This window comes from Oryctolagus cuniculus, chromosome 1 (genome assembly GCF_051225735.1).
Source record: "Oryctolagus cuniculus isolate XC-2025 breed Fujian yellow rabbit chromosome 1, ASM5122573v1, whole genome shotgun sequence".
Classification (NCBI taxonomy): Eukaryota; Metazoa; Chordata; class Mammalia; order Lagomorpha; family Leporidae; genus Oryctolagus; species Oryctolagus cuniculus.
In genome coordinates this window covers 48690744-48945820 of record NC_142867.1, presented here as the reverse complement: position 1 = coordinate 48945820, position 255077 = coordinate 48690744, and the positions used below count along the sequence as shown (strand labels likewise).

Sequence of the window (255077 nt, the reverse complement as noted above, 5' to 3'; positions counted from 1 at the left end):
CTCAACAGCTGTGACGAGTGTCAACACGAGCACTGACTATAGACCAGGCATTTTGCAGGTGGACACCTGCTCCCCCAGCATTTGGTGAGGTAGGCGTGACACGTGGAGGTGAAGCACCTGAGACCTAGGTTAAGTCCTCAACCGAAGCTGTCTAGCTGCAGCTGGAACAGACCCGGGCTGTGCTCACTGCTCGGGTGCAGAAGATGCCCCTGCCCCCTCCCTGAGCACCCCAGCTGCCTCTCAACAGACCCCCAGGAGTGCAAGCAGCACCAGGGCTATGCAGCCTGGTGGGTGCCCACAGGCTGGGACGGCCTGCTGGGCCACCAGGTGCAGAAGCTGGGGGAAGAGGAACCTCCCACAGGTCTTCTTCCTGGCTCGCTGCGGGGGCCCATGACAGCTCCTGAATGCGGGGCGGCAGCTGCCAGGCCCTGCCCTCCCTCCCCACCAGCCTGCTCGCCGCCTGCCTGGAAGAAGAGCCCAGCACTTAGGTCATGAGGAGGTGGCTTTATTGACAACAGAGAAGCCAGAATTCCAGGCCAGAACTCACAGCATGGTCCCGAGAATCCGGGTTCAGGGCAAGCCCATCAGGACCAAGGGCCTCTGCACCACCTCACTCACCACCACCATTCGGAACTTTTCAACAAGTTTTCCAGCAACCAGAGACACACCCCACCCTCCACCCCCACACCCCGGTCACCCTCTGGACAGAATGAGTCCCAGTTACCACTAGGAGGCCAGGAGCAGAGTGTGTGGTGGGCACAGGAACCCCTCTCCCCAGCCTCCCTCTACTTGGCATGTCAGTGTCTGCCCTGACCCACTCCAGCCTCCCAGGGTGGAGACAGAACGGAGGCAGACAGGTGCAGCAGCTCTTACCCAAAGAGCCTTCTCGGCAGAAGGCTGGCGTTGGGGGCATGGGGACAGGGCGCCAGGCCCACCTCCTGCTCTCTGTGCCTGAGCAGGGCCCAGCAAAGTGGAGCTGCCTTAGGTCATTCCCCCTGCAAGCCTGCCCCACCGCAGGGAGCCCCATCAACCTCTGCCTGTCTGTGCAGCCTGCGCAGCATCAGTCCTCCAGCAGCAATGCACCCCTCATCCACTGCCCCCCTTGGATGGCCGGCCCCACTCAACCGCTTTTCCAGAACCAAGGGTGCTGGAGCCCGACAGCGGGCATTTCTTGGGGCCGCAGAAACATTGGCAGGGACTGTGCTTGGCCAGCCACCTGTGCAGCTCGTGGCAGGCTGATTGCAGGGGCCCAGGACTGGCCAGGGATCCAGCTTTAGTGGCCAGCACCTCCCACAGGCTCCCCAGTCTGGGGCAGGGGGAGAGGGGTGAGCCAGTCCTAAGCTGGGACAGGGAGAAGCAGGGATAAAAATATCCCAGTACAGGCTCCCGCTGAGGCCAGAAATAGCGTAGTGACAAGTGCTGTGTAACACCCTGGGTAAGCAACAGCCAGAGGCTGAGGGGCCCCAGCCTCAGAGCCAGCCCTGGGCCAGGCCAGGGGGCTCGCAGCACGTGCACTCTACATACCAGGCCACACCATCCGTCACGCGCATGTCTGCAACTGTGGGGGGGCCGAGGGACCACGGCTCAGGATAGGGAATCCGGAGAGATGCTAAACTTGGGCTTGGCCTTGGCGACGGCCACGCTGCGCTTGCGTAGGGGTCCTCGGGCGGAGGTGAGCGTCAGGGCGTCCAGCAGGCTGCGGTCCTCGTCCAGCTGGCGGGCCGTGCAGAGGGGCGTGGGCACTTTCACGGTGTTGCCGAACTTGGAGTAGTCCACGGAGTAGCGGCCGTCCTCCTCGGCCACAATGGGCACGAAGCGCTGGCCCCACAGGATCTCGTCTGCCAGGTAGGAGGTGCGGGCCTGGGTGGTGATGCCCGTGGTTTCCACCACGCCCTCGAGGATGACGATGATCTCCAGGTCCTGGTGGTGGTGCAGGTCGCTGGGCGCCAGGTCATACAGTGGACTGTTGGCGTCGATGACGTGGTGGATGATGAGCGGGGCCACCAGGAAGATGCTGTTGCCGCCCACGCCGTTCTCCATGGGGATGTCCACCTGGTGCAGTGGCACCACCTCGCCCTCGGGGCTGGTCGTCTTGCGCACCACCTGCATGTGGATGGTGGCGCTGATGATCATGCTCTTGCGCAGGTCGCCCACGCGCAGCATGAAGCAGAGGCGGCCCTGGCGCAGGGCGATGACGGCGTGCTTGCTGAAGATGAGGGTCTCGGCGCGCCGGTGGGCCTGGGCGGTCTTCATGAAGATGCAGCCCAGCATGATGGCGTTGATCATGAGCCCTACGATGTTCTGCACGATGAGGATCAGGATGGCCAGGGGGCACTCCTCCGTCACCATGCGCCCGCCGAAGCCGATGGTCACCTGGACCTCGATGGAGAAAAGGAAGGCGGAGGAAAAGGAGTGGATGCTGGTGACGCAGGGCACGGCGGCGCCCTCGCCGGGCGCCAGGTCACCGTGGGCGAAGGCGATGAGCCACCAGACCATGGCAAAGAGCAGCCAGCTGCAGAGAAAGGACATGGTGAAGATGAGCAGCGTGTGCGGCCACTTGAGGTCCACCAGCGTGGTGAAGACGTCCTGCAGGAAGCGGCCCTGCTCGCGGATGTTCTTGTGGGCCACGTTGCAGTTGCCTTTTTTGGACACGAAGCGGGCCCTCCGCTCACGGGCGCGGTACCTGGGCTCGGCGGGGTCCTCGGCCAGCCGCGTCAGCACATACTCCTCCGGGATGATGCCCTTGCGGGACAGCATGGCTCCGGTGACCCCAGGGAGGGGCTTCGCCCATGGGGCGCACCCCTCTGGCCTGGCCTAGGGCCTCCCCGCGGAGTCCCCTGCCCGGGCACCCTCCCACCCTCAGCCGGTGCCGCTGGCCTCACTGTGGGAGCCGCCTGGCTCTCGGGATCCTGCTTCACTTTTTTCCCCACTGCTTCACACTTCAGCCCACCTGCCCATTGCCGGGCGAGCCCCTCTGGCGCTGCGGACGCTCCACCTGCTCCGGGATCCTCTCCCAGCCCTCCTCCTGTCTGCTCGCCCTCGGCCTGCCGCCAGGACCCTGTGGCCCCCCTCCCAGCCTGCCTGCTTTCCCAGCCACCTCAGAACCTGGCCCCTGGGATCTCACCAACTAAGTAGACCGCACGCCTCTCCCACTGCGCCTCCCGCCTCCCCCATCTCTGCCCCCTTTCCCTCCAAGCTCCAGCTTCACGTCCTGGCCACCCCCGGCTCCGCTCCACAAATGCCCCTGCTTCCTACCCCACCCATCCCGCAGCGCCCCCGCCGCCCTTCGGATCCCCCTTTCAGTCCTCGTCCTCTCAGTCTCCTTGGGATCCTGCGCCCTCCGGAGTCACCACCCCGCCCAGCTTAGCCCCCGGCGCGACCCCACCGAGCTTGGCCCCTGCGAGTCGCGGCCTCCGGGTCCCTGCCGGCCGCACGCCCGGAGCCCTGTGCCCGCCCCGCCCGCGCGCCGCCGCCGCGGCACCTGCTCCAGCTCGTCAAGCCGCAGCCGCCGCTCCCCCTCCCGCCGCCCGGCTGCGCGCGGCTGGCAGATTTCCAGTCACCGTCGGTCTGTCGGTCCTGGCAGGACGACCCGTGCCAGGTGGGGGTTGGGGGCGCCCGGGAAGTGGGGAGGGGGCACGGAGACCGCCAGGGGGAGCCCGACCCGTTCTTGAGCTGGAGAGGAGGCGGGCACAGGCTCAGGCCCCGCCCACCGCCGTCTCTCCGCCCCTCCCCACCCCTCTTTTGCTATCTCCGACTGAATCTGGCCTTGGGGTTTGTCCCATTAGGTGGACCAGACGAGGTCCCTCGTGCCCCGCTCCGTAAAATGGGGCGGGGGGACGAGACGGCCCTCCTGGGATGGGGTAGCTGCTCCAGTGGCACCGGCCGCCCTCCCTGGTTTTTCCCGTCCGCAGTCGGGTCGGAGCGCTGGGTTCCCGGGATGGGAGGGGCGGAGGGGCGGAGCGCCCCAGGCCAGGTGGAGTCAGCGGCCCGAGGACCATTCAGCGTCCCTTTAGGGGCTGCTCCCGGTCTTCTCTCCGTCTCGGCTCCTCTGAGAACCCAAGGAAAGCCCGGATTCCCCCCTGGTTTAAGAAAAAAAAGTGCCTTAGTAGGCGCAGGAGCGCAGTGCACCCCTGCAGGCGGCGCCGGGCGGCCGTCTTCTCCCGCTGCCCGCTGTGCATTCGTTTTGCGTAGCACACACGCCTCATGGACTTTCCGAGGAGCCCTTTTAATCCCATTTTCCAGACTTTCTGAAGTACCCTTGTATCAACTCAGGCGCAGGACCTGGGGCAGAGAGGGGCAGATGGGAGGAGCAGATTGGGACGCTCCAAGGAGCAGGGCCCCGGGGTTGGGGGCGGAGGAGGGCAGAGGGCTGGGCTGGGGGCTCTGGTTCCACCTGTGAAGCAGTGGGCTCTAACGGGCAGCGGCGACCCTCGGCTGTGCTGTACCCAGGGCAAGGTCGGGGGCCATCGGGAAGTCTCTAGGGGAGTTTGGGACAGGATGGCCTTGGACACCCCGCCAGGCTTCAGTGTGGGCCCTATCCTGGCCCGCCGCTTCCCTTCACTCCTGGGGGTGTGGAGGACTGGTAGGTGGGGAGAGTCCTCTCCCTCCTCCGTCTGCTCCTGGGAGAGCCTGAAGGGCCCCCCCTCCCCGTGGGGGAGACGTGGTATATCCGAGCTGGAAGACTGGGCTCCGGCTTGAGGCTTCTGCTATTCCTTTTCTACCTTCCAGGTGGGTAGGTCCCCTTCCCCAGGGGCTCAGCTTCCTGTTCTGCTCCCTCCTGCACTTGCTCATCCCTGTGTCCGTGTCTCCCGAACACTGAGCTGGTGGGTCCCTGCCTTGCTCAACAATCTTTTGCACTTCCTGTCTGCACACAGGCCTACCTCACACCCCTTGTCCGCTGTCACGGCCCTCTGATCCGTTCCCTTCCCTGCTGCCCTCACCGCGGCCGCATCACCTCCCTGACTGGCCCACAGGCCTAACCCACGTGCACCTTCACTCCTCAGCTCCTGCGGCCTGCGGCACCTCCGCTGTTTCTTCTAACCTTCCGCCCATCCAATCCCAACTCCTTCCACGCCCTCCTTAAATCCTGCCTTTCCCAGGCAGCCTGCCAGGCCTCACAGAGCTCACCTTTTTCTGAGCTCCCCTGGCTTCTGGAACCTTCAGAAGGGTCTGCACTGGACCTCCCTCCAGTGATTGGGGGTAGGGAGCTTCCTTATGTTGGGGGGCTCTGATCCCCTTGAACCCAAGAGGAATGCAGGCCCAAGACCCCTAGGCTTGCACTCCAGGGCCTGGTAAGCCAGTACTGCAGACAACATGTAAGTGACAATAAGGTGGTATGTAAACAAGCACCTGCCATTTCTTGGCCAAGGGCAGGCGTGCACTTGTGTTTGGTGATGCAGATGGAGTCAGGACAGCTGTTGTTTCGGCCTCCCTAGTGTCTGGATCCCAGCATCGCCCAGCCACCACCTGGCTGGCTTGTGGTACAGGCATTGTGTGTTCTGTCTGAAGAAGCACCTATCCCCCTATCTGAATGCTCTGCTTGTAGGGGAGAAACGGGGGCCTCTGATCCAGGGGGCACCTGATCCGGGTGTAGCTAGTCCCTGTAGTCCAGCTGTCTGGCCCCAGGCGTTGGGTAGGAGTAGGGAGGGGATTCAGGTGGGTGCAGTGAGTTTGCTCCCGAGATTTTTGCTGGAACTTCTGGGAACGAGCATACCTCTTTCTCCTCGGGTTGCCCAGGGACAGGATGTGAGCTATGTGGCCATCTGTCATCAGAGAGGGAAACAACAATGCAACCCAGAATGGAGGTGGATGTCAGACACCTGGATTGTGCTGTACTCCAAGTAGCACAGTCTTACTCCACAATAACATCACAGTTTCATTGAAGCCACTTTGAGTTGCATTCCTGTCACTCACAATGGTGACAGCAACATTTCAGGGCTTCCAAATCCCATGATTTCAGTCCAAGAATGAAAGTGGCAAGGAAGGGGACCAAGCTGTGTGGAGGTTATCTTGATGCAGTCAACACAGAAACACCATCAGCATGCTGTGAGCTGAATGGCAGCCCCTTCTCTCCTACTTTGTAGGTTGCAGCCCTGACAGGAACTTGGAGACAGGGCATGTGCAAGGGTCATCAGCGTCAGTGAGGTCACAGTGGTGGATCCCCAATCCAATATGACTGGTGTCCCTTTTTTTTTAAAAAGATTTATTTATTTGAAAGGCAGAGTTACAGAGAAGCAGAGGCAGAGAGAGACAGGTCTCCCATCTGCTGGCTCACTCCCCAAATGTCTGCAAAGGCTGAGCTGGGCTGATCTGAGGCCAGGAGCCAGGAGCTTCTTTCAGGTCTCCCGTGTGTGTGCAGAGGCCCAAGGACTTGGGCCATCTTCTACTGCTTTCCCAGGCCATCAGCAGGGATATGGTTTGGAAGTGGAGCAGCTGGGACTCAAAGTGGTGCCTGTATGGGATGCACTGCACAGTGCCAGTCCAGATTGGTATCCTTATAAAGAGAGAGAGAGAGAGAAAGGGAGAGAGAGAGCGAGCGCCAGCCCAGAGACGGGTGTGCACAGCAGAAAGGCCACTTGAAGACACAGTGTCTGTCTGGAAGCCAAGGAGCATGGCGTCAGGAGAAAGCAAAGCTGCAACACCTTGATCTTGGACTTGAGCCTGCAGAACTGTGAGAGCCAAGCTGCTGCTGCTACAGTCCCCCAGTAGTTTGTCACAGCAGCCTGACAAAGGCAGCCCTCCTTTCACAGACATGGAAACGTGCTTCCGCCCACGCTCACACGGCTCCTTCAGGTCTGCCCCGTGCCAAGGACAGGCACCCGCCATCCACTGCCAGCCCCAGCCCACCAGACAGGGGGCCTCCAGCAGCAAAGACGGAATCTCTTTATTTACAGGCGATTGGCAGTTAGAAAACCCAGGCGGGGCGGGGGGGGGGGCAGGCGGGGCAGGCGTGGCAGGAGGCTCTGGCGGGTCACTTGTCCGCTCTCACAAAGGAGGCAAAGACGCTGTCCTGGCGGCTGAGCAGCTTCTCGGGCTTGTCGAACTCGAGGATGGCGCCTCGCTTCAGGACCATCACCAGGTCGGCGCTCAGGATAGTATGCACGCGGTGCTGGGCGGGCAGGAGGGGCCAGTCAGGGCGGCGGCCGGCCCCGAGCCTAGGTGTGCTCAGGATGTCCTGTCTGTGGTCACTGCCTTTCCTGGGTGGCTGGGATCCGAGTCCTACATCCATGACTACCACCCTCTCCCCTCGCCACGTCTCAGCTCCACCCCCATAGCCTCCCAACCCCCACTTCCTATGGAGAAGTAACTCCAGCCTTGGGACAGGGGGAACCCTGGAATCTGGAGAGAGAGAGAGAGGAAGCAGAGGGAAGTGCAGGTGCACACATCCCCCATCCCCGGTCCCTGCCAGCTCTCCAGACTTCTTGTCCTGAGCTGCTCCAGGGTCTTTTTTGTTTACCAGGAAGAGGGAAACCCAGGGGCTGCAGCAGGCCAGCCCTCTCTCTGGGTGTCCCTGTGCACCCCTTCAACAGGCCCCTTACCGCGATGGTAACCACAGTGCGGTCTGCGAAGGCCGTCATCACCACCTTTTGGAGGATGTTCTCCTGCCAGGTGGAAGCAGCAGCTGTTGGCTCACCTGCCCGGCGGGAGGCGGGGCCCGGGGCCCCAACCGCAGCCCCACCCCCACCCTGTATCTGACTCCAGTCCCCAGGAGTCCAGCCAGGTTTCCAGTATTCGGGGGCTGACTCAGCCTGTTGGGAGCTCAGGTGAGTGTCTGCATGTGCTATGTGGTGGACGACAGGCGTGAAGTCTGCATACGGTTGTATGTGTGGTTGTGTATGGTTGTGTGTGCATGTGTGTGGTTGTGTATGTGTGGTTTTATGTGTGGTTGTGTGTGTGTACATGTGGTTTTGTGTGTGTACGTGTGGTTTTGTGTGTGGCAGTGTGTATATGTGTGGTTGGGTGATTGTGCAAGTGTATGGGTGTGTGTGTGGTTTTATGTGTGGTTGTGTATGTGTGAACGTGTGGTTGTGTGTACATGTGGTTGTGTTTGGCTGTGTGTGTATGTGTGGTTGTGTGTGTACATGTGGTTGTGTGTGTATGTGTGGTTGTGTGTGTACATGTGGTTGTGTGTGTGGCTGTGTGTTTATGCCTGGTTATATGTATGTGGTTGTGCGCCTGTGTATGAACGTTTCCCGAGACTACAGGGACTCAGGGTCTGAGTCCTTTGCCCTCTGGGTCACACACAGCCCGCGCTGTTAAAGGCAACGTGAGCCTCAGCACTACCGTGTGCACACCTGCCTCTACCGCCCCTCCCAAGCCCCTGGAAGGCCTGCGTCCCGGGACCGACCGTGGCCATGTCGATAGAAGCTGTGGCCTCGTCCATGATGAAGATGCTCGTCTTCCTCACGAAGGCCCGAGCCAGGCAGAACAGCTGCCTCTGGCCCTGGCTGAAATTCTCCCCGCCTTCGGTGATGATGGCATCTGAAAAGAGCCCCCGGGGCGGAGAGCAGGGCCGAGTTAGTGGGGCAGAAGGGAAATGCGTGGGTGTGAGTCAGTGTGCTCAGGGGTGCGCGAGGTGGGTGCACCTGACACGTCACAGATGCCGTTTACGTGGGCTGTGGTGAGCTGTGAGCTGCTGCGGCCCTGGGCCGTCCTGGGAGGGGGCATGCGCTGTGGGGGCCTTGGCGCCGAGTGAGGGAAGCTGAGTGCTGGGGTGGTGGCGGGGCCCTCGCAGCCTTGACTGGTGCCTGTGGTTTCCCAGCCTGTCTCCTCCCCAGGGCAGAACGGGGCAGGCGGAGAGACCGGACAGGGCCCGGCTGAGGACACTGCTGTGCTACTGGGGACTTGCAATGTCTTTCACAGGGACCCTCCCAAACGTCCCACTGTGTCCACAGGAGGGGCCAGACCCTGGACTGCGGGGCTCCCCTGAGCTCCCTGGGTACTTGAATGGGGAGAGGACGGACTAAATGGCCCTGGGTGGGGGGGTGGGTCTCGCTGGGCCCCAGGCTGCAAACTCAGGGCACACCTAAGACATGGATTCAAGCCTGCCCTCCCTGGCCCCTAGGGATCCTTCGGTGCCCACTGCCCCGCACTCGGCCGCGAGCGCTCACCAAGGCCTCCCGGCAGTGCCTTCACCACCAGCTTCAGCTGGGCAATCTCCAGGGCCTCCCAGAGCGTGCTGTCGGAGCACTTCCTCTCGGGGTCCAGGTTGAATCTGGAGGGGCACAGGAAGACCCCATGGGGAGGACAGCAGGGGGCAGAGATGGGAATTGACCTGGGCCCTGGGGGCCTGGCTGGGCGGGAGCACTGCAGAGGTGGCAGTGCGGGGGTGGGGGGGACTTGTCACCAGGGCCTGCCTAGGTCCACTGGGCACAAGAGGGACCCTCCAGTGAGCTGCCTGCCCCGCCCCCACCCTCTCTGTGCTCCACCTCCGAGGGGCGGGGGCGGCGACGCTCACCGGATGGTGCCGCTAAAGAGGACGGGGTCCTGCAGGATGATGGAGAGGCGCGAGCGCAGGGTGTGCAGTGGCAGTTTGGCGATGTCGATGCCATCGATGATGATGCGCCCTGCACGGACAGGATGGCACAGGTGCGGCCGGTGCCGGGGACGGGTTCAGCCTGGGGCTGGGCGCCCGTGAGGACGCACAGGAAGGCAGTGACATCTGGCCACGCGCCAAGGCTGAAGTCCCCTCTGCTGGCTGTGGGCCCATGTGCGGCGCGCCGTGCGGCTCACCTTCGAACATGTCCAGCATGCGGAAGAAAGCCAGCGAGAAGGAGGACTTGCCACTGCCTGTGCGGCCGCAGATGCCGATCTAGAAAGAGGGAGGCAGGTGGGTCTTGGAGGCCTCTGCACTGGCCCCCGGGGTGTGTGTGTGTGGGCTGGGGAGTCCACAGCGCCCCCTCTGTGCCCATCTTCTGCCCAGCGTCTCTTTGGCCAGGGCTGGCTTCAGGTTTGGGCTTGTTTCCTGCACTGAGTCCAGAAGGGGCTCCCACGGGCACCCGAGAGTGAAGTGTAAGGTGAGGATGTCCCTGTGGCTGGGGACTGGGGTGGGTCTGGGTGTGCCTGCTGTGCCTCCATGAGCAATGGGTGTGGCGAGAGCTCACGGGCACGGCCAGCTGTGGCATGCCGGGATGTGCCTGTGTGCCCCGCTTAAGCTGCAGCCGTCTCTGCACTGCCTCCTAGCTCTTGGATACTGGCAGAAATCACAATACGGGGGTGGGTATATGGCACAGCAACGAAGATGCTGCTTGGAACACCTGCATCCCACGTCAGAGTGCTGGGGTTTGGGTCTTGGCTCTGCTTCCAGTGCCAGCTTCCTGAAACGTGCACCCTGGGAGGCAACAGCGGTGACTCAAGCAGTTGGGTCTCTGCCATCCTTAGGGGAGACCTGGATTGAATTTCTGCTCCTGGCTTTGGCCTGGCCCAGTCATGGCCATTGCAGGCATTTGGGGGGTGTGCTAGCAGATAGGAGATATTTATCTTTCTGTCTCTTTCACATAAATGGAAAATAAATTATAAAACCAAGAAATTACAATAGCGGGCCAGTCCAGAGACAGGACGGATGGGACGGGGTGGAGCAGGGCAGAAGTGCATGTGGCCACAGTGAGAAGGACAGTCGCAGACAGCGACAGAACGAGAGACAGAGCTGGAAGGAGAGGGCAGCGTCAGGGAGATGGGGCTCTGGGGCGGTCAGGAGGAGAGCTGTGGGGGGTGGGGAAGAGCGCCAGCCGGGCTCGCTCTCTGAGGACAAGGGCAGCTCAGCTGTGTGCTCCAGGGAGACCCGCAGAGCACCTGCGGGGAGGGAGACCCTGAGCACGCCGCTCTGAGTCCAGGTCATCGTCTCCCAGGTGGACAAGTGGGGAGATGAGCCAGGAGGAGAGGGGCAGGGGAAGGCGGCTGGGGCCTGGGAGCGGGGCGGGAGGCAGGGGGCCCCGACCTTCTGTCCGGGGGAGATGAGGGCGTTGACGTGCTTCAGCACGGGCTTCAGGGAGCTGTCGTAGCGCACGCTCAGGTTCTGGATCTGGATCTTCCCTTGGTCCGGCCAGTTCTTGGGTATCAGCGAGGGAGCTGGGGGCCGGGCTGGGGGTCAGCCACGGCCAGAATCCAGGGTGCCCTCCCCTCCCTCCCCTGCGCCCTTCCCCCTCGTGCACCCTCACCCAGCAGCCCCTCGTAGCTCTCGGCCTCGGTTTTCAGGAGCCCGTGGATCCGCTTCACAGCCCCCAGCTGGATCTCCATGTCCGCCAGGTTCCTCACCATCCAGTTGAGGTAGTTGGAGACCTGGGGGGAGTTGGTCACTGGGTTCTGTCCCCACCCCTAGGGATGGCTCTTCTTACACCGGAGGAGGGCCAGGGCTTCCAGACGCCCGTGCTGCAGGGTCACAGTGATGTGGCCTGTCACCTGCCACCAGCCTGGGGTCTGGGCCCTGGGGCTTGAAGGCAGCCTCCCTGCTTGTAGGGCTCCTCCGGCATCAGACTCAGTTCAGCCGGAGCCTAGGCCTGAAGTGGGCCACGTCTCAGCTGGGGAAGGACCCCTCCCTGCCCCACTCCTGCTCACTCACCATGAGGGCGTAGGTGAGGCCCAGGCCCACCAGGCCAGCAGAGAGCTCCCTGTGCAGGGAGTTGGAGATGGAGGTTGCTGCCGCAATGAGTACTACGCACGCGCCAATGTACTCCTGCAGAGGGAAAGCAGTCGGTCTGGGCCCTCAGGAGCTGGAGCCACAGCCCCCCATCCTCACTCCCTTCCAGGGCAGAGAGCTGCTCAGCTGAGCCCTGGCCCTGGCCCTGCAACTCACACACACATCATCAGGTGCAGGAGACTGAAGGCTGGGGCGCCGGAAGCCAGCCTATGCCCATTCTCCAGCAGCTTGCACACCCCTGAGCAGGTGTGCCTCACCAGTTGGCCCATCATGCATACAACATATGTGTGTCATGGGACCCACCCTCACACATACACATCACAGTTGCACACACAACCATGCTGGCTCCTGGCATGGCCAAGCCCTCGGGCAGTGAGAGGCGGCAAAGACGCTGGGAGGCCACCAGGCCTGGGAGAAGCAATGGCTCAGTGTGCACACAACCTGGCACCCGCCCTCTGGTCCACGATCGGCCCTGGCTCTGGCTCCGCAGCCCTGGGAGAATCCCGGTCCCATGGCCTGGGGTGGCACTTGCCATGCGGACTTCCAGCCACCTGTTGGCAGCCGTGAGGAAGAGCGAGGCGATGTTGTTGGAGTCTGTGTATTCCAGGAGCTTCTGCTGGAACCGGGCCTCGTACCTGCGAGGGGAATAAAGGCTCTGGGAGGCCCATGGGACACCTGGACTCTCCAGCCCTACAGAGGGGCCCCCGGGGCCTCAGCAAACCCGGGACGAGTCATCTCTGCCCCGTTACCCACGCCATTCCCCTCTGGAAGCCCCTGGCTCCCTTCCACGACGCAGACCTGCCAAGAGTCCCGTCTCCCTCACACTCTTGCTTCCCGCACAGGACCTGTTCTTCCTCATGTCTTCCTCGTTGCAGTAAAGGGTGCCTCCATCTCTCCACGCAGCTGCTCAGGCCAGAAACCAGGGGTCACCTGCCTTCCTCCAGCTCCTCCACAAGTCCTCTGATGTCTACTCCACAACAGTCCTTGCTCTGCCCGGCTCTCTCCTGCCTCCTGCCCACCGCAGACTCTCCCCTGGACTGCCACATCAGCTCCCTGCTAGGTGCACCTGCTGGCTCCCCAAGTCCCCTTCACACAGCAGCCAGCATCGCCTTTCTAAATCACGAACCCCATTCTGTCTCTGTCCTGCTCAGAGCGTGAACAGTCTCACGTTTGTAGAATGAAGACCTGCCTCTTCACCAGGGGCCTCCGTGAGCTGCTCCTGCAGCCTCGTCCTCTGCCTCAAGTGGCCCTGCTTACTATGCTGCAGCCGCCCCAGCCTCTTACAAACTTTGTGACAATATGGAGTTCTTCCGCATCCCAGGACCTTTGCACACGCTGTCCCCTCTGCCTGGAATGTTTTCTCCCTCTGCTCTTCACAAGGCTGGCTTCTTCTCAACTTTCAGGTCCTACCTTACTTCCTTAAGAGGCCTTTCCTGGCCTCCCTTACCCACCCCCATCACCCTCTATCTTTGTAATATGCTTGCTTCAGAGTGTCTGCTTGTATATTCATTTCTCTAGCTCTTTATCAACCATCCCCTTCCCTGGAAAATCCATGACAACAGAAACCAGGTCCATTTTGTGCACCCTGCACTGTCAGTAAGTATTTGTTGAATAAATAGAAGCTCCTGACCCCCTATGGTAGATGAGACGTTTCTATGCAAAGAACTTTGTAGGTTTCTTTCCCACTCTCATGTCCTTGTCACGTTCTCCCCTGTGTTACAGTGCAGGGACCTGCCTCCTCTCTCTGACCAGCCTAGACTCCTTGCCCGCCTCTCTCAGACCTTGCTGGCATGGGCTGGCAGGTGGTGGTGGGGATGCTTTTGGGTGATGCCCGAAGGGATGGATGAAAAGCTGCCTCAGGGGCCGGTGCTGTGGCGTAGTAGGTTAAGAATCCACCTGCAGTGCCAGCATCCCATACGGGCGCCGGTTTGCATCCTGGCTGCTCATTCTGATCCAGCATCCGTGCTGATGGCCTGGGAAAGCAGTGGAAGATGGTTCAAGTGCTTGGGCCCCTGTACCCATGTGGGAGACCCAGAGGAAGCTCCTGGCTCCTGGCTTCGGGTCAGCCCAGCTCTGGCTGTTGCGGCCGTGTGGGAAGTGAACAGCAGATGGAGGACCTTTCTCTCTGTTTGTAACTCTGCTTCTCGAATAAATAAATTTATCTTTAAAAAAATAAAAAGAAAAGCTGTCTTGTCACCACCAGTCTAATGAAGACCAAACTCAAGGGACTCAGAGGGACCCAAGAGGTATCTTGTTGGGTATTTGCTTTTCCCTTCTGGGAAGTGCTTGTTGGCCTCTGATCATTTCTGGGTGGAGCGCGTGGGCTGAGGACACTGGAGTGAGTCTCAGGGCTGTGAGAGAGCGTGTGATTGCACAGCCGTGGAGTGGCTCTGGGCGAGTGGGTGATGTGTCAGAGGCAAGTGTAGGATTGTACATCTGAAGGGTATCAGCAGTTGTGTTGAGGATGTGGGTGTGTGAGCACGTGTGTGCGAGGGGCCCTGCAGGATGACCGTGTGAGAGGGGAGCTCCTGCCATGGGTGGGCAGGGAGTCCCAGCTTTGGAGCTGTGCAAACCCATGTTACGTGACTGGATTGAGCCTCCGTTTTCCTCATCAGCAAAATGGGATTATTAGTTCTGATATGAAACAACCTCTGATCCCAGTGCTGGGCACTCCTGAAACTCTGGAGGAAGGAGCGAAGCCTTCTGGGAAAGTCCAGGAGGTCAGACAGGCCTGGGTTGCACGCACTGGCTCTCAGAGTCTGTGTGGCCTGGGCTGGGTTCCCCGCCTGTGTGGGTCTCAGTTCTGCGTGCCCTGGGGGTCTCTGGGGGGAGGGGTTAAAAGCAGTGATGCACATGCAGCACTTAGCAGGGTTCCTGGCACGTGGTGCGTGTGCAGGCAGTAAAAGCAGCTAGCTCTCAACAGGGCCGCGTGCTGGGCTAAAGCCAGGAAACGGAATCCACTCAGGGAGGATTAAAAAGCCTTTTGTCACATTTAAGAATCATTTGTTATGTCAGTGCGGCATGGGGGGAGGAGGGTGGGGCTGGCTGGGCAGCAGCTCCTCCAGGGGACAGGACGCTGGAAGCCACCCACGAGAGGGTCTGGCTCCCTGCCCCCGTCTCAGCCTGGAGCCCTCTGGGATACCAACTGTGAGTGGCACATCACCAAGACCTAGGGCAGAGGCTGGGCCTGGGGTGTCTGGGGATCGGGAAGTGAGAGGCACTGGGGAAGTCCAGGCTGGAGCACAGGAGGCTGGGGGACTCCAGGGGCTTGCACGGGGCCAGGGGAAGTACAGGGGCCAGAGCCAAGGCCAGGGGGAGCTCGGCTCGGCTCCGCTTTGCTTCACTCCCACACGACCCCTAGGAGGGCATCTCCCAGCAGCCCCGGGGAGTGAGCACTGAGTACAGCGTTGCACCAGGGCCTGGCACCTCCCGGGACTGATACTGGACTTCAGGGGTTAGCGGAGGAGATGCCAGCCTCTCAGGGCCCTTGGCTGGTCCTGCAGTCCTAAGGTCACTCCTGGACCCAGGGCTTGGTGTCACATGTAATTGTCACACCCCTCGCAGCTGTACCATCCTAAAAATAGCCCATTATCACTCGCTGGGTGAGGCTCAGACACCAGAGCCCAACTCTCTGAGCCAGGGGTCTCTGGCCCGCGTGGCTGGAGGAGTCGTGCCCAAAGACCCAGGCGCTCCCATCCTACCCTGCCTGGGGCAGCAGCACCTCCTCACCCCCCAGGCAGCCACGACACTCCAGTCCTGCCCAATGTCACTGAGCAGCGTGGCGGGCAGATGGCAGAACACTGATGTCTTTGGGAAACTATTCCAACCTGGCGAACATTTAGCCATCCTTTGAGTCTAAGGTCTGACGGTGCCTCTTGCAGGAAGCCCTCCATGACTGTCTCCGTTCTGTGCTCCCACAGCCCTGCTCCTGTCCCAGGGTGTGTCCTGGCCTGCTCGAAGTCCGGCCTATGAATGCCTCCAGGGAAGTGGCTCACCGACTCAGTTTTCAGTGCCTGGCGTGGAAGCGATGGTGAGTGCTCAGAGAATGACTGGTGAATGAGCCGGTAGGTTCCTGTCTGAGCTTTGTGGGACCTTACTCAGAAAGTTCTACAGTCTCTCTGTGCCTCAGTTTCCTTATCTGTGCACTGGGAACAGGCATGCTCACCACCCAGGGGCACCATGAAGAATGAATGAGAGTAGCACTCAGGGTGCTCAGCGTGATGGACTTGATGGAAGGAGGCCTCAGGCTGACCCAGGTGATCTAGAATTTTCTAGCATCGATACTCGAAGCCTCGTCCCAGCCTTCTTCCTTTTCATGTTGTGCCTTAGCTCACAGACACCCTGGGCTTGTCTGCAAGGCTGGAGAGCTCCTCTCTGGATGATACAGCCGGTGCCCACCTGGCCTGGCCCAGCTGGTGGACATCGCCTTGGGGCCTGAGGAGGGACCCTGAGAGGTGACTCTTGTGACCTGTGACCTGGCCCCACCCCCATGCCACACCTAGCCTGGGGGGAATGTGACTGGTACCTGAAGGCCCGGATGGTGGTGAGGCCCTCCACGGTTTCCGCAAAGTGAGAGAGCAGCGGGAGCTGGGTGGTGTCATCCAGCTGCTGCAGGTCCCTGTGCAGGGGACAGAGAGCAACGATTAAGGGCACAGGCTCAGGGCCCAGCCCAAGCCTAAACCTAGCTCGACCCATCGCTAGTGCGTGGGCAAATGGCTTCACCACTCTAGGCCTCAGAGAAAGGGAGACAACAGCAGCTCCCATAACACTGTTGCTTCAGATCGCGTGTGCCATGGGCTTCAACACTGCCCTGAAGGCGCAGGTGCTGTCAGCCTGGGCGTTGCTGGGGCCATGTCTAGGCTTGTGTCTGCGCACGTGTGCACCTGCACACCTGCGCACCTGCTGCACAGGCCCCCTGCGGAGCTGAGGCTGGGCAGGCAGTGGAGTCCCATCTTCCAGAGAGCAACCTGAACCCGAGACTCAGCCCTTTCAGCGCCTCCTTCCCCAATAACTGCAATAGGTTTCAGCACATCACTGGAGGGGACCTAAACAGCCTCTCAAGGGAGGAGTGGCCAGAAGTTTCCATGGCAACAGAACGGCCTCCTGTCTCCTACAGGTGCATGCTGACAGGAGTGCCGGCGTCCAGGAGGCCAGGCTGGGATGCAGGAAGCAGCTTTTCTGGACCAACCATCTCCAGGGCCAGAGGACCAGGGAGAAGAAATGGACTGTGTGGGGCAGCTCATGCAGTGTTCCACAGGCACCTGTCACTGTGTTGAGAACCAGCAGTTGGAAACTGTGTGTGTGTGTGTTTCTCTGTGGGGAGCAACTCGGACTAGACTAAGTTACTGGAATTAAGACTTATTCTATGCATCTGCTCTCCCACAATATGGCACTGAGAAGGGAGTAACAACTTCTACACAGCTGCCTCCAGTTCAACCAATAAACAGCAGGACCTGCTCCTGATTGGAGGAGAGCAGCGTACTCGGCGTGTGGGTAGCAGAGTTGGGATTGGTGGAAGAGGACTATAAAGGAGGAGAGAGACAACATGCACCAGGAACATCTATCTGAAGGAACACCTGTGCAGCCCCCGAGAGAGCCGGCCGGCGGTGTGCCGCTCCCCCGCGGAAGTGGGAAAAGTGGCAGGGGGCCCGCCCCTCCACGGAGGTGGAGGGACGGTAGCCAACCCGGGAAGAACCAGCAGCAAACCCGGGGAGGGCCGAGCAGACAAAAGAACAGCGCAGGGTCCTGTGTCGTTCCTCCACGAAGACGGGGAGTGACATTTCTCCCTCTTTCTCTCTCTGTCACTCTGCCTTTCAAATAAAAGGGATGCTGATTGTGATCCATGACATGACTTCACACCATCGATGGGCAGTGATTGGGAGTTTGAGAAACATTGGCCTAAATTTCCCCTGCAAGTTTTGAATCTGTTAGTCTCACAGCATCCCTCCCTAAAGGGCCTGTCAGAGAAGGTTCTGAGGACGCTCTGAGCGGGAAAGCAGTGTGCATGGCTCCAGGGCTCACGAGGGCAAATGCGGCCGGTCGGTGGGGATGGCAGGGAGAGGCTCTCTCTGGTCCAGGCACCCAGCCCTGCTCTGCACCCATGCCCCGGTGAACACTTTGGCAAAATGAATGACGGGCTCAGGCCTGGGCCTGGTCTCTGACCTAGCACCTTCCCCGACGATGCTCCCGAGATGATTCAGACACGGCCGCGTGTGTGTGCGCTGACACGTGGGTGTATCAGGGCGGTGAGGTACGGGTATCAGGGGAGTGGGACTCTACCGCGGTCACAACTGTTCTAGTAAGTGAGCCAAGCTGTCCACTGCAGAGCGCCCCTCCCCCCACCACGGAGGCTGGCAGACACTGCCGTCACCTGGACGCCACCCGGAAGTACTTCTGGATGAAGTAGCACACGACGGCCAGGGGCAGGAGGGCCACGAGGAACACAGGTGTGACGTAGGAGATGACAGCCAGGGCTGAGACGCAGAGCAGGGTGGAGCGGCTCAGGCACTCCAGCGTGGAGGGGATGTGCTGCGGGAGGCGGGGGGGGGGAGAGCGCCAGGTGAGCTTTGGTGTTTGATCGTCACCTGCCCCACACCTGCCCCACGCACCTCAGGCTATACAATACGCATCTCTAGCTATGCAATGAGCTCCCTGCAGGCAGGAATCACGCCTCTGTTTTCTCGTCATCCAGGCCGGTGGTGGACAGGGAACACAGACTGGGTCGGAAAGCACGTTCCCCACCCGGTCTGCCATCCAGGTGCAGGAGAGCGGAGACCTCCTAGCACCAGCCTGTGGGGGATGGGCCTGGCTATCTCCCCCTTATTCTGTAGGTCTCATGGGGTGGCTCCAGGCCCTTAGGCAGCTGATGGGGGCCGGTGGGCAGCGCTGTGGCACAGCAGGTTAAGCCAACACCTGCAGCGCTGGCATCCCATTTGGGCACTGGTTCTAGGCCTGGCTGCTCCACTTCCCATCCAGCTCCCTGCTAATGCACCTGGGAAAGCAGGAGAGAGTGGCCCAAGTCCTTGGGCTCCTGATACCTATACGGGAGACCTGGATGAAGCTCTTGGCTCCTGAGTTCAGCCTGGCCTACCCCTGGCCATTGTGGCCATTTGGGGAGTGAACCAGTGGATGGAAGACCTTTCTCTCTCTGTCTCTCCCTCTAACTCTGCCTTTAAAATAAATAAAATAAATAAAAAAAAAACCAAGCTGATAGGGGCCCCCAGTTCCTTTAATGGGGCTCTGATCACCTGCCCCAGGGACCCCAGCATCTGAGAGGAGAAGCCCCCAGGGCCTGCCTGGCCCCTCCAGCCCAGCGCAGATGTGGCACGGTGCTCTGTACCTGGTCGATGGTGTTACAGTCAGACGAAAATCTGTTCAGGATGCTCCCCAGGGGCGTGGTCTCAAAAAACCTAAGATGCAAGCAGAAGAGGAGTTCCTCCTCTGCGTACTGACTGAGTGAGCACAGTATCCTTCACTCAGCGTCTCGGGGGCCAGCCCCGGGCCCGGCTTCCTGGGAGCAGCTGCCTCCGCGGGTCAGCAGACACCTGGCCTGCGTCCCCGAGAGTTCCTGCAGCTGTGCAAAGATGAGCGACAGGCTGGCCTCTCGCTGGCTCGCTGACTCTCAGGCCCCACCTGTGACCACTGCCACTGCCTCGGCTGCCCGCTGGGCCTGACCCACTCCGGGACACAGAGTCCCCTCCAGACAGATGGCCTCCCACTGGCCAACCCTGCCGGGCCACCTTGGCTGTTAGCTTTCCCGCGGTGACCCAAAGTCAGCCCACCCCCAAGCAGAGGGTCTCAGAACCACAGACTGGGGGGCAGACAGAAGGGGAAGGAAGTGTGGAGGCCACAGAGAGCTCACGGAGCTGCGAAGTAGGGTGCAGCCAGGTGGCGAGGTCTGGCATCGACGAGGGGCCGGGTCACCGTGTTCCCAGCTGCAGAAGCTGCAGGCTGGCCGAGGGAGACGAGGTACCTCATGGGAGCCAGGATGATCTGGTTGAGCAGGCTGCGGTGCAGCCTCTTGGCCACCTTCAGCCCCGTCCACTCCACGGTGACAGAGGTGACGAGGCACAGCACGATGCCCAGGCTGCAGAGCACCGTGAACACCATGGCGTAGACAGTCTGGTCCAGGGTGCACTCCTGGGTGGGAAGAGAACCAGGGGGTCCCGGGTGCCTGCGGGCTCAGCCCTCTCCCCCAGCCCCACCCTGCTCCCTGCTGCGGGGGCTGCAGGCCGCACCTGGCTGAGGGAGCAGTTCCTGGCCGTCGGGTTCAGGGTCAGGGCACTGTCTGTCCACTTGGCCAGCCAGTAGTCGATGGCCACCAAGACCATGTGCTTGAGCAGCTGGGAGAAGACTAGCAGCGAGAGGAGGAGGACGCCGGCCGAGGACAGGTACTTGGCACAGGCCTGCCACGGGATCTTGGCGCGCTGGTGCAGCACCGAGGACAGGCTGTCGTCCTCCTCGCTCTCGGCCACCTCCTCTGCAGGCCCCGAGAACCCACCCCGCAGCGTCACGCTTCACAGCCCTCTGAGGGTGAACCACGGGGCACATCACCCCCACTTACAGACGGGGAAACTGAGGCCCGTGACCTCAGCCAGAACCCCTAGCCTTAGGTCTCCCCCCATGCGATGGGACCTTGGGCCGTCATTTCGGTCCCGCTGTCTGTACCTTCTTCGTCTTCCTCATCCTGCAGAAGGCCGTCTCTGGAGGACATGGCCCGGGGCAGGCCCTGCGATGGCTCCGTGGCTTTTCTCTCCATGACGGTCTCCTGAAAGACAGACGGGGTCCGGCCACCTTCAGGGATGCCCAGTGTTAGGTTTCCAGTCCCTCCTGCTTGGGAGATGTTCCAGATGGACGTGCATTCATTTTGCCAGGATTTACTCCTTCATCTTCATCAGCCAGAAGTGCTCCAAGGTCCCTGTAAGGAGCTACCTCTCCCATATTTGTAGTCTCTGTGATTCAGGTGGGACTAGCTCCATGGGCGGGCACATGACCCAAAACTGGCCAATCCTCACTCCACGGGTGGGCAAGTGACCCAGGACTGGCCAATCCTCACTCCACAGGTGGGCACGTGACCCAGGACTGGCCAAACCTCACATTCTACATCCCTGGGCCCCATGATTTGCTCAGGGATGGGGAGTCAGCCCTGGGACTCTGCTGAACCACCGTGACAGAAGCGCCCTCTTTGTGGCAGTGTCTTGAGCAGGGAGATGTGAACCTGAGACTGCTGCTGGCCCTCACCATCGCCAGGAGAAGGAAGCCAATCTGCGGGGAGCAGAGGCAGGAGATGGGGAGCCAGAGTGGCTGATGGCACGGTGTGACCACCTGGATCCAGTGACACTTGAAGCTAGGATGCAGTCGGGCCTCTTGGCTCCCCAATTTTTTTTTTTTTTTTTTGCTTACCCAGTTTGAGTTGGTTTTCTAGAACTTTGCAACTAAATGCTCTCTCTCTCTGGATAAGAGAAAGGTGCCCAGCTGATTCTGCCCTGGGTGCCTGGCACAGATTCGGGCTTCTTTGTGGTAGGAGCAAGTTCACAACCCACTCCCACACCTGTCCTCAGAGGGCTGCCTGGGACAGGAAGGCCTTCCCAAGCGCAGCTTCCCGCAGGGCCCTCTCATCCCGGGAGGCCGCCTGGCCCCCGGCGGACTCACCTTCTCCAGCTCTTGGTCCTGCCGGTTCATGAGGGTCTTCCAGTGCTCAAAGAGCTGGCACTCAGACCTCTGGAAGTCCTTGAGGGTCCCCTCCCTCTGGATGGTGCCGTCCTTCATAGCTATGATCTGCAAAGGCAGAAACATACCCGGCTTGGGGGCTGGCTGGGGGGCAAGCGTGGCAGTCGCACCCAGGCCTGACCACGAGTCTGAGCTGGAGGTGAACATCCCCTTCCTCCTCCAGAAACGGCCTCTGGCTCGTCCATGGCAGTGGGGCCTTCGTGAGAACCCCTCACCCACAGGCTCCCAGGACTTCAAGTTTGGCACAACCCAGGGTAGATCTCAGTGGTCAGGTTGCAAAGCAAATGAGTGCATCCTGGTCAAGCTGACGGCTCAGCCACCAGGAGCCACCAGCGGCCATTGTGTACACTTGATGGGCCACTTCAGGCCACCCTGGGCTGCTCCCGATGGCGGCTCTCTTAGATCCCACCAGTGGTCGGCAAAGCGCCGGCTGGTCTGTCTGTGTGATCACGCCTCTTCCAAACCAACAGAGCTGTCCACTGGAAACACTCAGTGATACCACCATGTGGGCTTGCCATTAGTGGACACCCACCTCTGCTCCCCTCTCCCCAGCCCACCCCATCCTGGGGTATACAGAGGATGCCCGGGAGTCCTGCTCCCTGATACCCCAAAGAAGCAGGCACCTCAGTGTCGGGATTGCCCTGAACGACCTTGCCAAGGTCACTACATTCTGCACCTGTTCTAGTAACTTTGAAAAAAAAAAATCTGGAATCTCCTTGGTTTTCAGAGTAGAGGAGGGTCTCATCACACACGGAAGGAAGACTCCTTTGGTGGGGGTGGGGGGGCAGGACACAGGCCTGCAGCTCAGAGAGGGCATCACATTTTGGCTGCTGCTTCCAACAGAATTTCTAGAGGAATGGGAAGCACTTACGCATAGAAAGTCACAGCATCACTATCTTAAAAATTAACATGATTAATGGAAAAGTAGTGACGTTCTAGCTCCCATAGAGCATGGGGTTGAGGCAGCGTGGGGGTTCATAGCGCTGCAGCTACGGAGACACCTGACTGGTCCCTGCCTGCCTGCCTCTCTCACTGCCTCCGCACCCCCATCTAGCCTCTCACCCAGTCGGCATGGGGCAGGTACTGCAGCTTGTGGGTCACCAGCACCACCGTCCTGTTGTCGTCCCGAAGCAGCTCCAGGATCCCCGCCTGCATCAGGTGGTCGCTCAGGTGGACGTCCAGAGCCGAGAAGGGGTCATCCTGCCCAGGGCGGGAGGACAGGGGCAGGTGTGAGGGGAGGGGTCACAATGAGTGGGCAACCTGTCAGTGTTACAGCAGCTCTGCTTTTGGGACTGACGCCAGCCGGCTGTGTGGCCTTGGACAGCAGGAGTGCTCATGTGTGTGTGTGTGTGTGTTGTGGGGAGGGAGGAGAGAATAAAGCTGAGATCAGAGATCTGAGTTTCATTCTTCCAACTCCCTGTCCAAATGGCCTCCCTCTTCCCTTCTGTTTAATGGACTCACCAAGGCTCTCCTCCAGGAAGCTCCCCCTGATTACTCCAGCCCTCACAGTCATCTCCCTGGACAAGGTCCCCCATAGTCTGTGCTGCATGGTTTGGCTTTGAACTTGACTGTGCCTCCTGAGTATGGGTGAGTCTTTTCTCCCTAATCAAACTCTCAGTTTTTGAGGCCAAAGGCCGAGTCTTAGCAGTTTTCAGTAACAACCAAGGTACTGACACAGAGCGTGGCATCAAGAAGGGCAGGGATATCCAACAAGTTTCATCTCATGTTTGATAACTTGTAAGATTCTCTAGAGAAGGATTCTGGGTTCCATGGGAAATAATACCATGATCAATTAGTAATGTCTGCTTTGGGTATAAAATGGGAAGCAGCAGCATGAATTACAAATACTTGCCATCCCGGTGACCAGGCTGTATAAGTGCTGATAGGTCGCAGCTGTCAGAGAGAGGCGGCCTGGCACTACTTGTCTCCCTTCCTGGCTACTACAGAGCTCAGAGTGAGTTCTGCAAGGGCTCATCTGTGCTATTCTTGCTTGCACTGGCCACCCTATGGAAAGACGAGCAGGACATGTCTCCGGTAGGAGTGGTTTGCTCCTGGTGATGGTCGATGGGTGACAGATTCTGGGTATCTGGGTGTGTGTGGGCAGAAGGCCAGGGAGGTGGTCAGAGACCAGAGCCCCAGGGGAGGTGCCCACTGGTGCACTCACCAAGAAGACGACGTGGGTGTGCTGGTAGAGCGCACGGGCCACACTGATTCGCTGGCGCTGACCACCAGACAGGTTGATGCCCTGTCACCAAGGAGGAGGAACAGCGACTCAGGACAGACCATCCTGGCCCCTCCCAGAGGGTGAGCTCATGGGACGGAGGCCTGGCTCTAGCCATGTGGACGGAGAAAACCTGTACATGTCTACCAAATCCATTCATGCAGAAAAGGCATGGTCCCCAAGTCGTTGAAGAGTCATCATGCAGGTAACAGGGACCATCTGACCAGCGCACACCAAGGCAGAGGAAGTGGGCGTTAAATCACCCACGAGGAGGGTGGTCACGGGAGAATCCTGGTTGTCCACGCTTACAGAGGGGGTCCCTGGAGAACGGACAGGAGTAACCCAAGCCTGTACTAACCCGCTCCCCAATCTGGGTCTGGTCTCCGTGGGGCAGGATGTCGATGTCTGGCTGCAGCGAGCAGGCTTCGATGACCATCTTGTACCTGGAGCAGGTGGAGGCGGGGGAGGCAGCCCGTCAGCCTGGCCAGACCTGGGCCTGAGCACTTGCAGAGGGTCGATCCTTAGCATCTGGGGACCTGTGCCCAGGGCGACATTGGCTTCAATGGGCCTCCCGCTTGGGTACAAGCAAACACCACGTGAGCTTGGAAAGAGCTGAGGTCGGCACCTCCCACAACTGTGGGGAAGGTTAAATATTTGAAGGATGAAATTGGATGGGAGCAGATATGCTGAGTAAGTGCCCAGAGGGGACCCATGGCCTCGGGGTGGTGGGAAAAGCTGCAGCCAGAGCCCGTGCTCAGGCGGCTGCCACCTGGGAAAATGACCGCTGGCTGCTTGTGGCAGTAATGATGATGGCTGGGCAAATATTTGCCCAGCCTATAACTCTTGGCCAGCCCGGTCACCTGGGTGGAAGCCAGCCAGGGTCCATGGAAGCACCTGAGTGTCTTGGTGATAAGCTGTACTGAGGAGTCTGTTGGCCACTTTTGGATTTGAGATCCGTTGTGGTCACTTACTGGCTGTAGACGGACTTGGGCAAGTACCTAACCTTTTTTTTTTTTACCCTAAATTTTTATATATTTAATTCATTTGCATAGCAGAGAGACTGATAGAGATCTCCCATCTGCTGGTTCACTCCCCAAATATATGTAACAGTTGGGGCAGGGCTGGGCCAGGCCGTAGCTAGGAGCTGAGAAGAGGCAGGGACTCAACTACTTGGGCCATCATGCTGCCTCCCAGGGTGCACACCAGGAGGAAGCTGGAATTAGCAGCAGAGCTGGGACTTAAACTCAGGTATCCCAACATGGAATGCACGTGTCCCAAGTCGCGTCTTAACCACAAATATCCACTTCTACCTAATCTTTCTGAGCCTTGGCTTCCTCATCTGTAAAGTGGGGACAACAGCAGGTGCCAGCGGCGGCGGTTTTGAGCATTAGAGGAACACAGGTACACAGGGCTCAGCGCGCTGCCTGGCACCTGCTAAGAGCTCAGTCGATGCTGGCTCTTGCTATCTCTGGAGAGAAAACAGCGCCCACATCTTGGAACTGGGGTGGGAACTGCAAGAATGGGACGCCCTGGAGAGAGCGGATCCACCCTCGAGCCCGCCTCCTGCCCCGCCCCCACCACTGGAGCCTCTCCAGATGGACCATATGGAGTTGGCTGGAGAGCAGCAGCCTGGAAAGCAGGGTATGGGGGAGGGGGGAGGGGCAGGGCTATGCGCTGAGGCTCAGGCCTCCCCTCCCCCCACCCGCCTCCCTCCCGCAGGCTTTTACCGCTGCTTGTTGAAGGGGCTCTCGAAGGTGATGTTCTCCTCCACCGTGGCGTTCAGCAGCCATGGCTTCTGAGACGCATAGGCCACAGGGCCTCTCTTCCTGGAAAGAACGGGGCGGGGTGGTGGGGGCCTCCTGGGGGGCTCATCCTCAGAGGCAGTCGTCCAGCAGAGCGTTAGACCAGCGCAAGGGGTTGGGGGCAGTGCCCAGATGGGAGGTGGTGGTGTTGGCTGAAATCTGCCGTGTGCGACTTCTGGTGGTCTCCTCCCCTCCCCACCAGGGCCTGAGCCACTTTTGGGGGGCCTGGCCCAGACAGCCAGCGGGGAGCGCAGAGTGTGCCCAGCCAGGGGCTCACGTGACCCGCCTCTCTTCCTGCTGAGGTGTCCAGAACTTCCCCCCACCATGGAGGAGCACGTTTGTACGAAGCGGAGCCATGGACGTCAGCCTGATGTCTTTAGGACCCCTGACCCCACACTGATCTAGGGGCAGGGAGCAGCTAAATGGACAGAAGCCACCAGCTGCCTGACAGGGATCCTCCCCAGCACCCCAGGGGCTGGGGGCCGGGGCCATCCTCCAGGGTCACATGGGCAGTTCTCCCAGCACCTGGTACCTGACATCCGAGACGGCCGCGTTCTCCCGCTCTGGGCTGCAGCAGGGAGGAAAGACACACGTCAGAGTCCCCCAAGAAGGGCGTCCTGCACAAAGATCTGGAGCTCCCTCAGTCCCCACCTGACTCGAATGGACCTTTATCATCCCTGCGGCCAAGTCCACAGCCACAAAGGCTGCACAGAGAGGTGTGGGGAGGGTGTGGCTGGCTGTGGGTGTGTGAGGAGGCCCAGGGTCCTGCCTGAGAGGGACAGAGGGAGCAAGTCACCCTTGTGCAGGCTCTGAGTGGGGTGGGGGGGTCTGCTGGGTCAGAGGAAGATAAGGCCCAGTAAGTGGTCCTGTCTGGCCCAGCCTCTGCACGTGGGCTCAGAGGAGGGTCTCTGGCAGACAGAGCCGCACTGTGGCTGGGGCAGGGAGTGCTCCCAGGCCGGGCTGGGCTGACAGCAGCACCTGCGCTTGGTGGTTGGGAACTCCCAGCTGACAGAGCCGAGAAGGGCTCCGGGCGAGATCTGCAGCTGCACGCACTGTGGCCCCATCAGAAGGCAACAGTGGCATCTGAGGCTTCTGCCAGGGAGGCCATGTGAGCCGTGGGGCCCAGGTGCCCTGGGCGGCCCTGAGCTGCCCAAGTGTCAAATGTCCTGTCACTTTGTTCTCATAGCCCAGCCTCGCATTCGTCACATGCCATGCCTGATTTTTGCCTCGAGAAACCCTGTCACTGTGACTCGCCAGGCCGGGCTGTCATCACACCCCGGCACTTGGGGACAAGGTGCAAGAAAGGGCAGAGAGAACACCGGGAGGTGGGGCATGTTTGGTGTTGGAGAGGAAGTGGGGGGGGACAGGGATGGTGGCGGTCAGACCTATTTACAAGAGCCAACCAGCCCTAGCAGTCCTGACTGCTCGCTGCCCGGGGTCTCTGTGCCGTCCTTGGAGCTACGAGGGCAGGAGGATATTCAGAGCCTCATCAAGCCAAGTCGCTGGTGCTTTTAGGCTTGTGCATTGAACAAAGCAGCAAAGCCAATTCTCTGTGCGGCCTGAGGGGCACCTCCCTCCTCTTCTGACTGTCTTGTTTCTTAGCCTCTTAGAGTCTTCCCCAAAGCCATTTTAATATATTTTCTAATCATCCTTTCTCTGACACAGTTTCTTTACAGTTCAGGAGTTTTTAATGCATTGATAGGCTGTGTGGCATCACTACCATCTAGCTCCAGAACAGGTTCATCACCCTCCCCCCATCCCCCGCCATGCAGTAGCAGCCCCCCCCCCCCCCCGGGACCCACTGCTAACCCAGCCCCAAGCCATACCTGTGGTCATCTCCCGTCTCGCTGTCAGGAAGGCTGCTGGGATACAAGGGAGAATGATCAGGAGCCCTCACTGCCCGTCTCATTGTCTTGCCATGAGAAAGAAGCGATCCCCACCCCTCCCTTCCTCACACCACCCCTGATCTCCAGCGGCTTCCTTGGGGCAGGAACTATTCCTCTCAGCCCCCTTCCCCCCACAGCACCTGGCCAGGCGCCCTCCAAGTGCTCTAAGAGGCCCTGAGGCAGAGCAGCAGTGAGGCTGCTGGGGCACCAGTGTTGCTTTGTTGCGGGGAAAGCTGAACTCAGAGAGGGAAAGTGGCTCTCCCAGGGTCACGATCATTTCACACACTGCCCAATAATGGGGTGAGTCGTTGCCCAGCACTGAAACAGGGGCAGAAAACGCCTGTGTGTGCTGATGTGGTTAAGATCAGTCTTACCTTTTGTGGATCAGGTTCCTGTTAACTCACCCGGGCATGAATAGAGTGCTATGGACTGCATCCCGCACTTACAGTAGGGACATCTTTGGAAAATACCAGGCGAGGTGACCTGAATTGTGTTCCAACTTTGCCAGCGCTCCTTCCCCTGCCCCCGGGCCACCACCTTCCAGAAGCCAGTGAAATGTGTGCTCCTGACATGCACACGGTGGTGGTGGGGCACTGGGTGAGACTGCGGATCTTATTTTCATCACAGTGAAAACAGCCAGCAGTTACGGAACTTCCTAAGCTCTGAGGCAAGACTGGCACGGGGTTATCTCTTTTTAAGTTTAAGTACATGAAGGTTTATTTTGATTGTCCTCTCTTTACAAAGCAAGTGAGGCACAGAAAGGTTAAGTCATTTGCCCAAAGTCACACAGCCAGCAAGTAGCAGAGCAAACAGATCTGCCTCCAAAGCTTCATGTTCCGGACGTTCAAGCTGCGTGACTTCCCTGCGGCTCCCCACGTCGCCACAGTGCAGAGGATGCATCCTTCCTGTCCGGGCAACACCAGGGACAGGGAGAAGCCTGATGAGATCCCCCTCCTGCTGAGCAGGAGGGCTGGATGCAGAGAGCCCAGGGGATGTGTGGTTGCCAGGCCCCTGCGTTCCCGTTCTCTGATCTTTGCGGTCTCGCTGCTTCCTTCTCTCAACCCATCAGCAGCTCGCATTCATCAGCCACCAGATTGCTGCAATTTACAATTTACAGACAAGCTGGTAACATGAGACAGATAAAACCCTGAGGCTGACAAATTCCAGCTCTGTGGCCACAGCCCGATAAGCGTGTCTCTGGAGACCTCCTGCCTTGACTGCTTCCAGGGTAGCCAAGCTGTTATTCCAGCCTCCGAGCCTCCGTGGCTACCGGACAACAAGGCTGCAGCCGGCCCTAACTCTGGTGCACCCCGATTGCCCTCCTAATGGACCACCTTGCTCCCTAATGAGCTCCTGGGTAGGGTAGGCCTGTCACCCCAGGGCATGTCAAGGCTGGCAGGCTGTCCTTTTCGGCCCCCATGGTGCTCCGCACAGGACAGATCTGTAACAGATGGAGGCTGTGGATCCACACAGCAATCATTCAGGAAGAAGGAAGGAAGAGAACTAACACTATGCAAAGTTGCCTGCACTCCCATCTCCTTCTTACCACCCTCCCTCACTTTACAGAGGGGGAAACCGAGGCTCAGGGTTTGCATAACCACCTGATATGACAGCACCAGGAAGCAGGGAACCTGGGGTGTGAAACTGGTTCATACTCTCTTTCCAGGCTGTGTGCGTCTGCTTAAGCAGAAAAGTGAACAATGGAATAACTGGCAGGCATAACTGGAACAAATGGGATAACTCTCCTCTCAAGTGAGTGCTGAGTTCTTAAATGGGTGGTGAGAGCATTTCATTCTTCCTCTGCCTGCACTTTTCAGACCAAGCACTGGGTCAAAGGGACCATTCCCCCCAGTTCTCCAATCTCACAACGTTCCAGCCAGCCAGCTAGGAGCCGGGCACCTGTGCAGCAACCTGCATCAGGGCACAGAGCCTGCCCTGCAGGGGCTCACAGCCCGGTAGAGCGAATCGGACAGGTAAAGAAGTCAGAAAGTTGTAGGAGCCAAAAGGGAAGTGGGACCCACAGGGCATTAGAGAACTTGTCTGGGAAGTACACACAGGCACAAACGCACAGAGAAAAGACCGGAAGCTTCCGGTGGCAGGACACCAGGTGGTTTCATCTCCTGTATGCAGGTGTATTTTTTCAAGTTCAATGGGCATCCTTGGGGAAGCAGAGAAAAATGTGATTTAAAAGAGTAGTTTGGAGGACGAGGAAATCTACGAAAATAAGGGAGAGCTGGCAGACAAATTCACAGTTGGGAGGGGTCCTGATGGGTGAGAAGAACTGGGGCAGTGGAGGTGGAGGGAGGGGACGGGGCTGGAGACGGACACTGCACGGGGAGACGGACACTGCACGGGGAGAAGTGGGGGGAATGTGGGTTCTGGAGTGCGTATGCGCAGGCTTCTCGGCAAGCTCCCTTACTTAGAGAAGCCCCTGTTTGCTTATCTGTAAAATGGGAGTGAAGCTCAAACCTCACAATGACACAGAGAGTGTGAGTTCCGCAGACAGCTGGTAGCTGGCTGGAGGTAAGTCGGTGGGGCCTGAGAACTGGGGGCACCATTCTCTCAGCTTAGCGTGGGGTCCCCAAAGTGCATGCACAGAGAGAGTCCAATGATCTCACCACTCGCTTAAGACCCCGCTGATAAACAAAAAGCAGGAGGTAGAAGCTGAGAGTAAATTAGCACTGCCAGGGCTCCACTGTGTACTCACCCAGCCAGGCAGCCTGTCGCCACCCTGGAACCATACCTGTCACCATAGCCCTTTCCGCTCCGTGTCATTGGGTCCCAAGCCCAATGGGAAGGAAAAGGAGACTGAGTCTCAGAGAGGCGATCAAACCTGTCCAAGGTCACAGAGCTAGCGCCAGGCCCTTTGCCTCCCAGGCCAGGCTTAGTCATCATTCCCGCTACGGGTTCCTTCTCCTGTCTGTTCATTCGCTGCCTTCCCACACCTGCCTCCTCTCCTCCAGGAAAGCCGGGTGCACCTGATCCCCTGCAGCCAGCTCCCCACTGGCTCCAGGAACTGCACAGGCAGATCTGACCCTGGGGACATCCGAATCAGGGGTCTCAGCAGGCTGGTGTCACACCAACTCCCACAAGGCAACAGGTTCGGGGACAGGCCCCAGGCCTGCAGAGTGGGTACAGAGAGACAGGACAAGCAGGGAGCCTCAGTGAGCTGGGAGGTGCAGGTCCTCACAGGCAAGCAGCCCTGAGCAGGTTCCTCGGCCCTTTCTGCCTGTTGGCTCCCTGGGGGATTTAATGTCATTCCACTGCGCAGACTGATGGCCTTGGTCTCTGTTCCCAGTGAAAGAACTTGATCTGAATGTATTCCCTAATGTTGACTTTTTATTAAAATGCTTTCCTCTTAAGATGGCCCAAGTGCTTGGGCCCCTGCCACCCACATGGGAGACCCAGATGGAGTTCAGGGTTCCTGACTTTGGCCTGTATCCATCTGGGGAGTGAACCAGTGGATGAAAGATCTCTTTCTCTCTTGGTCGCTGTCACTCTTTCAAATAAATAAAATAACTCTAAAAAAGAGTAATGGTTTCCTCTGAGGATTCTAGGGGCCATTTTCAGATTCCCAGGTAGACAAGTCATTGGTACATGGAGCTAGGCAGGGCAGGCGACCCTTCTTAAAGGAATGCCTGTGAGCCACGTGGCTCTGAGACCTGGATTCAGGCTCCTGTAGGCAGGACCGCAGCCAATGGACCCTGCGTGCTCCCCCTGGGGCTCTCTGCCCACACCCCTGTCTGCTTCAGCCTCAGGAGCAAGGGCATTGACCAGGTCATCTGCTCTGTAGCCTACCCAGGGCAGTTCCACTGGGACACATACCCCAGAGTCCCGAGGGAAGCAGACTCATTAGCAAATTGTCCCAACACAGGGTGAGCCAGCAACTGCCAGGACTCGCTTACTCCGAGCCTTGATGGAGAGGTGGGGTAGAGGAGTTGCTGGGCTTGGGAAGCCGGGCAGAGGTCCGTATTTATAAAGGCAGGCAGCGTCTTGAAGGCTGTAAGTTGCTCCAGGTTCATTCTTTCGGCAAATGAACTCAATTAGCAGAGGCACGATGGCTATACAGAGATGCGGTCCTGTCTCCAGGGAGCTCACTGAAGCCTCTCCTGGGAGACAGGCTGGAGTGCAATTAAAGAGCAGTAGTGGGATTCTGTTGTCGGCAAAGAAGAATGCTGCCAAGTAATAATATTTACAGGGCACTCACTCCGTGCTTGGAGAATCTGGACCCTGTCGGTAAGAAGGGGAAGCAGGTGCCCACAGAAAGCTCATGGAATGTTCCAGAACACAGCCCTGATCTGAACCTGGCAGCTTGGCTCTAAGGCCCCAGCTCCTCCCTGCCCAGCCATCCTGCTCACTAGGTCACTGCAGGAATAAATAAAGCCTTGTACAAATAAATCAAACCCCTGCTCCCCAGAGCATTCTCTGTGTTCACCTCCCAACTCTGCCTGGTGCCTCCTGGGACTCTGGCTGGTCGCCTGGTTACCGGGTCTTGGCCCTGGTGTGGGTGAAAACCACAGTAGTGGCCGGGGCATCACCCTTGCCTCTGACCACAGAGGGCAGGGCTCAGGGGGTCCAGAGCGATTTGCTGTTGGTTCACTTTGCTGGTGCATCATCTCCCTGCAGAACTGGGCTCAATGGCAGCTCAGACGGTAACAGGGATGGGGGGACCCCTGCATACAGCCCTTGTGCCTCACTCACTGACCAGGACGAGTGGCCCAGCAGAGCTGCAGGTGTGCCCAGGATTTTGAAGGGCAAACAGCTGATGAATCCAACTAGCTCCCGTCTACCTAGACTCCTTCTCCTAGCCACTGGAACGAGTTCCTAACCACTCTCCCTTCCTCCTTCCTACAGTCTCTCTCTCTCTGTCCCCCTCTCTTTCTCTCCCTTCCTCTCCCATCCACCTTCGTTTATCACCAGCACACTTCTGCTACAGCCTTTGGGTGGAATCTTATTTCCTGGGCCTTTCGGATCAAAGTCAAGTTCACTTCCTCAGTCCCATCTCCCACCCCTGTACCGCACACACCCTGTGCTCCAGGGACGCAGAATCAATAGCAGCACTTTAATAGCAGCACGCCTCCACCACGCCGGCACCCCTGCCTGCAACGCCTTCCTCTCCTCTTCCAAGCCCACAGGCCAGGTCCACAGGGAGCCTTCTCTCCCTGACAGCAGAGCTCACAGCCGCTCCTCTGCGCTCCTAGCACGCACGGCGCTGATCACCTTTCCCCGCCTTAAAGCACGAGTTGTGTCTTAACCGTTTTTGCATTCCTGATACTGGGCACGCAGTGGGTGCTCAGTGGATGCTGGGGGAGTGGATACATCAATGGTGACAAACTGGAGCTCCTGGGTTGGCTATGAGGAGGAGGGAGCTGGGCCACAGGGAAGAGCAAAGCGGATCCAGCGGATCCCGGAGAACTGAGAACTTCTTCACTCCTGCCCCCTCCCAAGGCTCAGACAGAGCCAGGAGCTGGGGCCTGGGATGCCTGGGGACAGTGGGTGTTGATGAGGACAGAGCTGAGGAGGCAGATGTGCGCGTGTCACAGTGACAGCAGCCACCAGCTCCTCACAAGTCTTGTGCACCAAGGGGAAAGCCCTTGTATTCGAGCAACTGGCACAAATCCCACCTCTGCCCCTGAAGAGCTGTGTGGCCCTGGGCAACTCAGTTTCCTAATCTGTCAAATGGGATAACAGTCACGGCCACCTTAGTGCAGACCGCAGCAGGGAAGCGCCTGGCACAATGCGCAGCACACCAGAGACTCAGTGTCTGCTGCCCTGGAGGGGCCCCCGTACCTCCTGGGTGGGGGCAGAGGTCAGGCCTTGGAAAAGAGGAGGGGGCTGAGGCAGGAGGCCGAGCCCCTGCCTCGTGTGACTGTCCCCTCTGCGGAGGACGAGGAGAGGTGCTGATGCTGGCATGGGGGCACCAGCGGGTGAGGGTGTGGGGAGGAGCCAAGAAAGAAGGCAGTGGAAGCGGTAGGCATCGGAGGAGCGGGTCAGAAGCTACTTGGGATGCCAGCTTGGGAAATCAACAGAGTGCTGGTCTCCCGGCTCCTCTGCTTCAGAACCAGCTCCCTGCTAATGCGCACCCTGGGGGCAGCCGAGGATGGCTCAAGCACTGTGTCCCTGCCACCCACATAAGAGGCCCAGATGGAGTTCCAGGCTCCAGGCTTCAGCCTGATCCAGTCCTGGCTGTTGTGGGCATTTGGGGAGTGAACCAGTGGACTGGAAATCTTTGTTTCTCTGTCTTTCAAATAAAGTGAGAATAAATAAACAAAAACACACAAGAGAAGAAAGAAGGCAAAGGGACCAGGGTCAGGGGTTTGGACCTTGGTGCTGGGCAGGAGCCCAGGGGTAGCTGCAGTCTCTGGGCTCTGCAGCCCCCTCTAGGAAAGGCCGGCCCTGGAGGAGGGCATGGGTCCAGCCTGCCCTCGGCGTGCAACTCAGAGATGAATCCCTGGGCCTAGGATCCCCGGGACCCAGCTGAGGCAGCGGCCAGCTTGAGGGGAAGAACCTGGGCGTAGGGCCCTGGCTCCACGCACTGACCCGTGTCACCCAGCCTCTCTAGGCCTCAGTTCATGCTTCTGTGAAATGGGTAAGCGCACGCAGCTCCGAGGCTGGGTGGGAGGCCTCAGTGAGCTCCTGCTTACAATGTGCTCAGCACAGGGCCCGGGCCATGGCAAGCACTCAAGACTACTGGCAGCTCTCTCCAGTTCACCGTTCATGGAGGGCTCCAGTCTTGCACTAGACACGCAATCAGCCAACAGGCAAGAGGTTCTCACTCCAAGCTTTCAGGGTCAGTTGACAGAGGGACTGGCAAAGTGGCCACAAACCCAACGCCTGAGTCTTCCCGTTAGGCTGTGCTGAAATTCTCCCAGTAAGACGCAGGATGGAGGCAGAGAGCCCTGTGGCCCTAAACCCCCCATGGAATTAAAGCTAAGAGGCCGACTGAGGCCTAGGAGAGCCCAGGGGCTCACCTGGCCGAGAGGGGAAATGCACTGTTCACCCATTGTGGGCAGCACTCGGGAGTAGCAGGAAGTGGGGGTGCCTGCTGGTGCTCAGACGCACGGCCCGGGATCTTTCTCTCTGCTCCGTTCTGCGTCACACTGAGTAAAATGTGGCATCCGAATGAGGCTTTTCCCCGAGAAGTGACCAGTAGGGCAGGCCTGTCCTGCAGAATTGGCTGCGACCTTTATTCCCGAATGAGAGCTGCAAACCCCGACCAGATGTCCACTCCCCTTGGCTACGGGAGGCCTGGGAGCCAGGCTTCGTGTTAACGGCTTCAGCTGTCCTTTGCCCAGCTTCCAAACACCGGGCGCACCCTCCTCATGTCTCAGCTCCTCTTTTCTTAATTTTTGGAGAGGTTCTATTTTATTTGCATCATTTATCAACGAGTTTCAAGTGCTTTTTGGAAGTAGATGGGTATGAATAATAGATTTATGATTGACTCAGCCCGAGCTTCTGGCTCTTTAATTAAGATCATGATCTCTGCCCAGAAACCACCATTTGTCTGGGCTGCCTCTCGCTCCTGCACACACCCGCTGACTGGTTGGTGTCCAGCCCTCGCTGGAAATCAATGGTGGCGCTGCAGTCTCCTACCCTGGGAGGCACAGCCGCTCCGCAAACATGGGATTTGGAGTCAAACAGGACTGAGTTCTAATTCCGGCTCTGCCACCTGCTAGCTGTGTGGATTAGGCCAAACAGTATAACCCTCATCCACAAGGCGAGAACTGATAATAACCTTTACTTTGCTGGGTATCAGAAGGATTAAAGAAAAATGGCATGCTGAGGACTTAGCAAAGAACCTGGCCCATAGTGAGGTTAGAATCGGTACTAACGATGATGAGGAGAGCAACGTGCGGCATTTATTGAGTCCTCACTGAACACACAGTGGACGCTGAGCAGGACGATGGGACGGAGGGCCCCCGCTCACTGCGGATGCGTGCCTCACCTGTTCCAGAACACAGTCCCCGAGATCTTCTGCATCTCCCCCAGCGTGGCAAGCAGCAGCGAGGACTTGCCGCAGCCCACTTGCCCCACGATCATGGTCAGCTGGCCTGCAGGGAGGGCGGGTGGCAGACAGAGGAGGGCCGGGGAAGCGTGAACAACCACCATCCAGACAGACAGACAGACACGGACACCCAGTCCTATCCCCAGAATCCCTAAGACTTGCTCTCCCCCAAGAGCCGTCCCTCCCCGAAACCCACACCCTCCTCCGGCTCCCCAGGCCCCTCCTCCACTCTGTTCCCTGGCCCCTTCCTCCCTCAGCACGCCCTCCTCCTTTCCAGTGCCCCGCCAGCGAGAGCCCAGCTCCTCATGCTCCCAACCAGGGCATCCTGGTTCCCAGCCTCCTCCTTGGCTCAGGGCACTGCTCCTGGCCCCAGGGACCTTGCTCATTCTCAGAAACCCCACCTCCCCCGCAAGCCTCTCTTGGCTGCTCCAGTCGGCTCATTTGAGAACTGAGGGCCCCCCTGTCCTGCCCTGTCCTTGCTGCTGCACTTGCCCCTGGCACAAGGTCACGCGAGGACACAGCCCTCTTCCTCCTGTCTTGCGTCCCCCAGAGGGAGCAGGGAGCAGCGACTCAAGAACTGTGGATTTGTCTTTCCTTGTCAGTGAGACGTGGGGAAGGGCCTGCTGGCGAGTGCTGGGCATACCTCGGGGGATACGGATGGTGATGTTGGACAGCGTGGGGATCCCATCCGGGGTCCACGTGAAGAAGCCTCCGATGATCTTTGTTGGCCACACCCCACCGTGCAGATGAGAACAGAAAGGCAGCTGGGGTCTCAGTGTGTGTGCTCAGGTGTCTCTTGCTTCCTCGCCCCCACAAAAGCCAAAAGACACCGATTCCAGCTCCCAGATCACTTCTGGGGCAGGTGAGGGGGGCACTGACCCTTTCAGGCTGACCCCTGCCCAAGGCACCCTCCCCAGAGGATGGCTGAGTGTCCCCTGGCTCAGTGGAGTGGAAGCATTGTTTCTGGTTTCAGGGCTGCTAGGAACCCTATAGGCAGGCAGGGAGACCTGTGGAAGGAGGACCCAGCACCCCGGCCTTCCAGGTGCTGTGTAGCCGGCATGGGGGTGCGGGGCCTCGGGCTCACCTGGACACAGCAGCTGTTGGCATCTCCGTCCGCGCTGGGGGCCAGCCTTTGCAGGGGGCCCATGAGGTCCCGACAATCCTCCCGGGCCGGGCGCTTGCGGTTCACCACCTTGAGGGGCTGGGGACGGTTAGGAGGTGAGGGCCCGCTGGGGCGGGAGCTGTGCCAGCAGGGAGGAAAGGCTGAGGCTGGTCGGAGAAGGGTCCACGAGCAGCCAGGGAGGCCGAGCACTCACCACCGCCTGGTACTTGCTGGCTTGGCTCTGGGGTGCGGGCTCACGGGGAGCACTCTGCTCCTTGCGGATCTCTGCACTCGACAGGAACTCGCTCAGCTTCTGCACACTGCAGGGGATGCACAGAGACCCCCTCACCCCTGCCAGCGGCAGAGGGGAGGGCAAGGGAGCAGGGTGTATGTGGCATGAGATAGAAGCTCCCAGAAGGGTCCTGTCCTGAGGTGTGGCCCCCACAAAGCCCATGCCGGTGGGGATGGACCGGTGGGCACCCCCGAGGGGCAGGTCATAGGCATTGTCAAGGTTTGTGAGCATGGAGCAGGATCTGCACAAGAGGTGGGGCTGGTTAGATTGAGGGTTGGAGGTGGCATGGGTTAGTCCGGATTGTTGAACTGGAATATGGTTGGTGCTAGCCGTGGTTAGCTACTGTCACAGCCAAGGCTGACCTGTGTTCAAATTCACTAGGTTTAGGATTGGTTATCAACAATAGCTAATGTTTTGGGAGCATGCCCTACATGCCAGACACTGTATTAATTGCTTCCTAAGTAGGATACAAAGTCCCACCACAACCTGCGGGGCTGGGAGCAGGTGTTATGATTCGTGGAGGGGACCCTCCCCTTCCCCCCACTGCCAACCGCCCTGTGGATGCTGCTAAGGCCCTGGGCCTTTCCTTCTCTCAATTCTTTCTTTCCCATCCTGGGGGTTGGGAGCCGACTGCGAAGCTTGAGACTGGTCTGTGTCCCTGTTGTCTCCTTTTTGCTAAACCTATCAGAGGCTTGGGGCAAAACAAGCCATCCTACCCCTAAGGTAGGAATAGTCTGGGGCTGCAAGCAAGCTGTGGCCTGGGGGTCTTCATTCTGTGCACCTGCTGCCCCTCAGAGGGGCAGACACCAGGCCTCTCTGTCCCCATCCTCCCTCTCTGGAGCTCTCCCTGCAGTTTTGGGGATGGAGAAATGTGGAGCTTCAGGCTGCTTCTCACTCCCACCCTGAGCCCACAGCCTGTGCTTCCTCCTTAAAAAGCCTTCGGCTCCCTTGGTGTTTCATTCTTGGAAACAACAGAATTAAACCAACAGTGCTTAAAAATGTGAGTGCATTGGGTAGGCCCAGTGGATTTCCAGCAGGTGCAGCAACCTTGAGTCTTTGATTTCTACATCGAATCCCAAGGCTGGAGCAGAGGCGGCAGGGAGAGGGACGATGATCAGAAGTCACGATGCCATGGCCCATGAACTGAGTCAGGACAGTCGAGCCCGGATATGTGAGCTCATCACACTGCCGGCCATATACTCCCTGGATCACTGTCTCCCTTCTGTCTTTGGGCCACTGCTAGAGCTGCCTCCTGCAAGTCACCCCTCCATGGGCTGCTTCATTCTGACAGCTGCCCAGGACTCCCACCCGACCCCCACAATCAGGGTCCCCCAAGACAGGGGTGTCTTGCTTCTAGGCTGAGGTACAGGCCATTTGTTAGCAGGTGCCCATAGCACAGGAGAGGACAGGCAGCCTCCCCTCACCTCACCAGCGCTTTGACTGTCGAGCGGACCACACTGGACAGCAGGAAGAGCGGGGTGACCAGGATGTGGAAGAGGGACAGGGAGGCAAAGGCCACCGATGGCGAGAAGTCGGCCCCTTTGAAGAAGCTGACGTGGCCCACGAAGGTCTATGGACAGAAGCGTGGCTCAGGACGCAGGCCCCTCCCACCCAGAGAGACACACTCATCATCCGTCACGTTGTGGAAACGTCCCCAGCAAGTGCAGGACCTCGAGCTGGAGGGCAGGGACTGGTCCTCCTCCTCCCCCAGCCCTGCCTCCCCCCAAGCTGCCCCTTCCCTGGCAGGAATGACTGGACAGGGGCTCTTGGGTTAGGCCAGTGCCCTCCCTCCTTAAGCAGCAGCCAGACTGCCTGCTTCCCCAGCCCCCAGTGGGAGCCAGTGTAGACACAGGAAGTGCACAGCCAGCTCCCAGCCATGCCTGACCCGGCTACCTGGCCAGCTCAGGGCCCCTGTTACCCACAATTCCCCAAAGAGCCAGGCCAGAAAGCAGCCCAATAAATCAGGTTGCAAGTGAATTCCAAGAGCGCCTGACAGGCTGTGAACCCGACAGAGCTCAGGGATACCAGCCCCAAGGGAAATACATTCTCTTTTTAAAGAACCGCAGTGGTCACAGAGCCATCCTGGGGGCTGGGGCGAAGGGCTGTGGGCTGGTGGGGGGCTGGGCCTTTCTGGAGCAGCTCTTTGGTTGCCCCCACCCCTGAGCTCACCCACAGCTTTGGTCAAGCTCGCTTTAAAAAAACACATCGTGCTATTTCACGACATGGAGAACTGGGCATGACAAGGTCTCAACTTAAAAAAAAAAAAAAACTGGTTACAAAACTGTATGTGTGGCAGAACCCTATTTCGGTAGGGATGACTTAGCCTATGTCTTAAAAAAAGACTGCAAAGAAATGCACCAAAGACACGGCCAGCGGGATTGTGGGCGATTTCAGTTCCCCGGGTGCCTTCCCCTCTGGGTTTCCCATCATCTCTACAATAATCACGCCTCGCTCTCGTCTTGAGCACGCTGGGTAGCTAATCTTGCCCAGAGGGTTTCATTTCTCGAACTTCCAGCCTCCAGTGACACAGAGGCCCCCGCAGGTCCCAGGTGAGGGGGGGACCCGAGGTCCACCGCCCCGCCCTTCCTGTTCTCTGTTTTCCGTCCCGCTGCGGAGTCGCCCTCCAATGTCCCCACGCAGAACCCGCAAGCCTGGGCAGCCTCTCGCGACAGCCGCCCGCCCCCTCCAGCCCTCCCCAGAGTGGGGGCACATGTACTCACGATGAGGACAGCTGCGATGGGGATGGCCGTGTTCATGAAAACTGTGGAGGAAGCACACGGGCGTGTTCAGTGGGAGGCGGGCGACAGCCGCCGAGGTCCCAGGCGCAGCAGCCTGCAAGGTGGCGCTGGGGTGGGACACCTCCAACTCCTCCCTCTGTTTCTCAGGACCCCCGTCCCACGTGCCATAGCTCCTGTCTCTCCGACACTCAAGGAGAAAATGCTGGAACTCTGTTCCATGGGACTGGGGTGGCTGTGCCCGCGGAACGTGGTGGGGGAAGAACTGGGGAGCTGCTGACTGCCCGTGGCAATCTGGGGGCGGCAGTAGAGGTTTCGGGGGCACTCCTTTCTCCTTCCTTAAGCCCCGCGTCCTCCCAGGCCAGGCTCTCGCTCAGACATAGGGGCTTGCTGATCTCCCCAGGCTCTGCGGAGGGATTTCATACTGGTTCGCGCTGGGCCAGGCACACGGAACTAAAGCTGGCGAAAGTAGTGCCTCCCTGAGATCCGAGGTTTAGCGTCCACGCTTGGCGGGGCGCAGATCTTTCATAGCATGCGCAGAGTAAAGAGAGCTGGACTTTTAACTCAGAAAAGGGAGGAGGTGGAGTTCCTGTATTGTAACCTTGGGCATGTCGTTCCCCACTTGATCTTTGCAGCCTCATACATAATTCCACTCTTTGTGAGGCCGGGGGCCATCACGTTGGTGGCAGGGTCTGTGCACCCTCAGCGCTGCCTGATTATCACACAGCACGGAGCACTAGCTCACCCTGCTTCCCAACTCACCTGTCTTCTGGCCCAGGGGGAGATGCCCAAGACAGCCTAAAGCCCAGGTTTGAACTTCCAGAGAGGGAGAGAGAGAGGAGCTCCCTGGAGTGAGAGGCGACCAAGCCAACTGCTGCCTTCCCATCTCGTCCTCCTTGCTTCCAGAATCTTCCAGGCCAGCCCAGAAAGGAGTCTGGTTCTGTAATGAGCCCAGTGAAGGCCCAGGAGCGAGGAGCCCAGGAACCAGACGCCAAGGACTCAGCCTGCATACATAGCCACTGTCTAGTGGATGGCAAAGTCTGTGACATGCCGACGAAGCCTAGCCGGCCAGCCCCAGGCCAGGAAGCTGACTGCCCACTGGTCCATGCAGGTGTCCACTGGAGATGTGGCTCCCAACTTCAGGGAACCTCAGCTGCGTGCAAGAACATGGCTCCTGTCCCCAGGGAGTTTGCAATCTGAGTTAGGAGACAAGAACTGTACTCTCAGGAAGACCCTGATATCACGGGGAGACATAGAACACGCCCCAGGGAGGGTCCCAAGCAGATAGGAAGGACATTGACCCCATCTCTGGGGAATTCCTAATCTGATGGGGGAGGCAAGGCCCCTGCCATTGGAGAGTATATGGTTGGAGCCTTGAAGCATTGCTAATCTCTGACCACAAGGCTTCTTATCGCTACTGAACATCATTCACGACTGTGCTCCGACTGCCCTTTCCCATGGAGGCCGGATGGCCTCTGCATGCCTACCACAGTGCCACAGCCTCCCTCACAGTGCCTGGCAGGCAGCAGTATAAGGCCTATGGGCTCTACCCACAGTATAGGAACCCAGATCTGGGACGGAGGACACGGTTTGGCCATCACTGGCAGGGGAGAAAGAAGGGGAGGGGGTGCCCATCAGGCCTGGGCCCTTGACCATGACCAGCCAAAGTGCTCTAAGCACACATGGCCCTGCCCCCGCCCCAGGACCAATTATTCCAGGGAGTCCCACAGGGCAGGGCCTCCCGTCAGCTCCTGGCCTGCCCAGGGCCACAAATGACCATCGAGGAGAGGTTCCCGTGACGGAAGGCACCGTGCACCACCCTTGGGCCCTGCCCCACACTCTAGGGCCCGACTCCCAGCTGGAGAGTGGGCTGGGAGTCGGACCGCCCATGGCACGACTCGCGTGGAGAACAATCTGGTGCCTTGTAGCTCAAGTACCAGAGAAGTTCAGACCTTCTGATCCTATAATCCGCCTCCTGGGAACATCTCATAAATAATCATTGCAGAGAAGCACAGAGCGAGCAGCGAGCAGCTCTCCGCCACAGCCGAATCAAACCGCAACCACAGCAACAACCCAGCCCCAGATGAAGTGAACGGGAAGCATCCGACGGGAGGGGTTGCTCCCCTGGAGGGCAGCACATCCCTTCTCGGGGAGATTCGGAAAATGCGTGATAATCGGCATTTTACTCCACGGCATGTTCTCCCTCGTCATGATTGTCTTTATATATATTTTTTTTGTTTTATTGCCTTTATTCTTGGAGCTGCCTGAACTCCTTTGAGGAATAAGGCATACTATAAATAAATTTTAAAAATGAACATTTCAACTCTGAGGCAGCAACACGGAACATGCTTATAGCATAAATTACTTTCTACCCTGCTCTGGCTGCTGCATGGGGATGCTGGAGGGAAAAGGTGACTGCTACTCCCCTCACCCTCTCCTGGGATGATGGCAGGTCCCTACAGGTGGCATGGGAGCACTGGGACCCCATGGACTCTCTAGAGATCACCTCATCAGCCCTGGGGCGCATGCGGCTGGAGCTGGGGATGCCAGGGCTGCAGACCAGGGGGCTTGGAGCTGCAGGGGGCTCTAGCTCCTGACAGTCCTGTGCCCACTCAGAGAGTGACGGGGCCATGGAGCCGACGTCCAGCTGTCATGGGTGGGAGTCTTGAAGCCTTGTCCCATTTCCCTGACCCATGGGAAGCTTGCCAAGATTCTTGGGTGGCGGGAGGGGTCGGACACCTGCTGGAGAGCAGACTCCTCACAGGGCAGTGGGAGGGTGGGGGATTCACCTGGATCTGATTTAGAAAAACAAAAACAAAATGCAGAAAATGAAGAGCACTGTGGGGAGCAACTCGGACTAGACTAAGTTACTGGAATTAAGATTTATTCTATGCATCTGCTCTCCCACAATATGGCGCTGAGAAGGGAGTAACAGCTTCTACACAGCTGCCTCCAGTTCAACCAATAAACTGTAGGACCTGCTCCTGATTGGAGGAGAGCAGCGTACTCGGCGTGTGGGTAGCAGAGTTGGGATTGGTGGAAGAGGACTATAAAGGAGGAGACAATATGCACCAGGAACATCTATCTGAAGGAACACCTGAGCAGCCTCCGAGAGAGTCGGCCGGCGGTGTGCCGCTCCCCCGCGGAAGTGGGGAAAGTGGCCAGGGGGAACCGCCCTTCCACGGAGGTGGAAGGGTCGGTAGCCAACCCGGGAAGAACCAGCAGCAAACCCGGGGAGGGCCGAGCAGGCAAAAGAACAGCGCAGGGTCCTGTGTCGTTCCTCCACGAAGACGGGGAGCGACAGAGCACGACCCTGCTCAGATCCTGAGTGCCAGGGAGCACAAAATGCCACCTAAGTCGTGTAAATGAAACAAGATTGCAAAACGGTGTGTAGGCACCATGGCATTCTGGGAAGGTTTGGTGGCAGGTACACGGGTCTGAGAGGCCACTGGCCACAGTGCAGAGACACAGGCCCTGGGGTTTCATTCCCTCCAAAAACATTCTGGAGCTGTTCAATCACATATGATTTTTTAAAGGTCTTCTCCTCCTCTGTCTCAGGTGTGGTGTGTGCCAGCTTTTCATACCGCCCTCAAATAAAGCAAAATCACAACCCACACCCAGGCAGAGCTCACATTACCTGCTCTCCCCGGGCCTGTGCAAGGAATGCTGTCTGACCTCGGCGCCAGCGGTACCAGCAGCTTTGCATTGCCAAAGCACTGATAAATATTTCAGAAGCCATGTGTCCAGGAGGCAGCGCCAGCCTTTGGTGCCGCTGGGTAACTTCAGTTCTGTCTCCGAGGAGGGACAGTGGAGGGGCTGTGGGCTCACAGCCTGGGCCTGATTCTGGGCTGCCTCTGCAGGAGCGGAAATGGGTTTTAAAGTGCACAGGGTTATTTCCCACTCAGTCCCACGGTCAGGGCCGTAAGCAGAGAGGGAGGGGAAGCAGGTTCATGAGGTGTGTCTGCGGCCAGCGACTGAGGAAGTGGGGCGGGCGGCCCTGCAGTCGCACTGATTTCTGCCTCCGCCACTGATGAGCCCCCTGACTCCCCGCCAGCCACCCTCCCCTGCCAAACCAGGCCAGGAGACGCATCAGCAACCTGCTGCCGCTGCCGCACCAGCTGGCGGAAGGAAGGGCAGATGCTCAAGGGAATTCTGGGGAAGCTAGAGAAGGGGACCAGGCAGGGAGGGCACCTGGACCCTCCACCCAGGGCCTCCAGCAGCGAGCAAGGGGCTTGTGGACAGGCGCCATGCTGGGCGCCCTGTGTCTGGGGTTGGCCAGTACAGCCGTGTCCCCTGCCCCCCTTGGATGGTTAGCTGGGGGTGTCTGGTTAGTTTCTGAATCATCTGTTTGTGTTTTAGGACACAGCACGAGGCCGGTCACAATCATCCAAGGAGGTCCCACGTGACTGTGGTTCAGCCCTCTGAGCACAGAGCACTGAGGATGATAGCGAACACCTATTTCCCTCACTGTGCCTGTCCACGTGGCTCCCGCGGCTGCAGCAGGAAACCCAAGGGTTCGGACCCAGCCCACAGGGTGCTGCCTGAGTTGTTCCCTGTCCTCCTGGATTAGGCTTGAGTCCTGAACACAACAGATCTCCCGCACCTGCAGCCTTTGTGGCTGGGGGCTTCTCCCCTCCTCCCCTCCTCCGGCTGCCCCGGGGTCATCCTTGGGCACTCAGCTGTGGGCCTCACCTCTGAGGAGCCTTCCCTAACCCTCATAACTCTCCTGGCTGCCGCGAGTATCCCTTTCTGCTCTTGTCTTCAAGACACCGCTCCATGTCTGCCTTCCCTAGCAGGCAGGCGGTAAGCAATCTGCAGGCTGGGACTTACTGTGTCTTCTCACGACTGCATCCCCAAGGCCTGGCACATAGTAAGTGCTCAGTTAAATAAGTGGCTGAGAGAAGGAAAGAATCCAAAGACACAGGGCCAGGCGAGTCTCACAGAAAGACAAACAGAGGCATTTGGAGCAGACCCCATGGCTCTGACCCCATGCACAGCCATTGGTCATGGGCACAGCCAGCCACCTGTAAGACTGTGAGCGCCAGGACCGTGCTCACTTCCTCTTTAATGCCCTTGCCCTCTGCGAGGCCTGGCACAGAGAAAGGGCTCTGGAATGCGAGCTGCACATGGACAGAACGGACTGGCAGCATCTTAGTTGGCTGACTGGTGGATCTAGAGCCCTTTTGTCACCTCTGCAAAGTTGGTCCTCAAATACAGAGGAAACCCTTGGAGTTACTGCTTCTGCGTGGATTAGGGATCAAACGGACTTCGAGAGGGAGGGGCCACAGCACATGTCACCAGCCTTCTCGCACTTTATCTTTCACTCGTCAACACCCTTCATGCACGATGCAGCCCAGTGGTCGCCTGCGTGAACCTCTGTGTGCACTTCCAGCCCACGGGCTTCTTGCTCGGTGCTCTGCCATTACTGGCTGAGACCTCGGTGAGGCATTTCACGGGGGCCCCAGTCCTGGCTGCTGTGAAATGGGGCAGGAGAGCAGCACATCTCAGAGTTGTGACGAGGACGAAGCGCCATCCGATTTGCTAGGCAGCCGGCCAGAGCCCGCTGCCACCGTAATCTGTGCATGCCAGCTCTGACTTCTTGTTGAGAGCGGGAGGAACATCTTGCTGTCCCTCGCAGCCTTCCTGGTGCTTCGCACAGGGCGCTGCACACACAGGGGCTCACTTGCCATCCTTCGAGGAACTACGGACTCCAGATTTTGCTGTCGGGGATACTAGGGATACCAGTGTCCTGCAGGGCTTGGGGCTCCATACCGAAGAGCTCTCAGGGCCCCTGCAGGCAGACAGAGGGCTGGAGGTCAACTCCTCCGCCCGACAGTCTGCCTCCAAGGTGCACAGACAAGCAGATGGAGGACCCGCACACCGCACCAGGACAGGCAGACCAGGAAATGTGACTCCAGGGCTCCTCTGCGGTTTGCACCCTGTGACTGGCGCCAGTGGAAGAACATGAGACTCCCATTACTTTAGCCTTAATGACCTGTGTCCTGAGCCCTGGTAACAGAGGAACGGAAGTCCAGGAGGAGGGAAAGGAACACATACACGAAGCAGGTGCAGCCGGGAGGTGTCCCGACCCCCGCCCCTCTGTCCCTCTCCCGCTGCTGCCTAGCAGAAAGGAACACATCCCAGGAAGAGCAAACACCCTGAGCAAACAGCACTTGGCTCCCACAGCTCGCCCGGACAGTTCTTTCCTTCCCTTGCCTTTGCTTCCCCACACCCTTCTTCCAGGGGCCAACCTGGCTGCTGGTGGATCCCTCCAGGTCCCCTGCACAGGTGACAGGCCCTGGGCAGCTGTCTGCTTGGTGGCTCCAGAGCCCCCTTGCTCCTTCCAGAGTCATCCAGCTCTGAATAATGTAAAACCTCCTGCGCTCAGGTCCTGCTGGCCCCAGGCCTGTCATGGAGCTGTGGCCTGGCCTCTGAGGGCCTCCGTGGGACAAACAGCATGGGCTACATAGGCTCTGATGGGCTAGCCTGGGCACCTGGGCACATTGAGTTGTTGTTTACATAGGAAAACTTGTCCCAGACTGCCACTGGGAAGGCAAGAAGTGAGTGCAGAGCTCCCCGACCCCAGGACTCTTGGGGACACAGTGCCCCTGATTACCTTGCTGCTTCCCTGCCCTCTCCATCTCAGCAGCAGTGAGCCTGCCGACCCCAGCCTGCTGTGCGCGTGCTGAGACAGGAAGTCCCCTGCCTATCGGGGAAGCCAGTTGTTCCCACTGCTGTGGCCCTCAAGGGACTGTCCACAGGAATAAACAGTGGGGCGGGACTGGCGCTGCGGCATAGCAGGTAAAGCTGCCGCCTGCAGTGCCGGCATCCCATATGGGTGCCAGTTTAAGTCCTGGCTGCTCTTCTTCCCATCCAGCTCTCTGCTGTGGCCTGGGAAAGCAGCAGAAAATGGCCCAAGTCCTTAGGCCCCTACACCTGTGTGGGAAACCTGGAAGCAGCCCCTGGCTCCTGGCTTTAGATTGGTGAAGCTCCAGCCATTGTGGCCATCTCAGGGAGTTAACCAGTGGATGGAAGACATCTCTCTCTCTCTCTCTCTCTCTCCCTCTCTCTCTCTCTCTCTCGGCCTCTCTCTAACTCTTTCAAATAAAACAAACATCTTAAAACAAAACCAAACCAGTAGGACTACGGCTAGTAGAACCAGCCCTCAGGCGACCGCTGACAGGTGGGGACCCTGGCTTTTCTGGGCTCCCTAAATGTTCTTACTGCATTTTCCATCTTACAGAGTGCATAGCCTGGGAGCAGCCCAGGGCCAGGGATGAGGATAAAGGGGAGAGACCCAGAACTTGGAGTGTCTTGGTGGTGAGGAACCTGGGAAGCAATGGCTGTCGGCCGTGCCCATAGCCCCGGTCTCAGAAAATCAACCCTGGCAAGACTTCCTGCAGAAAGACCCCACGGCTTGTGCCATGCACAGTGGAGGGCCTTGTGCCTGACAATGACTGGACCAGGGTCCCCACTAGAGCCATGGGACACCATGGTCTGGCTGGATTCAGGGAGGCCCAACACCTGGGATGCTCAGTGGCAGCCCTGCCCTGTGGGAACCCCTGTGTTGGAGGGTGGCCCTCGGCTCCTCTAGGCAGCATGGACACCTGGAACACACAGAAGACCTGAGCGGCTGTCTCATTCTTCATGAGGCTTCAAGCCTGCCTGAGAGACAGTCCCAGCACTGCCCACCCACTACTGCCCTCCCACCTGCCTCACGGGTGACTCTTCCCAGCACAGCTGGGGAAGGTGGTCAACAACCTTTCCTAATTTCCCCCTCTATTCCCATTCTGAAAGAGCCCAGGTTAAGTAAAACCAGCCTCCCAAGGGTGTCCCTTCGTGCTCAGCTCATGGTGGAAAAATAGCACTACTCTGGGAGTTGGGAGGCATCAGAGGATCTCATCTGAGCATGCTGCTAACCTCAGGAGTGACCTTGAGAAACACCCCCCCTGCCGCCTCTGGCCTCAGTTTCCCATTTGTAAAATGGTCCTTGTAGATGGCAGAAAGTCTTGCCCACTTTCTCTCCTTGCCACCTTCTGTGTAATTCCCACAGACCTGTATCCCAAATAAGAAATTCTCTCTTCAGCTATGTCTGTTCATTTCCTCTGCATGCTCTCTCTCTCTCTCTCTTGTCCACTGGGCTTTCTGCCCATTACAGCTCTTACGCTGGACTGTCAGGGAACCAGCATGGGATTTTGGAGCTGCTACATCTCCACATACCCACTGCGTGCTTGGGAGGTAACCGCTAGGGGATGGGTCTGTGAAGCCACGAGACCAGCTGTGATGACCCCACGGACCGCCTGACCTCCAGAGGCTCTCACTCCGTCCACTACTTCCTTAATGAATTTCAGTAACTGAAGTTTTAACTTATGGAAGCTCATTTGATGGTTTTATCCTCATACTTTCCTAGCTTGCCTTATGGATTTTATATCTACTTTTTGCTCTTTAAATAGGCTTATTTCATTCTTTCTTTTAGACGATGCTATCATCTCCAGATATTGAGGGACTAGTTCTCTGGGGAGCGTTGTTCTCTGAAGGAGTTTGATTCTTTATTGTTAGCTCACTGCTAGAGGAGTCCCACAGTGCCTGTGACGTAGTTTTAACATCTGTCTCCTGGGACCCTAGGAACCTTACCAGCGTTTCCTTGGCTTAGGGCTCCTCAACCATTTGGTTAATATAAATTCAGAGCCCACACTTGAGAGGCCCCCAGCGTGGGCTTCTGATCTTTAAGGATGACTGAAGTTTCTTCTGCAGGGTTCATGGACACAGAAACTCCCTCGTAGCTACCCAGGGCAGGGGCAGCTCCATCTGACTTATGAGAAGTCCCCACTGTTAGTGCAAAACCATGGCTGTGTATTTGCTGGCTGCCGCCTGGCCATCCATATCAGCTGTGGGGCGTGGAGACCTCGTGTGTTCTCCTCCCCAGTGTATTCTGAATGCCAGCACAGTGCTCAGTATGTAGCGCAACTCAGTACCCGTTTTGCTGGATAAATGAATGGGGGACACTGTGATTTCGGGGGGCTCAGCTACCCCCTAGGGTTTGATCCCCAAAGCCTCCTGCACTCCTGTCACCCAAACCCTGGCTCCCTATCCCAGCAGCAGCCGCAGCCAGGACTCACTGGAGATGGAGGTGTAGACAGCGAAGGCCTTGAGGCTGGTCATCTCCTTCCTGCGGGTCAGCTCCACCCGAGCGCAGAAGATGTTCTCCCAGGCGTACAGCTTGAGCAGCTTGATGCCACGCAGCATCTCGTTGGTCTGCTTCAGCCTCTCGTTGGAATACTCCTGTGGGCGGTGCTGCGTCAGAGGGAAGCGTCGTCCGCCCCGCCTCCTGCCCCCAACCCGAGAGGGAGGCACCAAGTCAGTGCTCTCGCCGCCCCCCTGCTCCTTCCGTGAACCCCATTTCCCAGGCCTGGCCCGTGAAGGGACTTACCTGAGGTCAGCAGGGGTGTGACCCGCTGCTGTCAGTGGCAGGGGGGCAGGCAGACCCGGGGCGTGGCTGGGATAAGAGGACATGCGCACTCCCTTGCACACTCACCAGGGTGCTCCGCTGGGCTTGCGAGAGCTTGGTGGCCACGAAGTACTGGACGGGGGCCAGCAGAATGATGACCGCTGCTCCAATCAAGGCGCTGACTCCCAGGATGTAGTAGAGGAGGATCACACCCACGATGATCTGAGGAAGGGGCCAGGGCAGCGTTCCCTTCATCTGGCTGCTGCCCTGGGAAGCTGGCAACATGCCCCCTTTCCCGGGCCCCAGAGTGGGATATGCCTGGGTGCCCAGGTTTTCCCAACTGCCTTGGGGAGGGGAGCAGGGGAGGGGGTGAGGGAGCGATTTGGGAAGGAGGGGTTCGTGAGACGGGCTCTGGCCACAGCCGAGTTTCTGGGCTGGCACCAAGCCTGGTGACTGCCTCTCTGCGAGGCTGGCTGAGTGTCCGTCCGCCCTCTCCAAGTCTACTTCAAAGACGGAAGTCGGCACTGTGAGGGTGACAGCTGGCTGTCAGGGCCGACTTTCCACTCTCACCGGGGCAAAATGACACAGGAGCAAAGGGGCAGAGGCCCTGCATCCGGGCCTGACCAGCAGCCCGGGGTCGGAGAGACTGCTCTTCCCTCTCAGGCTCCTGGCCTCTTCACTTTCTCAGTGAATCTGAAGAATGTTTTGTTTCTAGCTTTATGTAAATGACTGCCTACTTGTGAATATTTATGGGAAGTGTAACTGACTCTCACCAGTGCCCACTGCACGGCACCGGGATGACGGCTTCTCAGGTTGCCTTCAAAGACAAGCATCTCTAAAGACAGGGATTCTTCAAGGACAGACGGGCTGCGCTCTCTGGTTTATAAAAGAGGGGAAAGGGGCCGGTGCTGTGGTGTAGCAGGTAAGGCCGCCGCCTGCAGTGCCGATACCCCATATGGGCACTGGTTCAAGTCCCAGCTGCGCCACTTCTGATCCAGCTCTCTGCTATGGCCTGGGAAAGCAGTGGAAGATGTCCTAAGTGCTTAGGTTCCTGCACCCACATGGAAGACCTAGAAGAAGCTCCAGGTTCCTGGCTTTGGATTGGCCCAGCTCTGGCTGCTGCAGCCATTTGGGGGGTGAACCAGTGGATGGAAGATCCTCTTTGTTTCCCTCTGTCTGTAACTCTGCCTCTCTAATAAATAAATCTTAAAAAAAAAAAAAAGAGGGAAAAGGCCTCCTGACTTGGCCCTGCTATTCCTGAGCCCCACACCAGCTTCACAGTGCACTCCCTGCACCAGCTCAAGGACGGCGGTGTGGGTGTGGGTGGGGGCTCTACACTTGGCATTCATTCCAGAAAGCCTCCTGCCTTGGCAGGTAGCTGAGAGGTTGGGAAGCAACCCCTCCACCACCTGCCTCCCAGGGCTTAACTGATGTTAAATGCAGGCCTGCTTGGGCAGAGAGTGCTAGGAGATGAGGAACCTCCCACCCCTGCTGGCCAGCCCCATCCACCTTCTGGAAAGTTCTCCTGGAATACAGTCCTTTCTTAGCTTTGCTTAAGCGGAGGCAACAGGGGATGCTTCAGCTGGCAGGGGCTGTGCTGGACAAGGAGGCTCCTGGGGTCACTAACAGGGCACCTCCGGGGATCAGTGCTTGTGCCTGTATCACCTCCAAGGGCCCGGCGGTGGCTGGGGCAGGGGCCCACCCTCCTGCTCCCCAGACTCCTTGGTCCATTCATCTTCTCTGCAGGAGTCTGAATGGCTGTCACGGGGAGAATGCCAGAAATCAGAGATTCCCAGTGCGCAAAGCAAAGGTGAGGACCTGTTTTGTCTCCTATTCATGGACTAGGAAATCATGGTCCCTGGAGTCTACGGCTCTGGGTGCGAATGCAGCCTCAGTACCCATCAGCAGTGCAGCCATGGGCAAGCGTCTTCACTTTTGCAGTGGCGGTTATGAGGCTCAGTGTGCAGCACTGCTGTGAGGTTAAACAAAGGTCTGTGCCGAGCGCCTACAATGTGCCTGGCATAGAGCTGGAGGAACAACGCAGCTGAGCCCCCGTAAAGGGACAAAGCAACAAGTCTCAGGAGAACCTGCCACAGGGAACCGCAGAAAGGGGCCACCTAGCTGTGGTGCGGCTCTTGGCTCACTGTGAGGCCCAGGGTAAGATTCCTGCCTTATCTGGGCCCCAGAAGCCCATGGATATGGAAACACAGAGGTGGCCACCACCGCCGAGTGTCCTTGATAAACTTCGGAGGGGCTCCTGAAGCCCCCCTAATTGCAGGCACGCGTGTGAACAGCATTGGCTTTTCTGAGAAAGTTTCATCAGATTTTTCAAAAGTGTTTGTAGGGACTGGTGCTGTGGTGTAGCAGGTAGGCTAAGCTTCCACCTGCAGCACTGGCATCCCCTATGGGCACCACTTCGTGTCTCAGCTGCCCCTCTTCCGATCCAGCTCTCTACTTATGGCCTGAGAAAGGTCTCCCTGCACCTGCATGGGAGATCCGGAAGAAGCTCCTGGCTTCGGATCAGCACAACCCCACCATTGCGGCCAACTGGAGAGTGAGCCAGCAGATGGAAGACCTCTCTCTCTGCCTCTCCTCTGTGTAACTCTGACTTTCAGATAAAATAAATAAGTCTTTTTTTAAAAAAAAAGAAAATGTACTCAATTTGTGCTGATGGCAGCAAAACTCTGTGAATATTCTGAAAGCACTGAATTGTACAGTCTCTACATGAGTGCATTCTATCTCAACAATGCTGTTCTTAAAAAATGTATGTGTCCAAGAAAAAGATAAGGAACCAAGGAGAGCCCTTGGGGCTTGCACCGGAAAGGGGCTCCGGAGCTAACTGCGATGAGAAAAGGCTGTGTGTGCCTGTGGCCAACAGGGCTGCAGGCAGAATCCTGGCCAGGCACAGCCTCTGCACTGGGATAGGGATTGTGTCCACTCACAGTAGCAGCACTGGATCTTCGATGTGGGTCAAATTTCTAAGTTGCAAAGATAGAGCCTTTGATGAATTAAAAATGCCAAAAGCAACTGATACTTCATGAATAAGCAAGGTCAACTCTCAGTGGAGGTAAAAACCTCCCCACACACCCCAGCCCCTGGTTGTGGGGTCAAGCAACACAGGTGAGAGGGGCCGGGGTAGGGCTGGCACAGGCTAGGGGTTGGCAGTCAGTCCCATCCGCAGAGACACAGGTGCAACAAACAATGGTCAGGATCTCAGTGCAGCAGGCTTGGTGGATGAGGTCGGATGAGACGGGTTGTTCAGGGGCACGATAGATAGAGCAGTCTTGGCGCTAGAAGGCTGTGAGCCTATCTGATGAGCTTTCCAGGCCTTTGGACAGCTTCTGGGGTCACTGATCTATCTATCTTGGCAGCATGGTGAGGGGTCCTGGATGTGGGATGTCACATACGCCCATCCTTGTGCGAATGGACATCAGCTGCCTTCCCCATCTAGCCCATTTAGCCCAGTTTTCTCCCTGTGTGAGTCTCTCCCATTTCCCTTAAATATCTTCTAATTCTAAGCCTTACAGGTAAAGAGGACCAAACCTGCCTCTCAAGAAGCAATGGGTTCTGGGTTGGCACAACTTCGCTCATTCCAAACACGTGCACAGGAGCGGGAACTGGCACTTCCTGAGGGACCCCTCTGCTGGGCACGCCACTCTGAGTCAGCACAGCAAGTTCAGAGTGCAGGAAACATCCCCATGTCACAGATGAGGAACTGAGGCTCGGAGAGGGTAAAGACTGGAGTCGGTCAGTCCTGTGCAAGTGTGGACACTCACTGCTACACTGGAGTGGAACCTGGAGGCTCTCCAGGAATAAAGTCTGGGTTTCAGCTTCTGATTCTCCCATAGCACCGGGGGACAAAGTGCCTCCTCCTGAGCTGGCCCAAAAGCTTGCCTGCCCTTTGAAAATATCACTTGCACATTCCCCCAAATAATCCATGTTTCCTGAAGACTTTGGCAACACAAAGAAAATAAAAATGACTTGTAACCCCAGCACGCAGCCTTCTTGTTCTTTTCTCCGTGGGAAGCTGTGCAAAGGTATACAAACATGAATTCCAATTTAGGAGGAATTGCACACTGCACACGCTATCTTGTAATTCACTCTTTTTGCTTCAGATATGTCACAGACACTTCTCAATGTAATTAAGTATTTTGCAGCAATGTAATTTCTAATGTCCACGAGAGTGCTCTGCGTATGATTTTGCTATAGTTTAGTTATGGATGGTTGCATTCTACAAGTCTTAATAAGATGGGCTTCTCTGACCACCAAGAGAGATGATGATCATTATACCCTGCCTGCAGGGGAGGGGAATGTACAAGGACCCAGGGGTGCACCCCATGGAGACCCCACGGGGATGGAAGGTACAGGTAAGGATGGAATGGAAGATGCTGAAATGCAGGGGGGCTGCAGTCCTCCCCCTACCTCCCACCCACCACAAGCCCACACCGGGTACCTGTACTGGCATAGCCCAGAGGTTTGGGCACAAGAAGAAAAACCACATGAGCTGGTTGGTGTCAATGGCCACCAGGTTACAGATCTGCCCGGCAGTCATCTCCCCCATGGACAGGTTGGAGGTGGACAGGTGCATAATTTTATTGTAAATCTTGGTCTGGAAATGAGAGCAGAACATTTCACATTTGTCACCATCACCACTGTCCTCAGCACCCTGGGGGGCTTCTCAGATATCACCCCCCCCAGCCCCACAGAGCCCCTGGACAGCGCCGCTGGGGGCACTGGATCACAGTGGTGCTGGGGAAGGCAGGGAGACTCAGGGGCGTAAGGGGCTTTGTCCAAGATTCAGGAAGCCCAGGAGGCAGCATTTGGGTGAGGACCCACGCCAGCATGGCAAACTACTTCCTCAGCCAGCGAGGCCTCTCCCCCGGGGGACGGGACTTAATTAGCTCTTAAATCTTCAAAGCAGATCTTCATGTCCAGTTGTATTCTTGATTTATGAGGGGCTGGTGGAGAACACACTTCAGAGCCGTAAGAATGATGAAGTGCGGGCGGCCGGCGGGTTTACTGTGGCCATCACCTCCCCCCCGGGGAAGGGGTCCCTGCTGGAGCCACGAGTTGTCACAGTTGAGCCCTGCGATAATGCAAGGCTTGCGCCTGGCTGATGGGAGACTTGGCCTTGAGTGTCGATCACCCCAGCGCCTTCCTGGAGTCCAGGCACCCCCAGGGCTGCCACAGGGCAGCTGGGGTGCAGCCATGGTAGTAGCTTTCCCTGAGCCTAAAAAACCCAATCATTCTGCACAGAGTGACTGTGCCTCCCAGGGAGATTTTCAGGCCATGTGCACCTGAACAAGGGAAAATGCATTCCTGGCTTAAATGTCTGAGGGGTGCCTGCTCTTGAATGAAATCCGCCTGGTGTAAAGTGGATTGCCAGCCCTTGATTCATCTTTTGTGTAACCCGGGCTTTTGTGTGCATCAGGTTTTCCTGAAGCATGAAGCTATTCTATATTTTGATGAGTTGATATGTACCACGGGCAAGCTTTAAAATAATGGTAATGGCAATAGTATTTTGGACAAATCTATGCACCTTCTGGGTCATGCAGGACCAGGCTTCAAAGGCTTGTCCCCTGGTTCACTGTAGTAGGGACAGGGAGACATCTATCAAATGGAGCACTATTAAGTAATGCCACTTGGAAATGTATAACCAAATGGTAGCTGGTGTATTTTTAAAAATATTATATGAAACTCAGTAATTTTGCTTAATCACTTTTCATACAAAACGCATGATTATTCTTAAACTCATGAAGAAACAAACTCTCCTTGATAAGGGTAAGTTTTCTGTAAATAATTTTCTGGAAATCTCTGAAGGGAAGAAAGTTTTCTCTTTCCTAATCTGTTTTCATAATTAATGCTAGTATTTCCTTTTGGTGGCAGGTGAATTAGTCTCTCTTATTAATGCAAAAGATTTAAACAGTTTGATAAAGCAATTATAGTCTAACACATTAAAAAAACATTTTTGGCTCTTTTAGTGTAATTGGAAAATGCTGGGTTGGTGCGTGATTTATGACTTACAAGTACAAAGTAGGTTTCATCACAGAACTGTCCAACTTCAAAAGTGGCTGCTGGACTCATAGAATGGCGGATGTCCTAAACAGCACTCTGGCCTCAGAATCAGCCCTAAAGGCATTCGGATCTGGCTGAAAAGCCCATGAGAGTATTTCAGGCATGGAAAGCCAAGACACTCTGGCAAAAAAAAAGGACCTAAATGAAAGATCTCTGTGAGTGAGATCCCAGTGGAAAGAACAGGTCTTCAAAGAAGGAGGTACCTTTCTCTGAAGGGAGGAGAGAACTTCCACTTTGACTATGACCTTGTCTAAATAAGATAAGAGTCAGTGAACTCAAAAGGCTTCCATAGCCTTGGAAACTCATGACTGGAGCATAGGGAGATTACTGATGCCATAAACAGGAGTGTCAATTTGTAAAGTCAACAACAGGAGTCACTGTGCACTTACTCCTCATGTAGGATCTCTGTCCTTAATGTGCTGTACATTGTGATTTAATGCTATAACGAGTACTCAAACAGCATTTTTCACTTTGTGTTTCTATGTGGGTGCAAACTGTTGAAATCTTTACTTAGTGTATACTAAACTGATCTTCTGTATATAAGAAAATTGAAAATGAATCTTGATAAGAATGGAAGGGGAGAGAGAGCGGGAAAGGGGAGGGTTGCGGGTGGGAGGGAAGTCATTGGGGTGGGGGGAAGCCAATGTAATCCATAAGCTGTACTTTGGAAATCTATATTCATTAAATAAAAGTTGAAAAAAAAAAAGTGGCTGCTGTCCGTGCTGTCCGTGTGTGAGTCTGCCTGACTGAAGGGGTCTGAGCGGAGGCTGGAATTTTTAGAGAGCATTTCTATACTGAGAAATAGTTTGATGCCTCCTGTCTCTGAGCCCCCACAGATCTTACAGTGTCTTACATTTTTTTGGGCTCATTCCACCATCCTCATATGATGATATCCTGAGGAAATGTTCGCTTCTCCCATGAAAAACCATTCGTATGGGCGGTGCTGTCATGTACAGCTGTACAGGTTGTGCGCTGTCCAACTTCAGGGGCCACCATTCACAGGGACTGTACACTGAGATAGCCAGAGCTGGGTTCCTGACACTGTCTCCAGTCCAGGCTAGCCCCTTTTCCTCTGGGTCACTTTTCTGTAAAGTCTTTGATCTTGGCTCCCACAGGAGCAGTCAATGTTAATAATTTTGAAGAACGTTTTTAAACGAGGTAGCTTTGGGATCTTGCCTCAACTTTATAGCAGTCCCTGAGTATGGCCGAATCTCCAGCTACCCCTCAACATCCATCCTCCCTTTTGCACCACAGGGATTTCCAGCAGGGGACATGCATGAGTGTCAAGAATAGAAACTGCACCTTCCAGCCTCTGGGCCTGGACTTCCGGTCAGTTTCTCACCGCTGGGGTGAGACAGGGTATGTGCAACTTCCGCATCAGGATTTTAAAAGGGAACAGTATTCGACCCTACACCTGCCCCGAAACAAAGGAGCATCATTCGCTCCTCTTGTCCCTTCTTGCTAGTTTCAATGCAAACGTGACAGCAACAGTTCCAGAGCCACCCTGCACCATGAGACAAAAGTCACCTAAGAAGGCTGACAGAGGCGCCGGTGCTGTGGTGCAGTAGGTTGAACTGCTACCTGCAGGTTCAGGCCCTGGTTGCTCCACTTGTGATCCAACTCCCTGCTGATGTGCCTGGGAAAGCAGCAGAAGATGGCCCAGGTCCTCGGACCCCTGCATCCATGTGGGAGACCCATGCTGTGGCTACAGCATGGCCCAGGCAGCCACTTGTGGATAGAACCTCTCTCTTTCCATCCTTCTCCCTATCTCTGGACTTCACCTTTCAAATAAATGAATAAATCTTAAAAATAAATAAATAATCCTGGAAGAGCAACATCAGGGAAAGAGCCTGGGTCTCTGATGACTGTGCAGCTGCTGGACCAGCCCTGACTCAACGTGAAAAATTAGCAAACTTGTATCCTACTGAAAGTATTGTCATGTAGGGTCTCTCATAGCTGACCCAAAATTCTAGTGCAAACACTGAGATTTGCACAACTGCCATCACCACCTGCTCCCAAGGAACCCTGAACATGCTTGGATTTTGCTCACCCTTCCAACCGACTCTAAGAACGAAGCCACAGATGGCAAGACCAAGAGCCTGAGCCTCCAAGGATCTGTCAGGCCAGACACAGACCTCAGGGACCCAATGGTTAGGCAGTAGAGGCCATGTAGACCTGGCATGTCTTTCACAACTCTAGTTTTGCACCTAAGGAAGACTGGCTGGTAGCAGAACTCTGGAACAGTATCTAGAGAAGGATTCTGAGGTTGCATCTGCACTCACAGGGAAGGGTGCTGTGATGGATTGGTGATGTCTGCCAGGTCCAAGGGTTGGGCAAGGAGACATCTCAGATCTGGTCCACAGCAGAACCAGGGCTTGAGCTCCTGCGTTTCCCAAGCCCAGCCCAGGACGCTCGCCATTGGCCCACACTGCTTTGCCTATGGGTATTGTTCCAAGGCACCGTCAAAGGACAGTGAGAAAGAATCTCACAGCAGAATTACTCTTGAGGGTCCAAGAAGATGAATAATGTGGCTTTCGTGAAGTGAGAGAACTGACACCTGAGTACCTGGATGGCGCCACGCAAGTTGATCCCGGTCTCGATGGCGACGTAGTAGGATGCCTGCAGGAACGTTCTCTGCAGCAGGAGGGCGAGGAAGAGGAGCACGGCTAAGACGTAGGCATTCGCAAGGAACTCTTGCGAGGAGACGAAGTAAACCCCGAGAAACTGCGTCTGTCGGAAAGACGAGTTCAGAGGCAGCTGTCATTGGCAGCCACATGGCACCCGGTACCCCTGGCTGTACACACGGCTGTGCCAGCGCACACCCACCATCAATACACACGGCTGTGCCACAAGGACCCGGAGACCTGCAAGACGCTCCCTGCCTATAAGCCTGCGCAACTGTCCACAGGCGAAAACCCCACTCAGCATTCTTCTACCTACGGGGGTTGCCTATATTCCCCTCCCTCTTCCCACTTAGGGGACCAGAAGGGGATCCACTTCTAGCCCAAGGCCCATGGAGGTGACTCTCCGCACCGTGGCCACCAAGCCCAAGAGAGCACCTTCTGAGTGGGGCAGGAATAAACAGGGTCAACCACAGAGCAGCCCGACCTGGAGGCGCCGGAGCCACGCCCCCGCTGCACCTGCTCTGCTATGGACGCACAGGCAGCCAGAGGCCTTGGCCCATGCTCACCAGCAGCCTGTGCCACGGGGGCTTCTGGGCAGAAGGAGCCAGTGGACACCATGGCCAAGCCAGGCTCCCCACTCACAGTAGACAGAGACGAGTCAGACCCAAGCCCTCCCAGCCTCGGGTGCCCCAGGAGCTCTTTGGCATTTCAGGCTCCCTGGCTGCACTTCCAGCAAGATCTCCGACGATAAACAGTGCTGGAAAGCAAACTCTTGGGCTCTGTTGCTCAAGACACCAGGGTGCAGCATGCCTCTGTTTCCAAATGCAGCCTCAGTAGCTCCCAGGAAGCCATGATCCTGCTAAGCCCGTGGCCCTGCTGCAGTGTTTCCCAAACACACAGGCTCCCCTTCCTGAGCTGGGAGCGGCTGCAGGGGAGCCGGGGGCATGTCCACCGCCAGGATCCCGCTGGCCCAGGGCTGCAGGGAGGTCTTTTCCTTGAGTTAGAAATTCCTGGAACTTGGCTGCGGGGATTCCTGGGGGGAGAACAAGACTTCACCTCTTGGTTTAACAGAGGCCCTGCTGCCAGCCCTCAATGCCTCCTGGTCATGTGTACCGCAAGGTCTCTCCCAGGTTCTGTGGGATGGGGGTCTCTCCCTGTTGGGGACGGCACAGGGAGGTGACCCAAGGGTACATGCAAGAGGGCCCCCCGAGGCCTAGAGCCCCTGTGCTCGGTTCCATCACCAGTGTACCAGAGGGAGGCACAGCGAGGACGTGGAAGGCAGAAGGTGGGCGTGGGCTGAAAGTAGCAGAATGGGCCTTAAGCTGAGGCTGCGGGGGCGGGGTGGAAGGGGAGGAGACAGTGTTGGGCATGCGCAGAACTCCATTCTCGCAATCCCCAGATGCTGTGCCTAGCCCCGCTTCACACAGGAGGAAATGAGGTTCCGACTTGGGTAAGTGGCTGGCCCGAGGCCACATGTGGGCAGGGGACAGCACGCCAATATGAGCCTGTCGGAGGCCAAAACCACCCCAGACTCTGCAGAGGCCTCACTCAACCCTTTGCCTTGAGTGGCCCAGGATGGAGGCGCTGCCCATTTGGCTGGTCCGGGCGGGAAATGCAGGCCTGTGGGCTTCGGAAAACCTGGCCCTGTCTAACCTGCCCTGGGGTTCTTCTCCCTCCCACCGCCCTCCTCTGCTGAGACCCGGCCCCAGAGGACGGAGTCCATTATTTTACAGCGGTAAAGCACATCATGGACATTCATCCCAAAGAGGACGCTTTACAGAAGGGAACGGCTGTGCGCACAAAGATGCTTATTTCTGGGGTAGAGCCGAGGAGACTGCAAAGCCCATGTGTGCGCCCAGCCTGGGGGAGGGCTCGGCGGGCTGCTGTACACGTAGGAACACCCCGCACCCAAGAACACCGATGTCACAAAAGCTCTCCAGCACACGAACGCTGCACGCGTGCTGCGCTAACAGTGATCGCGAAACACCGAGGCTGGGGGCCGAGCGCTGCAAATGGCAACTGATCCCGTGTGCTGGGCAGACAGACTGCGGGTTGTAGTTGTTAAATATTTGCACATTTTAAACAAAGCAACAGCTTTTCGCAGCTCCAGAGACAAAACCCTGACCTCTGCACCCTGCTTTCCACAATGCATAGGCCCTGGGGTCAGAAAACCGCACGCCTGTGGATCAAGACTTTTGTGATGGGTTGAAATGAAAATGTCCTAGCTAGTAAAAGTCATTAGGTCACCATCAGATCTCTTCAAACAGTTCCAAAGGTATGGAGCCTGCAACAGCTGACTTTCCAATGAAGAAGGGAGTACCAGGGAGCCAGCGCTGTGGTGCAGCAGATTAAGGCGCCACCTGCAATAGCAGCATCCCATAAGGAAGCAGGTTTGAGTCCCGGCTGCTCCACTTCCGATCCAGCTCTCTGCTAACAGGTCTGGAGAAGCAACGGAAGATGGCCCAAGTGCTTGGGTCCCTGCTACGCATGTGGGAGACCTGAACGGAATTCCTGACTCCGGGTTTCAGCCTGGACCAGCCCTGACTGTGGCAGCCACTTGAGGAGTGAGCCAGCAGATGGAAGATCTCTTTGTCTCTATCGTTCTCTGTCAAACAGACACATGAATACATCTAGACTCGCCAAGAGGCCTGGGATGCTGCCCCAGGAAGGCAGGCCCTGGCGAAGCGTGGGGAGATGAGCGCCCGGGGGGAGGGAGGAGGTGAGGGAGGGAGGGTTCTGGGCAGCACCCCGAAGGCACCCTGGCAGGAGGGAAAAGGCCAAGGACCCGCAGCTCGACATTCGGTGGAAGGTCGACGGTTTGGAAGACCAAATGCCCAGTGCTGGTTCTCCCTGTCTCTCGGGGAAGAAACTGCATTGGTTTCCAGGGTTCTGCCAGCCATGCTCCATACACACTTTACAGAGAGAATCAGCGCCGGCAGTCATCACGGCACTGCACTGTCTACAGAAGTTGTCACACATGTCCCCATTTTGCAGCTAGGGCTGTGAATGAGCCTCGGGAGAGTGAGCTGCAGAGGTGGGACGGGAACCCAGCACTCCCGCCTCTACAGTCCTGGTCCCCGTTGTCCCTGTCTGACCACAGGCGTGCCTGGAAAGGACCCTTCCCTTGCTCTCAGGAGCTAAGTATCCCAGGGACCCTTGCCTCTGGTGCTGGCAGGGGCAAAAGTGGAGTGGCCCGGGAGGTCCTGGGGAAACACAAGAACTGGCCTTGGCCATCTGGGGACCAGCACACCACTCACCCACCCACAGCCATCTGATGCATTCAAGAGCTGGACTTGGAGGTCAGCCATATCCGTGTTCAAATCATGACTCATCAGAGATCAGCCTTGTGTCATTGGGCAAGTTCCTCAGTTTCCTCATCTGTGAAATTAAGCTAGGAGGCAGGGCTTCTACGGCAAAGGGTTATGAGGATTCACCATCACAAGGCATATAAAAAAGAATTTGTGGACATAGCGCTCAAGGCATGGTAACTTCTGCATTATTCATTGTATGATCATTTCTTCCATGTCTCCTGTGTGTCAGGCTGGGTGTTGGGTGCTGCAGACACAGAGGTCAGACAACTGCGGTTGCTTTCTCAGGGGACTCAGGGTCAAGCTGGGGAAAGAGACACAGAGCGCTTTGATGGTGGAAGCACTGGATGTTCAAGGAGCACTAAAGAGAAGCATCTAATTCAACCAAGGAAGGCTTCCTGCAGGAGGCAACATTTGAGCAGAGTCTTGGTGGCTAAGAAGAGGTTAGTGACATGAAGGCAAGCACTCCAGGACAGCTGCATGGGCAGTGTGATGAAGAGGCCAGCCCACAGAGTCACAGAAACACAAACAGAAGTAAGCTCATTAAGTCACCCATAGTGAGAGCCACAAACATGCCCCCCCCACACACACACACTGAGAGAGACAGGGACAACAGACCCAGAAGTATCCCCATGAGAAGTCATTCGCGAACAAGCACACACACGCCCACAAAGCCACTCGTGCCTTTCCACTGAGCATCAGAGGCCTTTAAAGCTTCGGCTCTGAAATCAAACCCTGTTCTTTCTTTCCCCGGCTCAGCCGATAGCCCAGAGTGGTGCCGGCAGGTCTCAGACCCCAGCCATTCTGTACGAATCCAGTTTCTCAGCCTCCAGCCAGAGCAGTGGCCTTCCGTTGCAGGCGACAGATTGGGATGGGGGTTGGGCGGGAGAGAGGGCTGGAAAGAGCTGGCTGGTGGGCGGAGCCCCGCCTGGCGCCCAGCTTCCCTGGGGAATGGCAGGGCGGGCAGGAGCATCACAGATCTGGCAGGGCACGGACTCTCTCAGTAACTGAAGACATCAGCTGTTGACCATGGGGGATGCAGAGGGTGATGCCTTTGCTGCCAGCGAGAGTGTCCTGGGAGGGAGGAGAGAACAGGAGAGCCAGGGCCAGCGAGGCAGCGTAGGCGCCCAGGCTGCATCAGGATACATCCAGGTCAGACAGAAGGAAGTTCCCCATGACTTGTAATGGGGACCAGAATAGCGCCCCACTCTCGGGGTGAGAGCCGCTAGGAGGCAGGGAGATGAATGAAATGACCTCGGTCAGTGACCGCTTTTTCCCTATTTTCTGGGCTCAGAAGCCCAGGGGAGAATGAAGCCCCATCCCAGGCAACCACGGGATGGATAGTGCTTTGTTGTGGGCACGGGAGGCCGTATTTATTTTCCACTCTCGTTTCTAAGTCAGAAATTTGCTGATTGCATTTGGGCGGCAGGAACAAAGAGTAAATCTGATAAGGGCCGCTGCCACTGAGGCAGGGCCATCTGTCTCTGGGATTTATGTGCTGATAAGTAACTGGGACGAGAGCATTCCAATGAGAGAGCAATAAACCCAGGGTCTGCGTACAGAGAGGGAAGAACAGGATGGCCAGGTGACCTTCAGACAGCTCAGATCCTAAGCGCTGTCTCGCCAGATCCTTGGCACAGGCTGCCAAGCTCTGGAAGAAGGTGGCATGGAGAGGCCATGAAGGGCCATGGCTGGGGTCACCTCCCCCTAGGACTACCACTGTGCTCCGTGCTGCTGCGGAGCGTCATTGCAGAGAATTCTGGGGTCACTGGTGGTCAGCTTAGCGCTGGGGGTGACACTCCTGGGGACAAGAGAAGCAGTCACTCACCCCTTCCTTTTTGGACTAAGTCTAGAGGCTCAAAAAGCCAGACAAAGCCCCAAAGGCCATCAAAAATCTAAATAAGCAAAAAGAGTCCTCTTTTCTTGATTGAAAAGGAAATCTGTCCACCTCAGCATGGCCAACTCCTACTTTCCCACCAAGGCCCCATTCAAATACTCCCTCCTCTAAGAAGGGGTCCACGGCCTCTGGCTGAGTTTGTCACCCACTTCCCTGCCAATCCTCCTAAACATCAGATGTAGCACACAGTATAAAAATATTTATTTAGATTTTTTTCTCCCCCATTGGATTTCATAGTTCTTGTAGCTAGAAGCAAGGGCTTGATAGTAATAGTCAATTTAGCACCTTGGTTTTAAGAGCCCAGACCGTGGAGTAGGAGAGATTTGGATTCAAACCTGACTCAGTTACTAACTGGGAGACCCTGGGGAAAATTAGCTAATCTCTCTGCATCTCAAGTTTCTCATCTAGGGGCCAGTGCTGTGGATCCCATATGGGTGTCGGTTCGTGTCCTGGTGGCTCCACTTCCAATCCAGCTCCCCTGCTGATGGCCTGGGAAGGCAGTGGAGGATGGCCCAGGTACTTGAGCCACTGCACCCACATGGGAGACCCAGAGGAAGCTCCTAGCTCCTGGCTTCGGATCAGCCCGGCTCCAGCTATTGCGGCCATTTGGAGAGTGAACCAGCGGATGGAAGACCTCTCTCTCTCAACCTCTCTCTGTGTGTCTGTATCTCTGCCTCTCAAATAAATAAATAAATCTTTTAAAAAAAGTTTCTCATCTATAAAATGGGGATACGAATATGTATCTCATGAGTTGTCTAGTATGGGAAATGATATCTCAACAAAAAACTACTGCCAGGGCTGTTTTAGGGATTCAGTGACACATGGGTAACTTGTGCACATAGTCAGGTCTGTGTTAAGCTGTCCATAAGTGGCTGCTACTGTAACCATGCCCCACATGTTCCCACAGGTCTGGCACACAGTAAGTAGGGTTCGATAAACACTGGCTGAACGATTCAGACACACACGTGTCCTGTGTCACGTATCTCATGTAACCCAGGATGCTTAGCTGACTCATAACATCTCCAGGAAAATTAACACAAACCTCCTGAGGATTAGCTGCCGTTGGCGACTTTGGAGTCCTGAGATGAGTTAACATTGCGCGGGCGGTGTTCTAAATTATTAAGAGCCCCAGTTGCAAAGTCTCTGCATTGTTTTCGGAGTGGCTGTGATGAAGATGCTATACTGACGGCCTCACTGGGTGAATAAAACTCTGAGTCTCATTAGGAGTGAACCGCTTTCCATTGTGTGGCCACATAAACCCAAGAGGCACAAAGGAATGGACCAAAGAAGGACCCCTGAGCCCGAAGTGGCTGTGATTGCCATGAGTGGGGAAATGACCTCCAGAAACGGTGTTCTGTGTCTCTGGTCCAGCAAGGTTCTGTTCATAGCACCTTGACAGCTGCAAAGACCACTGGACATCACCTGGTCTAACAGGTGTCATTTTAAGCCATGGACCCCTATTTTGAAGAAGAAATCTTAATGAGAAGGTCCTACATACTCATCAACCTGGGGTAGCTTTGAAGGAGCCTCAGAGTGAGAGAAGACACCCTGACTGTGGAGGGCCCCCCTCCCCTCAGCAGCCCCAAGACACCCCTGCCGAACCGTGAGATCTGAAGAGCTGAAGGCGACAGAGCCCTGGAAGGTTATTTTGAGTTTATCCAGATAACATCAACTAAAAACTAACAACTGCAGCCATCATGGAAACTCTAGATGCTGAGTCAACAAATGCACTTCCTGCAACTTTCCCAACGACTTCACAGCCCAGAGAGGTAGCACAGCAGTGACGGGGGAGAGGGGCATAGGGCCGCATCGAACTCCTGGGCCATGGCACTTCTATGCAGGCTCTGTCCACATGTAAGGTGCTCCCCAGCCCTGTGTGGCTGTGGCTCACACACTTTGGCCTCAATCACTCTCATGCACAGCTGAGAACCTTGTAGAAGGTGTCCTGCCTTTCCCCCAGGGTGGCCTACCTTGGGCTGGAAGACGTGGTTCTCCTTCCCCAGGTGGTCCACGATCCCAAAGATGCACAGTGGCCCGGCGAAGCCCAGCAGGTCGGCCAGAATGCGGAAGGTGCTGCTGAGGACCAGGCGTCTCCCAAAGGCGTGGCAGAGAGCCCGCCAGATAGCCCGGGCACCCTGCGGGCTCTGTGCATCCTTCCGCTGCCCAGAGAGACCAAAGGCTGGGTCAGAGGGGTTGAGGGTTCATTCACGACAGCACCTTGCCTCCCGGGACGCCCCTGGCTCCTTCTGTCTGGGGAAACCCAGTGGCCATGTCCTCTGCAAATAGGTGAACACTAGGAAGCAATCATGGAACCACCAGGTGCATGGCTGGGTGGAGGCTATCAACCCCAACACGGGCTAGATGGGGAAACTGAGGCCAGATGACTGATCAGGGTGGCTCAGCTGGTCAGGGGCGATGTGGGGCGCATGTGCCACACTCACGACCTTGTCACCAGGTCTGCCTTGGTGTCTCCTGGGGTTCCAGGGCACAACATTGGACTGGGCTCTGCCACTGGCAGCCATGCGCCAGCTCTGGGCAGGTTCAGCTTTTCCTGGGGCCTCCGTTTATTCCCGGTGTGCAGTGCCATGGAGTGATCCACGCCTGGCCGCACTCACAGAGTTATTGTTAGGATCAGGCCACTAACCCCTCTGCCCTTCACGTCAAGTCACTGAGCTCCAGAAAAAAGAGCACAGGGTATGGGGGAGGCCAGTGGGACCGTCCCTTCTCAAGGCCTCAGTCTCCCCATCCGGACAGTGGACCAGATGGCCACTCCAGCATGACTGCTCTGTGAACTCTCGCAGGCTCACCAGTGTGCCTTAGGGCACGCCTCTTCCCTTTGCCGGGCCTCAGTTACCCGACCCGTCCCACCAGGGGCTCGCCCCAACGCTTTCTGAGGCTCCCGTGTGTGATTCTGCACTGGAAGGAGGGCAATGGGTGCCGCGCCTTGACCCCACTGACCGCCTGGGCGTCGAAGGCTTCGCAGAGCCGCCGGTAGTTGGTGAGGGCCCGCATGGCAATGGGCAGCTTCCCGATGGCCCGCAGGTCGATGGGCTTCTTGTGGGCAGTCTTGATGAAGGCGTTCATCCACCAGTAGGTGCCCTTGGACAGCAGGTTCACAAAGGGCTGCAGGAAGCGCACGCCCAGGTCCTGCAGGTCCTCGGGGGGCTTCACCTCCCGCGGCGTCTTGAAGAATATGTATCTCTGGGAGGGCAGGGGGCAGGGACACACGGGCCGCACATGGGTCCCTGCAACTCCTCACCACTGGCCACCCTGCCCCCCAGCAGGACCTGGGGTCATGACGGCCCATCCGTGCCCCCAGCAGATGGGCCATGTCTTGCCTACAAGTACTCCCAGGAAAAGGATCCCCAGCACCTCCCAACCACCAGTGCCAGGGCCTCCTTTGTGACCATTCGCTGGGGTCTCCTCTGAACCCCTCGAACAGCAGGGATGCCCCCCAGATCCAAGGACAGCCTCACGCCTCCCTCATGAGTTGACATCACACGGACCGGGGTTGAAATCCTGCCTCCTGCCCGTGCAAGCAAGACGTTTCAGGACAAAGCCTCATCTAAAATGCTGCCTCCTCAGGAGGAGGAGGGCTGGCACAGGGCTGGCACAGGGCTGCGTGATGGTCAGCCGAGGGAGGCGAGGGAGGCAGCGCAAGGGGCTGGCACCTTACGGGAGCCAGAGGAATGCAAATGAGAGCAGCGGTCAGATGTCGCTTCGCTTCCTGGCCTTTTGGCTAAGATCCAGTGTAGCTGGCCCATGCTGGGAAGGACTATCATGTATGATAACCTTGCACTGCCGGCCGGAAGGCAGGGAAAGGCTCTGAGGTGGAATGCAGTCCCCCAGGATGGCGAGCTGCAACACTGATGAGCACATCAAACACCCAGACGCTCTGACGTGACAGCGCCACTTCCTGGCCTCACTCTCTCTCCTAGAAACAAAAGCAGCCATGCATAAAGCTGCAGGCACATTCAAGACACCATTATCTGTGAAGCAAGAACTCGGCCACAAAGGAATGGCCATCCATAAGCTGAGGGCTGCATCACTTAGGGCTCATCTGCGCAATGGAATACTGCATGGCCGCTAAGAAGACTGAGCTGGCCACGCCACGTGGCTTGGAGGGAGCAGTAAGGGATATGGCTGGGTGAGCCAGGCATGATGCAAAACCAGTGTATGACACAATCCCCCTTAGATGGAACACATGCTGAGACGGGGACCCTGTACCATCACATGTGTTGAGAAAAGGTACCCACGGAGCTATGTGTTTAGATAGGGGTGTCTGTGGGACATTCTCAAAAGCCAAGTAGGGAGAGATAAATGAGGTTGTCCATCTAGGTTACCTGGAGTGGGGGCAGCGAGGGCAGGGGAGGGGGAAGACTCAGACTGAGGTGGAAAAGAGAGGGAAGGGGGCCAACCGAGAGGAAAGCGAAACAGCGGGCGTCGCGTGCAGTCACATTCACTCCTTCCTGGGGCGCGGGGCTGTGTGCGTGCATCCAGCTGCAAAGTCCTCACCCCCAGACCGAGACAGGGAGAAGTCAGGCCCTGAAGCATTTGCCGCCTCGCCCTGGGAGTAAACCCACCCTTCCGGCTCGGCTCACACGTCCATCCTATCCCCTCCTGTCCCTCTGGGAGGCAGAGCAGAGGCAGCTGGGCCGGGCGGAACCTCTCTCCCGAGACTGCTCCCACCAGCCTCAACTTCCCCGCGGGAGCAGGCAGAGCCGGGGGCGGTGGGGGCGGCTTACCCTCACCCTGATGACGTTGACCTCCACGAGGAGCAGCATGCCGTAGAGGACGACCAGCAGCCCGGTGAGGCAGAAGCGCAGCTGCGAGAAGCCGATGGCGTGCTCGTGGAACTTGACGAACTTGATGGTCTTGGTGATGAAGGCCAGGGTCCAGTAGATGAGCAGGGCTGCCGAGGGAGACGGGGCACAGGGGCGTGTGTGCAGGCTCACGTGGGCGTGTGCTCCTGTGCGTGTGAGTGGGGGGGGGCAGGGCACAGGGGCGTGTGTGCAGGCTCACGTGGGCGTGTGCTCCTGTGCGTGTGAGTGTGGGGGGGGACAGGGCACAGGGGCGTGTGTGCAGGCTCACGTGGGCGTGTGCTCCTGTGCGTGTGAGTGTGTGGGGGGGGACAGGGCACAGGGGCGTGTGTGCAGGCTCACGTGGGCGTGTGCTCCTGTGTGTGTGAGTGGGGGGGGGGACAGGGCACAGGGGCGTGTGTGCAGGCTCACGTGGGCGTGTGCTCCTGTGTGTGTGAGTGGGGGGGGGGACAGGGCACAGGGGCGTGTGCGAAGGCTCACATGGGCGTGTGCTCCCGTGGGAGTGTGTCAGGGAGGCTGGTGTGAGTGTGTGCACTGTGGCTATCACAAAACATCCTTTTGGGCTGAGGCACACACACCAAAACTCCCCACTTGGGGCCGGCACTGTGGCACAGCAGGTTAAAGCCCCGATCTGAAGAGCCAGCATCCCATAGGGGTGCTGGTTCTAGTCCTGGCTGCTCTACTTCCAATCCAGCTCTCTGCTATGGCCTGGGAAAGCAGTAGAAGATGGCCCAAGTCCTTGGGCCCCTGCACCCGCGTGGGAGCTCCTGGTTCCTTACTTCAGATCAGCTCGGCTCTGGCCGTTGTGGCCATTTGGGGAGTGAACCAGCAGAAGGAGGACTTCTCTCTCTCTACCTCTTTATGTAATTCTTTCGTTCAAATAAAGAAAAATAAATCTAATAAAAAACACACACATAAAAACTCCCCACCTGCGTTGCAGGTGACCTGACGGCGATTTCTCCTTCGTAGAAAAGATAGGAGTGAGCAGACTGTGGCCCTAAGCCAAATGCTGCTCAGCATCTATTTTGCAAATAAACTTCTATGGGAATACGGTCCTGGGCTGTGTTCAGGACAGGCAGGTTCCAAGACAAACACGCAGCCAACTCGTAAGTCAGAGCAATCGCTCAGATCAATCTTCCTCAACAATAAATATTAAGGAGAAAAATAGGAAAATTATCTCTTGGATTCAACTGAGTCACGGGCGCTGTGCCAGGGAAGCACTTTAAACACGTTCGCTCAGGGACTCGTACAACAGCCTCCTGACGGAGGGGCTGCCTGCCGCCGGCGCCCATCCATCCCAGGCTGAGGCTCAGGAGGGTGAGATCAAGAAGCCAGAGCGGCGGCGCTGGGTGAGCCCCATGCCGGGGCCCCCGCAGTGAGCTCTGTGCTCAAGTGACCTCCTCAGAGGCCCCGCTGCCAGCCTCACTTCACACAGGAGGAGATGGAGGCCCGGAGACAGGGGCAACCTGTCCAAGCTCTCGGCCGGCCAGCTCCCGACATAGCGAGCCTGCAGATCCCTGTCCCCACAGCCCAGAGCCCATCCCGGCAACACAGTGCTCTTCAGGGGATATGGAAAAAGTGAGCCACTGCCCTGTGAGGCAGTGTAAGGATGGTGGTTAGCGGTTCGGTGTACCTGCAGCCAGATACACCTGGGCTCAGATCCTGTCACGCAGTGGCTGTGTGATCTTGGAGGAGGCATCTCACCCAGCTGGGCCTCAGTTTCCTCTTCCGTTAAATGGGGATCATGAAAGCAAGGCGGGAAGGTTGCAGTGAGCACGTATGGAAAGCACTTAGTCCAGGGGGCCAGGAACACGGTGGGTGCTCTCTGGATATCACCTGTTACTATTTTTATCTCCACATGTCAGATGGAGCAGTAAACATTAGAAGCAGATTCTATCCTGAAGTCCCACCTTCTCCTAACTCAGCCCCCCCCCCCTTTTAAACCACTGTCAGTTTGCCACAACAAACTGGTAATAATGAGCTAAGCCACTCTATAGGGGGAGCCACAGCACTGCCTGCCCCGCCCCTCCTCATGCTGAGAGCTGTGGGCAGCTAGGGTCGGCCTCAGAACCCCTGAGCACCTCCATCCTGCCCCACACCCCGAGGCGGGCCTGTTCAGGACGCCAGGCTACCTCCTGGAGACAAAAGCTGGGGCCCACCAGCCTGGCTCGGGGCTGGGAAGCAGGTCGGAGGTTGGGCCCCACCATGCAGCCAGGGAGGAGCACCAGGGAGCTTGGGGGGCTGGTGCCGTCCACTCCAGGTGCAGGCACAGGGCCTGCTTTCTGGCCCCAGCCTCGGGACTAGGGTGACATCCCCCAGCTGGGTCTCTGTGCAAGCACTCTCCCGGGGAAATCGGAGCCCAGGCACCAGAGCCTCTGTGACCCTTGGTGAGGCCGCCCGCCGGGGCCGAGACCTGCCATCACGCCTTGTGCAGGCCTTGCCCGCGCCACTTGATAGATACACCTTGAGCGGATCTTCACAACAAGCCCATGATGACCTGGGCAGAAGTTGCTATTCCCACCCGGATCGGGAAGCGGAGGCTCACGGGGCCGCTGTCTTGTGCAGGGTCACACAGGGAGTCGGCCATCAGGGGCTGGTTCCACAGGCTCCCCAGACACAGCAGCACCCCACAAGAGCAGAGTGCTTGATTGAGGGGGGGGGGGATGGGAAACAGAGCAAGGAACAGAACAGGGGCTGCAGGGAGGGCCGAGCTCAGAACCCCCAGGACGCCGCCTCTCCCCCTGCGCAGCGCCCCCTACATCCGGTGTTCTGTATCTTGAGCCCACCCACTCCCTCCAGCTCAGCTGCACGTCAGAGCCTTGCACCACCAGAGATCCTTCTCCGTGACTCCCTCCGGCCCATGCCCTCCACACAGCCACAAACTCGCTCGCTGCACCCGCGTTCCCAGCAGCACCGTGCACAACAGTCCAGAGGTGGAAGCAGCCCGACTGTCCACTGCCCGATGCACGGGGGAAGAAAGCGTGGCCAAGCCACACGACAGCAGTCACCCAGCCGACAAAAGGAAAGGCATGTCAGCACACGCTACAGCGTGGGTGAGCTCTGAGGGTGTTCTGTGAGACGGGAGAAGCCAGCCGCCAAAGGACAGACAGTGCCTGCTCCTGCTCTGATAAACACCTGGAGTCGCGGAATTTACAGAGGCAGGGAGTAGAGGGGTGGCTGCTGGGGGCCGGGGAGAGGCAGGAATGGGGATTAAGAAGTGGAGACTCAGTTTGGGGAGATGAGAAAGTTCTGGAGACGGGGCGGAGATGGTGGCAAGATAACGTGTCTGTGTTTAATGTCAGTGAACAGCATGCTTGAGAATGCTCAGAATGGTAGATTGTGTGTGATGTATATGCTACCACACACACACACACACACACACACACACATCCCAAAAAGCCCCCAAGCCAAACAACTCTCCCTGGGCTCCCATTGCTTGTGGACTGAAGACCAATGAATGTGGTGTGGCCTTTGAGGTCCTGCCTGGTATCGGCCTCCCTGCAGCTCCTGCCTTCAGGCTCCTGCCAGCTTCCCCTCTGCTCTCAACACCTCAGTCTTCTTCCAGATTTCCTAATGTGCTTTGTTGTTCCTGCCCCAGGGCCTTTGCACCTGCTGCTCCCACTGCCTGAAGCACTCCTCTCTCCTTTCCTCCAGTCAGTCCCCATCTAACCTTCAGTTCTCAGCCCAACCATGACTTCCCGATGGAACACTTCCTGGACTTCTCCCAGGTTCTTTCCCGGGGCCATATACGCTACACTGTAGCTCGCCTTTCTGTGGGACACCAGATCTGTGCCATCAGCCCCCTCAGAGGTCTGGCTCTGTCCCCAGTGGCCATGCCCTCCATGCCTATAGCTCACAGGGTGCAGTGCCCCACACTTTTCTCTGTCCCAGACTTTCTGGCTCTGTGGACCCTTCTCTTCAGGGAACAAAACTCCAACTAATGCCTCAGTGGGTGACAATTCACATTCTAAAGAGAGAAACAGGAGGGTGGGAAAATTAAGTCACTAGCTGTTGCCAGGAGCGTCCGGAGGGCACCAGGAGGGCTTCTCTGGGGATGGAGTAGTTAGCACCTGCCGTGCCCTCGTCCCTACCCCCACTCACATGGAGGCCCATGGTGGGGCTCACCAAATGACCCTGATGGGGCACAGCCTGCACCTTATACCCAAAGTGCTCTTGCAGCAGCGCTGGCTCCTCACAGAGTCTTCCAAGCCCTGGATGTCAGTTAGCTGTTACACAGCCAACTGCCAAGGATACAGCCTGGCTTCCCCGTGCATGTGGAGCCCAAACACAGGCAGTCCTGCAGGTTGACACCTTTGCCCCAAGGACACGCTCTGAGGATCCCCAGACACGCAGCCTCGGTCAGGAGACTCCGGGCTCTGCCCTGGATCAGCTGAGCTGGGTGGACAAATACCCGTCCCTGACCCTGAGCCTCAGTTTCTTGATCTGTAGAACGGAGCTAGCACAGGCATCCACCTTAGAGGGTGGGTGTGTAGGCTCAGATAAGCTGATACCTATCAAATGCTCCGTACAAAGCCCGGCCTGTGATAAGCGCTCACAAATGTCATGAGTGGGAGTCCCTTCAACCTCTCTGAGTTCCAGGCCCACGTTGCACGCCAGGGTACAAACAGCACAGTGGTGTGGCTGTGGGGCTTCATTAGGTCGTGTGAAGAGCTTAGCACCACGCCTGGCCACAGCAGGTGGCACTGTCGCTTGTGCCCTGCGACCCCCACCACAGGGGCTCCAGGCGGACACTTCTTCCGGAGCTTCTCTAGATGCAGGCAAACCTCTGGCTGTGGTCCTGGCCTTGCTCCCCTCTCTCCAGATGACCTTGTCCAAGCTCCAGCTTTATGAGGGGACTTCAAAGAGCTTCACAGAGGGGATGGTGTTGGGGTGCAGTGGGTTAGGCCACCTTCTGCTATGCTGGCGTCCCATGTGACCACCAGTTCAAGTCCTGGCTGCTCTGCCTTCAGTTCAGCTCCCTGCTAATGGACCTGAGAAAGCAGCGGAAGATGGCCCAAGGGCTTGGGTCCTTGCCACCCACATGGGAGACCCGGATGGAGTTCCAAGCTCCATGGCTTTGGCCTGGCCAAGCTCTGGCCATTGTGGCCATCTGGGGGGTGAACCAAGAGTTGGAGAGGATCTCTCTCTCTTTCTCTTTCTCCTTCTGTCTCTCCCTTCTACCATTCAAATAAAATAAAATAAATCTTTACCAAAAAGTTCATGAAAAAATATAATTAAGATTGGTTTATTTGGGTGCAAAGTTTTGGGTGACATGTCTGCCTAATTATTTCATCATTTGTATTTTCCATAGGCTTTATGCCGCCTGCAAGTCCATGCCTGCTCAGGTGTTTATCCCCTGTCCTGGCCTCCCCACGAGTGCCCAACTCCATCTAAGTGCCCACCTGACACTTGAGTTGGCCATCTTGGCACCGCCTCAAACTCCACACGACCCAAACAGCCCATTCCCACCCCCAACGTCTGCTCCTCGCCATGTCGGGTGTTAGCACCACAGTTCACGCAGGTGCTCAGGGCTCCAAGCCTGGGGTGTCCCTTGCTCTTCTCACCCCCTGCCACTCTGCCCTTGTTCACCTGGCCTCAGCCACATTGGCCTCTCTTCCCAGTTTGCCCCTAAGGCAAGGCCTCTGCATGTCTATTGCTGCTGCATGGAAGACTCCTTGCCCCCACGTCTCTGTGGCCCCGTTTTGTCAGGGGCCCTCCCTCCCCTCCTACATAGGCAGCAGCATCGCCCTCGCTCTCCTCGCCTTCGCCCAGCTTGGTTTTCTTCTGAGCATCGCCTCCACCGCCTATGTGTCTGCTGCACCACCCAACGGTAAGCTCCTCAGAGGCAGGGACTTCTGAATCTCTAGCCCCTAGAACAGTGCCTGCACACAGCAAGTGTTCAGTAATGCGCGGTCTCAAGAATGAACGAAGGTGCCCCCTCTCCCCTCCGCTGCACCCCCGGCCTACCTATCAGCAGCTTGGGGAAGTTGGAGGTCTCGATGTTGTGATAGTAGACCACGGAGGTGACGGCAGCCATGAACGCCATCCCTGCCGGCATGTACAGGTGGAGATGGCGGGATTCGGTCACCCTGAGATGGGGAGCAGCAGGGAGAGAGACAGAGAGAATGTGAATGTGCCAAATACCCCAACAGAGCGGCACAGGCCTTGTCCCTAGGACCCAGCACACAGTAGGTCCTCCAGAGCAAATCCACAGCGCCACCCCAGCTACTAACAGCTCTGCCCAGCCCAGCCCCGAAGCGCACCTCTTAACTAAGGGGCCGGGGAGTCCAGACAGAGGTACCCCAAGGACTCTCTGTTCAGGCTTGGAACTCTCTCCCGGGGCTCCGGCTTGCAGAACCCTGCACAGGGAGTCAGCTTCGACAGTAGCAGCTGCAAAGCTGGAACCTCTTTTTGGGAAGGGAACAGAGCCAGGCCCCCGTGCCTGGGATCCCTCAGGCAGTACAGGAGCCTGCCCATCACACATCACTCAGCGAGAGCCCCATGTAACACGCACAGCATCCGTCAGCATCAGCAGCTCTCCCCAGGTGCTGTCGGAACCACAGTGGCCAGAGTCAGTATTTGTGGAGCCTCTGTCCTGTGCCAGGCGCTGTTCTAAGCATGTGATGTCCAGGAACTCATTCATGTCTGCATTAGCCCCAGAGGTGGGTACTCGTAGTCTCTCCATTTCATGGCTAAGGAACATGGTCAAGGTCACTGCTGCCATCTTCTCCCTTGGGATGAGGGGCAGGGACAATCGATACCAGCCCATGGCCTCCTGCTGTGCTGGGAGCGCTTGGGTGTTGCGGTAGAGCTGTGGGGAGCCAGGTTTCCCCAGGGCTGGCAAGGAGGGTCACCCTGTGGGCCCCCATCGTGCCCTACCATGGCTCCCTTCTGCAGACGTAACTCAGCCTGGCACTGAAGCCGGGTCATTTCTGCAGTACGACACTGCCTGCCCTTTCTGCTCCAGCCACGTCGGGACCCTGTCTCTTCCCAGCAGGCCTGCTCCAGCCTCCTGCCTTGCTGCGGCCCTTGCGAAGCTGGCAGTAGGGAGGGGCCGCCATGCCCAGGGCTGACCGTCTGACTCAGTGGCCCAGGGAAGTGACGCTGCAGATGGGAAGAAGGTACAGGGAGCACCAAGCCTGGCTGGACAACCCAGCAAAGCTTCACAGAAGAGGGAGCACCAGCCTGGACTCTGAGGGCAAGGGAGTTGGGCTCAACTAGGGAGGAGGGAGTGAGGTGCGGTCTCTTGTCCAGAGTCAAGGCAGGGGGAGCTGTTCACCAAAGCGCAGCCTCCTCTTTATTCCTTGATAAAAGAGCCACGAGTCTCAGGTGGATGTTTAACCTGGTGGCTACGACACAGGGCAAACTGTGGGGCCTGGTTCCATCCCCAGGTGCCACTCCTGACTCCAGCTTCTGGCTAACGTGCACCCTGGGAGGCAGTAGTGCTGGTTCAAGTAATTGGATTCCTGCTGCTTTCGTCAGAGGCCTGGATTGAGTTTCCAGCCTGGCTCCAGCCTGTCCCAATCCCTGATGCTGCAGGCATTTGGGGGCATGCTCTCAACTGCCTCTCTTCTCCCCCACCGAGCCTCAGTAAACTAAAAAATTGTAAACAAATGAAATAAATTCCAACTCTTAATATCTGTACGACTTCAGATAATTTTGAAGAATTCCATACTTTCACACTTTTTTATTTTTTGGACAGGCAGAATGGACAGTGAGAGAGAGAGAGACAGAGAGAAAGGTCTTCCTTTTCCGTTGGTTCACCCCCCAATGGCCGCTGCAGCCGGCGCGCTGCGGCTGGCGCACCGCGCTGATCCGAAGCCAGGAGCCAGGTTCTTCCTCCTGGTCTCCCATGCGGGTGCAGGGCCCAGGCACTTGGGCCATCCTCCATAGCACTCCCAGGCCACAGCAGAGAGCTGGACTGGAAGAGGAGCAACCGGGACAGAATCCGGCGCCCCGACCGGGACTAGAACCCGGTGTGCCAGCGCCGCAAGGCAGAGGATTAGCCTAGTGAGCTGCGGCACCAGCCACTCTCACACATTTTTAAGATGACATCTAAAATGTTACATTATACATTCAAATAAAGCCCTTTTTTTTGCAATAGGAAATAGAAACGTTAAAAATTTTAAAAGATGACCTAAGATGAGGATTCACTATAGTTGGAATAAATATTTCAGGTATGACTTATTAAAATAGATATTAGCTGCTTTACTGGATAACAGACACTGAATTATGTAAGGACTTAGGGGCGGGCGTTCTGTGCACTGGTGGAGTTGCTGCTCGGGATGCTCACATCGTGCACTGTGGTGTCCGGTCTGAGTCCCAGCTGCTCCGCTTCTGATCCAGCTTCCTGCTATTAGGCACCCTGGGAGGCAGCAGATGGTGACTCAAGTACTCAGGTCCCTGCCACACATGCAGAAGACCTGGACTTAATTTTGAGCAACGGGCTTCAGCCTGGCCTAGCCCTGGCTGCTGCAGGCATTTGGGGAGTGAACTGGCCCATGGAAGATCTCTGTCTTATTTCCTGCATATACATATAAAACTTTAAATCTGCCTTACTGGCGGGTGCCATGGCTCACTAGGCTAATCCTCCACCTGTGGCGCCGGACCCCGGGTTCTAGTCCCGGTCAGGGCACCGGATTCTGTCCGGGTTGCTCCTCTTCCAGTCCAGCTCTCTGCAATGGCCCGGGAAGGCAGTGGAGGATGGCCCAAGTACTTGGGCCCTGCACCCGCATGGGAGACTAGGAGAAGCACCTGGTTCCTGTCTTCGGATCGGCGCAGCGCACCGGCCACAGTGCACCAGCTGTAGTGGCCATTTTGGGGAGTGAACCCCAGAAGGAAGACCTTTCCCTCTGTCTCTCTCACTATCTAGCTCTGCCTGTCAAAAAAAAATCTGCCATACTAACCTGTATGTCTTTAGTTGAGTCCAAATCATCACACACAAAAATAATAATACCCAAAGGCCACCTGCTGTGGCTCACCCTAAACCTCACTCAAGTCTGAAGACCACTGTCTTAGCCAGTCCTGCTCACACCTGCCCCTTGAACTTCCACTCAGGTATGAAAACCCAGGCTGGGACGGACAGGGGCACCACAAGGCAGGGTCTGCCCCTTTCCCATGCCCCTCCTTCACAGTTGCCTGCCTAAGGGTCTGGGCTCACAAAGACCTGGTGACAATGCCCAGCTCAGGAGCTGGCCCATGCCCTGGGGAGATGACCTTCTGCACTGAGCTGGAGAGTGTGGGGACACAGGTACAAAGGAGGGGTGGCTGGCAGCCAGCAGGTGCACTCCTCAGGCTGATCCCCTCCTGTTCCCCACTTTCTGAACTATATCATCTATCCAGGTACTGCCACCCAGAGTTCTGCACGCTGTTCATTCTCCAGCATCATCCCTCATGGCCTTGTGAGAAGGATGAGCCAGCGACTATGGGACTTGTTTCACAGGTAGCGAGAGCAGGGCCCAGAGAGGCTGCTGACTTGTCCTAAGTCCCACAGCTGGGGCAAAGCAGGAGTGCTTGCAAAGGACCCTTCCTTCTCCAAGAGCTGGGCGTTTCCCTCTGCCACCCCAGCCAATCACAGTCTGTGAGTGCTCCTGGGGGGAGGGCTCACCAGGCACCCCTACCCTCTGTAGCATTCGTGTTGCTTTGGAGGGAGTGTTGGGGGTAGGGATGAGGCAGCCTCATCACTGCTAGCTACAGAGGGAGTGAGGCAGCCTCATCACTGCTAGCTAGAGAGATGGCACGCGCCCTCTGGCCTTCCTGCTGGTCTAAGGGACTTTGAGGAGCTGCTGCTGCCCCAGAGCAAGCAGGCGCCACAGAGATCACTGCCAAAGCTGGGATGCAGGGACATGGAGGGGTGGCAGGGTGAGGGGTGTGAGGATGCCAGCTCCCAACACACCAGCTGGAGGAGCCAGCCTGCACTGGCACAGGGAGGATCTGGGCTCCGTCAGACTCCAGCTCAGAGGGACCAGACCGCAGACACCCAAGCCAAACGTCCTCCTCTGCACCACCCCTCACAGAGACAGTCACAGGGACTTGCCGGTGTGGTGTTCCCTTCCGGAGGGGGCTGCTCCCTCTCCCCTCTGCTCTGATGTGCTGACACGCCAGTCCCAGCTGCAGGTAGCTCTCATCCAGACCACCAAATTCACCTGCCAAGTGCTGCTTCTGCTCTGCCTCCCACCCGCCTTAGAAAGCCTGTCATGTTCTTACCTAACATGCTGCACTGATGTCATCTCTCTCTCTGTTTCAAAGTGCTGACCAAATCCAACCGGACATGCAGCCTGGGGTTCGAAGCCCTCCACGAGAGGACCCAGCCTGGTTCCCAAGTCTCAGCCCCTATCCGTCCCCCTCTCCCCAACCTAATGCATTTAATGTTTTGGCCCAGCCGCATTGCTCCCCAGCCCTACCTGGCGCCTTTGTTCCTCCTCTGGGTCCCTTCCCTCCTGCTTGTCAACCCCTCTGCCCACCAGAACCCTCCTTGTCCTTCCAGGCCCAGCTCCAAAGCCCCCTCAGCCAGAGAGCTGGCCCCAGCAGCCTTCCCCTCCCCTCCTCCTCATCTGACTTATTCTTCTAGGGATTCCATTAACGCTTGCAGATATTCATCACGTGCCTTGCGCCATGAAGACAAGAATGAACAACTCCTGCATTCTAACTCCGAGGCCTTGCTGACTCAGGAGACAGTTGCACAGATAATGTACAGGAGGCTCTGTGCTACAGCAGAGGTGTGTGTGTGTGTGTGTGTGTGTGTGGTGGCAGTAGGGGTGGAGGGAACATGTTGAGAGGCTCAGAGGAAAGGTGGGTGGGCAGGGAGAGGCTTTGGGAAGGAGGCAACAGGCAGGTGGGGCTGATGGCAGAGCCCTGGATGCCCAGGGACTTGGAACTGCGTCTTGTAAACAAACGAGAGCCAAGGAAAGGCCTTGAGCAAGAGTGAGTGACATGGAGAGTTGGGGGGGGGGGTTCTCATAGGCTCTAGCATTTCATTGGGTCTCGACACACAGGCCCACGTTCCCTCCACCCTCCTGGTCCTAGAGCAGGGACTGGGTCTCCCTTGCAGGCAGTGCCTGGTTCAGAGAGCCTGGCACACTGATGACACCGGGCAGAGCTGCTGGGTTTATTAGTGAACGATTGAGCTCGCAGAATGCAGGTGCGATGGAGCCTCCTGGGCCTCTCGGGGGGCACCGTGGAGCAGGGCCGCACTGCCTGGTCCGCAGAGTCACTCACCCGTCAGACAGGACTCCCTCCGCGATCTCACACACCAGCACAAAGAGCAACATGAAGGTCAGGATCCAGCGCAGGTTGTGCCCGGGGAAGTGCAGCCACGTGCTATGGTGGATGTGCACCTTGGAGCTCTGGCTGCCCCATCCTGCAGGGGAGAAACGGGAAGAGGTAGGACGTCTGGCCCACCTGGCAGGTGGGTAAGGAGAGTGTACTCCTGCACACCTGTGCTTGAGAATCCCCAAAGCTGGCACACAGGGTGTACAGCTGGGACACACTCAAGCTGTTTCCATGCGTCCCCTGTTTTGTGTGCTGACAGCTTATGTGACAAGCCATGGGGAAATTGGTTGAAGACAGAAGTGTGAACATCACTCTGTTTTCCTATTGTTGATACACATATGAACATCGTTGCAAATGTTCCCTTGGGCAATAACCAGTAACTCAAATTCTGCAGCAACTTCTTGGGCATTTACTTGGGCACCCATATTTGTTTTCCTCCCCAAATCTTGGCATTTATGATTTGCTCCTTAAATCTGTTATTTATTTGATTTATTTCCAGGGGAGAGGGAGATGTTCTCATTCACTGCTTTACTCCCCAAATGCCTGCAACAGCCATGGCTGGGCTAGGCTTGGGCCAAGAGCAGGGAATGAAATCAGGTCTCCCATGTTCCTGGCAGCGACCCCAGATACTTGAGCTATCCACCGCTGTGTTGAAGGTGCACATTAGCAGGAAGCTGGAACTGGGAGTGGAGCCAGGACTGGAACCCAAGGTTGGGTTGAGGGGATATAGGCTTCCCACGCTGCGCCTTGTCCGCCCCTGAATCCGCTTCTTGTCTTAAAGTGAATGAACACGTTTTGGGGAGCAGAGGGCACCCTGTAAGTGGGTTGAGCTGACTGGCCGGGAGAGACAGGTCTGGAGAGAGGTGAGGGGGATCCGAGCGGAGAGACGCACCCAACTTTGCAGAACACTTTCAAGTAGGAGTGCTGGGGCCCCACCAGGGTCGCTGCGTCGCAAGTCAGAGCCGCCTCGCGTAGAGCTAAGTTACTGCGCTCCAGAAACTCGAGCCCAAGCTGGGTAACGGGCCGGGTTTCAGGACCGCTTCTCCAGGCCCGGGGTGCGCGGGGCCCCGGGATTGTCAGGCTACGGACCACAGTCCGCCCGGCTCCGAGGAAGCGCAGGGGTCCAAATAGCCTCCACCCCAGCCCCCGAGCACAGGCTGAGCTCGGCTGCGGCTGACAGGGAGGGTGCCCTGGGGGAGGGGTGACCCGCTTCCTTCTCCCTGCTCCACTGAGGGTCCGGCGCGACTCCCTCCCGACCCCCTAACGCGTGCAGGGACCTCCGCTCTCTTTCTCCATCCCTGCCGTGCCCGTGAGGAGGCACAACTTGGAGATCCCCTGGGTCAAGAAGGTCCGCTGGGGTTGGCAAGCGTGCGGGGGCACCCCATGGGAGTGAAGAGATGAACGCGTGTGCTAGTGCGGGGTCCGGCGGGCAGACCGCGGGACAAGGGGACCCGGGAGGGCGGCGAGCGGCGGTGGCGGGGCCGGAAAGGCCGCGGAGCCGTGCGGCGCGCAGCGCCTCCTCCCCCGCCCTGCCCCCGCGGCCCGCAGCGCGCTCACCGATGAAGAGGATGGGGAAGGTGATGAAGAGCAGGAAGACGTGCGGCACCACATTGAGCGCGTCCACGAAGCAGCCGTTGTTGAGGACGCCCTGGTCCACCCGGTAGGCGGCCGAATGGTTCTCGCTGCCGCAGAAGGCCAGGGGCATGGCGGCGGGCGCGGGCTGGGCTGCGGCTGGCTCCGTGCGTCTCCCGCGCCGCTGTCCCTCGCAGCTCCGCCGCCCCGCTCGGCCGCCAGGCCCCCGCCTCCCGCGGGCCCCGCCCCGCCCCGCCGGCGCCCTCCCCACCCCGGGCCACCACCTGCGGGGCCCGGGGGGCGGCGCGGAGCGGGAGCAGGCTCCCCTCGCCGGGCCCCGCGGTCCCCCGGCACCGCCTGCGCGCCCAGGTGTGCGCTGGGGTCGCTCCCAAAGAGCTCGCTGCGCGCGTGCGCCGGCGACAGGCGGCAGACTGGGAGTGGGGTGGTGGGCGCGCTCGAGTCTGGTGAGGGGTGGCTGTGGGGAGTTCAGAAGACTGGAGGAGGGTCCGCGGGAACCGGAGAGGGCGGGCTCGGGGTCCGGAGCGTGAGCTCACCTGGGCAGGGCGAGCTTGGTTGTAGGTGGGGGTTGATGGAGGGGTCCCGGTGGGCAGAATGGCACGAGCCCCACCTCTGTGGATGAGAAAAGCCGTGAAACACTTTACTTTTGGGGACTGGGCGGGCGGGGGTGGGGTGGGGATTTGGAAATTCTCAAAAGTGGTCGGGTGCGCGGGGCGCTGCTGAGGTTTTAAAGTATCCCCTGCTTTTACACGGGATTTCAGAGCACTCCTGCTGAGTACTGGATTTTAAAAACTTCCATTTAAAGGCTGAAAACCGGGGGTGGGGGGTGGGGGGGGAGCAGGCAGGTAACATGACTGACCCAAGGCTCTGCTTCCTAGAGAGATTCCCAGGGGATTGTGGTCCACAGAAGTTTGTATGGCAGGCAGGGAGAATAGAAGATAGGATTTTTCGGGGAGATGTGACAAGAGCTTGCTGAGGTAGGGAGCATTTGTGTTCCCAGGAAGGGTCAGGGAGACACCAAGGGAAAACCTTTTCCCTACAGGCATCTCTGAGCCTGTGCTGGGGCTGCCCTAAGTGAGATGTCACCTAGAGCCTGGGCCATGCCCAAGGTCCCCACAGAGGCCAGGGCCCAGGGCCCCAGGGGGCAGGTATGGGAGTGGCACAGCCTGGGGAGGACAGGGACTCAGGGTGTAAAGGCCTTGGACAATCTCTGACTTGTGGGGAATCTCTTTGAAACCAGATGTTTCTATCGGCTTCAGGCAGAACCTTGAAACTTCGGTGGGCTTGAAGCAGCAGGGACAGGAGTTAGAACAATGTTTTGTGATCATACTGGGTAAAAAGCTTGAAACAATATCGTGTGTCTCCTTTGTTTCTAGCCCACTAAATATGTATGTTCGGGGCTGGCATAGTGGCACAGCAGGTAAAGCCGCCACTTTCAATGCTGTCATCCCATATAGGCATCAGCTCCAGTCCTGGTTGTTCCACTTCCAGTCCAGCTAATGTCTGTGGGAAAGCAGCAGAAGATGGCCCAAGTGCCTGGGCCCCTGCTCCCATGTTGGAGACCTGGATAGGGTTCCAGGCTACTGGCTTTGGCCTGGCCCAGCCCTAGCTGTGGTGGCCATTTGGGGAGTGAACCAGGGGATGGGAGATCTCTGTCTCCCTCTCCCACTCTCTGAAACTCTGCCTTTATAATAAATAAAAAAAATTACATCTTTAAATATGTATGTTTGAGTGTGAGCCCGCAAGGGGCAGCTTGACTGCAATGGATTAGGATGGTGTTCAGTGTGTGTTAGTGACTGTTACTGTGGTGGTTATTATTGGTACCTTTTTTTTAAAAATGAGATACCTGGGACTGGCACTGTGGCGTAGTAGGTAAAAACACCACTTGTAGTACCAGAATCCCATGTGTGCGCTGGTTCAAGTCCCAGCTGCTCCTCTTCCAATCCAGTTTTCTGATATGGCCTGGGAAGGCAGTAGAGAATGGTCCAAGTCCTTTGACCCCTGCACCCTATGTGAGACCTGAAAGAAGTCTGGCTCTTGGCTTTGGATTGGCCAAGCTCTAATTGTTGTGGCCATTTGGGGAGTGAGCCAGTGGATGGAAGACATCTCTCTCTCTCTCTGCCTCTGTCTCTCTGTAACTCTCTGCCTTCCAAATAAATAAATAAATTTAAAAATAAAAAATAAAAATGAGATAACCAAGGTTCAGAGAGATGCAATGCTGTGCCCATGGTCACCCAGCAAGATTTTGTCTTTTAGGGTTTTTTTTTTTTTTTTTTTTTTTTTTTTGGTTCCAAGTTTTCTCATGCTTTCTGCGATGGTATTTGTTTTTGTGGTAAGAAGTCCAGTTTCCATGTTTTCCGTCATGCTTTCTCGTTAGTATTAGGCTCCTGGGCGCACGGTGAGATCTGGCCAATGATGGCACACTGGTCCGTCAGTTTGTCAGTGCGTGTGGTGTTCACATGGTGATGGAAGTGCTGTTGCCGCGGTCCGTCCCGTCGTTGTGTGGCTGTAACAGCTGTTTGTTTTCCAAGAACAGGCATTCCTGGTTCTGCCTCCTGCACTGCCAGTTGTGTGATTTGGGACAAGTCATCGTTCTGCTCTTCAGTTTCCTCATTCTGCCATGGAAAAGAGAATATGGGTTAAAATGAGGTCATGGCTGCTGGTGTGCTGTGTAAATGGGGGGGAGGGTGGTCCAGGGCTACTTTGTCCCCTGCATGAGTGCACGTGGCAGTTCACCAGTCAGGGAGGGTTATTTAGTGGCTCTCCTTTATCACACTCTGCATGGACAACTTCTTCTGGGCCACTTAATTTTTTTTTTTTTTAAACTTGTTTGGGAGATAGAGAGAGAGCATGCAAGAGCAAGCTCCTGTTCGCTGGTTCATTCCCCAAATGCCTGCAAAGGCTGGAGCTGGGCCAGGGCCAGAGCACATTCCAGATCTCTCTCCTGGGTAGCAGGAACCTGATTACTTGAGCCATCACCGCTGCTGCCTTCCATTAGCGGGAAGCTGGAGTCGGGAGTGGAGCTGGGAATTGAACCTGCACGCTCTGATGCGGGCAATCTGAACCGCTAGGTTAAATGCCCGTCTAAAGTGAACAAAAGTCCAGTCCAGCCCAAGCTGGATGCAAACTTTAAGCATTTTTAAGGATGTATCACGTGGGCATCAGGTAGTGTTAGGTCTGTAGTCCCAGGGGCCTGTGTCTGCCACATCCAGCACAAGCCTGCTGTGTGCCCACGGGCAGATGCCACCTTCCCCGCATGCAGTGAGAGGTACTCAGAAAGCAGTGTGCAGTCAGGTGCACAGGGACATTGTCCGAGGCACGGGTTGTAATCCTGGGATCAACTCAAATGCTCCTCTACGCGGGCCTCGTTAAAACACACACACCAGCTACTGCTGCCCATAGTGGGGGATACGGTGGGGCCAGTCCAGAGAATAAAGAGGTATAGCAGGTGCCTCAGGGAAGAGCCGATGGCTATGATACCCATGGCCCTGGGTTGGCTCTGGGTCCCTGGGGCTTCTGTGCACCCACAATGCCGTCTGCTTTTCTTGCACAGGGCTGGAAGAAGGGCACAGGCTAGAAGCTTGCCAGGAGCCAGTGGACCCCCCCTTGGAGAATTTTCAGCCCTTCTCCTTTGCAACATAAAAATCCTGGACTGGATTTAGGAGACTGGATTCTCATTCTCAAAGGGGCAGGGGGAGTGTGGCTTCAGACACAATGAAAGAAAGGGACTGGTGCCTGGCTTCCAAAAAGTCCTTGCTGGCTCTTACAGAACCCTGTCTCTATGTGGCTGACGGGGCGCGCCAGTGACCATGGCAGAAGGGGTCATCCTGATGACAGGGACCTGGACAGGTGCCCCCGTCAGGCTCAGCACAGTCTCAGCTGGCCAGGTCTGAAGGGGCAGAGTCCAGGCGAGGTGGGCACTGCTCACTAACCTGCCTTCCTCATTTCTTCCACAGCTGTGCCTCCCCCTACCACCCCAAGGCATCCATGCCAGCCCTCCAAGGCTGCCTGGACCCTCCCTGAGCTCCTGCTGTGAAACGGGAACCATGATCCCTCCCTCGTGGAGTGTGAGAAGTGGTGACACACTGAGGCCACCAGAGCCTGGCTTTACCCCTCTGTCAGTAGCTGATGGCTTCTTGCCTGCAACCCCAAGCTGATCACTGATTTTGAAGTAACTGATAGAGCTCCAACCCCGTGCCCATCTGGCTTGATTGCTGTCTCTCTGCAAGGCAGGTGATAGAACCATCGCTGTGCAGTGGGAGCAAGGCAGAGAGGCAAACTCAGTTGTCCAATGTCACCCAGCAAAGTAGGTGGTGTAGACCAGGTTCCTACTGGCGTCATCTGTCTGAGACAGGTGTGGGTGCACGTGGGATAAATGCGGAGGGCAAAAGGAGGAGTGGGAATCAGCGCTTTGCAAGGAGGTGTGATGTGGGGCTGGGGGGCTTGTGCGGCAGTGGTGTCCAGCAGAGCCGATGCCTGACCTCCTTGCCCCAATGGACTGTTTCTGCCTCCTCAAAGTCCTGTCCCGAAGGTAACGGCATTAGGAGGTGAGGCCTTTGGGAGGTGATTACATCCTGAGGGTGGAGCCTTTATGCGTGGGATTAGGGCCCCCCCACCCCAGACTGCTCCTTCCACCGTGGGGGGTTACAATAAGAAGACAGCCGTCCCTGAGGGCTCTCACCAGATACCACACCTGCCAGCACCTAACCCTCGCTGCTGGCCTCCAGACTGTGAGAAACGACTTTCTGTGGTTTCCAAGCCACCTATTTCAGGGTATTTTTTGTTATGGCAGCAGGAAGGGCCTCTGGCACTGGTGAAACCGTGCTGTGGGAGTGGCTGAGATGGTGAGTGTGTGTGTATGTGTGTGTGTGTAAGAGGAGGGAGGCACACCCCTCCCTCCGGGTGAGGGGGAGCGACCTGGAGACAGCACGCACTCACCTGCTGCAGTGCCTCCCTCAGGCCTCATGGAGAGCCAAATCTATTTTTAGCTAGACTCTATGAAACATTCACATTGGTGAGTAGAGTCAATGCCGTTTGTTTGTTTCCGGGTCCTTATTTCTTTGCGTGGGTGTCCTGGAGCGCCAGTACAGGACAGAGCCTGGAGTTTGATCAGGAAGAGCCAGGTCAGTGGCTCAGAGAGGAGTGTCCTATTGTCCTTTGGAGCCGGAGAGATCACGTCAGCCCCTTGGCCCATCCAGAGACCAGCCCCTGGTCTCTGCTCCCAGGGGAAAAAAAAAAAGTTGAGGAGGGGTGGGCGAATTGGGACTAGACCTTGCAGGTGTCGTGAGGGAGCCACCGGGTGTGGCCAGGATGAAGTGCGCTGAGGCCGGCTGGCTGGCTGCTGCTCTGGGATTTCCAGCTAAGGCTTCCCCACGTGGATTCTGCCCCTGACGGTCCACACTTAGGAAGCAGCCTGCTGTGTGTGCCCCGCGCTGGGCGATGGAAGCTGAAGGCAGGGCGTCCAAAGGCCGTGCGGCCCCTTCTGTGGGGATGGTGCCCTCACTTCCCCCGGGCATCTCTCAACCTGCTTCTTAATTCTCAACCCTGGGCTCACACGTCTCCACCCAGTGGAGGCCTCCCTGTCCCCCTTCCAAAGTGGACCTACCTAAAAGTCCCTGCCCTGGATCCCCCAGCACTGTGGCTACTGTGGGCCAGGCTGAAGCCAGGAGTGTAGAACTCAATCCAGGTCTCCCACTTGGGTGGCAGAGACCCGAGTACCAAAGCCTTCACCACTGCCTACCAGGGTGCACGTTAGCAGGAAGCTGGAACCAGGAGTGGAGCTAGGACTTGAACTCAGGCAACATGATATGGGATGCAGGCGTCCCAAACACTGCTTTTTGTTGTTGTTATTGTTATTAATATTTTTATTTATTTAAGAGGCAGAGTTACAGATAGAGAGAGAGGGAGAGACAGAGAGAAAGGTCTTCCATCCACCGGTTCACTCCCCAAATGGCCGTAGTGGCCGGATCTGGGCTGATTTGAAGCCAGGAGCCAGGGGCTTCTTCCAGGTCTTCCACACGGGTACAGGGGCCCAAGGACTTGGTCCATCTTCTACTGCTTTCCCAGGTCATTAGCAGAGAGCTAGATCAGAAGAGGTGCAGGTGGGACATGAACCGGCACCTATATGGGATGCTGGTGTTGCAGGTGGAGGCTTGGCCCACTATGCCGCAGCGCCGGCACCCCAAGCGCTGTTTTAACCACTGGACCAAACATCCGCCCCTTTGTTTCTGACAGATTAATTTTCATCCATTTGTTTGTTTGTTTGTTTAAAGATTTATTTATTTGAAAGTCAGAGTTACACAGAGAAGGAGAGGCGGGGTGGGGGGGTGTCTTCCATCCTCTGATTCACTCCCCAATTGGCAGCAATGGCTAGAGCTGTGCTGATCTGAAGCCAGGAGCCAGGAGCTTCTCCCGGATCTCCCACACAGGTGCAGGAGCCCAAGGACTTGGGCCATCTTCTACTGTTTTCCCAGGCCATAGCTGAGAGCTGGATTGGAAGTGGAGCAGCCGGGACTTGAAGCAGCACCCATATGGGATGCTGGCACTGCAGGCGGCAGCTTTACCCACTATGCCGGGCCCTCTATGCACTTAGTGACACATTTATTTTGAGTCATTGCGGGGTGCTGCGGTGCTGAGCCAATTGCAGGAGATAACGTGGTGGATACAGGAACTGCTGCACCTGAGGAGCTCACGGCTGGTCTTTCAGGAATTCCTACCAGTAAGGTTCTCGTTTCTTTTAATCTTCGCCCTTCCATGAGAGTGACTTAACCTCCTTTGGGTCATGAACACTTCTGAGAATCTGATAAGAACTTTGGACTCCTTCTCCCAAAGGGGATCCAAACGCTGGGATTTCAGACCCCTCCCAAATCCACCTGTGGGCGCTGAGGTAGGGACTGGGACCTGAGGTGACTCTGGGCTGTTGGGCTCTTGAGTTGCATGCGGCTTTGAAGCTGCATCAGGTAAGAGCTTCCTGCGTGGCATCTGTCAGGCGAGAGATGCGGCCTGAGCTGACTTGCTGGCAGGGCATAGCCCTTGACTGATGGAGAGAGTGGCTGCTAGCGTTGCAGATAGGCAGACAGCCAGAGACTCAGCTTCTTCGGAGGTGGCTGCCTGCACCGGGGGCCAGTGATGCTCGCCGGCAATGAGCCACTGTTTGCAGCCTGCAGCCAATGTGCTTCTAACGCAAATGTGTACTGCGTGAAACACAACCTCTGTGGATTTCTCAGTGCTCCTGTAAGGATCCCCCCTGAGACCTGGAAATGTGCGTGCTGTAAAGAGAGGGATATTTGCCTTCACAGGCCCTGAAGGCAGTGTTGTTCTTCACAGCCGGTGAGAATCACACCTGCAGCTATTTGTCTAGTCTGTTCCCAGCAATTCTACTTCAGGGGATTCCCGTATCCCTAGAAGATCCCTGTTCACAGCAGAACTGTCACAGTAGCCAAGAGGTGTTCACTGAGAGGTGGGTGGAATACTCATAATGGAGTCTTGTTGTTCAATGGAATATGATTCAGCCCTGAAAAGGAAGGAAATCTGGGGGCTGGTGTTGTGGCGTAGCGAGTTAAGCCACTGCCTGCAACACCAGCATCCCATATGGGTGCCAGTTTGAGACCTGACTGCTCCATTTCTGATCCAGCTCCCTGCTAATGCGCCTGGGAAAGAAGCAGAGGAGGGCCAAGGTACTTGGGCCTCTACACCCCAATGGGAGACCTGGAAGAGCCTCCTGGCTCCTGGCTTTGGCCTGGGAAGCCCTGGATGTTATGACTATTTGGGGAGGGGAGTGAACTAGCAGATGGAAGACCTCTCTCTCTTTCTCTCTCTCTGTAACTCTGCCTTTCAAATAAATAAATCTTTTTAAAAAAGGACATCCTAGTGCTACCACATGGATGAGCTTTGAGTACATTATGCTGAGTGAAATCAGCGGGCACACCAGGAGAAATGGTGTTGCTTCCACTGACGTGAGGTACAGACAGCAGCCAAGGTCAAAGGGCTGGAAGGTAGCGTGGTGCTTGCCAGGGACTGGGTGGTGGAGGGAGGGCTGGGCTGTTGCTGTTCAATCACTACTGAGTTTCAGGTTTGCAAGATGGAAAGAATTTTGGAGCTGGATGGTGATGATGATTGTCCAACAATGTGTCTGCATTTAATACAACCGAACTGTACACTTAACCATGAGTAAGATAGCAAGTTTCATGCTATGTGTATATTACTACAATTTAAAAACAACAACAACAACAAATTAAGAAAACCTCTCTTACCCCAAGGAGGCCAAAGGGCTACTGCCAGGACTAGGTGCCTAGGTCAAGCCCCCAGGGTGCCCTGGGCAGTTATGTTGCAGAACGTTAGGATGACAAGCTGAGCTTCCTGCCTCCACTTCTCAAAGAAGCAAGGGTGTTTCTTCCCTTCCTCTCTGTTTGAAGAAGAGGAGATGGCCACCTGTCTCCTGTGTGGGAGCTTCTCCCACTCGACCTCCATCACCGTCGCCCTGGGGGTGAGGTCTGGGGCCAGTGGGCCCATGCGCCTCTGATTCACTATGAGGTAAAAGGCAGGAAGCATCTCTCGCTTCCATCTCATGTGTACGTTCAGGTAGTAGAGATGAGCACAAAAAGCCCAACATGTAGATGTACGCACACGCACACGCACACGCACACGCACACACACACACAGGCGTGCATCCTGCCGGTGGCTCTGTACGGCAAGGTGCAGGGAGGGCTTTCTGCCCTGGTGCAGCCTGGAGAGGGGCAAGGCCTCTGCCCCCTGGCTCCAGGTCTAAGGGTGGGGCACAGGGGCAGTGTCAGGGACGACCCTTTGCCTCAGAGATCACCCGTAGGGAGCTCCTTGCTCTGAGGTGAAAAGGGCCCCAGGGTTTTCTTTTCTGTAGTGTCTATCGCAGATTTTTAAAAATTATTAATTTGAGACCCAAGAATTGTTTCTAAGCAGTTTATCTGTATTTTATTTTTTTTAAAGATTTATTTATTTGAAAGGCAGAGTTACAGAGAGAGAGAGAGAGAGAGAAAGAGAGAGAGAGAGATATCTTTCATCTACTTGCTTACTCCCCAGATGGCTCAATTAGCCAGGGCTGGGCCAGGCTGAAGCCAGGAACCAGGAGCTTCATCCAAGTCTCTCACAGGGGTGGCAGGGGCCCAAACACTTGGGCCATCTTCTGCTGCTTTTCCTAGTCCATTAGCAGGGAACTGGATTAGAAGTGGAGCAGTGGGGATATAAACTGGTGCCCATATGCGATGTAGGCAGCTGCTTAACCTGCTACACAACACCAGCCCCATCTGTACTTTTTAAAAAATTAATTATTTATATATTTGAAAGGCAGAGTGACAGAGACAGAAAGATAAATAGGCAGAGAGAGAAAGAGAGAAAGAGAGAGAGAGAGAGAGAACTCCCATCTGCAGGTTCACTTCCCAATGCCTGCAATGGCCAGGGCTGGGCCAGGGGCCAGAGCCAGGAACCCAATCCAGGTCTCCCATGTGGGTGGCAGGAGCCTAGTTACCTGAGCCATGACCACTGCCTCCCAGGGTCTGCATTGGTGGGCAGCTAGAGTTAGGAGCCAGAGACAGGACTCAAACCCAGGCACTGAAATCTGGGATGCAGGCATGCTGACCACTAGGCAAATGTGTGCTCCCGTGTCTCTTTTGGTCATAACAATTAAATGAAGTGGATACTATTTCTAATTCTTTTTGTAGTTGAAGAGACTAAAATAGAGATTAATGCACCCAAGGTCAGGTTTCTGTTCTCTTCTCAGAACATTTGGGGAGCAAGTGTTGGAACTCCTGTATCATAGCATACGGGGGGGGGGGGGGGTGGTCCTAAGGGCAAAGAAGACCCTCCCACTACCCATTTCTTGACCCCAGTTTCTTGGTGGCTGAGCAGCTGGGAGTTAGTAAGGGTTCTATGCTCCTGGGGTCCTGAGCAGCAGATCCCTTCCAGGGCGGGTCACAGAGAGGAGAAAGGGAAGAACAGGAGGAAAGGAGGGAAGGCAGGAGCCTAGGGGACAGGGTCCTTGGAGGACACCCCTCCGTCTCTTCCCAGAGCCCCTCCTCCTATAATGGCACCCCAGTTTTCCTTTTGGAGTCCATTCTCCCCTTTCACTTGGTCGAGCTGGTCCCTGTGGGGCTGGCTCCAACCCCTGGCTACAGGAGTGGATGTCTGACCAGGTCTGGCAGGCCAGAGGGTAGCCATACCCTTACCTTGAGCTAAGCAAAGCAAATCCTTAGCATTTTGCTGGGACTATCAAGCCAGAAGTGGGATTTTCCCACTGAGCTTGCCCTACCTGGTCAAATACATCCAGAATACTGGGGGCAACCTTGGCATCATGGGGGGACAGCCATATGAAAAGCCAGCCAGCCAAAGGAGGGTAGAGCCAGGAGGTGGTGTGAGGGCTGTATTTACAGGCCGACTTGGCTACGCCACAGCATCCAGGTGTTTGGTTCGCCACGTCTGGGTATCGCTGTGAAGGCATTTTGTGAATGAGATTAACATTTAACTCGGTAGACTTTGAGTGATTGCCTTCCAAATGTGTGTGGACCTCATCCAATCAGTGGAAGGCCTTAATGGATCAGAGACTGATGTCTCCGGAGCAAGAGGAAACCCTTCCAGCCCACACTGCCTCGGCTCTGCCTGCAGCGGCAGCGCTCCCTGGGTCCCAGCTGCCGGCCTGCCTTGCAGATTTTGGACTTAGTGACCTCTACAATTGTGTGAGCCCATTTCTTAAAACAACAACAAAATCTCTCTCTCTCTAAATATATATATGTACATATTCAAAAGTACTTAATATTTGTAGAAAATGGAATTCATGATTTTTTATTTATTTATTAAGATTTACTTCTTTATTTGAAAGGCAAAGTTAGAGAGAGAGAAGTCTTCCATCAGCTGGTTCGTTCTCCAAACAGCCGCAACAGCTGGAGTTGGGCCTATCCGAAGCCAGGAGCCAGGAGCTTCTTCCGGGTCTTCCCCACAGGTGCAGGGGCCCAAGCACTTGGACCATCCTCTATTGCATTCCCAGCCAGCTCCCATATGGGATAATGGCACTGCAGGTGGCAGCTTTACCCACTATGCCACAGCACCAGCCCCAGTGATGTTTATTTTGAAATCCATGCATATAGGGCCAGTGGGTTAAACAGTGCCTGTGATATGGGGATCCCATATTGGAGTGCCTGTTTGAATCTCCACTGCTATGCTTCCAATCCAGCTCCTTGCTAATGCAACTGGGAAAGCAGCAGAAGACGGCCCAAGTGCTTGGGCTCCTGCACCCACATGGGAGACCTGGATGGAGTTCTGGGCTCTTGGCTTCGTCCATTGTGGTCATTTGAGTAGTGAACAAATGGATGGAAGAGCTCTCTTTTTCTGTAACTCTGCCTTTCAAAGAAATAAAATAAATCTTTAAAGAAAGTGAAATCCATGCGTATGAGGAACTTCAAAAACAGTACGGAAAAATGTACATTATGAAAAAAACCTGTGTATGAATTTCAGAATTTTTCTTGCACTGGCTGTTGGGAACATTTGGGGAGTAAACCAGTAGCTGGGGGGCTCTCTGTATCTGCCTCTCGAATAATAATAATAATAATAATAAGACAAAGAAAATACATTGCCAATGATACAAGTCAGTGAAAAATTAGAATCCAATTTATAGACATCAATTTTGCCATAAACTTTTAAAAGTAGCCTAATAAATATACAATTGCTCACATGTCTCTGGAGAATCTTGGCTAATCCAGATGGCCAGAATGGATTCCTGATGTCACTAAATTTTTTTTAAAGGTTTATTTATTTGAAAGGCAGAGTTACATTGAGAGAAAGAGAGTGAGAGAGATCTTCCATCTGCAGGTTCACTCTCCAAATGGTCGCAATAACTGGGACTGGGCCAGAACTGGAACTCCATCTGATCTCCTGTGTGGGTGCAGGGGTCCAAGGACTTGGGCCATCTTCCACTGCTTTCCCAGGTGCATTAGCAGGGAGATGGATCCGAAGTGGAGCAGCTGGGGCTTGAACCAGTGCCTATATGGGATGCTGGCACTGCAGGCACAACCATAGCACTACACCACAGCACCGGCCCCCACATTCACAATTAAGGATCGTTTCTACCACGGTGCATCACTTTTGTGTGCTTATGAAGCTGAGAAATCCTAGGCCTGGACCCCGGGGAGCGGGGCCGTGTCACTGCGGGGACAGCAGAGGACGGAGCTCTCAGATGCTTATCCAGTTATCCAGACCCAGGCTTGGGAACTGGCCCGGGTCAGGCTGAGGGTGAAGCTTCCCAGCCCACACAGGCCCACTGGGAGCGTCTCGGGCGCACAGGGGCGGCCACACAGCCTTGTCACCCGTGACTTCCATGTTCAGAGGGGAGAGGCCTCAGAGCCTCCCCACGGCCCCTGGGGAGTGGCTATGGGAAGCAGCTTCAGCGAGATGGGTAAACCGCTAAAGCGTCAGGGTCAAAGGGCACCCCCGTGTCCCCAGCTGTTTTACGTTTGTGTTTCCACTGCGTGGTGCAGTTGGCTGGGCTGCTATGCCACCAGCAAATGGGGCTTTGCCAAGTCCCTCCCTCCCTCCTGGGCCTCAGTTCTCCCAAGCATCCAGCAATGGGAGTTGGATTCTAGGGTAGAAGTAGGGCTCCTCCGGGAGGCCAGCCTGGACAAGCTGTTGGTGACTGCCTGGGGAGGTGGGGGACAGTGACAGAGTGTGGAAGCAGCAGTTCTGCCCTACAGGGCATGGAGCGCTGGGTGGCACATGGCTGGGCTTTTAGCCCCGAATGCCCCATCTTGATCACTGAGGGTGCCCGTGTGTGGCCCAGTCCCCGCTGTGGACTCTGGCCTCGGCAGTGTCCGACACGGCCCCCAAGGGTAGATCCCGACCTGGGTCTTTCCTCCCTCCCCTTTGGGGTTGGCGTTGCCTCCAGAGCAGGCTCTGTGCAGACGAGAGTGCGGGCAACTCCTCGGCCTGGCTCTTCTCTCTGGAGCCAGTTCTTCGGAGGTTGCTGTGGCTTTATCCCCACTGAGGAGCTCAGCAAGACCTCAGCCTCACGCCCCCTCCCACTGCTCTCCTTCAGTGCTGCTTCTTTGTGGTCACTGTCATTGCGTTTTAGCCACCCCCGCCCCCTGGCCCCTGCAGTGACTCTGGGAGTGTCTGATTTGACACTGAGTCCTCAGGATTCTGGCCGGGCTGCATCCGTTGTGGGAACCTGAGGCTGGACCTGTGACTGCCCAAGGGCCTCCCCGCAGTGCCGACGGCAGGAACGTGTTTCTCTGCAGTCTCCTTGCACGAGGCACCTGTCCTTGGGTGCCCAGTCACTTCCTGTGCATGCGCAGGTTGGTGGGGAGGTGGCTCACTGTAGGCATCCTTTAGCAGGTGTGGTGACCAGGGCCTGCTGCCCAACCACACGTGGGGTGGGAGGTGCCCCCACCCCCAGCCACTCAGGTGAGCTGACCCCATCAGCCTGACCTTGGGGACTGGGAAGTGGGGACTGAGCCAGGTAGTTGGTGGTGGGGCTACGGCTGGAAGGCCACCTGGAGTCCGGCAGGTGATTGAGACGATCAGGTTCTAGCTGAGCTCTGAGCATGCACGGGAAGCTGATGGCAGAGACAGGAGGCCTAGTGGTCCCACAGCAAGAAGTGGACAGGCAGAGAGGCAGCCACCAAGGGACCAAGAGAGCTGCCCCCCTCCAACCCCCTTCCGTGTCCGATCCTCAGGGGCTCTGGGACACCAGGGCTCCTCGTCTTGGGTTCCCACGATGTGCTTATGTGCACACAACCCCGCTGGTCCCTGCATCCAGAGGGCCTTGACTGCCCCGCTGGGCTTTCAGAGTTGCACCTCCCTGACTCAAGCCCACGGCTCCTCCCCTGCTGCTGTAGTTCCAGAGTGTGGCCCTCAGCCCTGCCTGCGTCGTGTCCAATCTCGATGACCTCGGGAGCAGCAGGTGTGGCCATTCTGTCTTTGGGAGAAGTCAGGGCACCCCACGCCTTGAGGAGACCCTTTGGTTTCTTGCCTTCAGCTAAGCTTTCTAGAATTGAGCAACGAGGCGGCCACGGGGGCCTCATTTCCTGCCATCTTTCGGTGGAGAAGGCCCTGAGGCCGCCTCAGCCTCCGCCCCGAGCCACCCCACTCGGCTGCTCACGGCCTCATGTCAGACCATGTCAGACTCGGCTCCCAGCACTGGGATCTGTGTCTCACCTTTGAATGGGGATCAAAAGCAACAGCTTTTGATTTAAAAGCCTTGAATCTGCTGGCCCAAACCACACTCGCTCCCATGGGCTGGAAAAGAAATCTATTTATTAACGAGTGCAGAGGAAGATCTGCAGCAGCTCCGTGGCAGCAATTCGAGCGGGGCGGGAGGAGAGGGATAGAGAGGGAGACTCGGGCGTTGGGTCCTAGTAGGCCTCAAGGGAGGAGCCCACTAGGGCTGGGAGAGGTCAAGTTCACAGGAGCAGGGGCGAAAAATGAGGCCAGTGCCCCGAGCCCTCTCTAGAAGAGCTGGCTGCTCCCTCTCTCCATGTTGGCCCAGGTGCTCCTTAGCCAGCCCTAGGGCAGGGCCGTAGCAGGTCAACGTTCCAGGGTGTCTCCCGCTGCCTGCAGGCTGGGCTCTGTCAGGGCTGGTTGCAGGATTTGGGTTGAGGAAGTGAGTCTAGGGCTCGCCATCTTCTAGGGGTGAATTTGGTTTCTCCTTCCAGGCTTCAGAAGAAAGTCCTGTGGGGAAGAGGAAGTAGGTGTGCAGGTGTGGCAGGTGCGGCAGGTGCAAGCTGTGCGGGTGCACACTCAGCCCAGGAGCACCTGCCTTGCTGGCATGAGGCCCTGCCAACCTCTGGAGGCTCCTCTTGGTAAGACCCCAGTGGCCACGCACCAGCCACTGCCACTGCACACAGGAGGCCAAGGAGAAAGCAAAGGGATACCTGGGATGGGGAGGAGGGGACAGGCAGGAAGAGGGGTGGGGGTCCCTTGCCAAGAGCAAGCGACAGAAAACACAGGACCACTTAGGCCACCCCAGGAGTCACACTACAGCAACCCAACAGTCTTGGGAGCACGGGGCCCTAATGTATTGAGGACTTCAGCACAGACAAGTCGACAAGTCCTGGCTTGGGTCTGCCCCGGATGCTGCCAGCTGTGAGCTTCCAGCCACATCAAAACCCAGTTTCATAGCCACCTGCCACTGGGAGGGAAGCACATGCCAGAGCTGGGCTCCATGGCGAGTCCCACAGACAGAGCCCGGGGTGCAGGGGCCAGAAAGCACAAAGGAGAAGCTTGGTCTGAGCAGGGCTCAGGCCAGGCCAGGCCACAGCAGGACGCGAGCCACTCTAACCCACCAAGTCTGGTTCTTTGGACCAGCCTAGACACCTCTTCAGAGGCCTGGTTCTGCTCAAGCAAGGGGCTAGGTGGAGCAGGGTGGCGTGCACAGGAAGGGGCTGCACGTGTTGCTGAGGACAGGTCTCTGGGGGGTGGGGGGTTCAGGCCAGGCTTCCCGTGGTGCATCCAGCCCAGCACACCTGGCTTGAGGCACTGTCTGTGCCCAGCAGCGAGTGATGCTCAGAGCTCTACTCTGCACCTCTGGGTGCCGTGTGGGACCCCAGGCTGCTCCCAAGAGCTGTGGGGAGCCAGGGTATCTGCAGTCCAAGCACCTGCTACAGAGAGGCTCTGCTCCACGCCCCTGATGTAGCATCTTTGGGCCAGTGTGGCCCCAGGTGGCACTTGCGCCCATCCAGACACCAGTCCAAAGAACCTGCCGGCAGCAGCATAGGCAGCAGACGGCCACTGCATGCAGCACGGACAGCCGAGCCCTGTGGCCCGCCTGCCTATTCACCGTGGGCTCCAGCTGCAGGAGGAACCCGTGTCTGTACACGGGAGCCTGGTCTTCAAGGAGCTTGCGGACCGGCTGGGGGCTTTCGGCTGCGGAGGAGGGAAGGGAAGAGCTAGGTCCGCAGAGCAGAGCAGAGCAGAGCAGAGCAGGAAACAAAAGAGGCTGCGTTACTCCAGGCAGGGCTCCCTGGTCCTGTTCCTTCTCTCGCTGCTGCCGAGGCCCCGGGATGCAGGTGCAGAAGCTACCTCTTAGTTTCTACACAGCATGCAGGGAAGTCAGCCAGCGAGTGTGTGAGTGGCAGGGGCAGGGCAGAGGTAGGATGCTATAGAGAGGTGGAGACAGGCACCCAGGGCTGACGGGGGAAGGCAGACACAGCTCCTGCAGAGCCCATGGGGTGGAGGGGAGGAGAGGAGGGCAAAGGCTGTGGTCTTAGCTTTGTAGGGACACAGTACGAATGGGTGCAGTCAGATGTCAGGAAGACCTGCCAGGGAGTGAAGGATGGACGTGGAAAGGTTTAAACCATCCAATAACAGAGCCAGGGACAGAGTTTTGGGTGGGGCATCAAAAACCCCGGGTGCTCCCGATTTGCTCCTTTACTGGATCTGAGAACTTGAGCCTCAGCTTCCCACCTGCAAAGGGGACCTTGGGCAAGACAGCTTTGCAGGCAGCTCTGACAATGAGGGGGACAGGGACAAAGTTCTAGAGCTTTGCCTGCCCTGGAGTCTCCAGGGAGCTTTGGTTTGCAGCAGCTGTGCATTTGGGCCATCCTGTGAGGCTGGATGGAGGAGGAAGTGGCCAGATTTCAGAGGAGGAGAGCAGGGAGCCGGCCTGGTGCCGGCGGACACTTACAGCTCGTCGTCGTACTCCTTGGGGGGGCAGACAGCAATGACAAGGTCGATCCAGTCCTGTGGGGGAAGCCATGCGACTCTGACTGCCTGGTCCTGGGCACCCGGAGGAAGTGGGCTCAGGTGGGGCTCATGGCATGGGGGCGGGGGCTCCCTGTGGAGTCCTAGGGCCTGGGGAAGCTTCTAGTCTCAGGCTTCAGAGCCATCCGGCCCAGACTTGCAAGGCGAGACACCAAGTTCCCGAATGAAAGACACCAAGTTCCCGAATGCTGCTTTGCAGGCCGGGGCCAGGCAGCAACCTCGGAATCGCCCTGGGGAATTGCCTAAGCTGTTAGACTCACAGACTTGCCCCGTGAAAGGCTGGGGTGGGCCTGGGAAAGAGTATTTTTAATCAGATCCCACATTAATTCTTATGCATAGCCAATTCTGGCCTAGCTTTCTGATCCTCACTCTGAACCCCATCCCCACCCCCGGGGCATCCCTGTGATCCCTGGCCTGCCCAGCACTGTCCACCCTTGGTAGGGGTGCATCCCCTGAAAGTCCCTGGGGTATTACTGGGCCCCTCTGTTCCTCATATTGAGCTGGAGTCTCTCTCCCCAGCCCTCCCTCCATCCGATCCAGCTCTGCCTTCAAGAATCACCAAAAACCTCTGCTCCCCCTGCCCTAATGCAGCACTTCAGATAATCAAAGACGGTCATCGTGTTACCCGTAAGTCTTCTCTTCTCCACATCCTGTCATGTGGGTCCCAGGCCCATCTGGTCAGCTTCCTTGGCACTGAATTTAATACCTCAGGCTCGGCTGCCTGCACACAGTTGCACAGGTTGTGCATTGCACAACATGAGTGGGCCCCATGCACACTACAGTGCACCGCACGGCACTTCTTCAGGTGGTGCAGTCCACAGCCTGTTGACCTCACAGAGCAGCCCTGACCCAGGTGGGCGTCTAATGGCTCAGAGCGGACAGCACCAGGCCCTCCTTCGCCCGGCCCTCTATGTCCATTAATGCTCTCTAGTAGCTCTGAGCGCACCCTTAATTCCTTAATTAAGGGTGCACTTGGAGAAGACATCAAGTCTTTCCTGGGTGGGCTCGCTGTGAGCCTGTGTTTGTCCCACTGGGACATTTGAATCCCCTCTTGTCAGGTTTCGAACATCAGCTGGATGGGGTACGTGTGTGTCCCCCAAGAGCTGCCTGCACCTCCGAAACCCACCCAAGGAGGGGGGACCCGCCTGTTGGGCTAGGCTGCAGAGGCCGGGGTTAGAGGCAGGCAGGCAAAGGGGGCAGGGTGGCGTGGGGGACGGGTCCGGTCCTTACCCCGCCCTGGTTCCAGGCCCTCTGCAGGGTGGCCTCGGCCTCGGCCAGCGTGTAGTCTGTCACAATCTTGCCATTGATTGCCATGATCTCGTCCCCTTTCACGATGCCACCTGCAGGAGGACAAAGCTGCTGGGCCACCTGGGTCGCACGTGACACGTGCCTGGCCTAAGGGGTTTGGCACGGGGGAGGTCTCTGTGGCCGAGTTCTCAGAGCTCACGTGGGCTCATGCAGCCCAGGAGCAAAGAATACTCCCAGGTACTCAAAGTGTACTTCCTCCCCGCCCCGCCCCTGCCCCGTCCTCACCCTGGCTCAGGGGCCCTGGGACACTGGTGCTGAAGCCTTGCACCCAGCTCTGGCTGGCGTCTGTCATTCCCCGTGCCCTGTCAGGGGCATGAGTCAGCCCTACCAGCTGAGCTGTCAGTTTCTGAGGTCCCATCACGCTGGTCTGCTTCGGGCCCCTGAGTGGGCCAGGCTCACTGCCACCTCTGGGCCTGCACAGGCCGTTCCACCTGTAGTGCTTTAACCCCTCTTTCCAGTCTCTTCTTCCAGCCCACAGACAGGGCATCCCTGTCCCCCACTCAGTCTCCAGTAGATCTTTCCCATAACCCTCTCACAGCCCCCGGCTCTCTCTGACCGGTGTTCTCAAGGCGTGCAGCCCTGCGCCGCTGTGCGTGCTTGTTTACTGAGGTCCTCTCCCACCGCATGCTCAGCTCCGTGGGGACAGGCACTGTCTTTTTGTATCCACACTACATCCCTAGCACTTAACACTTTCTAACACAAGATAAGACATTAATGGGTATTTGTGGAATAAAATGAATGGTGTAAGAGGTGTGTCCAGAGAAGCAGGCTGTTCTGTGACCTAATTTTGCAAAAAGACAAGTTATATGCTGAAGAGTTACTCACCACAGGACTTGTCAGAGCCTTGAACATGGCTAGTGTCTTATTTATTTATTTGTTGTTTAGAGCTATTATGTATTTGAAAGGCAGAATGACAGCAGAGAGAGAGAGAGAGAGAGATTCATCTTCCATGTAATGTTTAATTCCCCAAATGACCACAATAGCTGGGGCTGGGTCAGGCCAAAGTCAAGAGCCTGGAACTCCATCCAGTTCTCCCATGTGGGTGATACAGGCCCAAGCACACAGGCCATCTTCCACTGCTCTCCCAGGCACATTAGCAGGGAGTGGGATCAGAAGTGGAGCAGCCGGGACGTGAGCTGGTGCTTGCAGGAGATGCTGGTGTTGTAGCTGTGGTGTAACCCTCTGTGCCATAGCAGCAGCCCTGGCTGGTGGACATGGTGACTCTCCAGGAGGTGGTCAGCTTGGGCTTGGCCTCCCCCACCTCTTTGACATCAGAACCCCTTGTAGAAGTTCCCCAGTCCCCATGTTTGCTGGGCACTCTGTGGGCTACGGTGAAACAGGGCACCAAGGCCCCGGGACTGTGGCCTGTGTGAGTGCAGGTGGTGGCTGGGGGCTCCAGAAACCCGTGTGCTCCTGGGGAATCTTCCGTGGTGCTGCAAAGCACCCAAAGCAGCCTGGGGCCCAACTGCAGACAGCGGTTTCCTCGGCACAGTGGGACAGGGAGTGGGTGACTTCCACTGTTTCGTTTTGTACCAACTCCAGGCAGCAGGGGCTAGGAGGCAGTGGTTGGGCTGGGGCTTTAAGTAGGGAGGGCCCCAGGAGAATCACCTACCCATGCACCCTGGTCCTTGCTTCCCCGCAGGACAGGCCGGCCACACTCCACCCAGCTGCCCTCCCTTAGTGGGTACACGAGTGAGGGCAGGGGAGGGGTGTGTGTGGGGTGAGAAAGCAGTAGTGGCCTTGGGCAGCTGAGTGTGCGAGGCTCAGAGTATGATTGAGGGGGGCCTGAGGGTGGCAGAGCTGGCCGCAGCCAAGGCTCCCAGGGCCCACGCTGCACTGTAGTCACCCACTGGGCGACTTGCCCTCACTCTGTCTGCTGCCCCAGGCCTGACCTTCTTCCACCCCTTGCTTGTGGGAGAGCCTGACTCCAGCTGAGAACCTCCCTCTGGGCCCTGACTATGGGATTCAGCACTCTGGGCTGGAAAGGTAAGGAGCCTGGGGCTCCCCCACTGAGGGACACCTGTGCCTCCACGAAGCACACAGGCGCACTGAATAGCCTCCTTGGCTTGGCAGAGCAGTTGTAAAGGGTGGCATTGCAGACACCGGTGAAGGGTGGACGGGTTGTAGCAAGAGACATTCCTAGCTCCACGAAGGCTTCATGCATCAGCCGAGGGTGATTGCTGAAAAGAGGATATGGGGGCCAGCGCCATGGCATAGCAGGTAAAGCCATAGCCTGCAGTGCCGGCATCTCATATAAGTGCTGCTTCAAATCCTGGCCACTCCACTTCCCATCCAATTCCCTGATAATGGCCTGGGAAAGCAGCAGAGGATAGCTCAAGTGCTTGGGCCCCTGCCACCCACGTGGGGTAGCAGAAGAAGCTCCTGGCTCCTGGCCTCGTCTTGGCTCAGCTCCATCCATTGCAGCCATTTGGGGAGTGAACCAGCAGATGGAAGACCTCTCTCTCTGTCTCATTCTGCACTTCAAATAAACTTAAAAAAGTGAAAAGAGGAGACCAAGGAGACCAAGCCACAGAAGAGGCAGAGGGATTGTGTGGGGAGCCCTCTGGGAGGGGCAAGCACTTGCGGTAGGCACTAAAGCAAACTGAGCAGATGGCCCGCACACAAGCCTTATCTCGATCTGGTGGCTGTGAGTCCTTGCACGTGTCTGTACCTCAGCTCTAAGCTGCACGATGAGAAGCAGCTCCTTCTCGGGTTGATGTGAAGCCTGAATGAGCCGATGCACATGAAACACTTAGACTCAGGGCTGTGTGCCAGGGACGCCTGGCAGGGGTGGGCATTTGGTGCAGCGATGCTGCTTGAGACGCCTGCATCCCATATCGGAGCCCCTGCGTTGGAGTCCTGCTGCTACTTCTGACCCAGCTTCCTGCTAATGAGTGCCCTGGAAGGCAGCAGGCAATGTTTCAAGTGCTTGGGTTCCTACCAGGCACGTGGGAGGCCTGGATGCCGTTCCTCCCCTGGTGGGAGAGGACTGTTCAGCCCCGGTGCTGTTGTGGGCATTTGGGGAGTGAACCAGTGGATAGAAGATCTCTCAATCTCTCTCAATCTCTCTCTCTCTCTCTCTCAATTAAAAAGAAAGCAATCACATGTGGCACAGGGTTGGTGCTTGGTGAGCCCCTGGTTCTGTCTCCTGCAAGGACAGGTGGGGTTTCTCTCCCCACCTCTCCCCAGAAAGCCCTTCTCACCCAAGACCAGCACTTCCCAAGGCCTTGCCCTGCAAGGGGCCCTTCCCAGTGTCCCCCTGCCCCTTGGTGGGTGAGAGACTCCCCAGGATACCCACAGCAGCCCGCCCTGGTACCGGCCGTATGTGTCCCTTCTCATAGCGTTTCTGCCTGGGACCCCAGAGAGGGCAGGGTGGTGTCTGCTTGGGCCAGGCACCCCAGGCATGGCCTGGGGTTGGAGACATGGCTGGCTGGCATGGTGTTCTTGAGCAGCAGTTAGCCTGCTCCTAGCTGGCAGCTGTTTGCTTTCTGGGGAGGGAGGGCGGCACGGGAGCCTGGAGAGCCATCCGCCCTCCTCCCCAACAGGGGCCTGGCTGGTCCCCACTCACCGTGCCGCTCAGCCGCTCCGCCCTCGTACACGGCGGAGACGACCACCTTCCCGACCGGAGAGTCCACGCCGCCTTCCAGCGCCAGGTCCAGGGCGCCCTCCTGCTTAAGAGGGAAACAGCTCAGCAAAGGAAGCAGAGAGCAGCCTGCTGCAGGTGGGCACCAAGGAAGAACCTGGGGGGCTTCCAGGGAGAAAGGCGCCCTGGGGGTGCGGGCCCACAGCCAGAGAGGCCCTCGGTGGGGGCAGGGACAGCATGGGGGCCTGCAGGTCACCCAGGGAGCCCAGGCAGCGGGCACAGGGGCACAGAAGGGCGGTGGCCTAGCCCCGCCCCCCACCCCATACCTTCTTAATGCGCAGCAGCCGGACATCCTTTCCCATGATCTGCTCCGGGGTGAACTAGACGGAAAAAGACATTGGGGCCTCACCTCGACTGGCCTGAGGATGTGGGTGGGGCAGGGTGGACAGGGAAGCCAGGCCCCCGGTGGGCACTGGGCCCATGGAGCACAGGTACAAGGGGTCTTTCCCAGACCCAGCACAAGCAGTCTTTAGCCAGGGGTCCCAGGCTCCATGGGGACCACACACACACACACTCACTGTTCACACTGAAAAGCCATCTGAGGGAGCCCCTCATAGCAGACAGCAGCAGGTGCGTCCTGGGGCTCCCCGCGCACCCACCTTGTCCCCAGGGCTCTCAGGGCCCAGCAGGCACCACCTGATCCAATGCTGAGGGTCTCCCCCCATGCCTGGGGTGCCTCCCCTGGTTGGGGGGAGCTTCCTCTCTTACCATGGAGTAGGGGTCAAAGCCTTCCTCGTATTTCCGGAAATCCTGGGAGCAAAGGGACAGCTTTAGGGCAGCAGAGCAGATGCCCTTGGGGCTCACAGCAGAAGCAAGCTCAGGACTGGGTGGGGGAGGGGAGTTGGAATCCAAGGGCTGGGGTGCAGGCAGGAAGCCGGCAGCCCCCACAGCCAGAGCCCCCTGAATCGGGGACAAGCAGGAAGTTGCAGAAAGCTGGTGGGGACCACGGCCCTGCACTGTCCCAGCGGGTGAGTGTCTGTGGCTGCAGGGACCCTGGTGCCGTCTACACGGCCTGGCTGGACAGGCCCTGCCCTACCGAAACTCTCATCCCTCAGCCTCGGGGCTTCTAGGCCTCACCTCGGCAGCCCTGGGGCTGAGGCTCAGTGCTCCTCCAAGCCAGTGCTGTGACCCAGCCAGGCGTGCCTGTCCTGCTGAGGAGGCTGCTGTCCCCGGGCGGTCAGCCCCAGGAGATGGAGGAGGCGTGGGGACACCGCTGGCTGGTGCCCGGCACTGTTCCTAACGCAATGCTCACAAGGGAAGTGAGAAGCTGCCCAGCGGCCCAGGACCCCAGGCTGGCCCCTTAGCCAGGGCAGGAGCAGGGGGCACACACGGCTCAGGGGCCTCTGCTTGACGGGCAGCCCTGGGGACAATGTCCCCAACTTAGAAACAAGGCAGTGAGAAGGAGGCGCAGAGCCAGAACACAGGTCCCCCTACCCAGGAGTGCCTCTCGGGGAACGAAGCTGGGGCGTCCCCGCCTCAGGGAGCCCCTCCTCCCCCCATGCCGGGAGGTAGGTGTGAAGGAGAGCCCACTGCTGGGGAGAGCTGAGCCACCTCAGCTCACGGTGGGTCCCCTAGGCCATGCCGAGCGTCCCCGAGGGGGCCTACAGCTGTTGTAGTGGTGAGGCCACAGACAACCCCCTGCCCAGCGGCAGCAAGCAGACCCCTGGGCGTCTGCCTGGCTTCCCTCCTTGTGAGCTGCCACTTCCAGGCCCAGTCCCCGAGAGGTCCAGTGTCTGGCCCAGCTCCAAGGCCACAGCCTGGCTGGTGACAGGCCTGGGAGGTCCCTGCTCTTTCCCTGGGAGAGTCTGCCTGTCCCTGGAGCTGCTTCTGGAAGGCAGTGCTGGCTTTGGGCCCCATTTCCCTGACTGCGAGATCTTGCTGTCTGGGGTGGGCTTGTGACTCGTGCAAGTGAGGTCAGAGACTCCTCAGCCGTGATCGCTGGTCTGCCTTTAGAGAGGGAGCCCAGTCCCTCATTCAGCACACAGAGACACTGAGGCCCAAAGAGGTGGCCTTCGTGCCCGCGGGCCCCAGAGCCCAGAGCCCAGAGCCCCAGGCACCTGCCCTCCCGGTGTCTCTCGGTGCCTGTTCTGTGAGTGCCTGCAGAGGCAGTGGCGACGCGTGAGGATGCTGCAGAGCCCCGCCTCCTGGATGCCAGTCCAGGGTCTGACACTAGCCGTGCCACCAGCCTCCGCCTCGGGGTCTCATCTCTAGATGGCGATGGGAACAGCACTCGTCCCCCCCCCCCCACCCCTCCGCCAAGGTTGCTGTGAGGTCCGATGAGTAAAGTCTGGGAAGTGCTCAGAGCCACACTAGGTGCAGCACCCCTAAGGACGAGCTGTCGCCGTCACTCCCCAGCCTGTGTGTCACTGTGCCTACCTCTCCGGCCCCTGCCTGCAGTCAAGTCAGCCTCAAGTCTGAGGGGGGCTTACCAGGGAGGGGGGCTGAGAAGCCAGGGCTGGCTGTGCCGTCTCCCACTCTCTACTGTGGAGAAGCAGCCAATCCAGTGGCTGGCTCCGTGGCCCTAAGCCCCCAGAAATGTGGAGGAGACGTGCCTGGCACCCCTCAGAGACCATGTCCCTAGCCCAGGAGCACCCTGGGCAGAAGCAGGACCTGAGCCACCGCTTCCTCCCTGATGCCAGGCCAGTGCCAGGCGGGGTTTGCTCGAAGCTCTGATCTTCGTCTAGTGGACAGGACAGGGAAGGTTTCAGGCAGCCCCTCCTTCTCTCCCAGGGCTACAGCCAGGGCCTGTCATGGCCTCAGTGGTCCTCTGAGGGTTTGTTCCCTCTATCCTGCTCCTCTTTGAACAAACCAGGAAAAGAAGCAAACATCCAGGGGTCCTGCTCCTTGGTCAGCTCGAGCTTGGGGCCCAACCAGTCCCGGGTCCCCATCTGATAGGACATGTCACTCCCGACCCCTGATGCGGGCAAGGCCCTGGGGGCAGCATCCGGCCTGAGGCTCCCCCGAAGATGGCCCTTGCGGCTGCCTGGGAACCAACTGGCACTCCCAGAGAGACAGAGGTCAGGCAGAGTGGGAGGGCGGGGAGGACCACGGCACACGGCGGGTGTGGTTTTACTTGTCTGAACGCGGTCTGATACACCACCATCCTCTTCAGCATCTCCTGTGGCTGTCAGGAAGAAAACAGGTCCACCCCTGACATGCCCAGTAGGTCTCGTCTGCCCCCTGGCGCCAGCCCTGCCAACTCCCTCTCAGCCAGACATGGTCTGCCTTATCAGCAGCCTGCCGGCCTGCCCCTCCCCCAACCAGCACAGCCGCTGCCACTCATGGGCGAGCGGGCAGCATCCTTGACACCGGCCAGAGAATGCAGCATGGGCGCAGCAGAGGCTGGCAGAGGCTGCCCCGCAGTGTGAACTTTGCCCTTTGGGAGCTAATGGGACAGCTAGAGCTCAAGATAAACATCTGCGCTGCCCCACCCTGACATGTGGGTAGGGTTTCCATGAGAGGGAAAGTCTGGCCCAGTCCCTTCCCCCTGGCACCTCAGTGGGCGGTGGGGGGAAGGGTTACACGTGAGTCCCAGCCCCCTCTGACACCAGTGGGGGGTGGGCAGAGCCTCCCCACTGCCCCAGGACCTCGTGTCAGACCTCCAGTCCTAGCGAGGAGCGAGAAGGGAAATGAAGGAAGGGAACGTGTCCACTCGGCCCATTCCCCGGCTGAGGGTGTCCCCAACGGGGGCCACAACAGGCTGGGGAACTAGGTCTCTGCAGGCTTTGGCAACTGGACCACGTGAGCAAGAGCGCAAGCTTTGGAAGATGAAAGACTTGGGAGGAAGTTGTAAGTTCAGGCTGTGCTGTGGGCAACCACCTTAATCGCTCTGTGCCTCAGTTTCCCTGGAAGTTAAGCAGGGACAAAAACAGGAACCATCTCACTGGGTTGCTGGGAGGGTTAAGTGAGGCCATGCAGAGCCCGGCACCTGGAAGGCTCTCAGCAAGTCTTAGCTGCTATTGTTGTTATTGTTGTACTGTATGGTAGAGCTCCAGGCTGTTTGGTCAAGGTGGGACAAGAATGCCACTGTCCCATCAGCACCCCTGTGGACTCCTCCTTAGCCAGTAAGAGCGTGCCCAGATGGCACCTGCTCTGAGTCTGCATCCCCCCTCACTCCCCCTCTGGAGGGAGAGTTCTGCAGCTCTCGGGGGGCTTACCAGGACCTCGGACTTCATGGCTGGCCTGTAGATGAAGTTGGACTCTTGCTGGACCATGACAGGCTTGGAGATGGTAGACACGCCAGGGCCTCGTGGAGGCTGGGGGCTTGGGCAAAATGTCTACAGGGGTTAGTTCAAGAGAGACCCACCTGAGGTGGTGGTGGGGGTGGCGTCGGCCAGCCACGGTACCTCTGTACACATGCAAACTCACACCCATGCACATGCTGAGCCAGCCAGGTCCGTTCCCCTTGCTGGAGGTCCTGGGCGTGTCATCTTCAGCAGAGATATGAGGAGGACACTGGCCACCATGTAGTCTGGGGGCACAGAACCTGGATGTCGCTAAGCAATCAGATGCTTGAGCCACAGCCTGGTTGGGGATGCCAGTGTCCACTGTCACTCAGGGGACACACTTCCAAAGAAGGCTCTCTCTCAGCAGTCACAGTGGCCTCCAGAAACCCCTGCCTCTAAGGGCTATCTCTTCTGCCCATGGTTCCAGATCCTGGGCTGCAAAATGAGGTGTCGAATGCTCTGGCTGGGCACAGAGTCTTTCAAGGCCATGGGATATGGACCAACCAGAGTGGCATCCTGGGGAGCTGATGCAACTGGTCTGTGTGTGCTAACCCCTGTGTCATTTTGGGCAAGATGTCTGTAACTGGGTCACCACCCTGTCCAAAACCCCTCCATGGGTCTCCAGGGGCTACTGGCTTCCTTGGGTTGACCTCCAAGACCCTTCATGGGCTTCTTCTACCTTTCTTTTCAACCTCATCCCCAACTCCATACCCCCCCACCCCCCCACCCCCGCCTCACATTGCTTAACTTCAGCCTCCAAAATGCTAGGATATCTCACCTCGAGACCTTTGCACACGCCCTCCCCTCCTGTTAGCCAGCGTGGTCATCACTGCCTTCCTCTCCACCTGCACCCCTCCTCGCAGCACCCATGTGTCCCATCACCTCCCTGGTAGTGTAGAAGCTGCCTGCTTGTCTTTCTTGCACACCAGACTTTCTCTGACAGGGACTCTGCCTGCCTATGGTTCCCAGTGTCTAGCATATGGTAGGGGCTCAATAAGCATGTGTTGGATGAAGAAATGAATGGCCCAACAGTAGGGTGGGTGTGTGGGACAGTGCCTGGGGGCAGACTGGGCCCTGAAAACTTCCCTCTGGCAGGCGCAGTGGGGCAGGCACTCGCGTTAAGCCAACACAGCTGTTCGTTTCCACTACCTGAGGCCTGCTTGTGGCTGGGCCGATTGTGGATGTGTGGTCACTCACACTTCCTGCTGCAGCGCTGCTGACAACTTGTGAGGGGCATGCCACAGGGAGATTGGGCAATGCAGATGGCCCAGGGACCAGAGTACAGATGCAAGGACAAAGCCACCCAATGGCGGTTTCCTGACCTTCCCGAGACAGCCTTTGTGTGAGGGAACCTTAAACCTTCCTGGTGCTCAGATCAGGAAGTACCAGTGGGAACTTTATGATTCCTTGAAGAATCAGAGAAGGCCGCACCCTGGCGTGAATCTTGACCCTGCCTCCAAAGTTTGCTGAGATCACTCCAGTCCCACATTTGTAGCTCCACCCAGCTTTTCTTGTACTCTGGACTGTCAAGAACCACAGTTAATATCTACTGAACACCTCTGGTGTGTCTGCCACTCTTCTAGGTACTAACGTAAGATGTCCTCATTGTTAATTCATTGGGTTCTCCAGACAGGCAGGTACCATCATGTACAAAGGGCACAGGCTCAGACAAACAAACTAGCCCACGGCCAAGGTCACAGCCACCAGCCAGTGTGTGGTGGAGCCAGGACTGACAACCAGGCAGTCTGCTGCTCTGCTGTTCCTCCTTGTGGTCTTCATGTTCCCCACACCTGCAGTGCCCTTCCTCCTGTCCCGCTTGCATCCCCGTCCCTCAAGGCCTCGCTCACATGCCCTCTATGCAGAGAGGACTTCAGTCTCTCGGTAGAATCCCTTCCACGCACATGGCCTAAGCCTACGCTACAGTGGGGTCACCCTCAGATGGCAAAGACCTGGGAAGCACAGGTGTACCCTAGACAAGGAGGCATAGGGCAGGTGCTCAGTCGATGGTGGCAGAATCAAGTGTGTTGATGAAAAGCTACTGCCCTCTGTGCCAGACTCAGCCCCTGCACACTGGCTCCTGGCAGGGCTCAGAGGAAGACACCTCCGGAACAGAGGGGCTCGGAGAGTCCCTCTGAGAGTCCCCTGCTGGGGGTGCAGCCTTGTTGGCACCTGGCCCTTCCTCCACTCTGCCTTCCTTTCCCCAAGCTCTCCCGAGTGCTCTGAGATACTCAGCTCTGCGCCTCGGGGGCGGGGGAGGTGGGGGCCCTTGGTCATCTGGGGGGCGGGGTACAAGAAACTCAGGTGGGCGGTTACTACAAGATACTGGTCAAGTGCTACAGACTCCAGCAAGCTGCCCTCAGCTGACACGAGCCGCTTGGACTCTGACTCCAGCCTGGCCCCACGGCTACGGGAGCAGAGGAATATGTTATGTTTCGCCAGGATCAAAGCCCATGTCTTCCTCAGGGATCTTTCAAAAGAGTCTTTGGATTAAGAACAATCACTACGAGATATGTCTTTTTGAGAAAGATCACTGCTCAGCTTCCTGAAGCCAAGAGAAACATTCCTTGTCTTTTAATAGCAAATTTGGAGATTTCCAGGAGCTCTCTGATCTTTTTTTTTTTCTTTAACTGGAAGCAGGCCAGAAATTTCTGAATTACAGTTCAAGTCAATGGAGCTGGCTTGTACCATTGGAAATGGCACTGTAATGTTCGAACGCTGCCTTGTACAAGCGTTACCACTTCATTCACAGAAGCTAATACCGCTTCCTGGCTCCCCTCCCTCTTTACCCATCCAAAACACAGAAATCATTTCACATATTCAAGGCTGTCTAGGATAATGTCAAGAAACGGCGGCAGGTGACGTTAACAGTACTGCACTGGAAGTTACCAGCCCACACTAGCCAAGAGGCGCTGAGAGAGCAGTGGCTACCGAGCGGACACACTGTTATTCACCCACCACCATTCCCAGGCAAGTCACCATACAATTCCCCAGTAGTAGCCCCATCCGCAAGCAGGAGGCCCCCACATGCAGGCTGAGGGGTGTTGCTGGCAGATAGGGTGAGCTGGTGTTTCCTCCGCCTCCACTCCGAGGAGCAGTGGAGGACCGGGAACCAGCAACTCTCCCCACTCTTCCCGCTTCCCGGAACAGCATGCGGAACAGGCCCGGTACCTTTGGGGTGGGAGGGAAGCTCCGCTCAGGAACGGGGGAGCTGGTGGGCTTCCCACCGTGGGTCTTTGCTTCCCAGTCCTCCGTTGGGTTGCTCGTGTCACTGGCACGGAAGGGGTGGTGGCCTAGTGCCTCCTCCAGTGCCGAGGGCAGTGGGCGGGTAGGAGTGAGGTCTTGTGTGGGGATGGACGGCGGGGGAGGGATGGGGATGGGCGGTGGCGTGCGCTGTACCCAGGGAGAAGATGAGGTGCTCAGGTGGCCGGTTGTGGGAAGGACTGGGGGTGCGGAGACCTTGGTGGGTGGATTGGAGGGTGGAGGGTGGGGCATCACGGGCAAGGCTGAGGGAGTCTTGGGGGGGTAGTAGAACATGTCCAAGGGGATGTCATCCAGGTCAGTGGTGTGCAGGTGCAGTCCACCTGCGAAGCGTCTCAGGGGTGGGGCCAGGGGAGACACAGAAGGCGGGGGAGGTGGGGGCCCTGTGGTCATCTGGGGGGCGGGGTACAAGAAAGTTCTGTAATTGTCCACAGTGACTAGAGCTCCATTCACAAGACAGTACAAAGCTCTGGCTGCTGGGGACCCCCGACCCTCAAAGCAGAAGCAGGGGTGGCACTGCTCTGCCACCTAGTGCCCGGCTGAGCCCACACCAGGGGCTGGAAGGGCATCCCCAAAGGCAGACGAGGCCCACACTTTGCTGTCTGTGGGTGGTGAGCTAATCCTGCACTTCGACCCCTACCCTGGGACACAGGTGAGATGGAAAGGGCGTTCCTGCTCATCCCACCAGGAGCTCAGGCCTAGCTGAAGCAAGCTGGGACCAAATAGTCACTCTGGAGCTACGCCCAGAAATACAGACTCCTCTCCCTCCCCCGGACAGCGGAGTGGCACCTGTGTGTCTGGCGGGGTTTGCCCGTGGCCATCACGCCTCCCGCCATCCCCAGGAGGGTCCACGTGGAAAGAAGGGCGCCATTACCTCGGAAAGCTCATTCTCAGCAGAGGAGATCTGCTTGAGCCGCGTCTGACAGAGCCTCTCCACCCAATACTGAATCTTTTCCGATTCCTCCAGGTCTTCCCGCTCTGTCTCCGACACCTGGGCCCAGGACAGGCGCACACAGGAGAGGACAAGGGGCTCACGTGACTCACACGTGGCCAGCAGAGCGGGCAGCATTTGTCTGAGACCCCAGAGCACATCTGGGGGTGTCAGCTGCTCTACCTGCCTCTGAGGAGGCAAAGTGGTGGGGATGGCGGGGAGCAGGTGACTTAGCCAAGAAAGGGCTATGTATCGCATGGAATCCCAGGATCCCCACAAATACGGAGACTCTTCGGGCTTTCCAGTAACAGCCCTTCTTTGGTAGGCTCCCAGCACATTCCAAGGGTTCAGCTGCACATGGTTTTTTACCTCCAGGCTGCCTTCTCAGAAGCACAGTTCAATTTGTTTTTAATTTTGTATCTAATTTGTTCCTAATGCCGGATCTAATGCACTTCACATTTTCCAGGGCTTCTGCGGTTTTATAATCTAATCAACTTGGCATTCTGATTCATGGAGCATTAGAGAGAAGCAGGAACCATCCCATCGCCTGCAGTGGGGGAGTCATGGCACCCATCTCACCTCGGAAATGGGGATTTCTCAGGCTGGAAGGCTGCCCTGGGCAAATCTTAGAGGGACAGCCTGAGATTCATTCCTAAATTAAAGAGGTCTGTCCACAGACAAATCTTGTGTCCAACTGGGGCTAGCTTCAGACCCATGACCTGCAGAAAGGGGTTAGCCTCAAACCTGTACTCTCAAAGCCAGGCCAGGCTGGGGAGACTCAGGTGAGTAGAAGGCTAACTTCAGATTGACAAGCTAGGCAGAAGGGTTAGCTTTAAACTCTGTGTGTGCAGCCTCAAAGACACAGCTACAGTGGAGAGGCCTAGCCTTAGACTTATATTCTAATAGGGTGAGGGAAGGGGAAGATTCAAACCTCTAGCTAGCTGTATCAAGGACTAACGTGAGACCTACACTCTAGTGTAGGCTAGCCTCAGACTCATGCCCTGCACATGGGGGTTAGTCTCAATCCCAAACATGCACGTGAGCCGGGGCCAATCCCATAAGACCCCGAGCCGGTGGGGTGATCTCTCTTTGGGAGAGCAGTAGGGCTCATGCCACCCTTGGACTCCATTTGGGGAGAACGACTCCACCTGGCCCTGGGGAGCACAGTGTGTCCTGGGTTGCTGGCCCGGCCGCAGCTGGTCCTCGTACCTCCTGGGCCAGCCGGTTGATCTTTAGTTGCTTTTCCTTTTCCAGCATTTCCTCTTTCTCTTTGTAAAGCTTTTGCTCAAACTCCAGCTCCTTCTTATTCTTTTTCAGTTCCTGCAGGCTGTCCTCCTGGGTTTTCTTCTTATCTTTTCCTTTCTGAGCAGACATAGTGGTGTTTGTATGACAAGGGGCACCACGTGGTGTCGACACTAGCACAGCACAGCACACGGGGCATCCAGTCCACAGACAACACCAGGCAACACCACCAGGCAACAACCTCACCACGCCTGGCTGTGTCCCACCAGACCTCAGCTTCAGGTCCCTGCTACCCACTGCGGAGTGGGGGACATACACTTTTGGCCAGCCCGAACTGGCTAACTGGTTTACTAATAAGCTATGTGACCTTGGCTGAGTTCTTTAACCTCTTTTGGCCTTATTTGCCTCATTTTCAAAGCGGGTGAAACACCTGCCCCACAGGCTTGTATTTAGTGCCAATGAAACAACATCTATGGGAGAGCTTTGTAAGTGTGGAAGTTTGCATAAATAAAAGGCATTGCATTCATTTCCTAGTGCCTGAGTATAGGCTTTCTCCACATCTGGGGAGAAGGGTGGCTCATCTTTAGGGACCACAGCTGTATGCTGTGGGGGCTCCATAGGAACTACGGGGAGGCTGGCAATTCTCACCTGCAGGGACCCTCTATCCTGAGCTAGAGGAGATGGGAACCAGCTCAGACCTGGGGACCCAGAGCCAGGAACATCAGATTTCCCCCTGTTGCTTAAGCTCCAGACTCTGCATTCTGCTACTCCAAACCCACGGCTCCCTCTGAACCGGGCCCCTCAATGGAGGATTAGCTAGGAACTGCAGGACAGGACTGGCTGGTGGGGAGGACGGCCTGTTTCACACAGGCTGTTTCAACAGGGGTTGCGAGGACCTGGGGAGGAAGCTCCCCGTAGAGCCAGCATCCTGGCTGCTTCCCCCACAGAGTGAGGATGGAAGAGAAGAAACCCATGGCTGCCCACATGCCAAGGAGGCACTCCCATAACCCCTGTGCAAGGAGCATGCCCACTCTTCATGGGAGAGCCCAAGCCCGGAAAGGCGAGGTCCCCCGCCTGATACCAGAATCTAGTAAGTGACAGTGTCAGGATCTGAACCCCAAATCAGCCAGGTCTTACCATTTTTCTATGGCGCCTGGAGGGGCTGGGGGCAAGGGGGACAAAGCGAGCACACAGGACATGGCTGGCAACGCCCTGGGCAGCTGGGCCCTTCTACCCAGCCTGCGGAAGCCTGCTATCAGATTCCTGACCCATCTCAGCATCAGGGCCACCAGTGAGGAACTGAGTTTCCAGACCACAGACACAACTTCCTCCCACCAGCTGGCAGGGATGCTGAGTCACCAGGGACCTCTGACAAGTGCTTCCTATCTCTGCTACTAAAGACAATCCCACCACCTGTGTGTGTGGCCTGCATGCTGTGCTCCCCACTGGGGCCTGTGAGCCTGTGACCCTCTTGGAAAAGTGGTTCTCATTGCTTTGGAGTCCTGGTTGGTTCCCTGCCTCCCCTGCTCACTAGACTCTCCACCCAGCTGATAGGTGAACCCGGCCATCATGTTCAAGATTCCGACAGCGATGCCCTGAGAGCAGCCTCCAACTGCTAAAATGAGGGCGTGGCCTCCCCCGGGGACCACCCTGATAGGAACGGGTGTTCCATTGGTTTAAAAAAGACACCAGTGCCAAGATTTTAGACCCAGGGCTTCTGGGTGGGACAGGCTGACAGCAGCTTCTGTCCCATCCCCAAGAAAGCTGCATCTGTCTACAGATGCAGGGGGCAAGCTGCACATGGCTCCACTGCAGCCCCCGCCACAGGCCACTAAGCTGTGGGTGACTCTGCAGACCCTGCCAGGGGGCTGCAGGATTTTCTCAATCAGGGCTGGCGGAAGGTCTTTAGGCCCTGGTGTAGACATTGTGGGGCTGGAGGCCTTGAGCCCAGAGGGACTTCCTGCTAGGGTAGGAGTAGAAGCTGTTGCTTCCTGGTCTCTGCAAATCAGAATTCTGTGCGTTGAGAGCCATGGCCATGGATGCCTGCCTGTATTATGTGGGGACTCGGCGTGGCAGGTGCTGGGAGACAAAGCATCTTCCGTGGCTCTAGGAAAACTGATGATGGATTTTGGGGGCCAGGTTAAGGGACGTAACCCTGTGTCCTTTCAGTGGACAGTTAAATTCACGGCAGATACTCCTTCCGGTGCAGACTGAGAGGGGAGGCAGATGGGGCGGGTGTGCTCTTGCTCCTGTCTAGAAGCAATCTTTCACTCTCTGCAAATGAAAACGAAAGCCCAAACTTCAGCTCTTTCTGAGACGACTGAGCCAATGAACAGAGGGAAAGCAGCCCTACCTCCTTAACCAGGGCAGCTTTCCCATGCCGTGATTTCTGACGGGCTGGTGTGTGTGTGTGTGTGTGTGTGTGTGTGTGTAGGAGATTCTAGTTCTCTGACATTTACATAGTTATTAGTGCCTGGAAAGTATGTGACCTTCATTTCCTTTTGCCTTTTTTTTTTCTGGTAAGATCCTGTGTGTGTGAATGTGTGTGTGTGTGTGTGTGTGTGTGCGTGTGTCCTTTGTCTTCTCTCGTTGACTTCTAGCAGAGACAGGGGACAGTGAAGGGTTGTAAGTCTAACCCAGTGAGACACCTGCAGCAGAGTCAGCACACAACAGGGAAAGGCCAGTCGAATGACACCAAGTGCATTGCGTGGCCCTGGCTGCATCCACTCGATGCCAGCTGAATCCCGACCCGCACTCCCCAGGCAAGGGTGTTCACCTCTGTCAGAGATCGTCTTTGTCTCTTTAGTGGCACCATGTTGGTTGCAGGGCGCAGACACTCCTGCCAGGTCACACATTACTGGTTTTCGGGCAGGGAGAAGTCACACCCGGTCAAGACCACCCGGTGGCCGGCACTTTGGCTTCTGGGGACTGACATCTTGCGAGAAAAAGCCAGCCGAGTGATAACATCCGATCAGCTCACCCTGATTGATGCTGATGCCTGGTTTCCAAATACCAACCATCTCGAACGTCCAATCTGCAGATACTAACAGTGCCGCTTCCCTAATCAAATGCCAATGTGATTTAGAGAGACTGGGGACAAGGGAGTTTTATGGCGTCTGGAGATATGGTAATAAGATTTAGAGAGAAAATTGAAGCCCCTGAACATCTGGGCACGTACAGAGATGTTTCCAGGGGAGAGCTGCGATCGGCCAGGGCTGCTCCACCTGTGGCAGCAAACCCCCATGTCTGGATCAACATGGTCTGGAGACCCTCACTGTGTGCGCCCGCCCCGCTGCCTCACCCTGTCTGACCCCCTCCTTGTGGTCACGGCCTCTGGTTTTACTCTGACAGAGAAACCAAGCAGAAGCTTCCTGTGCCCATCAGGGCCGGCACAGACCCAGGCGGGTGCCTGATGGCCCTCAGGCAGGTCTCAGCCCCTGAATTCCCTCTGCCCATGAGGCCTCTGCGGTGGGGCCCTGGCATCTGATGGCAGCCTGATGCAGAGGCACAGGTGGGATCAGCCCTCTGAAGGAACAGGCCAGGCCACACTGTTCAGGCAGAGAACTGCTTGGAAAAGGCTAAAACCCACAGCAAACTCAGCAACAAACGAGCACAGCGCCCAGTGCTGTCCTACCTTCCGGATGGTTGGGAATTTGCCATCGTAACGATAAAACCACCCAAAGGCTGCAAGAACAGAGAACAGAGTCACGAGGCACGGTTCAGCTGGCCACGGCATCCGTGGGCAGCACCTGCAAGTCGTGTTCACAGGAACACGTGGCTTTGTGAGCGAAGTTCAGCTGCCAGAACCCACCGCGAAGCAGCTCCCTCAGCCTCTCCCCACTCTCCTGGCCTCACCTGGGTTACAGAGCCAGCCGGGGAGCACCAGGGACAAGCCCAGGTTCCCAGGACCTGGGAACCTCTCAGATGCCTCCTAGGACACTGGCTTCAGAAGTCAGTGGCAGAAAATCAAAGAGAAAGCTGCTTCTTGAAGGATGAGCTATTCCAAATCAGAGACCCCGCCTCCAAGCACAAAGCCCTCCCCTAAACCCCATCTGAGAAATGCTTGTGACAGAGACAGCCTGGGGGCTCTGCCTGGATCCTTGTCGCACAAAACAAAATTGCCTTATCTCGCAGTGTTGGGCACATCCTCCGGCCTCAACATTGAAGGGGAAGGTAGTGGCTGGGCCAGCTCTGAGGTAGACGGCCCCGGCAGCTGTGGGCAGCAGATGTCCAAGCGTCCCCCTTGTACCTGCATCCAGGCCCCTCAAGCTTGAAGCTCCCTGGAACCAGGAGCAACGGCTCAAATAATGGCCCACTCTGATCCCTCAGCATTTCAGAACAAGATGGTGACAGCTCCCTCCTGCACACTGGGCTCCTTAGTTGCCAGATCTGGGTGGGGTCTAGGGAGTCCTGGGGGCAAGTGCTCGGGCTCAGGCAGTGCATTTTTGGCCCAGAGGGTCCATTGCATTGATGTGCCCTTGCTGATTTTCCACCCTGGCGTGAGTTCTGTCCTCAAGTTTATGTGTGCAGTGCTTGGGCCATGCGGGGCTTGGAGGAGCTTTACAGACCCCAGTGGTCCCCACCGCGTGCCCGCCAGCTGGGTATCTGTGCTGCTTCGGGATGAGGCCAGCAGGGCAAGCAAGGCAAGCAGGGCAGCCAGGCCAGGGGGCGAAGCGGGGGCGCGCACCTGCTCTCCCTGCTTCTCTGTGCCTCCATCCAGGTCATCTGCAGGCTTGAGCTGGGGCTCCACTCCCTGATCGTCTACCCAGGGGAGAGAAGGGGAAGCCGGTGAACCAACAGTCTCAACAGACCAAGCGGCTGGAGGGGCTTTCCTGGAGCCTGGGTACCTGTGACCAGCTTCCTCTAGGGGAGCTGGGAGGTGTGGGGCAGGGCCTAGGAGCCAGAACAAAGGTTTCTTGCTCTGGGCTGGTACACGCAAGTGCTGCCAACCTTTGGAGCTTTAGTTTGTCTACCTGCAAAATGGGCCAACAAGAGAGGCCTCTGATCCAACAGCAGCAAGAGAAGCAGTTTGCAGGGTGTTGGGAGGAGGGTGGGACTATCTGAGGATGACACACCTAGGAGGGTGAGGGCTTGCGACGGCAGAACGGGAAGTCCTGTCCTCATGCTTCTGTGTGCAGTGCCTGGGCCAAGCTTTACTGCCTTTGCCTTGGACCTGTAGGCAGTGTGTGCAGGGGGGCATGAAGGCTGGGGTCCTCAGGGGGTGGGGTGCACGAGGCTAGGATGACGGGAGTTGCAGTTGTTTCTAGTTGGGTCTCCCTGGGACCCTGGAAGGCAATGCATGAGTCTGCTTCTGAGCTGCCTTTTCATATTTTACAAGCTTGAAGGAACTTGGCTTAGGAGAAGCCTGGATATTAAACTCCTTTGCTTTGGGCTTGAATCCCATTTACTCAACTGTGGAACCCAGATGCTCCCTGCTAACAAGGACTGCTTAATGAAACTCTGGGGACGCGGATGATTACTTAAAAGAGTTTGGTGGGAAAGAAACTCGCCTTCCAGATCATGCGGTCTATTGCAGTAGCGCTTGTCGGGGGGACTGTTGCTAGGGTCCTTGATGAGGACAGAAGGCGTGTGAGCTCTTGTTTAAACCTCTTTCTCTCTGGGTCCTTAATAAAGATTCCCTACTCGCTGCCCCCCTGCTTTAGCTAAGGAAAAGTGTTCAGGGCGCAGAGAGGGGGGCGTCCCTGTGACACTGTGTCCTGGCTTTGAGGGTTTGTAGAACACTGGGCTTCTGATAGCTGGACCATGGGGAAGCAATGGTAAGAGCTTCCTGGAGAAGTGGGAGAGCAGTACTCTGACCCCAGCAGTGGGCGAGTGGCTTCATTGGCCAGGTTGAGAGATGCCCCACACTCTGTGAACAAAGGCTGGGTCCACCCCTCACAGGCACTAAAACCTGAGTCAGGTGTAACCTGTTGACTAAGCAGGTCCCAGAGCCCAAGGGTGATGGGAGTGGGGGGGGGGGGGGCTTGCTGGGCATGGTCGTGCTGGCCCAAGGCAGCTGAGGCCATTCCAGTCTCCTGGGAACGGGAGTGGCGGGAGCGGCAGGAGCGGAGCTGGCATCGGAGGTGTGTACGGAGATGGATGGTGGCAGCAGGCACCCCAGCTTGGCCAGCACACTGTGATCATTAATCCTGGGCTTTGTGGCTCTGCCTTAAAACACCTTTATCTTGAGCAAAGGCACAATCCTTGCTCCTTTTATTCAAGAAATTGGATTTGGTTATAAAGCATTAAATAAATAGTTAGCTAATGAAAGGGTTTTTATTTTCTGTAGTTCCTAAGAGGGAGTGTTTGCTGTGAAGCTGAGACCCAGTCTCTGGGAAGGTACTAAATTGACCAGGATTACTTTCATGAGAAGCAATTAAAATCGATTCCTCTCCCTCTGAAGCTCCTATTTCACCCATAAGAACAGATTAGCTGCCCATCTGAAACACGGATTGTTCACTGGGACTTTAGCCCTGGCCACACCCTCATCCAATCCTGAGTGCCAGGGTGAGGGTGATGACACTGTGCTTTGTCCTCCCCAGAGGACCCTGAGATGACCCCGTGGCCCTGCTACCAGGAAAGAATGTGCTGGAAGCTTTCGTCCTGAGCCCCATCCAGATTCCTGCACCACTTCCTGGGTCCAAGTAGCTCGTGTGGGCAAAGTGACAGCTCTAGGGCTCGGGTATGTCCAGAGTTAGGGACCAAGCTGGAGAGACCCTGTCGCAGCATCTCCAATGCCTGCGCCCATGGTCCTTGGGTCCAGATTGAGCCAGGCTCTCAGGTCAGCCGAGCACGCAGCTGAAAGAGAACCTGGCCCATGTCAGCCACAAATGAAGGCCACCATACAGGCAGCACAAAGAATCAACCAGGAACCCCCTGCTTGTGACCTCTGTGGCTCCCAAGCAGCCTTGTTCCCTGCTCCTACCACCAGTCCACCAAAGAGACACTGCCACTGAGACCCTGGTATGTCCCGGCAGTGTGCGCTGTCTCTTGAAGAGACATCGGAAGAGAGACATCGGGAAGGTGGGGTTGAGAGGAGCCGTTGTTGGCCACCTGGCCTGAAACTGGAGGTGAGCTGTAGGGCAGGTGAAAAGTGGAGACGCTGCAGGCATCAGGAGCTGGGTCTCACCATCCTCTCCCTACCTCCGTCCCTGGCATGGTCTGGCAGCAGACCCTGTGCACAGATGCAGGAGATGGGGAGCCCCAGCAAGCTCCCCCCACACCAATGCTGGACCACCAAAGCACCTTCCTCTCTTCCTTGCTGCTGGCTCCATCCCAGCTTCAGCTGAGAACCGGGTGGGAAGAGGGCATGCTCCACCCAACAAACTAAGACGGCAATCCCACGAGCCGGTTCTGCCTTGGCCACAGCTCTCCGCCCTCCTCAGCAGCCCCACAGTCTGCCTGAGTGTGCATTACGGGGAACGTCCAGGAGCCGCCAGTTTCCTCCCACCCCAATGTCCCCGCAGATGGCCCCAGACACGTCGCTGTCCCCCCACGGCGGAAATGCAGCTCAGAGAGCCATGAGCTAGTCATCTGGGAAGGAGCGGGGAACGAAACCCCAGCCGCGTTGCCCTCTATCCCTCCCCCATGCACAATACGTACACTTGGGCTTGCGCAGGGACACTGGGTGCGCCTCAGTGCTGATGGTCTTGGGCAGGAGCAGCTGCTCCTTTGAGCCCCAGTCTTCCTCCCACTGCTTCTTAAACTTCTCTTCCTCCTCCACAATCCTGAAATGAGACCCCCCACGCCTATGGTTGGAGTCAGGACAACCTCAAGCCCACCTCCTGCCCATCAGGGCACCCAGCCAGCCTGGGAGAGGCCTCCTGGCTCTAGATGTGGAGTTTAACTGACAATTTTACGAGACCGTGTTCTAGGTACCCTAAATGATGGGCTTTATCAGGCTTGTGCATTAGCTGCAGATCAAGGAAGATCCACCAGGGAACCAGAGGCCCAGGTAAACTGGGTCTAGAGGTGGCCTCGGCTCCTGAGCTCCTGCTGCTGCAAGCATGCTCCCGTCCACACAGACACACACGTGCGGGTCCGTGCCACTCACTGTTCCATCTCCTTCCGGTACCGCTCGTTCTCCTCGGCTGCCTTCTGGGCAATTTCCTTTCTCCTTCTGAAGCACAAATGCAGGTTGGTCTATTTGAGTCTATGCAAGAGGAGTTACCTCTTCCTTGTGGTGAACTCCTGGTTCAAGAACTTTTCAATGTTTTGGGTTTTTTTTCGGGGGCTGGGGAAGCTACCCAACAAAGTCTGGGCCCTGTGTTCCTCTGTGGTTTTGTCTGGAATGGCTGAGCACAGATTCTGTGTGGAGGGAGGCAGGTGCACCCAAGGTCACACTCCACCTCCAAACTCTTAGATAAAGTGGCTGACAAGAAGCAGGGTGTGGACTGACTGAGGGTCCTCTCAGCCCCGAGACCTCAGGGGCAAAGCAGGAGCTGCCAAGCAGGGGTCACTGTACAGGCTAGCTCAGTGATAGGGAACACAGGGAGATCTTTCTCAGACTCTTGCTAAGTGCCTAGAATGCATCTGGATTTGGATTTTTTGATTTATGAATTGTTTGCCCCATCAATTCTCCCGGTCCATCATTTAACCACCCTGGGGGTGGGGTGGGCTTCTGTAGCCAGACTGCCTGGGTGTGAATCCCAGCTTGGCCATGGGAGACTCTGGACATCTGGGCTCTCCCTCTCTGGGTCTCAGCCTCGTCACCTCCAGAATGGGGTCAACACCACCTCTGTCCCAGGGCTACTGTGGGCATTAAATCAAGCAAGGGAAACAAGACTTCAACACAGCGCCCAGGGGATGAAGCCCACCCCAGGGCACGGGGTGGGTGGGGCCTTTGCAGAGGGCGGGGCCTCCAGGGCAGGGGGCGGGGCCCCACTCACTGTCGCTCCATCTCCTGCTGCTCCTGCAGGATCTTGTTGGACTCCACGGCCAGCCGCTTCTGCATCAGGAGCTCCTGGCGCTGCAGCTCCCGCTGCCGTGCCTCCGCCAGCCGCTCCCGGTCCGTCAGGAATAGCTCCCGGCCCTCGAGGGGAGAACAAAGGCCCTGGTCAGGCCCCCTGCCTGGGAGCCCGGCTGTGGTGTCTTCGCAGGCGCGGGTACTGTGGGGGTCACCCAGGCTTCTCCTGCCTAGGCTGGAGTCCTCTCACTCCGCTCTGTTGGGAAGGAGACCCCCTGGCCTTTCCTGGCAGTGGGTGGCAGCGCTCAGGGGTCTGAGGGGCTGGGCCTGGAGGTCAGGGCGTTGAACTTACAGCTCCAGCCACGATGGACAGGGTCAGGCTGCGGCTGCTCTTCAGCACGTTCACGGCCTGTGGGGACAGGAGGGCAGCGGCTGAGGCCTGACAGCCCAAGCAGGCCAGGCAAAGTGCACACCATGCCCGCGGTGCTCAGACAAGGAGGGGGAGCCCCCCTGTCCCCCCACCTCACCTCCTTGTGGTCCAGGTTGGAGAAGTCGATGCCATTGACCTCAACGATCTGGTCTCCAGTCTGGTGGAGAAACAGAAGGGTTAGTGAGCTGCACGCTCCCTGCTCTGTGGGACAGCTCCCCCAGGGCGCCAGGGCTGCCAAGTGACCCCTCCCGATGAGCAGAGCAGTTGTCATGCTCTGATGGGACCCTGGGAAGGCCCCAAGCTCACCCTGGCACCCCTCCACTTCATATTATCTTACCAGCTACCAAACATTACCCCATGAGAGCTTCATTTCTTTGGATAAATTGATGACACTTGCTTTAAATAAAAAACCTCAGTCTGTAGACACAGGAGCCTTTGGGCTTCTCTAAGGCAGAGGCTATGCTGAGTCATCATCGTAATGATGGTCACAGAGACTGACACTGAGCGCTGCTCTCGTGCCTGGCATGGCTCTGGCATAGGAGCAAATGAATTTAACCCCCACAACTACCCTAGGGAGAAAGCAGCAATTCTCCCCATTTTACAGGCCAGGCAACTAAAGCAGAGACAGGAAGCAGCATGTCCAAAAGAAGAGGTTAAGAGCTCCAGTGCTGGCGTCAGACAACCTAGCTTTGAATCCCAGCTCTGCCACACCAGACACATGGCCTTAGAAAAACCCCACTTCCTCGGGGTCTCAGTTTCCTCATCTGTAAAATGGGGGTCGTCATAGTCTTTTTTTTTTTTTTTTTTTTTTGACAGGCAGAGTGGGCAGTGAGAGAGAGAGACAGAGAGAGAAAGGTCTTCCTTTGCCGTTGGTTCACCCTCCAATGGCCGCCGCTGCAGCCGGCGCACCGCGCTGATCCTGGCAGGAGCCAGGAGCCAGGTGCTTTTCCTGGTCTCCCATGGGGTGCAGGGCCCAAGCACCTGGGCCATCCTCCACTGCACTCCCTGGCCATAGCAGAGAGCTGGCCTGGAAGAGGGGCAACCGGGACAGAATCCGGCGCCCCAACCGGGACTAGAACCCGGTGTGCCGGCGCCGCAAGGTGGAGGATTAGCCTATTGAGCCACGGCGCCGGCTCGGTCGTCATAGTCTTTAAGCCTGAGAGTTCTTGTAAAGTGTGAAGGGCATGTCAACTCTGAGTTCTTCCAGTACAGGCCCGAGTTCGAGCTCAGCACCAACAGGCTTTCAACAACTTGCAGAACTGGACCGTAGGGAAAGTCAGACATCACTGCACCCCCCACCCTGTGATGCCCTCCCTGTGGGGTGGGTAAGAATCTGCAGCCAGTGACTGTGGAGAGAGGGCTGTGCCTCCAACGCTGTGGGATCCACCCCAACGGGGTCACTCACCTCCAGCCCCACCTCGGCAGACAGTGAGCCGGGCTTCACGTGGCTGATGAAGATGCCGGGTTTCTGGATGGGGCCACTGGAAATGCTGTGGGGGATGGGAAATGCTGGTGTGGCTTTGCTTGTGCAGCCCTGGCCTGTCCTTGGTGCCCTGCCTGTGTCCCCATGTCCAGGGTGCAGGATTGCCTGTGAGCCCTCCACTGTCTCCCTCTGTAGCCATTGTCTCCCTGTCCAGCCTCATTTCCACTGCTCCACAGCCACAGAAAACCACCTGGAAATCCCCTGCCCAATCCCTCACTCCATGGACCAAAAACGCCATTTCTCTGTTTGTAGCACTTCCTGTGCATTCCTTAAGACGCAGGTGCTGTCTCCTCTATACGCTTTTCACCAGATCCCTTATTCTACCTGAGCTAGGCCAGTTGCTTCCTTCTCAGCAAGGCAGGGAGCGGCAGCACTTGCACTGTTCTCGCCTTCTAGACCTAAGGCAGACATCACTAACCGATCACAGCACTCTCCCACCAAGCCCGGATACAGCCTTAGAATACTGGTCAAAACAGTACCCCAGGCAGCCACGACTAACTGATTAGAGATGGCATAGATGGGAAACCTATCTCGCATCCCTGACCCGTGGTTGCTTCCTTAGAGCCCTTGTCACCCTATACTGTGCCTATTTGTTTATAGGGTTGGCTTCTGCACTTGGCTGTTGTCTCTTAGAAAGGAAAAACCTTATTTTTAAATAAATTTTAAAAGCACCAAAGCATTAAAAAAAAAAAGTGACCGAGACAAAATAATAAGAGCTTACACCATACTAGCTCATAGGTAGCCCCTGCTTTCTCCACGCTCAGCACTTTATGTTCTGGTCCAAGACCCTGGGGCTCATACGTGGCAGAGGAGGGTGGCACCGAGATCTGAGTGCCCATGTGTCCCAATGCTTCCAGTCCCCTGGCTGCCTCTTTGGGCGGCCCACAAGGTAGTCAGTGACAGGGAACAGTGACAGAGGTGACCAGCCATGCAGGTGCCTTTTACAGCCACTCAAGAGCCCACCCAAGGAACATGATGCTGCTTCTGGGCCCCAGTGTCCACATCTGTAAAGTGGTCCCAGTTGGAGCCGCCCCTCTGGCCCCTCCCTACAGGGAAATCAGACACCAAGAGCATCATCAGCAGTGGTGAAGCCGCATCCCCAGTGGACAAGTGCGGTGAGGAGGGAGACAGGTGTCGGGGTCACGGCATGCCTGCCACCCACCTGCAGCCGAGGCCCCGGGAGCCCACCAGGCTGATGAAGACCTTCTTCTCCTTCTGCTCCCGACTCCCGAGGGAGCCCACGCTGCCCCGGCTGCCCTGCAGGAGGCACAGAAGCAGGGTCACCGACTGTCCACTGCCTGCAGGTGGCTGGAGGCTGGATCCTTCTTCACGTTGGCCAGATGTGTGCCTATGCCAGCTGGACCTGACTGAGTGCCCATTGTCCCCCCCAGGGGCCTTCTGGGCATTCTGGGGCCCAGTGTGAAGCCCTTGAGGGCCCAGCCTCCCTTCAGGACTGGCCACCATGCCTAGAAGCCCCATCATAGGGGTCCTGGCCCTTACCCCAGATTCCGACACAAACTGGTCCACGTACTGCCATTTGAGGGGCTCATCTGGAGAGCTGACGGGAGGGGAAACAGAAGTGGGTTGTCAGGGGAGTTGATTGAGGGGCCTCATGTCCGTGGCTGCCACGACTGGAGGCCCAGCCTCCACTGGCCCTGGAGCAGCCCTGGCTGGGGTGGGAGTGGAGGGGGGCTCAGGCGCAGGGCTGACCCAGGGCCACCGGCACAGAGGGAAGAGGCTGCTGGCAGAAGGGTCCCGCTCACCTCTTCACTGGGATCAGGCCGATGTCTGCGGGAGGAAGGCATGGAGTTAGGGCGGCTTCCCTGTGCTCCCTCCCTCCCCCGGGCTCCTCACGTGCCCCCACTGCCTACCCCAGCCCACGGCAGCGAGCCCTACCCCACGGGCCTCACTCACGCCTCACTTTGATGGACACGGTCTTCTTGGTCCGGATGAGGTTGATGACCTCCTCGTGCGTGCAGGAGGAGATGGAGTAGCCATTGATGCGGACGATCTCGTCCCCGACCTTGGCCACAGAGAAGGGACAAGCATCAGGTGGAGGGCCTGCTCTCTCACCCAGGGAACCACGGCCGGGCCACGCCCAGAATGACCCTTGACCTGTGCCCAGGACCTCGTCACAGCCAACCCACCGTCTGTGGGCCCGAGAAGCCCAGGGCGGGGGGCACTGGCAGGCAGGCTCTGCACCCCACTTCACAGATGGGGGAACCACGATGGGGTGTGGGGGCACAGTGGGGGGGTAGCAGTGCCAAGAGTGGAACCCAGGACCGCACCCTCGCTCTGTGCCCTGTCCACTGCACTGGAGACCAGCAGGTTCTGTGATCAGCCACAGGGCAGCGCTTCTCCCAGCTTTCGGCAGCTTCCGCCCGGCCTTTGCCCTACCCAGCCCCAGAGAAGCTGGAGCTGGCTCCACCCTCTCTGTCGATCACTGTGACATTGTAACTGAGAAGGTGGGACCTTCTGTGACTCCTTTTTGTTAAAAAAAAAAATCCTTATTTTTATATATTTGAAATGCAGAGAGGAGAGAGAGAGAGAAAGAAAGAGACCTCCCATCCATTGGTTTACTCCCCAAATGCCCTCAGTGGCCGAAGTCAGGAATTGGGGACTCAATTCAGGTATGCTACTTGGGTGGCAGAGACCCAAGCACTTGGACCATCACCTTTTGCCTCCTAGGGTGAAGCTGGAATCGGGCTGAACTGGGACTCGAACCAGGCACTCGGATACGGGATGCAGGTGTCCCAAGCAGTGTCTTAACCACTGCACCAAACACCCGCCCTACTTCGTGACTCCTGACCCAAGCTCGCACATGCACACACCATCTCTTTTTCCCATTCTATGGAAACTTGATGAGCATCTTTGCTTCTGCCATGGCCCTGACCTCTGAACTCCTATTCTGGGAGCAAGCAAAGAACAGCCAATGAGCTCAGGGCTTTGGCATCTGATGTCCTGGGCTCGAATCCTCCCATTTATTCTCATTAGCTCCATGACCTTGCGCACGTCTCTTGATCTCTCTGTTCCTCAGTTTCCCTCATCTGGAAAGTGGGCAGTGCTGCGGCTGCTGTGAGAATTACGTGAACTTGTCCCAGCAGCGCCTGGCATATAGTAAGTGTGCAATAAGTGGTTGCTAATGTTTTCATTAGTTAGGTCCATGCTCAAATCCCTCTGCTCAGAGCTTAGGCGGCCACGAGGTGGAAGATGGGACTCACGGGCAAGCCCTGGACCCAGACCTGCGGTGAGACTGCCCCCTCCTGGGCACTGCTGCTACTTCTCCAGGCTCTCTGGCTCTGGGGATCGCTCCTCAAACTCCTCACTCAGCAGAGGAAGGTGACTCAGCTGTGGGCTGCAGCTGTGCCCAGGGACGTGCTGTGAAGTCCAAAGTCACACAGCCCATAGCTGCAAAACTGGGACTGGACCCTGGGTGCCCCGTGCAGGCTAAGCTGGAGGCTTAACTCCAGTCACACGCGCTGATTCCCTGGAGGACACAAGCTGGACTCTGTGGGGTCTGGGTGAGGAGGGGTGGGGTAGACACACAGCCTCTCAGGGGTCCCCTCGGCCAACTTCCAGCCCTAAAATACTCCCTCAGGGTCACCTTCTCACCACTGCTGGGGAAGCTTCCCTCCCACGCCTGGACACAGACCCTGACAGCAGCGGCAAGGGGCTCAGGCGGTCACAACAGGGAGAGGCTCCCTAGAGGATGCCCTGGGATTCCAAGGACCTGCAACACCAGGAGAACAGCGGGCTTCGCGCCTCGTACCTGCCAGGCAGCAAGCCGTGTCTCTGTGAGTCAGATGAGGAGACTGAGGCTTAGAGACATGACAGAGCTGCTAGAGGTCACCCAGCTAGGAGACGGCGCAGTGAGGATTCCAACAGGCGACGTCTCTCGGGTGCCTGGCCTCTGCCTCCTGCCCTCCCTGATCCCTGCCACCTGTCAGCGTCGCTGGGGCTCAGGAGAAGGCAGGGACTGCTCTGTCCATTTACAGCTGGGACATCCAAGGCACAGGGAATCTTCTTCCAGCCGCAGGCTATGCAGCACGCTGGGGAACACAGGCTGTCCTGTGCAGGGCTGGTGATGCAGGTGAAGACAGGGTACTCTTAAAAATCCAAATTCTCCCCAGTAGGGGGACAGGAGCAGAGGGATAGAGCCCACGACAAGGGCCCGTGGGAGGGTGCGACCCCCCTCCTAGGCACCCAGCTCAGTTTCCATCTGCACAGGATCATTGGCCCAGGCTGCCCCCTCTCCTGCCTTCCAGAATCTTCTCCCAGCTGCCCACAGGCATGAGCTCGCCCCAGGACCCCAACAGGTAAACGGATGTAGATGTTTTCCCCCCAAGCTCCCCTGAGCAAAGCTCGCTATCTTGCTCCCCTCGGGAGCCTGCCCAGGACCCCCGGCCAGCAGAATTCCCATGCAGCGCCCGGCTCAGGTTGCAAGATCAGCTTCCCTCTCGTGTGCGGCCCTGCAAAAGGCCCTTTGTGCAGGAATACCATGATCCGAGCCTTTGAGGGCCAGCGGCACAAAGGCGTGAGGAGCCCCGGGAGGGCAGATGGTCCACAAGCCTGAGAAACAGCCCGGCCGGCCAGCAGACTTGGTTTCATTGCCATGCCCCCGATCACCGGGGCACTGTGGGGCAGTGCTTGTCCTAGGAGGAGAGCTCGCCCCAGAAAAAAAGAGGCCCTCGGCTGACGCCAAGAGAGGAGCTCATTATGTTTTTCCTCCGGCTGCCTTTCTGGGCTGGAAAATGCGCCGCAGAGGAGAGGAATAATGAAGGGTCTGAAATTTCAGACGCCCGCGGCGAGAGCCGTGAGACAGGGACTCAGAACAAAGCCAGGCCTGTCAGTTCCCTGCTCCCGCCCCCCACTCCACAGTGCCTTGCACCATTAGCGCTCGGCCCCCTGAAGCCCCTGGCTTGGCAGCCCGGGCCGGGATGTGGATAACAAACACGCTGGAAGCTTCGAGAGGGCCGGGGGGGGGGCCCTCCTTTCTCTGGACAGACAAAAGCACAGCTCTGGGCTATGGCAGGAGAGAGACCGGGAGGCCTGCCCATGTCTGCCCAGACCTTGAGCTGTGGGGAGCCCGGGGGGGGGGGAAGCACTTCTGGTGCCCAAGGGACATCCCTGGACTTGGCGTCAGGAGAGCCAGGTTCTAATGCTGGCTGTGCCCCTTATGGGCCTCCCAGCCTGCATTAGCTCTGTAGGAAGGGCACGGGCCATCCAGTGCATATGGTGGGAACTGGGTGTGTCTCACACAGCACATATACTTGTGATAATTATAAAGGTATTTAGCAAACAATCATTGCATTGATTAAATCTCCCTCTGCCTGCCTACTTACCAAGCACACAGCACTTTGGTGGCAGCTACTGTTAGAAGCACTCTCTAACACTGATTTATTCTTCATACAACCTAAGGAGCCACTAGCTAGGACATGTATTATCATCGCCCCATTTTACAGATGCAGAAACTGAGGCACAGGGTCGAGTCATGTCGCCAAAGTCACATGGCTGAAGGAATTAGCAAAGACAACGGTTTGGAGCTGGGGGTCCAGCTGGAGTCTAGGCTCTTAAGCACCCTACTGATTTCTTTTTCCCTGCTTGTACAAGACAACAAGTCCAAAGCTTCGGGTGCTGGGGCTTAACGATGCCCCCTTCTGGAAGTCGGGCAAGTAGAGGAAGCCCAGCAACAGCCCAGTTCCCAGCCTGACAAGAAAACAAGCACCTGCCTGCTCCCTCATCTCTATGGATCTGCTAACGCCAGCAGGGGGCGTCCTTCTCTCCCAAAGGCTCAGAAAAACGGGTGGGCACGGAGTGCCACAGCCTAGCAGATGAGTGCAGGGGAGACAGGAAGTCTGAGTGCCCCACCTCCGGGTTCTGCTCACTCACCTGGAGCCCGACGCTGTCCGCCTGGCCGCCTTTGATGAGGTGGGAGATGAAGAGCCCACAGCCAAACTCAAGGCCACCGCGCACGCTGAGGCCGAGGCCTTCGGGGTGCAGACGGTCCAGACGCACCTCCTTCAGCTTCCTGCATGGCAGAGAGGCCAGTGATGGCACAGCCCAGCCCCCACTGCCCACCTGCGAAAGCCTCTGTCCTTCCAAAGTGGCCTCTCCTCCCACCCCACCCCCACCCCCACCTCGCGCCCCGCGGCACCCTGGGCACCTGGAGCGCCGGGGGGTCAGCTGATCGTACTCCACTTGGTGCTTCAGTGGGATCAGGGGCCGGATGGCATCGAAGAGTGGCAGGCGGCTGGGCTCGTTGATGACCAGCTTGAGGTCTCCCACCAGCACGGCCACATCCATGGCCCTGTGGACAGACACGGAGATGCCTGCAACCTGGCCCCTGCCATGACCTCTGGGGACTGGGGACTCCCGGAGGAGGCTGGCCTGGCCTGGAGTGGAGGAGGACGCTCCTGAAAATCCCAGGGCCCCTAACTCTGGCCCAGGAACTTTAGAAGAGCTTTGTTCTCTCACATAAACAGCACAAGGAAACCAGCGAGCTAGGGATTGTGAACCCATTTTGCAGATGCAATGGGGCCAGGATTTCACTTTCAGCTCTGCCAAGTTCTCAAGTTCAGGGTCTTTCTAGCCAGGAAACATCTATGGACATAGAGGACCTCGCTCATGGCTCTGTCCCTCACTTGTGCTCTGCTGCTAAACTCTATAGATTCTGTCCTGACAACGCCTCTCACCCACCTCCTCCTCCACGCCCCTTGCCCCAGGCCCCCGATGTCTCCAGCCACCTACTGACATGCTCACTCTTATCTAATCTTTCCCAAGTGTAAGTCACTCCCCTTCTCAAAGCCCTTCCCAGCTCCCTACTGCCCAGAGGACAAAACCCACTCTTTGGCAGGCTCCTCTATGTCTTGTCTCCATGAAATATCTGTGCTTTCCATGTGCTCCAAGCCCCATCCTCCTAGATCACTTATGCCCCATTCACCCTGCACGTCCACGCCACTGGGCCTTTGCTGAGCTGAACTGCAAAGCCCTTCCCTGAAATTCCACCTGTCAAAAGCCACCTTATCCGGGTCGGTGCTGTGGCGTAGTAGGCTATGCTGCCACTTGTGGTGCCGGCATCCCATATGGATGCCAGTTCTAGAACTGGATGCTCCTCTTCCGATCCAGCTCCCTGCTTAGGGTCTGGGAAAGCAGTAGAGGATGTGCTTGGGCCCCTGCACCCACGTGGGAGACCCGGAAGAAGCTCCTGGCTCCTGGCTTCGGATCGGCCCACCTCCAGGCATTGTGGCCACTAGGAAGTGAACCAGTGGATAGAAGACCTCTCTCTCTCTCTCTCTCTCTCTCTCTCTCTCTCTCTCTCTCTCTTCTTCAGTCTGTAACTCTTCCTCTCAAATAAATAAATAAATAAATAAAATCTTAAAAAAAAATAAAATATCCTACAAAGTCTCGCTCGAGCCTTCCTGGTTCTTCTGGCTGCAGTTGTTGGGCATTATGGGCCAAGCTGCTACTTGTAACGCCAGCGTCCCATATCAGAGCACTGGCTTGAGGACTGGCTGCTCCGCTTCCCTCCAGCTCCCGGTTAATGCCCTGGGGAACGCAGCGGATGATGGCCTAGTACTCGAGCCCTGCTACCCATGTGGGAGACCTACATGGAGTCCCCAGGGTTGGGGAGTGAACCAGCAGATGGACAATCTGTCTCTATCTCTCTGTCACTCTGCCTTCCTTTTTTTTTTTTTTTTTTTAAAGATTTATTTATTTATTTGAAAGTCAGAGTTACAGAGAGGCAAAGAGAGAGAGAAAGAGAGAGAGGTCTTCCATCCACTGGTTCACTCCCAAGATGGCCTCAACAGCCGGAGCTGAGCTGATCTGAAGCCAGGAGCCAGGAAATTCCTCCAGGTCTCCCACATAGGTGCAGGGGTCCAAGAACCTGGGCCATCCTCTACTGCCCTCCCAGGCCATAGCAGAGAGCTGGATTGGAAGTGGAGCAGCTGTGACTTGAACTGGCATCCATATGGGATGCCAACATTGCAGGCAGCAGCTTTACCTGCTATACCACACAGTGCCAGACCCCATAAAGAATTATTTTAAAAGATGTGAAAACATCTTTCTTCACCCTCCTGCTTTTATGATTTTCATAATAACTCAACAGTTTATGATTTTCATTGTAACTCACAGCAGGGTTACTTGTGTTTGTTCACCTCCCTCCGCTGCACCAGCTCCTCAAGGAGAAAATATGGATCATATTTGTTTCCAGCCTCTGCCTGGTGCCCAGCAAGTGGCGGGAGCTTATAGACGTATGCTGGGTAAATTAACTAGCAAGTGCGTGATCAGAGTCTGGGGCTAGCTGGCACTTCCTGTCCTTGTGCCAACAATCACGCCCTATTCAATCTATCTGGCTACTTGACAGCACTCGGAGGGCACGGACTGGTCTGTCTTGCATCTGCATGTACCCCTAGCCCATAGCACAGAGCCAGGCACTGAGGATCTGTGTGAATAATAGTGGCCGAAGGTGGTGACGGCCATGTCCGTCTGAGTCCCAGTGACACTGAGCGTCTGCTTCCCTGAGCGTCTGTCTCAGCACAGCTCATCCCAGGGCTCCTGGAGCCAGAGGAGCCAGAGTGGCCCGGGCAGCCGGAGCCAGCACACTTACTGGTGGTACATGCGCAGCACGTCGTACAGGTAGTCCTTCTCTGCGTCATTTTCAATCAGAAAATCCACCTGGAAAATCCAAGGGCAAACTCAGAGCACCAGGCCCAGAACTTGCAGGCCCCGGGGACCTCCCCCGGCATCTCAGGGCTGAGGTCATGAGCAAAGGAGGGAAACAGAGGCCAGGCTGCCGCTCTGACCTCAAAACATCGGACCTGCCCGGAGCACCACAGTGTGCACAGCCACAGGAGCACCATGTCACCTCCAGGTGTGGCCAGGTAGAGCTTTGTCCCCACGTGAGGTGACTTGTGCACGCACACACATGCATACTTGTGAAGTCCCACATAACTGTAGCACAACCCGAGGTAGTGCTGTTGCTCCTGTCACAGCCCCCCCGCCGCTCCCGGCTCTGTCACCTGTGCCTGGAAGAAGCCCACTGTCTTACCTGATGGTGGCTGTAATGTCGGATAAATGCCTTCAGAAAGGACTTGGGCCACTCGCTCAGGTAGCACATCCTGCCTGCCAGAAGCACTCGGCCACCAGATTCCCCTGTGACAGCAGTACCTGGGGACTCCACCCTGGCCTGGCCTGGTCTGGCCCAGGCTGGGTTGGCCCTGAGTTCCATCCACTGGTCAGCCTCCCGGCCACTCCCTCCCCTAACCTCAGGGCCCTGCACATCTACCTCAGGGGGAGACTCAGGTTACATCATTTCAACTTGGCTGACGTCAATGGCTGCCACCCCAAGGTCAGGTTCAGGCACTGTTTCATTAGCACCTCAATCCCAGGGGAGCTGGTGAGCCCAGCACCCTGCACTCCACTGCCTGGGACAGCTCAGTGTGAATCTCTGTGTTCTGTGGCCGCAGCTCTCCAGTCTGAGTAACAGGGCAAGGTAGAAGCTGAAGGGGCCGTGCGGCCTCTGACTGACAGCAGGGCAGGATCTGAGCCCTCCCCAGAGAGAGGCTGCAGGCCCCCTTGGGGTTGGTGCTCAGCGTGGGGCCGGAGCAGCTTTGCCTTTTCCTGTGGCTATCTCAAGGGTTTCTGGAAGGCTTGCAATAGTCTGCCTGCTCCAACACAGAGAGGTCATGCTGGGCCCTGCCCATGGGATCTCTGGCCTGAACAAGGGGGTACGGGATGCGGATTTTGGTCCTTATCAGGCCACCTCCCGTTCCCTGAAAACCAGGCTGGGGATCTCAGTGAAGATGAGAATCACCAGTGACCCAGCGGGGCGCCCGACTCACAACCTGGGTTCAGCTGCCACCGAGGTCCACCCCACCTGCTCTCGGAGGGGCGCCCCTGCCTTCTCCCTCCCTCCCTCCCAGCCAGCTGGGAAGATGGGGCGGGCAAGCACCTGCTTGAGTGGATGGTAGACAGGCTCCTGCACACACCACACAGAGCCGAGCTGTGTACGGACACAGCCCGGCCTCGCTCTACACACCGTGCCCAGCCTGGGGGCCCCTCCTGCAGGCAGGCCTGAGCTGGGCTATGATGGGGGAGGCTGAGCAGAGAAAAATGCTAACTCCCCCAGGACCAGTGGCCGGGAGGATTTTAGAGATTAGATCGGGTCACTTGCTTGCTTAGCAGTTTCAGATCGCACCTAAAGTCCAATTCCCACCTCCTTGCCTCCTTACCCAGCCTCTCCCATGGCTCCTCCCAGCTACAGGAACCTCCTTCTATTTCCTCCCATTGGCAAAACTCTTTCCCACCTCAGGGCCTCGGCATACACTGTTCCCTCTGCCTGGAGTACCTCCCCTTTCCCTGCCTGGCTGAGCCCCTTCCCAGAGAGGCCTTCCCTGCCCTCAACCTCAACAGAGCTCCCCTCCCCCCACCCCAACTTTTCCCTTCCGTCATTCCATCAAGTACATTTTGTAATTTAAACTTTGCTTTCTTTGTGAATTGCTTTATCTGTCTCCACCCCCAGATGGAAAAATCTAGGAAGAGAAGGTTGAGGTCTATTTCATTCTAAATTCCTCTCATTTTTTTTCCTACAATTTATTTACTCATTTGAAAGGCAGAGTTACAGAGAGAGAGGAAGAGGCAGAGAGAGAGAGAGAGAGAGAGAGAGGTCTTCCATCCACTGGTTCACTCCCCAAATGGCCACAACAGTGGGAGCTGGGCCAATCTGAAGTCAGGAGCCAGGAGCTTCCTCTGGGTCTCCCACACAGGTGCAGAGGCCCAAGGACTTGGGCCATCTTCTACCACTTTCTGAGGCCATGAGCCAGGACTTGAACCAGTACCCATAAGGGATGCCGGCACTGAGGGCGGTAGCTTTACCTGCTATGCCACAGCACTGGCCCTCTGTTTTTAAATTACTTATGCCTAATACATAATAAGCAGTCAGTCAATAACTATTGAATGAACGGGCCTCCTGCTGCCCACAAGGCTCCGGGGGGCGGGGGGGAGGGAAAAAACTGTGGGGACCCAGGAGAAGGAAGCCTCGCACACATCTGTCTCCCATCGGTGGCCCCAAGAGGTGCTCATGGTTTATTCTGTTGGTTTATCACCCTCGCCCTGTGAGGCTGGGAACCTCTCACCATTCTGCAAATGAGAAGACTGAGGATCAGAGAGTCAGCTAACCAAGAACCCACAGCTAAAAGCAGGGCTAAGCTCTGAACCCAGGGATGCCTTGTTTACTGCACGAGGCCCACCCAGGCCTAGGGCCAAATCACTCCCAACGCGCCGTCAGGCCAAAATGTCAAACTCCATGCTTTCAAATTTTTCCTTATCCCTGATCCCCATCTCTTCCCTCTGTACTTTTAAGAAAACTTTTTTAGTTTGGTTCATAATGAGCAAGAAAACAGAACGCCTATGTTTTTTATGTATGTATGTATGTATGTATGTATGTATTTGAGAGGCAGAGAGGCCTCAGCCGTGTCCTGAAGTCCCCTCAGAAATGCACCGAGCGCCATCGCTCAGCCGAGAGGGGCTGTCCTCGGGGGACGGCATTATTGTGCCTGGGGCGGAGCACTGTGGTGGGAGACAGGGCATTTGCAATATTCGGGTGGAGGATTCTGTCCTTCTGCGTCCTCCGGGCTAAGCACCGGTTACCTGGAGACGGCCTTTGCGGGATTCTGTTCCCGGAAGTGCCAGGCTGCTGGGTCTTGTGGACAGCCCTTGACACTGACCTCTGCCTCCCAGGCCCTGCCCAGAAGCCACATCCTCCCCGTGTCCTTCCAAGGCAACTGCGGGTGTAGCCCTTCAGTCGCATGTGCTTCTCCTGTCACCAGTGAGTTCACTCAAACACCGGTTACCCACCTCTCCAGGGTCCACCCCACGACGTCCCAGGTGGGACTCGGGCGGCAGCTGAGCACGCCCGGGCTCTCCCACACTCTGGAACCTTCCCGTGCTTGCTCAGAACGTCCCTTCTAGCTCCATATCCTACTTGTCTACTTAAAACATGCCCTAGGGGCAGGCATTTGGCCAGGGAGTTAGGATGCTGTTTGGGGGTCGGGGGGGGAACCCCACATCCCGTATCAAAATGTCTGGGTTTGAGTCCCAGCTCCACTCCCAGTTCCAGCTTCCTGCTAACACACATCCTGGGGGGCAGCAGGTGAGGGCTCCAGTAGTTGGATCCCTGCCACCCACATGGCAGACCCAGACTGAACTCTGGGTGTCTGGCTTCAGACTGAACCAGCCCGAGCTGTTGTGGGCATTTGGGAAGCGAACCATAGATGCAAGACTCTCTCTCTCTCAAATAAGAATTACAATAGTCTTTATATGCCACAACAGCTTGGAAAATAGTCTTGGTTTAGATGGAATGCTCTTTCAATGTGAATCTAAATGATCAATAAACAAAACTGGGCGCGTGTTTTTTACACAGGAGATCCTGAACGTGGAGGGGTCTTTCCACACGCAGAAATGTCTCCAAAGAGACTCGGGATTATAGCACTGCTCTGGACTCTGACCACACCCAAGGGGAAGCACACTCACGCCTCACTCCGCAGGCTTCCAGCAAGAAAACGGAGAAAGAAGGAAACGTCTCAGGAAACCTGAATGTGCAGCGACAATCCCATGGCCTCCCAAATTGTGCTTCCTAAACATTCTTTTAAAGGTGTGCAGTATCCTCTCCTCCTGGACTCCCGCCTCGCAACAGTCCAGGGATTGGCTTCAGGGAGACCCTGGCTTTTTTTTTTTTTATTTGTTTTCTTAAGATTTACTTCTTTATTTTAAAAATCAGAGCTACAGAGAAATCGTCCATGTGCTGGTTCACGCCCCAGAAGGCTGCAAAGGCCAGGGCTGGCCAGGCCAAAGCCAGGAGCCAGGAGCTTCTTCTGGGTCTCCCTCCCATTTGAGCCATTCTCCCCTGCTTTTCCCAGGCCATGAGCAGGAAGCTGGACCAGAAGTGGAGCAGCCAGGACATGAACAAGTGTACATATGGGATGCCAACATCATGTGGCTTTACTTACTGTTGCACAATGCAGGCCCTGAGAAGCCCCTGTTTGGAGAGGGCTTTGTACCACTCTCCCAGCACCTTGAGCTCAGGCGCAGAGACAACACCCAGCACACAGTAGGGCATCACCACTGGTTCCCCCCCCACCCCCATGATCTTGGTTTCCCTGCAGTAGCCAGCACCTTGCTGCACACACAGGTGTACTGTGATCAGTGGTGTCTACTGAAAGGCCAATGAACTCACTTTCTCTGTTCTAGAACCTTCTTGGCCTCCATCTTCTTGTCACTGCTCAGCAGGTGTCACTCCCCGGCACTCAGATCTGGGCCAGAGTCTGTTCACTGACTGCACTCCCTGTCTGAGCAGCTCCACACGTGTTCTCGTTGATATCCTAACAACCCCTGAGAGGGGTATCATTAGCTCCACTCCATAGACAAGGAAACAGAGACACCCCCCACCCCCACCAAGAAGCAGCAGAGCTAAGACCACAGTCTGCCTGCTGGTTCCAAGAGCTCTGCTTTCCCCCGAATTACCATATGGTACTTATTTACTGTACATAACTTTTTTGCATGCACTTGTATGATACACATTTATCAATTACCTACTGTGTGCAAGACACCAGTCTTGCTTCTCCAGCTACATTTAGAAAGCTTTTCCTTTTCTTGGATCCCTCTTGATATAGGGACCAGAAACCCCAGGGGAAGCCTCCATCTATTATAAGTAACTGTTGGGGGGGCTCTCTTTATCACACACGCCCCCCCCCTTCCCTGGCCAGCATTAGAGGTCTCTGGCTGTTGCTCAACAGGTACTGTGCTGTCCACCTGTGTGGGTGGAGAGTAAACACATCCACTGTCACCACGTTCAAGCCCAGGGCCATTGGAAACAAAATCTGGAATTGGTTTTGGGACATTCTGTCGCCTATTGCGATATTCCCCGATAGGAACCAGTCCTTCCAGACAGGTGCACTAGGGAACCACACAATCAACACATGCTAAGTACAACTCCACGTGCGCACCCAGCCCAAGAGGGAGAAAGAGAGCAAGCGCACATTAAATAATGCATGTTGTTCCACTGCACCGGCCCTCCTGGGGTTGCTGGGGAGATTAAATGAGTGATGTGTGCAAAACCTTCAGGACAGTGCCCAGGACATTTTAAGGATTCCAAGACATGTGCTGGGTCTTCCCCTTCTGTAGCTCTGGCTTTCTTGGCCCAGGACTCTGATCTGAGAGGCTTGGCTTGGGCTCCCGTGCCCTACAGGGACGCTGGTGCAGCCAGGGGCAGGTGTAGGCAGGAGCTGAGTCAGGGTGAGGAGAAAGGAAGTCGGGGTCTCAGTCCCAGCAGTGCTGTGGACAGTAGGCTGGTCCCTCCACCAGAAGCTGCGGTCCCCGGCTGCACTCTCCCCACAGCCCTGGGCCTTGCCTGGTCTGGCAGGGTGCTGGCTTCCTGTGCTGGCCCAAGGTGTGTTTCCATGCCTGTGGGTTCATGTGCCTGACCCCTTCTCGATTCAGTCCCTTTGCAAAGCTCTCTGGGGTATCCCCTCTGCATGAGCCTACTGTGCACCTGCTGGGAGGGAATACTGGCCATCAGTTGTGGTGGCACCAGACTAGTTTCTCTCCTGGACTCTCCCTTTGAAATTCACCCCAAAGGTCACCTCCTCCTGGTGGAGCCGTCCCTTGAGCTCCCACAAAGTCTGTCATAGCATTCTCTGGGCACACAGTTTCAAGCTGCCCCCATCCCTGCCATGACACCCAACAAGGTGGGCTGGGCTTTCTCTCTTTACCTCCCTGTCTCCCCATGAACCTGTGCATGACCCAAATTCAGGCCTGAGGAGTAAGTGTGGAAGGCAGACCCTTCCCCAGCTGGGTCTGCCTCTCTTTGCGTCTCAGTTTGCTCATCTGTAAAATGGAGACAAAAGCCTCTTTGACAGGATCAAATTCTTCTATGAGAAACTAATAACTGTTTTTATTATTAATTCAATGCATTAACAATTATGAGGAATGCCTGGCAGGTGTCCTAATGGTTTTCAAATACTTCGATTTTTATTTATTATTTGAAAGGTTAGAGAGACAGAGAGACAGACAGAATGGGAAAGATCTGCCATCTGCCATTTCTCTCCCTAAATGTTCACAACAGCTCGGTCTGGACCAGACTGAAGCCAGGAGTCCAGGACTCAATCCAGGTCTCCCACGGGGGTGCCAGAGACCCAACTACTTGAGCCATCACCTGCTGCCTCCCAGGATTAGCAGTGGGTGGAGCGTTGTGATACATTGGGATGTAGGCTTCCCAAGCAGTGGTTTAACTGCTTCATGAAATGCCTTCCCTCTAAGTGTTCTCAGGATACAACGAAGTGGGAATAAATGAATAGGAACCCTATACCCCCAGCAGCTGGCCATGAGCAGCCCAACATAAAAGCTGGTGGGATGGATAGATTCAGCCACAATTCATCACAAGCCTTTGCCTCGTGCATCCCCAGACAGCACTGGGCTGAATGGACTCTTGTTTTACTACCCTCCACCTTTCTTGCTTGTTTTAAATACCGCTTCATTGAAGTATGGTTGACATGTAAACAGGGTACATATTAAATATATACAACTCAATGTGTTTGGGGGTAAATGATGCTTTTGAAACCATCACACCACCAAGGCCACGGACACAGCATGCATCTTCTCCAGACGCTCTCGTCTTGCCTATGGATTGTAGCCCTGGAGCCAGCCTGGCCCCGACAGCATGCCCTCCTTCTCCTGGTTCCCCCACCTCCCTTGCTGCCCCTTCCCCACTGCCTCTCCTCCAACAGCTGGGGTGCCCGGGGCCCTGCCCAGGCTCGTCTAGCCCTCTGCACAATCTCTCCACGTGATCTCCTCAGTTGCAGGGACTCACGTATCATTTATACCCTGGGGACTTGCTGATGTGCACCTGCAGCCCCTACCTCCACCCTGCTCCCCAGTCTCCCACAGCAACCAGCCCTCCCAGCCACTCCCTGCTCCTAGGCCTAAAGGACATCTCAAACCTCAGATGTTCGAAATAGAGTTCTCTCACTCCACCCCCACCAACCTGCTCCTCTTCCCAACGCGAGGACCCAGCCTCAACACCTCTCTCTGCACAGCCAACCCATCAGCCAAGGCAGCCAGTTCCACCTCTAATGTGTCTCCTGCCCCATTCCATCTCACCTGGGCTTGAGGCCTGGACTGCTCAGGAGTCCCCCTGCCACGTTTGATCCTGACAGTCTGTTCTCTACAGAACAGCCAGGGAAACTCTTTAAAATATAGATTGGCCACTCCCTGCTGGAATAAAACCCCAAGTCCTGGCTACGACATGCCAGGGCCCCACCTCCACTTCTCCCCACTCTGTAATCTCTCCGACACACTGTCCTATCTGCCGGCCCTCAACAGGCCAAGCCTATGCTTGTCCCAGGGCCTTGCACTGGCTGCTCTCTCACCTTGGAGTGCTCTCCCACAGATAACCCCACGGCTCTTCCCCTCACTCCTGCCAAGTCTCTGCTCAGATCTCACCTCTTCAGAGAGCCCTCCTGACCACCCTGACTACCAGTCATCCTCCCTCGTCTCCCCCTCATCCCAGTTGGTTTTGTGCACAGCATGTATCACTATTTGGCACAATATTGATATTTATGGCACGCATGAATGAATGGCTAACCGGCAAACCCCCAGAAAGCAGGGGCTCCGTCTGATGTTCTCACGCATTCTACCCCACCCTCAGATGCCCGGCCTCGGGCAGAGTACACCAGAGACGCTCGTAAATGCATGATTGCTGAACACACAAGAAATACTTTTTGAGCCAATGAGTAACCAAGTTCCTGGCACACGCAGGCGCCAAGAGCAGAAGGGGACGTCTTCTGCGACGCTGGTTCTCTGGGTGAGAAAACCTTAGTGTCTGATCAAGTCGCCTCCTTGTGGCCCAAGGCTGCTCCCTGTAGCTGGGCAGGCCTTGGGGAGCCTGCACCAGCAAAGAGGTACAGGCGCCTGCTGCCCACTGGCTAACACAGCAGGCACGGGTAGGGAGCCGTGTGGTTGCAGGACACAGAGCAGCCAGCACCTGCATCCTGGCTTACTCCTTTGCTGTCTTCCCACCTCAGGGCTTGCCCAAAGCCTGAGGCCTCGCTGGTTGTGAGAGTTAACCCTGCTTCTGCCGGTGACAATGGCGGGCATTGGCCGAGGACTCCCCGAGTGCCAAGGACTACTGAAGCTCCCGACACACACGCGGATGTCACTCAGCACACGTGCTCACTTTATTGGCCAAGTATCATCATCCTCATTTCAAGGAGGCACAGACAGGTTAAGTAACGGGCTCACAGTCAAGGTCAAGGCACTTTCCATTGTAACACACTACCTTAAACAGAGTGCTACTCAGGTTACAGACCAAGCCCCGGGGTAAATTCACTCCCTTGAGGGAAGGAAGGGACATCTAGAAGGCCACCTAGAGACAGATGCAAGCTGTAAGTTTCCTCCAACAGAGCTGTGCGTCCCCATCTCTCTCGGTCACGTCACCCTCCCTCCCCACTTCCTGGTGATCCCCAAGCTGGGAGGGGAAGGCTGCTGGCTGCTGCAGTGTGGGAGGCAGCAGGGCACAAAGTCCAGGCCCAGAGGAGCCTGGGCAGGTGGTGACTCCTGCCATGCAGAGGAGCAGGGCGGGGCCCGGGGAAAACTTTCTCCAAAGCAGCAGAAGGTGGAAGGCACCAGAGAACCTGACTTTCCTTGCAGAGGCAGGGGATAGAAATTCAAGCCGGAGTCTCAGCCACGGGAGTGGGAGACTGAGCTCCTGCCCAGTGGGTTGCCCGAAACCTGCACCTGACCAGGGGCCTCCGCGGCCAAAATCTCACCTAGCACGTGCTCCCCTGGACACCTGCCGGCCCCCCACGTCCTGCTGAGCTCCCAGCTATCTACCACCCCAGGGCACAGGGTCCCGGATGCCCAAGGCCTCCACTGGGGTGATTTCTGCCGGGCTGAGCTTCCCCTCAGGGGGTCCAAACCCTGGGCCCCACATCGGTTCCCCGCCCTGGGAAGTTACTAGCGTGAGGTCTGTGGTGCAGACTGGGTGGCCTCAAGCCCTGGTGGACCCCTCACTGGTTGGCTCCCTGGGCTCCCCCAGGGGCTTATCCCTGGCCTTGCCAGCCTGGGCTCTGTCTCTCAGACCTTGGAAGGCTTGGTCTTAAGATACCATCCCTCTGGGAAGACCTGGCCCCTACATAGGGGAGCTCCAGACATGGTTGGCTTCACCCCAGACTCTGAGGCATCCTAAAGGCTGGGGGCCGGGTCTCTGGGTCTCTTTCCAGAGCTCTCTCTGGCCTCAGGGCCTCAGCAGACCCTACACAGTTCTAGAAACACCCTGGGTGGAATCCAGGCGCTTCCAGGGAGGTCTGTGGGGACCCAGGGCCACAGTGCAGCCCCTCTTTGGGGCACAGCCTGGAGGAAGTGGCTGGCCAGATCTGGCATCCCCAGTGCCCCACTTTTTTCCCCTGCAGCCTGGCCAGCACCAGCCCATGCCTTTTCTCAGGCCCTAAGAAATGCCAGTAGGCAGGGGACAAGGGCCGAGAAAGCTCCCATCTCGTGTTTGGAGCTCAAAGAGCAGAGACACACACAGTCTCCTGGTTTTCCCCCGCAGGCTCCCACGGCCCTGAGCTGGGGTGCCAGGGGGGATGCGGATTTGCCCATGGGAGGGGGACCTCGAGAGTGTCTCAGGCCAAGTCTGGAAGGAGTCCTGAGGCCAGGGAGTTCCCAGTCCCCAGAGAGCAGGAGAAAGAACACTCCCAGGAGATCACCCAAGGAGGGCTCTTCACATCCATCTCACTGGGTGTCTGATGGCAACCCTGAGGCCGGCCTAGAAAAGCCCCAGAGGGAGTGTCCCTCCCCTCCCTCTCCAGCTGGGGACTTGGGAGTCCAGGGGCCCCCACACAGCTCTCACCTTGTGCCGGAACTCCCGGGCCACTTTGCGGTCCATGGCTGGGTCGGATCGAGCCGCGTCGCTGCACACCGCACTCCTGCGGGGGCCTGGCAGCCAGGAGCTGGCCTGAGCAGCGACAGTGACCCGCGGAGCCACCCTCGGCGCGAGGGGCGGGGCCCAGGCGCGGCGGGGGCGGGGCCCGGGCGGGGCCTCCGGGAGGCGGGGGACACCTGCTCCTCGTCCCTCCCCCGAGGCCCAGGGAGCAGAAGTGCTCCTGCTTGGGGGTGGAAGCGGGGCTGATTGGTGCTGGCGTTTCTCTGGGGAGGAGTCTCCAACAGGGGTGGTTGAGGAAGGAGGAGCTCATGAAGACGCGGGGGTGGGAGATTTGGGGACTTCCTTGTGGGAGTCTCTTCCCATCGGTGCGGGGAGGGTTATCTTGTCGGTTGCCCCTGGATACGCAAGTCAAGCTCCACACGCCCTCCTGCGACTGTCACTCAGGCGCACCCCTCACCTTCAGCCCACCTGTGGCTTTCGCCAGGCGCTGGGGAAGAAATCTGTCTGATCTGTTCCTTGAAAGCCAGGTGGTCTTACTGTGGCTAGCAGGGGCCTGAACTAGTGCCCCTCCCCAAACCAAAACGGAAAGGCACTAGGCACAGACACAGCCACTGAGCTGCAGGGGCCAGGTAGGGACATCTGATTAATTATGGCTGACCTTTGCCCAGGGTCCAGACCCTCTGGCTCCTTTGATTCAATTCACACTCCTGTGTGTGCTGTTGGGTGCAGAGACCAGGCTGACCCAGGCCCGGGTGCCTGAGAGGAAAGAGGAGACTGGGAATAGATGAGACAAGTGAGTGAATGCAGAGGGGCTTGGTTCAGCTGTGTAGTTTGTGCCTGAACTTGACCCAGTGTGATCCTCTCCCATGGCAGGGGGCGGGGACAGCGCCGTCCCAACTTCATGGGGCCCCTGTGTCCCGCCCCTAATCGCTGATGTGCAAGTAGACTGTTTTCATTTGGGCTAAGTTATTGGGAGACAGACGAGCGAAATTTTCAAGGGTCCAGGGAAGATCACATAAAACCTACTCCCCTCCAACACACTTCTGTGATTCTCTGCATTTCATAAGGCTGCTTATTCCATAGTCCAGCAGAGTGGCAAGTGGTCACCTGCAGAGTGAGGAATGCAGGATTGCTACCCCATCCATGTGTGTGGCCGAAGCTCCCTTCCTGGCCCTGAGAGCAGCTTGGAGTCCTTTCCCAGGACTGCTCTTGGAGACAACCCGCCTTTGCTTATTTCTTAAACCAGTGTGTGTTTTAAGGCTTTATTTATTTATTTCAAAGTCACAGTTACAGAGACACAGAGAGAGATCTTCCATCCGCCGGTTCACTCCCCAGATGTCTGTAACAGTTGGAACTGGGCCAGGCTGAATCCAGGAGCCACCATCTTCATCCTGGTTTCCCAAATGGGTGGAATCATTACTGCAGCAGGGGCTGGACTGGAAGTGTCGCAGCCAGGACACGAACCAGTCTCCATAAGGGATGCCAGCCTCACCCACGCCACAATACCTGCCCCATTATCCAGCGTAATCTTTAAGGCATCATCCTTGGCTCTCTCCTCTTCCTGTCTGTACCTTAAGTGAGGACAGCTATGTGTGTTTCTTTTACCACTCTGGGCCTAGAACAGTGTATAAAACAAAATAGATGCTCAGCAAATTTGTTGAGTGGCTGAATGAATGAATGAATGCGCCCCAAATCCATACCCCTGCCTAGGGATCTGTTGGGCCACTCTCCTCCTCCTTCTCCTTCCTGCCATCATCTCCATAATTATCTGCAAGGCCTCACAGCTAGTTGGCCATCCTTTAGTACTGGCCAAAGTGAAAAGATTCTCAGGCCCGAATTTTTTTTTTTTTTTGGGCAGATAAGAGTTAGTGAGAGAGACAGAGAGAAAGGTCTTCCTTCTGTTGGTTCATTGCCCAAATGGCCGCCACGGGCAGAGCTACACCGATACGAAGCCAGGAGCCAGGTGCCTCCTCCTGGTCTCCCATGCAGGTGCAGGGGCCCAAGCACTTGGGCCATCCTCCACTGCCCTCCTGGGCCACAGCAGAGAGCTGGCCTCGAAGAAGAGCAACTGGAACTAGAACCTGGCGCCCATATGGGATGCCGGCGCTGCAGGCAGAGGCCCCTTGGCCTGTTTTGACACTATTTGCAAGTCCTACCATTCACAAGGGTCAAGTTGTTTTTGTCCAAGAGTGGCTTTGCTGGGAGCAGTAATATGGGGATATGAGGCGCTTCCGACACTGAGTTAGCAGTTTCTGCGCTAGTGCTGGCATTCAGAGGACTGAGGCATGAGTCACTCCCAAGAGGTGCTCAGAACTCGGGGACCCAGGCAGCAGCTGTAGTGGGGAGTGGCGGAAGCACAAGGCTGAAACCCTACAGGCCTGAGTCTCGGCTGTGCTACCGCCCACTGACCACGGGTGGTGTGTCCCAGCCTCAGCAAAGGGAGAGGGCAGCCCCACACTCACAGCGGGGTCTAGGGTGTCTGCTGTCAGGGGCTCCCAGGACCCAGCTCAGGGGAGCTGCAGGCTGCACAGGTAATCTTTTTTGCCCTCCCAGGGGATTTAGGGCTGAGTGTTGTGAACCCAAGAAGGGCAAATCCCGGGCCAAGGCCAAACTTATGGTAATGAGCTGGGCAGTCCTGTGGCTCTAGCTCTGGGAGGAGCCAATCGCCTGGGAGGAGGGGCTAAGGGAGCGCTGGGCCAAGAGAACCCGAGGGTCCGGCAGCCGCCAAGTGGAGGTGTGACTCAACTTAAACCGGGGAGAGGCTCCTCGGGAGCCGGACCCCACACTCCCGCCCGTCCCCTCTGTGCCGGCCCACGAGCCCCGATGGGAGCCCCAGCGCCCACGCTCTGCTTGCTACTCACGTGCGTCTGGCTGCCCGGGACAGAGCCGGCGGGGGAGTCCCTGCAGGTGCAGCGACTTGGTGAGAGGGGGCGGGACGGAGACCGGGGGAGTGGGGCTGGATAGGGTGAAGAACGGGAGGAAAGAAAGTCTGGGAAAGGGGAGGCAGGCGGAAGGAAGGCAGGAGTGGTGGGCCTGGGACTGGAGTGGAGAGCGTCCCAAGCTGGGCGCGGAGGGGGACGGCGGGGGGGGGGGGGGGACTGTCGCAAGGTGAGGAACCAGAGAGGGCTGGAACCCAAGGAGGGGAAGCAGGAGGGAAACCTTGTCAGAAACCTTGTCAGAGCAGGGAGGTGAGAAAGCCTTCGAAGCCGCAGAATTAGAGAGGTGGGGGCAGGGCTGGCCTCAGGCGGGACCGGAGGACCCCACAGAAGGGGGCATAGCTTGAGTAAGTTGTACCCCACCTGCCCCTCCGCAGCCGCCACGCTGCAGGCCCCAGCAGAGCTGCAGCCAGAGTCAGCCGGGGAGCCCAGGTGAGTCGGCGCCTGCTGTGGCTGCCCTGCCCCCAGCGGCACCATCTTTATTCCGGCCTCGGGCACAGGGGAGCCCAGGGGTCTAGGGTGTGGGGTGGGGGTTACACGGTTCCTTTCTGGCTCTCCACCCACGCCAGGCTTGTTTCTCTTCTAGTGGCAGCCACCAGGAGGGGGCCGTCTCCCTAGGGGTCGCGGCAACAGCAGCCATGGGAAGCCAGGTAAGGGGCGGCCTGGGAAAGGCGGGCTTCGCTGGCCTGGGGGCTTGTCTCTGTCTCGGCCTGAGGCCAGCAAAGAACTCTGGAGGCTGGGGCGCCTCCACCGGGAGGAAGTCCAAGGTGTAACTGAAATGGGGACCGGTGTGTCTGAAGTGTGCACGGTTCCCAAACACTTCTATTCCCACTTACCTAACTTTGTGGGGCCCTATAGCCAGCTTTCTTTCTTTCTTTTTTTTTTTTTAAGATGGCTAATCCCCGCAGGTGCAAGGAGGAAGGTGAGGGTTTAGACAGTGGCCTTCTCCTTCCCAAAGCCCGCCACCCTGGGGTAGACCCCTCACCGCTAAGTGGCGTCCCAACAGTGCTGCTCTGGGAGGCCAGGCCGAAACTGGGCCACCTGCAGAGCCCTGAGCTGCCTTCCTGTAGCCCGCTCACCCAGGATCCTGCGCCCTGGGGAGAGGTCTGGCAGTTTTTGTTCTCTCTCCCTTTGCCAAACTCCGTTGATCTCTGACTCAGGTGCCATGGTTCTTTGTTTAGTGCTGGACTGCTTTTGTTCCTTACTGCAGCCCACCTGGGGTCCCCCACAGCGGCTCGAGCCTCAGCTCAGGTGCCGCTGCCCCAGCCCTCGCTCTCGTAGCCTCTTGTGCCAGCAGGTGGTGAGCATCATTTGTAACAGCAAAGCATGAGTCCCCAGCACCTGTTATTTGGGAAGGCCCGAGGTGGGGTGGGGTGGGGGTGGGGGGGACTGGGCCTGCTGCTTCTCTAACATGGATTTTACTTCCCACGTGCCCACTTTCCCGGGGCTCCAAGCTTTAGAATCCCACTCGCATACAGTTTGAGAAAAGCAGTGTGGCTCTTCTTTTTACAGGCAGGGAAATTGAGGTAGGTGGATGACTGCCTCAGCGGGCAGGTGCACCGAGGTCTCCTGGGGAGCTAGGCCCATCCCCCTGCACCAGGAGTGCCCCCACAGGAGTCCAAGAACCCCTTCCCTCCTCGCCGCTCTCCGGGGCAGATTCCCCCCTTTTTCTCTGAGGAGGGGTCACAAGCCGGTGGACCAGGCTTCTCCCATTCCTCCTTTGAGTGATAAGGAGTTAGGATGGTCTTCCTCTAGGGCAACAGGGCAGAGGCCCACAGCCCAGGGCCACAAGAGGGTTCCTGTTTGGGAAGGGAGTAGGCAGGATCCAGACCAGCAACTGGCCAACGTTCACTTCAACCCCTCCCCACCCCCACAGAACTCAGCCATCCCCAGAGAACTGATGGTGTAGACCAGAGGGTCTGTGAACTTGGAAGGGGGAAAAACGTTTTTGCAAATCTCAATTGAATGACATTTAGGCATGCATTCAAATATTACTATAGGTTCTACCCGTAAGATGAGCAGTCTGTCAATCACAGAGGTTTTCCTGGCATCTGCAAGCTACTGCTGTCTCTAGATACTATTTATGCTCATCACTGAGATAGAACCTGCTACTGGGTCTTGTTAATGTGTTCATCAGAGGCACAAATATCCTCAGAATATTCGTTCATGATATGGAGTCTCAGACCACATCTGGAGTGGGGTGGGGTGAGGAGCAGGGGCCCGAGGAGGACAAGGCGTCTGGGCTCCCTGTGGCTGTGGGAGGATGCACTGATTATTTTTCCCATCCCTGCCCCACCTTCTCACTTCCGGTGGCCTCTGGGGGCCCCCTAAGATCGATGGCCGCCCTGCTGGGGGGGCCTGACTCCAAGGGCTGAGCCTGCATTGCTGGGTGAGGACGTGGATAGCTGGCACGTCCTGGGCTATGACTGCCCAGGGAGTCAGATGGACAGACCAGGGGTGGGCAGAGAGCTGGGGTCTGCAACAGGGAGTCAGGGTTCCGAGGAAGATGTGGGGGACAGACGGCCGCAGGGTGGCCCGTGACTTGGTGGCTGTGAATCATTAAGAGCATGGCTCCACGGGGCAGGGACTGTGTCCTGTGCATTGTACCCAGCTGGCAGGTTAGGCCCCCCCGGGCATCTGGCCGGGTGGTGACTGAGCGCCCACGAGGTTCAGGACAGGTTGTGTGTGGAGAGACCAGATGCCCGCAATTCTGTTTGCAGGGCAGGGTTTGCTAGCCGCGTTCTGCCTGCCCACCCGCCTACCCGCCTGCTCCACACACCCTGGCTTTGCAGCTGAGCTCTGGGGACAGAGAGTGGTGAGGTGGGAGGTACGGCTTGCGCTGTTGCTGGGAGAGCCCAGAGGAAGGTTGAGGGTGGCCTGGGGCGAGGGGCTGCTTTTCTGGGCTCCGCCTCAGGTTTGGCCTCCAGACAAGGGGCTTTTGTGCAGGGCTGTGGCGAACACAATGGTTTGCTGGGGAAGGAGGGAGGGGGAGGACAAGGCCAGGAGGGGCAAGGCAGATGTTTAGGCCTTGGGCTCACTGGCTTGCGGCACAGACGCCACCTTGCAGGAAAAATGCCTGGTCCAGAACATTCCCTGTACCTCTCTGGGAGGAGTAGCGGTGGGGTGGCAGTGGTGGCGGGGGCTCCCTCGGTGCAGTGCAGGTGATGAACAGGAAGAGCTGGGACCTCCAGGAGGGCCGCCCAGGAGTCGTCCCGAGGGCAGCCCTTGACCAGGTCCTCCTCCCCCTCCTCCCGTCCCTGAAAGGAAGCTGGAGCCCTGGACTCCTTGGCCATGTCTTCCTGGGAGAGGCGGCTGCATCGCGCCAAGTGCGCTCCGTCTTGTAAGTGGCACCGTCCCAGGGGCCTCCTGGGGCCTCTTCTCCCTGCTCGGAGTCTCTGCTCTCCCCAGCCCTGGCCCCCAGTGCTGCTCTGCGCTCCCTTTCCTGCCCGAGGCGAGCTTCCTGCGGAAGTCCTGTCGTAGGAGCGTGGCCCAGGCCTCCCCCTCCCCCTGCGTGAGGCCAGCGAGGGGTCCACCCTCCGCCTCCCCCGGCTTCAGGGGCCTCTTCAGCCTGTCCACTCTTCTGTAGCCACCCCTCTCCTTTCCTGTGGCCCCGGCCTCCTTCCCCTCACTCACCCTGTGTCTGTGTCCACCCGTGTCCGTGGTCTCCACCCTCCCCTGTCCCGAGTCCTCAGCCTCCCCTAGCACACCACAGCCCCTTCATTCCCCACACCCTGCTGTTTCCTTTCACCTGAGACCATTTGTGCTGCTGTGTCTCCCAGAACTTGCACAAGGTTCTCCCCCCACCCTGCCTTTGGTTGCACTTGGGCCCGCACCCCAGAGCCTGTGGTGTAGTGAGGGAGTGTAGGACATGGAGAGCCCTGGGCAGCCCCTACTCAGCCTGCAGCTCTGGATTCAGCTGGACCTGCTGGGCCTGCCAGCCAGGCTCTGGGCTCAGGGGACTGAGGGCCAGGTGGGCCGGCCTGGGTCCACTGTGCACACTGGAGGCAGAAACTGCAAGACTCTGCCCCACCCCACGCCCTATCTGCCTGGCAGTGGCCTGAAGCAGCCACTCGTACCCCACTCGCACTGGCTGCCTGTGATGGGGGCCGTGGAGAGGGCCCGGTAGGACAGAGGGGCAGCCTTACTGGCCTCTGCTGGGGAGATGCCTCTGTGTCCCCGTGCCAGACATGTTCTCCTGCTTCAACGGGGGCGAGTGTGTGCACCCAGCCTTCTGCGACTGCAGACGCTTCAACGCCACCGGCCCGCGCTGCCAGATGGGTGAGTGTGGGCTTGTCCACCTGGCAGGGGCCGGGATGCAGGGACACGGGGCGGGGCCTCCAGCCGCATCACTGCAGCCACCCAGGGACGCTCACGCTCTCCCCTGCTGCAGTGTACAACGCCGGCCCTGAGCGGGACAGCATCTGCCGGGCGTGGGGGCAGAACCACGTGGAGACATTTGACGGCCTCTACTACTACCTCTCGGGGAAGGGCAGCTACACGCTGGTGGGGCGCCACGAGCCCGAGGGGCAGAGCTTCTCCATCCAGGTGAGCCCTCCACTGCCCTGCCCTGACCCCAGGTCCAGGCCTGGGCTCTGCGTGTCACCGTTAGCAGGGCAGGCACTTGCTGTCCCTATCCACACCCTGGCTCCTGCCCAGGGACCCTGCACTTCTCGAAGGAGCCAAGGGCTCCTCGGGCTGTGCTCACCTGCTTGCTGCCGATTACCCCTGGCTGCTCATTCAGTCACTCGTTCATCCGGTACAAGGATTTATTATGTGCCGACTGTGCTCTTCTCGGCCCGAGGGTTGGCGGATAAGGGGCCCTGAGGCCAGCACCCCAGAGGTGGCCTTTGGCCTTATGGAGCTCGCAGTTTAGTGGAGAAGAAACCCAGTGAATTATTTCAATTGTGATTTGGTGCCAGCAAGGAGAAATGCCAGATGCTAAAAGAGCACGCCACGGAAACCGGCCCTCGTTGATTGGGAAGAGTGGTGATCGGGGAAGGCTTCCTGGAGGGCGTGACAGTTAACTTGGACCTGAAGAAAGAACTGGAGTTAGCTGAGTGACGAGTACAGGGGCGGGGGGGGGGGGATGGGACCATTCTAGGAAAGGGGAACAGTCTGTGGGTGCTCAGGCCTGAGGTAAAGTGGGCAGTGGGGGGCGTGGAGCCACCGCCTCCAGAAGCCTTTCCCCATGGCCTCCCTTCCTGAGCTGACCAGGAGCACCTGTCCGTAGCGGAGGTTGCACATCGTGATGTGTCACCACCTTTCTCCTGCAAACCTCTGCTCTGGCTTGCTTTCCTCTCGCAGGCGTCCGCTTTCCAGGCCAGGGGCCAGGTCTTTTTGAGCGGTGTTTTCAGTATGTGGATTCGTGCTAAACGCATGAGTACGTGGGTGACCTCCCTGTGCCACAAACCGACGGACACACTGACCACATGTGTGGGGTGGGGGACCACCCTCCAGTGCAGGCCGATGCACATGCACCCGGAGGAGAGTCTGGGGTGGGGGGAGCCGCATAAGAATGTCTTACATAGTAATAGGGCTAAGCACTATTTTATAAAACTTATTTATAATTTATTTTGTTTATATATTGTCTGTCTTACTGGGGGTCATGGACAAAGAAGCTTGCAAAACATTTCTTGCCGGCCTGGGGTGTCTGGCAGATCCCACATGGAGCTGTGGGGCTCCAGCCCCTCACCTGTGTGTCGGGGCAGGCTCCTTCCCAGGGAGGGCTTCCAGGAACGGCGGGCAGGCAGGCAGGCAGGCAGGCAGGCAGCGTTAGGCCTCCTCCTCAGGTGCTGGGCATCTGTCCACTCTGCCTTTGAAGGATGGGTGTGTGGCTGTGTGTGCGGGGGTGGTCTTGGCCCTGCCTGCCAGGGGTGTGGGGTGAGATCGCCTGTAGTGTGTGCATGGAGCATGCCGCAGAGTGCATTGTGGAGTGTGTGTGCGTGCGTGTGTGCGTGCGCACACGTGCTGTAGGAGTGTGGGCTGGGTGGGTGTGTCCTTCAGCCTTCACTCAGTGGGATAAGGAGACCAGAAATAGGGGAGCAGCACAAGGGACTGGAAGGAGCCCTGGGAGCTAAGCCACACAGGCCGTGCTTAGGACCAGCTCTGTCACTTCCTTAGCTGTGTATGCGGCTAAGGCACACGTCACCTCCCTGCACATCCACTGCCACCTCTCTGAAATGCCGTCATGGCTCTCGTCCCCCTTTCCCTGTGCTGCTGTGGGAACCGGGGTGTTCACAGAAGAAGGGTGCTTGGCACGCAGGGGTGGGCAGCCAGCCTTGGTGCAAGCGCACAGGCTGGGACATTCCTGCAGGCTGGTGACGGGCACCTGTCACTGGCCTCTGAACCCCCTCAGGTGCACAACGACCCGCAGTGCGGCCCCTCCCCGTACGCCTGCTCCAGATCTGTGAGCCTCTTCCTCGCGGGTGAGCAGGAGATCCGCTTGGCCAAGGAGGTCACCCACGGAGGCATGAGGTATCCCTGACAACGGTGCCCCTCTCCCTGATGCTGGGGGTAGAGCACAGGGGCTCTTCTGCCCTGGTCAAGCCTGGGGAGATTGGCCCTGGGGGATAAACAGCAGTTCCACCATGGGGGCGGAAGCAGACTGGCAGGTGAGCTGGGTGTGCTGGCCGAGCTTCTGCACCCCCAGACCCTGCAGCTTTCCAGTTTACTGATCAACTGGGCTCACTGTTTGTCTTCCACAATTGTATACCAATCATCCCAATTGGATCACTGACCCTGCTTTCTGATGATGTAGCGGCAGTTTGAGTGACAGATACCCCTCTGGGCTGGTGGGCACCGTAGGGATGGGCTTTTTTTTTTTTTTCCCTCCATGTCATTAAGGTGCATTCCATATCTGGGTGCCTGGGTCCAAGTATTGCTTCATTCCTGATTCCGCCTTGCTGCTAATGTGCACCCTGGGATAGCTCAAGTGCTTATGTCCGTGTCAGCCATGTGGGTGGCCTGGATTATACTCCCGATTCCCAGTTTTGGCTTGGCCCCCACTCAGCCATTACTCGCATTTGGGGTGTGAACCAGCTCTGGAGGCGAAAAAATCCCTCTCTTGGGAGTACTTCCAGGCACTTGGGAATTCAGAGGGGAGCTCAGATCACGGGGTAGCTGGTCCCTGGCTGAAGGGTCTGGGCCCTACAGAGATGGCATGGACTCTCTGGAGCTGTGCACCACAGAGTCCAACTGCCACTGGTACTGGAGAGCATGCGCCTGCAGCGCCTGGCGGGCTATGTCCTGGTGCATCAGCGGTCAGCCTTCACGCTCGCCTGGGATGGCGCCTCGGCTGTCTACATCAAGATGAGCCCCGAGTTCCTGGGCTGGACCCACGGCCTGTGTGGGAACAACAATGCTGACCCCCAGGATGACCTGGTGACCAGCTATGGTGAGGCACGGTGTGGGAGCCTCTGACAGGGTTTGGACAGGCTGGGAGAGGCTGGAGGAGATGGGGGGAGCAGAGCTCTGGAGTCACGGTCGCACTGTTAAAGACCCAGTGGTAGGCCAGGGCCCCTTCCAAACCACTGTGACCTGTTGCCTGTTCTGTAAAATGGTCTTAGTGGAAGGAATGATTTAAAGAGTCATTGTAATGAGAGTTCCTACAAGGATGTGTTCAGTTGCAATGTGCACTTTTCCAGGTAGGATTGGCCCTGGGGTGGGTGCAGGGGAGGAAGCCAGGGTCCAGAGAGATCCAGGAGGAGAAAGGGCCTAGCCAGGGCTACAGGTAACTGCGTAGGAGTGAACACATGGAAAGGTGAAGGGCTCAGGGTCTAATCGCATCCCTTGCGACACTCGTGTTGGGGAGGGGCGTTCGCTGTGGCTGGGGAAACAGCCCCAGGGAGGCACAGGAACTTGCTCAGGCTCTCCCTCCTCCGCTCCCCTCCACCTGCACAGTGCCGTCTTCTCTGAAGCCGGCGCAGCTCGAAGGTGACGACCAGACAGCGTTGACAGGAGGCTGGCTGAGCGGGGAGCGCTCATTAGGGCAGGTGCTCAGGAGCCAGGCTCTTGGCTACTGTGCCACCCTGAGCGTGCTGCCATTCCCTGCAGGGAAGCTGACGGACGATGTGGCAGAGTTTGTGCACAGCTGGCAGCAGCAGGCTCCCAACCAGCCCCCAGGCCCCACGACCTCCTCCCCGCCCCGCCCTCCATGCCTGCAGCAGAGCCCGGGAGCCATGCAGGTCAGGACCCCAGGGAAGGTCCCTCACCTCCCAGCCCCTACTCATGCCTGGTTCGCCTCGGTTCCCCGTCCAACTTTAGGAAAGTTACCGTGGGGGCCCAGGATGGCTGCTGCCTGTGGCCCCTTCCCTCTCCTCTCTACCCCTCTCCCCATCTCCCTGGAGCCCAGGTTGGGGACCCCATATGAGGCTGGTGAGCTCTGAGGGCTCTGGTGGCCCTGCCGGTTTCTTAGCCCTCGGTTCTGGCCCTTGCCCCAGGGCGTGTATGAGCGGTGCGAGGCGCTGCTGCGGCCCCCGTTTGACGCTTGCCACGCCTACGTCAGCCCTCTGCCCTTCACGGCCAGCTGTACCAGCGATCTCTGCCAGTGAGTGGGCAGCGGGGCGTGGGTGAGGCGGGAGGGGGCGCTGTGGGGGAACCCATCCCATCCCAGAGTGAGGACTCAGCACGTGAGCCCCCAAGCCTGATGGCCCCAGGTCCCCAGAGAGCGGCTTCCCGAAGCTCTGAAGTTGGTATCTGCCCTGGGTGGGACGGAGTCTCCTCATTCAGCCAGGGGACTGCCCTCTGGTGGCATGGCAAGGCAGTGGCGGTGCTGGGTCTAGAAGCCAGGCTTCCTGTCTCACGTCTAGGGCTCTGCCTCCCTTCCTGGCTCCCTTTCCCAGCTGGGTGTGGAGGAAGGGTGCTGGGAAGCCCTAGCAGCCTCCAAGGATGCTGCTTGGGCCGTGTTCCAATGCGACCCTCAATTTTCCCTGCACAGATCTGTGGGTGATGAAGCCACGTGGTGCCGGGCACTGGCAGAGTATGCCCGGGCGTGTGCCCAGGCGGGCCGGCCCTTGCAGGGCTGGAGGACCCAGCTCCGGCAATGCAGTAGGTGTACACGGGTGGGGGGGGGGGCGGGCAGACAAGCTCTGGCCTGGGGCTGTGGGTGGCATCCTCTGACCCCAGCATCCTGTCCTGCTCAGAATCACTCACGTTGGAGCTATGCTCCCTGAGGTGCCATCCCTAAGTGGCAGATGGCAATGCTGAGGCCGAGTGGGAAGAAGTGGCTTGGGGCCACACAGTGAGGAAGGTGGCTGTCAGAGCCCCCCCAGGCCCTTGCCAATTTCCTGGGTCCTCAGTGCTTGCTTGGGGACCAGCGGTTCAGGAAGATCAGAGCCTGGGCTAGGGGCTGGGTCCTGGTAGAGCTGACAGAACACAAGCTCCACTCCCCCCACCCCCAAGCTGTGCACTGTAAGGAGAAGGAATTTACCTACAACGAGTGCATCGCCTGCTGCCCCGCCTCCTGCCAGCCCCGGGCATCCTGCGTGGACAGCGAGATTGCCTGCGTGGACGGCTGCTACTGCCCCAACGGTATGCTGGGGGTGGGAGTGGGAGCCTGGCAGCGGCTGCTTGGCTGGGCTCATGTGGGTGTGATGAAGCAGGCTACTCGGAGGATGCCTGTTGGTGGAATGAATGAATGAAGTGGCAAACAAGCAGTAGGTGAAGAAATGTACAGGTGGCTGGAGGGAGGAGGGATGGGGCAGAACTGTGGCCTCCGAGAGGCTCTCGGGAGCTCTGGTTTTCTCAGGACAGAGCTTTTTATGGTGCGTGGAGGACAGGGCCTGTGGGCATTCATTTCTGCACAAGGTCCTTCCTCTGCACATACTTCCCCAGCGTCTAACCTTGCAGCACAGCTATGGTGTGCAACTCACTTGGCCGGGTGGAGGGTTGAGATGAAAATATATAGGCCGGAGCCGTGGCTCAATAGGCTAATCCTCCGCCTTGCGGCGCTGGAACACCGGGTTCTAGTCCCGGTCAGGGCGCCGGATTCTGTCCCGGTTGCCCTTCTTCCAGGCCAGCTCTCTGCTGTGGCCAGGGAGTGCAGTGGAGGATGGCCCAAGCGCTTGGGCCCTGCACCCCATGGGAGACCAGGAGAAGCACCTGGCTCCTGCCATCGGATCAGCGCGGTGCGCCAGCCACAGAGCGCTGGCCACGGTGGCCATTGGAGAGTGAACCAACGGCAAAGGAAGACCTTTCTCTCTGTCTCTCTCTCTCACTGTCCACTCTGCCTGTCAAAAAAAAAAAAAAGCTTAAAAAATATATAAAGATACAGGCATTGCCTCTGGGGATCAGAATCTGGTTTCAGGGATCAGGCAGACATAGGACTCTGGTTTAAGGCATGATGTGGTAAAAGTCAGCCTGGGGATTTAGCCGAGAGGAGTCAGTAGGGGGAGAAGTTGTCAGGGAAGGCTTCCTGGAGGAGGTGTATTGCTTAGATACAGAGGTAGGCTTTTGAGAGGCGATGTGGAGAAGCTAGTTAGTGTGCAGTGTGCATGTTGGGGGCGTGGATGGTCGTCCGCGTGAGGGTCTGCAGGTGGGATTATCTGCCTGGCCAGAGCCTGGGTTTTACAGAGGAGAAAGTCTAAAAGATGCTTGGAGGTGGAAGAGCTTGGATGAGGGGATCTTTATCGCTGGCCCCGGGGAGCCGCAGGTGGTTTGTGAACAGGAAGGAGAGATGGAGTTGAGTGGGTACCTGCTGTCACCTTAGGGCTGATCTTTGAGGACGGAGGCTGCGTGGCACCAGCTGAGTGTCCCTGTGAGTTCCATGGCACCCTGCACCCACCTGGCGCCGTGGTGAAGGAAGACTGCAACACCTGGTCTGTGCCCAGTGCGGGGGCGGCGAGGGGTGCCGCTGCCGGGGCTGCCCCTATGCGGCTGGGAGCCCTGATGGTGCAGGGCCACCCGCCCACACTCCGGAATCCCAGGGACCCATTAGGTCCAGTCTGGTGGGGAGATCTCCACCCATTCTAGAGACAGGAACACCGTGGGCCCCACGATCTCCCACACCCAGCTCTGGCCTGGAGGGGTCACCCCTGCCTCCCGGGTCTCCATTTCAGCACGTGCACCGCGGGCAAGTGGGTGTGTAGCACAGCTGTCTGCCCAGGTATGTCTGAGCCCCACTGTGGGTGCTTGATTGGGGGCGGGGGCGCTCCGGGGGCCAGGGGGATGGGGGTGAGGGAGTCCCTCGGCTCCACAGGCTAAGCCTGACTGACTGCTGGATTACCCCAGCTGCTGCTGCCACCAGGGGTTTTACAGAGTCCGGTGTAGCTCTGCGTAGGGCGGGCACTTGGTGATCGTGCGTCTGTGAGTGGAGACTGAGATCCAGGGCCTGGCATGTGGGCCCTGGGCTGGGAAGGGTTTTACGCAGGGCCCTGCGTGGCCGCAGACCCTCCTGAGCTTGTGGGGGACGTGCACTGAGACTGGTCCCCAAGCTCAAGGCCTGCTCTTCCTGCGGAGGGAGATGCCTGGGGCAGGGCTGTGCCTCCCAGATGGGTCCCTGGGGCAGGAGTGTCAGCCCGCTGAGCAGGGCGCTCAGAGCAAAGGTGCCTCACACTGCTCCAGTTCCCATGATGCACACCTCCGGGTGCAGGACCCTCGAGGGCGGGGACAGTTCCTGGGGTGGGGGTGGGGGGCTGCACCCCTGGGTCACTGGCCTTCTCTGCCCCTCAGCCGAGTGCTCGGTGACTGGTGACATCCACTTCACCACCTTCGATGGCCGCCGGTACACGTTCCCCGCCACGTGCCAGTACATCCTGGCCAAGAGCCGCTCCTCCGGAACCTTCACAGTGACGCTGCAGAACGCCCCGTGTGGCCTGGTAAGGGCTGGCGACCCCCCGGCCCACTGCCCCTGCTGGTCTGGTGGACTCAGGACCCCAGGTCTTTCCATGGCCTATCTGCTGCTGCTTCTCATTGGGCAGAGCCGTGGGCAAGAGACTGGGGTGTGGCTCACTCTACTGGCTGGGAGTCCGCTCCCTTTCTCGGGCCTCAGTAGTTAAAAAAAGTGTCTATACAATGGGTCTTATTCTACTGTCTTCTCTGCTTCACTGAATTGTATCTTCAACATCTCCATGTTCATCCAGCCACTCACCTGTTGATTCAGCAAACACCAGATGCCTACATGTGCACAAGCTGTGTGGGGCTCGGAGAGTGGGATGAGGGAGACGTGTCTCTGTGGGTGAGGCAGGCAAGTGACCCCACAACCCGCTATGTTACAGCAGTGGTGAGGCCTGGGGAGTGCAGGCTGGATCTCCAGTGAGGAACTCACTGCTGTTTTTCTACCTGGGCATCAGGCGGGAGGGGGGTAAGGTGGATCAGGAGAGGCTTCCTGGAAGAGGTGACCTCGGAGCTGTATAGCCGCCTCTGAACATGACCAAGGAAATGGCCACCTTGCAGGTCTAGGGTGTTTGTGGGTTTGCCTCTCAGTGGTGACTGCACCAACTCCGGGCTGATGGTGCTGAGCCAACCCCTATGAACCCTGGTCTGGTGGCTGGCCAGCCTTGGCGGGCGGTGACCCGTTTCACTGCTGGACAGCGCTTCCTGATCGCCGGCTCTTGTCGCTGTGAGCCGAGTCTCTGCCTGTGGTTTCATCTGCGTGATGAGCCCACAGAGGGCCAGGCCCGAGCCAGCCCCGTTTCGGGAACAGTGAGAGTGTGTGTGTGTGTGTTGGGGGGGTGGTGGTTGTCACAGGGTGACTCAGCCCCACCCCACCCTCCTGGAGCTCACGGTCTTAGGGAGGTCACTCGTGGCCTTAGGTCACTTTGCGAGCGCATCCCGGGAGGGGCTTCTTGGAGGAAGTGGACCTGCCGAGCAGAAGGAAGACTCGGGGAGAGTCTCGTGGCGGAGGCCGTGTTTGTGCTGAACCACCTGAGTGGCCTAACACGATCAGTAGAAAGAGCGTATCTATGAGGATGGGAGGGAGGGCACTGTGGGAGTTGGTTAGACTGTATGAGCAAAGGAATGAGGCTAGAATGTTCTAGAATGCATTTAGGCAGCTGCTCTGGGTAGTGAAGTGAGGGGGTATGGGAGACCGAACTGGATTAGATCATCTGCACATGGTGCACAGAGGAGAGAGCCGAGACTTGGAGAAGTGAACTCTCTAAGGGCTCACTGCTCCCATGGCAGGCATTGAACCTGAGACTTTGACTGCGGAGCGTGGGCTTCCTTCCCCAGCCAGTGCCGTGCCTGGAGGGGACCGGAAGCGTGGCTCTGACTTGGGAGATGATGTTTTGCACACCAGGATTCTGACTGTCTCAGGGAGCTTGTGCCTCCGGGCAGGAACTCAGGGACGGCTGTGGCTTGTGGCATGGAGTCTTTTTGAAAAGTTGTTCCCTCATTTCACTGCACCTGATGATGTCACTCTCCTGTTACACCTCCTCTGCCTCAGGAGAAAGCCCAGAACTATTACAGGGCCTGGCTGACCAGTCCCCTAACCCACTGCCCAGCAGGCTCTGGCCTCCCTCATGCCCTGGGAGCATGAAACGTGCCCTGCATCAGGGATATGCCTTCAGCCCAGCTGCTTCCCTCCTCTGTGGCCTCTGCCTCTGCCCAGCAGCTTCTAGCACCCTTCAGATCACAGTTCAAGTAGCCCGTTTTTGTGCCTCCATTTTCTGATCTGCAAAATGGGACCACTAGTGGTCCTTGTCTAATCATTACTATGAGGACTAAGTGAGTGACTGTATATAAAGGAATTAGAACCCATGGCAACTCCATATTAGTAATCTTAAAATTGTAGAGGATGATTAAGGCTTTTGTTATGATAATTATTGTCATTCTTTAGGGTGTCTTTCCTACCTCTGCAGACTAAATCTAGTTGTCTTTGTTCATTAACTTTTTTTTATTAAAGATTTATTTATTTATTTGAAAGGCAGAGTTAGAGAGGCAGAGGCAGAGAGAGAGAGAGAGGTCTTCCATCGGCTGGTTTACTCCCTAGATGGCTGCAACAGCTGGAGCTGTGCCAATCTGAAGCCAGGAGCTTCTTCCGGGTCTCCCACATGGGTACAGGGGCCCAAGGACTTGGGCCATCTTCTACTGCTTTCCCAGGCCACAGCAGAGAGCTGAATTGGAAGTGGAGCAGCCAGGACTTGAACTGGCAGCTATGTGGGATGCCAGCACTGCAGGTGGTGACTTTACCTGCTATTTCATGGCACTGGCTCCAACTTTTTTTTTTTTTTTTAAATTTGATAGAGTTCTTGTTTCCTGACTCAATCCCTAAGTGGCCACAGTGGTCCCAGGTTGTGACCAAAGCCAGGAACTGGGAACTCATGTAGATCTTCCATGTGGGTGGCAGGAAGCCGGTTACTTGTGAGTGATCACCCTGCCCCTTAGAGTGTGCATCAGCAGGAAGGGATGAAGCTGGGTGTGTACCCAGGCCCCCAGATACAGGATGTAGTGTCTTGACCAACATTCTACCCATGAGGCCATATCCCATGAGTCTGGTTTTCTCACTTTCCCAGCACCCTATAGCTGCTTGCAGTACTGATCACAATTATAGTGAAATAAGCTTTGTAATTGTTAACGTCTGTGTGCCAGGGAATGTTAGCTCCATGAGGATCCACCTGATGTCTGTCTCGTTTACCATGTATCCATAAGTCCCGGGACACAGTAGGTGCTTATGCAATGTTTAGATGCATGTGTGGGATGTCTTCCCGCGGAAGGGAGGTATGAATAGGCCCGCCATGGACCATCCATGTCAGAGATGGAGAAGCCAAGGCTCAGAAAATATTGGCGCATTTCCTGTCTGCCTGTCAGTGGCATGCAGGTGGTGACGTGTGGAAAGAGCTACATAGATAAAGGCTGAAATCCAAGTTCTGGGCTGGGGTCAGGTTGGGGAGGCCAGTGTCTCTTTGGCTGGACTTGGGCCATCTGGGTTCCATCTCTGCTATGCTGCCTCTGACCACTTGAGAAGAGACGCTAATGTCTGTTGGCATCACCAAGCCCTGCCACTGACTGCCTCCCATCCGAGGCCCTGCCTGCTCATTCCCCAGATGGGGGCACCTGTGGGGGCTCTGCCACCATTCCAAGGAGTCTGCCTCTCCAGCTGGGCTGGTGTCCCTGTCCCTGGAAGCTCTGTTGGGGCCAGCAGGACAGAACGATCCCCTGTGCCCCACTGGCCTCTCTGCCTCTCTCTCTAGGACCAGGATGGGGCCTGTGTCCAGTCAGTGTCGGTGATTCTGCACCAGGACCCTCGGAGGCAGGTGACGCTGACCCAGGCGGGGGATGTCCTTCTGTTTGACCAGTACAAGATCACCCCGCCCTACACAGACGGTACGGCCTGGGGTGAATGGAGAGTGGTGGGCAGCTGGACGTTCATTCTCCCAAGCTGCTTAGGCAAAAGGCCCTGCTACACAGGCAGGAAATGATCTAGGACTGAGTGGGCCAGGCCAGAGGACACTCTGGTCCTAGAAATGCAGATTCCTAAAACGTGTCTTTATCCACGCCCCAGCAAGGCAGTGGCCTTCCCAGTGGTGTGATGGCTTCCTCACATGTGAGCACGTGCATGGGACCATTTTCCAATCCTAAACTCAGCATCGGTTTAGCATCCTGCCTGATGACCCACCCCCTGATCTTAGGGGCAGCCGGCCCCTAGGAAGCACATGTAGCAGAAATGGAGACACTGTTAGGACCTCCAATCCAGTACCAAGGACAAAAAATGTAAAGAGAACACTAAGAAGGCAGGCAGGCAGGCAGGTCAGGATGGCATAGTGACTCAAGATGGGGAGGGGTGGGGATGTGCTGCGTACAAGAAGACCACAAAAACACAAGTAATAAAGAGCATGGACATTGACAATTAAAACAAGAATTAAATTTGCCACAGTTAAGTCTGAAATCGTGCTGTGGGCTTCCTGAGGGCCACCGTGAAGAGAGGAAGTGGCTGATCATAGAATTCTCGTGTCTGGACAGGAACACAGACCTGCGTCTTAGGGACAGCAAAGCTTTCATAGGCACTGATGCTGAAAGAGAACTTCTGAGCTCAGACCCGGGAGGTTACCCCTGGGTTCTGATTTCATTACTGAATATGGTTTCTTCCAAGCTCCCCAAGGCAGCTCGGCAGCAGGGTACACGGGCTGCAGGGGTGGTGGGGGGCTGTGTAGGGGACAGGCTTCTTCCGCCTCCCTTCTGGTTCTCCACACAGATGCCTTTGAGATTCGGAGGTTGTCCTCCGTGTTCCTGCGCGTGAGGACTAACGTGGGCGTGCGGCTGCTCTACGACCGGGAAGGCCTGCGGCTGTACCTGCAGGTGGACCAGCGATGGGCGGAGGATACCGTGGGCCTCTGCGGCACCTTCAACGGCAACACACAGGACGACTTCCTGTACGTGCGCTTGTCCCGGAACCGGAAGGAGAGGATAGGCGGGCCCTCCAAGGCCGAGTGTACAGAGCCTTTCCGAAACTGGTCTCCCTTGGCCCTGACAGGCTTCGTTAGTTATTTAGTCCCCTACCGTTAAGCGGGTTGTTGAGACATTCTTCCTCCATGAAATTGGAATTTCATTAAAGCGGTGGCCCACAATCCTCTGCATGGGGAAGACTCGCCTGGGGTAGCTTGTTAAAATGCTGATTCTTAGGTCCCATTCTTCAAGATTGTTAGGAGGTGAGCTAGGAATCTCCTTGATAAGCATGCCTGTGGTTATAGTACCTGAGGTCTACAGACCCTAGCTTGAGAAACGCTGTTTGGTAGCAAAGTGTTAAAATGGGGTGACCTCAGGGTTTGATTTGACTCATTGTTTTGTTTGTTTTCATTTGACTGTAGCCATCTCTGGGGGAGAGTAAATCCCCAGGGAGCTGGCAATACCGACACTCCCTCTTTCTGTCGACACTCCCTCTTTCTGTCGGGTCAGGCCAGCCTCACCCATATATGTCATCTTGGTGCTTGTAGGCTGCTGACTTTACACCCTGAGAGCCCCCACAGAGAGTTGAGAGAAAGGCCCCTTAAGCCTGCACACAGTTTAGGAACTCAGAAGGGGTCGTGAGTCAGACATTCCAGAAGGGAGAACACAGGGTCGGTCCTGAAGGTGGGAGGTTCTGGCTGGACCTTCAAGTTCCATGCATCGAGTGCTGTAGAAGGAAACATGGGAGGCATCGTTTACTCAGAAGTGAGGATAAGATTTGCCGTGAACAACAGAAAGCCAAGAGCCTTTGCATGCGTGGACTTTGTAAAACACAGCACTCCACTCTGCCTTCCCAGGCTGGGCTGATGTGAGGGCAGACCTCGGCTTGGTGTGTAGGTTGCTTGTGGTGAGAATACTGCTTTAGGCAATGCGAGTGCTCTTTCTGCCTGGGCAATGATGTGGGCGTGCCAGGTGCCAGGCAGGACCTGGTTCCTTTGGAATTATCGTCTCTCTCCACTCTACCAGCTACACCAGGGTTTGGTGTCTCTAGGAGGGGCTAGTGACACCTAGGAAACATACTTGTACCCTCTTCCTTCCCTGCCCCATGGGGGACCATTTCCAACCTTGAGAGCCAAGGAGAGCCGGCGAGTGTTCAGGAGCCGCCCATGGAGAAGGGAGGAGGTAGAAAATCTCTGTCCCTGTGAGGTTGGGTGCTCCTGATGTGCGTGTTCCCCTTTCTGATGTGAAGGGCTGGGGTTCAAAGTGCTCCAAACACATTGTGAACCCTTTTGGGGCCTATTAAATGTAATTTGTGTGTGTTTGTGGCTATGCAGACTGATTTGGCTATCTGTGTGTCTGGCATTTATTTGCCCTGTGTGTGTGTATGTGTGTGGTGAGTATGCAAGTAGTGTCTATCCATCATACATGTTCCAGTGAGTGCACGTGTCCGAGTGCCATGCTGAGGCTGTGTGTATGCGAGCAAGCAGGTGCCTACCAGGCGTATGCTGTTGGTGCCCCGGGTCCATGTGGGCGAGTGTGTGAGTATGGTTATGCCATGGCCGCAGGTCCCCAGTGGGTGTGCCCGAGAGCACCCCACAGCTCTTTGGGAACTCTTGGAAAACACTGTCTGCCTGTTCTCCGCTGGTTCCTGGCTCCCCGCTGGACCCCTGCGATGTGCACCTGCAAGCTGGTGAGATGAGGGGCTGGGGGGGGGAGGCACAGGGAGCGGGCTGCGGGGTGGGACTGCTGTAAGAGAGATGCGGTGGGCACTGTGGGCCTCAGGGTGCTGGCCAAGTTGGTAGGAGGGGTAAGAAGAGGAAGAGCCACAGGGAGTGGGACAGGAGAGGAGGTGAGGGTCAGGCACACCAGAAGCTTCGTGTTCTGCCACAGTCATGTCCACACACGTTTACAGTGGCTGCGCCATCTCACAGTGGAGTCTGAAGTCCTCGCTGTGGCCCTCCACATGGCCCCGCCCCCATGTCACCTCCTCCTCCCTCCTCTGCCTCCATCAGGCCTCACTGGCCTCCTTGCCACTGCCCCTGCAGCTGGGTCTTTGCCCTGGCCAGGACCTCCCCAGGAATGCTCTTCCCGCTCTTCCAGATTCTTGCTCGAACCTCACCTTCTCCCTGAGCCCTCCCTGCTCCCCACCTCCCTCTCCCGCTGCTCCTCCCTGGCTTGCACTCACTCCTTAGACTGCCTGCCTCTCCTGTTCCCTGTGAATGGTTTGGGAACCATCTCCTCGCCACAGTGTAAGCTCTACCAGAGCAGGGATTTCTGTAGGTTTTGTTCACTCCTGAATCTTCCCTCACCAGATGGGTTCATGCTTGGCAGGTAGCCTGCATTGCATGAATGTGTGTGAGTGCAAACACACGTGTGCACATGCACACACCCTCCTCCATGCCCATGAACAGCCACAGATGCACACCCACTTTACTAAACCACTGCCACGCAAGCCCAGCAACTGTGCACTGAAGTCCCCTGCCGCATCCCTCCTGGACACACGCACATGTGCACCCATGCACGCATGCACACAGTCCCCTGGGCCATGGGAAAGGAAGGAGTGGCTGCGTGCTGGGCTCAAGGCAAGCCTGCTGGCTAACCACCTGGCCCCTGTTCCTCCTGGGTTCAGCCTCCTACGCCGTGCAGTCCTGCAGCGTGCTCACGGGGGAGCTGTTTGCGCCCTGCTCTGCATACCTGAGCCCCCTGCCCTACTTCGAGCAGTGCCGCCGGGATGCCTGCCGCTGCGGGCAGCCCTGCCTGTGCGCCACGCTGGCCCACTTCGCCCACCTGTGCCAGCGCCACGGGCTCCCCATCGACTTCCGTGCCCAGCTGCCTGCCTGTGGTGAGTGCCCCATTCTCGTGCACCCACAGGAGGGTGGGCAGGAGGAGCCTGCACCCTGAACTTTGCACTAAGCCTCGCGGGCTCCACTAGTCTGGCTCCCTGCACCTACCAGGGGCCGCCCTGCCCTTGGTTATCCAGACCTGAACATCTAGGACACGTGACTCGGGACTTTTTCTCTAGCCGTACCCAGAATCCATCTCTAAGTCCTGTCAGTCTCGCTATTCCCACACATTTATCCATTTTTTACCACCTGCCTTGCCATCACCGTAGTCGGGGCCACCTTCTCACTGGAGCCAGAATGAGCTGGTTCAGGATCGCCAGCCCCATGTCTAAAGGGTTACAGGGCATGAGCCAGCCTTTTCTGTTCCAGTGCTGCAGTAAGTTGCTGTGTGTCTCTGGGTAAGGCCCTGCCCCTCTCTGAACCTAAGCTTCCTTGGAGGTGATTGAACAGGACCAGTGGGTCTTAACTTTGGCTGCACGTTGGACTCACCATGGGAACTTTCCAGAAATGTACACATCTGGGTCACTGGCAGCAGGTGCAGGCACTACGTTTCTCAAGTGCCCCCCAGGTGGCTTTGGGGTGCACCCAGATTGGGGATGACTGGGCTTGGTGGTGTCAGTGGGGTCTCTGGCCCTGACGGTGAGCAGGAGACCCCTGAGAGGTGAGGAGGGCAGCCTGAGTCTTGGGACAGAGGGCCCTGGAGAGACTGCTGGGGGCAGCACAATGGATCTTCCCAGCCTGTGTGTGTTACAGCCCTGGAAGTGAGGGGTGCGAGTGTTTGAACCACACCCCGGTGCACATGGGTGGGTGCCGGGTTATGGGGGGAATGACCTCCAGCACCCCCCGATTCCACTACCCATGAGGAAAAGGAAATGAGGGGTTTTCCAGGCTGAACTTGGCGAATGCCCTCTCTATCCCCCTCCCCTGCTGCATTGTCATTCCAGTGTAGTGAGAGGCAATAGGACCCCACAATCAGACCTGGGTTTCAATAACATCTCTGACCTTGACCTGCTGTGTGACCTCAGGGAAGCATCTTAACTTTTCCGGGTCTCAGTTCTCATTTGGATGACAATCCCACCTACACTGTTGTAAGGACGAAGACAAAGCATGGTGCCCTCTCTCACTACAGCGCTGTCCTGTGAGGCCACCAAGAAGTACAGCCCTTGTGTGGCCCCTTGTGGACAAACCTGCCAGGACCTGGCCAGCCCCGAGGCCTGTGGGGCTGATGGCGGTGGTGACCTCAGCAGGGATGAGTGTGTCGAAGGCTGTGCCTGCCCACCGGACACCTACCTGGACACTCAAGCTGACCTCTGTGTCCCTAGGTGAGTGGCGCCAGCTTGACCTGTGAGTTGGGCAGGGAGACGTGGCCGGGGGTCTCCAAGGCGGGCCTCTTGTGTCCCCCTTCTTCTCAGAGCTTCAGGCCAGACCTCGGTGAGGGAGGTGTGTGAGTGGGTATCCACCTGGGGACCCCCCTCCCAGCTCCTTCCTAGCTCTGGCTCTTCTGCCACACTTGCCAAGAGGGCCTCTCTCCGCTCATCTCCCTTCTCCTTCCACAAGTGGTTATGGACCTTCTTGTATGTTCCAGATGTTTCTAGGCCTGCGAATTCAGCAACAAACCCAACAGAGCTCTGGGAGCTCACATTCTAGGGCAGTGGGGGACTCTCTCTCTCTCTATTTCTCTCTCTCTCTCTCTCTCTCTCACACACACACACACACACACACACACACACACACACACTGAGTGCCTGCTGGTAGCATGAGCAGTGCAAGCAGAGTCCTGTTGCTGTGACCGTGAATGAGTGTGTGTGCCTGGAAGGCCCTTCTGCAGGGGATGTTTGAGCAGAGGCAGAGGGAAGTGAGGGGGAGGGCTACAGGCAGAGGTGGCAGTCCCCACTCTGGGCCTGGCCTCCGGCCCTGATGCTGGGCTGGCTTTCCTGCTCCCTGGGGATGTGTCATGTGCCACAGTAGATGCCACAGCTTCTCTCCATGTCCTTAAGCCCGTGGCTGGCCAGGGTGGTGGCCCTGCCCTTGGCAGTCCCTACCCCAGCTCCTGAGTCTGCCCACCTCCTTCTGCTGTGATTTGTATAGGAACCAGTGCTCCTGCCACTTCCAAGGAGTGGACTATCCCCCCGGAGACAGCGATATCCCATCCCTAGGCCACTGGTGAGCTTTCTGGGTACAGCCTTGTGGGTCCCCCCTTGGAAGGGAATCTGCCATTGGAAGACACTGCAGCTGAGGGGACCGGTCAGGGCAGGTGGGGGAGAGGGAGCGAGTGGAGCTGCTATTTGAACCCTGGGTACAGAGCCTGGGCAATCAGCCCCAATGCCCCCCACCCTGCCCAACTCTCTCTGCAGCCACTGCAAAGATGGAGTCATGAGCTGTGACAGCAGAGCCCCAGGTAAGGGTGACTGCGAGATAGGGCTCCTTCCAGGGGCTTCCCACCGTGGGGAGTCCTGGAGAGGCAAGTGGGGCTGATGAGGACGAGGCGAACCCATGCCAGGTCTTGGACTATCCTGCACCTCCTGCGCTTATTGTCTCGACAAAGGCTCTAGCCTGGGAGAGGCATCCTGAGAAAAGGCCCCTATCTCTGCAGTGTGTGTCTGGGAACCCAAGTGATGCCCTTGTGGTAGCCAGGGCACAAGGCACCCAAGCCTGTCTCTCCCACCTCCTCTGGCTGTGGGACCCCCAGCCCTCCCTGGCCAGCCCTGAGCCAAGAGCCTACCCAGAGGCCCTGGGGGCTCCTGCACCTGTCCTGTTCTCTTCCAGCTGTGGCCTGCCCAGCAGGCCAGGTCTTCGTGAACTGCACTGAGCTGCAGGCAGACCTGGAGCTGAGCAGGGAGCGGACGTGTGAGCAGCAGCTGCTGAACCTGAGCATGCCAGCCCGGGGCCCCTGCCTCTCGGGCTGCGCCTGTCCCCAAGGGTATGCATCCGTGTTGCCACCATCTCCTGAGCTCAGCAGAACCAGGGACCCCAGGGTGGGGTGGGGCAAGAAAACCTCACAGGGCCTTGACCTTGATGGGGAAGGCTCTAGCCTTGGGCTGACCTGTGGCAGCTAACATTGCCAGCAAGGAATCTGGCAGAGGGATGGAGCTGTGGGAGACAAATTGGGATGGATTCTGCCTGGCTCTGCTTCTTATCTACTGTGTGGCCTTGGGTAAGGAAGGGGCCCAGTTTCTCAGCTGTAAAATGGGAATAATAAGAGCACTGGCTCAGCAGGTCGTCATGAGGATTAAGGGAGGTGCTGGTATGGAAGTGCCGAGCAGGGGGTGTGGCATGCCCTAGAGGACTGATGGGTTGAAGACCACCAAATAAGCCTCTGTCGCGGCTTTCAACCTGTCTGGGCCAGGTGACGGCCACAAGTCCAGATGCATGGGGCTCTGCACGCCCAGGTGCCAGTCCTGGGTCTGGGTCAAAAAGAGCCTTGGGTTCCTCATCTCATGACCCCACAGTGTTGGCCTGTGCCCTGCAGCCCACGCGGAGGTCAAGGATGGGTTGGGAGTCCTGGTCCAGGCCTGAGAGCCACAGCCAAGGAGACAAAGGTCGGGGCTGGTGGCAAGGGAGGAACGGGACAGCTGGGTGGAGCTGTGCTGTTTCAGGCTCTTGGATGTTTTTCCGCCTTCAGTCTCAGAGGAACCCTGGCCAAGCAGAGGGGAGGGTTCCCATTCCCACGTAGGTGCAGACCCTCAGGCTGGGGCCAGAGTGGAGGAACGGGTCTGCCGGGGCCCCGTGACTCAGACCCCAGGCTTCTCACTCCATACGCTGCCCATTGCCCACAGTGTGACAGCTCCCTTAGGCCCAGGGTCTGGACTCTTACACAGAGGTTGCAGTGTGTGTTGCGAGCTGGCCACTTCCCAGGCACAGGCAACCACCGGAGAACCTGCCCAGGACCCGTGGCCTCCCAGCGGGGCATGTGGAGGGGTGCTGGGGTGGGAGTCCTGATTACTGAGGGGCTTCTATGTGCACAGCCTGCCTCTGGCCGTGAGGTCAGGAAAGCTGGGGCTTCTACAAACAAAGCGGTATTCACTCACTGCCAAGCATGGTGGCAAGGCCACAGGGTAAAGGAACTCTGGGCTGGAGATTGGGGGCTCTAGGCTCATTTCTGCTGATGAGTCATTGCGTGCTGTATAGAATGGCCCTTAAGGAACCTCCACACATTCCATAGGAATTCCTGCTGGATTGGAAACGAGAAGCTGGACAAGTGGAGGCGGGACTGGATTCTAGGCGCTCTGATATGGGTGCAGGCATCCAAAGCAGTGGCTTTGCCCACTGCACCACACTGCCCACTCCAATGACAGTCTGAGTCTTTCATGGCCCAGAATAGGGTTTGTCCTGGTGAATTTCTCATTAGGCTTGAAGATAATATGCATTCTATTATTTTAGGACAGAAGTTTCTTTAGTTGTCAGTTAGGTCAAGATCATTGTTAGTGTCGCTTGGATCTTCTACATCTTTGTTTTCTTGTTTGTTCTGTCACTCATAGAGACCAGTATTGAAATCTGCAACTATTGTTGTGGGTCTATTTCCCCTTTGAGTTCTGGGAGTTTTTGCGTGCTGTATTTTAGAGCTCTGTTACTTGGTACACAGGATTCTTGCATTCTGATAAACTGGCCCTGAAATACACCTTCTTGGTGATGGTAAGACTGCTTGTCTTGAAGGCTACTTTGTCTCATGTTAATATAGTGCCTTTGTCTTTCTTATGATGAGTGTCACTTCTTTTTTCCTTTTGGGTCTTGCCTCTTTAGCCAGGGTTGCAATTTATTCCTTTTAATTGGAAAGTTTATGTATTTGAATTTAACATAACTGGATTTAATATGATATATGATCATCTCATTATTTGCTGTTTGTCTCATCTGTTCTTTGTTTTTTACTCTTTCATGCCTTCTGTTGGTTAAGATAGATAGATGGATAGATATAGATAAATTTATTTATTTATTTATTTGATGAGGGCCAGGGAGAGCCCATCTACTGATCCAATCTCCAAATGCCAGCCCAGCCCAGTGGGGTGGTGGGCAGTGTAGCCAGGGACCAGGAACTCAATTCAGGTCTCTCATGTGGGTTGCCAGAATTCAACCACTTGAGCCATCACTGCTGCCTCCCAGAGTCTGCATTAGCAGGAAGCTGGAATCCAGCAGAAGGCCGGTATCAGAGCCAGGCACTCTGATATGTGACCTGAGCATCTGAACTGATAGCTTAGCTGCTAGGCCAAATGTCTCCCTGGTTATGTATTTTTTAGTATTGAATGAGGGATCGTCAAAACATGGGGAAAATGTAATTGAAAGATAAGTATATTTTGGTGTAAAAAATTTTTAAAGATTTATTTACTTACTTGAAAGAGTTAGAGAGATCTTCCATCTGCTGGTTCACTCCCCAGATGGCCACAACAGCCAGTGCTGGGCCAGGCACAAGCCAGGAGCCAGGAACTTCTTCCAGGTCTCCCACATGGGTGCAGGGGCCCACGCGCTTGGGCCATCCTCTGCTGCTTTCCCAGGCCATTTAGAAGCAGCTGAATAGGAAATGAAGCTGCTGGAACTTGAAGCGATGCCCCTAGCGGATGCTGGTGTCTCAGGTGGCGGCTTTACCCACTACACCACAACACCGGACCCACAGTAACAAATTTTGAAATCTGCAAGATCTCTCTCCCTCTTTTTCTTTCTCTTCGCCCCCTCTCTCTTTGATACTCTGCCTTTCAAATAAGTAACTAAACAAATAAGTTTTTTTAAAAAGGGAAAAAATCAATTATCTTTTAAAGGAATTAAATAATTTTAAAACATTTACCAGCATTCCTTCACATGGAGATAAGTTTGCTTCTTCCTGCAGAACTTCCCTTAGCATTTCTTTTAGTGCGTATCTGCTGGTGGCAAATACTTCTTCCAGCTTTCTGTTTATCTGAAAAAGTGTTTATTTCGCTTTCATTCATTAAGAATTCTGTATTAGAACCAGCAGGATGTATAGCTATGGCTAAACAAGGGGGACTTATTATAAGAGCTGGGTCACATGATTACAGAGGCCAAGAAGTCCCATGACGGCCATCTGCCAGCTGAGACCGGGGAAGCCACTGCAGGGCTCCATAGCAGTGCACAGGACTCGGAGCCAGGGATGCTGATGGAGTAACCCTCAGTTTGAGGCTGAAGGCCCGAGACCCTGGAATTGGGGTGGGAGGAGCTGCCAGTACAAGTCCCCAAGTCTCAAGGGTGGATAACCAGGAACTCTGATGTCCACGGGCAGGATAAGCAGGGTGCCCCAGCTCCAGAAGAGAGTGAATGCGCCTTCCCCCTGTGTTTGTGCTCCATCCGGGTCTGTAGCCAAGTGGTTAGTGCCTGCCCACCTGGGATGAGAGTGGACCTTCTCTACTGAGGCCACTGATTGAAATGCCAGTCCCTGCTGGAACCACCCGAGTTCACTCCTTCAAGTTTGCTGGTCCTTATTTCTGAAGTATTTACCCAGCAATGATGCTTTAAGAAATATCTGGGTACCCATTAATGTAGTCAGATTGACAGCTCAAGTTAACCATCACAAAGGCTTTTGCTAAATATACGACTCTAGGTTAACAATTTTTCCTTTCTTGAGTTTAACTTTTCTCATTATTCCTCCATTAAGTGCCTTAGCTCTTAAAACATTCTCTTATTACTACTGTCACCAATTCGACTAAAATAAGCCTTGCTGTGCTTCTCTATGTGTGTGTATTCTGCTTGGAGTTCAATCATAAATTCATCATTAATAATTAATCCATAATATTTCGGCCACTATTTCTTCAGATATTTTTCTGTGCCATCATTTCCTCGAACTCCAATTATGTTTGTTAGAGTGCCTAGTATTGTGTCAGAAGGCATTGAAACTCTATTTTTTCCCCAGAATTTCTTCTCTTTTTCAGATAAGGCTGTTTCTTTTGTTCCTCTTTCAAGTTTACTCATCTTTATATCTTTTTTAAGGGTTTGTTTTAATTTATTTGAAAGGCAGTGTGACAGAGCGGAGAGACAGAGAGAAAGGGATCTCCCATCCACTGTTCATTCCCCAAACGGCTGTTGCCAGCTAGGGCTAGGCCAAGCCTAAGCTGGGAACCAGTAACACCATCTGGGTCTCCCACTTGGCAGGAGCCCAAGTACTTGGACCATCTTCTGCTTTCCTGGGTGCATTAGCAATGAGCTGGATTGGAAGCTGAGCAGATGGGACTGGAACTGTTGTTCTGATATGGGATGTTGGCATCAAAGGCTGTGGCTTAACCCACTGTACCACAAGACCAGCCCCTATAATCTTTATTTCTGAAGTATTTTGTCTTCTGTTATATGATTTTGGCAAACATTTTTTAATTTTTCAGAATATCCTTTTTAAAAATGGGTTTCACCTCCTGAGATTTTCCTGTTTTACTCCTTATATATTCCTGCTTTTTAAATTTCAAGGTATTTATAATAACTTAAAACCCTTGCCTGCTAATTGCATCATGTATATAATTTTTGAGTCTATTTTAGTTATTGGCTGATTTTTCTCCATGTTGTGGGTTATATTACTCTTTTATTATATCTAGTAATTTTCATTAAGTGCTAGATAGTGTGAATTTTACGTTGCTCTGTGCTGTAATTTGATGACTTCCTTTTCTGAGTGTTGATATAGCAGGCAGTTCATTTATAGCTGGATTAGCTTGTTCAAGATGTGTGTCTGAACTTTGTTAAGGTTTGTCTAGAGTAGCTCTATTCCTAAGGGGGTCTTTCTGATACCTCTGTGCAAGGCCTGGGTGTTGAGAGAAGTCTTTCTATTCCTACATCTCTAAGCACTACACTGGGTCTGAAATCTCCATTAGTTTCACATTTCCTCAATAGCCATTTCTTGCTAAGCCCTCCGGAGTCTTTTCCTGCTCATGCATGATTTACTATTTGGTCAAAGTCTTAAAGTAAGCCCTATGCGGAATTCTGGAGTTCTCTGTCTAGCAGCTCCCCCATGCATAAGTCCCAATATGCATGTTCTACCTAGCTCAGGGGCTCTGAACCCCAATGTCTGTCTCCTCTCCTCAGTGAGGCATGCATTATATTCTGCTTGGGTTCCAGTATCCTACACCAGAAAGTGCCTCTGACTGGAAAATGTGTATTTGGAGAGAAATTAACCTGTAATACTTTGTGTTCTTGAACCATCTACTTATGTTTCTTTAAAAAACAAATTAGCAAGGTTAAATAATTTATCCCGGGCAGAGCCTGGATTTGGACTAAAAGTTACTTATTTCTAAAACTTACGCTCTCACCCCTGCCCCAGAGTGTATTTTGCTGTTGCCTGGATCTGTCCTGGAGCTGTGGCCTGGGAACTTCAGTCAATTCCCTGGCCCCTCCTGGGAGTGGGTCAGGTGTCACGGAGAGCAGACTAGAGGCCTGGGTCTCCACAAGCAACACGGTTCAGAGTATCCATGCCCACGGCCCTGGCCTGTCCGCTACACAGCTAGTACCTAAGGAGGAGCTGACGCTGACCTGACGAGGGGTCAGGGGTGCTGTGGCTGCTAGAGCTGAGCCTTAGTTCCTGAGAGGTGGCAGAGGCTTCTGCACAGGGCCTGGCCTGTGCCTGGTTTCTCCAGTCACCAAGTTGCCTCTGAACCTCACGAGGCAGCAGGAGGATGGGCAGAGGGCATGTGGTCAGTCTCTATTAGAGTAGGTGTCGAGAGCTACCCGGGGCTTCAGAGGTGGCAGCTCTAGGGAGGGTGCTGCTCTCCTGACCACCTGCTGGCCATGTCCCTACAGCTTGCTCAGACATGGAGATGCGTGCTTCCTGCCGGAGGAGTGCCCGTGCACTTGGAAGGGGAAGGAGTACTTCCCTGGGGACCAGGTGATGTCTCCCTGCCACACCTGGTAAGTGAAGGCTTCCAAAAGGCCCAGTCTTTCTCAGGGAACTGCATGGCTGTGGGTGCATCAGCATGAGTAGAGTCTAGCATTTCTCTTCCACTAGGTTCACATTGTGTGTGTGTGTGTGTGTGGTGTTATATAGGTGTGTGTGCACATATGTAAGTGTAGTCATAGAATATTTGGGGGTATTTTGTGAATCTTTACATTAATGTGAATTTGTTCAGACATATGAATGTGTATATAGACATAGTTGTAACCATGATGATGTATTTGGATGTTTATATGAACATATAAATGTAGGTGCAAATCTAAAATGTGTGACTGCGCGTGTGACCGTGTATGTACATAATGTCTATAAGAAGGCAGGTGTTCATAAATCAGATAGTGAATATATCCAGTTAGGAGTTTGTGCATGTACAAGTGTGCTCATATATATATATATACACACACACACACGTACAGTTTGTACTTATGGATTCATTTAGTATGTGCAGACATGTATATACAAATTCTGTGAACATGGGTATCCATATTTGTATTCACGTGTGAGTGAATGTGTAAGTGTGCATTTAAATTTGCCGTGAATGTGTACATGCCTCTATGCAAAATTGAGTGTCCACATGAGCACATTTGTATGTTGAGAAACATAAGTATACACATGTAGGAGAGGGTGCACCTGGGCTGGACTCGGTGGAAACCAGACTTGGGGCTAGTTGTAGGGCCTGCCTGGGGCCAAGCAGCAGTGGGTAGAGACTTGGTTTCCTGAAGGAGAGAGTGCTGGGTGAGGGGGTGAGAAGTAACAACCCGTACCCTGATGCTGGAAAGCAAACTGTCACTGTTCCAATGTTGAACAGCTGCTAGGGGGTGTGGCTGATGTGAGCTGGAGCCCAGGGTGCTGGGACCCAGGGTCCAGCAGAGAAACTCAGGTCCCATCCTAGGGGCCACTCCAACCAGCCCCAATCATTGTCCAGTGCCAGGGTTAAAACTGTTCTGTTTCTCTGTCCATGGGGCAGCCATGGCACTGTTCTCTGTGTTAGCAGCAAGGTCACAGTCAAGCTCATCTATTCCAAGGCCAATTTCCTGAGATACGTGAGGGTGGAACTGAGCGCCTGAGCCCTGGCTGGCTGACAACCCCAGAAGTCCTAGGGAGGCGAAGCTTGGGCAGGCTGTGTGTGCTTGAGTGTTTGCAGGCTTTTGTGACTGGTGGGATGGCACCTGCATGCGGCAAGAGATCGGGGCTGCCTGGCTTTGCCTTACCTTACCCAGGGGTGCTGGGCCCCAGGGACTGACTCTTCTACCACCTCACAGGATCCCACAGCCGGCAGACAGTGGCACGGCTGAGCTGTGCTACATCCTCTGCTGTGAGCACAAAGCCTGCTTGGGAAGCAGGCCCAGCGCAGGAGATGGCAAGGAGGAGCAAGGGCCAGGGCCAGCGTTCTGGGTTATCTCTGGATATGGAGGCCTGATACGAGCAGGCTTCTCTCTCCCCTGGAGAGACTGACCAGCCTTGGGGTGCTCGTCCTCTCTCCCTGCAAAGAGCAGATTCCTGCTCTGCACCTCAGTTTGAAGCATTCTGCCTTCCTAATCAGTGTCAAACCTCCTCATCACCCACCCCTTGAAGGACAATATTGCGTGTCCCAGGCTCGAGCTGCCCTCCAGAGTGGGGAGGTGGGGGCCGGAGCTATGGTTGGGCCTGTGCGACTTGAGCATTTGATAGGATCTCCTAACCAGGATGAGGCTTGCCTGCCTGCCCATCTCTTCCAAGTCTGAGTTCCCTGACATCGTATGTTGGCAGCGTGAATTCAGCCACAGTGGGCAGATTGAAAGCATTGTGCGTACAGCCGAGCTGTAAGTCGTGTAGTGTGTGTGTGTGTGTGTTTGTGTGATTGGATGTGTGTACAGGCTTAGGAAGGTGCACAGTCAGGGACTGAGTGTGTCTGAGGCACACGCCCTGGCGCTGTCACTCCTGGAGCCCCAATCATGCCCCTTCACTCCTGAAGACCTGCCACTCCTTCCAATCCTACTACTGCCTTAATTCTTGGGAGTTCAGTGTCCAAGAGATGAGTGTTAGTTATCCTTTCATCACTTTAATTAAAACACCAGCGAAAAGCCACTTGGGGGCAGAAGCAGGTGTATGTCAGCCTATTGTTTGGAGGGTCACAGACCAGGACTGGACAGCCCATTGGTGTGGTATTGGAGGAGACTGGCTGTGGCAGAATGCAGGAAGGCTGGCATGGTGGGGCAGGAAGCACACGGTGGCCAGGTCCAACGTAGCTTGGATAACCACCTCTTATGGGAACTGCCTCCTCCGGGCAGGCCCCTGATAGTCTAAAGACCTCCTAGATGCCGTAATGAGATCAAGTCTCTGCCTTTAATCCATCAATCATGAACACGAATCCATTAACCATTTACATAAGACTTTGAGGTCCAAGCCCTCAATTCAGGGAACTTTGGAGAACATGCAAGCTGCTACCCAATAAAATGCTGCTAGTATCTCCAGGCATCTCAGCTTCTTCATTTTCCTTCCTTCTGATGATCTTTCTCCATACAACTGGAGATTTCGTCATTCTCAATAACAACCAGTTCACATCCTGACTTCCTGCGTCTCACCCCACCTGCCCTCTGTCTACGCCACTGCCTCTGGGCCCCTGATGCACTCCATACTTCAATGCCACGGAGGTTTCCAACCCGTGGACTCCCCACATCTCTGTCGCCTTTTACCTCCGTGATGCCTTCCCTTCCCTTTGGCCTAAGCCCATGGTCTAGCCCCTGCTGACGCCTCCCTACATTGACCCGCAGTTTCCTGTGACCTCTCCTGCTTTGCCTTACTGTTTTTGCAAAGCCACAACCCTGGTGACATCCAGCCTGTTGCTTCCCCGGTCCCTGCACTCACACCGCTGAGTGTGGCTGGAGGGATACACCAGACCAGGGGGCCAGGGCTCAGTCTGGATTTGTGACTCTGAACCTGAGGAAAGCCCTTAAATCCGAAGGACTCGCTTGCTGTACTTCCCTGGTCTTGGTTATTCTTTCATCCTTTGTGTCTGTTTCCATTCCGGCCTCGCTCCTTAACGCCCTGTCGCTCCCCCACCCCATTCTCAGTGGATGGTCTTCCTTCCTGTTGACTGAGCAAAGTGAAGCCATCATTCCATTGCTTCTCGGCCTTTTGGCTAAGATCAAGTGTAGGAGAGAACCTTCCAGAATCTGTCCTCTGCCTTGCACCTGTGCCCCAGGTGGACCAAGTGTCTGCTCCCCTCTGAGGTTTTTCCCTTCCCAGTCCCTGTCCATTCAGCCACCCAAGTGTGTCACTAGAAGCTCACCCCTTTCTCACATCAAGTCCATTGGTCACTCTCTACTTTATCATCTCCATTGCACACAAATATGTGTTTTGGAAAACTTCCAGCCTCCTAGCAGCTGCTCCGTTTCTCTTATCATTTGTTGCAAAACTTCTCAAAGTTGAAGTTGTCTATCCTTGTTTCTAAGACCTATTCCCCCAGGCCAGCAATGTGGCATAGCGGGTGAAGCCAATGCCTGCAGCACCAGCCTTCCATATGGGTGCCCATTCAGTCCTGGCTGCTCCTCTTCCAATCCAACTCTCTGTTAAGGCCTGGGAAAGCAGTAGAAGGTGGCCCTAGTCCTTGGGACCCTGCACCCATGTGGGAGAACTGGAAGAAGCTCCTGGCTTCGAATTGGGGAGTGAACCAGCAGATGAAAGACCTCTCTGTCTCTGCCTCTCCTTCTCTCTGTGTAACTCTGACTTTCAAATAAATCAATCTTTTTTTTTTTTTTTTTTGAAGACCTATTCTCCCAGCCTCCCTTGAGCCCACTTAGTGTTTCCTGGCCATGCCACTGAAACTGGTCTCTCTGCGTGTTCTTGTATCCAGTGTTCACTTCTCCCACCTCTTCTTCCTGAGTGCTAGCAGCACTTGACACTGTGGCTCACTTGCTGGCCATGCCTCCTCCCCCGTGCCTGTACTCACGTGGTTTCCTCTTCTCTGCTGCGGCTCCACCCTCCTGTGGTCAACTCTTTCAGCCTGGTCTTCTGGCCATGAAGACACCCTCGTTTCTGTGTTTAGCCCTCCAGGATCACACATCTGACCAGCCCCTCCACTTGGGCGTCTCGCACTCCTATGTCCCCAGCAAAACGGCTGGACTTTGCCCTCACACCTGCTTCTCCCTCAGCCTCCTCCCCCTGGGCTGATGGTGATGTCACTCTTTTGATTGCTTGGGTTGAAAAGCCTGGGTCGTCCATGAGTCACCTCCTCACTCCCCCACATCCAAGCTGTCAGCTCCTCTTGGTTCCACCTTTAAAACACTCAGAATCTGACGACTTCTGGCTCTTTCCTCCTCTTACCCTGAGCGGCCCCCAACTCTTCTGACTTGGTGCTGCCACTGTCTCACCACTGGCCTTCTGCTTCCCTGTGGTCCTCCTCAGCTCAGACTCTGCTGAGCCAGAACAGGACGTAAATTGGATATGATCAAGCCCTCCCATGACTCCTCCTCCTGTTCCTAGAAAAACTGACACTCCCACAGCAGCTTTCTCAGACCCATTTCATCTGACCCTCCGGTACCCTCTGAATTCCTCTTCTGTTCTCTCACCTGGTGCTCTCTGTTCTGGCCATGTTGTCTTCTGAGTGTTCCCCAGGGCCTTTGCATGGACTGTTGTCTGCAAAAACACTTTTTTTCCGGCTGCCTATATAGTTAAGTTTCTCCTCTTTAAGTCTGCTCATGTGTGCCCCCACCACACTATTTAGAATCATAATCCACTCCCACACACATTCCAAATCCCCTCCATCCTGTCCCCCAGCACTCATCGCCTTCTAATATATTATTTTCAAATTTTGTTTTAAGATTTACTTATTTGAAAGGCAGAGTTACATAGAGACAGGGAGACAGATCTTCTATCCTCAGGTTCACTCCCCAGATGGTCACAGCAGCCAAGGTGGGGCCAAAGCCAGAATCCCAGGGCTCCATGCTGGTCTCCCACATGGTGCAGGGAGCCAGGGACCTGGGCCATCCTCTGCTGCTTTTCCAGGTGCCGTTAGCTGGATTGCAAGTGGAGCAGCTGGGACTCGAACTGGTGCCCATGTGGGATGCTGGCATTGCAGGCAGTGGCTTTTCTTGCTATGCCACATTTGCTGGCCCCTGTTTTTAATTTTTAGTGTATATCTTCCCCTCTGACAGAGGGCTTTTGTTGTTTTGTTCACTAATGTATCTCAAATTGGAATGAATGAATGAATGAAGTGGTGAAGAGTATGGACTTTCATGTGAAGTAGATCTGGGTTCATCTCGGCTCCATTATGTCTTGGCTGCATATCCCTGAACTTCTCTGAGCCCCAGAGTTCCCTTTGTGAAGTGGGGGTCACAATCCTGTCCCCCAGGCTTCTGTTGGAGGTTGGTGATGTTCGCTGACCCGCTTACCAGGGCACCTTCTGCCATAGGTGTGCAGGAAGGGGCAGCTGTGCCCTGCCAGCTGATCTGGGCATGTGTGTTTCAGCGTGTGCCAGCGGGGCTTGTTCCAGTGTGCCATGCACCCCTGTGCTGCCACCTGCACAGCCTATGGTGACCGGCATTACCGAACCTTCGATGGGCTCTCATTTGACTTCGTGGGCGCGTGCAAAGTGCACCTGATCAAGGTGAGTGCCTGCCTGTATCTTCCCAGTGGGCTCCGAGGGGACCCAGAGCAGCTGGGCCACACATGTGTCAGTGCACGTGACCCTCTGGGCCCCAATCTGTTGCTTAATAAGGTGGGTAGGAGCAGGTGGCTGATCTAAGTTGCTGGATATGGCTGCTGGCAACGGAAAAAAGCCCAGAGGAGCAAGCCTAGAGCTGGACAGAACCCACCAGGCAAACGCCATTGCTGGTGCACTGCCAGTCATGGCCTTGCCCTCTGCGTGCCAAGGCTTTTTCTGTCTGTAAGAGTCAGAGCTAAGACTTCCTTGAGCTTCCCCCCCCCCCCCCCCCGCCCCGGTGTATTCCTGGTGGTCTCCTGGGCTACTTTTGTAGTGTCGTTCACTTATTTCTCATGGGAACCCTACAAGGCTGAATTTATCAATACTGCATTACAGGTACAGAGACTTGGGCTTGGTGGACTCAGGGGACTCGCCTGAGGTCCCACCACTGGGCAGTGGCAGCACAGAAGTCAGGTTGGAGGGTTTTTGTTTGCTTGTTTGTTTGTTCCTTCCCCCACCCCCCAGAAACCTTTTATTTAAGGAATCAAACTGCATGCTTTAAATAAATACAACTTTAGGAACATAGTGATTCTTCCCACCATACCTACCCTCCACCCACACTCCCACCCCTCCTCTTCCTCCCTCTTCTATTCTCATTTTTATCTTTTACTAAGATGTATTTTCAATTAACTTTAAACACATATTATTAACTCTATACTAAGTAAGGAGTTCAACAAATTATGAAAAAAAAAAAAAACACTGTTCCTCAGGAGTCAAGACAAGGGCTGTTCAAAGTCACTGCATCGCAAAGTGTCAATTTCACTTCTATAGATTACATTTTAGGTGCTCTAAAGTTATCACAGTTCAGGGAGAGCATATGGTGTTTGTCCTTTTGGGACTGGCTTATTTCAGGATGTTTTCCACTTTCATCCATTTTGTTGCAAACAACAAGATTTCATTGTTTTTTTAATTACCACTGTGTAGTATTGCATTGTATACATATCCCATAATTTATCCAGTCTTCAGTTGATAGGCATTTAGGTTGATTCCATGTTTTAATTATGGTGAATTGGCTGAAATAAACATGGGGGTACAGATAATGCTTTCATATGCTGATTTCATTTCCCTTGGGTAAATTCCCAGGAGAGGGATGGCTGGGTTATATGGTAGGACTATATTCAGATTTTGAGTTATCTCCATACAGTCTTCTACAGTAGCTAGCACTATACAGTTTGCATTAGCACCAACAGTGGATTAGGGTACCTTCTCCCCCCCACATCCTTGCCAGCATTTGTTGTTTGTTGATTTCTGTATGAAAGCCATTCTAACAGGGGTGAGGTGAAACCTCATTGTGGTTTTGATTTGCATTTCCTTGATGGCTAGTGATCCTGAGTATTTTTTCATGTGTCTGTTGGCCATTTAGATTTCCTCTTTTGAAAAATGCCTGTTTAAGTCCTTTGTCCATTTCTTCACTGGGTTGTTTGTTTTGCTGTTGTTGAGTTTCTTGATCTTTTATATTCTGGTTATTAATCCTTTATCAGTTGCATAGTTTGCACATAATTTTTCCCGTTCTGTTGGTTGCCTCTTCATTTTGCTGAGTGTTTGTAGTGCAGAGGCCTCTCAATTAGATGTAATCCCATTAGTTAATTTTGGCTTTGATTGCCTGTGCCTCTGGGGTCTTCTCCAAGAACTCTTTGCCTATGCCAGTATCTTACAGGGTTTCCCAATGTTCTCTAATAATTTGATGGTATCAGGTCATAGATTTAGGTCTTTGGTTGATTTTGAGTGGAATTTTGTATAATGTGTAAGGTAGGGGTCTTGCTTCATACTTGCATGTGGAGATCCAGTTTTCCCAGCACCATTTGTTGAAGAGACTGTCCTCACTCCAGGGATTGATTTTAGCTCCTTTGTCAAAAATAAATTGGTTGTAGATGCATAGGATGATTTCTGGCATTTCTATTCTGTTCCACTGTTCTTCCCATCTATTTTTGTACCAGTACCAGGCTGTTTTGATTATAACTGCCCTGTAGTATGGCTTGAAATCTGGTATTATGATGCCTCCAGCTTTGTTTTTGTTGTGTAAGATTGCTTTAGCTATTGGGGTCTTCTGTGTTTCCATATGATTTTTTTAAAGATTTATTTGAAAGAGTTACACAGAGAGAGGAGAGGCAGAGAGAGACAGACAGGGGTCTTCCATCCGATGGTTTGCTCCCCAACTGGCCGTAACTGCTGGAGCTGTGCCGATCCGAAGCCAGGAGCCTCCTCGGTCTCCCATGCGGGTGCAGGGGCCCAAGGACTTGGGCCATCTTCCATTGCCTTCCCAGGCCATAGCAGAGAGCTGGATCAGAAGAGGAGCAGCCGGGACTAGAACCAGCGCCCATATGGGATGCCAGTGCTTTGGGCCAGGGCGTTAACCTGCTGTGCCACAGCGCCGGCCCCTCCATATGGATTTTAGCATCATTTTTTTTCTATATGTGAGAAGAATGTCCTTGATATTTTAAATGGTATCACATTGAATTTGTAAATTGCTTTTGGTAGGATGGACATTTTGATGATACTGATTCTTCCAATCCATGAAAATCAAAGATTTTTCCTTTTTTGGTGTGTCTTCTATTTCTTTCTTTAATATTTTGCAGTTCTTATCATAAAGATCTTTGACATCCTTGGTTAAATTTATTCCAAGGTATCTGATTTTTTTTTTTTTTGTAGCTATTGTGAATGGGATTGATTTAGGATTTCTTTCTCAGCCATGGCATTGTCTGTATATATCAAGGCTATTGATTTTTGTGTGTTGATTTTATATCCTACCACTTTACCAAACTTTTCTATGAGTTTCAATAGTCTCTTAGTGGAGTCTTTTGGATCCCCTACATATAGAATCATGTCACCTGCTAATAGGGATAATTTGACTCCTCCTTAGCAGTTTGTATCTCTTTGATTTCTTTTTCTTGCCTAATGGCTCTGGCTAAAACTTCGAAGACTATATTGAATAGCAGTGGTGAGGGTGGGCATCCTTCTCTGGTTCCGGATCTCAGTGAGAATGCTTCCAACTTTTCTCCATTCAACAGGATTCTGGCCATGTGTTTGTCATAAATTGCCTTTATTGTGTTGAGGAATGTTTTCTTCTATTTGTTTAAAGTTTTGTTTAAATTTGTTTAAAGTTTTCATCATGAAAGGGTGTTACATTTTATTAAATGCTTTCTCTGCATCTATTGAGATAATTAATTGTTTTTCAATTTTTAATGTGATTTATCATATTGATTTGCAAATTTTGAACCATCCCTTCATACCAGGGATAAATCCCACTTGGTCCAGGTGAATGATCTTCCTGATGTGTTGTTGGATTTGAGTGGCTAGTATTTTGCTGAAGATTGTTGCATCTATATTTATCAGGGAAATTGGTCTATATTTCTCTTTCTGTGTTAAATCTTTTTCAGGTTTAGGAATTAAGATGATGCTGGCTTAATAGAAGGTGTTTGGTAGGATTCTCTCCCTTTCGATTATTTTGAATAGCTTGAGAAGAATTGGAATTAGTAATTCTTTAAATGTCTGGTAGAATTTGGCAGTGAAGCCATCTGGTCCTGGGCTTTTTTGTTTTGTTTGCTGAGTCTTTATTACTGATTCAATTTCCATCTTGCTTAAGGGTCTGTTTATGTGTTCTGTGTTTTCATGGATCAATTTAGGTAGATTTTATGTGCCCAAGAATATATCCATTTCTTCTAGTTTTCCTGATTTGTTGGCATACAGCTCTGTGTAGTAATTTCCAAGGATTCCTTTTATTTCTGTTGTTACTTTTCCTTTTTCACGTTTAATTTTATTGATTTGTGTCTTCTTCCTCTTTTTTTGTTTAGTTAGGCCAGTGGTATTTCAGTTTTGTTTATTTAAAAAAAAAACAGCTTTTCATTTTGCTGATCTTTTGTATTTTTTTTTTTAGTTTCCAGTTGGTTTATTTCTTCTCTGATTTTAATTATTTCTTTTCTCCTAGTAGTTTTTGATTTGATTTGCTGCTTTTTTTCTAGGTCCTTGAGATGCACTGATAGCTCACTTATTTGGTGCCTTCCCAATTTCTTGATATATGCACCAATTGCTATAAACTTTCCTCTTAACAGTGCCTTTTCTGTATCTCGTAAGTTTTAATATGTTATATTGTCATCTCCATTTGTTTCCATATTTTTTTTTATTTCTCAATGACCCACTGTTCATCAGGAGCATGTTGTTCAGTCTTCATGTGTTTACATAAGTTCCAGAGATTCTTGAATTATTGATTTCCAGTTTCATTCTATTGTGGTCTGAGAAAATGCATGGCATGACTTTTATTTTATTTTTTTAATTTGCTGAGACTTGCTTTATGGCCTAGCATGTGGTCAGTCTTAGAGAAAGTTCCATGCACTGGTGAGAAGAATGTGTTCTGCATCTGTAGGATGAAAAATTTTGTAGATACCTGTTAGGTCCATTTTGTCTATAGTATCAATTAACCTTGTTTCCTTGCTGATTTTCTGTCTGGTTGATCTTTCCATTGCTGAAAGTGGAAAATTAAAGTCTCCCATTACTATTTATTGGAGTCTATGTCTCTCTTTAGTTCCATTAACATTTCTTTTAAATAGCCAGGTGCCCTGGAATTGGGTACATAATGTTTATAATAGTTACATCTTCCTGTTGAGTTGATCCTTTAATCATTCCATAGTGCCCTTCTTTTAACAGTTTTTGTTTTGCTGTCTATTTTGTCTGGCATTAGGATGGCTATACCAGTTCTTTTTTTTTTTTTTAAGGATTTTATTTATTTATTTGAGAGGTAGAGTTTCAGACAGTGAGAAGAAGAGACAGAAAGAGGTCTTCCTTCGTTGGTTCATTCCCCAAATGGCCGCAACAGCCAGAGCAGCGCCGATCCAAAGCCAAGAGCCAAGTGCTTCTTCCCAGTCTCCCATGTGGGTGCAAGGGCCCAAGGACTTGGGCTGTCTTCCACTGCTTTCTCAGGCCACAGCAGAGAGCTGGATTGGAAGAGGGGCAGCTGGGACTAGAACCTGGTGCCCATATGGGATGCCGGCGCTGCAGGCGGAGGATTAGCCTACTATGCCACAGCACCGAACCCCTTTTTTGGTTTCTGTTAGCATGGATTATCCTTTTCCATCCTCTCACTTTCAGTCTGAGTGTATTTTTGTTGGTGAGATGTGTTTCTTATAGGTAGCACATAGATGGGTTTTGTTTTTTAATCCATTCAGCCAGTCTGTATCTTTTTTTTTTTTAATTATTTGACAGAGTTAGACAGAGAGAGAAAGGTCTTCCTTCTGTTGGTTCACCCCCCAAATGGCCGCAACAGCTGGAGCTGTGCCGATCCGAAGACAGAAGCCAGGAACTTCCTCCTGGTCTCTCATGCGGGTGCAGGGCCCAAGCACTTGGTCCATCCTCCACTGCTTTCCTGGGCCACAGAAGAGAGCTCGACTGGAAGAGGAGCAACTGGGACTAGAACCCGGCGCCCATATGGGATGCCGACACCACAGGCGGATGATTAACCAAGTGAGCCACAGCGCCAGCCCCCCAAGTCTGTATCTTTTAATTGGAGAGTTGCAACCATTTACATTCAAGGTGTCTATTAATAAATAATGATGTGGCCCTGACATTTTCCATAAATATTCTTACTGTTTACTTTGGGTTTCCTTTGTACTTTTACTGGGAGATTTCTGCCTTCACCTTCTTTCATAGTGATGACCATGTTCTGTGTTTCTGTGTGTAGCACATCCTTAAACATCTTTTGTAAGGCTAGGTGAGTAGTGACAAATTCTTTAAGTTTCTATTTGTTGTGGAGAGTCTTTATTTCACCTGCATTCATAAATGAGAGCTTTGCCAGGTATAGTATTCTGAATTGATAGATTTTCTTTTTCCTCTTAAGACTTGGAATTTATCTAACCATTCTCTCCTAGTCTTTAGGGTATCTTATGAGAAGTCTGTGGTGAGTCTAATTGGAGATCCTCTGGAAGTGATCTGGTGTTTCTCTTATGCACATTTTAGAATCTTTTCTTCATGTTTTACATTTGATTTTGATGATTTTGACTACAATATGTTGTGGTGAAGATCTTTTCTGGTCATGTCTATTAGGAGTTCTATGTGCTTCCTGTACTTGGACATCCCTTTCTTTCTGCAAATTAGGGAAGTTTTTTGTAATTATTTCACTAAAAAGGCCTTCTAATCCTCGCCTTCAGGAACTCCTAAAACCCACAGTTCAGGTCATTAGATAGTATCCCATAAATCTCTTACACTGTTTTTTAGTTTTCTAATTTTTTTATCTGACTAAAATTTCCAGAGATTTGTCTTCTAACTTGGATATTCTTTCTTCTGTCTCATTGAGTCTGTTCTTAAGGCTTTCCACTACATATTTTATTTGTTCTAGTGAATTCTTCATTTTCACTTTTATTTTCATTTCTCTCTAAAATCTCAATTTTGTGGGAAAAATTTTCCTTCATGTCATATACAGATTTCTTTAGTTCATAAATTTGCTTCTGATTACTTCTAAGTAATCCTACAATCAATTTTTTGAATTCCATTTCTGGCATTTCGTTATTCTCTTCATCTTCATGTTCTGGCATTGAAGTGTTGTATTCTTTTGGGGGTGTCATTTTGTCTTCCTTATTGTTTCTTGAATTGCTACATTTTTAGACATTTGTGGGACATTGATTTTTTTCTTTTTTTTTTTCCCTCTGATGGCTTTTTTAGAAATCTTTTATTTAATGAATATAAATTTCATGAGTACATCTTTAGGAATATAGTGATTCTTTCCACCATACCTGACCTCCACCCCCCAACTCCCTCCCTACCTCCTCCTCCCTCTCCCATTCCCAGTCCCATTCTCCATTAAGATTTGTTTTCAATTAACTTTATACATGAAGACCAACTCTATATTAAGTAAAGATTGCAACTATTTGTACACCCACACACATTAAGTATAAAAAGTTTGAAAGCAAGTTTTATAGTTAAGTCTCATAGTACGGGCTGGCGCCGTGGCTCACTAGGCTAATCCTCCGCCTGCGGTGCTGGCACCCCGGATTCTAGTCCCGGTCAGGGTGCCGGATTCTGTCCTGGTTGCTCCTCTTCCAGTCCAGCTCTCTGCTGTGGCCCGGGAAAGCAGTGGAGGATGGCCCAAGTGCTTGGGCCCTGCACCCACATGGGAGACCAGGAGGAAGCATCTGGCTCCTGGCTTTGGATCAGCGCAACACACCGGCCGTAGCAGCCATTTGGGGGGTGAACTGATGGAAAAGGAAGACCTTTCTCTCTGTCTCTCTCTCTCACTGTCTAACTATGCCTGTCAAAAAAAAAAAAATCTCATAGTACAACTCATTTAGGACAGAGATTCTGCATGGAAAGTAAGTGCACAGTGACCCCTGCTATTAACAAATAGCACTTTATGGATGACATCAGTGATCACCTGAGGTTCTTGACATGAGCTGTGAAGGCTATGGAAGCCTTTTGAATCCACTGTCTCCCTCAGTATTTAAGCAAGGCATAAGCAAAGAGGAAGTTCTCTCCTTCCTTCAGAGAAAAGTACATCGTACTTTGGCCCCTTCTTTCCACTGGGGTCCCCCTCACGGAAATCCTTCATGTAGGCTTTTTTTTTTTTTTGCCACAGTATCTTAGCTTTCCATGCCCGAAATGCTCTCATGGGCTTTCAGCCAGACCAGAATATCTTAAGGCTGATTCTGAGGTCAGAGTGCTTTTAAATCGATTGTCATTCTATGTGTCTGCTTCTTGGACTGCTTCCTGTGTTGGAACATTCTCTCCTTTTTAATTCTATCTATTATTATTATCAAACATTTGATCTTATTTATATGATCCCTTTAACACTTAATCCTATCTATATGATCACTTTAACACTTAATATGGTCACTTTAACACTTAAGGTGGCATTTTTACCACTCAGCTTATTGGAATTGGGGTCCCATGAGAAGTTTTTAAATTGTACACTTTTTTGTAAGTCTGTAGAATTGTTTGCAGAATTATGTGATTTTACAGATACAAACTTCTTCCTCCTCTTATTCCCACTCTTATTTTTAACCAAGATCTATTTTTTTCATTTGACTTTATACACATATGATTAATTCTATGTTAGGTAGAGTTCAACCAATGGTAATGAGAAAGAAAATAAAATGATAATAATAAAACTGTTCCTCATCAGACAGGACAAGGGCTGTTCAAGTCATTGCTTTTCGAAGTGTCAGTTTGACTTTTACATGTTTCCTTTTAGGTGCTCTGTTAGTTATCACAGACCAGGGAGACCATACTGTATTTTTTCTTGTGGGATTGGCTTATTTCACTAAGTATGTTTTCTAGATTCATCCATTTCATTGCAAATGACAGAATTTTAATTTTTTTTACCACTGTCTAGTATTCCCGTGGAGTACATATCTCATAATTTCTTTATCCAGTCTTCAGTTGATAACTATTGTCAACTGATCTGCAATAAACATGGGGGTGCAGATAGCTTTTTTTTTTTTTTTTTTGCTGATTTCATTTCCCTTGGGTAAATTCCCAGGAGTGGGATGGCTAGGCCATATGGTAGGACTATACTAGGTTTCTAAGGTATCTACAAACTGTCTTCCATAGTGGTTTTACCAGTTTACATTCCCATCAACAGTGGATTAGGGTACTTTTTTCTCCACATCCTTGCCAGCATTTGTTGTTTGTTGATTTCTGTATGAAAGCCATTCTAACAGTGGTGAGGTGAAACCTCATTGTGGTTTTTGATTTGCATTTCCCTGATAGCTAGTGATCCTGAACATTTTTTCATGTGTCTACTGGCCATTTGGATTTCCTCTTTTGAAAAATGCCTGTTTAAGTCCTTTGCCCATTTCTTAACTGGGTTGTTTTGTTGTTATGGAGTTTCTGATCTCTTTGTATATTCTAGTTATTAATCCTTTATCTGTTGCATAGGTTGCAAAGAATTTCTCCCATTCTGTTGGTTGCCTCTTCACTTACCTGACTGTACCTTTTACAGTACAAAAGCTTCTCAATTTGATGTAATCCTGTTTGTCAATTTTGGCTTTGACTGCTTGTGCCTCTGGGGTCTTTTCCAGGAAGTCTTTGCCTATGCCAACGTCTTGCAGGGTTTCCTCAATGCCCTAATAATTTGATGGTATCGGGTCATAGATTTAGGTCTTTAATCCATTTTGAGTGGATTTTTGTATAAGGTATAGGTCCTGCTTCATACTTCTGCATGTGGAAATCCAGTTTTCCCAGCAACATTTGTTTAAAGAGACTGTCCTTGCTCCAGGGATTGGTTTTAGCTCCTTGGTCAAATGTAAGTTGGTTATACATGTTTGGATTGATTTCTGGCATATCTGTTCTGTTCCATTTGTCTATCTGTTTTTGTACCAGTATGAGGCTGTTTTGATTATAACTGCCTGTAGTATGTCTTGAAGTCAGGTATTGTGATGCCTCCAGATTTATTTTTGAGTTGTAAGATTGTTTCAACTATTTGTGGTCTCTTGTGTTTCCAAATGAATTCCAGCATCGTTTTTTTCTAGATCTGAGAAGAATGCCTTTGGTATTTTGACTCCTATTACATTGAATCTGTAAATTGCTCTCAGAAGAATGGACATTTTGATGATGTTAATTCTTCCAATCCATGAACGTGGAAGTTTTTTCCTTTTTTTTTTTTTTTTTTTTTTGTATCTTCTATTTCTTTCTTTAGTGTGTTGTCATTCTCATCATAGATATCTGACTTCCTTAGTTAAATTTATTACAAGGTATCTGATTTTTTGGTAGCTGTTGTAGATGAGATTGATCTTAGAATTTCTTGGGCCGGCACCACGGCTCACTAGGCTAATCCTCCACCTTGTGGCGCTGGCACGCCGGGTTCTAGTCCCGGTTGCCTCTCTTCTAGGCCAGCTCTCTGCTGTGGCTAGGGAGTACAGTAGAGGATGGCCCAAGTGCTTGGGCCCTGCACCCCATGGGAGACCAGGAGAAGCACCTGGCTCCTGCCATCGGATCAGTGCGGTGCGCCGGCCGCAGCGCGCCGGCCGCGGTGGCCATTGGAGGGTGAACCAACAGCAAAGGAAGACCTTTCTCTCTGTCTCTCTCTCTCACTGTCCACTCAGCTGTGGTATTGTCTGTGTATGCAAAACCTATTGTTTTTGTGTGTGTGTGTGTGTGTGTATTGATTTTATATCCTACTTTGCCAAACTCTTTTTTTTTTTTTTTTTGACAGGCAGAGTGGACAGAGAGAGAGAGAGAAAGGGTCTTCCTTTTCCGTTGGTTCACCCCCCAATGGCCATTGCGGCCGGCATGCTGCAGCCAGTGCGCTGCGACCGGTGCACCGTGCTGATCCAAAGCCAGGAGCCAGGTGCTTCTCCTGGTCTCCCATGCGGGTGCAGGGCCCAAGCACTTGGGCCATCCTCCACTGCCTTCCCGGGCCACAGCAGAGAGCTGGCCTGGAAGAGGGGCAACTGGGACAGAATACAGCGCCCCGACCGGGAGTAGAACCCTGGGGTGCTGGCGCCGCAGGCAGAGGATTAGCCTATTGAGCCGCAGCGCTGGCCTGCCAAACTCTTCTATGAGTTCTAATAGTCTCTTGGAGTTTATATATATATATATATATATATATATATATATATATATATATATATATATAATATATATAGAATCATGTCATCTGCAAATAGGGAAAGTTTGACTTCCTATTTCTTAATTTGCATCCTTTTAATTTCTTTTTCTTGTCTAATGGCTATGGCTAGAACTTCCAGGACTATATTGAAGAGCAATGGTGAGAGTGGGCATCCTGTCTGGGTCCGGATCTCAGTGGGATTGCTTCCAACTTTTACCCATTCAATAGGACGCTGGCTGTGGTTTTGTCATAAATTGTCTTGATTGTGTTGAGGATTGTTCCCTCTAAACCCAGTTTTCTTATAGTTTTCATCATGAAAGGGTGTTGTGTTGTATCAGATGCTTTTTATGCATCTACTAAGATAATCATATGGTTTTTGTTCTTCATTTTGTTGATGTGATGTGAGTGTTGAACCATCTCTGCATACCAGGATTAAATCCCATTTTTGTCTAAGTGGATGATCCTTCTGATGTGTTGTTAGATTCAATTGGCCAGAATTTTGTTGAGGATTTTTGCATCTGTGTTCATCAGAGAAATTAGTCTGTAGTTCTCTTTCTCTGTTGTGTATTTTCCAGGTTTAGGAATTAACGTGATGGTTGCTTGATAGAAAGAATATGGGAGGATTCCCTCTCTTTCAATTGTTTTGAATAACTTGAGAAGAATTAGAGTTAGTTCTTTAAATGTCTGGTAGAATTCAGTGGTGAAGCCATCTGGTCCTGGGCTTTTCTTTGTTGGGAGTGTCTTTACTACTGATTTAATTTACATATTGGTAATCAGTCTGTTAGGTTTTCTGTGTCTTCATGGCTCAATTTGGGTAGGTTGTATGTGTCCAGGAATTTATCCATTTCTTTTAGGTTTACCAGTTTGTTGGCATACAGCTCTTTATAGTAATTTCTGATTATTCTTTTTATTTCTGTGGTGTCTGTTGTTTCATTTCATTTTTCATCTCTAATTTTATTGATTTGCATCTTCTCTCCTTTTGTTTAGTTGGACCATGGTATATCAATTTTGTTAATATTTTCAAAAAACCAGCTCTTCATTTTGCTGATCTTTTGTATTGCTTTTTTGGTTTCAATTTTGTTTATTTCTTCTTGAATTTTTCCTTTTCTCCTGCTAGTTTTGCATTTGGTGTGTTGTTATTTTTCTAGATCCTTGAGGTTCATTGACAGTTTGTTTATTTGATGTCTTTCCAATTTCTTGATGTAGGCACCAATTGATCTAAACTTTCTTCTTAACACAGCTTTTGCTGTTTCCCATAAGTTTTGATATGTTGTATTGTCATCTTCATTTGTTTCCAGAATTTTTTATTTCTCTTTTTATTTCTTCTGTGATCCAGTGTTCAATAAGGAGTATGTTGTTTAGTCTGCATGTGTTTGCATGTTTTCTAGAGATTCCTGAGTTGCTGAGTTCTGGGTTGACAGTTTCATTGCATTGTGTTCCAAAAAGATGCATGGTATAATTTCAATCTTTTGGTATTTGCAGAGACTTGCTTTATGGCCTAGCATGTGGTCAATTCTAGAGAAAGTTCCCTGCACTGGTAAGAAAAATGTGTATTCAGTGGCTATAGGGCGGAAGGCTCTGTAGATATCTGCTAGGTTCATTTGATCTCTAGTGTCAATTAAGTCTGTTGTTTCCTTGCTGATTTTCTGTCTGGTTGATCTTTCCATTGCTGAGAGTGAGGTATTGATGTCCCCCGTTACTATTGTGTTTGGGTCTATCTCTCCTTTTAGATCCATTAACATTTTTTTAGATATCCAGATGCCCCATAATTAGGTGTACATACATTTATGATAGTCTCATCTTCCTTTAATTGATCCTTTAATCATTATATAGTACCCTTCTTTGTCTCTTTTAATAGTTTTTGTGTTAAAGTCTATTTTGTCTGATATTAGGATGGCTACACCAGCTCTTTTTTTGTTTTTTTGTTAGCATGGATTATCTTTTTCTATGTTTTCACTTTCAGTCTGTGTGCATCTTTGTTGGTGAGATATGTTTCTTGTAGGCAGCAGATAGATGGGTTTTGTTTTTTAATCCATTCAGCCAGTCTGTATCTTTTAACTGGGGAGTTGAAACCATTTAAATTGAGGGTAACTACTGTTAAATACTGACTTTGCACTGCCATGTTTTTGTCAGTAGTCTTAATAATGTATTTTGGGTTTCCTTTGTGCTTTTGCTGGGTCCTTTTCTATGTTCATCTTCTTTCATGGTGTTGTTCCTGTCTCTGTGTTTCTGTGTATAGCACATCCCTGAGCATCTTTTGTAGGGCTGGGCAAGTAGTTACAAATTCTTTCAGTTTCTGTTTGTTGTGGAAGGTCTTTATTTCTCCTTCATTCATAAATGAGAGCTTTGCAGGGTACAGTATTCTGGGTTGACAGTTTTTTCTCTGAGGACTTGGAATATATCTCTCCATTCTCTCCTTGCCTGTAGGGTTTCTGATGAGAAGTCTGGAGTGAGTCTAATTGGTTTTCCTCTGAATGTGATTTGACATTTCTCTTGTGCACATTTTAAGATCATTTATTTATGTTTTACTGTGGTGAGTTTTAGTATGATGTTCCTTGTGAAGATCGTTTCTGGTCGTGTTTGTTGGGAGTTCTGTGTACTTCCTGTACCTGGATGTCTCTTTGTTTCTCCAATTGGTGTAGTTTTCTGTTATTTCATTAAGAAGGCCTTCTAATCCTTTCTTTCTCCCACCTTACAGGATTTCTATGATCTGTATGTTGGGTTGCTTGATTGTATCTTGTAAATCACCAACTGTGTTTTCCAGTTTTCTAATTTCTTTTTTTCTGGTCTGACTGTAATATTTCCAGAAATTTGTCTTCTAGTTCTGAAATTCTTTGTTCTGTCTCACCTATTCTGTTAAGGCTTTCCACTGCATTTTTTATTTGGTCTATTGAATTCTTCATTTCTAGTATTTTGTTCTGACTTCTCTATCTTTTTTAGATTTATTTATTTGAAAGATTCACACAAAGAGAAAAGGAGAGGCAGAGAGAGAGAGAGAGAGCAAGAGAGAGAAAGAGAATGTGCACACGCGCGTGAGCGAGAGCACTTCCATCTGCTAGTTCACTTCCCAATTGGCTGCAATGGCCAGAGCTGCACTGATCCAAAGCCAGAAGCCTGGAGCTTCTTCCAGGTCTCCCACATGGGTGTAGGGTCCCAAGGACTTGGACCATCCTCTACTGCTTTCCTAGGCCATAGCAGAGAGCTGGATCAGAAGTGGAGCAGCCGGGTCCTGAACTGGCACCCATACAGGATGCTGGCAATGCAGGCGGCAACTTAACCCACTACGCCACAGCGCCAGCCCCCTGACTTCTCTTTAATATCTTAGTTTGTTGGGAGCATTTTTCATTTATTGTGAATTTGCTTCTGAGTGCTTCTAAATAATCTGACAATTAGTTTTCTGAATTTCATTTCTGGCATATGCTCAGTCTCTTTGCCTTTTATTATTGAGGAGTTAATTGTAGTGTTCTTTTGAGAGGCTCCTAGTGTCTTTATTCTTATTTTGAGTTTTTCCTTTGTGTTTTTTTTTTTTTTTTTTTGGCATTTGTATGTGTGTGTGTGTGTGTGTGTGTGTGTATGTAGTTGGGGAAAATATCTTACGTGGCTTCTGTCTGTTATGAGCTGCTGTGTTTGTGCATTTGAAGTAGAAGCACAGAGCGCCATCTACTGGAGCCCTGCTCACTTGTCAATCCTGGAGGAAGCTGGTAAGAGCTCTGGTTTACTTAGCCCCACCTACTGGGACCCAGCTCACTTCTCAGTGGTTGATGGACTGGCTCAAGTTTTTGATATTCAGAACTTTTCTTTGTTTTTAAGCTTGCATAGCAGAGAAGAAGTTCTTCTGCAATGTTGTGGGCCTTGTACCTCAGTGTGGGGTGTTGTGGGGGTGGCCCCCCACAATTGATGCATGTGTGCTTGGTAGGCTAAGGCTTACCTTTGGATGTGTAAAAAGTCAAGATGACTTCCCTCACCTGACTGCAGGTCTGGGGGTGGGGGAGTTGGTCTGTGGAGTGCCTGACCTCTATTTGCTTTTCTATATCTTCTCTTCCCTCCCTCCCACCTGGCATGGAATTTCAAAAGCAGTTTGCCAATCTCCCCCTCTCACAGTTATTCATGGCTCTGTAGGCTCGAAATTTCCCAACTAACCTGGTCCCCTGGGGGCTGGGCGCAGCCGCCCGGATCCATACCTCCACTACACGCTTCTGCTTCCCTTTCTTATTTGCTCTTTCAGCGTGGACCTGCCCAGTCTGTGTTGGTCTCCTGCGCTTCCTGTCATGAATTTCTGATGGCTCTATCTCCAGCTTGTATTTTCTCTCCTTTTTAACTTTCTATTTTTTGCTTCAGGTGACCTGGCTCATCCTGCTGCTATGCCACCATCTTGAAGCTCTCTCCTGTGATAGCTTTTGTCTTTGGACTGTGCCTCTGTGGCTTAATGGAGTGTTGACTGTTTCATTGAACACCCATATGTGAGTGGTGGGTGTGGTCAGGGAGCTCTGTTTAGTGCTCCAGGATGAAAGAAGTGTCTAAGGTGATACCCAAGTTGTGTGTGGTGAATCTTTTTTTATAATTAGAGGGGAGGTATGTTTAGGTCTGTTGATATATTCTCATGCTCACCTCCACTCCTCAAAGGAGACCAACGCCTGGGTACAGTGGGTACAGTTTTCATCCACACTGCCATAAGGACCACACAAAGGATCTGTACAGTCATGTGTGAACATGGATCCCACAGCAATGATCCTTACCAGGGAATTGGGGAGACCCAGCGTGTGGAGCTGCCCACAGTCATCACCCAAAGACCCAGCCACACCCCGTGCCCTCCCACACAGACAGTGTTTTCACAGTCCTAGCACACGAGCCTCCCACAGTCATGAGCACCCGGCCCTCTGTGAATTCTCCCAGCCAAACTGAGGCCTCTCTGCTCAGCTGGTTGCTGGGCACGCAGGCATGAGCTGGTGTAGCTCTTATATATGTCACTGGTGTCAGGTGGTCAAAGAGAGAGAAATGTGCCCCCTTTTTTTCTCTAGGGTGGCAGGTACACTATCACCCACAGAGCTCCAAGCTGGACTCATGCCAGGCCTTTACCACAGCTTTGTCACCAGTGGCTTGGGCTGCTGCAGCCTGGTTTCACCTCACTCCAAAGCTGGTGCTGAGGCTCTCGGCTTCTGGGGTCCTGAGTTGTGTGTGTCCACACCCACGTAGGTCCACAGTGTCCATCTAATTTGCATGGGGTTTCCTCTGTCACTTTCTCCCTAACTCTTTCCTGAGACTGTACTCTCTCCACTTTTTTAAAACGGTTTTCCCCTAGACTAGAGTGGTAAGCTCCCTCCCTATTTCAGCATCTTTGAAGGTTTGTTCGCTGCAGGAGTCGTGTGTGAAAGGCCTCAGCCTACCTGGAGGAGGGGAAATGGTGATGTGGGGTGGCATGATAAAGGTGGGGTCCTCCCAGAAGGAGAGGGAGGGTGTCAACAGGGCAGGGGGGGGCATACTAGGTGCAGCCAGGTCCTTGGTTTTGCTAAGGGGCAGTCCCTCTCTCCAGGTAAGAGTCATGGTGTGGTGATGACAACAGCAATAACAAGCACAGAACCTTCTAGGAGTCCTGTGCGCAGGGCAGGCACTGCCCTGGGAGCTGTCCCCTGAGCTCAGTCACATTGTAAGCTAAAACTTATTGACCTCATTTTCTTTTATTAACTCCAAAGACAGTGCAAACCATTCATGAACATTTAAAATAATATAGACATATGCAATAAAGACAAACATCTCCCTTCTCTTCACCTCTTCCCATTGCCTCCTGAAGAACCCCTCCCAGCAGGAGAGAATCCTTCAAGACCACCTTCTTAGAGAGGGACGTGATTTAGTTTCCGTGAATAGGACCCAGCCAGCTTTTTTTCACTTTGTAGTATGCCCTGAGCATTATCCCCTACACCCCGTGCATACTTTTCATAACAGCTACATAGGATTCTATAGAAAGAATGTACCAGCATCCCTCCGTACCTGTGGGAGTTTGGTTCGGGAACTCCTCTCAGAAACCGCAATCTGTGGACACGCGTGTGTCTCAGACGTGTGTAGGATTTGCATAGGACCTGTGTGTGCTCTCACATGCCTAAATCGTCTCTGGATTTCTCATGGTTTCCCTGACAATGTGAGTTGAACATACATAGTTATACTGTGGTGTTTGGGGAATGATAACAAAAAAAGTCTGTACATGTCCAGTAAAGACCATTTTTTTTTGGCTGTTTTCACCCCCTGGTTGGTTGAGCCCTGGATGTGGGACCCCAGGGATATGGAGGTGCACTCCAGGTTGTCCTGCCTCCCGTTGAAGGACTGTCCCCAAGACTTACGTGCTGTTGTCAATACTCAAGTGGATGTCTTCCTAGCTTTTTGGTGTGGAAATGTAGTGGACAGAAGTGTCTGTGTGTGACCTGTCACTCAATGCTGGCTACCTGCCCTCCAGAAATGGTTTTCATCAAGCGTGGATATAAAATCATGCGCCTACCCCTTCCCCTGTCCACACCTAACGTCCCTAGTCTTATTAAAATGACTTCACTCCCTCAGCAGACCCTCTGGGGTGTCGCTACATGCTAAACACTGCACTAGGCACCTGAACATGGAGTGAGTGCCCCGGCTCACCCAGCTCATGAGAGGAAGTGGATTGCAAACTGCTGCGGAGCCTCTGTCCGTCAGCCCTGTGCCTCCTGGCAGGGGCGCTCATCTTCCTGGTGTGACCGCACTCACTTGTTCTCCCCCCAGAGCACGTCGGACGTCAGCTTCTCTGTGGTCGTGGAGAACGTGAACTGCTACGGCTCCGGCGTCACCTGCAGGAAGTTCATCTCCATCAGTGTCGGGGACTCACTCATCATCTTTGACGATGACTCAGGAAACCCCGTAAGGGCCCATGCAGGGGAAGGTTGTATGGCCGTTTGAAGATTACCAAGAGCTGAGGCACTGTTGAGTGAGGGGCTCAAGCTGCATTCCTTGGCTGGGGTCAGGAACACAGAAGCCAATGTCAGGACACGAGGGAGGAGGCTGTGTTGGTGAGGCCCTGGCGCCAGCTAGTGACTTGCAGCCAGGCCCAGCTGACCTGGGGTGGTGGGGGAGGGGCACATGGGCCTCAGGACTGCCTGTCTCTGTCCTCCCCTGCTGCCCCCAGAGTCCTGAGAGCTTCCTGGACGAGAAGCAGGAGGTGCACACATGGCGAGCAGGTTTCTTCACGCTGGTGCACTTCCCACGGGAGCACGTCACCCTCCTGTGGGACCAGAGGACCACGGTGCATGTCCAGGCGGGGCCGCAATGGCAGGTAGTCATGAGGGCATGTCTCTCAGGGGGCTTGGCACCTGCTGGGGCTGAGCCAAGTCACTGGGCGTCCAGGTGTCATACAGGAGCCACTGCTCACAGAGCATGCCTCTGTCCCCTCCACCCCCCCCCCCATGCTGCCCAGCCTTCCCCTCCCTCTCCAGACCATGGCTCCCCTCTGCTCACACCTGCCCCTGACTCTGGGGTCCTCTCTCTTCTCAGGGCCGGCTGGCAGGCCTGTGTGGGAACTTTGACTTGAAAACCATCAATGAGATGAGGACCTGGGAGAACCTGGAGCTCACTAACCCCCAGGAGTTTGGCAGCAGTTGGGCTGCAGTCGAGGTAAAGCCTCCCCCAGGCTGCTTATGCCCCTCACTCAGACGAGCACTGGTCGGACCTGAACCTAGCCTGAGATGGAGGGAGAGAGACTGGGCATGACACTGCTCCCACAAGTACTGTTGGCCCCTGCCCTACACTCTGCATCATCCTGTCTCACTAATTCAGCCAGCTACCCTGCCTTGGACCAAGCCCCAGTGGGAGATTGAGGGGGTTGGAAAGGAAGCAAAGTTCTGTCCCAGGAGAGACGGCCACCAAGTGCGGGAGGTGAGGCTGGTTGGTGTGTGACCATCTAATCCGTCTCTGTGGCTCTAGTTCTATCAGGACTGGTACGGAGGAGAGACCAAGAGGGACTGGTGTAGGTTCAGTCAATCAAAGAAGACTTCCTAAGAGAGGTGGCTCCTGTGGTGGTACTTATTAGCCATAGTTGAGCAGAGGAGTATGTTGGAGAGAAGGCAGAAATGAGGGGGCTGTCCCTGAGGTCTGGGAACTGACTGAGGCTGCCGCGCCGTGTGCCAGGGGTAGGGTCAAGGTGAAAACAGCCCTGAATTGGGAGCAGGGGACCTGGTTTCTTATCTTGGGTCCTCTGACTTGTTGGGTGACAACTTGAGTAAGGCCCATCCTCTCTGTAGTCCTCTGTGAAGTGTGAGTAGATTTTACTTCACATCACAACTCCAGCTGTTCAGAAGGGGCTGCGTGGGAAGCTGCGTTGAGAAAGACCTAAGGCTTGTGTGAGGCTGTGCTGGAAGGAGGACTGGGATCGATTATTTATGTCTGCCATGGGTATAGCCATGGAGAGTCTTGGTCCTGAGGATGATGTATTGACCTTATTCTGCCCGTGGGGGGATGGAGATGAGTCTGTGTAGATGGGGTTGGGAGAGCTGTTGGCCATGACCTAGAGCTCAGTGGGATCCTAAGAGGGACCAGCTGCTCCCAGAGCTGCGCGGGTGACTCACCTTTGCTGTCCTTCCCACCCTGTGTCTCTCTCTTGCTGATCCCCTCAGGCGTCCCCTGGGGCCCCAGAAAAGGGCCCGAGGAAGGCGGCCCAGCAGATGCCAGAGGAGAGGCTCCGAGTTAGCTGGCGCTGTGCAGCCACTTTGAGCAGCACACCGTGACCCTCTCACGGATGCTGTGGTTCGGGAGTCGGCCCTGGCTTGACTCGAGTCTCTGCTTAGCACAAGGCCACAACCAAGGTGTCAGCTGGGGCTGACCCCTCATCTGGGGGCTCAGCCCAGGCAGCAGTTGCCTCCTTCCCTGCCGGCAGGTGGTTGGTGGCACTCAGCTCCTGGTAGCTGTGGGCTGGAGAGCTTCCGTTTCTGGCTGGCTGTGGGCCAGAGCCCACCCTCAGTGGTTGGACGCCCACACTTCCTGCTACAGTAGGCTCCCCATCACAGCCTCTTGTAGCTTCAAGGCCAGCAGGGAGCCATCCCAGCAAGGACTCTGTGTGTGGTGCCCATCAGAGGCACCACCATGCCGCCCCCTGGTGGTGGCTACATGCTATTGCTCTGCAGCAAGTTCTAGGCACAGCCCCCACCCTCCCTGACACTCTAGGGAGGGATTGTACAAGGCCGTGAGTCCCAGTGGGCAGGGGTCGTGGTGGCCATACCAGCCTTGCTTTTGCCCGTCAGTGCCCAGAAACCCTGGACCCCCGGGACACGTGTGTCCTGAATCCTCTCCGAGAGCCGTTTGCCAAGAAGGAGTGTGGGATCCTGCTGAGCGAGGTGTTTGAGACGTGCCACCCTGTGGTGAGCGCACCTGCCTTCTACCTCTCCTGGGCCCCTCCCACTTCCCTGGGGTCCCTTCTGCTCTCACACAACCCCCAGGCCTCGGGAGAGACGCCTCGGGTGCAGAGGAGAGGCCCAGGGCTGCCATCCCGCTGCCTGCAGCCTACTCGGCTGTCTGTCCTGGTTCCACACATGATGGGGCTGATGGGCAGACGGTAGCTGCTGGGTCCTTCCCCGGCCCGTCTCTGTTTGACTCAGCCTGTCTTCTGAACAGTGCGCCCAAGCCCTGGTGCATGGCACTGCCTCTCTGCCGCTCTGCTCCACCTCCCAGGCCTTGACTGCCGCCGTCTGACTGGCCTGGCTGTCCCTGGCCTGCTGGGCACTTCAGACTCTGCACCTGCTCTGCAGCCTCCCCCTGAGCCCCTGGCTCTCCCAGGCCAGGCTCAGGCCAGGAGAGAGCTCAGGAGTTCTTGATTGCCCCTGAGCCAGCTGCCTGTCTCCCCTCACCCCACGTGGGCAGTGCATCCTAGTCTGTGGTCCCGTTGTGGGTGCCAGTGGCCATCAGGTGAAAAGCCACATTTGGACAGTCAGGATCTGACCTCTGACCCCTGACCCTCCCAGGTTGATGTCACTTGGTTTTACTCCAACTGCCTGACGGACACCTGCGGGTGCAGCCGGGGTGGCGACTGCGAGTGCTTCTGTGCCAGCGTGTCTGCCTACGCCCACCAGTGCTGCCAGCATGGAGTGACCGTCGACTGGCGCACCCCGCGCCTCTGCCGTGAGTGTCCACGGCCATCCTCCCAGGGGCTCCCCATGGGGCCCGCCGCCGGGGCTGACAGTTCCTGAGTACTTGCTGTGTGCCAGGCTGCAGCTGCTTTGTGTGTGTTATGCGTTGAATTCTTCTCGTTACCCTTTGAAGTAGGACTAGAGAGTCCCATTTTGCAGCTGAAGAAACTGAGGCTTATGGAGAGAGATGAAGCAGGTAGCAGTGCAGCCAGGGTTCAAACCGGGATAGTCTGGTGCATACCAGTCCTCAGGGCCCTGGGCTGGTGGCCCAGGGCTGCTACGTGTAGGCTGTGAGACCGGGTCTGCCCTGGACCCTCGCAGCCTGCCTCTCCCTCTGCTTCTCTGCTGGAAGCCTCCGCGAGGCGGAGTGCACACATGCTTACTGAGGATCCGCTGTGTGCCGGGCCTTGGGCCTCCCGTGTGTCACCTCTCTGACCCCCTCAGGGCCAAGGTAACGCCCACAAGGCACGTACCAGGGGTGTGAAATTTAAGGGGGCATCAACACACTTAGTCATCGAGAAATAATTCGAGTACAGTAATTTCGATACAACATTTTTAAAACATAAAGCGTCAGGGCAGGCATCTAGCCTAGCGGTGGAACCCTGGTGAAAGGCCCACCTCCCGGGTTCTGTACTCGGCTCTCAGCGCCTGACTCCAGCCCTCTGCTGATCCAGACCCCGGGAGGCGGCGGTGACGGTTCAAGTGGTTGAGTCCCTGCCACCCATGGGGGAGACCTGGAGTGAGTCCCCGGCTCCTGGCTTCGGCTCATGCCAGCCTGGTTGGTGTTTGGGAAATGAACCAACAGATGGTATCTAACACACTCTCTCTCTCTCTCACACACACATATACACTCACACACATTCTCTCTCTCTCTCTTTCCCCTCCCTCTCTCCCTCTATTTCCCCTCCCTCTCTCTCTCTTTCCCCCCTCTCTCTCTTTTCCCCCCTCCTCTCTCTCCCTCTAAAATAGAACCAATTTTTAAACTGCAAAAACCCTTTGGTGAACAAAATATCAAAGAGTCAATATTATTGGTTGTTCCTTTTGCATTCTGCTCTGGCGTGGATCAACAAGACACTGTTACTGATCCTGCCTATCTAAAAATGTTGATATTTTGTTCATGAAATCCACCGTGTTGATGTTAAAACAGTGTTTGTTGAACCTAAATAACCTACAGAGAAAGAGCCTCCCAAGATGAGCCGGTCTCTCTGGGAACAGCTGGGCCCTGCCGTGAGAATCATGGCGCCCGGCCACCTCTGAGTAAATCCAGAGACCTCAAAGCAAAGTTGAAAGGCAAAAGGAGAAGATGGATACTTTGATTGCAGTAGTCCCTGGCTGTCAGGGTTAACGCCCAGGGTGCTCAGGGATCAATGTCGAGGGTGGCCCTGGTCCACGGTGGAACAGGGCAGTGGTTGGACAGACAGCCGTCGTCTTTGTGCAAGGTTGAAGTTCTACAGAGTCTGCTGTGAGGGATTTCATTATCAAGCAGCTGTGCGTGAACGTGCTCCCATCAGCACCGCCCACGCCGGCTCTGTTCGTGGACTGGTGGTGCTGGAACTTGGCACAGTGACTGCATTCCGATTCTGCCAGCCTCTGTGGTCTCGGCCACTGTGATGCTGCTGGCCCTTACATTTTGCACCTGAGGTTCGCGCTCTGCCCGATCTGTGGGGTCCAGACCCCGGTGAGCACATGGGGGCATTTGCTAGGGGCGGTCCCAGCTGGTAGAGGAAGGTGCTGAGTATCGCAGGGGTTAAGTACCTTTTCCCAGTTCACTCAGTGAGTGAGTGAAAGATGGGATTTGAACGCAAGCCTGACCCTAGGCAGTCGACTCTAAAGGATTCTCCGGGCCTCCCATTGACCTGCACACACTGGACACCAGAGGCCTGGTGGGCTTCCGAGTCTAGCATCCTGGGCAGTCACCTGAGTCCCAGTGACCTTCCCAGGGGGCAGTGCTGAGCATGGTACCCATTGTGTTTGGGGTGTGGTGTGCGTTAGACCACACCTACGTGTGAGGCAGGACCCTCCTTGGCCTTTATCCCATGGCTACCCAACTTTTCAGTGCCTCGCTCCCAGGTCGAAGCGTCCCCTGCAAGGGCCCCAGCCCACCCAGCAAACAGAAGAATACATAGCTGAAGCCCTGGGCCATAAGTCTGTGGTGCTGGCATGGACCACTAGGGGGCATGCAGAGCTCATACTTGCAGGACAAGCTGTCACCACGGGGCTCCAGGCGGCTGCACTGTCCCCTGTGCACGGAAGACTCCGGGAAGCCCCATTTCCATCCTGCATTTGCAGTCCTCTGGACATCTTCCACAACACTGGAACTTCCACTCCTTGGTCCTAATCCTGCCGCAGAACACACCCTTCTGTCCAATAGTCTTTCATTCACTCATTCACCCGGCATGTTGCTGAATGCCTACTTTTATTTTTAAAATGTTTATTTGAAAGAGTTGCAAAGAGGATTTCCATCCACTGGTTCACTCCCCAGTTGGCCATAATGGCCGGAGCTATGCCAATCTGAAGCCAGGAGCTAGGAGCTTCCTCCAGGTCTCCCATGCGGGTGCAGGGGTCCAAGCACTTGGGCCATCCTTCACTGCTTTCCCAGGCCATAGCAGAAAGCTGGATCAGAAGTGGAGCAGCTGGGACTCGAACTGGCACCCATGTGGGATGCCAGCATTGCAGGCAGCAGTTTTACCCGCTATGCCACAGTGCCAGCCCCCTGAGTGCCTACTTTGAGCCAGAATTTGAGTCTTGTGCTAGGAGTGCGGAGAGAAAAGACACCTGACTCCAGCAACCCTCCCTGAATCTCGGAGCTGGGGAGGCAGACAAAGCCCTGCCCTTGGGGAAGGACGGAGGCTGGGCATGCGCTCTGGGCGGCTTCTCAGGCAGTGTCTGTGCTGTGTTTTTCAGCCTATGACTGTGACTTCTTCAACAAAGGTAAGCCAGTCCTCCCCAGCCCTGCCCCATGTCACAGTAGTACCGGCCACCCACCACTCTGCTGGCCCTGGGGAACGCCCCATCATGCAGAGAAAGCCCTGACAGTGCAGAGCCCAGGGGTGCCCCAAAACTCTGTCTCCGGAGGTTCCTACAGCCACTGTCAGGACCCAGGGTGGACTGCGCTCCCTGGGCCCTGCCCCAGGGTACTCACCAGGACATAAAACCCCCTGGGCACCAGTGTGCCAGCTCCGCAGCCTCCCCAGGGTGGCTTTCCTGTCGGATGCATCTGCAAACTTAGCTGAGGTCAAGGTCGCAGGGCAGAAGGATGTACTCTAGCATGTACACAAGCGAGGGTGACAACACAGGTCATGACTAAGCACCCTGGAGAGCTGCCTCCAGCTGGGCCAGTCAGATGTTTAGCAGGTGCTTGGGGCCCTGCATCTTTGCCTTGCAAGCCCCATCCCTCCCCTGTGGAGGCAGGCCCAAGGCTTTGTCCTCAGCTACCCACACGGGCAGCACTCGGTTTGGGAATGTCCATCCCAAGCCAAGAGGACAGCAGTGACATGGAGGGGACGGACTGGAGACCTGAGGTGTGCAGGATGGGGGCTGGACCGTTCCGAGACAGCTGTCCTTGCCAAAGTGGCAGCCCTGGGGCTGCCCCAGCCCAGCCCCTCTGCTCCTGGAGGAGGCATCAGTGCTGGGAGAGTGGCAGCCGCTGGGCCAGGTGGGCGGCACGCTGCAGCAAGGCAGCTCCGAGCAGAATTCTCTCTCGTGTGGCATTTTGGGTGGCAGGAGCTGGCAAAGGACAAGCTGTTTCGAGCCTCCTCTCGCTCCCCACCCGCCTTCTCGTCCAGCCCTCAACAGCTTCTGTGGGTCACGCTCTGGTGGGGTGCAGGGGAATTGGCGGTGGACAGGACCTGCTCAGCTGCCTCCACAGCCCCAGTGGGGTGCTCTGAACTCGCCCTTGGGTGGCGGCTTGCAGACCACTGCTGGTGGGAAATAAAACTGCCCACTAGCTTGTGCTTTATTGGGTTTTGGAGAGTTGGTGTTAGCCGTTCCCCCCGCAGCACTGCCTGTCTCCTGTCTAACTGGGGAGACAGGTGTGCCCCCCCAAACCCGATGCTACTGCTATAAGATCTGCCATGGGCGTGTGCGTGCTCCCGGGGCTGCTGGAGCCCCGAGGAGAGGAGGTGGAGGCAGGGCGGAGTTTGCGCGGGGCAGGAGCCGGTGCAGGCAGAGCTTCCCCAAGGAGGTGACATTTGAGCTGGGGCCCAGACATGGAGTAGGTGTCTGCCAGGCACAAAGTGGGGAGGGCCACTCTGAGGGGGTGGGAGAGCGCGACAGAGACAGGACGTGGGGCAGAGCAGGCTCTTTCCAGGAAGAGGGAACTCGCTCAGTGTGGAACAAGGAGGGGGGCTTGAATTCAAGATGGGCTCCTTGGTTCTGTCCTGAGGGCGGCGAGGAGCAAGCTGGGAAGGGAACTGAGGCGGCCAGGGGGTGCAGCTGCAGGAGCTAGGAAGACCGGCTTCCTGGCCATAGCGTTGCGACTGAGAGCTACAGAAGCCCCAAAGATCCAAGGGCAGCCCGTGTCTGAGATAAAAAGCAGATCTTCCACAGCCCTGAGCCCGCATCTCCCAGCTGCCATCTGCAGGCCCTGGGCAGGCAGGGACTCGGTCTAATGTCTTCTCCCAAGGGCGACCCTGAGGACAGCGGTGGCCATGGAGAGACCCTGGGGGCCTGGCTGCCGCCGGGTGGCCTTCTTCCCAGGCACATGTGGAATGGCTCGGGCACTGGCAGGGGGTCTGTCCCGGCAGGGGCTGGCAGCCTGGAGCCCCTGGCCCTTCCTCCCCTCGAAGTCCAGGTCCCCGGGGCCTGGGAAGAAAGAAGCCATCAAAGCCCCTCCCTGACACGCTTCCTCTTATCACTAATTGACAGGGGGTGGGGCAAAGGCCTGGGGAGGCGGGAGTTATGACCAGGCTCTTCTTTCCAGCGCTCGGTAAAGGCCCCTACCAGCTGTCCAGCATGGCGGCCAGAGGTGCCCTGGTGGCTGTGCAGGCAAAGGGCGATGGCATAGCCCTAGTGAAGGCAGAGGGTGTGGTGCCGGGGGATCTCGTGAACTTCCTGCTGACCGCTGCTCTGTGCAAGGCCAAGGCCCATGGTAAGGCCCTGTGGGAGGGAGGAGGGAGTGCTGAGGCCCTATGCCGGCTGGGGAGGGGACGCCAGCAGACGCCCCTTTGCCAGCCGAACTGGGTCTCCTGGGCCAGTTCCTTGGCTCCGTGAAGAGGCACTTTCCAACATCTCTGCCAAGCAGCAGGCAGGCCAAGGCCCAGAGGGATGGTGTGGCCACAGCCTTACCTCCCTCGCTCTCTGCCCTCTGCTTCCCTCCCTCCTGGGCCCTCCTCTCCTCCGGCTTCTAATCCGGGCTCCAGATTCGGGGTGGAGGTGCATGGCCCCTGCACCACTGGGAGAAAAGGGGAGGGAGGGAGAAGTGTGGGCCAAGCCCCGGAGTTGGAACTTTGTCTGGAGGGCCCTGGGGAGCTATGGAGGACTCCCTGGCAGGTGCCCAGCCCCAGGTGCAGCCAGGGTAGCCAGCCGTGGAGTCCAGTAGGAGGTGCTGAGCAGGATCGCGGAGCCACGATATGGGCATGAGGAACTGGACCACAGGAGAGCCAGAGCACCCCCTGCCTGGCCAGCAGCGCCCCACACCCCCAAGTAGGGTGCCTCCTCTGGGGCCCTCTCACTGTCCCCATCTCAGGGCATTAGAACAGTGAGGGGGAGGGTAGTCCTGGGCTGGGGGTGACTTCCCAGAATCCCCCTACTGCATTGGAGGACACAGCTGTGGAGAGAGAGGCTCTAGCCCACCCCACTGGGCCTGGCTCTCATGAGACCGGGGAGGATGCAGGCTTCCCCTCCCCATCCTGTGCTGCTTCCTTTGTCCCATGCTCAGGGTATCGGACAGCAAAATCCAATACCCTGATAGAATCAAGGGTGGCTGCATGGAGGCAGTGTCCCTTGGATTGGACTTTGAAGGATAGGAGATAATGTGATGAGCAGAAATGGTCCCAAGGGGAGGGTTCAGCAATCATTTCAGGCCTTTGTGGGGAAGGGGTCTGGGTGTTCTGAAGGGACAGGAGCACAAGTCAGGGCCAGGCACACCTCCCTAGATGCTGAATTTCCAAGAAGATTCTGAAAGGAAGCTTCCCTCTGTGTCGTGAGAGCAGCTCCTTCTGCAGTACACGTACGATGCGCCTTGTAGCGTCCTAGGCGCCTTAAGTCTACCTGCTCATTTACTCCTCACACTATCAGAGGAGGGGGCTCCTACTGTTCCCCCAGTTACAGATGAGAGCCCTGAGGCCCAGGGAGGGAGGTCACGGGCCCCACGGTGCACTGCCCACCCGTCCTTTGTCCTACCTTCTTCACCGCCACGCCGCCTGTCACGCAGAGGGCTTTCCACAAGGCAGTTTAGAGAATGGGAGGCAAATGCCACTTGGACGTCCACACAAAACTCAGGACTTGGCACCGCAAGAGAAAACGGCTGGGAAACCTTGAGCTGAGCTGACCCTGTCCCTGCAGGGGAGGAAGCGGAGGCCAGGAGAGGAAAGTGACTCTCCTGCGGTCTCGCGGGCAGGTCTCTGCGGGACCCCGTGCCACAGACTCTGCCGGGGTGAAGCCCTGGGCGCTGGCCCTGGCCTGCCCGAGCTCTGGTCCTGCCTCATGTGACCTTGGGCCTCTCTTCCTCCTCCGTGAAGGGGGAACAGCAAGGGCCCCACCCCTAACAGCATAGCACTTGCCTCCCCTGGAGTGCCAGCTGCGTGAGGGGCAGGGCTTTTATTGTCCTGTTCCTGCCCTGTCCCTTGTGCTTGAGCACGTATTTGCTGCCGGATGAGTGCTCAGAACCGACAGGTAGAGGCTGGCTCCGCATAGTGGCTGGCACGATTCACGCTGGTGAGGAATTCCCCTAGTTCTCCACCACATTCTCAGGCTGCCTGGGGAGGTGGGACGTGGACACAGGTGGTCCCTCCCAGGGACTCCGGGGACCGTGAAGGGGGTGAGGACATGCCCACTCAGCATCAGGCTTCCCCACACTTCCCTGCTTACTCTGCATGGCAGCCCAGGGTGTTCAGTGGCTTGCTCACGAGTGTAGCAGGTGCAGTAGCCTGCGCCTCCAGCCTCTCCCCCGTGTGTTCTGTGTACCTGCTGGTGGATTAGGGCCTTGGGAAGAGCTCTGGGGGTCCCTGGGGCTCTGGGAGACCCCCTTCCTTTCCCTGGGATGTCCTCCCCACCTGTGGGCTGCCCCAAGGTCTACTGGCTCTGACCTGGGAGTCTGTGGGGAGCAGGGTCAGGCCAGGGACCCCAAAACCTGGCAAACCAAATCCTGAAACTCTAGCTGGTCTCACCCTGCAGCAGAACGTGACTGTGCCAGGGCAGCCATTTGGGTCTGCTCTGGTCACTGCAGAACCCTGGGTGTCCAGGAAAGCGCCAGGCCCATGGTGGGCAGCAGGAATGGAGGGGGATGGGGATGGAAGGAGACTACAGTTGTCTTCCAGGCTCAGCGGTGACCCCGTGCCCTCCTGTGGGTCCAGAGAGCTCCAGTCTAGCCCCTACTCAGAGCTGACTTTACCCACGTGTCTCTGTGCAGACCCGGATGTGGTGTCACTGGAGGCCGCCGACAGACCCAACTTCTTCCTCCACGTCACAGCCAACGGGTCAGTGGAGCTGGCCAAGTGGCAGGGCACCGAAGCCTTCCAGCGCCACGCCTCCTTCCTGCTGCACCAGGGCACGTGGCGGCTAGGCCAGGTGGCCCTGGAGTCCCTGGCGAAGCCCAGCTCCTTCCTGTCGGCGGCGGTGGGCCCTGCGCTGGCCCTGCGGCCGTATGAGCACACTGAGGCCTTCCGCCAGGGCTCGCTCTTCCGCCTCCTGGGTAGGTGCCTGCCTGCCCTCTCCCTGCATCCCCCACACCCACGTGGTACAGGGAGGCCATGTGGGTGCCATCCTGGGAGGGCAGGGGCCCAGCCTCCATGGTGGCAGCCCAGGGAGCCATGAGCAGCCTGGCTTGGGTCCCAGCCGTTTTCCTGGGCCCTGCCTCCCACCCCAGGCTAATTATATGCTCTAAACACAGTGGCCCTGGATGGAAATTGGGAATAGCTCGCAGCTCGGGTTTCTTGCTGCTGGGGACACATGCCCACCCCATGGACCAGCCACTGTAGCCCAGTGGCCTCCTCTGCTTTCTCTGCGGGAGGCCCAAGCCTCTGGGCGCTGATGGGGCAGCTCCCTGGTCTTCTGTCAGAGCTGAGGGTTCCTTGGGCTTTGCCATCCCCCTGCTGGGTGAGTCTGCCCCAGAGTGTTGTTCTCTGGCCCACCTGGAGGGGCCGCTCTTCCACCCGGCAGTCACAAACCCCAGCCAGGGCAGATTCGTCACTGGCCCTAACCATGGTGAGACGCACCAGCCGTGGTAACACCATGCCCCTCCCTGGAAGATGCTGGGGCAGCGTGGAAAGAGCCCAGGCACGGAAGCTGGACGGGCATGGGTTCGAACTCTCCCCCAGGTCCTCCGCACCTGGGCAGGAACCCTCATCTCTCCCAAGTGTTTCCTCTCCCATAGAATGGGGGTGTTTTCCTCCAGAGGGTCTCGTGAGGATGCACTGTGTGGCACAGCCTGTCCTCCATACCCAGCGTGCTGTGGGTGTTTCCCAATTGTCAGTTCCTATCTCCAAGCTCTTAGGAAAAGCAGGTCTCCTTGCGGTCAGCAGTAGCATGGAGAGTGGGGTGTCAGGAAGGGGCTTCTGGGGTGCAGCTGCTTCCTCTGTACTGCCATGGTGCCTGCCCATGATCTTGGAGGCTGGTGCCTGGGTAGAGTAGGGCCTTGTGTGCCTCACGTCCCCCAGGGTCACGGCCCTCTCCCTCACTCACTGAGGTGCTGGCCACAGGCTCCCTGTTGGAAACATCTCCCTTGGGTGAGCCTGTTTTCCCCATGTCATCTGTGCCTTCATTTTCTCACCCACGAAATGGGGATGATACTAATGCCTACTTTATAGGGTTGTGGTGAGGATGGATGAGTCAAGACATGTGAGGCCTTTGATGCTATTTACAAGCTAGCTGTTCTTTGAAAAGGCAGAGTTATAGGGAGAGAGAGGGATATAGGTCTTCCAGCTCCTGACTCTCTCCCTAAGTAGCTGCAATACCCTTGGCTAGGCCAGGCCAAAGCCAGAGGCCTAGAACCCTGGGTCTCCCACGTGGGTGCAGGGGCCCAAGTACTTGAACCAACATCCTCCACTACTCTCCCAGGCACATTAGCCTGGAGCTGGATGGGAAGTGCAGCAGCCGGGACTTGAACCCATATGCCATTCTCATATAGGATGCCAGCATTGCAGGTGGTGGCTTAACTTGCTACGCCACAGCGCAACCAGGGCCAGCGAGGGCAGTGCTCACAAAAACTGCAGCCCAGGTCCTGAGGGGGTGCTTCAGGGAGGCTTCTGGGAACAGAGAGGGAAGGGCTTGGAGCAAAGCAGCCGTCTGGTGACAGGTGCACAGGAGGGCCTTGGGCCCGCGGGTCCAGGGTCCCGTAATGCCTCCCCCGGCTCTCGAGGGAGAGCCACTTGCCTCCGAGGCGTTCTGCAGTGGCCCTGCCAGAGACAGGGCAAGGAGGAGGTGGCTGTGTCCTGGGATGCAGGGCAAGCCTGGCACCAAGGTCACAGAGGGGCAGGGTGATGAGCAGCCTCACAGAGGAGAGATCGGGGGTCCAAGCCTCCTCCTCGGCCGCCCTCAAAGCCCAACGCTGCCCACACCAGAGCTCCCCAGGCCTGAAACCCACACCAGATTCCCAGTGCCCTGCCCCATGCTGACCCTGGCTTTCACAAGTCCAGTTTCCGCTCAGCTTGGCTTTGCTTTCCCTGTGTGAATCCTTTTGTCTCTCGCCATGGGGCATCCACGGGGAGCGGGGATTTCCTGTGCTGTGGTGCCAGGCCCAGAGCTGGAGCCCAGCCTCAGGCCGGAGACTCGGGAGTGGGTCTCCCTTCCAGAGGCCAATCCCTCAGGGGCCGCCTACCCCATCTGTGAGTGGCGCTATGATGCCTGTGCCAGCCCCTGCTTCCAGACCTGCCGGGACCCCCAAGCGGCCAGCTGCCAGGACGTGCCCAGGTGAGGTGCTGGCATCAAGGTGTGTGCACCAGCGTGTTTGGACACACACGTATGCCTTCTGGGGGTACCCAGGCACAGGCATGACAGGAGTCTGTATGTGGGCGTAAGAGGGGTGTGTTTGCTGGGGTGGGTGGGCCTTAACTGTGTGTGTCATATGTGCAAACATGTGCATTATCTGCTTGTACATCACATGCATGTAGCTGAGCCTCGTGTGTGTGCAAGTATGCATGGGCTGTACACAGCTGTGCATATGTGCATGCATGAGCTGTGTGTCTCTGCATGTTGTGTGCTGCTGTGCACAAGTCAGTAGATGTTGGGGAGTTGCACAGACTTGGGGGGGACTGTGAGCCTGTGTGAGAGTGTGTGTGAGTGCAGACACAGGAGTGTGAGTACGAGCATGCACAAAACATACCCACACCTTGCTTGTGTGCTTCTCTGAGGGCATGGAGTATGTGGCATGGGTATCTGAGTATGTGGGTTCCTGTACACATGTGTGATGGTGTGGAGGCCCATGTGAGCATGCACACAATGCACATGCTCACACGCGTGTGTCACAAGGAGAGAGGAGGTCTGTGTTCCATCCAGACCGCTGCCCTGCCCCCCGCTCCGTCCTCAGGGTAGAAGGCTGCGTCCCCAGGTGCCCCCCGCCCAAGGTCCTGGATGAAGTCACGCAGAGATGTGTCCGCGTGGAGGACTGTGAGTGGCCTGGGGCTCCCCTCCTCCAACTCCTGAGTCCCCCCAGGCCCTGGAGAAGCAGGGTGTGCACCTGAGAGCAGGCAGAAGCCTCACGGGGTCCATCTGCCCCATGTCACAGTGAGAAAAAATGAGGCTCAGAGAGCAGATGGGACCTTAGAACGAGCAGGCCTGGGGTAGATCCAGATCTGCTGTCTCCCTGTTGCCACACAATGCCTTGGCTGAGACCTGGCGGCCCGGCTGTCGGAAGCCATCCTCACCCTGTCACCTTGGGTGCTGGTCCTTAAGCCCCACGTCTCAGCCCTGCCCAGTGACAGCGGCCTCCCCACCTTCTGAGCCTCCTCTTCTGTCTGCCCTAGGTGTGGAGCCAGCAGCTTTGGTCCCCACAGATGTCCTGGGCAGTGAGACCCTGTCTCCCATCCCTGCTGACAAGGAGCCAGTGCTTCCACAGGAGACCCCCAGGGCCCCCACTCACAGGACAGCCCTCCTCTCCACGGCCCTGCACCCACAGGTGGCAGCCACTGAGAAGCTGACGCTGATGCCACGCCCCTCCCAGTCCACCCCGCAGCAGCCACTGGGCCTCACCACATCCAACCTTCCTGCCCACCCCACAGAGGCCCTGGCTGGCAAAGGGGTGACCACCAGCCTCCCGTTCAGCCCTCACGCCCCGGGGTCCTCGTCCCTCCCCGTTGCACTGCAGACATCCCCACCGGGCACAGTGTCCAGGGCTGTGGTGACAGCTAGGGTGACTGTGACCTCTGCAGGGACCTTCAACGCCACGCTCTCCTCCCATTCACCCCCTGCTCCTCACCTCCCACTCCTGACCAAAGCTGTGACAGTCCCAGGCCCTGGCTCCTGGGGTAGTCCCTCCTCCAGGCCTATGGCTCTCCCCGGAGTGACCTCCAGGCCCCCTGCCTCCTCGGGATCTCACAAGGCTTTGCTGACACCTGCAGACACTAAAGTCTCCAATAAGACAGGGCCCCCCCGGCTCCCCCAGGTCCAAGGCATTTCCAGTCCCAGCAGCCCCCTGGCCATGGCTGCAACGGCAGCACAGCAGGCACCTGTTAGTCCCCTTGTAACCGACGCGCTGGAGATGCTGTCACCCCCAGAGAAGGACAGACCTGGGCATGGCCAGCCGGGGGGCCTGCCAGCATCCCCACCTCCAAGCCCAGCCCCTACTGCCCCGCCCCAGCCAGCCCGACCCACCACTACCACCCCCAGGCCTCCAGCACTGGCCCCAGGGACCCCAGCTGCCACCGGCTTGTCCACAGTTGCTCATGGGCCGGGGGCCACTCCCTTCATGTCCCTGGACTCCACTATGCCATCTGAGCTCCTCTCTGGCCTACCTCCTGATACCAGCCTGCCCCTGGCCAAGGTGGGCACATCTGCCCCAGTGGCCACACCTGGCCCCAAAGGCTCTGTCACCACCCCGTCGCTCCGTCAACAGGTCACATCCCTGGCTGTGGCCACCACTCCACCTGCTCGGGTCCTCAGTCCAGCGCTGCCTCGCACCCCAGCCGGGGTGGCCCAGGCGCTGCCACCCAGTCCCGCAGCCCCTCAGGCTATGGGCACGGCTCCAAGCCTGCCTCTCAAAGCCACGGTGCCGACTTCAAGAGTCACGGCTGTGGCTGTTGGGGTGGCCTCCACAGGAGCTGTGGTCCCCCAAAAGAGCCCCACAGAGGAGCTGGCCATACCGTCCAAGCAGGTGGCCCTGCCCACCTCTGCCTATGGCTCTGCCCAGGGAGGACCCACAGAGCTCACGCCTGCTGCGGCTCCCACGCGTGCTCCCTTGGTGACTGAGGCCGAGGGCCCCCGGGCTGGCACAGTGCCCTCGGGGCCCACATCCCACCCCCTGAGCCACCTCTCGGCCAGAACAGCCTCCCGGGAGAGCTCACTGGCAGGGGCCCACGGGCCCTCCAGCCGGCCTCAGCCTGCAGCGGGCCTGGCGGCTGAGGCTACCACGGAGCGGTCTGGACGCTCAGCCCCGGCACACAGCAGCGCGGCGGGTTTGGCCGAGGCCTTAGCAACCACCGTGGAGGCAACCACCTCTGCCACCTGTGTCGTAAGTGATGCCCTCCCCACCCCCCGGCCCACCTTGCCCGGTGCCACTGGAGTTTGGTCACCACCACGCTCATGTTTCCATCTCTTAGCCAGCTGTAGGACAGTGGCATAGTCCCTGTCCACACCCCTGACTGAAACTCCTAAAAAGCTTTCCAGTCCCCTCTGGGCCCCAGGGCAGGGTCACACCCCACTCATCTGGACCCCCGGGGGCTGATGGATGGCATGGTGGGATGTGAAAGTACAACACTGCAGGTGTGTGGGTGTGTGCGTGTTGTGTCTGTGCGCCTGTGTGAGATCATGTGCACGCATGTTCACGTGTGAGCGCTCACATGTCTACACGTGTTCATGTGTATGTGAAGCATGGTATCGAGAGGCACCTTTGTGTGTATTGGTGCCTTTGTGAGAAAGAGCTTGCGTGTGTGTGCAGGTCTGAGTAGGGGTCTGTGAGCGTGAGCTGGTATGTCCACACATCTCTGGACCTGCAGCTCCCACTATGGGCCAGGCAGCTACACAGAGGTCCCGGGGTGACCCTACCCTGGTCCCCAGTCTTACACTAAGCCCAGTTCCGGACCCGATAGCTTGACAGCTGGGTGCAGGTGGGGGCACCACGCCCTGCCCTGCCAGAGCCTGCATGGTGGAAAGGATCTGGTGCCATCGTGGCTCAGGCAGGGTGGTGGGGCTGTAGCCCTGGGCGGGCACTCACACTGTCCCCCTGCCGTGTGCCCCAGCCAATCGCCGAGCAGGACTGTGTCCGCCACATCTGCCTGGAGGGCCAGCTCATCCGCGTGAACCAGTCCCAGCACTGTCCCCAGGGGGCTGCACCCCCTCGCTGTGGGGTCCTTGGCCTTGCCGTGCGGGTCGGCGGGGACCACTGCTGCCCCATCTGGGAGTGCGCCTGTGAGTTACGAGTCGTGGGGTCAGTGGGAGTCTCTCTGTCTCTCCCCCTCCTCCTCCCCCTCCCCACCCACAATGGGGCCGCTCATCTTAGTGACCTCCGACCTGGCAGATTTCCCACCTTTCGACCTCGGGTCTGTGCCTGCTATCTGGTCTGATCCGCCTCTGACTCATCCAGGACAGGGCCCCGGGCACCTCCCCGCCTCCCTAGGTGGCCGAGACCTTGAAGGCACCTGTTTCTTGTGCCTTGCCCTACCCCAGGCCGGTGCTCGATCTTCCCCGACCTGAGCTTCGTGACCTTTGACGGGAGCCACGCAGCCCTGTTCAAGGAGGCCATCTACGTCCTCAGGCAGAGCGCAGGCGACTGGATCACGGTCCACGTCCTTTATGTCGCTCCCCCTCTTCGTGGAGGAACGACACTAAACGCTGCCTAGGCTTCATATCCGAGTCACGGCACCATTATGTCGCTCCCCCTCTTCATGGAGGAACGACACTAAGTCCTGCCTAGGCTTCATATCCGAGTCACGGCACCATTATGTCGCTCCCCCTCTTCGTGGAGGAGCAACACAGGACCCTGCGCTGTTCTTTCGTCTGCTCGGCCCTCCCCGGGTTTGCTGCTGGTTCTTCCCGGGTTGGCTACCATCCCTTCCACCTCCGTGGAAGGGCAGTTCCCCCTGGCCACATTCCCCACTTCCGCAGGGGAGCGGCACACCACCGGCCGGTTCTCTCGGGGGCTGCACGGGTTCCCTTAGATGTTCCCCATAGATGTTCCTGGTGCATGCCGTCTCTCTCCTCCTTTATAGTCCTCCTCCGCCAATCCCAACTCGGCTGAGTACGCTGCTCTCCAATCAGGAGCAAGTCCTACAGTTAATTGGTTGAACTGGAGGCAGCTGTGCGGAAGCTGTTTACTTCTCTCCCAGCGCCATATTGTGGGAGAGCAGATGCATAGAATAAGTCTTAATTCCAGTAACAGTCTAGTCCGGTTTGCTCCCCACGGATCCCCCTTTCTTTTTATTTTTGGCGTTGATACGCGCCTGTCTTCGGTGTCCCGCGGCACACACTCTGCTCTACTTGCTAGAGCTGCCACAGGCTCTTACAAGTCCTATCAATCAGGAAAACCGAATCCGGGTCCTCTCTTCGCCATGTTGTGAGGAGGTTTTTAGGCGCTGATGCGTGCCTGTGTTCGGTGCCCTGCAGCGCATGCTCTGCTCTGCCCGCAGGGGCTTACAAAACCTATCAGGCAAACCGAATCCAAGCCTTCTCATTGCCTTATTGTGGGGGAGACTTATTAGTGTTGGTTCGTGCCTATCTTCGGTGACCTGCAGCTCATACTCTGGTCGAGCTTTGCTGGCGCTTACCGCCTTAAATCAGGCAGACCGAATCCAAGCCTTCTAATTGGCATGTTGAGGGGAGGCCTTATTTTTCTCTATTTCTCTATCTCCGGGCATTCCTACCTCTCCCATTTCACTTCTATCTTCCAGCATTCCCATTTCTCTTTTACTTCACTTCCAAACTTCTGTTTCTCTTATCCCTGCGGCTTTCCGGCACCTCGCCCCGCCGGCGGGTTCCCGGCTCTGCGCCGCTTCAGCCCGCGCGCCTCTCTGCGCGGCTTCCCGGCTTTGCGCGGCTTGGCTTTGCGCGCTCCGCGGTCTCCACGCTTAACCCTTTCGCGTCTGAACCACGGCCTACGCCAGCGTTCCCTATCTATTCACGCCCCGTGCTCTCTCTGCACGCGGCGGCTTCCGCGAGTAACACAGCGTAGCTTGCGTCTCCGCCACTAGGATTCAATCTAAGTTCCCCGGGCTAGCCTGGCGAATTCAACCCAGCGTACGTCTCCGCCCCACGATTTGGCTTCCCGTCCTTTGCTCCCCGGGCTAATCAGACGGATCCCAATCTGGCTTACGTCTCAGCTTCTGGTTTCAACTTTTCGCCCCCTATTCCCGGGCTAACTTGAGAACCCCAAAGTGGCTTTCGTTTCCGCCTCGGCCTGCCCCCCGCGGCTTCAATTTCCCTAGCATTTTTCTCTACCCGGTATGTTTCCCCAAGCTTTCTTCCAACAATACTCCTCCCTCATTTCTCCTGGCCTCTCCCCACAGTCTGCATCCGAGTCTGTTTGTTCTAGCTTTCACTTTCGCTTTCGACCTTAGAGATTTCTCCCAGCTTCCCCCCGTAGTCCGTATCTGAGTCTATGCCTAGGCTTTCAAGAGCTTCTTCCGGCACCCTTTTCGTCCGGCTTTCCCTAGGCTGTTTGCTAGTCTCTCTCTCCGGTATTTTCCCTAGGCTGTTTGCTAGTTTCTCTCTCCGATATTTTCCCAATTCTTCCCGTTTCTTCCCGTTTCTTCCCTCCTAAGTTTGCTATCCGTCCTAGGTTTCCTATCCGAGTCACGGCACCATTATGTCGCTCCCCCTCTTCGTGGAGGAACGACACTAAACGCTGCCTAGGCTTCATATCCGAGTCACGGCACCATTATGTCGCTCCCCCTCTTCATGGAGGAACGACACTAAGTCCTGCCTAGGCTTCATATCCGAGTCACGGCACCATTATGTCGCTCCCCCTCTTCGTGGAGGAGCAACACAGGACCCTGCGCTGTTCTTTCGTCTGCTCGGCCCTCCCCGGGTTTGCTGCTGGTTCTTCCCGGGTTGGCTACCATCCCTTCCACCTCCGTGGAAGGGCAGTTCCCCCTGGCCACATTCCCCACTTCCGCAGGGGAGCGGCACACCACCGGCCGGTTCTCTCGGGGGCTGCACGGGTTCCCTTAGATGTTCCCCATAGATGTTCCTGGTGCATGCCGTCTCTCTCCTCCTTTATAGTCCTCCTCCGCCAATCCCAACTCGGCTGAGTACGCTGCTCTCCAATCAGGAGCAAGTCCTACAGTTAATTGGTTGAACTGGAGGCAGCTGTGCGGAAGCTGTTTACTTCTCTCCCAGCGCCATATTGTGGGAGAGCAGATGCATAGAATAAGTCTTAATTCCAGTAACAGTCTAGTCCGGTTTGCTCCCCACAGGCCGGTGCTCGATCTTCCCCGACCTGAGCTTCGTGACCTTTGACGGGAGCCACGCAGCCCTGTTCAAGGAGGCCATCTACGTCCTCAGGCAGAGCGCAGGCGACTGGATCACGGTCCACGTCCTTGACTGCAAAAGCGCCAACCTGGTGACTGCCCCGTGCTTCCCCCTCTGCCAGGAGCCAGGCGCTGAGCGAGGTTTAGACGGGAGAGTTTGCGGTGGGCTGGGTTCTGGGGGAGGCCAGAGGTAAGGGCAGATGTGAGCGCAGCCGTGGGGGGTGCGCTGTCCAGGAGTCTCCTGGAAGGGAGCTGTGCTCCAGGTGACAGCTCCCTCGGGGATCATGGGAAATGGCTGGGTGGAGTGCGCCACCTCCTGGCTGTGCCTGGGGTCTGCACCATGCCCAGCTTGTGCCAGCTTCCTAGGCCCAAGTACAGAGGACCAGGGAGGCGGCTCCAAAGCTATGGCCTGCGGTGGGGTAGGGGTTCCAGGTGGAAGAAGGCAGCTTGCTTCCTTCTTTATTCTGCTGGGCTGGCCTGCGATTCCATGGAATTCTGGGCACTGTGGCTGCACTGGCTGTGTGTTGTTGGGGGGTGCAGGACAGGTCTCCTGGTTGTTGGACTTGAGACCTGCTGTCCACAGGGACACCTGAACTGGCCCCCGTTCTGTCTGGTGATGCTGAATGTGACTCACCTGGCCCATCAGGTCACCATTGACCGCTTCAGCCGGAAGGTGAGTCCATCAGAAAGCTGGCCTCCAGAGCAGGGCCTGCAGCCTGGGGGGCAGTGGGGGTGTGTGTCCGGGAGGAGGGACCAGGTCACCCTTTGGGGCCGGGTGTGCGGAGGGGACCTTCTTAAAGAAGAACAGTGGGAAACTGAGTGCACTGGAAGTGATCTGCATTGCTTCAGGGGGTGCGAGTGCCAGGAGGGATGTTACGATAGAAGAAGTTTGCAATGGCAAGGACTGTAGCCTTGACCGATTGCCAGGATGGCTCACTTTGGCCGTCTCTGCAAGGACCCGTGGCCGTGTGGCTGGTCCCAAGGCTGTTCCAGGGAGGGGCCGTGTACGTGAGGCGCCCTGAATTCAAGCTCTTGCGCTTCGCGTGCAGGAGGCCTTGGGGTCCAGCCACGTACCCATGCCTGTTTTTGGCGCCTCCAGCCAGCGGGCAAGGGACGGCTCGGCTCCTCCTCAGGTGCTGAGGGCTCGGCTCTCCCCCTATGCCTGAGCCAAGGCTGCAGCCTTCCTGTTGGCACCTGCCCTTGAACAACCAGCCTCTCCATGAGATAGAGGCTGAGGCAAAAAATACCCCAGAAGCTTCATTCCTTGGTTCTCAAATTTTCCCATTAAAAATTAACATATAATTTACATAGTAAAATTTCACTGTTGCGTATACAGTCTTACGAGTTTTTTTAAAACATTTATTTACTTGAAAGAGTTACACAGAGAGAGTAGAGGCAGATTAAGAGAGAGACAGAGGTCTTCCATCCACTGGTTCACTCCCCAATTAGCCACAATAGCTGGAGCTGCGCCAATCTGAAGCCAGGAGCTTCCTCCAGGTCTCCCACCTAGGTGCAGGGGCCCAAGGATTTGGGCTTCTGCTTTCCCAGACCATAGCAGAGACCTGGATCAGAAGTGGAGCAGCTGGGACGGACTGAGGCCATATGGGATGCCGGCACTGCCGGCGGTGGCTCTGCCTGCCACACCACAGCACCAGCCCCTGGTGTTGTATTTAACAAAGTTGTGCTGAACCCCAGGTCGCAGATTTTTCTTATGATTTTTTTCCTAGGCATTTTATAGTTTTAGGTATTACTTTTAGTTTTTGTGAATGGTGTGAGGTATGGATCAAGATTTGTTGTTATGGATATCTAATTGTTCAAGCACCAGAGACTCTCCAGTCTTTGCACTTTTTTAAATTTATTTTTTATATATTTAAAAGGGTTACAGAGAGAGAAGGGAGGAGAGAGGGAAGAGAGGAGGGATAGAGAGACAGAGACTTCCATCCACTGGTTTGCTCCCTAAATGGTAGCAATGACCCGGACGGTACCAGGCCAAAGCCAGGAGTCCAGAGCTTCCTCTGGGTCTCCCACGAGGGTGCAGGGGCCCCTCTTCTACTGCTTTTCCAGGCACATTAGGAGGGAGCTGGATTGGAAGTGGAGCAGCCAGGTCTTTAACCAGTGCCCGCATGGGATGCCATCACAGGCAGAGGTTAACCTGCTACGCCACAGCACTGGCCCTTATCTTTGCATTTTTATAAAAAATTGATTATTAATGTTTGGTTTTATTTCTGGACTTTTAATTGTGTACTACTGATGTATCCTTTCATACTATCTTGATGACTATCACTCTATTAAATCTCAAAATCAGGTAGATGGATCTTTCAACATTTTTTTTCAAAATTGCTTTGGCTGTCCTAATTCCTTTATTTTTCCATATAAACTTAGAGTCAACTTGGTTTCTATAAAAATCTTGCTGGACATGTGGGAGCTACAAAGCTGCCCTCGCAGAAGGAAAGAGTAGCCCGGAGACTGGGGAGGTGCTGGGACAGGGAGATCAGGAGAGGTTGAATGGGTGCATCTCTGTTTATGTCTCAGGTGGGGTTGTTTTGGTTTTGTTTTTGATGTTCTGCTCTTTTCAGTGCAAGGATCTTGTAGCATTTTTTATAACATCAGAGTAACATGTTTCGTTAGATTTATTTCTGTGTATGTCATATTTTTTGGTGCTGCAAATGATCTTTTTATTTCACTTTCTGATGCTCACCTCTATACAAATGCAATTGATTTTTTGCATGCTGACTTTCTGTCTTGCAATCATTTATTAGTTCTTACATTTATTAAGCTTAAATTTGCATATTCTTATATTCTTCAGGTTTTTCTATGTAATTATGTCTTCTCCAAATAGAAATGTTACTTCTTTTCCAGTGTGTATGAACGGTTGTGTTTTATTTTTCTTGCCTATTGCCCTGGCAAGGGCCTCGAGTGTGATACTGAGTGTGGAGGGGTTGAGATCAGACACACTTACCTCGCATGGCATCTTAGGAAGAAGGCAGCCTTTCACTATAAAGCACGGTGTTAGGTGTAGACTTACTACGGGTGTCCTTTGCAAGGTCCAACATTGGCCTTCTAGTTTGCCACGTTGTTTTTTAAAAATTATTATTATTACTGTAAGTAGATGCTGCATTTTGTGACGTGCTTTCTTCTGCATCTACTGAGATAATCTCATGGTTTTTCTTTATTCATATGCCAAGTTTCACTGATTCTGAAAGTTGAACCAGTCTTGCATTTCTGAACAAAAACTTCACTTGGTTGGGATGTGTTACCCTTTTTATACATTTTTAATCCTCCCTGATGGTATAAGTTTTCTCCTCTTGTGTTAGTTTAGTTTTGGTATCAGAGGAATGCAGGCCTCATATGATGACTTGGGCAGTAGTATCCTCTCCAATTTCATGAAAATGTCTGCATAGACTGGGTAATATTTGATATAACTCAGTGAAGCCATCTGGGTCTGGGTCTTTCTTTTAGGCAGATTATAAAGTACACATTCAATTTCTGTCATAGATGTAGGGCTCTTCTGGCCACTTACCCCATCTCTGGTAGGCCTGGATAATCCACTCCTTTCACGTCAGTTTCACAGAAATCAAGCTCTTCACATATTCCTGCTGCCCTTGTGCCGTCTGCAGGCAATCAGGTGCCCCAATTCTCAGGGCGACTCATCTGTGTTGTCTTTCTGTTCCCTGACCCGCTGGGACAGAGATTTATCAAGTTTATTATTCTTCTTTAAAACCTGGCTTTACTGGTTTTTCTGTATAGTTCTTATGTTTTCTATTTCATTGGTTTCTACTCTTACCTTTACTGTAGTCTTTCTTCTACTTATTTTGAGTCTAATTTTCTCTTCTCTTTCTAGTTCTAAAGGTGGAAGTATAGGTCTTTGATTCAGTTACTTCTTTTTCTGAAGTATTTAGTGCTATAATTTACCTACTGATTTAGTGCATTCATTTTCAATCAGTTTGAGATGCTTTTAAATATCTCTTTTGATAATTATTTGACCCATGGGTTATTTGTAAGTGCTTTATTTAGTCTCTGAATGTGATGACATTTCAAAACATTTATTAAAAAATGAAATTAAAATTTTCAAAAACTTGAAATTGATGTAGCTTTTACATTTCCACAAACACTCTGAAGACTCCTCATATTTTTGGTGATTTTTCACATAGCTTCCTGTTATTTCTAATTTGATTCCATTGTGCTTACAAAACATACTCGATTAACCTGAGCCTTTTTAAATGTAATGACTTGTTTCATTTCCCAAATGGTCTCTTAGTAAATGCATATTCTATTTTTGGGGGCAGTGTCCTATGAATGTCAGCTTAAGTTGGTTGACTGTGCTGTTCAAGCCTCCTAACTGCTTACTAATGTTCTGTGTGCTTGCTTAGCAGTTATGGAGGGAGGGTGTTGACATTTCTGGCTGTAGCTGTAGCTATTTCTCCTTGGAGTTTTATCAGTTTTTTAACTCATAGATTCTGAAGCTCTGTTATCAGGTACACAGCACTCAAGAGTATATGCTCTGTTAAATTAACCATTTTTTCCTTGTGAAATGGCACTTTTGTCCTAGTAACTGTTTCTACACTGATTTCTACTTTGTCAGATTCATTTGTAATAGCTACTCCAGCACTGTTTTGATTAACATTAGCGTGAATATCTGGTATCTGCATATAAGGTATACCTTTGTTCATCCTTTTACTCTATTTGTGTTTTTTTAAATGTAGAGTGAGATTTTGGTAGGAAGTGAATATTGGGCCCTTTTTTTTTCTTCTTAAATCCAACCTGGCAATTTTGTCTTTTAATTGGGGCTGTTTAGACAACTCATACTTAATTCGGTCATCGCTATGGTTCAGTTTATGTATTTATTGGCTGTGCTTTATTTTTGTTGTCCCCATTCCTCGTGTGCATGTCTTCTTTTGGAATGCTTTTATTCATTGCATCTCATCTTCTATACTGAATTATTATCTATATTTTTTATTTTTGTCTTTCAGTGGTTGCTTTAGGGATTGTAGTATACAATTTTTTAAAAGATTTATTTATTTGAAAGTCAGAGTTACACAGAGAGGAGAGGCAGAGAGAGAGAGAGAGAGAGAGGGAGGGAGGGAGGGAGGTGTCTTCCATCTGATGGTTCACTCCCCAATCGGCCACAACGGCCGGAGCTGCGCCAATCCGAAGCCAGGAGCCAGGAGCTTCTTCCGGGTCTCCCACACGGGTTGAGGGGCTATCTTCCACTGCTTTCCCAGGCACATTAACAGGGAGCTGGATCAGAAGTGGGATAGAACTGGAACTCGAACCAGCACTCATGTGGGATGCCGGCACTGCAGGCGGCAGCTTTACCCACTATGTCAGTGCCAGCCCCTGTAGTATATAATTTTAACTTGCCACAGTCTAGCTTCTAGTAACAGAGGATCATGTCATATACAGCATAAGAGCTTTGTAACAGTATCCTCTGGTTTCTTCCCTCTGGCAGCCTTTACGCTGCAGTCATCACACAGTTTACTTCACATTTGTTGTGACCGCCACAGTGCACTGTTGCCATGTTTCCTCAGGCAATCAACAAGTTCACGCCTGTCCATGTGTTCTTGACCTTTGCTGCTCTTTATTCCTTTGTGGAGATCTGGGTTTCCAGGTGATATCACTTTTCTTCTGCTTGAAGGATTCCTTTTAGCATTTTTATAGCACAAGTCTTATGATGAACTCTTTCAGCTTCTGTAAATATGAAAAAATCTTCATCTCATCTGAATTTTTAAAAAATCGTCTCACTGAGTACATAATTACAGGCTGACATTTTTTTAAAGATTTATTTATTTAAAAGTCAGAATTACACAGAAAGAGAGAGAGAGAGAAGTCTTCCATCTGATGGTTCACTCCCCAGTTGGCCGCAACAGCCGGAATTGCGCCAGTCCGAAGCCAGGAGCTTCCTCCGGGTCTCCTACATGGGTGCAGGGATCCAAGGACTTGGGCCGTCCCCTACTGCCTTCCCAGGCCACAGCAGAGAGCTGGATCGGAAGAGGAGCAGCCGGGTCTCCAACCGGCGCCCATATGGGATGCCAGTGCTTCAGGCTAGGGCGTTAACCCACTGCGCCACAGCACAGGCCCCTGACATTTTTCAATACTTTAAAAATGTTTCTCCCCTGTTTTTTTCCCAATTAGGGTAAAATTGATATAATGTAAAATTGAATGTTTTAAACTGAACAAGTCAGTACCAATTAGTACATTCTCAACGCCACCACCCCCGCCATCTGGTTCCAAAGCATTTCCGTCATCCCTGAAGGACAGCCCCCAGCCACTAGGCAGGTGCCCACCAAACCTTTCCCCAGTACCTGTCAACCCCGAGTCTGCATTCTGTCTGTGCATTTACTTATTCTGGGCACTCCTATAAAAGGTGTCAAACAGTATGTGAGCTTTTCTATCTGATCTCTGTCACTTAGCCTCGTGGTTTTGAAGTTCATATGCATTGTGCAATGCATCAGTGTTTCACTTTTTTAAAAAAAAGATTTATTTATTTATTTGAAAGTCAGAGTTACACGGGGGGAGGGGGGTCTTCCAGCTGCTGGTTCACTCCCCAATTGGCCGCAATGGCCGGAGCTGCACCAAACTGGAGCCAGGAGCTTCTTCTGGGTCTCCCACGTGGGTGCAGGGGCCCAAAGGACTTGTACCATCTTCTACTGCCTTCCCAGTCCATAGCAGAGAGATGGATTGGAAGTGGAGTAGCCGGGACTCGAACTGGTGCCCATATGCGATGCCAGCACTGCAGGCATTGGCTTTACCCACTACGCTACAGCGCTGGCCCACAGTGTTTCACTCTTAATCCTTTGAATGCATAAATACCACAATCTGTTTATCCATCCACCTGTGGATGGAAATCTGGGTTGTTTCTACATTTGGCTATCGTGAGCACTACTGCTATAGAGTTCCACTGTCTCTTGCCTCACTGATTCCTGATAATAAATCTGCTGTCATTTTTAACCTTTGTTCCTCCATGCATAATATCCCTTTTTTCTCTGGCTACTGTTACACTTTTCTATCACTGTTTCTAAGCAATTTGGTTATGATATGCCTGGTAATTCATTTCTTTTGGGGCTCCAATTACATGTATATCAGAATGCTTGAAGTTAGTCTATAGATCCAATTCTTTGTTCACTGTTTTTCTCATTTTTCTTTCCATGCTTCATTTCAGATAGTATCTATTGTTCTGTCTTTATTAATCTTTTCACCTGTACTGTCTGAACATCTGTTAATCCCATCCAATGGAGTTTTTCATCTCTAGATGTTTAATTTTGATCTTTTCATATCTTCCACATCCCATCTTAATGTTCTTATGTTTTCTTCTTTCTTACACACACAGACCATAGTTATATTAACCGCTTCTTACGTCCTTGCCTGCTAACCCTATCACATGTGTCATTCTTGGGTCGGTTCTGATTTCCGTCTTGCCTTATGGCTTGCATTTTCCTGCTTCCTGGCATACTTGACAAGTTCTTACTAGATCCTATACATTGTGAGTATTTCCTTGCTGGGTGCTGGGAATCCTTTTGTTTTTAAAAAATATTCTGGGCCGGCGCCGTGGCTCACTAGGCTAATCCTCCACCTTGCGGCGCCGGCACACCAGGTTCTAGTCCCAGTCGGGGTGCCAGATTCTGTCCCGGTTGCCCCTCTTCCAGGCCAGCTCTCTGCTGTGGCCAGGGAGTGCAGTGGAGGATGGCCCAAGTACTTGGGCCCTGCACCCCATGGGAGACCAGGATAAGTACCTGGCTCCTGCCATCGGATCAGCGTAGTGTGCTGGCCGCAGCGTGCTGGCCGCGGCGGCCATTGGAGGGTGAACCAACGGCAAAAGGAAGACCTTTCTCTCTGTCTCTCTCACTGCCCACTCTGCCTGTCAAAAAAAAAAATATTCTGGAGCTTATAACAGTTATGCTACTTAGAAAAGTTTATTTCTTTGAGACTTGCCAGTAAACTTCATTAGGTAAAGCTGGAATAACTTTATTTATTTATTGGAAGGCAGAGTCACAGGTTACAGAGAGGCAGAAAGAGAGGGGGGGTCTTCCACCCACTGGTTCATTCCCCAAATGGCCGCAGACTTCCACTGCTTTCCCAGGCCATAGCCGAGAGCTGGATCAAAAGTGTAGCGTCTGGGACTCGAACCAGTGCCCATATGGGATGCCGGCACTGCAGGCAGCAGCTTCTCGCCCTACGCCACAGTGCCAGCCCCAAGTAACTTTGATTTTTCTCTCTATTCTGCATGGGATTCATCACTATTGAAGCAATGCTCTTTCACACATGCCGCCCTCTATTTTATGCATTTAGAGTTTTCCTACTCTAGCTGGTGGTTGCTCCAGCTATTCCCGACCCGGTGTTACCTCTCAGGATTTTTCTGCGCCTTCCACTTGGTTCTTTCCCTAGCCTCAGGTAATTTTCTCACGTGCAGGCATGGACCAGTATTCAGCTCAAGACAAGGCCCAAGGGGGACTTTGTGTGAAGGTTCAGAGTGTTCATTCATTCACGTTCATTCATTAATATTCGTTCTTCTGCAGGCACCCGCCCCCACCCCCACTCCTCTCCCCTTCTCCTTCCTTCACTATTCTGCTGTGCATACTCTAGCTCTCTTGGCCTCCAGAACTCCCTGCCCCTGCTGTGCAACTCGGGGAAACCAGCTTGGGTTCCTCTTCCCTGCATCGCGGCCTAGAAACGGAGCAATGCACCTTGCAGTCATGAGGCTCACCTCATTTGCTTTCGGCTCTCGGGATTACCCCCTGTACTTCCAACTGTTCAGTGTCTGAAAACCGCTGTTCCGTGCATTTCGTCAGGATTTTTTGGTTATTTTAAGACAAGAGGGTAAATTAGATTCCTGAAGGGAGAAGGTTAAGTCATTGTAAAAAATGTAAAAATCATAATCTTTTCCTCTCCTATTTTTAAAGCATAAGACTCATGGTCCTTGGTACTCCTAAAGTTAACCTTGTGATTCTATGTGGTGGAGGCCATAGCTTGAAGTTATGAGAATGAGCGTGTGTTATGTGTTTAACAAATACTGAGTCTTAATTTGTCAGGCCCCGAAGCAGGTTCTGTGGATTCAGTGATGATTCATAGTTTCTGTCCTCAGAAAACTCACAACCACCTGGAGATCCTGTTGAGACAAATAGATTCTGTTTTAATGGCCAGTCCAGAGACAAGGAGATACCAGAGAAGGGGTGCCCAACCCCAGGGCTAGGGATTCAGGGCAAATCTCCCAGAAGAAATGATCTGAACATATCGGGAAAGGAAGGGAGGATCGGAGAGGCTCAGGACTAATGTTTGTGTATCGAGACACAGCCTGTCCCTGCTTTGTGTCTCGGTTTTGGTCATAAAAGTATGTTCAGAATTCCCACATGCTACCTTGCATGGTGTCTGGGCTGCACATGCCCAAAGCAGAGCCCGGCACACAGCAGGTGTCTGATGTCTGTCTGTCAGAGGGGTGGCTGGGCAGATGAATGGATGGATGAGCAAGCTGTGTTCACATGGAACCCATTCCATCTCCCAAGGTGACTGTGGACTCGCAGGCTGTGTGGCCCCCTGTGAGCAGGTATGGGTTCAGGATTGAAGACACGGGCCACATGTACGTGATCCGGACACCCTCACACATCCAGATCCAGTGGCTTCACAGCTCGGGACTCATGATCCTGGAGGCCAGCAAAGCCAGCAAGGCCCAGGGCCGTGGCCTGTGTGGTGAGGAGGGCCCCAGCTGCGGGGAGGGGAACGCTTCCCAGGCCCACGTCTGCTCCCATACACTGGGACAGGGCGCCAGGCCAGAGGTGGGAGCAGCAGAGCTGCCATGGCGGGGAGACCTAATGTCCATGTCCTGGGGTTGAAGCCACCAACAGAGATGGTGCAGGGCTCTGTCCCAGCCAGGATTGCCTGTCAGCTTCCCTGACGGCCGCCTCATGCCGGACAAGCCTCCCTGTCTGCCTGTGCCTGGACACTTCACAGAGCACCTGCACACTGATCTCACCTACTCCAGTTCATCCACGCAGCAGCCCCGAGAGGGAGCTGTCAGTCTCCCCCACTGAACTAAAGACGGGGGTTCTGAGACGCCAAGTGGCTTGCCCGAGCAGAGGAGCTGCTCTTCAGACCCTGGCATAGCTTCAGCAAGATCCTCTGGGGGACTGGATGTGTTGAGTTAGGAAAAGAAGTGCAGGAGGTGTCCAGGTGTGGGCTGTACTCCACGACCCAGTGCCATGGTCACAGCAGTGGGTAAGGTAGAAGCACTTGCCTCTCACACCCTCTTCCTCCTCCACGTGCACCCTTATGCTCATCTACATCCGTGCCCCGCATTCAAAACCCTACGCATGCATGACCTCGTGAGAGCCAGCTCCATGCTCCTTCCTCTGTCTGCATGTTTACTGTGTACAAGTCACTGGGGGCAAAACACACACAGTGCCTGCTCGCTGGAGCTTCCATTTTACTGACGCAAACACTTCTTACCCAGGCAGCTGCCACCACCCTTTCCTCACTGTTTCTTCTCTTCATCTATGTCAAAGAGCTCTGTGGTCATCGGGAGCCTGGTGGCTCAGCCCCTCCCTAGGACAGCCCTTGGTGACTCAAAGCCAAGACCCCAGATGTGACCATCGGGACCACTACTGACATCTCAGAGTCTTGTCTCCCATCAGGCTTCACATTCACAGAACTGGTGGCTGCAGCTGGCAGAGTGGAGCCAGATCCCGTACATCTCTATTTTTTGGAACGAACACCTGATATCCTGGGCACCCTAGGAGCTAACAAGGGGAATTCTGAGATCAGTGAGAATCTAAAGGGAAAAGAGTATGCACTCAGCAAAACACGCACACCACACCAGCAAGTGTGTCACAGAATCAGCAAGGTCATGTTGGCTACATCTGGGGCGCCCTTGCAGGAGGGCCGTCTGAGAAAGCAGCTCAGCAAAAGCGTGGGCAGGGAAGCGTGTTTCTCATTTTAAAGATTTATTTACTTGAAGAGAAACAGAAAGGCAGAGACAAAGAGATCTTCCACCTGCTGGTTCACTCCCCAAATGACTGCAAAGACTGGAGCTGGGCCCTTCCAAAGCTAGGAGCCAGGAGCTTCTAGGTCTCGCATGCGGGTGCAGGGACCCAAGGACTTGGGCCATCTTCCACTGCTCTCCCCGGCCACAGAGATCTGGATTGGAAGTAGGGCAGTCGGGATCCAACCCGGTGCCCATATGGGATGCCGGCACTGCAGGCGGTGGCTTTACCTGCTACACCACAGCGCTGGCCCCAGGGAAACGTGTTTCTGGAGAGTGTGGACTGTGCATGAGATGAAGCTGGAAGCTCAGTGTTAGAAGCTGTTAAGGATAAACCACCCCACCCCCACCTCAGTGCCTTAACACAATGACGGGTTATCCCGGCACACATAAATTTCCAGGCTTCTTCCATCTTGGAACTCTGCCGTTTTCAACTCGGGCTTCCAAGTCTACAGAAGAGTAGACAGTTGGGACATCTTCACAGACAGGGTATGCAAGCTGTTCCCCTCAGCTCCACTCATACTCCACATGCCGGGACTCCGTCCCATGTCTCACCCGACTGGAAGGGAGGCTGGACTAGCTAGGCTGATCACCAACAAGAGTGAGCAGGCATTGTAGCTGGCTAGCGATTCTCTGGGGTAGCTTTTTGTTTTGATACATTGCCAAACTTAGAAGTTGCAAAAATAGTGTAAGGGACGCCTGTGTATCTTTTGTCCAGATTTACTGATTGTTCATTCACATGTTGTCTCACTTGCTTCTCTCTATACCTCAGAAAGTGCCTGGAAAAAACACAGAATTAAAAGAGAAGTTTACTTAGTGTAAAAGTGTTGAAATCCATGCATCATTTTTTCACAACACGGATTTCCCATGGACTTTACAAAGATCCCTCATATGCATGGGTTTCAAAATGCTTGAGCCAAAAATCAATTATCTTTTAATTTCATTGTTGTGAATTTGAAATACTTTCTCATACACGTTTACATATGCATATGCAATATATATATACACACATATATTTTTCTGAGTGATTTGAAAGGGAGTTCAAACTGCATCCCTTAATCCCTAAATACTTTGCTGTATATTACCAAGAACAATACTTCTGTATTTTCCAATACAGCAGGCTTCTTAGTTTCTCTGTGCCTCATTCACTTCATCAAGAAAATGAGGATAACGCTGCCATTTGCCTCTGGGGACTGCTGTGAGGAACACGCAGAGTGAGGACCAGGAATCTGGGAGTGGCGCTGGTGGTGATGGCTGTGGGGTTCTTCTGCCCGTTGCAGGCATCTGCGATGGAGACCCAGCCAATGACCTCACCCTGCAGGACGGCTCCGTGGTGGGGGAGGCGGAGGACCCTGCGCCCTTTCTGGAGAGCTGGCAGGTGCCCAGCTCTCTGACCTCCGTGGGCCAGACTCGATTCCGCCCAGACAGCTGTGCCACGGCTGACTGCTCGCCCTGCCTTCGCATGGTGTCCAATCGCACCTTCAGTGCCTGCCACCACTTTGTACGTGCCAGAGGGAGATGCCAAGGCTTGGGGGGGGGGCGGGCAGAGCTACCGACAGAGGCTCAGGATAGCAGGACTGGGAGGAGCTGGGCCTGGGGTGGGGGTGCCAGAGTAGGCAGCACTGCCTGATGCGCACGCCCAGGTCTCCCCGGAGTCCTTCTGTGAGCTGTGGATCCGGGACACGAAGTACGTGCAGCAGCCCTGTGTGGCACTGACCGTGTACGTGGCTATGTGCCACAAGTTCCACGTGTGCATCGAGTGGCGGCGCTCCGACTACTGCCGTGAGTGGGGGATGCGGGGGTCTCCTCCACTGCTGCTATCGTCCTATCTCTTGTTAGGAAGTAAAAGGCTCCAGATCCAAGTTCAAGTCTTGGCTTTCCCAGGTTTAATCATTCACCTGTCTATTCATGTTAACTAAAAGTTTATAAATATGTATAGTATATGTAAAGTACATAAATATTTCATATTAATGAACAAATTTACTATCTATATTAACAAGTTAATGAATACTTATTTTAATTTGGCATTTTTAAGTTCATGGAGTCTCTTCTCAGTAAAATGGGGACAGCTCCCTCATAGAACAGTCCTGAAGATGACAAGAGACATGGCACATGTGCCCACCATGTTGGCCAGTAAACATTAATTCCTTCCACTTAACTCTTTGTGATAGAAAGAGACAGAGACAGATCTTGCATCTGCTTGTTCACTCCCAAATGCCAACCATAATCCGAATGAACCAGGCTGAAGTCAGGAGCCGGGGACTCAACCCAGGTCCCCTACGTGGGTGGCAGGAGCCCACCTACGTGAGCCATCTGCTGCCTCCCAGGGTGCACATTAGCAGGAAGCTGCAATTGCGAGTGGAGCCAGGCTTCTGTCAGGACTCAACTTGACCCAACCCTTGGACAAACCCATGTGGACAAGCAGCTAACAAACAGTCATGGCTGTGCTCCAGTAGAACTTGATTTGTAGAGGCCAACAGCAGCTGGGTCTGTGGAGGGGCCGCACTTTGCTGAGCGCTGCCTGCCCTAGAGGGAGCAGGTGACACCATCAAGCCGCCTGACTGGCGCTGCTGCTCTGCACCCCCCACTTCCTGTCTTTAATGGGGAGGGGGCCCCGCCTGGGGTCTGAGCGAGGCCTGGTGCCTGCTGTGCCCCTGCAGCCTTCCTGTGCCCCAGCAACTCCACCTACCAGGCATGTGTGGCAGCCTGCGAGCCCCCTGAAACCTGCCAGGATGGGGTGCTGGGCCCGCTGGACCCGGAGCAGTGCCAGGTGCTGGGCGAGGGCTGCGTGTGCTCGGAGGGCACCCTCCTGCACCGGCGCCACGCGGCGCTCTGCGTCCCTGACGACAAGTGTGGTAGGTGACCCCCACCCCCAGGCTGGCCTTGCCCTGGTGCCCCCTTTGCCGTCCTGCTGCCCATGGCCGACACCCAGCTGCATCCCTCCAGGTCTGCTTGGAGGGTGGTCAGTGCCCTAGGGGGAGCTAGCCTGCGATGTCTGGGTCTTCCCCCTTCCTCAGTCCCCCACGCACCTCCGTGCCCTCCCCCACCGCAGCCTGCACCGACAGCACTGGGGTGCCACGGGCCTTGGGGGAGACCTGGAACAGCTCTCTCAGTGGCTGCTGCCAGCACCAGTGCCAAGCCCCAGACACCATCGTCTCAGTGGACCTGGACTGCCCCGGCCCCCGCCCTGAGAGCTGCCCACGCTTTGGGGAGGTGGCCCTGCTCGTGCCCACCGAGGACCCTTGCTGCCTGGGGACTGTGTGCGGTGAGTCCCCACTGCCCTTCTCTTCTGCCGCCCTCGCCTGTAGGACAGGTGAAAGGCTCTACCCTGCCACCAACCTTCATGGTGGGAAACACAACAGCTCTGTATGCGGGATGAGCTGCGGGACAGGAGCTGAATCGTGGGAGCCCACGGGGGCGGTGCTTAAGGCATAGACAGCCTGGCTGGCTCTTCACCACCTGTAGCTTTGCGACCTCAGGCAAATCAGTTAACATCCTCTATGCTTCCCTGGATTCTCATCCTCCTGAAACATTAGGCTGTAAAGGGCACCCCCTTTTGGTGCTAGTGAGAACTGCATGAGTGAACTGGTTTAGAAAGAGCCCGGGGCTTGGCTCATCTCCATGGTCCTCAGCTCTTAGTGCACCTCTGTCCCTGTCCTGGTCCTCTGGGTGACCTTCAGAGCTTCCGGGAGTATGGGCCCTGGGTCTGGGGGGAGTAATGAGGCAAGATGGCCAGGGGGTGGGCAGCGCTGGAGCGTGGCAGGGCTGCCCTGGCCTCCAGGTGACAGGCCATGTGTCACCTGGCCAGTGTGCAACCAGACTGTGTGTGAGGGCCTGGCACCCACCTGCCGTCCTGGCCACCGACTCCTCACCCACTTCCAGGAGGACTCCTGCTGCCCTAGCTACAGCTGTGGTGAGAGGCCCCCGGTCGGGGTGGGACGTGGCCTAGGGGAGGGAGAACAGACTGTTCTGGGGACTGTTTTCTGGCTAGAGACTGGACCGAGCCAGGGTACAGGCCCAGCAGGGCCGGGCAGGTTCCGGACCCTGTGCCTAAGCTCCGTCTCCTCCAGAGTGTGACCCAGATCAGTGTGAGGCAGAGCAGGTCCCGAGCTGCCGCGAGGACCAGACCCTGATCGCGGGCCGCCTGGGGGACTCGTGCTGCACCTCTTACTTCTGCGGTAGGTTGGCCCGCCTCACACCTGCTTCCCTGGGCGGCTGGAAGGCAGGCCCAGGGGCCTTCATGGGAGGTAGCCAGTGCTCAGGCAGGATGAGGCAGTGTGGGGACCCGAGGAAGCCCACCAGGTCCTGGCTACAGGGCAGGCCACGCGGACCATGATACACTGCTGTTACCTTGGCTCCTGTCAGCCCGGCCACCTGCGCTTCTGTGACACGGGTGACCCCCCTCTCTCCCACCAGCCTGTGGCGACTGTCCAGACCCCATCCCTGAGTGTCAGGAAGGGGAGGCGCTCACTGTGCACAGGAACACCACGGAGCTCTGCTGCCCTCTGTACCAGTGTGGTGAGTCTCCGCTGGTCACGTGGAGGGATGGGGCTCTGGGGCCCGCCCCAAAGTCCTCATTCCAGGACCCACGAGCGCTCAACAGGAAGCTCCTGGGTGGTGAGCTTTGAAAGGCGCCATAGCCAGCTGAGGCCAGGAACAGACGAGCTGGACCATGCTGTGGGAGCTGGATGATGGGAGATGGAGGGGGCCATGGACATCCCCAAGGGCCAGAAGAGGTGTGGATTAAGGGAAAATGCTTAGGTCCCTACCATACCCCCAGCACTGATAAAATCCCCCATTCTCTGATTGACCAAGGGCCCTGTGTCCGGTTCCCTTTGCCACTGTGTGACCACAGGACCTGTATCCCAGAAGGCCTTTTCTCTTGCAATGATGAACATAGGCAGGTCCTTTCTGACATTTACTTGACATAGTACCTGCATGTGTGATGGACGTTCTGGACTATGCTAACAGTACCTTGACAGAGCACCTACTATGTGTCTAGCACCTAACACAGTACGGACTGTGTTCATAGGAGCCTGGTATGCTATGTGCTATGCAGGAATATTAAGTACTGCTAGCATTACAGACTTCAAGTAACCTAGATGAAAGTGAACAAAATGGTTATATTTAAATATTAAATTTAGAAAAATTGCTTTGCATGCCGACTGCAGGAGAATGGGAGGTGACCCTCACTTGCACAGAGAAGTGTAGGTGAGGGCCCCAGTGCCCCCAGAGCAAGCCTGATTGGTTCAGTGTCAAGAACTAGCTAGAAAACCACGTGGGCTCCCCTGAGAGCTCTCCAAATGACCTGGCCACGCCTCGCCGGGAGCCGACTGGCAGCTCCCCTTGAGGTGCCAAAGGGCACCTATCAGTGTTGAAAAGCTGGTCTGAGCTGAAGTTAGCTGTCCCCTCTTCTCTCCGCTTCTCCTGTCACCCCTCCTCCTCCTCCTCGAGCCTCTCTCACTCCAGGTCCTTTCCACGTTTCTCTGCCTGAGAACATGGAGTAAGTACAGGCAGAGTCAGTCAGTTACGGCTGCTTGTGTGTAAAATGGTGCTAACGAGGGTGGACGTGGGCACAGTGGTTAGCATGGCTGCTGGGGATCCCTAGCAGAGTGCCTGCGTTTGCGTGCCAGCTCTTCTTCCGACCCAGCTGCCTGCTAAGGCACACCCTGGGAGGCAGCACGGGAGACCTGGACGGGGCTCCAGACTTTGGCCTAGTCGACCTTGGCTCTTGCAGGCCCGTGGGGAGTGACCCAGTGGGTAGAAGGCTGCTGTGAAGGCTAGAGGTGGCGTATGTAAAGCACCTGGGTCAGCTGGTTTTCTGTCACTGCAGCGGAATGGCCCGAACTAGACAAGTGATAAAGAAAGCTTGTTCAGTTCGCATCTCAGGAGCAGAAGTGGCTCCATGGGGAGACTCCAGAGCCCAGCCCTGGAAGGGCTGGGGGAGCAGGGAGGCGCCCCCTCCGGAGCCAGTGGTGCATTTCTGGGAATTTGTGGTCACAGAGCCTGTGAGTGATGTCACCTGCTGCCCCTCCCCCACAGTGTGTGAGAGCTTCCGCTGCCCCCAAGTGCAGTGTGGCCGGGGCACGGCCCTGGTGGAGGTGTGGAGCCCGGACCGCTGCTGCCCCTACAAGTCCTGCGGTGAGTCGCTGCTCCGGGACCCTCCTTCTGGGCGGCTCCTGGGTGTGCCAAGGACCAATAATGAAAGTCAGTGAGCTTTATACACCAGTGTTGTCTCCAACAAGGAGCTGACAGCTCTGCTTTGCCTCTGGATGTGTTGCTTCTTTTCCAGGCCTCCCGAGAATATAAACTTCATGAGGGCTGGGGATTTAGGATTTTATGTATGACTATTTCCCCAGAGCAAAGCTTAGCACATAGTCGGTGCTTAGAACTATTTGCTGCATGCATGAGTGACCCGGAGGGGCTTCATGGAGCTCTCCACCCTTGAGCTTGCCAGTGGTGCCGCCCCACAGCCGGGAACTTGGCCTGAGTTTGCTGGGGCACATTTGGGAAGTGCAGGTCTGAACAGCCACCCTCGCCCTGTTTGTTCCTGGAGAGGCCGCACCTCTCGGGTAGGCTCCGAGGAGGGGGTGCAGGAAAGATGAATCCCAGCCAGGAGCGGAATCCTGTGAGTGATCCAGCTGCCTGTTCATCCTTGCTCCACATTCAGTGGGGAGCTCGGCCATCACTGCCCACCCAAGCAAGCTGCTGTCACCTCCATGCGCCCCCTACTGCCAGCTGGGGCTGCCACCGGAGGGGCTGCACCTGCAGCAAGGGGTTAGGGAGGCCCAGAGGACCTCCCCGGTCGTCCCTGCTGAGGCGGGTCCCACTCTTCTTTTTCAGAGTGTGACTGTGACACGATCCCGGTGCCCCAGTGCCATCTGGTACGGAGACCTGCCCCTCCCCGGAGGGGTGCGCAGTCCTGGGGTGCGAGTCGGAATTCTTGTCTCAAGCTCTGCCACCATCCTTTATGGAGCTCAGGCTTCAAAGACGTGCGAGGATAAGGGACCAGGAGCTGGCACGAGGGTAGCAGGGACAGTGAGAAGGGTGGTGGAGGCAGGGTAATTAAGACAGCAACTGCTGTTTACTGGGCTGTTTATGTGTAACGTCACATGTAACTGACGAACAAGGAAGGTAAGGTTGAGGCTGTGAGGCTACAGATCAGAGCCGGGACTGGAATCCAGCAAAGCTGAGTGGCTACAGGCCAGGGCAAGGAGAAAGAAGACCTTCTGCGGCGTGGTGTTCAGTGTCCGTCACTTCCTGGATTCTGTGCGCCTCAGCCCGTCCCAGCACCCTTTCCTCTCACTGTGCCCCCACCCCAGGGTGCCTCTTCTCCTGGGAACGGGTGACCACGGGGAAGCAGTGTGCCCATCGCCTGGTGGGGGGCAGGAGGACTTACACTCCCCAGTAGGGAGGCTTTGTGGGCGTGAGACTGAGCTTCCCGGGGTCCCAGGCCCCACCCCATCCCCTGCAGGGGGCAGAGTGCTGCTGAGGGAGCTGACCTGCCTGCCTCTGCCCCACCCCCCAGTGGGAGAAGTCCCAGCTGGACGAGGAGTTCATGCACAGCGAGGAGAACGTGTGTGGCTGCGCCAAGTACGAGTGCGGTGAGTGGGGCGGGGCCCCGGGTGGGCCAGCCTGCCAGGGGCGGGGCTCTTGATGACCGCTGCCGCCTTGCACGCCCTCCAGTGAAGGCCCCCGTGTGTCTGAGCCGTGAGCTGGGAGTGATGCAGCCGGGCCAGACGGTGGTGGAGCTCTCGGCAGATGGTGTGTGCCACACCTCCCGCTGCACGGACACACTTGACCCCCTCACCAGCTTCTACCAGATCAACACCACCTCTGTGCTGTGTGACGTCCATTGTGAGGCGGTAAGGCGCGGGTCAGGGGCCTGCCTGGTAGACCGGAGCCTGCCCCAGCCCCCCAGACAAGTTTAGAGAGTAGGCATCAGGGAGCCCTCTAGCGGCCAGAGTGGGAACAAGAAGAGCCCGGGGGAAGATTCGGGGCCTGATGAAGCACATCGCTAATGCACCTGCTGAATGCCTGGGCCATGCCCTATCCTGGTTTGTGCACTTGTGTTGTTGCCATTTGCTGTGCTGCTGTACGTGTGTAGTGCCCAAGACGGTGACAGGCTTCTGGTCTGTGCTACACACGTACTAGCTGAATTAACAGCTCAATTTTTCCTTTATTTTGGGTGAGAAAAATTGAGGTTTCCTTTTTCAAAAGTCCCACAGGAACCCAGACTCACAGTAAAGTCTCTCTGAACCCCAAACCTGCCCCTTAATCACTGAAGACACTGTCGTCAGCTCCAGCCGCAGGAAGGGAGCCCCAGGGCAGCTATCTCGGAAGACCTGCCCGTCTAAGACATGAGGGAGCACACACAGGGGGCTCACGTGGAGATGAGCAGACATGGAGCGGGAAGGGTTGGGGTGGACCTGAGGCCATCTCCCCTCCCCTCCCCGTGCCCTGCAGAACCAGGAGTATGAGCACCCGAAGGACCTGGCGGCCTGCTGCGGCTCCTGCAGGAACGTGTCCTGCCTCTTCACCTTCCCCAATGGCACCACATCCCTGTTCTTGGTAAGCTGCCCCTGACAGACCACCTGTCGCCCTGGGTTCCCTGGGACACAAGGACTGGGGCCTGCTGTGCTCCCAGGCCAAGGCTGGGTGCAGATAAGGTCTTGAGCGTTGCTAGGCCCTGGGCTGCACCCATTGCTGGAGCTGTGACGTCCATCTGGCCACACGCAACTCTGCCCCACTCTGCCCTGCAGCCTGGGGCGTCCTGGATCGCGGAGTGCACACGCCACCACTGCGGCAGCACCCCCCTGGGTGCCGTGCTCGTCCGCTCGCCCATCAGCTGCCCCCCACTCAACGAGACTGAGTGTGCCAAGGTCAGTGCCACTCCCACCCGCGCCACAGCCTCAGGTCAGGGACACCGGCTGTCTCCAAGGTCAGGGAGGGTTCTGGGTGCGGATGTGGGAGGAGCAGTGCCCTGGAGCCTGTGCCTCCACTGCAACCCCACATCCATTTGTTTTTCTTTTCTGCTCTGACTACATCCTCCACCCGGACCCCCCTCAGCACACTCCGTGCACTGGCACACCCAATGCTGCTCACATGTACCACATACATGCCCTTGTCGGTCCTGGGAGGGCCAGCCCCCTCCCCTGAGACCCAGCATGGACAGCTAGCTGTGAGTGTGGCACACCTGGGGGAAAGGGCGTCCTGAGATTCACATTGGGCATTTGAAGATTTAGGGCTTGGCTCTAGGAAGCAAATGCACACACACGATCATACACGCCCACATGTGATATCACACGTGCTCCCAGAGTCACACAAGTACGCATGTGCATTCTTACTTACAGTCCATTGTTTTATCCCTTTCACTGCAGAGGAGCAGAGCTGTGAGGGATTTTGCCTCCATTTTAGAGATGGGAAAAAGGTAATAGAGTCCAGGCCACTCACCCAAGTGGGTCAGCCTCACACCCCTCCTTCCCTGACCCTCTGAGGGGGTGGCACTACTCATGGAAGAAATGGAGGCACTGCACCACCTTTGCCCAAGCTCAATGTTTCAGCTTTGCTGGGGGCTGCTGGCAGCCATGGTGCCAGTTGTCCCAAGAAATCAGAGACTCAGACCTGGCATACCCAGGGGCCCATCTGCCCCTGCTCAGCAGGGCATCACGGGAGGCACAGTCAAGACTCTGGGACTCCTTTTGCTGTTTGTTGGGATCTTGGCTCCTGGCCCAAGACAGGGGTCTCCCCAACTCCCTCCCCCTCCTCTCCTTCCAGGTTGGGGGTTCCGTGGTGCCTTCCTTGGAAGGATGCTGCAGGACATGTGAGTGAGCATGGTTGGGCGCCCAGGGCCAAGGGTGCTGACAGGGAGTAGGGTGCCATTATCAGGGGTCACAGGGCCCTGTGCCTGGCACCTAGGGTAGCAGCTCTTCAGGGGTGAGTAGATAAATGATGACCCCTCCACCTAAGGTAGATGGGGGGCACTGGCACAAGTATGCAAGTGACCAGAGGCTATGAGCACACCCTTGTCCCAATATAAGGCCTCTGCCTCTAGCTGGAGACAGAGGACATTGCATTCAGGAGGTTACTGGGTCACGCTGCTATCTCCTGCTACTCGTCACAGGAATTCTCTCTGGTGGTGTGGAGCACTGGCCATGGGTGGAGCCGGGTGCCCGGCTGAGTCAGAGAGAAAACTCGGTGCATCTGTCCTATCCCTGGCTCCTGGAGCCCTGAACACTGAGCCTCCAGCTCCACCCCCTCAATTGTGTGTGCATGTCACCTCATGCATGCCCTCCTCCTAGGGCGCTCTGACCCTGTCCTTGGTGAATTTGGCTCCAAGGAAACTGGGCTCAGGGCCATTGGCTGATCCAGGCCTACAACCTCACATTCCCTGAACATCCCACATGGCCCTGTGTGACCTGTGACCCATGTCCCTCTTCCCAGGTTCCCTAGGGACCCTGTTTCCTGTGGTCCCTGTTAGCCCTGTCTCTTCTCCATGGGTTAGTGTCCACTGCCACCCAGGTACTCCTCTCAGAGGCCCACGGCACTGGAAGTGGGCAGCTGCCTTGCTGTTTCCAACCATGCTCCTTCTGCTAGGTGGCCCAAGCTCTAGAGGTGGGGTTGGGGGAGGGCAAAGGCCACTTGGCCCACAGTGCATGCTGGGTAGCAAGCACAAACCCTGGGCTTGCATGGGAATGCTTCAGTACCTGCTCAGCTGGTGCCCATCAATGCCTGCACCGCTTTGCTCTGTTGGTCACTCAGCCATTCGTGGTCTGGGGCTCAGCGGGCCAGGGCACAGAGACAGAGGACTAAGTGGGTTAGTTTTTTAGACTTATTATTTGAAAGGTAGAGTTACAGAGAGGCAGAGAAAGGTCTTCCATCTGATTCACTCCCCAAATGGCCACAACGGCTGGAGCCGCGCCAATCCAAAGCCAAGAGTTGCTTCTGGGTCTCCCATATGGGTGCAGGGGCCCAAGCACTTGGGCCATCTTCCACTGCTTTCCCAGGCCATAGCAGAGAGCTGGATTGGAAGTAGAGTGGCTTGAACCAGTGCCCATAGGGGATGCTGGCACTGCAGGCACTGGCTTTACCCACTATGCCACAGTGCTGGCCCCAGTTGATTAGTTCTATGCAGCAGCCATCTAGCCGGTGGGAAACCTCTGTGGGGTAGCCCCAAGGCCCGGAGAAAGGAGATCACCCCATTCTTGGTGGGCAAGTTTATGCATCTGGCAAATGTTTGTCAAGTGCTACACATACCTGTGGATACTACATACAGTATAAGCAAGGCCCAAGGAGCGACAGAGAACAAGTGAAATATATAGTGTGGGGGGGTGGCACTGGTTTGATGTCAGCTGGGGGCTTGCATCAAGAACAACAACACAAAATTGTGGCTCTGTATTCAGGTGTGAAGTGAGTATTTCCACAGAGTGAGAACAGAACTCAGGAAACCGTGAAAGGGACTCGTGCAGCTCACACTTCAGCCATGTCATTACAGACATCTCGGGTAGGACAGTGCTGGCGCCCTGGGCAAAAACAACGGAGGCTTCAGAGGGGACGGGGTGGGATCAGGAAGGGCCTTGCTGGGAGATGAGCCGCACGATCAGTTGTCTGAGAGAGGTGTGGGTTAGGCCGAGGAGGCCCCATGCTCTTCATCAGCGTCCAGCACGGGACAGCTCTGCAGGGCAGCAAATCCTGGGCCCGGTGGATACACACAGAACCGAGCACACCTCTGCATGAAGCGAGCACTAGGCCCTGGGAATGCCATTCAGGAAAGGGCAGAGCCTTCATGCTAGAAGCCCTCTCGGAAAACCAAAGCCCCGAGAAGGACACAGACCCGGCCCAGGTCCTCAGCAGGGGTTAGATACGGGGGCACCGAGGCTGGGTTGGAGGGGCCGCGTGTGCCCCTCTTTCCTAGCACAGAGTGGCCCAGGGCACGCAGCTAGCCTGTCCTCTGTGGCCCTTGCTCTCACTGCTCTGTCTTTGCCTTCCCCGGTGGATTCCACCTCCTTCCAGGGCACTGGGCAGAGGCAGTCACGCATGAGCACTGACGCTAGGAGGACCCCCCCCCCCACCACCACCACCAGCATGACTCACTGCTGCCACAGCTGCCCCGGCCCCTGTCCCCCCAGGTAAGGAGGACGGACGCTCCTGCAAGAAGGTGACCATCCGCATGACCATCCGCAAGAACGACTGCAGGAGCAACACCCCTGTGCGTGGTACCTGCGCGCTGGGGGCGAAGGTGGAGGGGGGGGGGAGTGACGCCCCTGTGCGTGGTACCTGCGCGCTGGGGGTGAAGGTGGCGGGGAACGACACCCCTGTGCGTGGTACCTGCGCGCTGGGGGTGAAGGTGGCGGGGAACGACACCCCTGTGCGTGGTACCTACGCTCTAGGGGCGAAGGGGAGGAAGGAGGCGGGGAGCGACGCCCCTGTGCGTGGTACCTGCGCGCTGAGGGCGAAGGGGTGGGAGGAGTGGTGGGGGGTGCGCTGCCTCACCAGCCCGCCTTCTCCAGGTGAACCTCGTCTCGTGCGATGGGAGGTGCCCGTCTGCCAGCATCTACAACCACAACATCAACACGTACGCCCGCTTCTGCAAGTGCTGCCGAGAGGTGGGGCTGCAGCGACGCTCTGTGCAGCTCTTCTGTGCCACCAACGCCACCTGGGTGCCCTACACGGTGCAGGAGCCCACCGACTGTGCCTGCCAGTGGTCCTGAGGCCCACTGTCACCTTCCCCCCACCCCTTCTGCTTCCAGCTGGCCCAGTGTTGCACTGGTAGGGCTGTGGGCAGGCAGTTAAAGGTGGTGCAGAACTACTATGATTTGGATGGAAGGGTAGGTGGAGGCCACATCTGTCCCTCGTGGCTCCCTCACTGGGCACCCCCTTCACACCTGACAAAGTGCCACAGCTGAGGGCTCTGGAAACTACTCTCCTTGGCCTGAGAGAGCCATAGAGCCAGGGGCACCAACCTTGGCACATCTGCAACTCTGGCTAGTTCTTGATGGAGGGGGCGACAGCTTTCCTGAGAAGCTGGCCCAAGATCAAGTGCAAAGTTGGAACACACACAGGCCCATTTTCTTGCTCTGCCCTTTTAACCAAGGACACGATGAAAAGAAAGCGTGCCCTCCCTGCACCCTCTGGCCTGTGCTGAGCTCCTCAGATGGACTTTCCTAAAGCAAAGAAGGTGGGGTGCAGGGCCGGGGTCCTCTCCTCCACGTCTGTGAGCACAGTGCTGTCCGAGAGGTACCCGAGTACGCTGCTATTGATACTGTAATTGGATCGCAGGGGAGGCTGGCTCTTCAGTGGAGCTGTCTGACTGGGGTAGGATCAACTCCTTGGCAAGGGCTCAGTCCACCTCTCCCAGGGCTCTGCTCTTAGCCCTGGTTTGCAATGAGCCCTTTCTCCAAGGAAACAGTCTCTGGAGGGGCCTGAGTGGGGGTGTTGTGGCCCCACCCATTCCAGACTCTCTGCCCCATAGAACTGTGTAGCAGGAGCGTATCTGGAGGCGGAAACTGCAGGCGAGTGTGCAAAGGCCCAGTGTCCCTGAGACGGTCACAACCTTTCTCAAATACTGTGTGCTTCCTACAGCTGGAGCGCCTCCACACTCCAGTCTGCCCTGCCTCTTTGTACCACTGGATCCAAAAGGCTTGAATAGTGAGCTGTTGAGACCCCCGGAAGTGCCTGTGATGTCTGGAGCTATGTGGCCACTCTGGCGCCCCCTGGAGCTAGGGGACTATGTCAGGATGGTCCATAGCTGTCCCCACAGCCTCTTCACTTCTGTACCTGTGTTCTGCTTCTCTGTCAATAAATCATGGGACGCCTTCAGCCTCTGAGCATCTCTGACGGTGCCGCACAAGTGTCCGCGGGAACAAGAAGTCCCTCTTCTCTGGCCCTGGAGGTCAGGACTTTGCCTGCCCAACCTAGGCCCAGGCCCATGCCCCATTCACAGCAGGCCCTCAGAGGGACTGAACTAGTCAGGGCCTGGCTCCTGAAGAAGAAGAGGAAGACTTGGGGGCCAGCGCTGTGGCGTAGCGGGTAAAGCCGCCGTCTGCAGTGCCGCATCCCAAATGGGCACCGGTTCAAGTCTTGGTTGCTCCACTTCCCATCCAGCTCTCTGCTGTGGCCTGGGAAAGCAGGCCTGCACCCACATGCGAGACCTGGAGGAAGCTCCTGGCTCCTGATCAGCACAGCTCTGGCCGTTGCAGCCAGTTGGGGAGTGAACCAGCAGATGGAAGACTTCCCTCTCTCCTTCTGTGTGTAACTGACTTTCAAATAAGTAAATAAATAAATCTTAAAAAAGACTCAGAGCTGGCATACAGATACGGGGATGGGGAGGGTCCCTCACTGTGTGCATAGGGCACACCCTGAGAGAGGTGTCCTATGCCTTCTCAATGGCTTCGTGGTAGTTTCCCTGTTGTTCTCCCAGGAGGATTGCGGAGTGACCCTTCAACTTGAAATGACAATGGTTCACCCCAGGAGCAGGTAGTGCCCCTCCCTCACAGGGAGCCACGCTGAGGGCCTCAGGGTGGAGCCTACATTTTGGACACCAAGATGTGGAAGGTTAGGATTTTATTCTACACGTAAGTTTCCCCCCTCATGGTACACCTGTCTGCTAACATAGACCCTGGGACTCTTCCAAAGGAAAACAGATTTCTAGTCTGTTAAGCAGCACCCTCCCCCCACCAATTTTATGTAATTTTAAAGGCAGAGAGCTTCCCTGTGCTGGTTCACTCCCAAATGACCACAACAGCTGGGCTAGGCTAGGTCAAAGCTAGGAACCTGGAATTCAATCCAGGTTTCTCATGTAGGTTGCAGGGACCAACCACTTGAGCCATCATCTGCTGCCTCCCAGAGGGTATGCCAGCAGGAAACTGGATTGGAAGCAAAGATGGGACTCAAACCAAGGGTCTCCAACATGGGATACAGCCACAAATAAATAAGCAATGGATCAAAGAAGAAATTTAATGGAAATTACACATTTTAATCTGCATGTTTATGAAATAATGACCATTAAACTTGTGAGTGAAAGCAATAGAGGGGCATTCATAGTCTTAAGCACATTTCTTATTTCTTAATTTCCCATCACTACAGCCAGACATGGGGTGGGACACAGCTTCCAAATTTTCTCCACCACTGATGATGAGCTGTTGAAGTCAGTCCATCCCTTCACCATGACACACTCCCTAAGCCACATAGCAATACCTTTGTTTTGAATTTTGAGCTCAATTAAAAAATGCCTTTATATCTTTAATGATATGATTTTAATCCCACTTTCTATCAAATAGCAAGGTGTTTATATTAGGAAATAAGGTGGTTCCTCAGCCATTGCTCGAACCCCAGTGTTTGTGACTACACGACCTCCCTACATCTATGGCTGGGAAAGCAACTTGTGGATGCAGCTGTTGTGTAGACACACAGAGGGCATCAGTCCAAGTTAGCCAGCCTCGGCCTCAGCATCTTTCTGCAGTCAGTCTGGGAGGGTGGTCCAGGCTTTCAGATGCCTGTTCCCACCTCCTGTCACTGCTGACCCAGCGTTGGTAGCCAGGCCCTCCTGGATTCCAGTTGCTTCCCCCCTACCCTATTGCTCAAACGAGACCATCACTTCCAGTGAGCAAACCCCACTGCTGGAATCGCAGAGGCCTGGCTGGCTCCCTCTCACCACACTTACACTCCCACCTGGGCACCCTCTCTTGCCTGCTTCTACTGGAAGCCAACCTCCCACTCCATTTTTTTGGCCAAAACTTCCACTAGTTCCTCCCACCCTGTCCCTGCTCTCTCCTAGGGAGAGCAGTTCTGCTAGGTTAAAACACTTTAGTGAAAGATAAACAAGAGGAAAATCGCCAACCCTACTCTGTGCTGCAGGGAAGACAGGACAGGGTGAGGACTCTGAACCTCAATCTGTTGCCCAGCTGACCTCCAAAAAGCCAGTACCAGCATTGCTTCTGTTTGGAGAAGTCAATTTAAATTAAAAACATACATCTGGGGCTGGTGCCATGGCGCAAGTTAGTCCTCTGCCTGCAGTGCCGGCATCCCAAATGGGCACTGGTTCTAGTCCCGGCTGCTCCTCTTCCAATCCAGCTCTCTGCTATGGCCTGGGAGAGCAGTAGAAGATGGCCCAAGTGCTTGGGCACCTACACTTGCATGGGAGACCAGGAAGAAGCACCTGGCTCCTGGCTTTGGATCAGTGCAGCTCAGGCCGTTGCAGCCATTTGGGGAGTGAACTAATGGAATCTTTCTTTCTCTCTGCCTCTGTCTGTAACTCTGCCTTTCAAGTAATAAATACATCCGATAAGCCATCTGATTTCTAAGTAACTGTGATGTCTGCATAATGGCCCTTTAAAGATGCCCACCAGGGGCAGGTGTTTGGCACAGTGGTTACGATGCCAGTTGGGACACCCACATTCCCTATCAGAGTGCCTAGATTCAAGTCCTGGTTCCACTCCTGACTCCAGCTTCCTGCTAATCCAGACCCTGTAAGACAGCAGGTGATGGCTCAAATACTTGGCTCCCTGCCACCCATGTAGGAGACCCAGATTGAATTCCAGTATCTTGGCTTCAGCCTGGTCCAGCCCCAGCTGTTGCAGACACCAAGGAGTGAACCAGTGGATGGAAGTGCCACGTGTGCTCTCTCTCTCTGCCTTTCAAATAAGTGTTACAGATGCCCACATCCAAGCCCTGGCTGGAACCAATAAATATATGTCAAAGGCGGTATTGCAGATGTGATTAAATTAAGAAAATGAGATTGTGGGGTTGGCTGCCTCGGATTATGTAGGCGGACCTAATGTACTCAGAGGTCTTTATAAAAGGGAAGCAGATGGGTCAGCCAGAGAGAGGAGAGGTGGTGACAGAAGTAGGGACCAAAGTGAGGCACTCTGAACTTGGAGGTCGGGGCTCCAACAGGCAGCTTCTAGAAGCTGGAAGCCAAGGAAAGGATTCTCCTGGGAGCCTCCCGCAGGAACGCAGGCTTGAGTCCAGTGCGACAGACTTCAGACTTCTGAACTGTGAGAGAATGGACCTGCATTACTTTAAGCCACCGAGTTGGTGATAAGTTGTTACACAGCAGTAGAAAGTCAGAAGAGCGTTGAAAGGAAGAATTCACACACGAGCCAGGCGCCTGGATGCTCACTGCAGCGCTGTCCCTCACCTTAACAACGGGTACCAACAGGGAGCACCTAGATAACCTAGGACAACCACACTCGGGAATAGCTGTGGACTCTCTGTGGACTGACATGCTGGCCTCCAGAACACGGTAAACGAGGCAAGGAGATTGTGGGTTGGTTCCCACAGAATGGCGCTCCTCCTCCACGTGGGACACACACACACCTCTCTGTCAGTCTCACTGTCTCGAAGGTTTTCAGGAGCGCCCTTCCTGGCTGTCAGGGCTGGCTGGTCCAATGGCAGCTTTGGTCCTGGGATAGGCGGTGTGGCTGAGGATCCCAAGGGCTGTTGCTGTGCACAGGAGCACACACAGGGCAGTACAGACTCAAGGCTCTAGGGACATCTGCAGCATCTCCCCTGTATCCGTTTCCTCCCCTCTGAGACTCAAGGTGGAAACAAGCCCAGAGGCCACCCCCGGGGAGGTGACGAAACAGAATCCTAGGACCAGCCTGGCCTCTGCGAGAGTTGGTGGCCAAGCAGGGTGGCTGCCGGGTCTGCAGCCCCCTGTGACGTATTTGCAAACACGAGGGGGCTTGAGCCGCAGAACCATCCCATTCTCCGTGGTGCAGGCTCAAGTTCCCGCCCTGATTTTCTGGGCTTAATCCTCTTCCTGTGGAAATCAATAAGGACATTGTGATGGAATGATTCACGTTCAAGGTCAGGCCGGAGCAAATTGGAGGCGACATGCTGATTTTACTACCCTCACCAAGAGAGGAGCCAATCGGGCTCACAGAAGCCTTAACCCTTTCCATGCCACTCCTGTTAGCTCTATCAGCACCAGGCCCCACCCCTGGGCCTACCTCCCCAGGGCCTTGCACCCAATCTCCCTGAAGCCTGCACCACACGAGGTCTGGGGTCCCACATGCTTTTGTGATGGTTTAGGGAAGGCAGAGGGCAAGTTCAGGAACAACTTCAAGTTGAACGTTCAATGATACAGTCTCAGGAAATCTCTCTCCTGAGTTTCGGGTCCCCTCATTCCTGCTTTCCTGGAGGAGGTAGAAGGAGGGAGGAACCAAATTCCTTGTATATTTTTTCTTGCACAGCAAGTCAGATCTTTTCTGTAGTTCAAATATGATAGCTTATTCCTCCCCTCTATTAAAAGAAAAAGGCCAAGACAGGTGTTTCTGAATATCTGGAACCTTGTGTTCAAAATCATCCAGTGCTCCTGGCTCCTCTGTCTTGAGGCTACACTGCCTGCAGCACAAGCCTCCCAGCGTGGCCATGCTCTGGTCCACCAGCCAGTGCAAGTGGTGCCCGGAAGTGCTCTGGAGTTGGTTTTCCTCAGCTCATGCTGACCACAGGTGGCCACACCCAACTGCAAGGCAGGCTGGGGGATGTAGTCCGGCTGTGTGCCTGGGAAGATGAGGAAATGGGTCCGGTGCACAGTGTCTGCTCACCAGAAGTGGAGATAAAGCCGCCAACCAGAATGAAGTGAGGCAGGACGGAAGGTCCTGGGGCAGTTTCTTTGATTGACAATGACTCAACTACAGGTCTTGGAAGGAGCCACTGGAGAAAGTAGGGCTTCGTGTGGTGGAAAACCCAGGGCCTCACTGGACCACAGCAAGCATGAGAAGGGACAGTGATGGATCCAGGCTCCACCGGCTGGGAAGACCCCACCTTAGATCTACATGACCTCCGTGTCTCTACATCCAACAGAGGAGAGTACAAGCATGTCTCTGAGCCTGAAGGAGAGGAGCCTGGACAGCAAGGAGTTAAAGGGTGCAGGGGAGCCAGGTGCCCCCAACATACTGTGGTGGTGCCAGTTAATCCCCTGCAGCAGGCAGGAGGCCTGCACAGCTGTCTCTCCCAAGCCGGGACTCCACTACCCCCGCCCTGCCCCGGCCCCTTGCCCAGAGATCCTGGCAGCCCAGGGATTGGGTGGGGGTGGTGGAGACGGGCAGACAGCATGCTGGGTAAGCGGTGCAGCCCCTGCACCCATGGAGAAGCCATTCCCAAGAGCTCTGCTACCCTCTAGGCTGCTACTTAGCCCCCCACTTGCCAGGAAGACCCCACCTCCCCAAACCAGCCAACCTGTTCACGCCACACACCTCCTATTCCTGTCTCTGTACCTTTGCCTAACCTGGAATGCTGCAGAAGCCCAGCCCACAGGAGCCCTGCTTTTTGGCCTCTGGTGCCCCAGGGGCCAGGGTCCTGCTGGTCTGGGGCCTCCCAGGCCTGTGTCTGCGCTCTGCTTGGGGAAGCAGGCCTTGCACCCTGGCTCCAGCCCTTCTTTATTCCTCACACGACATTCACCTTCCAACAGACGAGGAAGCTAAGGCTCAGAGACGGGAGGCAACCTGCACAGCAAGAGAGTGGAGGAAGCGGGACTGGAGCCCATACTCCCGTGCTCCTTCTCAGCCAGAGAGGAGACCAGGACGGCTGCTGGGTGTCTGGGAGCTGGGGCTCAGGGCCCCTCCCTCCAGGAAGCCAGAGGGGGCAGTGGAACAAGGACTCTTGCTGCCCTTCAGCCAGTTGGCAGCTGGAGGACATGGGCCAACTCCAGTTCTCAGTGCCCCATGGCGTGGACAGGCAACAGGTTCTTCATTCCCGGTTGGCAGGAGGGTCAAATGAGATAATGCATGGGAAAAGGGCTGGACAACTGCAGAAGCCATGCCTGTGTGCAAGGCTGCCCGGCTGAGCCAAAGGGTTCCAGCTCAGCCAGGCCCAGGGCACGAGGAAGGCACCCCATACAGCCCCAGCCCACCCTCACCCAGCAGGATCCAGGCTCACAGCTAAGCCTTTGCCTCTCCTGTGCCAGACACAGCAGTGCCTTCACCTTGGTCCCCCCTGAACCATGTCCCCCACTTAGAGTGGGAGCTGAAGAGGGAGCAGGATGCTGTGGGTCAGCCTGCATGGTGGGGTCAGGCTGCCTCTCAACAGCTGTGTGCCTGAGCACCAAGTCTCAGTTTCCTCGTTGCTAAACTGGGAACAAGGGTCTGGCCAAGTGGTGATGAGGACTTTTATAGATCAAGCCCCTGGCCTAGCGTAGGTATTCAATGAATGGTGCTATTGTTACCAGAACTTTAAAGATCATCTTCTTCCAGCTCCATGTTGATCCTAGAGAAAGAAAGAGAGAGAGAGAGAGAGAGAGAGAGAGAGAGAGAGAGAGAGAGAGAGACTCAGTCCCAGTCCCACCACAAACTGAGCAATGGAAGAGGCAGCACCAGATCCCAAACCGCGTGCTCCCTCCACTGTCCTTGGTGGTGGCATGTCCTCCCCGCTCTGAACACATGGCCTCTGCCATCTCCCAGGCCCACTGAGAAGCCTGTTGTCTTCTAGGGCAGGAGCCCTCCTCTCCCCCAGGTAGGACCTGAGCCTCCTGCTCCTACGTGAGCATGGCCAGGAGCTATCACGTGGGAGATGAGTGCAAGGTGTGCAGACCCAGCCAGGGAAGTGGATTCCTCAAGGGTCTCCTGGGACGGCCGAGCTGGGTGACATCAAGTCCCAGGATGCAGGGAGACAGAAGTGAGAGAGGGAAGGGTTAAAGACTCGGCAGCTGGGACAGGCAGCGTGCAGACAGCCCAGCCCAGTGCTGGGAGGCCTGCACCATTCCATTCCTTTGCAGATCAGTTACACCCAGCTGTCTCCCTCCCCACTGCCAGCAGCGCCCCTTGGATTAGGCGGGAAAGGCTCCCCGGCCTGCAGCCTGCACACGGCCCGTGGGGACCCGCGCCTGCAGCCCACGCCTCCACGACAGCTGCCGAATGTCAGGCAAGAACATAGATCAGCAGGATCCTGGCAGAGGTGCCCCAAGCCCAGACCCTGCCCCCGGAGGAGAAAGGGGGTCTGTAAGGGATTTGGGAGATACAGGGAAGTGACTGCTCCCAAAAATATCTCCCCCGTCCATATGTCACTGTGCCTCAAATTCCACCATTAGACACCATAAAACTTTAGGTCTTCCAAAGACACCAGTTAAAAAGCTACCCCACGGAGTAGCAGGCACTCCGATGCACTGTTGATAGAAGGTACTGGTAAATCATACGCACGTTGCATTTTCTTTTAATTTTATAATTTAAAGTAAGTATGAAATTCCTAAAAAATATTTACCCTTTGTCTCAGCAGTCTCACTGAGCATTTTAACTTCACGGAAGTTAACTGAAGAAAATACTTTCCAATATGGAAAAAGTATGGGCTATAGTTTCAAGATTGAATAAAAAAGTTAGAAATGAAAAGACCAAATTTTAACAGCAGACAGTATCTGTCCTTATTCTGAAAACCATGAACAGTTCCACCCACGGGGCAGACACCCCCCGTGTAAAGCAGTAGACAGGGGCACAGAGTGCAGGTTAGACAGCCTGGGTTCTAATCCTGGCTCTTCACTCACGAGTTCTGCGACACTGGCAGACCACTGAACCTCTCTGAACCTTTCTCACCTGTGAAACTAGAATAGTAATTACAGTGGTTGTGAGAATTCTGTGAGGATTACAAGAGATCACGTGTGGGAAGCTTCCTTCCAATCCCACCACCACCAGAGGACCTTGATTACAGAAACCAACACCAACATGAGTGAGCAGTTTCAAGGGGCCCCCCACCACCCACCTACACAGCTGAGAAAGCACACACAGTGCCAGTTCTGATTAAACTAGAATTTACTAAATAGACTACCACCAGCCAATTGAAACTCATTGTCTATTTGAAAAGAATAGATACCCCCAAAATTGTGCCCAAGTGGAGATAGATGGCAGGCTAAATGTCTCTCAATGAAATACCATCAGCTGAAGAAACAGGAAGGACATGAACAGTACTCTAATTAACATGATGAAAGGATGACTCATGAGGATTCCATATCCATAAAATAGGAGATGTATATGTAAGAGCACAATCAGAAAACATGTATTGAGTTTGTTGCTGAATACTAAGATGCATATATGTAGGTGAAGAAATCCCTAAGACTGGGCAAAGAACACCTGGGTAACAACAAATTGAGGAATTCCTGAAGCTTACGCAGGGTTAGGAGACAAACTCCTAACATTCAAAGCAGAGAGATCTCACTGAACATTTAGGACACACCTTAGAAGTAGGACTAAACTAGCCTTTGAGCAAAAGCTACCCTTAATCTGCCCTACTAAGCTTTGAAACAAGCTTCAAATTGACCACACTGATACCCAAATAACTTTACTGCAAGACATAAAACAGAAATATTGTTTATAGGAAAAGACTTCACACATTCAGCAGTGTTAATGTTAATGATGTCCAGAATTTAATAAAAGTTACTAGATAATCGAAAAAGCTGGAAAACGTTACCCATGACAAGGAGAAAAATCATTCAATAGAAACAGACCTAGAAATGACAAAATCATGACATTAGCAGAGGAAGACTTTAAAATGGCTATTATAAATATGTTCAAGAATATAGTTACATACATGAACATACTGAGCGGAGAAATGGAAGACATTTTTAAACAGAACTTATAGGGATGAACATATAAAGCTGTAAATGCACATGGGGTTAACACATGGGGTTAACAGATTTGAGAGGGCAGAAGAAAAGATGCTGATCTTAAAGACAGCAGACAAAGGTCATTTCAAAGAGGGCTTGTGGAGCTGTGAAACCAAGAGCTCTCAATGCTGTGACTAAAGACTGATGTTCTCCATGGGATGTTGTAGTCACTCAATAGTGCTGTGTTTTCCTGTGGAGGTATAAGATTAAAAAAAAAAAAAAAGACAGCAAGAGAAAGTACCAAAAATGAATTACAGAGTGAAAAAAAAAACCTGCTTTAAAACATGAACAGCACTTCACTGACCCATTAAACAATACGAAGAGATCTGTTTTAAGGCACAGAAGGACAGCAGAAAGGAGAGACTGTCCTAAGAAATAATAGCAGAATCCAGAATATATAGAGAACTTCTGAAATGCAACAACATCAACAAACAGCCCAGTTGAAAAATGAATGAGGATTTGAATAGACATTTCTCTAAAGAAGTTCTTCAAATGACCAGGAAGCCAATGAAAAGATGTTCAATACCTCTAATCGTTAGGGAAATGCAAAGCAAAAATACAATGAGATGCCACTTCACATCCTTTAGGATGGTCATCATTTAAACAAATAAGCAAACAAAAATAGAATCTAACAAGCTCTAGTGGGAATGTAAAATGGTACAGCTACCATGAAACCAAGATATGAGTTCCCCCAAAACTAGAAGTAGAATTACCATATAATCTAGTACTTTTGGGGCATGTACCTGAACTACTTGACGGCAGGAACATGAACAGGTGCTTGTACAACCATGTGTATAGTGGCATTATTCACACTGACTAAAAGGTAGGAACATCCCAACAGTCCATCAATACATGAATGATGAACAACAGTATGGTAGAGACATACAAAAGAATATTACTTAGTCTTAAAAAGGAATTCTCTGACACATACTACCACATGCATGGTGCTTGAGGACTTTATGTGATATAAGCCAGGCACAAGGTCAAATACTACATGCTCATACTTATATGATGCACCTTGAGTAGGTAGCTTACTGATCAGCCAACAAATTGGAAGGTTATGTTCAAACACCTCAAGACCTAGAAATCTCCATAGTCTATCAATCTGTAAGAGGGTTGACTGGTGCACTCAGAACTGCAGACATGGTACTGACATATGCATAAACATAGACCAATGGAATAAAATTGAAAGCCCAGAAAAAAAGTCCTCATGTTTACAGTAACTTGATTGTTGAAGAGTGTGGTAAGAAAGGGGGGATAGAGTAGTCTTTCCAACAAACAGAGCTGAAACAACTGGATATCTGCATGAAAAGAATGAAGCTGGGCCTGTTCTTAAACTGTATTTCCAAAAAAAATGGACTACAAATGGGCTGTAGACCTAAATGTACAAGGTAAAATTATACAACTCTTAAAAGTATACATAGGAGCAACTTTTCATGATCTTGGGTTAATTAAAACCTTTGATGTGTTGTCAAAATCCCAAGTGATAAATAAATACTTCAAATTTCAAAAATTAAAGCTTTTGTGCTTCAAATAGCATTAATAAGATAAACAGAAAACTCACAGAATTGGAGAAAACATTTGTGAATCATATGTCTGATAATGGACTTGTATCCATAATATATAAATAATTCTGACAAATAGTAAATGGCAGCAAAATAACCCAGCTTAAAGAACAGGCAAAGGATCTGAATGACTATTTCTCCAATGAAGACACACAAACATCCAATAAGCATATGGAAAGAGGATTAACATCATTAGTCATTAGAGAAATGTAAATACAACTTATAGTGTGATACCACTTCACATCCACTAAGATGACTATAATTAAAAAAAATCAAAGAGTAAGTGTTGGAGAGGATGTGGAGAAATTAAAACTCTCATACACTGCTGGTGGGGATGTCAAATTATACAACTACTTTGGAAAATACCCTAGCAGTTTCTTAAAATGTTAAACATGAGACTACCAGAGGACTCAGTGATTCCATCCTAGTATACAGCAAAAATAATTGGAAATACAGTTATCCCTTGGTATCTGTGAAGAATTAGTTCCAAGACACCTTCCTCCATGTACAACCACAAATGCTCAAGACCTTTAAATAAAATGGCAAAGTATTTAGTACTCATATTTGCATGTAAACTACACATTCTCCTATATACTTTAAATTATCTCTAGAATACTTACAATATCTAATACCATAAAATTCTATGGAAATAGTTGTTATGTTGTATTGTTACGGTGTACTGCACATACATCTCCCATGTGATAGCTCCTGGCCATGTTCACGAAGGAACAGGAGGCTCAGGTCCTACTTGGGGGAGAGGAGGGCTCCTGTCCTAGAAGACAACAGGCTTCTCAGCGGGCCTGGGAGATGGCAGAGGCCGTGTGTTCAGAGCAGGAGGACACACCACCACCAAGGACAGTGGAGGGAGCATGAGGTTTGGGATCTGGTGCTGCCTCTTCCATTGCTCAGGAAATAGTGACAAGGAAAAAAGTATGTATGTGTTCAGTACAGACACATTTTTAAAGGAATCTTTGATCCATGGTCAGTTGAATCCACAGATGCAGAGTCTTTGGATACAGTGAGCTGACAGTGATGTCCACACAAAAAATGTTCACAGATGTTTGTAGCATCACTATTTGTAATAGCTAACAGTGGAAACAAACCCAATGTCCATGGTCTGATGAATGAATAAATATAACTCCCCATAATGGAATATTATTCAGCTATAAAACTGAATGTGGTAATAAATGCTATCACATGAGTGAACCTCAAAGAATTCATGTTAAGCAAATGAAGTCAGTCACAAAAGACCACAGACTGCATGACTCCATGTATATGAACTGTCCGTGAAAAGAAAATCTATAGCAACAGAAAGTAGGTTTGCTTACAGCTCGTGGGTGTTAAAGGAAACAGTGACTACTAACGTGTACTTCTGGGATGAATAAAATACTCAACGACTTACTGTGGGGATGTCTGCACAACTCTATCAATATAACCTCAAGAAAACATAGACTGGTATACTTTAAAGGGACAATTTGTATGCTATGGGAACTATATTTCAATAAAGCATATATATATTATATATACTTACATACATATAAATATGTACTGATTGTGACTGAATAAGAAAAGAACTAATATTATTCTGGCTGCATGAGACAGAATTTAAAAGCAAATTAAAGGATGAAATTTTGTATATTATGCATATAGTAACCATGAAAGAGTTAGGCCATACTAGTTTAGAAAAAAATAGATGTCAAGACAAGAGATCGTTCTGGAGACAGAGAAAAATGATAAAACAGTGAATGAATCAAGAAGGTACAACAATCCTACATGTAAGAGCATTATTCAAAAAGCCCCAAAATACTTACAGCAACATACCATACTTGAAAGAAGCAGAAAATTAAACAGTTATAGTTGAAAATGTTAATATTCATCTCAGGTATTGGTAGAAAAATTAGACACAAAATCAGCAATGATATAGAGGAGTTAACATTGCCAACTTGACCTATAGACATATAGATCATGCCACTCAATAACAGCAAAACAAACAAAACCCTCCTCAAATGTTCAATAGCATTTGGGGACTATTAAATGAGTCTCAATCAGTTTTAAAGGAATTTTAGTATCCAAGTACTTTCCATGGTTATTACGCAATTAAGTTAAAAAACCAGTCAAAGAAAGGAATCTCAGATGTCTCCGAGTATTTGAAAATCAATACACTTCTAAGTAAAATAAAGAAAAATCACAAGCCAGAGTGGAAAATCTTGAGTCAACATAAACACAAAATATATTAAAAATTATGGGATGTATCTAAAGTATCTTTAGAGAAAAATGTAGTTTTAAACACATATTGAAAGGATGAAATAATCAATCATCTAAGTTGTCCACCTACGAATGCATTAAAATGAAGAGTAAAACTAAGCAGATGTTAATAAAAATGAGAGTATAAGCCAATGAAATAGGAAAGAGAGAAAAATACATGAACCCAAAAATTTACTCTTTGAAAATACAAACAAAATAGATAAAACTTTTAGACAAACTGACCCAGAAAATGAAATAAATAAATTACTGAAAATCAAGAATAAAGGAGGGGTGCGAATTTTTGGTCCAGTTGGTAAGATGTTCACATCCCAAATCAGAGTTTGAATTTGAGCTCCAGCTCTGTTGCTGATACAGCTTCCTGCTGATGGGGACCACAGGAGGCAGCGGTTGATGCCTCAAGTACTTGGGCCTCTGCCACCTGCATGAGAGACTTGGAGATCTGGGTTTCTGGATTTGGCCTGTAGGCATCTGAGGAATGAACCAGTGCTTGGAAGCTCTCTCTCTCTTTAAAATATATAATAAATTTTAAAATAGTATTATAGGAGGAGACATAATACAGACTCCACAAAATTAAAAGGGGGTATTTTGAATACTTGCATACTAGTCATCTTTTCTTTTCCACATTGAAATATTAAAGAGAACAGGTTTATTTAGCTCTGCAGAAGCAGAATCCCATGGTGACCCAGGAAGCAGAGAGAGCTAGGCCCCACTCAGTCTTTATAATCAACCCTCTCAAGAGAATTCCCTTTCAAAGACACGTCTCCAGTGACCAGATGACCTCCCGCTAGGCCCACCTCCTGAAAAGCGTAATTGAATTAAGCTTCTACCTTCTTTGCACCACTAACTTACGATTTCAGGAGTTTAACCATTTTTATAAGTTCAAGAACCATATCCTGCTCAAATTATAGTGACCTTCATGTCAACAAATTAAAAGTCAGATGAAGTGAAAATATTCTGACAAAGATACAAGGAACTAAAATTGATTCAAGAAAGAATAGAAAATATGAAAAAATATGTATCTCAAATTAAATAATTGAATTGATAATTAAAATCATCCCACAAAGAAAACCCCGGGCCCAGAAGAACTCATTGGTAAATTCCATCAAACTTTCAAGGAATAAATAACCCAAATACTGTACAAACTCTCATAGAAGATAGAGAAGGGGGGAACACTTCCTAACTTATTTCACAAACCTGGCATTATCCTAATAACAAAGCCAAAGACAAGGCAAGAAACAAAACAACATTCCAGTGTCTCTCATGAACATGGGCATAAAGCCTCTTATTGAAATATTTGCAAACTTGGGGCAGGCATCAGCTGCAGTGATTAGTCGCTTGCTTGGGACCCCCACATCCTGTATTGCAGTGCCTAATCCTGATTCCCATTTCCTGCTGATGTGCACCCTGGGAGGCAGCAGGTGATGGCTCAAGCATTTGGGCCCCTGAACCTGCAAGGGAGACCCAGATTGAATTCCCAAGGTATTTGGAGGATAAACAAGTAGACAAGAACAATTTTCTATCTTCATCATCATCATTTTCTACCTATATTATTTCTCTATCATCTCTCTGCCTCTCAAATAAATAAATAAAAATTAAATATATATGCATACTAAACCCTGCAACAAAAAGTGAGGATGGTATGCTATTACCAGGTGGGGCTTATCCTAATGATACAAGGTTGATTTAACACCCCCAAATCAGGTAACATAATACACTGTATTAATAAAGTGAACAGAAAATTCCACAAGATCTTCTCCATAGGCACAGAAAGAGCACTGACAAAATTCAACATTCACCCATGATTTTAAAATAAGTCTCAGGGCTGGTGCTGGGGCATAGTGGGCTAAGGCTCCACCTGCAGCGCCAACATCCCATATAGGCGTGGGTTTGTATCCTGGCTTCTCCTCTTCCAATCAAGCTCTCTGCTGTGGCCTGAGAAAGCAGGGAAGATGGCCCAAGTCCTTGGGCCCCTGCATCTACGTGGGAAGCCTGGAAGAGGCCTCTGGCTCCTGGCTTCAGACCCACCCAACTTCAGCTGTTTTGGCCATTTGGGTAGTGAACCAGCAGATGGTTCACTATCTCTCCCT

The 255077-nt window shown here is 55.0% G+C and overlaps 4 protein-coding genes, 1 long non-coding RNA gene and 1 other non-coding gene across 16 annotated transcripts; 3 read left to right on the top strand and 3 right to left on the bottom strand.

Annotated features, from left to right (window-relative positions):
- Positions 1-1583: 1583 nt before the first annotated feature.
- Positions 1584-2760, bottom strand: KCNJ11 (potassium inwardly rectifying channel subfamily J member 11). The gene is given in 1 exon segment (NM_001082017.1): positions 1584-2760. A coding segment is annotated over 1 exon segment (1173 nt). The 5' UTR covers positions 2758-2760; the 3' UTR covers position 1584.
- Positions 2761-2933: 173 nt separating this feature from the next.
- Positions 2934-80807, bottom strand: ABCC8 (ATP binding cassette subfamily C member 8). 4 transcript variants are annotated; one of them, XM_089310873.1, is made up of 39 exons: positions 80408-80807; positions 78797-78938; positions 73547-73668; positions 67505-67671; positions 65718-65960; positions 64730-64918; positions 57496-57660; positions 53309-53464; positions 48943-49077; positions 48527-48689; positions 39393-39433; positions 38097-38242; positions 36595-36700; positions 36363-36479; positions 35922-35997; positions 35219-35324; positions 27214-27249; positions 25920-25955; positions 25313-25411; positions 23944-24028; positions 23529-23609; positions 22427-22564; positions 21287-21412; positions 20303-20402; positions 19873-20114; positions 19497-19774; positions 18975-19044; positions 18006-18163; positions 16161-16253; positions 12168-12270; positions 11558-11671; positions 11157-11277; positions 10937-11067; positions 9733-9811; positions 9458-9566; positions 9111-9214; positions 8348-8481; positions 7539-7601; positions 2934-7108 (listed from the first exon to the last, which is right to left on the bottom strand). In XM_089310873.1, the coding sequence occupies exons 1-39, from the start codon at positions 80553-80555 to the stop codon at positions 6971-6973; spliced, it is 4860 nt and encodes a 1619-aa protein (XP_089166999.1). In that variant the 5' UTR covers positions 80556-80807; the 3' UTR covers positions 2934-6970. The 4 variants fall into 4 exon arrangements, with proteins under 4 accessions (XP_089166999.1, XP_089167005.1, XP_089167016.1 ...); XM_089310879.1 differs by having other exon boundaries at positions 19608-19774; positions 80408-80806; XM_089310890.1 differs by having other exon boundaries at positions 19608-19774; positions 27214-27246; positions 80408-80806.
- On the top strand, positions 15201-17474 carry LOC138849385 (uncharacterized). The gene is made up of 2 exons (XR_011388193.2): positions 15201-15665; positions 16752-17474. It is a non-coding gene; the product is annotated as an uncharacterized LOC138849385 (long non-coding RNA).
- Positions 80808-94691: 13884 nt separating the features above from the next.
- USH1C (USH1 protein network component harmonin) lies at positions 94692-141651 on the bottom strand. 8 transcript variants are annotated; one of them, XM_008275113.5, is made up of 26 exons: positions 141487-141651; positions 131191-131258; positions 128746-128889; positions 128472-128610; positions 124497-124605; positions 124346-124370; positions 124083-124140; positions 123745-123839; positions 122505-122589; positions 121197-121256; positions 121022-121078; positions 120653-120795; positions 119818-119883; positions 119367-119491; positions 115399-115448; positions 111732-111884; positions 110466-110582; positions 109502-109984; positions 106265-106384; positions 105181-105231; positions 102816-102857; positions 102374-102427; positions 102033-102132; positions 98387-98496; positions 97080-97135; positions 95210-96342 (listed from the first exon to the last, which is right to left on the bottom strand). In XM_008275113.5, the coding sequence occupies exons 1-26, from the start codon at positions 141520-141522 to the stop codon at positions 95805-95807; spliced, it is 3084 nt and encodes a 1027-aa protein (XP_008273335.4). In that variant the 5' UTR covers positions 141523-141651; the 3' UTR covers positions 95210-95804. The 8 variants fall into 8 exon arrangements, 6 of the variants coding, with proteins under 6 accessions (XP_008273333.3, XP_089167032.1, XP_008273335.4 ...); XM_008275111.5 differs by lacking the exons at positions 95210-96342; positions 105181-105231; positions 106265-106384; ... (2 more) ...; positions 111732-111884; positions 115399-115448 and adding exons at positions 94692-95125; positions 116452-116525 and having other exon boundaries at positions 141487-141641; XM_089310906.1 differs by lacking the exons at positions 95210-96342; positions 105181-105231; positions 106265-106384; ... (3 more) ...; positions 115399-115448; positions 119818-119883 and adding exons at positions 94692-95125; positions 116452-116525 and having other exon boundaries at positions 141487-141641.
- Positions 141652-143984: 2333 nt separating this feature from the next.
- Positions 143985-240387, top strand: OTOG (otogelin). Its single transcript, XM_089305399.1, has 56 exons — positions 143985-144439; positions 144713-144887; positions 145042-145105; positions 147720-147795; positions 148641-148733; positions 148846-149000; positions 150811-150929; positions 151643-151848; positions 152508-152638; positions 152894-153000; positions 153391-153500; positions 153855-153983; positions 155161-155269; positions 155510-155556; positions 156123-156268; positions 159584-159716; positions 160585-160762; positions 162341-162465; positions 163405-163617; positions 164748-164940; positions 165707-165781; positions 165973-166016; positions 166385-166538; positions 172334-172441; positions 177930-178068; positions 195437-195571; positions 195837-195983; positions 196202-196321; positions 197944-198060; positions 198661-198817; positions 201730-201756; positions 203747-203914; positions 206396-206677; positions 208776-208893; positions 209510-209589; positions 209946-211648; positions 212376-212544; positions 215547-215692; positions 216184-216273; positions 225098-225281; positions 227850-228070; positions 228213-228351; positions 229230-229424; positions 229622-229834; positions 230378-230482; positions 230640-230747; positions 230986-231087; positions 232612-232710; positions 233413-233453; positions 234098-234173; positions 234256-234434; positions 235036-235140; positions 235332-235451; positions 236347-236392; positions 238698-238777; positions 239079-240387. The coding sequence occupies exons 1-56, from the start codon at positions 144343-144345 to the stop codon at positions 239277-239279; spliced, it is 8799 nt and encodes a 2932-aa protein (XP_089161525.1). The 5' UTR covers positions 143985-144342; the 3' UTR covers positions 239280-240387.
- An 8850-nt stretch (positions 240388-249237) lies between these two features.
- On the top strand, positions 249238-249366 carry LOC127487673 (small nucleolar RNA SNORA25). The gene has a single exon (XR_007914720.1). It is a non-coding gene; the product is annotated as a small nucleolar RNA SNORA25 (small nucleolar RNA).
- The last annotated feature ends 5711 nt before the right edge of the window (positions 249367-255077 follow it).

Coding starts and splice junctions, on each gene's coding strand:
- ABCC8 (XM_089310873.1), bottom strand. CDS start 80,555: ATGCCCCTGGCCTTCTGCGGCAGCGAGAACCATTCGGCCGCCTACCGG. Junction 36,701..38,096: donor ACAGTCAAAGCGCTGGTGAG/GTGAGGGGAGGC, acceptor CATCCCCTGCAG/TGTGCAGAAGCTGAGCGAGT. Junction 21,413..22,426: donor ACCTGCCCCATGCCGACTGG/GTGAGAGGCTAG, acceptor CTGCCTTTGCAG/ATCATAGCTATGAAGGACGG.
- USH1C (XM_008275113.5), bottom strand. CDS start 141,522: ATGGACCGCAAAGTGGCCCGGGAGTTCCGGCACAAG. Junction 121,257..122,504: donor CTGCCGAGGTGGGGCTGGAG/GTGAGTGACCCC, acceptor TTTCTCCACCAG/ACTGGAGACCAGATCGTTGA. Junction 98,497..102,032: donor CGGAGCGGCTGAGCGGCACG/GTGAGTGGGGAC, acceptor GTCCTCCTGCAG/GTGGCATCGTGAAAGGGGAC.
- OTOG (XM_089305399.1), top strand. CDS start 144,343: ATGGGAGCCCCAGCGCCCACGCTCTGCTTGCTACTCACGTGCGTCTGG. Junction 151,849..152,507: donor TGACCTGGTGACCAGCTATG/GTGAGGCACGGT, acceptor CATTCCCTGCAG/GGAAGCTGACGGACGATGTG. Junction 236,393..238,697: donor GGAAGGATGCTGCAGGACAT/GTGAGTGAGCAT, acceptor CTGTCCCCCCAG/GTAAGGAGGACGGACGCTCC.